Below are 213,811 nucleotides of genomic sequence, written 5' to 3'. Positions count from 1 at the left end.
TCTGATACATTTTCACTTTTTCAACACAGGACTGTTGCAGCTGACTAAATGGAGCAAATGGCCATAGCACTTTTTCTGTTCCTACATATAAAGCAATTATGAAGGCTTTTCCTTGCCCAACTACCAAAGAAAATTGCTTATTACAGGTTACAAGACTCCCAGTGTTGTAACGCCCCCCTCCCCCCTTCCCCTTTCTCTCAGAAATGTAAATTTTAATACTCGTTGTATATTTTTAGACCTGATCATTAAAACCACATGTAAAAATATTGGGGTTGCACTTTCCACTTGTGTCAAACACTTGTTCCTGAACACTAAATGTGTTTTATGTCGAGGCTTTCCTTCCGTTTTCAAGGTTAGTGTTGAACTTCTAATCGCGTTTTTATGTTAGTATAATAAGATGAATTTCTTTTTTCGTGCTTCTTGTATTCTTTTCTATCTTCACAGCGAAGAATTTAAACTAAAATGAAAATGACTGAGATTCGTGGTCGACTCGTGAATCTAAAAGGTTTTTACAACACAAAACCTTTATTGCGCAAATTCCAAATGCGCAGGATTTGACATAAAAACCACCATATATAATGACTGTGACTGACCTACACCTCCTTCCTGGAATCAAACCCGAGAAGCCGTGAAATGTGTAAAGGGGAAAAGGCGTTATCTTCCGCATTAATACCCGCTGCAGGGTATATGGGCAGTGTAATGTCAGCGTGTCACTTGTAATGTATAGGACGTGATGCAAGACCTCCTTCAAAAATACCAAGTTGACTCTGGTACATGTTGAAATTTGCATTTATAACCGAGACAAAAAAGAGGAAATGAGTCTTTCCGTACTCGCCCCTTCTGCTTTTGGGACTTTGATTCTCTAGTATCGGTGGAGGACACAAAAAGGTAGGCTGTTTGCGCCTTCTGTTGTACTCTCTATATAGATATAGGCTCAGTAATCGATACATAGGTGTATTGTATCATACAGGTCGATTTCTGTATCAAAAGATTGCTTTCGAGCTATTCTGTTTCCTCCCGATCTCACCTTATCACGGGAGAGGATGCTTTGCGCTTCTCTGATGTGGTTTTTTCCACTTTAGTGAGGATTTTTAACATTATCTACATCACAGTGCACCTCAGGAATGGATTGGTTTAGCAGGAAATAACCGCTTCCTGAAGGACAGGAACTATTAAAATAACTTCTATCTCATGATGATGAGAGTGATACAGCTGAGGAAGTAACTCACCAGTTTGCTTTTGAGGACTTTTCACTGACCTACAGCCACCTTGGATTGTACATCAAAAGCTGTTATCGTTATCTAAAAGTGAGACTTAACATTTATTCCTTAATGTTAATAATAACATATCAAAAGAAGAACTCAGTGTGATACCAGCCCCTCCTTCTCTCTGTTAACAGGAGGTTTCAGTGCAACATTGAAAGGAAATGACCAAAGAACATGACCCATCTTATTTGCTATCCAATATCCAGTTTCATTCTGTAAGGGACCGGAGGTTTTCCACACATTAAAAAAAACTGTAACTTAACTTGTGTAGCTTTGCATGATTCACATTTCAGAATAATCTCAAACATTTAAGTTAACGTGTCAAATAAGTCATTGTAAGTCCTCTCTCTTTATGGCCACCGACCTTTACTCCAATTTTCTTCTGATTAGCTGAAAACAAAGGGCTTGAATACAGATGGGTGGGGCTTCTGTGCTCAAGGCCAGAGAGCTGTGTGCCTGAGATGACTATGTTAAGGATATATGTAAAAAGTAAATGTAAAAAGTGACATCATATAGAGCTGAAAGTAGAAACAACAGTCCAAAGCCTGGTTGTTTTCTTGCATGTGCTGACCTCACTATTTGAAACTTCTGCTATGTTTAATATGAACAGTATACATGTGACAGGAAATAAGATGAAGAGGAGCAAAGCCAGCAAAATAAAGTTGTGCCATTAGAATTTTTGATATTAGTTTTTTATCTAGTTCTTCACCACAGAGTAAAGAGTGCGTTTCCCACAATTCCATTAGCGAGGTGAATAAATGTCTATGACTCTTGCAGGTAAGATGAAGGACCGACTGACTGAGCTGCAGGCCTTCACGCCTGCAGAGCAGGAGTACAAGCCCACAGAGAACGAGAGACTCGCCGGTGAGGATGAGGAGCCTCTCGAGCAACACGCCATTGTGTTTGAGGGTGAGGACATGATGGATGGCATCTACAAGGATGCCCAAGCGATGAGGAAGGAGATCCAGTTGCTCAGAATGGATGTGAAACGTCTGGGGAAGCAGAACACCAGGTTCCTCACATCAGTCAGGAGGATCAGCAGCATCAAGCGGGACTCCAACGCACTGGGACGAGACATCAAGGCCAGAGGGGAGTCCATTTATAAAAAGCTGGAAAAAATGGGGAAGCTGAGCAAGGAGCTGGAGGAAGTCCACGGAGTTACATCAGCTTTGGCTCGCATGGTGCGCTCGCAGTATGTGTCTTTGACCAGTGCCTTCCACAGTGCCATGTCTGAATACAATGAGGCTGAAATGGCGCAAAGGGAGAATTGCAAAACCCGCATCCAGAGGCAAGCAGAGATCATGGGCAAGGAGGTAACCAGGGAGCAGATAGACGAGATGACTGAGACGGGCAAGTGGAACGTCTTCTCGGATAATCTCCTGCTGGAAGGGAGGACTGCCAGATCTGCTCTCAACGAGATTGAGAATAGGCACAAGGAGCTGCTGGAGCTGGAGGGCCGCATCAGGGACATTCATGACCTTTTTTTCCAGATGGCGATGCTGGTGGAGCAGCAGGGCTGCATGCTGGACAACATAGAAGCAAATGTAGGGGCAACAGAGGACTATGTAGCCAAAGCTTCAGCGCAGATCAAGCAGGCTAAGATATACAAGAAAAGCAATCCATGCAAGAAGCTGTTTTGTTGTTGTTTCCCATGCTGTAAATGAGGCGCCACCAGTTCCCACCCCCTACCAGAACATTTGATTCAAATCCGCTTTCTCTGCAAATGTTTCTAAATGCTCACATGAAAGCTTTTTGCTGCTCTAGATGTGTCCAGATATCACATTCTGGTATCATTTTCTTTATTGAGTTGATATCAACTAGTCAGAGTGATTCAAACCACATGCACATGTGCAAATATATACAGTGCGATGATGGTAGTTACATTTCCTGATTGCTACTGAGAACAGCTTGTGCATACATGACTGCTGTAAAAACATCGAAATTATTATTTCATGTGACTTGCAGCTTTGTTTAGCTTTTAGCTTTGTACAGTCTGCAATATTTAAGCCCATAAAGTATGATTTTATTTATAAATAAATGCCTTGGAGTGGCTATATTTGGACAACTTGAATGTGCATCTACAGCTAAGCTTGGAACCGGTACTTGCTATAGACGTGTTTCTTATTGCAACCATTGCTTCACAAGTGTGTAGAAACACTGATCACAGCTCAACCAGCAATTGTGGTTAGCTGGGGAGGCAAGTTAGATTTGTGAGGATTGTGCAACTATATGTTAGCCACCCCCATGTATATCATCACCAGCTACAAGCCAAGGCTGTGCTTTTCCTCCACGTGTTGCTTCACATAAAAAAACACAAACACACAAATATCTGTGTGTCAGCTCCACTTTAGAAAGTCAATGATTTTGTTTATCACTGCCAGACAACCAACGTCACCAAAGCCAGTGAAATCTCTTTAACAGGGCAGTTTGCCTGACTTAATGCGGTGTTTGCACAGGTAATGTTACAGGAGAAACAGAACAGAATGGCAAAATAAACAGGTCAGAGGACTTTCTGTTTGCACAGGAGGCCTATCTCACTGCCCTTTGTGATGGTAGTAAAATTTAAAAACCCTTATTTCCCCGTGCCTCTGGGCCAGCCCATCCCTCACTGGGGGAATCCCAGTCATCAGCTGGTAAACTGAGGGTGTTGTGACTCAGACTGCTGTGTACCTGTGGGAGTTTTCAGACTTAACTGCCTCTGCTCTGTGTTGAAATGAGTTTCAGGGCTGCAATGATTGCACTTCCTCAGCAGTGCTGTGCGGTTTCTACTGGGGGCATTTACCGACAAGAGCGCGTTTATTTGAACTGTGGCGTCACGCCTCTGGTAGCTGTGCGTGCTGGAGTCACACGGCTTTATCTGATGTGAGCCATGCGCTGATTGTGCACGTGCACTCACCAGGATGGCCGAGTGGTTAAGGCGTTGGACTTAAGATCCAATGGACAATAGTCCTCGTGGGTTCGAACCCCACTCCTGGTAAAAACGGAAGCTTTAACCGATGTTTGGAGGAAATGCGTGCAGTCTTATGCACTTCAGGACGACTTTACTCTTCATGGTCAGCCTTTCTGCGCTTAAGCTCCCACAGTAATAATTGTCACCTTCCTTTGAGATTCCTGTTGCGAAGCCATTGTTTGCCATTGCTTTGTCTGTTTTTTTCTTACCACGCATGTACTCTGGTTCAGCTAAGAAACTAAGAGAGATTTTGGATAATTACAAGGGGCACGCCTCACTGCCTCACTATAGATTTGAGACTTAACAGGTATTTGATTACACAGTGTGGTCCAAATGTAAACAAAACGGCAGTACAGTAGCAGATATTAATATTTAAATATTCAAAAGCCCCTAAAAAGCAGTAGTTGATGCTTTCTAACAGATTTACAAATGCTGTAACAAAAGGAGACGTAATTGCAAAGTAACATGCACGTGAAGAAGCTTTCATCATTGCCATTCTTCAGTGACGCTTTTATTCAAATATTTGAAACGAAGTCAATGATGAGGACTTTTATACTTTATTTTCTCTTCATTCTTATCTTGAATCAAAACCCACCAACCGGGGACCAACAGCTAAATCACATCCTGGCTCATCATCGCAGTGGAAGATGTTATGTACCAAGAGGCCTATTTATATTTCCTGTGTGGACGGTTTCGCACCCCTGATGGTGAAGGTCTGTTTATGTGGTGCCATCTAGCGGTGAGGGAAATATTATTTCACAAATGCTGTATTATTGTTTTCCCAGTTTCACAGACACTGTATTAAATCTCTCAAGACTTTGCTGGCACTAAAAGAAGACAATGTGTCCTATTTATATTCTTCTGCCTTTGCAATGGGTCAAAACGAAGGAATAAAAACACAAAGATATTAGAGTACAGTTTGAAATGGCTTTTGAACCAATCATATGTAGACTAAGTGGGTCTGAAGAGAACATCTGTTAGTGTACACCTGATCTAAATATACAGACATACCTCTGATAGATACTGAAAAAGATTAAAAGTCGAAACATTTAAGAACTCAAGAGTCTCTTTATTAAAATGGACCAAAAGTCAAACAAATGAAGTTGGCATACTGTGGTGAAAAAAACAAAACAAAACAAACAAAACAAAAGAAAAAAAAACCCCCATCAGCAGTGATAATTTAACCCAAAATACTGATACACTCCAGGTGCAAAGACTGCAAAACAAAAAGTGATCTGGAGACCTCTTACATGCATGAACATCCACAGAATAAAAGCCTGATTTGCATGCTCAGTTCCTCATTCAACTCACTCGGACAACTTTAACGCCAAAGAGTTAGTGCATCTCATCAGGTTTTGTTGATTTCATTCTTTCTGTCTCTCTTTCTATAATATAAGAAAGGACATAAAATGTACTAATATTAATGCGTGGTGCCTGAGAAACAAACTGTATAAATTAGCCTGTAACTGGACTGATTACATGCAGAACAGGAAGGAGTAGCATTCTTGCTGCTTCAACAAAGACAACCTGTCAAATTTAGGATTTAAATTTTACAGTACATGCCGTCATGTGCAAATCAGTAATTCAAATCCAGACCTAACAGAGGCAGACTTGCATTTCTTAAAACAAAAAATAATAATAATAAATGTACCAGTACAAAAAAAACGAAGAAAAAAAAAAGAAATCACACAAACTGAAAAAGACAGTTTAGTTTTGACACAGCTTGGGCTTTCCTACATCCAAAAGAAAAAGAAACACACACCATACCCATATTTCATCACTAACTAATGACATGTCTGTCATTTTAAACCAGTTTCAAAAAGTTTTTGAAGATTTCTTTCTATATATGGGAACTACAAGTTTTGTTACATCAAATTTCTTAATTCAGACAAAAATAAATAAATAAATTGTTCAACAAGCCCAATCACGAAGATTTATAAGTTTAAAAAAACCAAACAAAACCTTACTGATAAACATGAAAACCATGTTATTTCAGCACTGCAACTCACACCACTATAATACTGAAACAGTTCCCCACGGATCCTGTAATAATAAAGCAGCTGACCAGCTGTCGTGGCATTTTCAGCAATTTTCTCAAATACACTACGGTGAGATGAAGCTTCATGATACGACCCTGAGACACCAACAATACGTGAAAATAGCGGACGTGTAGTGCCAAAAAGAAAAAAACAACTTGAAAACCATGATAAATAGTGAATATGAACATAGTTAATGGTGCTTATTAAAGGAGGGAAGTGTGTGCCCGTTATTTTTCCTAGAACCTGGCCTGCAGGATTTGTTGAGGTCTGACACTGAGGGGAAGGAAACCACGCTTCCTGCTAACCAGTCACTGATGATTCACCAGGTACAGTCATTATTTGACTTCGCTACATTTAGATTTTTGAAGAAAAGAACCTCTAAATAATTGCTGGTTACTTGTCAAAATAGCTGGTAAAAAAAAAAAAACCCACAAGCCAACCGTGGCTTAAAAAACAAACAGGAAAAAAAAAATAGTACTGACACTCAACTGGTAAATAGTGTTGCTTCATGTCTCTGTACCCTGACTAACAAAGCCGCCTCTTAGTCAGAAGTGTGAAAAAAAGTTGAGGGTGGACCACTGTTGTGACTGCTAAAACATGCCAAAAAAAAAAAAAAAAAAAAAAAAGGTGTGAGCATGCTCATGCTGGTGCAGTTCAATAATCCTGTAAAGTGGAGCACAGACGTTTGGTCAATGTGAAAATGTAGAATTAACGCTGTGAAATCTGAGTTCTAAGCAGTACACACATGGTCACTGTAGGTATCTAAAGAAGATGTCAAAGCGTTCTAGGTAGCAGTAACTGTTCTAGCGTGAAGCAGTGGAGAAATCTCACAGATGTTCTGAACGACCTCATGGCGAGAAAAATCAAGTGTATCTCAAGTTAAGGCTCTACTCTTACCAATGAAGCACGGTACTGACTTTTTGATATAAAAATTGTTTAAAAATTCTACACCAAAAACATTCGATATTTACACAGTGTCAGAGTAGGTAAAGATACAACTTCAGTACACCAGGATTAATATCAGAGAGGAAGATACAACGCTAGAACTTCAATTTGCTTTTTTATAGTCCTGATGTGTGACTGCAGCAGGTCAGCCTCAGCTGAAGTATATGCCAGCTCACTACTGGCTTTGTCTTATTTGAGGGATTGAAGACTGTTTCCACTGTGTAGCAGAGAACCACAGGTAAAGTTCAACCAGGAGTTGTCTTTCTGAGGCCGGAAGAGTCGTAATGTCTGTAAACACTGGAGGAAAAATGTGCATTTGAGTTCTATAGGACCCAGAGGAGTCTGAAGGATGACCTCACCGTTTATGCTACTGGTTTGAGAACTGAACGTAAACACCTCCCTTCCTTTGTGAGCTCTCTGGTGAAACACATGCATGGCAGAGGGATCGCCTCCTCCCTACGAGAAATTGTGTTAAATTTGCATTTCTTGAGGTGATCAGCCATGCTGGCGATGTTTGCAAATTTCCACTCGTTCACTGTACCAAAGGCTGTGCTGAATCGCCACACCTGAACAGAAATAGGAAAATTTGTTTATTTTCATGTGCTGAGCACAAGACAGACAAGTGAAATTTGCTCTCAGCTGTCTTTAAAGAGTGTGCAAGTGGACAAACCTTGTTTGTGATCTGCCATGAGGGAGACCCATCAGCACGCCGTTTCTTCTCCCACAGCAGAACAACCATGCCACGCATCTGCAGCAGGCTGGCACACACATCTCTCATGATGCGGGACACTCTGGAGAGCTGGCACAAGCTAAAGCTGTCCAGAAAACTTGCTATGTGCTGCAAAACTTCAAATGGAAGACTGCTGAACTGGTCACACTGAGAGCTAAACTGGCAGTTCTTTCTTAGGCGCGTGTCCCCAGTTTTCAACGGCAAACCAGGCTGCACCCCGAAAGAACCCAGATGCCTGTCGTGGATGATCCGGAAGCCCTGAACAGATGGACAAAATCGTCTTTGGGAGTAGGTGCAGCCGTAGTAGGCCAAGGGGCAGCGCTGCTCCATCCAGCCATTGAGTCCAGCATGAATATCTCCATGAACATTTTTGAAATGAGATGAGAATTCATCTCGTCGGAACAGCTGCCCACACACAAATGTGAACATGGAGCGCTGTTTGGTTTGGTATCGGGCCACACATTCAAGCACTAGGTCCAGTCTGAGAGTGTGGAAGGGGCTGGGGTTGGAAAGCTGTGGACTGGCGTGATCGCAGGCTGAAGCTGAAGCAATATCCCCCACCATGGTGTTGGTTGCAAGAATGGCAGAAGGGAAGGAGAATGTTTGCGTACCAAAATCAATGTGGTAGCCATCAACAAACCTGCTGTCTGAGATTCCTCTGCCTCCTGGAGAATCGCCAAGGCAAAAAAGCAAAGCTGCAGTGATAAGGTCAATGCCATGGAGGCCCATGGGGTCATCTGCTACCTCCAGGTCAGATGTGTCAACTGCCTTGTCCTCCATCTTCGCTCGAAACAAATAAGGATCTGACAGCAGGGCCCGACGTCCATTAAATGTAAACATACTTATTCCTCTAAGCACTTCTACATTCTGTAGCTTACGCTCCAGGCACCTGTACCTGAGTTCAGTGGGTAAGTGTTGCAAGAAGTTATTTCTCACATGATCAGACAGTAGGAATGGCATTGGAGGTGCAAGTGGTTCTTGTTGAGGCACAGGAGGTTCCAGTGCTACAACAGGCATGTAATTCTGAGGCATCTCTGGCCAGACAAGGTTGGAATCATTTATCGGTTCATCAATGTCGTCTTCCTTCTCATCAAAAAGCAACTCAACAAAATCATTTTCTTCAACCCAGTTGATACCATCTTCTTCTCCATCGTCTATAGCAGCGCTCTCCACTCCGCCCACCGCTCCCAGCTCGCACTCTGAATCAGAGTCACTTTCTTGCATATCTACATTCTTCCCGCCTTCAGCAACATAAATACCATGGCTATCACCATTTTCTCCATTATGGAGTGCTCCACTCTTATCAGTCTTTTCACCATTTAAGTTTCCAACAATTACATTAATGTCCTTGGAATTAGTGAGGATGTCCAAGGCAGCAGCTAAATTTCTCCTCGTCTCCACTGAAGCCCTGTACAGCTCATTAAAGGGCTCTTCCTCCATTTCCACTGTTGCATTACCTAACACTGTCTCTGGTAAACTTGATGCTGTGGCCATTTTATCACTTTCATCTAATTCTTTATCTCCATTCTTCGACACAGTGGTCGTGACCTTAAGGGACTCTAACAGCATCCTTTGATCCTGCAGAGCCAAAGCCATGTCTAACTGCTCCACCTCATCGAAGTCTTTGCTCAAGTTTTCATAGGACTTGCGATCAGCATAGCTGACAGGCCAGCGGTTCCACTCCATAGTACAACATACTATACTTGCAGGACACGTCTCAAGGTGTTGTGCCATCCTGACCCTTGCAATAGTGAAAGGGCAGCCAAACCCACTGTTGAGGCAAGGGAGGCGTTCATAGGGACACAGCAGACGATGTTCCTCTAGTTTGCACGAGTGAAAAACTGCCCCACAGACAAGAGGACAGCCAATGAGGTCACAGGAAACACCTGTCTCTGGTCTCACCATGCATCTTCTATTGATGCATTTAAGGCAGTGGGGGTGTAGAGTCTCCATTTTTTCCCCTAATGATAGCTGGAGAAGGTGTCCAACCCTGAAACAAAATGATAAATAGATTTATTTTGTTGAGAAATCTCACACGTCATGGTAACACCCCTGTTTTTAGGTTTAACTGGAACAAAACATGTCTAGGGTTACATTATACCATCTATGCAACCATTTAATAGCACACGTGCCTTCAAAAAGCCCTGTCACCGATTCCCTCCACATGCACTGTAAACCTTTACGCTATTCAGTAACATTTCACAACACCCATCTTAGGTTTCATGGTCACACCAGTTTTTCCAGGACTTTCAAGGCAAGCCTGAACCCTGACCTTTAGGCCCTGTAACTTGCCCTTAGTTTTTCAAGGAATTCTGGTAACAAGTAAAACAAGAACAGCGAACAATTCAACCTGCCAACCGGGTGCAACACAGCCACCAAAATACTTCTGAATTATAACGCCGGGCTTATTTGGTCATGCTGCTTGTGTAGGGGATTTGTGGGATAATGAACGCAAGCTAAGAGGACAACAATCATATTAAAGACCCACAACAATGCTGCAAGCCCTAACAATGCTGTGCAACAAAGAAGAGCTATTATTCAAGTCTTTAATGCCTTGGCCGGCGACCGCTGTCTAAATTACGCAAGCACAACTGGCTAAAAACACAAACAAAAACACAGCAACAACTCCTAACACATCAATCCATCAACAGATTACATGTTAACAACATCCAATTGCAGCTTGGCAAGTATGCATTTACGTGTCAATGTATAAAGTTAAAGAATGACAAGCTAAGTCACAAAACTTTAAAAATCTTAATAAGTAAACAAAAGAACATCAACAACATGACTAGCCGGTTAGCGTTAGCGGCTACACTTTGTTAGCCTAATTAGTTAGCTAGCTCACAGCTTCTACAAACAACTTACCCGAGTCGCTGGGCTCTCCGAGTGTGCTTTATTTATATTGTCTAACTTTTAACAGCTCCGTCGATGCCTGCAGTACGGAAACTGTGACTACACAAACACCCCGCGGTATTAAATGTGTTTAAATCTTCTTATGAATTGAACAGGCTGCAGCTGCTTCCTCGCTGCTCGGGGTCAGTCGGAGTTATGTTGATCCTGATACTGCGGCGCAGTACTACGTCATCACGTAAACCGGCCGGTGTCCCGGTCATATTTAGGTTTATGGAGGCAGACCTGAGAGCACTGAAATAAACAGAGTGGGAAAACCCCCGAGGGCAGTTTTACATCTATAATCACTATTAGGGTGCTTATGATGCAGTCTGGGAAATTTAATGGGAATAGACTCCTGAGATAATATTAATTAGCTACCCTTAATTAATATTTTCCTTCCAAGGAGACAGTTTCCTGTCATTTTTTAAGTGGTCTCCAGCAATAGTTCTTCTGGCTTTCTAAAGGTCTTTCAAAGTATTTCTTTGGACATTTGTTGCCTTTTCACTAATTTTCAGAGGAATGTTTTTATTTTTGTTAAGCTACTTAACACTGACCTATGAATCATACCAGCATGACAAGGCACTTAACTCAAGGAGTGAACCATTGTTCTGACACACTTCGTTACTAGAAGCCTGTGGCAAAAACACATAATTTGTTCCAATTTCTTTTTTGAATCTACAGAAAGTCAAAGACAACATGATATAATGGGCATAAAATACTACTGTTGAACCAACAAGGTGATTCCCAAAGAGCCATTAACTGAAAACGTAGCTCATATCATAGCTCATATCTATCTAGACAGCATGGTGTGCGGTGTGTCCTTAAAAAAACTTAAGGAAACTGGACAAATGGAGGACAACAGAAGAAGTGTCAGGTATAAAATCTGTCTGCAGCTGGCACAGAATTGGCACAGAATCGGAAAGTTATGGCTTTAAGAAAGAGGAAAAAGCTTATTAAAGACCTGAGAGATGCATCTAACTCTACTATGCACCAAATCATCATTAGACATGGTCCTAGTGGAAGGGTGGCTGTGAAGAAACCATTCTTATGGAGGTAAACTGGAATAAAAGGCTGCAAACTTTCACAACAACTTGACTGAAAATCAGTGGCAACAAGTCTGATAGTGTGGTGAATCAAAATCAGTATGTGTGGGAGGAGGGCAGGAGAGGTACACTGCATACAGAATACTTATATGCTGCATTTCTATGTGTGTTTGTGCATGATTCATAATTAGTTTAATCTATTTCCCATTTTCACAGCAAAAACATAAAGAAATGAGTGGTGGCTCTAGACTTTTGCATGGTACTGTATGTAGGCATACAAGTAAAAATCAGAGGATGCTTAAAAAACTCAGAAAGACTAATTACATTTTTATGCATAAAGATAAAAAGACTGGGGTAAAATTATAACTTATCCTATCATAAATAAGTCTTTCCCCTCTGTTCGAGAAGGTAAAGCAAGATTTGGAGAGATGGAATTCCCTACCTGTTTCTTGGCTAGGACGTATAGCTTTGATTAAGATGAATATTTTACCTCGATTGTTATATCCTGTCCAAATGATTCCGGTTATATTTTCAAATAGAGTGATGAAGGATCTGAATAGTTGGCCAAACTTAAGATGGCTACACTGCAGCTCCCAGGTTCAGTAGGAGGTCTAGATTTACCAATTGAGTACTCACATGAGTTATATTCATGACTGGGTCACAAATAATTCACACTCTATCTGGTTGGGGATTGAAACCTCTCTTTCAAAGTATCCATTAAGGGACCTATTGTTTTTCAAGAACTTTAAAGATATTAGATTGAGCTGTGATAATCCAGTCACACTTAATACACTTAAGGCCTGGCGGTCAGTATGTCGAATTGAGGGAAGGTTGAAGCTAACATCTATGTTTACTCCTATTGTGAATAATCTTGACTTTCAACCGGGGATGTTTGATATAGGTTTTAAGGAATGGAAGAACAAAGGAATTCAGAGACTGAGGGACTTATTCTCCGATAATGTAGTTATGCCATTTGACCAAATGGTTGAGAAATATTCTCTCCCCAAGCATGACTTTTTCCGTTACTTACAGATAAGGCATTATATTTTGCATAGTACTAACTTTAGTGAGAGTCATGAAGTCTCTCCTGTTGAAAAATTATTATTTTTAACAGACAAAGAGGTACCTGTGAAGATATTTTATAAGGCTTTATATTCTGTACTCTCAGGGATGTCACAGAGGCTTAAAGGCAAATGGGAAAAGGAATTAGGTATAGTAATTGATGATGAGGAGTGGGAAGATGTCTGGAGTTACGCCAAATCAATATCAGTTTGTAATCGTACCAAAGCAATACAGTTAAAAATTATACATAGAATGCACATATCTATGTTTCGCAGACATCAATATAATCCTACCCTTTCACCCATGTGCCTTAAATGTAAGACAGTAATTGGTACCCTAACTCACAGCTTCTGGTCATGTTTGAAATTGCAAGAATATTGGTCTAATGTGCTATTTGAAATGGAGAAGATTTTCGGTTGTGAATTGGAGATGGATCCTCTGTCTCTCATACTGGGCCTCCCCAGCCGGCGATTAATATCCAAGAATAATAGGAGATTGTACTGTGTTCTCACCTATGCGGCAAGGAAGAATATACTACTCCAATGGATTTATGAAAAAGTACCAACTATTAAAGGTTGGAAAAGAGTAGTGTTGGATTTAGTGCCACTGGAATATCTTACATGTATATTGCATTCAAAAACAGATCAATTCTTTAAGGTGTGGGAACCATACTTGAACTATGTGGAACCTGATGTTTCTAATATTATGTTACAAGGATTCTCTTGAGTGTTTAAACTGTAATGGAACTGAGCTGTTTTTTTTTTTCATTTTTTTTTAGTTATCAGTTTGTTTGTTTTATGTTTGTTTGTCTGTTTGTTTATTTTTTGGTTTTGAATTGTACACTGTATTATGTTATGTAATTATGTACTATTTGTGAAAAAAAAAAGGAAAAAAAAAAAAAAGTCTGATTACTGTTCATGTCGTATCCAGGAACCATTAACAGCAAATTCACATCCATTTTCATTAAACGTGAAACACGATTAAACATGATTAATTTAAGAACATTGTTTTATTTACATCTGCTATTTGGGTCACGTGTTAAAACTAAAACCATGTGACCCAAAACTGAGCAGCATATTTGTGTGTCATATAACATTAAAAAGTAAAACATTAAACGTTCGGGCATGTTTTTTGTTTTGTTGCTCTGGATCATATTCAATTGAAAAGGCACTACAGTTGCTTTTTGAGTAAAAGCCACACATGCAAGAAAGAATTTACTTCAGTGAAAATACAAATGGTATACAGCAGTTGAATTAAGTAGCACAAAATAAAAATAATGACATAAAGCACAAGTATCTTAATATCAGGAATGTGTTTAAGAGAAATGTTTATTACCCACAGCTTTTTACAAATCAAACAAAAAATTTTTCTAATGAGCATAATACACAAAACATATAACATTATTATAAAAACGCGTGTACGTATGTTTTCCTGTGTCCATTTACTAATTCTATAAAGTCCATACAATTCATGAGGCCACTTCTGAGCTGTGATGAATGTTGGACAGGGTAAGCTGTGCTTCCCGTGCTGGGTAGAAATGTCTGGAGCGAAGCCACAACCTCCCAAAGACTCCTGTTACCAGCAGCAAGACAAGCAGCAGTCCTCCAAGGACAAAGGTCTCCACAGCTGGGACTCCTCCTGCATCTACACACAGGTGGGTCTGCATGCTTATGAACTGCTTACAGTGTCTGGAATCTTTAAACTATGAAGTTAAACTATATTAACTGCAAAGACTGAATTAAACATACCTAGACTGGGATTTTCACTGTGGTTTAATAGTCGTCTTATGGGTCCGTAAGACACTGTATGGGACAGTGGTATTTCTCTCCGTGTTCTCAGTAATCCATCTTCACCGGAACAGTTCTGTTTGGCAAATACACGAGTGAAATGTGAAATTTAAAAACCAACATAAGCAGTCAAATATACAGTCATAAGCACTGTATATTTAAAATGATGGCAGCTCATATGGCTGAAAACCACTCCTAGGCTGACGGGTCTATATTGGTGACATATAGCAGGCTACTTGTCTGAACTGGCTCCTGACTATCAGTTTGAGGAATGGGTGCAGCATGAGGTCACTCACAGGCTGACACAGACCAGGACCACTGTGGCAGATCTGGACGTTGCAGTGAAGGAAGACGTTGGTATAAGAGCTGCCGACAAACTTAAACATTTGTATCCTGAACGTGGCCTCTGGGCCCTGACCGTTCTTCAGCACGCTCAGAGTCTGGTCGTTGGTCAACACTGGACAGCTAGAGGGAAAGAGACAAGTCTAAGAGGCCTGCTGATAGCAATGAAACACGATGCTGCACTTTAAATATAACAAAAGGAGAAACAGCTAATAAAAAAAAATGCAAACATAACTTGAGGTGATACAACACAGAAGTGTTTGAGTGCTTTCATCTCTTCATCTCTTTAGCTCTGAGAAATCTTGGTGCATTTCATAACTCTGCTGTTGCCAACAGTACCAAATACTGCCTGGTTGTCAAGGGCATGCACAGCTGTTGAAGTGAAATGCATGTGGCCTCTCAGCCAGGAGTCACATGACCAGCCTGTGAGATTTGTTGTCTGGACAGCTCTCTATGCAACAAACTCTCTTATTTCAGATTTCAACAGTGCACCCATAGGAGGAGGTGGAACTGTTTGCTAATGTGGTGAAACAACACAGCCACGGAGAACGCCATAAACAAGCTTCCACACCTTCAAAGTATGTGGTGTAAACATGGCAATCATGCATTTTCATCTGCATTCAGTTTAAACAGTCCAGAGGCAGACCTGTCTGCGATGAAGGTGTACTGAATATTGCTGTATGGATCACTGGTCGGCGTAGCCCAACATCTCTCCATACGCAGCTGCAGATGAGAAGGTATCTGTGACACAGACAGAGTTCGGCAACGGTCAATTAATTCCTTAAACAGGACAAACAGTTTTCCATAACGCACAACAAAATGATGACTCATAGTAAGTAAACAACAGGTGTACCAAGAGATTATAACAGCACGAAAGAGGACTCAAATGACTGTCTAGTCATGGGTGGAGTGTTAGATTTCCAGCACTGGTTGGAAAACTACCCACAAAACATATTGCTTAACCTTGTGTAAGAGCACACCCAAACTAACTCAAAAATAGCTGTGAATATTAACAACACTTTGAATGCTTAACAGTCAGAGCCAAGTATATATAATCCCTGTTAGATATTAACAGATATACTTATCCTGCCAATCAAATGCAAATACAACATATTGCTTTTGTGCATCATTCCAATTTGCAAATATATAATACAGCTTGTTAAGGTGAGAACTACATCTTTACTATTTGGAGGTGAAAAATATACTAAACTGACATTTCACTGCGATTTACCATGAAAACTTTTACAAAGATGTTATCCTCCAGAGTCAGCGATGGCACAGTGGTCCACCTGTCCTCAAAGGCTTCGTCTTTGTACAGCAGCATTGACACTGAGAAATTCCCATCCTCAGTGTTCAGAGTGATAGGTCTACAGAGGCAATGGGTTTATTAAAATAGGCCAAATGTTGAGAACAAATCATTCTCCAGTTGGAGAAAAGTCAGAAAAGAAGAAAACATTTACCTGATGTCCACTCTGATCATGTTTTCTCCGTTGGGCTGTTGGACCATGTAGTTGATGGGGTAGCGGCACGCAAATGTTATGTTGATGTAGTTTCTTGTGATAATATCTGAGTAGTTGTTGTGTATGGTGTTTATGAACACCATGTGTGTGTCATCTGAGGCCTATGGAGAGAACATAGCATGTGTGATGGTCAGTGAGGGGAAATGTAGCTTGTTTACTTTACCGTTACTTTTTAGATTTTTATAGAAATAGGAATCAATAATGCTGTTTTAGGTAAGAACAACTGCAGAAACCTGGAATAGAAATTAAGTGATGGGCTGATTAAATAGTGGAGATCTTAAGAGAATGTCTTTTATGAAAGTTTAGAAGTTTAGTTAAGTTTGATGCCTTTGTCTAACTAATGTCTGGATTGCGACATCATAAAAGACATATACACACGAGTCTAACATAATGCAGGTTGGGCGGCCTTTAGTCTGCATGTTAAAGTATCCTTGGGAAAGATACTGAACCCTGAGTTGCCACCATGCCACCATATTCATCAGGGTGCAAGTGTGTGTGAATGTTAGAAAGCACTTAGGCATAGATAAAAGCACTGTGTGGATGTTTGTGTAACTGAGTGAAAGAGACTTGTATTAGAAAGTGCCTTAAGTGTTCAACTGAGTAGAAAGGTGCTATATAAGTACCAGTCCAACTTAACATTTAACAATACATAAACTCTACTGTGGTACATATGAATACTGGCAAAGTGGATTTGCTAGCATCACCACATTCATTTTTTAATTCAATTCAGTTTCATTCATAAGGTGCCAAATCACATAACAGTTAGATCAAGGTGCTTTATACTGTAATGTAAACAACCTATAATAATACAGAGATTAAGTTAAAGTTAGGTTGAGTAGTCACTGGGATTAAATACTCTTATTCAGCTGTCACCATCCTTTTAAAATAAACCATAAAATGGGAACAGGTGAAAAGCTGGTGTGTGAAGTTTCTGCAGGTCCCTGTTGAGATGCAGGGTGGTGACCATGGTTACAAAGCAGGACAAACTGTCTTTACCTCTAACAGTTCAACATTTTTTACTACTTCTTGGTAAACACTCAATCGCTCCCCCGGGGCAGCCTCAATGAGAGGACCACTGACAGATCTCGCAGCAAACTACATAACCCCCCACTGCTACGTGCACTTATCACGAAGGCTCTGAGTCTTATACATCCAGAAATGTCAGCGAGGAAACTGTAAACGTGGCGTCTCTGATGGCAGGGTGTAAAAGGTGCTACGGTCAAGGTGAAAGCATGACTGACAGCTGTGACATTCTTCTCCTTTAGCAACAGCCCTTTTTCCTTCAGAGCATACTTACTTTCCTCAGCTTCTGTGCAAAAACCTTGTAAATCGCAGAAATTGAGTACTGAGAGAACTGCTGAAAGCCGTGTTAACCTTTTAGGTGGTTTACAAGAAAATTTTTTAAAGCATTCCAAGGATTTAAAGGACACTTATGTGTTAAGCAGTGGCTGACTTTCAGTGTAGAGCAGCTGGATTAAAATAACCGTGAGCCTCATTGCCCAGGTGAATGCTGATAAATAAGAAATACAAGGCCATTCAGAGTCCCATTGATGCTTTAAATGAGGCCCTGTCCTGTTATAGGCAAAAAGAACAGCTCTGTCCGTCTTTCTTGAAGAAATGCCACTCCTCCCCTTCTTTTCTCTTCCTTCCCGTCTCTCTGGGTTCAGCGTGTGTGCCTTTCTCTGTCCATCTATTATACTTGCTATGAGCTAATTTCCATACAAAATCTGAACACAGAGCCTCATAGTCCACATTCACAACACAGTAGAAAGAAGGTGATGGATCATGGATCTGAAGATATTCCTGCAGCACCTGTAGACCCTTTAATTCATTATGAAGAGAATCCTCTTAACATTAATGGAGGTAGTAAAGAGTAACTTGTCTTCTTATCAGATTTACCTGAATTTAATATCTGAGTTCACTCTTAAAAGATCACCTGAAGGAGCAATCCTCTATTTTTTTAAGGCAAATCAAAGATGGATCATACCATTATAGTGCCGCAATCTGACAGATTTGTCTTAATGCTGAAAACATAGTCCTCTCCGACTACATCACCACGGCACTCCGGATCATTTAAATGCAAATCCCAAGCCTTAAAAGAGAAGACACAAAGCAAATAGAGACAAATATGTAATAATTACTCAAAATGACACAGTGCTCTTTGGCATTATTAATGACTGGTCAGTGATGACTTACGTAAACAGGAGGAACTTTGTTGAGAAAAAAAGCGCTTGGAATAACAAGCTCCATACGGTCGTTGATGCAAATGACAGTTTCATTAAGTTCTAACAGTAAAAAAAACAAAGTTATTTTATCAGTCACATTTTACACTCGGCACCTATAAACAGGTATATTACTATTTAACCAGTCAGCACATGTAGCGGACCAACAGTGTAGCCACCAATAAGTAAATCAACCAAACCAACAATATCCAAATATTAGCTTTAGAATGATTATTTTCCTCTTTTGTTGAAAGTTATACTATGACTCAGTACTTTTGAGCATTATGTATGTATATACAGGTCATTTTCTATATATTTTTCTTAAAAATTAGCCTCAATCATTTTCAGAGAGTCAAGACCTGAATGTGGTTGAAACCCGTCACTGCATTTAATGTCAAGGCATACAGCTTTTGCCAAAGGAGGCACCAGTTATACTCCAGCTTTCACTGGACTTGGACTAAATCCTCCTCTCTTGAGTTAGAACCTTTTTACAATTATTGCAGCCAGTAAAACAAAACAAAACATGCTAATCAATAATCAGTTTGTTTTTTGTTCATCCCCAGATTTGTGAGCTGTGAAACGTGTGCTCACCCTCCGCCTCAGACTCCAGATAGACTGCCGAGGTAACCATCCTCATGGTGAGCAGTAGCCAGACAAAAACCAAACTGGCAGATGCCATCTTCCCTCTGCTTTCTGGTAGCTCAGCCACTCCACTACCTTTTGGCTCCTTCTCTGACACTCTGTGAATCTTCTGGGAGCTATTCACCACAGTCTGACACCAGAAAATGTAGTACCCTTCTCTTACTCCAGCCCCTTGAAAACTAAAGAACTGCGGCCCTCCCTCAAGCCCTAAAAAACACCAGCTTGAATGATGCCCCCAACAACAATGAGATTCCACGCATGAATAGGGGGAACCGGGGGAGTCCAAGGTAACACGCATGTCACCGCCTACTGTGGCGACGTTCTCTTAGTAAACATCTTATGACCGTTTCTTACTACACAGACTAACAAGAAGTCTGGTAACCATGTAAAAAGGAACACCAGCACGAGGCTGTCCCTCTTTGTTGTCTGGACATCTTAAAATCTTTACAAGTACGGGAATCGCAGTCAGTCAGGTGAAAAGAAAACGCATTACAAGTCAAGGGCAATTCGCTAACAATGCCAAGTACCAGTGAGTGCATGTGTGTGGCAGAAGAGACCATAAAATACAAGAGAGGAATGATTATTTTAATCAGTTTAAGACAAGTAACATTTAATTAATCCACACGATTCTTAAGCTTGACCAGACGATTTTGAGGAATAGAAAAGAATGAGACAGTTGCTGTAAAGCACAAAACATCTTCACACAATTTTTACAAGTTTGATTTACAAGATTAGTTTCCAACAATCTGCACATTGTGCTTCTTTTTGTCTTGCAAATAAGATGGGCGCCATTGTTAGACCAAACTGTGTGGCTTTGTTTCAACAGTGAAATAACTTAAGGTCGATTGCCCGGCCGAAGAAATCCCGCGACAGTCTTTCACTTCAGTTGTAAAAGAGTAAAAGTGAGTTTATGTCAGAGGTGAGCACAAATCAATGGCGTTCTTCCTGCTTCATTTTTTTAACCACACAGTAAAAGGACGGCACAAAGAAATCTGGCAATAACAGGCGGACGACCCGTCACTCACAGACTTTTATTTCCTGAATGTTGTGAGAATGCCTCAAAGTGGTTCAGTCCATCTGGAGATACAGTGAAGTTGCACATAAATGAACACACCTGACTAAATGCGATAAACAAACACAGCTGAACAAGTTGGACCAGTAAGATACAACTATGACAAGTGATGCAAATGCATCAGCTCTAAATTGAGTTAAAATTCAACAAGTAAGAAATTTGTAGTCATCATCCATCAGCGATTTCTTAAAATAGTTTTTGGAAATTTGTTTCATAACATCAGGATGCTTATATAAAAAAAGTGGAATGTGCAAAATTTGTCACCGCTGTGTAAATCGTGAACTCCCTTTTTCTCCTGTTTGCTTTACTTGGTATGTACCAAGTGAGGAGCCCAGTGCTGAGATTCACTCCAGAGGTTCAGTGTCTTCAGTGAACAGATCAGCCAAGTCAGCGACTGTCAGTACCGCAGCCTCCGAGTGCTTCATGGCTGTGCTGGTGTGACTGGAATCAAAAAGACTTTTATTGGTACTTTGACAACAGCGTATCCCCTGACCTCTTAAACTTGTATTTAAATACAAAAATAGCATCATTAAGAACTGACACGCACCTTTTTTCTGCCGTCTTCAGCATTGCTTGCATTCTCTCTTCAATTGTAGATTTGATGAGGAATCTGTGAACAAATGTTGGCCTGGTGGAGAGAGGAAACAAAAATGAGCATTTGTTTAGTTTTTTGTTCAGTAGAGGGTGGATAATTTAATATAAATATTATTTGGATAAAAGGATTAACAAATTCTCCACATTGTCATTCCTTTGTCAGACTTTAACTGCTCCTAAATGAAAAAAAAAAAAAGTACTCTTAGTTGGATTTAATTTACATGCATTTGTGCATTCTGATGCAGATCTGTAACTAGAAGCAGTGAATAATGATGTGTGTACAGCACTGACAGAGGTGTGCATGCTATATAAGTGCACTTTGGTCAAGAACTGTGTATCCCTGAGCACAGTGGTGAGTAAAAACAAAAAACTAATGAAATCAATTTCAGTGTATCCTGCTGAACTCTAAGTGCTTTATTTTCTGACATATTATAAGCTGCATAGTTGTGGATTTATAGTTTTATTAAATAACTGGAGGTTGCACTCGTATTAAACATGAATCTAAGAAAAAAAAAAAAACTGCAGCTTTGAAGTCAATTCTCACAAGATGAGAAAAATGCAGAAGCTTCGTGTAGATGCAGCAACACATCTACACAAAGCTCTAAAGGACCCACAAAGTTATGCTGAAACTTCAGAGGTTTACTGACACACTTTACTGCCTGCTCCTTACTTGGTTTGGCCAATCCGGTGCACTCTGCCTATTGCCTGGAGCTCATGAGCAGGGTTGAGGATTGGTTCAACCAGCAGCACATGTGTTGCTTCGATGATATTCAGCCCATTGGAGCCCGTGTGGAGAGGTAGAAGAAGAATGTTGATCTTCTCTTCGTACTTGAAGGAACTTAGATTCTCCTGGAAAACCACAATGAACAGTGCAATAATGAACAAATTACAGTCATATCTGTATCAAGAGATGCTTCGGTAATTGATTTATTTTAAGAAAAAAATGAGGATTCCCTGAAAATTTATACTGCAATTTAAATACTGTGTATTTTCAAATTCAAACAATTATTTAACGTGCCGATTTTATCCAGTTTCTCCTTTGTATTACACAAAAACATAGACAATGAATGTATTCATTAGTCTTTATATTGTATTTTACTACAGAAAAACCTTAATTGTTATTAAGTTTCTGCATATGAGAGGCAAGAATTCATCTCCAATTGATTAACCTCTTTGTTTGTTGGCAGTATAGCTCACACACAAAAAACAAACAAACATGCGGCCCGGGGTAAAGGAAGAAATATTGAGTTTAGGGTTGGTGTGCTCTCAAGGGAGTGATCTCAGGTAAAAACAAAAAAACAAAAACAACCTCAAATGAAGAACAAGGTGTAGCAGCAAGCCGAACAGCTGTTTTAGCTGCTGGTGGTGGAGAATACACACCAAGGAAAACCTAGTAGGTAGGTATTTAGACAGTCCTTAGACAGGGGGTTTACTGTAAATGTTTAAATCTATCATACAGTCTGTGGTATTTCAACAAAAAACAAAACAATACAAAAGTTAAAAAGCAGGGGTGTGTATTAAAAATTGTGGCGTTCATTATGTGTCAAATTCAAACCTGAAATTTGTGAATCCCGTTGATTTGAGAAAACTCCATGTTATTGTCAAACAAGGCCTTGGCGATGATATCCAGGACACTCTGCCACTGTGCACAAGAGAAAAGGCAACAAAACAGGTCAGATCCAAACTCGATATCGCCAAAGTAAGTCTTGAAGAGTGCGGATAGTTAACTGTTACCGTGGAGAAGACGAGACATTTGGCCCCGGGGTTGGTCACTTGAATCTTCTTCAGAGTTCTCACAACTGCCTCCACTTTGGTAGAGTGACTTCCCTGACAACACAGGAAGAGGAACGTTGTCATGGCTGTGTTATACATTTATTTTTTTCTTTGAAAATGGGGTCGCTGGCTGACCTTGACTGGTATGTCTTGGTCCTGACTGGATGATTGGGTGGTGAACACGTAAGAGATTTCTGTGTGGGATGTAGTCTGCCTACAAATGGCACACTTGATGGCACGCCGCCTTGAGCCCACGCTGTACTGTTCCACAATGATAGCAATACACTCGTTACAGAAGCAGTGTCCACACGTCAGCACGGCCCACTGGAAAAGAGAGAAGAGCGAGATATTATTCTAAAGTATGACTAGCAGAGTATGGATAACTATTGACATTAATTACAAACACTCGCTAACCACTTCATTAGGTACACCAGTTGAGCTGCTTATTAATACAAATATCTAATTAGGCAATCATGTGACAGCAACCTATTCCATTTAGGCAAGTAGACACGGTCAAGATGACCTGCTGAGGTTCAAACTGAGCATCAGAATGGAGAAGAAAGCAGATTGTAAGTGGTTTGTTCGAAAATGCTAGACAGGCTGGTATGAATATTTCACAAACTGATGATCTACTGAGATGTTCCCACCAACCAAGATGTATAAGAAGTAGTGACTCTCACCTCCTGTCCCAGGGGCCGAGCACAAATGGGACACGGCTCTGGGTTCAGACCTCCAGTGGACTTGTCCTGCGACTGGATCAAGAAATGTATGTTGTTCAGAGTAAGCTCACATAATACATTTAGCTGGGGTAAATTTATGAATTGTGTAATTACTATCACCTATAAAATTACCTTTTCCAGATTTGTGAGATACAAAAACTGGCCGAGCTTCTTTTGGAGCTGAGATTTTGCCACAGCTTGGTCGTTCAGAAGTTTGACTCTGTTCTGCTCCACCTGGGAGCAAAACAATCGAGAGGAGGGGTCAGCTAATGAAAAATATCAGGACACTTTAAATTGCAAATATAAAGATCTATATTATATGTAGAAACCCACTGATCCAACAATAACATGAGAAAACTCGGGGACAGTGAAGAAACCCCCCTTAAATCTCTGCAGACAGTTAGTCTATGAAGCAAAGTAACTCTGCAAAGAGCCAATCCTTTAACAGTCCTAATAACAAGTCAGTCATGTTGTCACAACTTGTATAAATTATCTTTTACCAGACTGTCATAAGCGTGCAGCTATGCTAAATGAGTGTCACTGTCTTTAACTCGCCTCGTGGGGCTCTATGATGTGCGGCAGTTTGGGCTTTGGTTCATCAGGCAGACGCACACGTAGCCTCTCGGTGGCCATACCCAGCTCATCGATGGCTGACACATGATTACGCAGCACCATCCAGTACTCGTGCAGCACCTGAGGACAAACACCAACACCAAAACAAAGACTTAAAAAAAGAATTTTTGTTAAACTGACTCCTCATAATACATATAATAATACCAAATGCCTATTGGAGCCCTACTGGAAAAATGCAGCTTTTTAAAAAATAAAAGATGCTCTTGTTGTCGTTTGTCCTTGTAATGTTGTAAGTGTGCCTACAAACCTTGTACTCCTTCTTCCAATTCTCAAACAGTTCCATAAAAGTGTTTCCTTCCTCCACCAGGTCTGGGTCCATGCGTTTAAGTTTGGCAAAAGACAAGATGGCCTTCAAAGTGCGTTCTGTCTCACTGGCTGCCCACAGACCTCGGCTAGTGGTAGGGAGACGGTCGTCGACCAGCCCCTCTTCATCCTCGATCATTTCTTCAAAGATGGCTGTCTGACCTTTGACGCTGTGGAGGAATTTTACTGATTAACCACCGCTTGGTTATGTAATCTGATTAATGATGGATCTAAAAATACTGCTCTACTTACGTGTGAGAAAACAGCTTGGACTCGTAATCTATGAAAAGTTCATCCGCTTTGCAAAAAACACAGCTAGAAAATGACAAGACAGATATTAGGTAAAATAAGTTTCAGAGTATTTACAAAGAAGTGTTATGTAACACAAGGAAAAGCTGTCATTTAACCTCCACATAACTTTATAAACTGAACATTTTAAGGTTTCTAACAGTGCTTGTACGAAGCTGCAAAATGCTGACGACATACTTGTTGAGTGGCAGTCGCATTGGCCTGAGATGACAAACTGTGGCCTCCTCTATAACTTCTTTCGAGGCCGGACCCTCAAGACTTTTCACTGCATCTTGCACGGTCTTTTGAGATTTCATCAGGTCCTGCATTTGTGTGGTGAGCAGAAACTGCAGACCATAGCCATCACGGAACCTGCAGGACACCAGACACTTGAAGCATCCTGGTCTTTTGATAAGTTCAAGGTAACGGCTTGCAACCACTATGCAACTACTCGGAACTACTTGATAAAAAAGTGCTTACTTGTCTGCCATGGAGAGCTTGTGGGCTTGTTGTTTGTAGCTGGACGTCAGCTCATTCTTGATGCGGGACACCAGGTCGTCATCAGTGGAGCAGCGAACTGCCCTCTGAATAACATCCAGCCACCAGGGAGAGTTCAGCTTGACCTTGAGAAAGATAGATAATCATAGTGATATTCAACTACTTTAACTGTTTGTGTAAGTAACGAGTAGAATGCCAATTATAGTGCCATTAGCTACATTTACTATTTTCTTTTTATTAAAATAATTTGATCAGTAAGCTCCAATTTCCTGCTATGCAGTTTTCTTTTTGCTGTGCTAATTTGTTGGAGTTCATTAACAGATCCAAATAAATGTCATTTTAAATACATTTCAAGTAAGTTCATTTTAGGAGCTGCAGAGGATGTATATAAAAAGGCAATCAATGCAGAAATTTTATGATCTTAAGATATTGGTTTTGCACTCCTAAACATCACTTATGTCTCTCTTTATATATGTAATCTTTTCATAAAATATGTAATTTCCCCGAGTGTAAAGAAGTTCTCACTTTTCGCTTCAGCTCTTTTATGTTCTGCAGCACCGGCTGCAAAGCCTGCCGAGCATCCGCAACCTCAGAGTCGTATTTGGTCATGTAGTGCTGTCGCAGCTGCTCGGCCTACAGAGACAAGGAGAATGAAAAAACTGCAGTAGTAATTCTTAAAACACAGCTTTGATTTAAAAAGAAGAAAAATAGATACATTCTGACAGTATAATATATATTTGTGAATCACCTCTTCATCTAGTTTGTCATCTCTGAGGGTAGGAGGAATCCCACGATGCTTAGCGCTTAGCAGCTCCATCAAGTTATGGGTAGCATGAAGCCTCTGTTTTACCACAATGGCAAGAGTAATAGAAAATTAATTATGTCAATACATTCTAAGAGCCAGAAACAAAGATTTTAGCTTCTGGTTTTTAAGTCATGTGTTCCCTCAGTCTTTGTAGAGATGAAATGTATGAGGCCACATACCTGTAACGAATCAGTCTTCAGTCTGCCTTTGTGCTCTTCTGATGAACGGAGCACTTCTCTATACATCTCTGCTGCCTCTGCAAACTCACCTGCAGGTGGCAAAGGAAATAGTCATCCTTAGTGCCACTTAAAATGTCCACTACATGTCAAGCAAACAAAGTTGGCTGCACAAATCACCTCAGTGCAGTAACAATAAACATATCGCTTTACTGAGACCAGCCTTAACAAAACATCCCGGTGCAAAAAGTGTCGGGAGACACAAAGATGGGATCGTGGCCTCTGTTTTGTTTAAACTAATTCCCATGGGAAACTAAGAGCAAAGGGAGCAGATGTATAGAAGTGGGGATCTATACCTCTGATGATGTGGATTCCAGCCAAACCATTGAGTGCGCACACCAATTGTCTGTGAGCTTCTTCACACTCCACTCGACATTTCTTCTGCAGGGACTTCAGGAGCTCCTCCATTGTCATGGTGCTACAGAGAGGAAGGCAAACCTGCTTAACAAATCCTCCAGTGCAGATTACACAGAATGGGTCAGCTTTAAATAAACACACCCAGCAACAAAAAGGTTGCTGGGGGGGCTTCAATCATCCTAATGTTGTGATCTAGTCCAGCTGGACTGTTAATTAACTGCTGCAGCTGCCTTTAATAAGACCTCATCTCATGCATAAGCATCTTGAGAACACAATACCTTTTCTGCAGAGGCAGGAACTCCCCCCTGACAGCCTGTGGATGGCAGCAGGCTTGGCGCAGCCTGAGCAGCGGGCACAGGATGGTATTGACGGTACGGCGGTCGAGGCTGCCGAGTTTCAGGCTCCAGTCTGAGATCTTCCTGAGGTTAACCAAAGCGTCTTGGGAGCAGACCTCGTGCTGACGGTGGTAGAAGTGACCCTCGACGGGCGAGAAGTGCAACCAGTGCACTTCCTCTGTCTGAGGCGGGATCTGAATCTGGAGAAAGATTAACAGGACCATCTAAGATGAGTACAAACATTCAAAAGAGAAAGCTTTAAGGATGTGTTTCATATGAAAAAAAATGGGTCAAACAAAATAGTTCTTCAGACAGTCTCAATGAAATCCAGGCCAACGATCAGAAAAATACTTTTAAAATCCTACCTGATCAATGACGTCTTTTTTAGCCGATCGCCATAATATCTGAGCGATCACATGGTACAGAGGTTCCGTATTTCCACGTCGATAGGGACGATAAAGAAGCTGGTGCCACCAGTGCTTCACCCAGTATGGGTCAACTCCCAGGAAAAGCACAAGGCCATACAGATCTACAGCAAAAAACAAAAGTTTTAATTATTATTTTTTTTACTGCTGAAGAGACCAAAGACTGAAATCACAACCTTGACAGATTAATTACATCTGTGCATAGACTCAAAAACACTTTGCTTTATTATATTTTGGCAGGTAAAGGCAGTAAAAACCTACACTTATTTTTATCTTTATATCTTTATATGCTACATAAAAAATTCAATTTGCATTCATACTCATAGTATTTCTTTTTTCTTCTGTGGTAACAGCTTCTTCACTTTACCTTCTAAGCCTCTCTGGACTGGAGTGCCGCTGACACACCAGCGGTTAACAGACGCAAGACGTAGAGCCATCTCCGCAGCCTGATGGGATCAACGTCAGGTGGTCGCATAAACTACGTTTAAATAACAAAACAAAGTAAGATGCAACAAGAATTGAATGATCTCACCTTCGCAGTGGGGCATTCCACCATCTGAGCCTCATCCAGACAGATTCGCCACCACTCCACAGCTACCAGAGGACTGGGTATAGCCATGTAACGCTTCTGGTTGCGGAAGCGGCGGCCGTCTTTGCTGTTACTGTGGGGAATGTCAACGTAGTTGAGCTCAGAGCGCAGCACGTCGTAGGTGGTAATGACCACGTCCTGCTCGGCGAGCATGTGAGGCTGAATGAATCCATGTTTCTTCACACCCTGATAAACCTAAAGAGGAATGTGAAAGGCAAAATAATTAGGCATGCTTAAACACAGATGAGAGAGAGAAGAGTGCGTGCTTTAACAAATTATAAAAGATGTGTAGTGCTTGCACAATGTTGTGTTGTTCCTGCTCTGCGTCATCATTGCAACTGACGACTCGCACTGTTGTGATGGTACAGTAGTGTAACATGCAATGATTTAAGTGAGTGTATCATTTTCAGAGTACCTGAAAGTTGGAAGGTAGAGGGTGTATTTTAAACCAAACCCTGGTCTTTCTTAATCTTAACAAAACAGTTTTGTTACTTACATCTAACCAATCAGTTTTGTGCCTAAACTGAGCCAAACAATAACTGTAAATAATCAAAACCACCTTTTGGTTTTACTCAGGAAGCACATTTAAGATTTATTTTATTTTTATTTTAGACTTTAAGCATATTATATATGAGATACTACCAAGAGACTGATGTATGAATCTACTCTCTCACCAGCACTCGTAAGGAGGAGGACCTGATATGCTTGTTGATCTCCTCGACCCACTGGTGGCAGATGGAGCTCGGGGAAATTATGAGGGTGGCTCCTGTGGACACGGGTTTCATGGCTACCAGGCAGTGAGGGCAGTAGAAAGGTGTAGTTTCAAGGCTCTCTTCTTTATAGTTCACACAGTCTGCGTGCTGCCACAGCTGACAGTTCATACACTGGACGCGGGCCTTGTAGTCAATGATGCCGAGTTCACCACAGATGCACTCGAATCTGTAGTCAGGGGTGTTAAACGGGACGACAGACGCTCTGGTGGGGGTTTCCGTCTCCTTGTCATCATCGAGCTGTGAAGCTTCTCCTCTTTCTTCGGGGAGATCAGCTATTCTGCATATGTCTCGTGTATCTGAGTCACTTTTATCCTGAGAAACCTGTAATGGTGCCGTGGAAGAATCCAGCATGTCATCTGGCTGATCTGCTTTCTCATTCAGACTTTCATCCCACTCTGTCTTTGTTTCTGCTTCCTCTGAGACAGGGCAGTCAGATGTAGGGGTGCTCGGATCTCTCTGATCGTCTGAGAGAGAGTTTTGTAGAGCTGCCTCTGCCTTTTCTTTTGCTCGTCTCTGAAACATTTTCCTGGGCGTGCGCTCCGTGCTTCTCGAAGTCTTAAGAAAGACAAATGCAGACCAAACTCAGGCAACACAATAAAGTCATATTTGTGGCATGAAACATTCATATTAGAAGTTCTTTATTCTTACAGACTTTGATGATCCTGCAAATGTTTTCTTTGTTTCTTTGTACTTCTTTCCCAGCTTGAACGACCCCGCCAAGCCCCGACCTTTGACCCGGTCAACCATGCCGTCATCTATGAGCTTTGTCAGCGTCTTCCTGATGTGGTTGCGGTTCTTGAGGAGGTCATAGCCATAAGTGGCTCGGATGTAGGTGAAGATGGCATTGACTGAGGCTCCCTTGCCAGATCTCATCTCCTTTATAGCAGTGAGTAGCATGACACGCACAGCTGGAGAAATATAAGTATCATTCAAAAAGGTGTGAAATTTCAGTGACTTATGCGGATTGCCTAAAAAGACTTGAGTGACATACTTGGGTAGGATATTTTAATTTTAGGCTGAGCTTCAGACTTGCAGCTGATAACTTTCTTTCTTTCTAGCGGAGGAGGAGGAACAAAGTAATTCACAGATTTTCCCTGCAAAGCCATGAGATTAAAAAAAGAAATAAATCATAAACCATTGTATGATACATAAGATTTGATTACAACGTTTAGGGAAGAAAACAAATGTGGCATTCATCACAGTAGAGGTCTACTAACCACAGGGAGTGTGAGGGCCTCTTGTTCGAGGTCCTGCCGGGTATGAAACAAGATTAGAGCCAGAACTTCCACCGTCTTTCCAAGCCCCATCTCATCAGCCAGGATCCCACCAGGCCACTCAATGCCAGCTAGTGGAAATTCTCGAATTAAGCTAAAAATAAAAAAAGAAACTAAATTCTAGTAGCTGCAGAACTATATCATACCTGAGAGTCACCTTAATGTGATAACAGCAAGTTTAAAGGTCAACTCATTCAAATTACACACGTTTTTTTCCACTGATGGTGTCCCTTCAGCCTGTTTTACTGTTGTGATTTTAAGATAACAATTCTCCCATCAAGTTTTATGCTAATGGTGCTTAACAAACAAAATAATAACACACACAACTTTTGTGGTTTCAACTTAAATAGTAGTCCCCATAAAAACTGCTGACAGTGAGGCCTGTGGATTATATTGAGTTTAAGTGTAAACTGTTTGCAGAAAGATAAGATTCCCATCATCTTTATAATATTGAAAAGGCAGAAAATGTTTCCAAATGATCAGAACCTTTAACATGAGAATAACTATGTTCTTACCAGCCGATAAAAGGGTTGTAAAAGAGCTTTTTGCCGCACAAAGCGATCAACTCCCGCCAGAGGAAATGCAATGATTGTTCTGCAAAGAAACAGTAAATACTGAATATGATGCTTTTTGAGACAAACCACTGAGATCAAAAATTCTTAAATTCAAAGGGATCTAACTTAATTCAATTCAATTAAAATTCCAGTTAAAGGTGCATGAGCTGTAGGGGAATGAACAGAGGCACCTTTACTTGAGTTGGTCCTGTATTTCTCTCTTCTCAGCATCCAGTTGACTGCTTGACTCTGATAGGGCCTGAGTACAGGAATAAGAGCCTTATGCTGAACGTCATAGGTCACCTTCTGGCTTTCTTCCTGGTGCATATGCCTGACATAATCGTAGAGCTCCTCAACATTTTGCCTCTCCAGGTCGGTATCACATTCTTCCTCCTCATTATCTACGACCTCTTTATGGAGAATAAGCAACAAAAACAAGTCAAGGTGAATTGGAAACCCTGTGCTGCTATAGTATGGTGTAAAGAACTTGGAGTCTGCTTACCGGGAATAATGAAATCGTAGAAATACTCCATTAACTTCTGCATCAGTTGGTTTGCTTTTTTGAGCCGAGCATTTCCCTCACTGAGGAATTCTGGCTTCCCGAGCCCAGTTTCCAGCAAGCAAATCCCCACCTGCCAGACAGAGCCAGGAAAAAGATTAAATATAAAATAATGTTTAACAAAACTTGAACTGTTTGATGATTTGACTAAAGGAGCACAATTTTACTCCAGCCAAAGACAGCTGATTTAAAAAATATATGGTATTAAAAGCCAGGTAACTTCATGACCATTTATTAACAAAATCAAGCCTAAACATGGATCTTTGTGTCCCAGTAAAAGTACCTACATATACCTTGACTGAGTCGTCTTTTGCCTGGTGACAGAGCTGCACCACCCTCCTCTTCTGTAGCCAGTCGAGGTCCTCCAATGGGATCCTACGGAGGCTGCATTCTGCCGTACAAGTGTCTTCATCAGGACTGCACTGCACCCCTGAGCTCTCATCACAGCTGCTGTAACTGATGCAGAGTTGCTCACCCATCCTGTGAAACGTGAAAGCTCTCTGATCGCAGTCAGATGGGAGCCAGGCTGGCCTGACACTGAACTCCCCAATGAGTGCTTTCCAGATGTGGCTGAGCTTCAAAAGTGGAAACACAGTGAGCGCCAGAGAGGTAGAAGCAGCGGTGATGTCGGACGACGTGTTGGGAAGTTCTTCTGTAAACAGGACAGGGGTGCAGGCAGCCTCTGTGGCGCCCTCTGGAGGGGAGAGGAGGGTGCTACTAGGAGCTGGGTCCGCTGAAAGAATGGAACAAGTCGGTATCTCTTCATCTTCCTGGACTTCCTCATTCTTGCGGTCCTCCAACATGTTCCAGTTCAACCTCTTCTTAGCTTCTTCATCCACCCTCACAGGAGGGGCCCTCTTTCTTCGGCTACTCATGGTGAAGCTCTGCAAAGAGGGCAAATATTATGAAACGCTCACCAAAAAAAATAAACACAACGTCATTTATTTATTCATAACTACATCAGTAGCATATGCCAGATACTTATATTTATATTTGGTAGGCAGAGAGAAAATATCCTTCCTGAGTTTCCCTGAACAAGGTTGATTATTGCCTAATAATAAACAATAACTTAATCATAAAAACTTTCCGTCATACAGACCATGGCTCCACAGTAAAGTGGTTTACTCATTCACCTAATAAGTGAAAGATCTATGGTTCGGTCTCCAGAGGAAACACAAATCCCTTTGGGGCATCCGGTTCAAAAAATCTGTCAAATTAAATATGCAGAGCTACAGAGTATGGCAACACCTGGTGAATAAGGGAGCAGCTGGAATATGCTTTTCTTTTACACAAACAAAATTAAGTAAAATCCAATTTTCCACTAACCAAACATTTTGTTTATTTATGTTGCCTTCTAGCCTATATCCCTCCTTAAATCATTACATTTTTACATGCACTTATGCAGGACTTAATATACTCTACTAGTACTCATGCATAATTCACATTTCAACTAAATCCATATTTATGTATTACTGTGCCCTGGTACAACCTTTTTAAGCTGACTTTATCAGATGACTTTTTCGGAAACTGTCCAGCTCCTGAGTGTGCACAGCATTAATCAACTGCTGGTAGATCCACAGCAAAAATAATGTTTCTACAAAGACTTTTATATTAATACTGTAGTATGTTTGTACATGCATGAATGCTTCTGTTCTCACAGCTAGAGCTTTGTGTCTAAGATGATCCTTTTAGAAGTAATATGTTGACATCATATAGAGTTCATCTAGCCATCCTCTTCCACTTATCCTTGTCAGGGTCGCGAGGGGCTGGAGCCTCTCCCAGCTACCATAGGGCAAGAGGCATCATACAGAGTCAAAAGTAGGAAAAACTGGAGTTTTAAAAAGTTTAACCTCTTGCATCCTTGGGATTACTTGTACATAAGCTTTCTTCATTTTTTAAAAAAACTTTTTTGTTTAAGACGAGCACCCATAATTGCAACAGTTAATTATAATAAGACCACTTCAACGACATATTGTGGATATCCCTTGTGAGCAGTTATTATGAGAGTGGCAGCACCTGTGATGTTCAAGGCTGATCTCTTATTCAGCCACGCTATTTTGTTTGGGGAGAACTTGGGTCCTGTGCAACTTCAGCATACCCAAAATACTCTGACATTAAGACACAGGAGAATCTGATGGATTAGAATTAAGTAACAAAGCTACCTTTAGCTGCTTCCCTATTCATGACAGTATAATGCCACTTTTGGCAGCTTTTATGCTGATTGCCCTTCCTGACAAAACCCAAATGTATGTGTGTCTCTGACTGAGCCAGGAATCAATATTGATCATACGTAAGTATTTCATTAAATTGACGTTTAGTCCTCTGATGTAGGGTGGCATGATGGTGTGGTGGTTAGTGACATCACCTCACAGCAAGAACGTTCTGGGTTCAAATCCAGTCTGGATTCTGTGTGGAGTTTGTATTTACTCTGGCTTCCCCCCATTGTCCAAAGATCTCCCTTACGTTACTTGGTGAATGTGAGTCTGTCTCTGTGTTAACCCTAAAATAATGTGGCAATCTGTTATACCCTGCTTCTCACCATATGAATAGTATAGACAATCATTCTGTACAATACAATAATTATAGTTCTACAATTGTTTATTAATACTCACAATTGTATATCTACAATCTGTATAGTTTCATATTTTTAACCATATTTATATCCTTTTCATAGCCTGTACATAGCTTGTAAACTCACTATAGTCTGTACATACTTATAGTTATAGCATATTCATAACATACCTTCATACCGTGTACATTGTAACATACCTATAATAGTTCCATATTCTGTAATATATCTATATTATTGCTAAAGCACTTTCTGGATGGATGCAAACTGCTTTTCATTGCCTTGTACTTGTGACATTTGCAATGACAATAAAGTTGAATTCTATTCTAATTCTAATTCTATTCTATTTCATGACAGCTGGGATAATCTCCAGAACTTGATAAGTTGAAGAAAGTGGATGGACAAATTGAATTCAAGGGCTGTTCCAATAATGGTGAGGCCGTTCTCCAGAGAACAATAGGTGGTGATACCATGTATGTTGATTTCTAATCCGGAAAATGACTTTAACGTGTCCACTTATTTAGGTTGGCACCATAAGCTACTATGTTGATGTTGATCCCAGGTAGAAGTGATCTGCCTTTGTAGTACAGAAAACTGAGGGTTGACCCTGAAGTTTCCTGGTTAAGATGAAACCCTGCTTCACAGTAAAGGCCTCTTATGGGATACAACAGACTTCTTATTTACCAACAGGTCAACAAGGCTCATACTGGAAGATAGCATATCAATGGAAGCAGCATGTGAGGTACTTACTGTGCTATTAAACTATCAAAGCGAATGAGACATATCCCACAAGACAACCTGTCAGAGTTTAAGTTTGCATCCACAGCTGGAGCCTGTCACTTCACCTACATTGTATCTGTGTTTACCTATGGCTCAGGCTACATGTATTGCTAGCTGGCTAACTTATACATCTTCTACACGACGGCTTACAAATAGCAGTTTTAAAATTAGCTCCTTCCCTGCGGGGAGAGTTTATCCTCTGAGAATTCAGTCAGCAGCGAAACCATCAGCACACAACAGTCTGTGGTATAAACAGTGTTACACAATGAGAGCACTTTCGCACAGCGCGCCACATTTCATCCCCTGACTGCAAACAAGCAAATTAAAAAGGTAAAAGGAAAAAAAGCATATTTACTTGTCGAGCCTGCCTCAAACTGCTCCCGTTAATACAGCACGACGAGAAATCGATTCATGTTGAAGCAGCTCCACACAATCCGGCTGAATCGCTGTACAGTTCATCTACGGACATCAATGTTGACGTCCGCCATTTTTAAATGCAGGAAATGACGTCAAAGCAGGGGAAACTGTCAGATTAAGTTTATCTAACACAAATTTGTATGACTCAAAACTTACAACAGATTAAATGATTTGCTCCAAATGATTGTTTTTTTGTCTTTCTTTTTGCATTTCTTTACATTTTTTCATGGTTATATATATATTGCCAATATCAGACAAAAACAGACAAAAACTGAGTTTGTTCGAGTCTAATGAGTTTAAAAGTCAATATTTGTATATGACCACTTTTATTCTTCAACTCAGCCTGAACTCTTTCTTCTTTTCAGTTTTCTTGTCATCTCTTCTACTACCACTACTTCATTAACGTTGATGTCCAGGGTCTTGGGAAGGCCAGTCCATGACTGATAGGCTCTATTGCATGTTTTTTTTTTCCAGCTGTGGTTATATTGCATTGGCAGTGTGTTTAAAAATAATTATCATGCTGAAAAATTAAGCAGTTGCCAATAAGATGCTTTCCAGAAGGCAGTGCGTGTTGCATTAAAATCTGGCTGTATGTGTTTTTTTAATGTGTTTATAGTTCCAGGAAATTTGAAAACTGGCTGGCTGAAATATGGTCCCAAACCAAATTTTGCAAAAGGCTGTAAACACTCACTGTTGTACCGCTCTCCTGACCTCTTCCAAACATACTGGTGCCGGTTAGAACCAAATTTCAAATCTTGATTCATCACCCAATTAGACTTGTTTCCACTGATTTTCAGGCCAGTTCTGGTGTAATTTGCCATTTCCTCCCCGTTTCCCTTCCTTAAGAATGGCTTCATGAAAATTTTATTTTTATTGTCAGTAAGACTATTTAAAGGATGCATAAAAATAATTTTGCTTAAACTACGGCTTGTACTTTACTTTTTCTTTCTGGCTGAAAATGACTTAATATGAATGATAAGAAACATGTTTGATTATAGGTCAACAAGCATTTCGGAACAGGTTAAATACCGGTAATCCTTTTTTGGCAGATGATCATTTAAAGCACTGGCATCTGATGAAAAGACAGGGAACTGGTATGAGGGCTGAAGAAAATCAGAAGCTCTGCCAGCGAGAACAGCAGGTCCACAACTCCACCTGAGAGAGAGGGAGAGAGAGAGCAGCAGGCAAGAGAAAGGAAAAGAAAGAAGTGGGAAAAAGACTACCTGGACCAGGACACAAATTATACCTTTTTCTAACAAGCTGCTGGTAACAAACTGCTTAAAGATAGAATTAAATTTGATTCTTTGCTAAGTTTTCTCTTACATGTAGACACAACAGTGTTTCATCCTTTGAGTTGGGTGTTTGTTTGTTTTTTTTTTTTGTTATGCTTTAATGATTAATATGTCATTTTTATGTGGCTTAGCGTTACAAAAAACAGAGATTCCTCTGACAATTCTCAGGTAAAAACACTGATTTGTAAATGAGCCGAAAAGCAGTCAATGGCCAAAACTACAAGAAAATTGGAAGCAAAATATAAAAAAAAGAGAAAAAAAAGAAAAAAGAGTCAGTCAGCATTTTTGCACAAAGCTTTAGGTTTATAGAGAGTTCATGCAATGCCAAATTCTTTGCTGTACTGGTTGCTTATTTTGTGGTCTAATCGTTAGGATTACAAAGGTTAAGGTTGAGTAAACCTTTATTCAGTGAGGTTGCAGCAGTGGCATCACCCCCTTCACCACAAGGTGGCAGCAGAGCCCGCTCTCTTTTGACAGCTGCAGTAGTGAATAACAAGTACATCACATCTGTCCGTGTCAGACACAACGCAGGAGGGGAAAATTAAATTGAAGTTTGACGAGTCTCTTTGAAGTTTGCATAAAGTAAGCGACTGCCTATAAACAGTCTCTTACGTTGCGCTGATTTGGTCCAGGGGGTTTTAATGGAAGCTTGTCAAATCGTTATCTATCCCCGACTTATTTATTTATTTTAAAATATGCTTCTCAGGAGCCTCACTCTCACCCCGATCTCTTCCAAAATGTTATCAATCGACGCATCACTGACCCTCGTGATGTGCATGAACTCTGGTTTTAAATCAGGGACACTGCAGTGAGTTTGACCCGATTTAAAAATGCAGTGAGCAAGAGGAGAAGAAGGGAGCATCTTATCACCAGTGCAGAGAGAGAGAGGGAGAAAGGGAGGGAGGAAGAGTCCCACTGTGTTTCGGAGGCAGAAGAGTCCAGACCGGCGGCTTCAGAGGAGACACGGACCCACTATGTCCCGGTTATGTCCTTACCTGGTTCAGGTAGGTGAAATCACGTCTTTAAGACTGTTAAACATGCATGTGCATGCAGCTGATGATGTTGCATGTTATGACCTGTGAATGACACCGTTTTATAGCTGCAGCTGAGGACCTGGAGACAGCTGCTAAACGATAATAAAGAGTATTTAGGCAGAGTCATTATGTGTGCTGTTTGAGATGGCTCATTTCTGGCTCAAGCCATAGTGATTTTTGATTTTTATTTTTATTTATTTTTTGTCAAAATAGTCCAATACTTATTTCCAAAGGCTTCTTTTACTCACTTAACTTCGCTCAACTGTAGAAAACAGCCACATGTATCAAAGATTTTTTTTAAAATAATTACCATGTCCACATTGATCTTCGCTCAATTCAGTTACCCAAAAAAATATAAAATCAGAATACTTTAAATTTTTTCATTACCGTTGCATAGCTTTATTCATGATGGATATTAATAGATATTAATTCATTTTTAATACTTGAAGTCTTTGCATGAAGTTGATTCCCTGAATTGACTGAACACCCCCCTTCACTGGCCCTCTACTCACATGACTTAAAGAAAAATAATATACCGTATTTTGTGCAAGGTGCAGACATGACTCTTTCATCAGCAGTTCCGTGTTCCATGTTTTCAGTTGGTATAGTGAAACACAACACGGTGACTTGTTTACAGAGTGAACTGATATTTTCTTGTAATTTAGATCATACAGTTGTTAAACATATTAAAACTCCTTTTGTAACTAGCTTGTTGTCTGTGGCATGAGTAATGACTGACTTAAACATAAAACTGCCCTTACTTGTTACTGTAAAAAGCAGTAATGGAGTGCACACACAATAGCATGCACATTGTGATAGTTTTAAATGTTCATTCACTTCTTTTTTTGCATCTAAACCCACTAAATGTCAGAAAATCCAACCAACTATTCAGAAGAAAATGTAGAACGAATGGGCTTTAAATGTTAATAAGTTCAAAATATAGCACTCATTATTTCATTTTTTGATAATCATGATGGATTTTAAAGCTGTTGAGAGCATTAAGCAAGCATTTTGTCCTGAAACTGACACTAACTTGACACTTTTAATATGAAGTAAGAGAGCAGTAAGTGTGAAAAGGATATTTCATCATCCAAATGATCGCACAGGGGTCTTTATCAATGACTGAAGAGGTCTCTAGCTGAATTACAGGATTGTAACTTCGTAAACAGGTCAGTCAAAGGTATAAATGTAGAATCAGTTGAGATCCTCAACTAGGACAGTAGCAGCTGTCCGTGGTGCTAGAATTTGAGCATTCTCAGTTTTCAAATAGCTCTGTATCTTTAGATATGTACTTATTCCCTCCCAAAAAGTATTTGCCTGGTTGGATCTCCTGTATATTTTTACATTTTTAGCTATGGTGTGATTGGATGAAAGATGATTGATCTGCAAGTATTTTTTCTCCTACAGATTTCTGAAATACATGTGTTGAATTATTTAGATTTGTCAATGTAATAAATGTATTATAAAGCAAGAATTAACACTCCATGTCTCATTTGCAGGGTGGAAACACTGAAGAAGAAGCAGATGAGTTTAATTTGCTCGTAGAGGATTGATGGCCCTGTATTATGGCCAAGTGGACATGATTCTACATTCAGCACCTCTGGCACGATGTCGAATATGATTTACCTGACTGTCGTAAGCATTTTATATTTACCTTTTTTACTGTTCGAGGCATTCGGTTTGTCCAGAGGAAAGTATGAGAGGTCGGTGGTGCCAAGTTCTGCCTCTCGCCTGGTGGCGAGGATGGACGGGGATATTATAATTGGAGCCCTTTTCTCTGTCCACCACCAACCATCAGCTGAGAAGGTGGCGGAGAGGAAATGTGGAGAGGTCCGCGAGCAGTACGGCATCCAAAGGGTGGAGGCCATGTTCCACACTTTGGATCGGATTAACTCGGACCCAAATCTGTTACCCAACATTACCCTTGGATGTGAGATCAGAGACTCCTGCTGGCATTCCTCGGTGGCTCTGGAGCAGAGCATCGAATTCATACGAGACTCTCTCATCTCCATCCGGGATGAGAGCGACGGCTCCAGGTGGTGCATTGAAGGGGCGCCTTCCAGTCAGCCACCACCGACCAAGAAGCCCATCGTTGGAGTCATTGGGCCGGGCTCCAGTTCTGTTGCCATTCAGGTGCAAAACCTTCTGCAGCTATTCAACATCCCGCAGATCGCTTATTCTGCAACTAGTATTGACCTCAGTGACAAGACACTGTTCAAGTACTTCCTCAGGGTTGTACCCTCAGATACTCTTCAAGCCAGAGCTCTGGTGGACATTGTCAAACGATACAACTGGACCTATGTGTCAGCCGTTCACACAGAGGGTAAGACACTTTTCTTTATCAGCTGGGGGCTCACAACACAGCACTCTAAACTCAAACAGTACAGTAGTCTAATAAGAACCTAGCTTATTAGACTCCTACATTACCTATAATGCCACTCATTAGCTTTTTAAAAAAGCCCCTTCATGGCTTCCTGTGTTTGAAAATACACACTGTTGAAACCCTACATCTCCAGTGTGTGATACAGACCTTCTAATACACTGTTTCGAGTGCAGTTTCATGAAATCTAGATTCATCTAGACCTACAGAAGTTCTAGATTAAATCATTTGACATCATTTTGGCAGGTTTTGCAAGCTTGAAAACTCTCCAAAAATGTTTTTACTGACTAGCTGAGTACGATTCAATTTGACAGGTAAACTGACCTTCATTTGCAAAAATGCGGTTCTATATTAATAGTGTCTGTTGTTTCTGTTGACCTAATGTATTTTATAAGAAACTCATTTCATTAGGCACACCTATTCAACTACTCCTTAACACAAATGTCAATTCAGAGATGATCATGATGACATGCTAGAGCTCAAAAGAACCATCAGAATGGGTAAGAAAGCTGATTTAAAGGTGAAATAACCACTCATTACAACCAAGGTATGCAGAAGAGCATCCCTAAACCTTAAAGCAGATGGGCTGCAGCGGAAGGTCACACTGGGTGCTATTTGTGTTGCCTTTGAACAGGGATGGCTGTAGTTCCCCTAGACTTTCCAAAATTGGGTTATAGAAGATTGGAAAAATGTTGCCTGTTCTGATAAGTATTGACATGTGCTACTACGTTCAGATGGTAGGCTCAGAATTTGGCTAAACACCACAAAATCATGGATCCATCCTGCCTTGTATTAACAGTCCAGGCTGGTGGTATGGTATGGTATGCTATGGTATGGAGACGTTTCCCCCCTTAGCACCCACTGTGCATCATTTAAACACCATGACATGGTCCTGCAGCAGGGCGATGCCACAAAGCTCAGTTCATCAGTGGTTTCTTGAACATCACAGTGATTTTACTGTACTCAGATGGCCTCCATAGTCACCAGATCTCAAACCAGTAGTGTGTCTTTGGGATGTGGTGGAACGGCTCACATCGCAGATGTGTGGTCCACAAATCTGCAGCTATTTCATGACACTCTCAAGAAAACTAAAAGCAGTTCTGAAAGGAAAAAGGGGGTTCAATGGAATACTACCAAGGTGTAACTAATGAAGTGGCTGTGCTCAGTTTAAGTATGGCTTATGTACTGCTGTTCCAACAGCAGGTGGCTGCAGACATGATTAAAGCCTGTTTTGTGTGACTAATCCATATTCGTTCAAGTGGTGGGCAATTTCAGAGGAGAAGTGAGGTCTCTTTATGGTAATTATACAATTTGTTTTCATGCCTTAAAGATCATTTGAGGCATAAACTATCATTTTTGTACAACACTTGCTCAAAACACAACAGTCATCCCAAACTCATTTTTTCCAGGCATGTTTTTATAATCAGATTCTAATTACGTTTCCTCCCACAGTTTTTATACCCGAGACACGGTTACGGAAGCTGTTGCAAATCAGTTTTAACTGATGGAATATGAAAACAAGTTTAAAACCATCTGCTAAATCCAAACAAAAACCTGGCAAGCCTTCCTTGTTTACAGAAATGAATACCTGTTTGTCATTCTGTAATGAATTAAATATGAGCAGTAGGTGTTAAATGTTACAGAGGAAGCTAGATTACAGCCTGTTTATTGGATTTATGAGTGATGCTGCAGCTGAATGACTGCGAACATCTGGACGGACAACCTAAAAATGACAAGACTTATGTGAGTGCTCATCCTCTGATGCTACTCTTGAGGTCACGGTTGGCCCATTTGCTCTAGTTGCACTGCTCTTGATTCCACAGCAAGAGGTCTGGGGACACAGTGAACTTAAAAGAAGAGTTTTTCGATAATTTTCCCTCTGGATTATTTCCTTTAAAGAACATCTTATAGAATAAAACATGACAGAATGAACTTATGAATGAGAACCCTTTACATTTTCTTGTGAATGAGCCAAACTGACAGCTCCTTTTATCTTTCTCAGGTAACTATGGGGAGAGTGGGATGGAAGTATTCAAAGAGCTTGCCTCGCAGGAAGGCCTTTGCATCGCCCATTCTGACAAGATTTACAGCAATGCTGGGGAGAAGCACTTCGACAGGCTGCTGAGAAAGCTGCGGGAGCGTCTGCCTAAAGCCAGAGTTGTTGTCTGCTTCTGTGAAGGCATGACAGTCCGAGGGCTTCTCATGGCTATGAGACGGCTCGGAGTAGCCGGAGAGTTCCTCCTAATTGGCAGGTTTGTTGGAGAATGTTTTCCCACAGGGCTTTTAGGTTTGTCAGTCGCGGTGCTCTTTGGAATAAAAGAACAACAATGACGAGAAGAAAATCTTTCTTGCTGATGCTTTTCAAAAGTAGCTGTATTTTTATATATCCACAAAAATCAGTCAGTATATCAGTTTAAATAAATAAGAAGCATATTTGTATGTCAGATAGAGTAATGGCCTTTGTGTTAATAATGCTGATTTCAATCCCAAAAATGTTAGGATGCTGGATGATTAGGAAATCTCTTTAACTCATATTTAATCCAGAATTGAGTGTAGAAAATATTAACTGTTTAAAATGACAAAAATGTGGCATTTAAAGAAAAAAATTATGTCACTTTGAATTTGATGGCTGCAACATATCTCAGACAAGATGCACTCAGAGAAAGCAAACCTCCCCCAAGGCAGCTCATGCTCTGGGCAATATTTACATTTAAGGGACTACTACTATATTTTGTATATATTTATTTTGTTTTCCTTGTTTGTTTGTTTTTAAATATACTTTAAGACATTTGTGCTGCAGTTTACTTATTCAGAAACATTGTACATGTATTCAAATTGTTATTTAATTGGTTATAACCTGCTACTGTAATATACAAAATAGCGTGATGTATCGACTCCCTATACATCACTGTTGATATGTTGCCAATATAAACAATGGCAGTAAGAAACAGTTATAAATAGCTCTATATAACTATTATAGTAATGCCTTGACCTTCAGATACATCTACTGACCGTAAAGGAGGTGGTCAAAGGTCAAATTTGACATATTATTTGAAATCTTTATATATGGGACACTTTTACGAATCATAGTTTCAAAGTTATAAGGCTTTTGTCAAATCATTAATTGCTCATGCACACACACAAATATATTGTGTTATTTAATTTAGTTTCGTAATCACATAATTTCCTCAAGGATTAATAAAGCATTCTGATTCTGATGCTCCCACATACCATCAGAGACACAGGCCCCAAACTGAGCACTGATTATAATCCAGATGGTCTCATTCCTCTTTAGTCCAGAAGAAGAACACAGCAATTTCTCCAGATCCTCTGAATCATTTGATGATATTATGTACTGTAAATGTGGAAATATTCAAAGTCTTCATAATTCTATGTTGAGGAACATTACTCTTAAACTGTTCTCCAATTTGTAGACCCAGTTTTGTTGCACACAGGTGGTTCTCTGCTAATCTTTGATATTAGGAAATGCCACCTCTCTGAGATGCTCTTTTTTAAATACCTTATTTTATTACTGATCTGATGCCAATTAACCCAATTAGTTGCCTTCAGCTGTTTTTTTAATTCCCTTACTTTTTCAGTGTTTTGTTGCCCCCATCCCAACATTTGACAATGCCTCAGTTTAAATGTTTAATGTTCCATGTTCGACGTGAGCAAAATATGGATTTATGAGCTCTGTAGATCATTGCATTCTGTTAATTACATTTTGCACAGCATCCCAACATTTCTAGAAATGGGTTTTTAATTTATCCTCCCAACAGGCATATTGAAACTAGCTGTGTTTTATATCTCAAAACTTGACATTTTTCAATAACCTGAGGTGCTTGTGCAAAATTATTGACCAAATATTATCAAACCAAGGTATATCTGCACACATGGACCTTTACAAAAGATGCCAGTATGTTTTAGCCATCAGTTTGTGGACTTGCTTTTGAAGCCGACGTGACCCATGACCATATTTGGAGGACAGGTCTAGGGAGCTATCAGCTACCATCAGTGCTGCCTAGTTACCTTGGTTATCAAGGAGTGCCCATAACTCACTATAAAATTTATATGAATGAAATATGGTACAACAAATGGCACCCATCTTTCACTCATAGTGGTTATGTCATAAATTATGCACAACTCCAAACCCTAATGCAATTTAAACGGGTGATTTCCATCTAAAAATAACACCTGTGCAGTGTGTACAAATGGGGAAATTTGTACTGCTGTAAATGCCATCTTGCTCCAGCTCTGCTTTTTTTTGGCACTTGGGATCAATTAGTAGCTCTTCTGCAGTATTCACACGCTGTCAGTCAAGATAAGGATTAGCAGTTTCCAAATATTTAACAACTATTCTTCCACAACACGTTTAAAGATTAAATTTAGTGTTAATGTTTTACCTTTTAGAGAAAAGATGTTAGGCATCTTACTAGAAGATCCTTTCAGGAGCCCTTCGTCTTCTACTAAATGCTAAACATAGAAAAATGACACTCTGCTGACTGAAATATGAATGCTGAATTCCATGTTGTGACACTCAGTTGTACTCAGAATGGATTATATACAAAAAGCTCATATGAAGCAAAATATTCTTCCTTTCCTAACGGTAGCAGAGTTCCCCTGAAAGCAAGAAGATGCTTTGAGTCTGGCTCGGTAATGAATAATGCATTCACGCTCCCTGTCAGATCACAGGAGGGATGGGCTAATATGGGACAGCACCTCCAGCATAAGCTGGGGAAAGTGGAGTAGTGAACATCAAAGCTTATATCAGCACATATACCAGGCATTCCCTTTTTGTGGAGCCTCAGTTCACCTTAAGTCCAGTTAGCAGTTGTTGTAGAACCAACGCTAAAAGCCAGCTACGGCTGATTTGCCAAGAGTGGTTTATTAATGTTTAGATTCAAAGGAGTCAGCCCGATTTACTTGCGACCCAAATGATGGAATAGGTGCATAAAGTTAAAAAAAATAGGACACATTAAAGCCTAAACTCGCTCTCACCCCTTCTACTTAAATTTGCACTGCTGTGAAAGTCTACACTGAAGATAAGGAGGGCGTGAGTTTGGTAGAGCAGTGTGCGTGTCTGTGCACACGTGTGTGTTTTCTGGGTCAAGGAGACTACTGAAAAAGGAAAATGTTTTTTAGAGCAATGCAGTAAGTGAACACACGCAGGCCTGTGCAGTGGGCAAATCGAAATGCCTGAGGTGCTGGTCATCAGCCATCCATCTTCTGCTGTGTGGAGGATGAAAGAGATGGCTGTTCTCACACTGCAGAACCCACACATCACAAACAACAAACAACTCGTTTGATCAACTCTCCAGTGAAGCCCCCATTGTGTTGGAATTCATAGAAAATATCAGTTTTATGACTTTGATTGCAATGTTTGACTAGTGATCAAATAAATGATTTCATTAAAAAAAACTGTTTGGCTCTACATTCATAGTTTTTCTAATAACGCCACTGTGCCCCAAATTAAATGATTCACAGACGTGTGAGCTCAGACTTGTGTTAGAAGTCTGTACAGTATGTGCGTGTGTTGACGTCAGAGCTGTAGGTTTTTGGCACCCAGAGTGTTGGACTGGGGGTAGTGTGATGCTGAGAAGCAGATGGCCAGGTACTGTTGATACTGTCACGCTGGACAACCATTGTCAATTTATTTTTGAAGCACCAGCCAAGCCAAAGATGCTGCTGGCTTTCGCTTCTTAAACAAAATGTGGGTTGTAGAAGTCTGGAAAGTGCTATTTTTGTCCTGTGGATGGGTTTGTGTAATATATACAATATTTTTAAATATTCTGTTTTGAAGGGTATTTAATTGTTTTGGACCAGATTTAAATGTTTGTTTAAATGTTAAAGCCCTCTTCTTATTGTTTCATCTTTTAAGGCCGTGTGTACAGGCACACAACACACGCAATGGTTGTGCTCACTATTTTCACTTTTATTAACAGTTGCACAACAAGAAAACAGTCTCAGTCCAGATCTCAGTCTCTCCCGCTCATCTCTTCCTTCACTATAAAAGAAACAGAGCCTGTCATCAGTCAAACGCCATTACCTGTCACCTCACCTGCCTCCCAGCACTTCCCCCTTGAACTCACTGCTCCACTCCTCCCCTGCAGCTGAGCCAGGGACCACACCTCCACATGGTGTTACTCTCCAAAGCTGATGAGCTGACGACCTGCTGAAGTTCAAATTAAACATCAGAATGGGGGAAACGGGATTTAGTGATTGGTTTGTGGTGTCAGATGAAGTCTTCAGAAGAGCATCTCTGAATGCAGAATATGTATCTCCTTGAAGGAGATGGATTACAGCAGCAGAAAACCACGCAAGCTGGGCTAAGAGCAGGAAACAGAGGCTACGATTCTCATCAACAACAGAAAAGTGTTGCAGATATTTATCTTTTTATTTTGTTTTTATAACTTGCAAGAATATTGGAAATTTGCAACTTTGAGTTAGTACCAAACATATGTAAAGGCAGGTAATACTACTACTACTCCAGTTATATTTGTTGCATTGTGAGAAAGAGCTCCTGTATCTGTCCTTGTGCAGCAGAGCTGAATCAGTCTGTTAGAGAAGGTGCTTCTCTGCCTGTCCAGTAATGAATCCAGAGGCTGGAAATGATTCTCCATGATGAGCAACTGTTTGTTAGTGACTTTCTCCCCAGCACAGCTTCAAAAGTGTCCAGTTTGCAGCCAATCCCAGACCCAGCTCCGATGCTGCTCCCCCAGCAGACCACAGCAAAGCAAACTGCCTTCGTCACAGATCTCCAGCATTTCGCTGCACATGTCTCAGCTTCCTCAGGAAATAGAGCCTGTTCATCACCTCTTTGTTCACAGCCTGTATTCGTCTTCCAATTCAGCCCGCTGTAGATGTGGACACCCGGTTACTTGTTCTTCTCCACCACATCAAAATCCTGTCACAAGTTAGACACGGGTCATCGTTTTTTGATCACCACCTCTCTGATCTTATTCACATTTAGAAGCAGATGATTCCTCCAAGACTACTTCACAAATCATCGTCTCAGTAGAAGAAGAATTGGGTTAAATGCACTTGAGAAATCTTAGAAGGTGATCTTGACCTTGCAGCTGTTTCTCTGTGTATGGGAGGAAGCTGTCTGCAGCATGTAGATGAATATATCGCCCACTCCCCGGCTTGGTCTGTATTCAACCGCAGAGCGTCAAGAGATGTATTCACCTGTGGTCTTTTAGGTGGACCATCTTCAGTGCCATCATCACATGAGGTTGCTTTCATCATCAGGATAAACATGTTTCATCATAGGATACAGGTAATCTCTTAAAATAGCTGGATTGATTTACAAGCAAGTGGACCCAAACCATGACAGCAAAATGCTCTGTGCAGCTAATGTGCCACCAGATTCCCTTTCTTTGTGGCTAAAAGGACTGAAGGGTTGAAGTTTTTCTTCAGGTTGTCACTGATCTGTAATGTTTTGTTTTCCATTCAGTGTGTCGCTGCATTTTAAGAAGCTGTTTTTCTGTCAAATCATCACTGGAATATTCAGTTTAAAGTCTCTCATATTCCCTTTTCTCAGCTTTCATTTCACCCGCTGAGACGTACAATGCCACATGAATATATCAAGGATTTGATCCTACACTGCATAATGCTGCTATAAAACACATTTGAAACTGAAATGAATGAGAAATAGGGTTTTCATTTTTATTCTAATTTAAATCTGGAGCATCCAAAAGTCTCTTTTGTCTGCATGACCTTTTGTAACAGGATCAGATGCTGAACTGACTTTCAAAGTGTTGAGTATAAAGCTATAAATACAAGTTATGACCAGCTTTGACACTTAGGGTTCTAGAGTCTGCGTGTTGGGTGGGAGTTTGTTTCTCTCCGGGGCAGATTGCAGAGCCGCAGTACTAATCTGCGAATTCTCACCAGACTTGTGATTGTGTCTGTGGACTGAGGCTTTTTTTTCCTTCTTCTTCTTTCAGCAAGTACAGCGAGCACTCCACGCCCCTCAGCGGGGAGGCTGAAAGGGAAACAAAGTCAGGAAAACAAAAGGGAGATGTTGTTTTTCTTCAGGATTTAGTGTGCGCTGACTTTTGGAGCTCGGCAGCATAAAACAGTTTGTTATTTTTGTCTTGCCAGATGCTGACTAATATTGTGTGACTTGTTATTAAATTATAAAAATGCAGTAGCTGGAGATAACCTTTAGGGTTAGGTTTGAATGCTTGAGAGGTTTTGGGTTGTGTATTGATATTTTGTTGATTGCAAAAGATATTCCTTTGATAACAGAGCTTTAGCAAATACATCAATTTAACTGTCTCTGATTAGATCCTTCTCTTTCTCTTCTCTTTCCCACAAAAGAGATATAATTTATTATTTATTTATAATATTATGGGTTTTGAAAGGTCAGTAGGAAAGATTTTGCAATGCTTTAAGCTCTGACATAATTTTTAGACATACAATGCAGCAAGTGGGTGTCTAGTTTAAGTAGAAATGATTACAATGTCCTCCTTCTCTCCGCAGTGATGGATGGGCAGACCGAGTCGAGGTGGTGGAGGGGTACGAACAGGAGGCTGTGGGAGGCATCACCGTGAAGCTGCACTCTGAAGAGGTCTCCTCATTCGACGACTACTTCCTGAGGCTCAAGCTCAGCACCAACACCCGCAACCCATGGTTTCCAGAGTTCTGGCAGTACCGGTTTCAGTGCCGCCTTCCCGGACACCCGCAAGAGAACTTGAATTATGCACGGAACTGCTCAGGTAGCTAAACAACTCGTCAAGCAATTATGATGTTTTCCTGCTGTTTTTTTGCTTTGTTTAGGTTTTTTTTTTATTCCTGGTTTCCGTTTTTACGCCAGCGTGCACATCTGCTTGTCTTTTTCAACTGTTCTGATGCGTTCAATGCCCAAAGGATGATGCCAAAAGGGCCCCACAAACTGGAACACGCTATTTAAATATGAATTAGACTGCCAGAGGGTAAAATTCTCTCTAAGTCAATCCAGTAACACATATTTTTTTTATATTGTTCATTTCTGTGACACTTGGCTTTACAGAGGATGATGATCTAGGTAAACTAAATCCTTTCACGTATAACAGAGCTAATGCATTATTTGTTAATTTCTCGAAACAATGCTCAACAAGCATGTTTCCAAGACATAACTGTTTTATACACCACTCATATGTTTTTCTTTTTAAAATAAAAGCCTCTATATATTTACGTTTTCAATCTTAAGCTTTATGTTTTATGGGGATTAAGATGTTTCTCAAGCTCCCCAAATTTAAAATCAGTTATTTAAAAATGAGCCTATTTGAACATGTTGATAAACGTAAATATAAAATGTTGCATGCAGCAAAAATCAAAAAAACGTTTTTTGACTTTAGGCTATAAAGATACTTTTGGGAATTTATTTTTGCCATTGCATCTTTTTTTTCCTTTGCACATTATTTTCAAGGATTTCTTTGATATATGACGCATATTTCTGCTTTTATTCATTTTTATGAGGCATCATTATTTAATAGCAGTTATTCACATAGGCATAGGTGGAGATATAGTGATTTGTCCTGTCCTGCAAACATTTGTTTTTTTGTTGTTGTTTGTTTTATTTTATTTTTATTTATATGTGTATCTATTTATTTATTTTGGTGTAGAACTCCAAGATGGTGAGTGAATACTTTTTAATGGAACCATAATGCTCCTCACTTTGGAAATATACATAGAGGTTGACTGATATTAAGGTTTTATCACACGCTGGGAAAATGTAAATGCATTGCTGATAATCTTTTTTCTTTCTATTACATTTCCAATTAATCTCAGTTGACCTCTAATATATGAAGCTATTGGGATGTTTTTCTTCCTGTGCACTGAAAGCTCAACAATTGGGTCTTGTTTGCTCACACTTTGTGCTTTCACACCTTTTCTAGCCTTAAGACAGTCGCATAAAACAGCCCAATAACATTTGAGTGAGATGGGAACTCGCTTAATTGCATGTAGCCACAGAAATAGCAGTTAACATGCAGGTAATGCATACGCTGGGATCCATTTTCTTCTTATCTCTGCACAGTTTAATCCATGAAATATACAGAGAAGGTTCACTTGTCATGCAGCCGACTAATCCCGACGTGCAGCAGTAGGTCCTCTGCTTGCATGCTCGCATCATGACATCATTGCATCATGACTGAAGCTCACACAGCTCAGAGGAGTGCGGCGAGCGTCAAAGCGAAGGAGCTGTTAAACTAGGTCATCACCAGCAGATCCCATCGGACGCTCACCCAGCTGCTACCCAACTAAATTTACTGTTGATGTGTTTGTTTGCAGAGGCAGTGAGTTTCCCAGCAGTCCTTTTTAGTGATCATTACGTGATTTAACACAAGTGGCAACAAACACGTCAGCAATGGATGACACTCGCGAAAGCCACCACGCTGTTATAAATGTTGCGGGATAGGACAGAATAAATTCTGTCTCACGGACTGCATAGACTGACAGTATGGCTGAGAAAACACGCAACAAATGAATGTATAAAATGCTAAAATCAGGGCAAACACCAATCATCTGCATTCCTGCTCCTTAAGAATAATAAGTTGTTTCCAAAAACTCTGACATACCTGATTTTTAGGTTAAATGTTCTGCAAGCCAGTAAGAGATGCTCACAGCCTGATGAGCCTGACTTATAACCTATAACTAGTAGAAGTACTGACATTAGCTGACTTGACCTAACCTATTCCTTCTGAATCTGTAAAAGACCCATAGGGATTGAACAATGACATACTTTCAACCAACAGTGTAACAGTAATGCTACTACTGCTACTGTTAATTAGAGATGGCACGATACCACTTTTTTATGTCCGATACCGATATCATAAATTTGGATATCTGCCGATACCGATATGAATCCGATATGGTGTTTTTTAATCAACAAAACTGTTTTTTAAATATCTTGCTGCATTTTGTATAAGTTCATACTCAAGTTTAAAACAACAACTACACTAAAGCTTTTCTGTTATACCTGTATGCAAAAAAAAATATTTCATAGTTCAGCAATACTGATCAATCTAATAAACTTAAACCTACACCATCCTCCCTATTCTGGTATTTTAAAGAGTACTTAGCATAAATATTAAGCAACCTAACTAATAGGGTTCCAACTCCCAGCAACAACAAAAATAAATAAATAAAAAATAGGGAACCACCCCTCACGCTCCACCTCATGATGCTTAATCAACGTAATCAACCTTAATTTGATGCAGTGTGAAAAAAAAATGCACAGAAATCAATTATTTTTCAAGAAATATTAAATAGATTCAACATCTTTCTTCAACAAAATTGCAGACTGCACAGATGGTACCTTCCCAAAGGAAAAAGTACTATAGCTTACTAGGGTATATATATTAGACTTAATAGTAACTATATACAGTAATTGACTTCTATTCATTTTACATCAAATTGAAACTTTGGGTGTCAGATAATTATTTATTAAAAGCTAGACATTTTAAATGAGAATAAGAAAGAAAAGTATGTCTTTGTGCCCCCTTTTCCCTGTTAATGCCCTATCGGCCCCCCTGGCTAAACTTTGCTAGATCCGCCCCTGCACAGTTACCAGCGTCAGCTACGTAGAAAAAGATCCTCGAGTAGAAAGTAATATTAAATACATTCTAACAATAGCTGATCAAGCTTAAACGTGCTGCTGTTGTTCAGCCCCTGGTTTCCTCTTTCTGGTGCAAAGTGGGCCAAAAGCAAACAAGAGACAGGGACTAGCGACAGAAAAGCCGATCAGCTGATCGTTAAGCAGTTTCATGATTGAATTAGCAGCAAGAAGAGGCAGTCGCTTGTTAAGCTTAACGCAGGAATGCTTTACAAACATTCAGAGATGGACTTACACACTTGCTGTACTTCTCTCGGGATAACTTTGTCAGAGATGAAATGCCGGGTTGCTAGCGAAGCTCCAAATGCTATCCAGACCACCGACAGGTCCCGCATGCCACAGCCTCTCTATCACGTGATGCATACTGCTCCGACGTGCTAACGTTCTGAGGTGAGTTACGGCGTGTTGCAAGTTTTGTGAGGTGCTTTCGTGATATTTAATGGATCGGATTACATTTTTTATTTTTCTCCGATATCCGATCCAGTAATTTAGGTCAGTATCGGACCGATACCGATACGTAATATCGGATCGGTCCATCTCTACTATTAATAATAGTGGACAACATGAATTGCATTGTCAATTAACATTTTTTTTAACTGTACACATAATACATATATTATAGAGTGTGTTTCCATCCGAGGAGACATGCTGTAATTTTCCACCTTAAAGTGTCATAAAAAGGTATCTGGTGGCAGATATTCAGCATGGTGTGATTATAGTGGGATCTTTTTCAATTTACAATTTTAGTATATGTTTGCATTAGTATAAATTTAAACTCAAGGAAATGGGCGAAAAACGTTCAAGTTTAGCCCAAAAGTGTCAAGTTCCTACATAGCTGCAGATTAGAGAGACTTGCTTTTAGAAGGGCATAGGTATCTGTTAATACATTATTCCTAATAGATAAAATAAATAAAGACATCTTTTTCTCTACTGTACATTTCTATTGTCTAATTATCACAATCTCAGCTTCAATTATGACATATAGATGCGAAGATTAAAGCTTTTCAAGCTTGAAATCCTAATGAAAGATTAATGGCACTTAAAAACAAAGAATTCTGCAGTGCTTAAAATAAGGTTCAATTTTAATATATCCAAAAGCAAACCTTGATTTCTTTTTAGACTTGATTTCAGACTTCTAAATTACTCATTGGTCATTCGTGCACTTTTGGAAAAATGTTATATTATAGGAGTGGCAACTTTTCTTAGGTTCTGGATGTAGTTTTAAAGTTTTGCGTGCAGCAGGTTTTGGTGGTAGTGCTTCAGCGTCTCTTGCTGTCCTTAGTGTCACCCTGCATTCCTCCGTTGCTCATTACTGTGTAACCACTGACTCATTTTAAATAGTTTAGGACAGCCAAACTACGGACCAGTTGCTAGGTTCGGCAGGGCTACAATAGAAAGCGAGGCGAATGCAGAATGAAATGGCTGGAGACAGGAATTTGAGCAGCAACAGTTATTATTTTGCACAAAAATGAAATAAACAAGACACAAATTCCACATTGACAGTAGTAGTGATAATAACCATAACAATAAGAGGAAGAAGCCGGCAAAACAAAAATAACCCCAGAAATAGTCGTTTGAGCTCAATATTCAATTGTCTTTTTGTCTTTGGTCATTTGTCAAGTCAAAAATTCTTAGTCTAGTTCTTGTTCTCTTTCGTTTGTGGTTTGTGTGTTACCACTTGGAAGTCTCCATCGAGGAAGAAGAGTAAGTTCCTCTGCAAAGTTCAGTCTGGGCTCAGGCTCGCCATCTCCATCCGGAGAGAATCCATTGGAATCCAAAATCTTAGTTCCTTCCACACGGACAAGGGAAAAAAACCTAGCCTGCACAACAATATTAACATTATTGTACACAGCCAGCTCCGTTTCTTCTCTTGTATCACAGCTATAGCTTTAGTTCTCTATCTCTTTTCACATTTCTTTCACATTACCACAGTAATACATTACATGCATGCTTTGAATATATCTCTCGTTATACATGAAATTATTTTAACCATGTAAACAACAAATTAATTTCTTGTTCTCTTTTTAACCATGAAATTATGATTAATAGGTATAACCAGCAAGATAATACATTTTTCCAATCATCCTTCGAGTATGCTAAACAAATCCTACCACAACAGCATTTCAACCGTTTTTAAACAGCAAATTACCACTCGCGAATCGGTATGAACAGAAGAAACAACTTTTAGCAACAGACTAACACATTATTAACTTTTCAAACCCATGGGCTAAACTCACCAAAATGTTAGAAAATTCCGCACGAGCTATCCGTGACCTGTCTCATCTATTTCCACGTGCGAAAAGATCTAGCTCATGTGAAATGATGGTCTGGTGTTTCGGAAGACGGGGCTAAAACCACCTTCAACCAATGAAAAAGGCATTTATCCCTTGTGATCCAGCAACAGAAAATAAAGTTTGCTAGAGGATCACACTTCCTTTTTTCAAAATAAATGTTTCTTTTCAAAATAAAATAATGAAAATACATTTATACAATCAAAACGAAAACAAGAAAAAAAAATAACAAAAGGTAGTTTTCTCTACTGGGTTACAACTGCCCTCGCTGCTGAGCCAGCCCTGGCCTGAAGAGTTAGGAGATAAGACCTGTTAACACCACAACTTCCTGTGGGTGTATATATATATATATGGCTTTGTCCTGGAAAAGATGGCGACCGAGGAATGCTTTGGGCAGCTGGACAGTATGACATTGATGGTCGGTGTAAATGCTTGAAGTTGTGGCGGACCACCAGGTGGCTCCACTCACACCCAAGTTGAACGGAAGTGTTGGGGTGGAGATTTTGGCGCTCAATATATGTGAAGTTCTGAGAGTCAGTTAATAAAGTTGGAGTGAGACACAGAGACCTCTCCTGTCGTTATTACATACCTCCACATTGGTGACCCCTGTAGCGAACATGCTAAGGCTCGACGACGAACCCAGCTCCGGCCTGGAAGCATCGGCTGCCGCTGGACTTTCACCTCCGCCGATGGCTGCGTTTGCTGTGGCGCTTAAATTGCCGGATTTTTGGCTTCACGATCCTCCTTCATGGTTCGTGCACGTAGAAGCTCAGTTTGCTCTTCGTGGAGTTTCAGCCGACGATACTAAATACCACCATGTGGTGGCCTCACTTGACCCGCTGTCAACCCGCCGCGTGATGACTCTCCTCCGGGACCCCCCAGCCCAAGGCAAGTACGCCGCCCTCAAGGCGCTGCTGCTGCGGCGTTACTCCCTCTCTGATGCTGAGCGGGCCGAGAAACTCCTTTCCCTCGCGGGCCTGGGCGACGGTACCGCTCTCGAGCTCATGGAGAGCATGCTGTCCTTGCTGGGCGCGGATGACGGAGGATTTCTCTTCACCCACCTCTTTCTCCGACAGCTGCCAGCTCCAGTGCGCGCTGGCCTTGCCAACCCCCCGCTATTGGCCACGAAGGATTACCGCTCCCTTGCGGAAGAGGCGGATCGCATCCTCCTGGCTACCAGGACTTTCGGCGTTCAGGCGATTGTTCAGGACTCACCAGCGTTTTCCCCCGCCCCCTCACCGATGCTCCAGGGGCCCTCCGACTCGTCCGCAGTGGCCGGAATCGCTGCACGGCGGCACCGCGGAAAGGGGCTTTGTTTTTATCACCAGCGTTTTGGAGCGAAGGCACGGCGCTGTCTCCCGCCTTGCAGTTCCCAGACCCAGGGAAACGGGCATGTCAGCGCTCTGTAGCAGCCGCGACCGCTGGCAACAAGGAAAGGCTGCTTTTCTTAGAGGACTCACGCTCGGGGAGGCGTTTCCTGGTAGACTCCGGCTCACAGAAGAGCCTTCTTCCCCCGGCTGGCTCAGACAGGCTAGCTGAGGGCTGCGGGCCATTGCTAACAGCGGCTAATGGCTCTCCCATCAAAACCTTCGGTGAAAGGTTGGTGACTGTTTGCTTTCACGACCGTGACTTTCAGTGGAACTTTGTTGTTGCTGCTAGCTCTGTGCCTATAATAGGCGCTGATTTTCTTTGTGCTCACGGACTGCTGGTTGATGTTGCTAACAGACGTTTAATTGATGCTGTGTCATTTTCCTCATTACCCTGTTTGACTCGGGGTGCTCAGCCCGTGGTGCATGCTAACTCAGTAGATTCGGGTGACGTTTTTCAGTGTTTGCTTTCTGAGTTTCCCTCACTCTCTGTCCCCACTTTCTCGAGCACTGTGACGAAGCATGGGGTGGAGCATTACATAACTACAGTAGGGCCCCCGGTGTTCGCGCGCGCGCGCCGCCTCGACCCTGCCAAACTGTTCGGTCGGTGGTGACCTTGTGGGGATTTCCGCCGTCTTAATAATGTCACAGAGAACGATCGTTATCCCATTCCCCACATCCAAGATTTTTCCGCCCATCTTGCGGGGACCTCGGTTTTTTCGAAGATCGATTTGGTACGGGGATATCACCAGGTTCCCGTGCGCGCGGAGGATGTCCCCAAAACCGCCGTAATTACACCTTTCGGCCTTTTCGAGTTTCTGCGCATGCCGTTTGGCCTGAAAGGTGCCGCCCAAACCTTCCAGCGGTTGATGGACTCGGTCTTGCGCGGGCTGCCCTTTGTTTTTGTATATCTTGATGATATACTGGTGGCCAGCAGCTCGAAGGAGTAGCACATGTTCCATCTGCGGCAGGTTTTTCAGCGTTTGGCGGAGCATGGACTGATTATTAATCCGTCTAAATGCCAGTTTGGGTTGCCCGTTCTCGATTTTCTTGGGCACCGTATTTCCGCCGAGGGCGCGGTTCCGTTGCCTGACAAAGTCCGAGCTGTTTCGGAATTTCCGCGTCCCACGAATGTTAAGGCACTGCAGGAATTTTTGGGGATGGTGAATTTTTACAACCGTTTTCTCCCCAGAGCGGCACATCTGCTGAAGCCCCTTTATGGGGCGTTAAAAGGTAAGAAAGCTAATGACCCCGTTGACTGATTTCCGGAAAGCATCCAAGCGTTTTCTGATGCTAAGTCAGCGTTAGCTAATGCTGCCCTTCTGGCCCACCCTTCCCCCTCAGCGCCGATTGCGTTGACCACCGATGCGTCAGACATAGCGGTGGGTGCGGTGCTGGAACAGCGAATCTCGGGTGTCTGGCAACCGCTCGCCTTTTTCAGCCGTACGCTACGTGACAGCGAACGCAATTACAGCGTTTTTGACAGGGAGCTACTGGCGCTCCACCTGGCGACTCGTCATTTCCGTTTTTTTCTCGAGGGTCGTCACTTTACCGCATACGTGGACCACAAACCCTTGACGTTTGCCATGTCCAAGGTTTCTTATCCATGGAGTGCACGCCAGCAGCGCCAGTTGGCAGCCATTTCTGAGTTTACCACGGACATTCGGCACGTGGCTGGTAAATCCAATCATGTGGCTGACTGTTTGTCCCGTGCGCTGGTTTCTCCCGTCTTTCTCGGCATAGACTACTCCGCCATGGCTGCCGATCAGAGCGGTGACCCGGACATCCTCGCGCTTAAATCCACCCAGACGGGCCTCATACTAGAGGACAGACCCGTGCAGGACGGTGGTCCCCTCCTTGTCTGTGACGTTTCCACCGGCCGCCCTCGCCCAGTGGTTCCCGCTTCCTGGCGTCGTCAAGTTTTTGACTCGGTACATGCTCTCTCTCATCCAGGGGTCCGGGCCTCTGTTAAACTGGTCAGCTCTAAATTTGTTTGGCCAGGCCTTCGCAAATCTGTTAAGGAATGGGCGTCGGCGTGCATTCCCTGCCAGCGTGCGAAGGTTCATAAACACACCAAGGCGCCCCTGGAGCCGTTCTTCATACCCGGCAAACGTTTCGATCATGTGCATGTCGATCTGGTGGGTCCTCTGCCGCAGTCACAAGGTTTTACGCACCTTTTGACCAGGTGGCCGGAGGCGGTTCCCCTGGCGTCCACTACCGCAGCAGTGGTGGCCAAGGCGTTTTTGTCAAGCTGGGTCTCGCGTTTCGGCCCACCCGCGGACATTACGTCAGACAGAGGCCCCCAGTTCATATCCGAGCTTTGGTCGGCCAAGGCTGATGGACTGGGGGCTAAAGTCCACCGCACAACCGCATACAACCCGCAAGCTAATGGGATGTGTGAACGGTTCCACCGGTCGCTTAAGGCTGCTTTTCGCGCCTCCTTAAAGGATGGTAATTGGGTTGACCGCCTCCCGTGGGTTTTGCTTGGGCTGCGCTCTGCGGTTAAGGAGGATCTCGGCGCTTCCCCAGCTGAGCTAGTGTTTGGTCAGCCCCTCCGCGTGCCTGGAGAATTCTTGCCCGAAACTCCTCCTCCCTGCTTCGATCCATCAGTGCTATCTCTCAACCCGCTTTTGCACTCGCTTCGGGTTCCTGGTCCGGTGCACCATTGCGTGCCTGACACCTTTGTTCCAAAGACTTTGGAGACTGCTGAGTTTGTTTTTGTCAGGCACGATGCCCACAGGACACCGCTGCGGCCGCTGTATGACGGCCCATTCAGGGTTATTGAACCAGGCCGGAAACATTTTGTTTTGGATTTTGGGGGTCGAAGGGAGACTGTTGTCGTGTCCAAATTCATGGGCTGCATTCTCCTGAGGCCGCATTTGTAGACCGATTACGTCACAGCGACGCGCCGAAGGCTGTCCAAATTCGTAGACCCCTCCGAATGCAGCCGACAAATGCGTGCTCCTTTTTCCGAATTTGAAGGATGGGTCGGGTGTGTCCTTCGTGGCCCACCATATCCCAGAATTCATAGCGCGGCCCAGCCAAGCTCCAGTTTCCGGCTAATGGCGGCCGCTACTAAGTTTTAAAAATTACTCTTATTAATCTTTCTGGGTCACGAAATAAACTTTTAACATATTTTCAGGCGAGAAAGTAGCTGTGTAAACATCAAATATCTGCTCGGTTTATCAAGATATCGCATCTTTGCTAAAGTGCTTCGACGTTTTCGGAGACGTCTGCTACCCACCAGCTCGATAGCTAGCCGGGAGCTCGAGGGTTACTGATGCGGCCGAGAATGGCACAACTCCCGGCACATCATTTTCAGATCACCGCGGACTTTCGCTGCTCGGGTTAAACGTTGTCAGCCGGTGATCAGCTGTGATCAGCTGATCACGGGGCCGGGGTTAAAAGAGAGACGCCACCCACCTGTTCGCCGCTCAGACATCATTATCTTCGTGTCAGGAGCTCTGAAACTCTGCCGACGTCAGTCTCTGCCTGATTCAGCAACCGTGAGTGATTATCCCTTCAATCCTTTTTCTCTTCCCGGCTCCGCTCGCTCTCTGTCGGTAACGACCGTTCCGAAGCCACGCTTCGTGCACTGATCGTTACTAGAATAACTGTGTGCCTGCTCCAAGCCCACCGCTAGCCTTCGCCGCGCTTGGGTCTAGCCAGCACGCCACTCTGCATCTATGTGAATGTGTCCTGTTATTGTTGGGCTTTTTTCAGTGTTTTGTTTGTTCCTGAGTAAATCGGTTTGGCTGAGATTAAAGTTATTAGATTAGATAAAATAAAACTTTATTAATCCCCCGGGTGGGTTCCTCCTTGGTTTTTACACAGCTGACTAAACGTCAAACAGAAAACTGATTAAACAGAAGTGTGAGATGGCCGAGAGTTTACTCCAGTGTCCTGTTATATTTTAGACAGCAAGGAGCAGACGGCTGAGTTTATTAAACTCCACCGAGACAGCGGTGACGCTAATCAGAAGGCTAGACCGTCCAATTTTACGGCCGTTTACTTCCGGCCTGCCCGATCTTCTGAGGACCCGGCCCACGTAGACCGCGAAGGCCGGGTCCTCAGGAGAATGCAGCCCATGAATTTGGACACAACCTGTGTGTGTTGTAGGGCTGCCACGATTAGTCGACTAGTCACGATTATGTCGACTATTAAAATTGTCGACGACTAATTTAATAGTCGACGCATCGTTTGAAGCTTTGTAAGATCACAAAGGACGCAGGAATGAGTAGTAGGATTTAAGGGTGTAATAACGGACTGAAACAGAAGATGGCAGCACTGCATGTACAAGGATGCCAGCTGCCGTTAAACCCCGAAGAAGAAGAAGCTGTGTCCCAGAATTCATAGCGCAGCCCAGCGCAGTTGTCAACAATGGCGGCAGCTAGTTAGTTTTAACTTTACTCTTATTATTCTTTCTGGGTCACAAAATAAACGTTTAACATATTTTCAGGCGAGAATGTAGCTGTGTAAACCTCAAATATCTGCTCAGTTTATCAAGACACCACATATTTTCAAAAGCTCTCCGACGTTTTCGGAGACGTCTGCTCGTTAGCTAGGCGGGGGCAAGGCTCACTAGAGCCGAGAACACCGGACTCCCGGCAAATCGTTTTCAAACCCACCACTGTCTTTCGCTACTCAGGTTAAACATGATATATAAGTCACTTAGATAACTTAAAATGTTATTGTTTGGCTTTCTTTAGTATTTTATTTGTTCCTGAGTAAATCGGTTTGGCTAAGATTAAAGTTATAGTTTTTGCACAGCTAAATAAACTTCAAGCAGACAGCTGATCATCAGAAGTTTGAGACGCTGGATAATATACTCCGGTGTCCTGTTATATTTTAGAAAGCAAGGAGTTTATTAAACTTCACCGAAACAATCTGCAAATTTCATTAAAAATTAATAAACTACCATCTTGTCTTTATTTTTAGTTAGCACAAACACTTCAAGCTGTAAGCTAATGATAGTTATATAAGACCAGATGCTGCTGGTGCAATAAGCTGTACGTCCAATGGATGATGATCTGATTAGTCGATTAATCGCAAAAATAATCGGTGACTAGTCGACTATCAAAATAATCGTTTGTGGCAGCCCTAGTGTGTTGACAGACTTAAACCTGCACATGTTCTTCCGGACAGTAATGTAGTGCCGGCCCAGGCCCCTCGCCGTGGCCGCCCTCCTTCGATGGGGTTGACAGACTCTGGTTTTCCCCCCAGGACTACCCCCGGACCACCGGCGTTTGAGCCTCCTCCTGCCTTTCCTGCTCGCCTTCACCAGCCTCGTTCACAGGATGGACCTTCCTCTGCCTGTTCTCTCCCTCCCAGGTTCAGTCGTTCGGGTCGTTTGCTTAGACCCAGGGTCCTGGACTGAATAGGGACCTAACTCTGTGTTCAGGGGGGGTATGTGTGGCGGACCACCAGGTGGCTCCACTCACACCCAAGTTGAACGGAAGTGTTGGGGTGGAGATTTTGGCGCTCAATATATGTGAAGTTCTGAGAGTCAGTTAATAAAGTTGGAGTGAGACACAGAGACCTCTCCTGTCGTTATTACATACCTCCACAAAGTAATCTTTAGACCTTTGCTTGGCTGTACAGATCAAAATGTTCTGGTGAACTGTTTGTACCATTGATGCTATCTGTGATTAGCACAGACTCTAAACATGTTGCTTTCTTTTGCTGTTTTCTTGTGATGATTTAGGGCATTGTTTTCCTTAGTCCTCAGTTGCAGCACTAATTTTAATTGTCTCTGCATATAAGAAATTCAGTCTGACTATTGAGCCTCAAAGAATGACATGTGAGAGACTTCTGCCTCTGCTTTTTTTATTTGTTTCTTCCTTACTGGCATTTTTCTCAGGTAGAAATTATCCAGCAATGTGTCAGCCTATTGGTATCATCCGACCCTCGTGTCAGACTTACATGGATACAAAGTTTGGACTTTGTTTTCAACGGGCACATTACCTGCATTTCCTAACAGCTGCATTTCCATGAATGCTCAGGAGCAATCACAGGATATAATATAGATGTTCTTTGTCTGTAAATGGCCTGTATTTATATAGCGCTTTACTAGTCCCTAAGGACCCCAAAGCACTTTACATATCCAGTCATCCACCCATTCACGCACACATTCACACACTGGTGATGGCAGCTACATTGTAGCCACAGCCACCCTGGGGCGCACTGACAGAGGCGAGGCTGCCGGACACTGGCGCCACCGGGCCCTCTGACCACCACCAGTAGGCAACGGGTGAAGTGTCTTGCCCAAGGACACAACAACCGAGACTGTCCAAGCCGGGGCTCGAACCGGCAACCTTCCGATTACAAGGCGAACTCCCAACTCTTGAGCCACGATCGCCCTTATCCTCATTGTGTGGTTACGCTGGTTTTGTGTACACCTATGAAGGAAATGTAGTTCAGTAAGAGAAAATGCCATCACAAAAATAACCCCCAATGAACAAACACTTGGCAACAGTGGGAAGGAAAAGCTCCCTTTTAACAGAAAGAAATATTCAACAGAACCAGTCTCAGGGAGGACCATCTTGCTTTAAAATATACAAACACACGGGAATAACAAGTGACAGGACCGTAGGTTTCACAGATGCAACAAGACAATCTGTGTTTCTTTTACCTCACCTGCCAGTGCTCTAGCTCTATGACGGGTCTGTGCCTGGCTCCCAGTTTTACCAAAACACAGTGAATGCATGGTGTAGCTTGTTATACTTTAATACAATGCAACTGATAAACTGCTACTCTGCTTCTAGCTTGCATTACACTGAACTGATAGGGTGTGTCTGAACATCACACAGTGTTTGCTTCCAAATATTTTTTGTCTCATTCATTCATCCCGTTCGTTGGAGAAAAACCCCCAATAAGAACAGAAAAGATTCAAATACGTGTTGGTTTGTTTTTCTGCTTGAGGAGACTGATTCTCAGTGGTTTCTATCGTTTTAGGCCAACTCTAATTGAATCCTGACTCATGACTGCAGAAATGAACAGTCTTGCCATGGTAACAAGGATTATTTGAAGCCATCTTCCAAGGCTTCCAGTTCTTTTAAAGCAGTATCCCACAGAGGCAAAGATACATGTGGCTTGCTGGCTGAATTTAGAGAGCAGTTATAAGAATGAATCTGTGAGCACCCTATCACTCCTTTGTAATATGTTACATCATGCTAGACAAGATATTAGGTATACCTGAAATGTAGAAATGTAAACTTTAACCACATAAGATGCTTCTGCTTGCAGCAATAAAGCACCTCGTGTAAGTCTTTCCCTGTATGTTTGTCTTGAAGCTGAATCCTTACTGTTCTCTCATGTGTGGGCAGGTTATGAAAGTCTGGAGGACAACTACGTGCAAGACAGCAAGATGGGCTTCGTCATCAATGCCATCAATGCGATGGCCCACGGGCTGCACGATATGCACTCTCACCTTTGTCCCGGCCACGTGGGGCTCTGTGATGCCATGAAGCCTGTTGATGGAAGCCACTTACTGGAATTCCTTCTGAAGACATCCTTCACAGGCGTGTCCGGGGAGGACATATGGTTCGATGAGAACGGCGATTCTCCTGGAAGGTAAACCCACTTTTCTTATTGTTTTAGGTGAAAGGAATTTTTTTAGACATTTTTAGAAAAAGTAGTTTAATTAAGACAGCATTAACTGACCTTCGGTTTCACCCAGCGGAGGGCAGTGAACCACCAGTGCTTAAAGGGAAAAAATCCAATATATTCACTATTCAGTAACAGAGAACAACTAAATTAAAATTAAAGGTGATTAAAACCGGGATAAATGTAATGTTTTAAAAACTGCTGATAAATGTAAATTGAGGCACTACGCTTCCTGGATATTTTACCCACTAGCAAGACACACCATTAACCAGGGTACTGCTTGCTAGTGGGTTGGACCAGATTTTGGTCCATGTTGACACAATATTATCAAACAGTTGCTGCAGATTTTCTGTACTTCTACAATGTGAATCTCCCATTCCAACACATCCCAAAGGTGGTATACTGGACTGTTGGACTTTTTACTCACTGGGTATTTCTCTTTTTGGACCAGTCTCTGTAAACCCTAGACATGGTTGTGTGGGAAAATCCCAGTAGATCAGCAGTTTCTGAAATACTCAGACCAGCTCATCCGGCACCACAAGCCACACTAGGTTCAAAGTCACTTAAATCACTTTATTAAAAAAAACAGCAGGTTCTCTACACGACTAAATGCACTGAGTTGCTTCCATGTGATGCGGCTGATTAGATATATGTTTTTGTGAGCAGTTGAATAGGCATCTCTAGAAAAGTGGTTGGTGATTATTGGCTGATCTAAAGCACAATCGTGATCATAACAGCACAGAACTTCCAGTAAGTAAGCCACATACAGTATTCTCATGTAAGTCCGTTCATGTCATTAAATCACAAAGTTTATGGTTAAGCCGTTGAGATAAAGTTAAATATTCTCCAAATTATATGTAATAAAAGGGTCAGTGACTTCTTTTATGCTGAGTGAGTATGATCCACCTAAGAAATACCAGTAAACATAACATCTATCAGCAATGGTGAAAGATCTTCCTCTGAGCCATTTCTTTCTTTCCACAATCAGGTATGAGATCATGAACTTTCAGCATGTGGAGACGAGTGTTTATGATTACATCAACATCGGCTCCTGGCACGAGGGCATGCTGAGTATCGATGATGACATGATCCAGATGAACCGCAGTGAGATGGTCCGCTCTGTCTGCAGTGAGCCCTGCTCCAAAGGAGAAATCAAGGTTAAGCTCGGATCTTGTACATCTTGTGATCAAACATCCCTGTTACATCTTTGTTATTCAGTCTCTACGTCACACTTGTATGAGGTATTTGTATAAAGTTTTTACAAAACACAGTAGGCCCCACATTGTTCATCTCGCACATAAATAGTTAGCTTGGCAACATTGTACCTGAATGAATTGAAGTAACATTGTAAAGAAAAGTGGGTCAAACTTCTGCCACAATGATGTGAGGGAATTATAAAGCCATGCAAAGAATGATAACTTCAAGTTATTGCTTCATAAACACGGCTCTCCACACTATTAAACCATGGGGTTTACACAGTGCTTCTGCATTTTTGCTTAGTTTTCATCAAATAAATGATGACATGGTGTGACATATCATGTGGTGTTGTTAATCTGAGGTTGTGTTTATGTTTGGTGTTTTTTCTCATGTCTTTTTCCCTATGCTGAACCTTTCTATCTTTGTTTTTACTGTGTTGAAAACAAATATTTAAATATTTATGTAGATCTGGCCTTCCTTGGACATCAAAATACATCCATGATAAATATAGTTAATTTTAGAAGAGTCTTTTTACTTTTGATTACCTTGCATGTTTTATGAACCAGGTAATAAGGAAGGGAGAGGTGAGCTGCTGCTGGATCTGCACTGCCTGCAAAGACAATGAGTACGTCCAGGATGAGTTCACGTGCAAGGCCTGTGACCTGGGCTGGTGGCCTGACAAAGAACTGGAAGGTTTGCTTGCACTCTTCACTTATCCGCTTGTGTAAATCTTTAGCTGCTTTAAATACTGTGCAGGGCCTGGCACATGACCCTACTGGATTTTTTTTAGAGATTAGTTAAATAGGAAAAAGGGAAAAGGAAATTTAATCAACCTCCCAACACCTCTAAAGGTCAGTTTTTTACATGTTATACTTGGATGTTTCAAAGGGTCCTAATATACTATGACATGTGTAACAGTCCTCACAAAAATTATACACACTATATTAGTAAATCAGTGAACAAAGGGGTGATTTTATAGCCTATTTCACAAAGGAATCTTAGTAAACACAATTTGAAGCTTAAACAAAAAAAACCCCAAACAAACAAACACCATCTTCTGGTCTCTCAATTAAAAAGTAAATAAATGCAATAAACGCATTTTAGATAATGTCGACCAGCTTCTTGAAATCACCAATGCTCCAGTCAGTATACAAAAAAGATCCTGGACAAAGTGATTCATCTGATCCACACAGCAAATTTTGCTGCTCTGCAGTTTTGTCATTTAAATTTAGATGAATTTAGGTTGCTTCAGTGGCCACAGGGTATGTTTCTGCTGCATGACTGATGCTTGCAGAGATAAGAAGAGTTTCTTCTGGCTTATCTGAGGCAGTTTTTTTTTTTAAAGTTAAGTTCCTCCAAGCTTTTACTTCTCCTCCTCTTACCTGCACCCTGTACAGCCTGTCTCGCTAAGATTTTTGCAGCGCTATTTCACAAACCTGTTCTGTCCTATTTTCATTGCTTTCCCATGACACCTGAGAGCCATTCATCATCTTCACCATTTCATCCGACAGCAGCCCTAGTTCACTTACCACTCTTCTGGCCCACTTTCAAAGGTCTTCTGTGGCTTTCAAAGACACTTCCTTAATAGGATCATCCTTCCTCCATGCTGTTTCATTTTTTATTTTTACAGCCACAGATGTTTGGATACACATGAAAACAGCATAATGCGTAGCACAAAGAAGGATATAAAAATATTATTGTGCACTTTTCTAACCCTACCTCTTGGCATTGTACAATAAATAAATAACACAACATGAATTAGACATTCAAAGTGTGTTCTCAGCATGAGGCAGAGAGGCGAGCTTATTTGGATCCATGAAAAAGCAGTTAGTTATTTTGTCCTGCTGCACCAGCACCCCTCCTCTGCTGGCTGCAGCCCAGCCTTGCCATGGCTGAGTAGAAAGAGGCTTATTTATAGTTGAACTAAAAACCTACTTTGAGACTTACTGTATTTTCTCAGGCAAAGATGGATTTTATTAATTTCTAATGTGTCCATACAGTACAACGTTAATATATTAGACTTTTCATTGAAAACAACCCTTTATTTAACTACGTTTCTCTAAATAATCATGAATATATCCCCAGAGCTGGTGCTAAAGGGATAAAAAATGTATAGAGTTGGCCAGCTTTTAGTATACTGTGGCTGTGTTTTTATAACTCATGTTTTTCCCCTTTACAGGCTGTGAGCCGATCACTCTACGCTATCTGGAGTGGAGAAATCCAGAGTCCATTATCCAGGTGGTCTTCTCCTGTCTGGGCATCCTGGTAACATCATTTGTTACCTTCATCTTTGTCTTATACCGCGACACACCAGTGGTCAAATCCTCCAGCCGGGAGCTCTGTTACATCATCCTTGCAGGGATCTTCCTGGGCTATCTGTGCCCTTTCACTCTCATCGCTCGACCCACCGTGGCCTCTTGCTACCTCCAGAGACTCCTCGTCGGACTCTCAGCTGCCATGTGCTACTCAGCCCTGGTAACCAAAACCAATCGCATCGCTCGCATCCTGGCGGGCAGCAAGAAGAAGATTTGCACGAGGAAGCCGAGGTTCATGAGCGCTTGGGCTCAGGTGGTCATCGCCTTCATCCTGATAAGTGTCCAGCTCACACTGGAAATTACCCTCATCATCATGGAGCCTCCTGAACCCGTCAAATCTTACCCCAGCATCAGAGAAGTCTTCCTGATCTGCAACACCAGTAACCTTGGTGTTGTAGCTCCACTGGGCTACAACGGCCTGCTGATCATGAGCTGTACCTATTACGCCTTTAAGACCCGCAACGTCCCTGCAAATTTCAATGAGGCCAAATATATTGCCTTCACCATGTACACCACATGTATAATCTGGCTGGCGTTTGTGCCAATCTACTTTGGCAGCAACTACAAAATCATCACTACGTCCTTTTCTGTGAGCCTCAGCGTGACTGTAGCTTTGGGGTGCATGTTCACTCCAAAGATGTACATCATTATCGCCAAACCTGAGAGGAACGTGCGCAGCGCATTCACCACCTCCGATGCGGTGCGCATGCATGTCGGCGACGGTAAAATTGCTTGCCGAAGCAACAGCCTGTTGAACATGTTCAAGAGGAAAAAGAACACTGGAAATGGCAGGTAGGTTCATTAATTGAGTCTGTGAGTCCTGCTCCTGAGGCACCTCAGGGATGCTGGTTTTACTGTAATTCCCTCTCAAAGGGAACGTGATGTCTTACTGTATTCACTTTCCTAGGGACACCTGTTGTAAACTGTGACGGATATAGGTCAGTACCCAATTCACACAGCCAGTTCAGCCCTTGATCTGTTATTAAAATTAAAACAAGCATCTCTGTGTGCTAAGGGATGGCAAATTAGATCCCTAATACAGAATGCAGGGTTTCTCCAGGGCTTCAATAGCATTTAAGGTGTTTCTTTTGAGATGTTATATTCAAAACCTGTAGATACCCTGTAATACTGACAATACTTTAAAAAAAATCAAATCAAATAAAAATAATGACATTAGTTTTTTACATGAAGCAGAAATGCTCTTTCTGTCTCCACTTTTCTGGGTTCCTATGAAGTAACAGCCGTCTTTATTTTGTTCATAGTTCTAATGGAAAGTCTGTGTCATGGTCTGAACCAGGTGCAAGACATCCTCCAAAAGGGGATCACATGTGGCACAGACTGTCAGTGCATGTGAAGAGACAGGAAGCAGGTTCCAATCAGATGGCTGTCATCAAACCCTTAACTAATACCTACCATAACACGGGCCTGGAATTCTCAGACCTCAGCACTAAGACTTTGTACAATGTGGCTGAGGAGGATGAGAGTGACCCTGTCCATTATAACTCCCCTGACACTCCCCCTATGGTGGCCCACGGGCAAATGCCTGCCAGTGGGCTGAAAAAAGATGTGCACGAGGAAGTGGAGCTCTATTCCCCCGAGCCTTTGCAGCAAAATAGCATTATCCCCCCCAAACATGTCGTGATGGACCGCCTGCAAGAGGAGGGGGTGGTGAGCAAGTTCAACAGTGACATGCCTGAGATCCGTGATATGATAAGCATGCCTGAGGCTGTCAGTGGTGGGATGCCAGTGTACCATCAGGCTCACCTCATCCAGCAGGAGCCTGTCCTGCCTATGCAGCTCGACCCATTTGATGAGGAACCTGTCTTCCCTTTAGAGGAGGAAGAAGAGGAGGAAATGAATGAGCAGTTTGGCCTTCTCCACGGCTACATGTACAACAACTCCCAGATTCATGACGAGGAGGACTTTGTTGAGGTCAAATTAGCAACAGAGGACTCTCTGGCTCTGATGCCCCCCTCGCCTTTCCGTGATTGCACCGGTGCTCTAGTAAGCCCCTTTCCCAACTCGCCAGTGTCCGAGTCGATTTTGTGCACACCTCCCAATGTCACATACGCCTCCGTCATCCTCAGAGACTACAAGCAAAGCTCCTCAACTCTGTGAGGGCACGCCCTAAATGTTGATGCTTGTACTATAAGTTTTTATGTGTTGTATATGATTTTACATAAGGAAAAAGTGATCCCGTGGTCTGTCAAGTCATTTTTCACTCCTAATAGCTTTTAAATGATAAGGGTGAGACATACTGTAAATTTCTAATATAAGCTTTTAGAGACAAAAATAACTGTATATATATATATTTATGAAATATTGTTTGATAAATGTAGATTAGGTATCAATCTGATTAGTTTTTGGACTTTAAAGGTAACTTAATGAGCATAGCTAATATAAAATTATTCACTTTAATAATAAGGAAATTTGTTTTGTGTGACACATTGCGTGTCATGACCTTTGTCGGGCAAATGTAGAGGTTTAAAGCAAGAGTTGTTTTTTTTTAAAAAACTCCCTCATTGACTTTCTTGGCGAGAAATAGAAAACTAGGTCAATGTCACTCTCGTATATGTTTCTAGCTGCTCATAGTAGCTTCGTATCTAGTATACGGACATAAAAGTGGCATCCATCTTCACAGCTAAGAAGAGTTACACCCCCAGAACTATAAAACTATCTACTTAAGCTTGAAGTGCAGGGTAAAATGTTAATAAATGCCAACTTTGTTGTGAAAAAAGATATTATATTGTGAATCTCTGATGGATACAGTACTGCCAAACAATTGCACTGTACCTTGAATGTAGCAGAGGACAAGTTCAAGTGCCACGTTTGTTTTTCTTTTGTACATTTATCTTATTTATATGGTCTTGAGAGGCGATTTGAACCAGTTTTAAACTTGTATGTTTTATAAATAGACATCCGCTTTCAGAACTCTATATTATTGTATTGTGAATGTATGAATTGTGTATCTTATTTTGGTATTCTATATGAATTGTTAGTATTAAAGAAGAGAGTAGCTGTTTATGCTTATATTGTGTGTGATTGGTTGTGTACAACAATCCATTTCCTAAATATTTAGACTTTAACTTCCTATCAAAATTGTATAGTGTAATAAAGTGATACTATTTGCATTAGTTATACATCGATATAAGCTATATGAAGTTCAGTGTAAAATATATCTACAGTTTTGAAATGGTAGTTGCTGTAGACGACAATTTTGAAGGGCACTTGTTTGATTTGAGTACATTAAATATTTTTTATGCTTTTGTCTTTCATGTTTTTCAAGTTGAAACATTAGGTGGCTCTGTGCTCTTGGCGTGGTTGCTAGTGATTTATAAATCAAAGGTCAGCTTTTTATTGCTCTGGTTTGAAGGAAGAATTTCAAAACAGGGACACCGTAGGAAGTAGTGAGTGACACAGGGAATAACGCAGAGTGTTGTAACACTGTTATTTCTACAAATTGTTATTTTACTTTAAAACTCTGTGTAAATGTGACCTAGTTTTACACAATTATTAGGAAAATATTTTATCTGTCTCGATGCCTGTCAGCTCGTGGACCGCAGCATGGGAAGGATTTCGGTGACATTATCTACAGAGAAGCTTTTTAAAGTTTTAGTCATTGGGGATCTGGGGGTTGGGAAAAGCAGCATTGTCATGCGTTATGTTAATAAACGCTTTGATGAAACATACAAAGCATCCATTGGAGTTGACTTTGCCCTAAAGACAATTGAATGGGATCCTAAGACAGTGGTGAGACTACAGCTTTGGGATATTGGAGGTGAGTTTCAAAACTACAAAGCAAATTCCTGTACAAAAATACTGGATGAACAGGCTAAATCTAATTTTATGGCATCTGTTATAAACTCTGTAGAAACTGTACTGCGACACTTCTGTGAAAACACGATTTAAAAAGTTTCTCCAAAGCTTTTATCTGTAAACGTTTTAAATGTAGTAAAGTAATATCTCGATACATTTATTTATATATAATGTATATTTGAATAGAGTATACCAGAGATACACTCCCTAGCCACTGCATTAGGTATACATGTTCTACATAATGTCTAATTGGCATTGCAGCAACTCAGTGCATTTAGGCATGTGAATGGTAAAGATGAACAGCTGAAGTTCAAACTGAGCATCAGAATTGGGAAGAAAGGTGATTTAAATGACTTTTAATGTAGTACGGGTGTTGGTGCCAGACAGGCTGGTCTGAGTATTTCAGAAACTGCTGATTTACTGGGATTTTTCCCCAAAAAACATCTATAGGGTTTAGGGAGAATGGTCCAAAAAAGAGAAAATGTCCAATGAGTGGCAGTTCTCTGGGTGAAAATGCCTTGTTGAGGACAGCAGAGAGGCCAGACTCCTCTGAGCTAAGACAACAGTAACTCAAATAACCACTTATTACAACCATGATATTCAATGAATGAGCAATACATCAAACCTTGAAGCAGGTGGGCTTTAGCAGCAGAAGACCAGAAGTGTAAAAACACTGAAGTTACAGTTTGCACTGGCGCACCAAAATTGGACATATTGGAAAAACATTTCCTGGTCTGATGACTTTTGATTTTTTTCAGCAACCTTTGGAAGGTAGGTACAGAATTTGGAAATCTGGCTCCATCCTGCCTTTTCATCAACAATTCAGACTGGTTGTGGTTACTGTGGGTTATTTTTTGGCACATTTTGGGCCTCTTCGTTCCATTTTTTAAACCCCACAGCCTACAGAGGATTGTTGTTGACCATGGCCACCCCTTTATGTCCACAGCGAACCCATCTTGTTACGACTGCTTCCAGTCACAAATGTCACAAATCCAGTAGCAAGGTGTACTTAATGAAGTGGGTGCTGAGTGTACATTTACATTTAAAATGATAGAAAGTACACTTATTTGCCTAAAATATATTTTAAATAAACAAGAACTCTGGAGGAAAGCATTTTATTTGCACATAATATTCCAAAATTGCACATTTTTTAAAATTCATCCAAATCCATTTTTTCCCCTGTGGAAATTATATTTTAGTTCTTTTTTGGTGACACAACTTTTATACACATTTTTAAATTTAAGTTTAAATTTGCTGAATGCTTTAGTGCCTGGAAACTCAAGTCAAACTGCAGTGTTGTTGTTTTTTTGATCCATTCTTTACTCAGAGCTAATTTTAATCCTAGCCAGTGTCCATGGAAACATATGATTTTATTTCAGAAAATTATCAGTAGTCTCTCAGTTCTTACATAACATTTAGGTTGCAGTCAGATTTGACATGATAATTCAGACCAAAAAGAAATAATAGCTGCCTATCCATGAGAAAAAAAAGACACATTCCTACTTGCAGCCAGGTTTTATTAGAAGTTGAGCAAAAGGATCCATTACACACATAATTTTATTATCCCTCAAGGCCAAGAGAGGTTTAAGAACATGTCCAGAGTGTACTACAAAGAGGCGATGGGAGCAGTAGTGGTCTTTGACATTACAAACAGCTGCACCCTGGAGGCTGCCTCTGAGTGGAAGCAAGACCTGGATACCAAAGTGCGTCTTGACAGTGGCCAACCGATCCCTGCTGTCCTGCTGGCCAACAAATGCGACCTGACGGGGAAGGATGGAGCCTTGGTGTCCTCTCTGGACAGCTTTTGTAAAGACAACAGCTTCCTGGGCTGGTTTGAGACTTCTGCTAAGGTTTGTGCAACCATAGAAGGGGAATATGTGCCTTCAGTAACAGTCAGTGTTGGGTGTTTAGAGGTAATAACGTTAGGATATTCAGCAGATCATTAACTGATTATCTCAGGGATTGGATTCTGTTTGACTAATTTAATAGATTTTATATCTAAAAATATTCATATTGCAAGTAAGCATACTGCATGAGATCATGCATTAGACTTGCATGAGGGTATGCTCTATTGCATGTGTGAACTTTATCACTGCAGCTACTGCATATAACCTGTTCATATAAATATGTTAAAATATTAAAACACGCAGCCAAAAACTTAACCCGGCCGATGCACGCACAATGTTCTAAATCGTGTTCTTCCCTGCTTTTTTTTTTTAGGAAGATATAAATATTGAAGAGGCAGGTGCCTTCCTTGTCAAACAAATAATGCTGTGTGACACCAGCCTGTCCGCTGAAGAGCACCACTGGGATAGGATCAAAGTGAACCTGACTCCCACGGAGAGTCAGAGTCAGTCACTGTGCTGCGGGAGATCACTGTTCTGAGACAAAGAGCCAAACTAAAGCTACTGCTGGTTAAACAGAACCTGACCTGTTTGTGGTGCTGGGACATGAATCCACAGCCGCCTCAGTGAAGCTATGACAGAAAGCCACCAAGCTTCAGTAGCTTTATATTCATATTTCTGCTTTGCTGATTTTTCTCAATAATCTATGGACTGTGTGGGCTGCCTCATAAACACCTCTGTGGAGACAATGAGCTCATTCCTCTGATAAACCACTGATCCAGTCAGGATAATAAACAGATCAGCATGATACACATCCTGCTGGGAAAAGCCTGTGACACTCACTGCACAACCAAGACGTGCTAGTGAATGACCTACTATGATGAGGAGCCACAAGCTATCTAACGTTTATTCCCATGCAGAAAAACAGCGAAAATGTATATTTCATGAAATAGTCCTCATCAAATGACACTTTATTTGATTGCAGCTTCCACTGTGCCTTCATCTGTTATGCAAGCCATGCATATAATTATCTCTTAATCACTTTTGCAGTAAGATGAGCTAAGACCCAAGCATAAGCAAGGCATCTCAGATTGATATGGCAAAAAGCAGAGAAAAGCTATCAGCATGACCTGATTTTGGTGGAGAAAAGAGATTTGTGAAAATGCCCAGAGAGTACACAGTGTCCTATTCTGGGAGCAGAGCATTTAGTATGTATCTAACAAATATCAGAAGAGTGAGTGTATGTGACTGTATGTGTCAATGAAGTAAAATATCAGCCACTAAATTCTGGCTGAGATTGAAATAAAATCATTTGGAAGTATTTAGAAAATGACAAGCTCATCCATTCATCGCACACCCTCGACAGGTTACCAGGCTTATAAGTTCATTATTAGTTTAGTTATTGCTACACTGCCTAAAGTAACTGGTTAATTCTACGTTGATCAACTTAACAAATATATTTCTTGCCTCTTTTTCATGGACAGTTTGTTCATTTAAATCATGTCACCATGACCTTTTTAAAGGCTTGTAAATTTTATGCTTTAATCAGTTACAAGGTGTTTTAACAGAATACGTTTGAAATAATAACTTTTAATTGAGTGGTTTGTTTTAATGCTATTAATGTGAAATTAAAGTGCCTTTAAAGTCGGACATTTAAACCAGTGCAATGTACGATACCTTGTCTTGCTCATTGACATGTTTTGTGTTGCTCAGGTTATTTTTGCACACCAATCTGTTCTTTGCTGTCCTGTAGTTTTACCTTTCGGTGTCCTTGCAGTGCAGCAAGGGAACTGTTCTACATCCTGCCGCTGGTTACCTTTTCAGAGTAGCATTTGTCCAAATTCAGCCACTCTCTCCAGATGTGTCATGAGAATGGATTTAACCTTGGAGTATAATCACATAATGTTTTGTTATATCAGCAGTTGTTGACGTGGCATTAATTTGCATTACCATAAATTTCCCCCAAAATAGATTAAAAAGTTAAAAATGGGCACCATAATTTCCCATATTTATCCAAACCCCATCACAAATTCATCTGATCTCTACATGCTGATCAAAGGAGTTGCAGCATAAAAGCCAGCAAGGTAGTTTACCTCATGTGGCAATTGTGCCTGAGGCAAAACGATGGAAGAAGTAACACACAACTGCTAATTTTGGATGTATGTCCCAGTTTCTGGAGACCTACATTCAGAAGTCAAAGAGGGATGCTGGCCCCAATACTTTTTCACATCGGACACAAAAGCCCCGCTCCTTAACTTGTTTATAAATATGACAGTTTGAATGGATGGGAGCCTCACTCCCAGCAACAGATCCCATCACTTGTGCATTATTGATATTGCCCTGTTTTATCAGCCCTCCGGCGTGCATTTTCTCTGGCAGCTTCGTTCATATATTCATGACTGCATGACAATTTCAATTTAGTCAAACTTGTGAATAGGTTTATAAAGCATAAAGCTTTGTGCATAGCTTTGCTGTGCCTCTCACTGTCTCCCATTGTGCCTTGTGTGACCCATTTTATGATGTCCTGTGTGGAAAAAGTCTTTGAATAGCAGACATTTGCAGACATTCTCCTGCACCTACATTATATATGTTGATGTGCCCGAGTCCATAAATGCAAGAAAAGAAATGCTAGAATATGAATGAACCTATACCCTTTAAACTGACCACGTCCTGAACCATCAAGGGGCTCCATGATGACGGTCTGGAATCCTTACGTTGCTGTCCATGGTTCTGAATTTTTGTCACAAGGCGAGTTCTCAAACACAACAAAATACAGATTTAGAGGTTAATAGTTTTGCTAGTAGATGACGCCATCTAGTGCACAAAATATACCTGTGCAAAGACACTTTGAGAAGGGACACAAAGTGTTTTTTTCTTTTGTGTTGCTGTCCACATCAACGCTGAGACAAACTGATTCTATCTGAAAATCCTGTTTCTGATTCTAAAGGGTTATTGGCAGTACTGAACCAGTCCTGTTTCCCCCATCAACCACCAACATGCTTTGCTTCATCGCATCATGTTTCTGAATCAGATTTTTAAATTTGTAGCTACATTTGCAGCATTTAAGTGTTATCTATAGCAGTTTAAAGGATAAGCTAATCAGATGTTTTGCATGTAATGATCTGCAAAATAACCAGTGCCAATGAAGCTACTACTTTTTTAAAAGCAATATTTAAAGTAGCATAAAATGCAAATACTCAACTTCTTCCACTTTGTGATCAGTGCTGTTTGTCAAATCCACACACTGCACTGAAAATGTTTTTATTTATATTATTTGGTATGCATTCTTTTTTTTTCCCCAGCAGTATGAATAATTGAAGTTCATACAGTTATGATAAAAATAAAGTACTCACTCTTTCTATTCTAAGGTTTTACATATCAGGACATTATAAATAATAATAATAATGTGGTCCTTCAAGTCGGGCAAGTACAACCTCAGATAAACAACACATGACATATTACACCATGCCCTTATTTAACAAGAATTAAGCCAAAATGCAGAAGTAGACATACATGCGAAGCACATTCTCACAGGTTTCATAGGAATTACCTCTATAAACACAGACGATTTGACAGAGACTACCTGAAAAACATGTAACATTAACATGTACTTTGGTGTAGTATGGATGGTAGTAGGAGGTGGGGGTCTTTATCAATACCAAACGCTGAAGCAGTATAAAAAAAGAAAATACTAAAACACTGAATATAATACAGCATATTAGTACAAATACCTCATGCCAACTGTCAGACACAGTGGTAGTGGGCTGATGATGGTCACTGAGTGAACTCCTCTTCATACTAAAGCATTTTGGAGTCAAATGTGAGACCATCTATCTGAAAGTCAAAGCTTTCTGAAATTAGGTAACGTAACAGGACAATGATCCAAAGCACAGCAGCACAGATTCTGAGTTAATAAATTAAGCTTAAGAAATGAGAATACAATATGTTTTGTTTTGTTTTTGCAACAGTCAACAGGTAAGAAAGTGTCTAGAAGTCTATTATGTGTAGACAAAACACTGTAATCTTGTGTTAGATGCTTTTTTTGTGCTTGAATGATTCATGAGTCTAAAATTACATCACTCTTAAAATGGCCAGGTACAAGAACTGGACTGGAAATGGACAAAAGAGCAGCAAAGCAAAGCTTTGACATTCAGAAAGTCTGAGCCATTGTAAAAATTTACAAGAAAATCTACTTGGAAGCAAAATATAGGAGCAGTTCAAGACTTTTTGCACAGTGTTGTATGTGATATATTATTGAAAGTCAATACAAAACTTTTGACAGAATTATATCCAGAAAAGAACCAAAACTAAACAATGTCTTAAATCGAATTTACAAAAAGGCTCTGACGTTTTAAACGTGTATTGCAAAGGCCATGGCTTTAATGTCTCATTAGGTTAACTCGACAATTTTCTGTCTTTTGTGTCTTCCACGTGACTTTGTCAGGTGTACCATTTAAGGGGAATCAGTTAAAATAAAACTATATGCCCACATGTGAAGTTTTTTAATGGGCTAATTAAAAGAATGACATATCACAAAGGTGAATATTTAACCAGGTTTTCCAGCTTTGTGTCCAATTCTCTGCAGAGCCAAAATAACCTCAATCTTCTTCCTTGGGGAACATAAGGAATGAGGAAATACGGCCTATTTTTCAGAAATGCACAATAGATTGGAATAGAATACCAGAGGAGTACCCTTATATCGCGTTTCAGTGGGAAAGGGCGTTAGTAAAAGATGCTTGTGGCTACATTGTCTCCCTGCGTTATTTGTTTGCACTTTTAAACCACTCTTCAAAGGATTGACAGGTGTCACTGGGGTAAGGTTTTGCTTCCCTCCCAGCCCTCGAGCATTGAGGCTGCTCGGGACTCTTCTTTAGCCAGCAGGGGGCCGCAGGGCTATCTGAATTCCTTGTGTTGCTATGTAAAAAAAATTATAACTAAAAATTGTTTGAAGAGCTCACAGCGCCAAAAACGTTAAGATTGTGGCAAAAATAAGGACTTTGTTTTTGAGGATTTTTTAAAATTCTAATTGAATTTTGAGCCACACAAAATGACCATACATAGGTGTTTAGAAATAATAACACTCCCTCTATTAAACTTACAATAATTTAAGGATATTGATGTCTTTTAAATTGGTTTAATTTGCTATGATAGCTATCAAAATGTATACTGTATATAATGTATATGTATATAAATGTAAACCTATTTATGCTCTTCTTTTTTCTCAGCAGGTGTCAACAACACAAGCAGTTTTAAAGCGTTTTGTCAGCTCACATTCCGATCGAGGTCACCTAATCTGACGGGTCACGGAATACACCGTAACACCGGTCCTGCATCCGGGTGACGGCAGAGCGCAGACTCAATCCCCGCTGCAGTTCACTGCGTTTCCGTAGCCACTTTGCTACCCGCTGAGCCCTGGTTGGGGAAGGAGCTGGCGGAAACGACTAATCCCGGTCGACTAAACGCCAAAGCTGGCAATATAAATGGCGCATTAGGGCTGCTATCGGAAGGGACTCTCTAAACCAATGTTCGTGACTCGGGCGCTTTTGGAGAATGCGTTGGCAACACCCTCCGTAACATGTGAGATGTATACAGAAAGGTATTAACTGTGCGTTATTTCGGCTAACTAGCTAGCAGCTACCCCCTTCTCTGTATCCAATTTATGGTAGCTCGCTTGATCTGTTTTCTGAACCGTCGCTTGTGTACCGGAGGAAAATGAAGAAGTTTAATATTCGGAAGGTGCTGGACGGCTTGACAGCGGCTTCTTCCTCCTCCTCCGCAACTGCTCAGCCGGGTACTCCCAGGGAAAACGATGTTGTCCAGGAGACTTTACAGTCGGAGCATTTTCAGCTTTGCAAGGTGGGTTTCCGTTAATAACAGCTAACATTAACGAACTGACAGTCAGATGACAGCAGCGTGACACAAAAAAAGAAAAGAAAAAACGCTGACTGCTTTTATTTTTGGATATTAATTTCATTATTTAGGATGGAAACCACTTGAATGTGCACACCAGATTTAAAGTCACACACTTGAACACTACAATGTGATTTATTTATATGTAATTATTTTTTTAGTCTATTTTAGCCAGCCCTGCCTTGATGTAGTCCATAGTGGGCTGTTTGCATTGCTCTGAATCTTTGAAACTGTATATTCGTCACTGTAAAATATCATAAAATTACAACACAACACTCACCCACCCCATTTGGACATTGCTCACTTCTATTCATGCTGGAGGTGCAGGTCTAACGTGGGTTTTAATGCGAGTTGTTGAGGGCAACATCTGCAGCCTGTATTTCGTTTATCATAATAATAGTGGATCCACTGCAAATTTCCCATGTTATGTTTCAAAGGTGGTGAGAAGAACACTTTTTATTGCAAAAACTCCAACTCTAGTAAATATCCAGCACCTCTCTTACCTTCAGCTAAACTTCTACTTGGATTTTTATACTAAGCCACCACCATCCACGAGTGCAGCAATCGCTTCAGAGCATAATCTTTGTGGGTACAGTGCATAAGAGCATGTGAGTGAACAGCTTTGGCAAAATAAATAAATAAAACTGATCATTTAAATCATAACCTCACAGGTCACTACACAAGAGCTCCCCAGCCTTGTTTTTTAATCATGCACGGTTTAGTAATGCAGACTGTTAGGGCTGCCTGGAAAGGTTTCGCCCACCAGCTTCAACTCCAGCTGGGAGCAGAACAGGTCAGGTCCCCGGGTTACAGGGCCATGGCATTACCTGTTATGTAATCCTGCTGCAGGCTGCAGAGAGCTTATGGATGATTGAGCAACGTTTCCAACCTGAAACAATTGGGTTATAGATGCCTGATGATGATAATAATTTGGAGGATAAGCTACTGCAAGATTCTGACAATAAAAGTCCAGCTCAAGGTTGTCATATTGAGTTTTACTGTTGTTTTCCAAAATTAATACTTCACAGATATCAAGTAGCCATGAGAAAGATATTTCAATAATGTTTATGCTTTATCTAATTTCTTTTGATAATAGAGCACATTTTCCACATTGATGGATTGCATTTCTTGGAGACTATAATTTTTTAATGTCAGCTTGACTGTGTAGGAGATGATCGAATAGCTGGCTTAAGGTCTAATGTAAATTCTGCTTCTTCTTTTTTTCCTGCAGACTGTGCGTCATGGCTTTCCATATCAACCATCCTCAATGGCTTTTGACCCCGTACAGAAAATCTTGGCCATTGGGACTCAGACTGGAGCTTTGAGGCTGTATCCTTTTTCCCATGTGAAGAGTCATGCAAGGAAAGTAAAGGTTTACTTTTTTAAAAAAACCCCAAAAAAACACTCTCACCCACACAGTCGTGGCACACATGTGTAAGGAAAGTAAATCCGTGTCCAAGTTCCTGGAATCATTTCCAGGAACATTTTTCCACTTAAGTTGCCATTCAGCATTCCACAAAGGCACGGGAGTTCAGAGTAAATGATCCTTTCTGTCTATTGTCATCCAACGCTACAAAAAAAAGAATCTCCAAAACAAGCTAAAGGAATCTGAGTTCTTAGGCTTAGGATGTGTTTCTGTGCAACCAGCAGCCTCCTTCTCCTGGAGCACCCAGGCTCATTAGTGGTATCTCTGCAGTAGCATGAACAGCTCCTCTGCCATATGCCGAGGAGCCAACCTCATCAACTGTGCTGCCCAGTCAGTGCCAGGATGCCACTTCATATGTGCTGTAAACATAACTGGACTTGCACGACATGCACACACAATCAAGCTGCCACAGTGCTGTGTGGCCCCTCAGGCAGTTGGAAGTCAGTTTCGTATTTCTTTGTTTTGAAGGATAAAAATTTGCTTTTACAGCTAACATCCGTGACTCACAGCAGCAGAACTGCCCCTGGATTCCAGGCTATTAAACACTGCATGTGATAGTCTACTCATATCCAGGTTACGCCTTCAGGGCTGACCTATTAGTGTATCAGCTCAGGGTTTCCCTTTGTGCTGGTATCCTGCTTAAGAAGCCCACCTGCCTTGTTTAGATTTTCATTAAGTGGCTTTGTCCTCATCATTATCCACTCTCTAGATTAAGAGGGCATGCTGTTTTTTCACAGGGCTACTCCCACAGAACATACACTGCTTCCATGTTGTCCTAATGTGCAAGGTGGAGCTGATGGGATTACTGTCATTCAGGCAATTGGTCCATTTATCAAAAGATGGTCTGTATCGATCCACCTCACTGCCCCTGGAGTTTGGAACTGCTGCCACAGCTCAGTAGACATAAGTTCAATGAGGTGTCTACAAGCAATAAATGTCTGCTTTTACAAGATCTGCCTCTACTACAGCGTTTTAATCAGTGTGTAACTCTAGACATTTCCGTGCTCTTTCCAGTGCAGTTTTGGCAATTATAAAACCATCACATCTCGTGTTTAAGCACATGCAGATAATCTTTGTGTGCGGTGACCGTACACATCTTGAACTTTTTTAAAAACTAGACATCATGGTTGATCCAATAGCTGAGTACTTGGGATATATTTTGTTTGGTTGCCGATGCTATAAGCATAAGAGGTCCCTGGTTTGATACCGGCTTTTTCATTTGATGTGTGTCATTAGTGTAAAAGCACACATGTATAGACAAGCCAGCTCTCCTCTGACTGGTTGCACTTGGCAAACAGAATGTTTGAACAGCAGGTGGGTGGTTCTTCTGTGCTGTGTAGACATGGATGACTTCCTTAGATGACCACATTAGGGATATACTCACTCACTAACATTATACAGGGTGATGAGCAGGAAAAACCTAACATTTGAAGCTGTGTTTTCTCCCTGCATACTTTAATTAGTGAACCCAATATAAATATATTAATTTTAACTTTTTGCAAAATCAGCATTTTATTAGGTAAAGGCTGGTCTGATCGTGGTAGAAGTCAGAATTTGTTTTTGAAGGTTTTCAGAGTAGAAATGCTGTACCTGCTTCACTACGCTGTAGTTCCTTCTTTTTTGGTATTAATATCTGCACTTGTAGAAAGACTACTAAAGACATTATCAGTCTTCTATTGGTAAACTAGCATGAAAGAGAACTTCCTGTCATGCGTATCATCTGTTGACTTTGTGAGAAAACCTGCTGATGTTGAAATGCTGCGGTGAACCACAGTGGTTTACCGAACAGGGAAGTGTTGACGTTCATAGGGTATGACTGAAGTGTGTGATGTTTTTAGGGACATGGGGGGATATCCTTAAGAAGGTTACGAGAGCAAATTATTTGGCATCTGCTGTGATATGTCAAACTTTGTGACATTAGGACTAAAGTGTGCTTTCCTTTCATACATGGGTAAAAAAAATGCATCTGCAGGGTTTTCGTCAGAAAAGTTAACCCCAGTGGCTTTGAGTGAGACACCCATAGTTTTGTTTAAATTTAATGTTTGGTGCAGTTAGCAGAAACAGTAGTCTAAAAAGACACATTAGCTACCTTAATGGGTGTAGCTTACAGTGGGGCAAAAAAGTATTTAGTCAGCCACCGATTGTGCAAGTTCCCCCACTTAAAATGATGACAGAGGTCAGTAATTTGCACCAGAGGTACACTTCAACTGTGAGAGACAGAATGTGAAAAAAAAATCCATGAATCCACATGGTAGGATTTGTAAAGAATTTATTCGTAAATTAGGGTGGAAAATAAGTATTTGGTCACCTCAAACAAGGAAAATCTCTGGCTCTCACAGACCTGTAACGTCTTCTGTAAGAAGCTTTTCTGTCCCCCACTCGTTACCTGTATGAATGGCACCTGTTTGAACTCATCATCTGTATAAAAGACACCTGTCCACAGCCTCAAACAGTCAGACCCCAAACGCCGCCATGGCCAAGACCAAAGAGCTTTCGAAGGACACCAGGAAAAGTATTGTAGACCTGCACCAGACTGGGAAGAGTGAATCTACAATAGGCAAGCAGCTTGGTGTGAAAAAATCAACTGTGGGAGCAATCATCAGAAAATGGAAGACATACAAGACCACTGATAATCTCCCTCGATCTGGGGCTCCACGCAAGATCTCATCCCGTGGGGTCAAAATGATCATGAGAACGGTGAGCAAAGATCCCAGAACCACACGGGGGGACCTGGTGAATGACCTGCAGAGAGCTGGGACCAAAGTAACAAAGGTCACCATCAGTAACACACTACAACGGCAGGGAATCAAATCCCGCAGTGCCAGACGTGTTCCGCTGCTGAAGCCAGTGCATGTCCAGGCCCGTCTGAAGTTTGCCAGAGAGCACATGGATGATACAGCAGAGGATTGGGAGAATGTCATGTGGTCAGATGGAACCAAAGTAGAACTTTTTGGTATAAACTCAACTCGTCGTGTTTGGAGGAAGAAGAATACTGAGTTGCATCCCAAGAACACCATACCTACTGTGAAGCATGGGGGTGGAAACATCATGCTATGGGGCTGTTTTTCTGCCAAGGGGACAGGACGACTGATCCGTGTTAAGGACAGAATGAATGGGGCCATGTATCGTGAGATTTCGAGCCAAAACCTCCTTCCATCAGTGAGAACTTTGAAGATGAAACGAGGCTGGGTCTTCCAACATGACAATGATCCAAACCACACCGCCCGGGCAACAAAGGAGTGGCTCCGTAAGAAGCATTTGAAAGTCCTGGAGTGGCCTAGCCAGTCTCCAGACCTCAACCCCATAGAAAATCTGTGGCGGGAGTTGAAAGTCCGTGTTGCTCGGCGACAGCCCCAAAACATCACTGCTCTCGAGAAGATCTGCATGGAGGAATGGGCCAAAATACCAGCTACTGTGTGTGCAAACCTGGTAAAGACCTATAGTAAACGTTTGACCTCTGTTATTGCCAACAAAGGTTATGTTACAAAGTATTGAGTTGTATTTTTGTTATTGACCAAATACTTATTTTCCACCCTGATTTACGAATAAATTCTTTACAAATCCTACCATGTGAATTCATGGATTTTTTTTTCACATTCTGTCTCTCACAGTTGAAGTGTACCTCTGGTGCAAATTACTGACCTCTGTCATCATTTTAGGTGGGGGAACTTGCACAATCGGTGGCTGACTAAATACTTTTTTGCCCCACTGTATGTATTCAAAACTATTTCTCTTTTGTAGGCCCAGTGAGGGGTCAGTTTAGGTCAAGAGTGGGCCTTTAACTTTCCCAAGGGGCCACAATTTGGGCCTCATTGGAACATCTACTCTTACTAGCAGCAGCTTATAAAGAGATAAAATTAATATTGAGCAGAATTGCGTTCAGCTCCACACCATTCCCAGTTTCTCATGTGGTCTCATGGGAAGATGAATTTCCCACTCGTGACTTGTGCTATCCTGTGATGTGCTTACGGCGCTGCTATTGATTTCATGATTGATTACCAGATAATGGTTTTCTAAATTCTCAAAATGTATTTGATTTAATAGTATGACTGGAAATCTTAAAGTGCAGGTCAATACAGTTGCTCAGAGAGTTGATCTATTCAGTAGGACGCACAAATAGAGACTTCCAATATTACCAATATTTTCTGTATATTTGTGTTGTTTGTGTGATTGATTTCCCCACTTTTGTGCCAAGGAAGTCGAAATCTTAATTACAAAATATAATGCTATTTAATAACGGATAAAGCATTTTATTTAATCAGACAAAGCTAATATCCAGTCAGTTCATCGCTGTGTTGTCTTGCAGTCCAAAACGTTAATTAATTCAGGACAAGAAGCAGCAGGAACTCTTCACCTCTCAAAAACTGGAACCTTGCAATCAACTAACTGATTACTAAACTTAGGAAGTTACTTAATTTAAGAGAAAAGCAAATCATATGAAAGTTACCATATGACCAACAGTGTGAGACAGGAACTAGCATTTTGAGCTTTTTTGTTTTGTGGTGTGACCCATCTTCCTGTGTCCACACTGCCAATGAAATTAAGAAATAAAGAGAAACATGTATTGTTGTATAGATGGTCTATTACTATGTAGATTATACCTGTGGCCCCTAAGCTTTTGATCATGTAGTGTGGCAGGAAGTTAGAAAAGAATGCACTCGCTCCCCGCAGTGATAACATCTTGTTGTGAGGTTCGTGTTAGTAATTTCCTGCTAGCCTAGAAAGTAGCTTTGCTCAGCAGTACTATTAACCTATATTGCAGCTGAATCAGTTTTACAATACTTACAGCGAAAAGTTGATAATCACTGGAAAACAACACATACTTCGTGTTCACTGTTGCCTGGTTGCTTAAATGACCCCCACTGGATTACAGAAATATGATGAAAACACTGTTAAATATTACCATTCTTGGTTTTTCAGCTACCTCTCTGCTCTTATGCTCTTATTTATGCATCACCAGAGGGTATGCAATGGACTTAATGACTCTTCCTCCTCCTCCTCGTTCATTGTGGACCTATGGAAACATGATAACCATTAATAATTTTGACAAATGTTGTACACAACCTGCAATGCCAGGAGCTAAAACTGGACACAAAGGTCGTGGGTGAATGTGAGGTCAGTTGCACACAGCCTTCGACTGGCGCCAGCTAAAAAAGTCTTGACTCTAATAGTCTGAGTTTACCACTGTCATATAACGACCTGATGTCCACTGTTGAGCCCATCCTGAAACGGTGTCCTGAACCCCACCTTAGTTTGTTTAAGGAACTGAGGGATTGTTTGATCACTGCTTGCTTGTTTAATCCTGTACAGAATCATACTATTTGAGCCTTAAAATGGTTTAGTCGACATAGCTGCCAGTCTTTGGAGCATTTCTTTTGCATGCTAACATTAATAGTATGAGAAACACTGCACCTTTTTTTTGTCTCTGTGGTCTGTCTGTCTGTTCATAGACTGGCTGTATGATTAGTGCTCTTGTGGTTTCCTCCTCCTTTTGTGCTTGCATGCACAACTCAGTGCACATATGTCTCTGAGAGTGATTAGAGGCTAGTTGAAAGGATTTCCCCCAATTTCTCTTGTGATTATTCAGCTGCTTGTGAAAGTATTTTGGAGGTTTTTATCTGAGGCGTTACAGCCCCAATGCTTACGTGGCAATGCGTCTGACTTTTGCACTGTTCATAATTTGTGATGCCCCGTGTCTTTTATTAGCTGAACGAGCAGCCTGATTGCTTCTGAATGGACAAATTAAGCAGGCAGAGAATCTCTAAGTTAAACTTAACAGTCCAATAGAGAGAGGTGAGTGTGAAGTTAATCATGCTGCCGTCACACTGGCTGACGCATGTGAATATATGAGGGAGACAGGGCCCACTGATTTTATTTATAACTCATCAGTTTAGTGTGTTACATGCTTTTGCCTGTGCCTTTTTAGGAATGCAAGCGGAAAATGTCAACTTCCATTTAGTTCAGAAAAAACAAACAAAGAACTTAAGAACCTTTGATTAGAAAAAATCACAGAAGGCTGGAAATAGCAATTGTCACTTTCATCTTGAAATTATATTAGAAAAGTTGCAGCATTTTTAAAATAGGTTTTCCTCGATTTCTGCATGAACCTTCCTGGCACCTTTCCAGTTTTCTTTGACTGAGCAAACTTTTTTAGCTTTGGCCGTGCAGGGGTGGAGTGCTACTGTCAGCACGAGAGCAACGCTGCTGTCATCCAGCTCCAGTTCCTGATCAACGAGGTTTGTTGTCATTACCTGTTCCTTGTGTCCTTGTTTGATTTTCTCTCTCCTCCTCCTCACCACCTCTTCGCTCCCAGCCTGTTCACTCCTCTCCTCACACACCCAGCCATGAATCTATTGATGAATGTGCTTTTATACATCGATTAAAAGTAATGCTAGTGGTGTAACCTGTATTCATTTCAGTTCAATTCAGTTGACTTTACTTGAATATTGTCTCTTTGAGCTAATTTTACTTCAGCACACTTTATACTGTAGAGTCTACGAGCTTTATATCACATGCTTGTGATACAGCCATATAAAGTGTCAATGCCAAGCCACATGATGTTTTCTCAACGCAAATAACTGCTCTGTTTATCACCGTCACCACAGGGGGCGCTGGTGAGTGCCTTAGCTGATGACAGCATCCACCTGTGGAACCTGAGGCAAAAAATCCCTGCTATCCTGCATTCACTCAAGTTTAACAGGGAGAGGTACAGTAATGTGTTTGTTTGTCTGCTGCTGCATTTGCTGCAACACTGCATCTGATGTGAACAAAATTTGCCTTCACAGCTGGCCACATGCTGTGGGGCTGCACCAGCTGTTTTTAGCCAATAAGGAAAATCTGTGACTAATGGTTCAGTATTAACAATGCATCAAATTACTACATTTTAGAAGGAATGTGGCACCCACAGATTTTTATCACCCAGCTTTGCAATTTTTCTCAGCTCATTATTTGGATTTTTGGCCTGCAGATTTTCTTTCCCTCTCTCTGTTCAGACCCTCTTTCAAATGTAGCAGAAATTTTATGTTGGCCAGAAGGACATTATAATAATGCTATAGGAACACCGGAAACATAAGATGATCCCACCCAGGGGAGCGGCTATCTGCTGCTGACCCGGTGTTCACCGCAGTATATAAGGGATCATTTGTGCCAAGAGCCAATCGGTATACTGAATAATGAGATGCTGTGATGTGTTTTTATTGTTGTTATGTTGAAGTTTTATATGCGTGTATGTATGAATGTGGGTTGATGTGAAGGGATTTGATTCATTTTGTTTATTGCTTAGTGAACCGAAGACAATTTTCCATTGATGTTGATAATAAAGTTATTGTATTCTATAATCCAGTGGGACATATTTGCACTGAAATGGCAAGACAAAAATGAGCAGTAAACTGACTTAAATGGCAGTATATTTTGACTGTGTGCTACTTTTCCTTTCATTTAACAGTTGCTACAGATATTTTGCAGCATCTTGATGGTTTAAACCATCAGGTCTGTTAAAAGAAACTCCACACTTTTTGTTAAGTCAGTATTTCCAAGTTCATTTAAAAATGACTCCAGATTTCCTCTGGGAAAAAAAAATCACAATTAAGGTACAGACTAATAGCAAAAGACTAAACATTTTTGCAGGTTCATTCTATTTCAGATAGTAAATGTTGTGTATGACTGGATTCTTCTTTCACCCAGTTGAGAATAGGCAACAGTATTTACTCTGCTGTTCCCCCCAACTGATCTATATATAGTCTGGCTTCATTAGTGTGACACAGTGCAAGGCCTTTGTAATTAAATCTTACTCACTTGCTTCTTCTTCCAGTTGGACCAGCGTGATTAGGGACAAGGGTAACCGTCTGATGCCAACTGAGTCATGAGATAATAAAAAGCCTGGTTGTGATGGATCTTGATCTCTTCCAGAATCACATACTGCCACCTGCCCTTCCAGAGCAAATGGCTGTACATCGGCACAGAAAGAGGAAACATCCACATTGTCAACGTGGAGTCCTTCACTCTCTCAGGCTACGTTATTATGTGGAACAAAGCCATCGAACTGTGAGTCTGTATTTCACAACTACACCCCTCCTCCCATTACTCACTCACTATTTGCATATCTGCTTTGTGCAGCTGACACTCGACCAGGAAACTCAAAATTGCAAAGGAATGCGGTTGCCGGCACTTGCAGAAACAGTTAGTCCTGTAAGCTGAGAATACTGTAGCTCTGATCGGTATGAGGGCGGTATGGAGGTGGTGATTGTGCCATGCCAGGACTTGCAGTTGAGACTTCTGGAGGTGTTCTGTTAAATCTGGCAGCAAACATCTCTGATAGGAAGTGCCCACTTCATAACCCCAGTGACCCATCCTGTGTCACCCACTCCCTCGTGTAAACACCCACTGTAAAGTTTGCAAGGAATTTTACATCTTCTGAGGGGTTCCCATTTAATGTCACATGCAGGTGTATGATCGAGGTGGATAAAATCACTATCAGTATCTTTTCTGGTTATGATAGCATTTTCGTGTATCGAATACAGGTTTTCCCAGCACACAGGAATTTAAAGTGATCATTTTTAAACAGCTTTGCTAAATGGTGGATTATTTACTTGATACATAATTTAACAAGTGATAATAAAAATAATTTCTGGTCAAACAGGGCAGCACTGGCAGGTCGACGCGCTCTTCATACTTGCAATATCTAGCAAAGTTATTTTGCTAGATAAAGTTTAGGAATTCAGTCGTTTGGGTCATCCCTCCAGCATTCCCATTAGTACAGACTGAGCCATTATAACTGTGCAACATTTAACAGTTCTGTAAAAGACATTAAGTCTGTGTCTTTCAATGCCACCTACACTGTGTAGATGAAAGTACCAGACCACCTGCACATTATACCTACTGGAGCTGCTCCACTACGAAAAACCATGCCACGAAGATCCCAGCACACATGTTTAGTGCTGATGATAATTCAAGATGATGTTTGGAGCTTTGTGAATATTGACTCGGCAATCCATTGGACAATTTTACACTCTATGCGCCTCAACGCAACGCAGTTCTGTAACTTTGTGTGGTTTGCCTCTGCGTGGCTGAGTTACTGTGGTTCCTAAACACTTCCAATTTGCAATACCACTTACAGTTGATTGTGGAATATCCAGGAGGGAAGTAATTTCACAAAGTTGTTGCAACAGCGGCATCTTATTATAGTACCACATTGGTATTCAGAGAGCTCTTTGGAATTGGCCATTATTTGACAAATATTTGTAAAGGCAGACTGTATGGATAGATGCTTGATTTAATACACCTGTGGCAGTAGGAATACACCTGAAATTAAAGATTAGGCAGTGAATTATTACTTTTGTTCATATAGTGTGTTATATAGGTACTTTGATCATTTCATGGACCTCATTCATGCACGCCTCAGTAAAATGTATTGGGGACAATTCATTACAAGCAAATGATGAAATTACTGCTGTTGTGCTGTCTGACATTTCATGCATGTTAGGAACACAGAAGACAGACTTCTAGAAATGGCTGAAACGAAAAAAAACGAACTGTTAACCTCAAATCTCATTAGCAAGCAGTGTCATAAAACTGTTTTGTGTCGGGACAACATAAAGAAGTCGCTTTGAGGCTGTGAGATTAGTTTGAGCAAAGTGAGACTAAATGCAGGTGCCAGAAGTTTTTGTTTTTTTTAATATAATGTTAATATACCGTTGATACTCTTAAAGTAACTGAATGTATTCCGAATTGGGTGGTTTGCAAAGTGATACCAAAATGTTACTGGTACAATCTAGTAAGATTGCCGTCATGACTCGCTGTGAAGTGATCAAAGTACACATTGATACATGAACTCAGGTCATTCAGATTAACAGAAAGAAGTACATGTCTTAAAAGGACTGGTTACATGTCTACCACAAAATTTGCCCATTCTGAGCCCTTGATTGGGGCTTAAAAGGGGTAGTGAAATTACTATTTTTTTCTAAATGAAAACTTTAGTCAGTAGAAGTTTTTCCAAGCAATTTTATTTTCCATGTGCCCACCAGCGAGCTAAAAAAGATTATTTTAGAAAGTGACTGGCAGCTAAAATTGGTTGCATAAAGGTGTGCGTGTGTATGAGGCTGCTGGTGAAATCGGATAAATTGCTCTTTTAGATCCTGGAGTTGAAAGTGTCAGAGCAAAGTATGCCGTCCTCTTAGATAAATGTGTCAGATGCAGGAAGTGGAGATGGGGAAATGATTTAGCTTGTCTTGATTTTGAAGATGAAAAGAAACGATGTGGTGTGAAATCTAAAGCGAAATATTCAGTTATGTCTTTGTAGAACCTCTGATAGAATCGTCTTTTCCACGCTCTGCTTCATAGCTTGTTGCCTTTGGAAACTCGTGGACTCTCCTACAGTGGATAGAAACGCTGTGTATGGCGCTAATGATCATATCTGGTGTTATGCTGGAAATGAAACTCAGTTTTAACTAGTTAATTTAAAGTAATGTTTACCGACGATTCCGTCAGTTAACAGTCTAGGTTAAAATAATCTTTATTACAATAAAATCCAGTTCACAAACATGAGAACTGGTTATTAAGCCTGGTGTTTGTGGTGCGGGTGTATCACAATGTGGTGATTACCGGCTGGAGTTCATATTCCGCTCCATCCCTTCCTTTTATTCACTGCGACATCACTGACTGTATCGACTCATCAGCAGCAGCAATGAGATCATTAGCCGCTGGAGCCAGACCACACTCAGAGGCAGCAACACTTTCTTTAGGCCAGACCTTCACTTCCTCCATGCCCCTTGCTCTGTTGCCACGGTGATCCTGTCTTGAAACACTATAATCTCTCATAGACCCTCATGTGACCCTACTCTCCCTCTCCCTCGCTGTTTGTCTCTCTCATATGTCATGGCTATTTTTTTTTTTTTTTTTCCTCCCCTCTGGTGCGCTGATGCACATTTTCATCTTATTATCTTGTCCTTTTTTTCTCTGTGCAAGACCAAAGATTGGGGCTTACATTTTGGATGTCTTTCCTAATTGCCTCTATCTTACCGCCCTCTAAAAGCTCCACTGTATCACTATATTTATCAGATACATTTTACTCATCAGTGGCAAATATACCTAAATTGACTTGGACTGTCTCCCATTTCTTTCTTTCTCTGACAGATCCACCAAGACACACCCAGGGCCTGTTGTGCACATCAGTGATAACCCCATGGATGAGGGCAAGGTAACTGATAGCTGAACATTACATTGCCTATAGAGAAGATAAACAATTGTACGTCATCTGATGATGTTATGTGGAGAAGCAGAGCTGGAAATGATTTTTAGTTGGATCTCAGAGACTGTTCAGTTATATAATGTAAAAGTTCATGTCTTTTAAAAGAAATATAGGCTTGCTTTTAATTCAAGAAAGTTAAAGTTCCACTTAAGTGATTAAGTGAACTGGAGATAATCAGTTAGATAAAGATGGATTGCAGGGGACATTCCTGCTTTGGATCATAGGTAATGATGTTTTACCTCAACTAGCAGTTACTGTTTTCCTAGAGCTAAAGATAGGACAGTCTGCAGTGATGGCGCAGAGTAGGCTACCACTGTGACTGTAAAAAAGGCAGCGACAACAACAACTAGGAGCATTTGGGTTGACTATTATAATTTGCTACTAGTTGCTGGTAGACAATTTGGCACAGGAATTCATGTTACTGCTATCACCAGTTGGGCATTTGCTGAAATTTAAGTTTGTTGTTAGAGTAGTGCTTTTCCGGGACACTGCAAATAAATTGCACTTTTGTTAAAAGAAATAAATACACAGAGTATTATAGCTCATACCTATGAAGCATATGAATTGGATTTTTATTTCTGGAATCTCACTGTTAAGTTCTTTTGGAGTAGCTCTGCGTTATTTAGAGGTGAAAATGATCATCTTGGTGCGCCCCCTCATTTCATTCACTGTCTTGAACAAGCCTCAATTTAAGCCAGCTGTCTTTCTATTGGCCTGCCCCCTGCAAACACAGTTTGAACAGCAGACAATATTCGTCTGAGGTGACCATATTAAGGATATCCTTTCTCACATCATATAGAGCCAAAAATGCAAAAACACCTACGCTCGTATGCAGACCCTTCTATTTGCCTCTTACAGGCCATTTCAAAGGGTTTATGCGTATCTTTTAGCCTGTTCTCACAAGGAAATTCCTAACTATTGAAAAAATAGTTATAAGCTACTCTAGTGTTTACATGATTGCATAGTAAGTGAAAACTTAGTTGCTTCTTACAGTGTGTAAATGTCAGAATATTGCATCTTATGCCATCTTAAGCAATGTCATAAAAGTCTACTAGGGAATGTAAAATAAATAACTGTCATACATTCATAAAGTGAATTCATTATGAACCAGTTTTGTGCAGAATGTAGTTTAACAGCAGTCAGCTGAGCCTTACTTGCTTTGCTTCTCTTGTTATTTCAGCTTCTAATTGGATTTGAGTCTGGGATAGTAGTGCTGTGGGATTTGAAGTGCAAAAAAGCTGACTACCGCTACAATTATGATGAGGTAAGGCATTGTTTTCCTTTGTTCCAGTTCTTGTGAGGAAACTAGTTTGTCTGGTGTTCCTCACTGTTGTCTGAGAAACATGTTTGGTCTTGTTGGGTTTCTTTGTAAATCAGTTAACACATGAAGTTTTATAATGACACATGAAATGGACGTTTAGGTTTCTTTCATTTTAAGAGAATGGAAAACAGCTCAAAATAACATTATCATGTATTTTGCTAGTTACTCATGAATTTTTGAAGGGACCCAAACTATCCGTGGACAAGTATCACCTTTGTTGAGACAAACCCTGATTTCCCCAATGATGTAGAGTTACTTTGCTATTCTGAACTGTCAAACATATGTTACTTGTACATTATGTATCACACTCTGTTAAACGGCTACCGTGGTTTCTCAGGCAATCCACTCAGTCGCCTGGCACCATGAGGGCAAACAGTTTGTTTGCAGCCACTCCGATGGCACTTTGACCACGTGGAATGTACGAACCCCAGCCAAGCCCGCACAGATCATCACACCACATGGTAGGAGCTGTTGTATACACACACTTGTATTGTTTATATTCACAGAGGCATGATTAATGGAAAAACTATATATAGGCCTTTAAATAAAGTGTAGTCCCGCCAGTCTTTGAGACCTGACATGTGTAACAGATGGATGCCGACATGTCCATATGTTCACATATGCACCATATGTACTGTATTCCTGCAATGTAAAATATAATGAGTTTTTGTTTCGGGGATTTGTTTTGTTTTGTTTTTTTGGCATCTTGAAATCCAATAGGAAAGCAGCCTAAGGATGGAAAAAAGCCAGAACCATGCAAGCCTATCCTGAAAGTGGAATACAAAACAACAAGGGCTGGGTGAGTGTGATGGTAGTTCCCACCCATCCTGTGTCTTAACGGACGCTAGTTTGAAACCATATCCTGTACTCAAAATGTCCTTTCCTGTTATTCTGAATATGTAACAGGTTAGTCTTCTTGACAGCGTCCTTATGCTGATGAAAAAGCCCTGTCTAATAAGTAATTAGACAAGGCAACAGTCTCATGATACTTGTTAAATATAATGATTTTTGACACAGCTGGCAGCATCTGAAGAGATGCTCTTATGTCAAAGCCTTTAACTAAATGGCCAACATTTCATTGAAAGTGATCTAATACATTTTTCTCAGGCATTTGAGGACGGGGATTAATATAGTTTTAATAATGATTAAAAAGTAGGCTCCTCCCAGCACAGGTTCTATCAAAATCGGGCCAAAAAGTCCCCAGAGAAAGCACCACAGTAAAATTTGGTGTCCCTCTTTACCCATTTACCGCTGAGTACACCTGGTAATTTTTCATCTGCCACAACTAATTCAATTTTATTGAAGAAGCTATTAAAATATGTGTGTTTGTTAAACCCAGGGACCCATTCATGGTGCTGTCTGGAGGTCTGTCTTACGATACAGTGGGGAGGAGAGCCTGTCTTACTGTGATGCACGGAAAGAGCACTGCTGTTCTGGAGATGGACTACCCGATTGTGGATTTCCTAACGCTGTGTGAAACTCCATATCCAAATGGTGAGCTGTGACACTAGTCAGAACAGCATATGCAGTTACCAACTGAAACGATGCCATTATCCATGTAAATTTTCTGCCGATTTGTTTTCTAGACTTTCAGGAGCCTTATGCTGTGGTGGTCCTTCTTGAGAAAGATTTAGTTGTAATAGACCTCGGACAGATTGGGTAAATATTCAACTTTCTAGCTGTGGTTGTATTAATAATTATATTGCATCAAAAAACATGGATATTTTACATTGTGCATCTAGATTCTACACCAAATGGCCACATTGCCCACTCTAAAGTACGCTATATTAATATACAGAGTAATAAACTTTATTAAAATTTCAAACTTTGGTGAATACATTACACAAAATCTAGCATCTTTTGTTAACATTTATTATCGCAGCTATAAGTTTGACATACAGATCAGAACATGTAGCATAATGCTGTATAATATTTAGTGTAAACATGTGACTGATTATCGTGACAGGTATCCCATATTTGAAAACCCTTATCCTCTGACTATCCACGAGTCACCGGTGACCTGCTGTGAGTATTTTGCTGACTGTCCTGCTGAACTTATTCCTGCACTTTACTCTGTCGGCTGTCGGCAAAAGAGGCAAGGTTACAGTAAGAAGGTAAATGACTCAGTTGTGTTGTCTGTGTGAATTTTACATGAGCATTTGACTTCACCGCAGACAGAAGCTTCATTTTTGTTTATTTGTTTTTAACAGGAATGGCCCATTAGTGGGGGAAACTGGGGCCAAGGCACACAGAGTTACCCTGAGATTATAATCACAGGGTCTGTATTGATTGAATAAAGTAATAATATAATGAGTCGTGCTTACTTATTTTAAGATGTGCACAGGTCTTGTTCAGTAATAAATGTTTAATTGTTTTGTTTTTATTCTGTCTATCCCCTGCTATAATAGACATGCTGATGGGTCAATCAAATTCTGGGATGCTTCTGCACGTGAGTATTTTGTTGTTAAGAGCAGTATATTACTTACTACAAAAAGTTCATCCTTGCATGTCTTTATCTTTAATTTTCCTTCCAAGGAGATGTATTCATGCACTAAATTAAAAACTTTAAAAATCAAGTGGTCCTATTGGTTGATGGTTCCCATTGGTTATATGGTTACTGTTACTACGACATACTGAAGTGTGCACATATTTTAAGACTTTTTATGGCCATAGTTACGACTGACCCTGTAGTTATAATGCTACTGAACCCAGACACTTCTATTTGGTGTTGAACTACATTATTTTGTCCTAGAAATTACTGTTTGCAATTCTCATTAGTTTGTGCAATATAACACACCAATGACAAGAAAACTTATCACTTTCTTTCTGTACTTCACACATTACAATAACCTGTGAATTCTGATGGATTTCGAGCCGGATGAGCTGCTACGTCACTGATGTTCTGGGTTTCTTTGTTCACAAACTAATTCCCATCTCTAATTCTAGTTGCTTGGATTTTGAACGTAGTGCTCCTTGAAAGAACAATATTAATCACCACCACCTCGATTCCTGTTGTAACCTGTGCTATCGAGAGTGCACTGATCGCAGTGAATCATCATGTCCTTATTTTCCTTCCACAGTAATGCTTCAAGTGCTGTACAAGCTGAAGACTGCCAAGGTGTTTGAGAGGGCTCGTGGAAAGGAGGAGAAGCCAAACACAGATATAGTAGATGAGGACCCATTTGCCATCCAGACCTTGTCCTGGTGTCCCGAGAGCCGGATGCTGTGCGTGGCTGGAGTATCTGCTCATGTTATTGTCTATAGGTTCAGCAAACAAGAAATTACCACTGAAGTTGTTCAGGTAAATTGCTTGGGGCATAATAAATGGACAGAGTGAATGGGTAAATTATTCCTAAGGTCAGGATGGATAGATAATAGGATAATAGTCGATAAACATTTACAAGAACAAGCCTTTTTTTTTTTTTTTTTTTTTTTGTCTTTTTATTTCTTGTTTAGCTCTTGGAGGTGCGAATGCAGTGTGAGTTTAGCGAAGTGGACTCTCCTGACCCAGGAGGAGAGCAGACCCCCACCCTGCCAACCCCGGGAGCTTCCTCCAGCCCTCAGGAGAGTGAGCTTCCCACTCAGCCATCAACAGGGAGCAACTCCTCTGATGGCCCCCGAGACAATATACCATGTCTACAGTATGGAATTTCTTTAATTTTGCCTTGGCTTCTGTTTTTGTGAAGCAGGCTGTCACAGAAGAGATGAAAAACACAAGAAAAAAAGAATCCTCTTAATAAAATGCTTTTAAAGTAATAATAATAATAATAGCAATAAAAATGATGATCCAGAGTGTAGCTTGCCCATAGATGATAATTTATTCCAGTGTAAACTGCAGCCTGCTGTCGTATCCTGCTGTGTGTTTGATGCAGGGTGCGGAGCTCCCCACTGAAGCAGTCTCCGGGCAACCAGGTGGAACTGGTGATCCAGCTGGTGTGGGTGAGTGGGGAGCCACCTCAGCAGATCACCAGCCTGGCAATCAATTCTTCCTATGGCCTGTAAGTGTCTTATGTTCAATACAGCTGATGCTTTTGACATGAGGTCACATCACTTTGGGCTCTCACTAGTCTTCATAGCTCGGTATCCTTTTTTGTGCTCAATTTGTGTGGGTAAAGAAATCGTAATTATATCCTGTCTCAAAGCACACTGTAACCAAGCATTTTCAACCAAGTGCAAAAGTAAATAAAGCCTGCCTAAATCATAATTTGGAGTTCCACTGCATTCTTTGACCTTTCTGTCTTTCAGTGTGGTGTTTGGAAACAGTAACGGTCTGGCTGTGGTGGACTACCTCCAGAAAACCCTGCTTTTCAATATGGGCACATCAGAGCTGTACAGCCCATCTGACCCCTATCAGAGGCAGCCTCGCTCCCCACGTAAAGCAAAGCCTTCCGGAGGTGAGCTGCACTCAACCAATTAAACACTCTTTCTGTTGATTTCTCTCTGTGTTCTGCTGAACTTGTCACCCTGGATAACATTTATCTCACTGAAATACAGTAAATAATTTGCTACGCTCCTTGTATTCCTTTATTTTTTGCTGAACACTTTTGGAGGCTGTTGGAGGTGGGTTAGGGAGGCAGAGCTGACACTTGGCAGCTGCCCTGACTTCGCACTGTGAGCACCGCCCCCTGCAGTAGCTCCTCTCCCTCAACAGGGGGCATCGCTGGCGGATTCTCCATCTGTTCAGTTGGAAGGAGCAAAGACAGTGGAGCATGCATGTTAGAATGGATGCTGTAGCTGAGCAGAGCCGCTCTGCTGTAATAGCACTGCCTTTTGATTCTGTTTACTGACAAAACAATACATAAACCTTGTTTACTTGTTTCAGCCTTGCTGTTTCTGTCATGTCTTCTATTGTGTTTTTCTCTCTTTGCCTAATCATCCTGTCAGTCACTGTTTGTCTTCATTCTTTTTAGTCTCAGTCGCTTGATGCTAGATGCAGGACTCTTATCTGCATTTTGTTTGGTTGCCTTTTAAAAGCAGTCTTTAATTTATGCAAATTGCAAGAACACTATTGGAAACATATACTGTTTTAACAGTGAATCAAATAGAAATTCAGCAGCAAGCAGCTGAGACTTCACATTTTCTTCTGTTTTGCAGTTAGATTTTCAGGCATTTTTCTGTCTCTCTGTTTTTACTGTTGATCTCTCTCTGTGATTTGGTAAAGACATTCCAACTGTGACGTCTTGCATGTCCAGACTTTCTTTCTTGTATTCTGAGTCTATGAAAAAACTACGCTCATCTCACTTCAGTAAGTCCTGTTGTGTCAGATTTTTTTTCTCTCCCCTACCCACAGTGTCATTGTTCTCCTCTAAGCCTTTTCTTTTATCACATAGAGATACATTCTCTGGTTTTATTATAGCACCCCAAATCTCCAAAGCTCAGTACAGACTTTTCTTTGACATTTCCAGTGAGGATGGAGTCAAATTTCAGACTTGAGAGAGAGAGTATCTTTAAAGTATACACCTATGATTTGACTACTAGACAGCCAATACTGATGCATTTAGTGAGCTCACTTGTGGTAGATTTGTAAACTGAAGCAGAGCTTACTTGCTAAATTGAATGATTACCTCGTTGTATGATTGCCTTTGTAATACTTGAGCTGTTATTGTTACTACATGTGCAATAGGAATTAACTGCAGCGTAATCCTGTCTGACTCTTAATTACAATTTCTGTGGCTCCTGCAGCGACTTGTGATTCCAACGATGGGTCCAATGCCTCAGAGGACCGCTGCAGATCACCTACTTCAGGTAAGTCTTGGCGTGAACTACCGACTGTATCATTTTCTTTTGAAATTCGTCTTTCATATCGGCTGCCATTTGTCATGTAGGCTCTACCTCACCCTGCAATTCAGATGATGACAAAAAGCAGAATTTCATAGAGAAGGGTATTGTATTTTCAAGTGTATGACCCTTTAAAAGTTAATATTTAGACGGTGACTAAAGTTCTCTGACTTGTATTTTTGAACCTTATTTCCAGTGAAGTTGAAAAGCAGGCGCTTTTCCAAGACGGTTGCCAATGACTTTGGTACTGTATCTTTCAGATGTATTCTTTGTGATTACTCACTCTTTCTCTCTGAATGACGGCGTTCTAACCACACTGTGCCTTAATCCTACGCAAGCCTGTGCATACTGTGCCAGTTAAAGGAATAATTGCATTAAAGAAATCGGTTTTCACTAATCACATAATGTAGGGGTTTTGTAGAAAATGAATCAGGGAGGTTGATCAAGTGCATGACAGGATGACTCTTCAATTTCAGGTGCAGATTTTCTATGCAGATTTTTACCAAAATACTGTAGACTGCTGTTACACAACTTAGAATATAGTATGGAAAAATGAAATTTTACTTGAGGATTATTTTTTGTGTGTGTTTTGTTTTTCTTGTTTTATTTTTTGAAACTAAAACAAAAGCATAGAAAATCTGCTTCTCGCCTCAGTCTCTACAGCACTAACATCAAAATGATTTCTCTTGGACTGTAGATACTTGCTCTGTGTGTTTGATTCCAGGGCTTCAGTTCAGTGTTAACTGTTTGGCTGTCCACTGATTCTTTTTATTTTTTTTCCCCTCCTCCTCTCTCTCCACCTACTCTCTTTGCATAACTATGTTCACTGAATTGTAATTACCTTATTTCTCAACTGCCTCTTGCTTTGTTTGACATTACAGGCTCTATCGGTTGTCTGTGATGCTTCTCTACCTCATTTGTATTCTCATGGTTTCTCTCAGGGTGGTCACTGACTGCAACAGACAACTTTTAGGAATTTGTACAGAAAAGAAACTGGCAACAACCAAAAGCACCACCTTAAAATCAGCTTTTATTATGATGAATTGTAATGTTATTTCCAAAAGAGTTTAGCGTCTTATTACAAGTAGTCATTTACAAGATATACACCAGTGAGCTATAACATTAAAACTACCTCCATAATACTCTGTAGGTCTTCCTCGTTGTTTGACCCTTTGAGACGTGGGCTCTACGACACCTCCAGAGGTGTCCTGTGGTATCAGGCAGGACGACCTTAGCAGCAGATCCTTTAAGCTCTTTACCTCGATGGGGCTTGCACGCATTTGACTTCTTTTATTTCTACCACTTCCCACAGATGTTCACTTCAAGTGAGGTCTGGGAAGTTTGGGGGCAAAATCAACAACTTTTCATATTCCTGGAAAAAATCATTTTTTTGGGGGTGGGGGTGCAATTCGGCATTGTTCTTCTTAAAAGAGCCAACTACTATTACAGTGAAGTGCTGTATGTGGACTGTAACCATGCTTAGGTTGGTTATGTGTCAAAGTAGCATCTTCATGAATGCCATAGCAACCTCAAAGCAGAACGTTACCCAGACCGTCCCACTGCTTCCACTGGCTTGCCGTCATGCATCCTGCTGTAATTTCTGACACATGTAAACAATGCAGACGCCCCGTTTCCATGATGTAAAAACATGGTTCTTTAGACACCTTTCTCTATTGGTCTGTGTTCCAGTTATGATACACATGCGCTCACTGTAGGTTTTTTTTCAGCTTCTAACAGGGATCAGCATACATCTCTGCAGCTGTCCAACCTCAAACTATGCAAACAATCCATTTATATCAAACAGGTACTGTTTGATAGTACTATTTGATACTGTACTATCAAACAGTGCTGAAGTTTTCAGAAATTTGTTACATTAGCCCTTCTAGTGCAATTGGAGCTAGACCCTTCCCCAGTTGTCCCTTCTCGGGCCACTTTTGGCAGGAAGTAACCTCTACCTTCCAGGAACATTTATCACATAATGATCCATGTGAGAGGACTTTGGTCCATGCACTGCTCTTTTTTCTTTTTTACATTTTTCTCCTTTTAGCCCATCAGGTTCGTTTGAACCTAGCGCTAAATAGTCCCACCTGTTTATAGGTGCCATTCTAACAAAATAATCAGTATTACTCAATTCACTTGCCAAAGTTCTTAATGTTGTAGCTGATTGGTGTATGCACTGTGACCTCAACAGTTGTCTTACAGTTGGTATCACCATGTTTAAAAATCGTACTCAAAATTGTGTTCTATTCAGTGATTGCACACTGATGTGCACATTGAAAACAAGGCCACAAAATGGTAAAAATCATACTTATTGAATCGTTTGTTGTAATTCACAATCAAAGAAGTTTAAAAAAAATCTCAATCCTTTTAGGCATTATTGTTTCACCGTAAAACAGAGGTATTTGTTTCTGTTACAGCTAAGATGTCACGGAAAATTAGCTCGTCTAGTGAGCAAAAGACTGACCTGGGTAAGCCAAAACTAATAACTTACATTTTTCTAAGAACCTTTGTATTTTCTTACAGGTGTTCATCTTGTTATTTGAATCTTCTGCTTTGTATTAGGTTCTAGCTTTTAAGTAGGTCTGCAAAACTACTTCTTACTGTCCAGCAACATGTTGTTCTGAATGTCATGTTCCTGATGTCTTGGGGGTGTGTTTGTTTGTTTGTTTGTTGTTGTTTTTTTACTGCAAGTTCAGACAAACACTCTCTTTTTAAACTCAAAGAAAAGGGTGGGTTCCAACGAAGGCGCATTCAGACATGTAAGAAGCAGTTGTGTTGTGTGAAAAGAACGGCAACAGCCAGGATGAACCTGAAGGAGGACCTCTGTAGAACTAAGTCAGACCCCATTTTCTGTGAGTGGACCAGCCTTGGTCTGACTTGGGCTGCAGTGGGATAACTGGTACTAACTCACTCCACTACTATGGCTCTTACTCTGCAGATTTGGCAGATAACACTAATCCTCTCACAGTGAGCGTTTCCTTCTTTTTGAGGAAGTTCCAGTGGCATGACTGCACTCGGTGTTAAAAATCTTGCTTTTCCTGTTTACAGTTTTTTCTTGTGAAGATCACACGTGATGGCCGATGTTTTAAGCCTTTCCCCCATGTTAAAAGGCCTTTTGTGTTTATGTTGGTGTCCCTCATTAGCTTTTTAAAGGGGGTTAAAACTTGTTCTTAAGTTGCCATCAGCACAAAAATAATGCATGAATAATTCTTACTTCTAAAACACCTGTTTGTTTTTTTGCTTTTTTTTGCTTTTTTTTTGTGATCCTATAATAGGACATTCATTTTTATTTCTTTAAATAAACAACATTAAGTTTTCAGAATCAATTCCGGAAATCCACATTTGGAAAAAAGTAAACTGCCTCCTTGAATGTAAACTGAAAGAGCATCACAATGTCAAAAGCTTTTTTTTTTTCTTTTTTTTTCTTTCTTTTGTTGGACTTTGGGTTTATTTATCATGTTACTGTGGGTGTTTTTTCTTTTCCGCTGCATTTCCATTTCTATAAAGTACATAAATACGATGGAAGGCATTCTCTGCTAAACCTCTGACATCAGAATATATGTTTCTAACCAGGGTTTTGTTTTTCTCTGAGAACTAAAATGCTAAAGTGGAGAGTTTAACTACTAACCCCTTTCACTTTTACATGCGTTGTTTCCTCATTTCCTTTTGTTTGTCCTCCTGCTGTCCAGATGCCAGGGATAACTCATTCACCCGCTCACGCAGTTCAAGTGTAGCCAGCATAGACCGAGAATCTCGAGAGGCCATCTCCTCCTTTCACTTCTGTGAGAGTTTTCCAAGGAAGACAGACAGCCTGGTCAGCCCCTGTCTGCTGGTGGGGACCACCCACGGCTCGGTGATGATGGTGGCCCTCAGCCTGCCACCAAGTGGAGACCAGAGGTTACAGCAGCCAGTTGGCATTGCGTCTTGCGGTAAAAAAATACAAAAAACAAACTTAAAATAAAATTTGCATGAGGATACATAGTGACCTTTGTTGACAAGCATTAGAATATCAAGCATTAGAACTAGGATCAAGCAGCCTTCATTGCTGAAAAGGAGCGAGGGGGAAGCAAATGTTGATCAAGGTGTGGAAATGTGTGTGCAAGGAGTTGACAAGAATATAGACTAAAGCTACACAGATGGTTTCCAATATCATTTGGTGCTACAATAGTCACATGCTATCCACATGATGGGTATATCTTGTGGTTTATTTACTGAAGCCAAAGGGTAAACAGACCTGACCTTAACGTTTTGGTTTTAGGATTAGTTTAGTTATGAAAACAAAGCTTAAAGCTAAAATTGCACAAGTTTCAGAAGACAATTAAGAACTTAACATGCCACTTATAGCTGACCTTGAATTATGCTGTGACCAATTATTTTTTTATTTTAAGCTGAAAATATCTAATTTCTTAGGCACCCTGGTCAAGCTCAAAGGAGGCATTTTAACTATGGCCCTGCTGGATGCAACTGGAACTCTGCTGCCCCCTTTCTTTGAGCAGTGGTATGACCCAAATGCTTCAGATGAAGAAAAAGAGAAGAGTCGGAAGCGCAGGCCAGCCTCTCCTCCCTCGTCACAGGAGAGCCAGGATACTCACTTTGCCATACTGTGTTCGGAGAAACAGGCCAAGGTGGTGGCCCTGCCCTCCCAAACCCGCATCTACAAACACAGCATCACAGAGACCTCCTTCGTGCTGAGGGCTGATGTTGTGCAGATGGCCGGGGCTAACTGCATCGCCTGTTTCTGTGCTAATGGGCATATAATGACTCTGAGGTATCATCATTACTAGCGTCTGCTGTTATTTATATTTTGAAATCTCTGATCAAGCAGAGATACCAAGTGAGGAAAACATAAATAGATGTTAGCAACTTGGTGTGGTGTTTTGCGTGATTACAGTTTACCCAGTCTACGGCCTCTTCTGGATGTCAACTACCTGCCGCTCACAGACATGCGAATAGCAAGAACATTCTGCTTCTCCAACCTGGGTCAGGCTTTGTACCTCACCTCCCCTACTGAGATCCAGAGGATCACCTACAGCCAGGAGACGTGTGACAACTTGCAGGTCAGATAAATGATCAGATCACCATCAGCTCCATGCCAGTAGCTTTGCAGAGAGAAAAATGCATAAATGCCTCAGAGCCCAAGAAAACTCCCCAGCAGTAAAACTGTTTCTTTAAATTTGGAGTTTAATTTTGTCCAACATAGCAGACATTTCTTATTTGTAAGCATTTCAGAAATAACAAGGAGTTTGGCAGCGATTTCTGCCAAACATAGCAACACAGACTTGCTGTGTTTACTTTACATAAATCTTCTCACATGGGCTCAGTCTAAACCAGGAAAAGTAACTGGTGTGATGTTGGCACACATGCTTATGTAGGCCAGCTGTTTGAATCAGGTCTGCAGTCATTTTAACGTTAGACAACAGTATAATTCCTCATAGTTATCTTTATAGAAAATTACAGGTCAGTAGAAAGGTGAAGTGCTTGTCTGCTTACAGATAATTCAGTAGATGATCTGAAGGTGCGGGTTAATTTCCTTTTTCATTTTTCTCTTTCAAGGAGATACAGGCCTTAATCGGGTTGATTTAAAAAGTCTGGCTGAGTCTGCATATCTTCAGAGACAATATATTGAAATACATGTACTGATGTTTCTGTCTTTCACAGGAGATGCTCAGTGAGTTATTTACTCCAGTGGAGACACCAGAGGCTCCAAACAGAGGTTTCTTCAAAGGCCTTTTTGGGGGAGGAGCTCAGTCTCTGGACAGGGAGGACCTCTGTGAGTACAGAGTGCCTTCTAGTATCGCATAAAGAGTTCTCAAAACCTCAGAGTGCAATTAAATATATGTTTGCATTTGAATACTTAATGCAGTCGTGTTTTAAATGTGTAGTTTTCAGTCATCGGGCTTCTGAATTACTCTAGCTGTTTCATATATTATTGTATTGTTATTACATATATATCTATATATAAGTATTTCACAGTTGAAACTTTATTTAGCTATCACGTCCTATATGTAAAACAATTTGAACCTTTTTAGGGCTTTTATTCCACTGTCTTTGGTAAAATGATTGGTGACCTTTCATTTAGGGGAAAAATGAAAAAAGACTTGTAAACAAACCATCTGCATATCTATTTTTGTCTCTGCTAGTTGGAGAAACAGCTGCAGGTAAGGCATCTCGTAGCCTGGCGCAGCACATCCCTGGCCCAGGCAACATGGAAGGCATGAAGGGGGCCGCATCGGGAGTTGTGGGAGAACTTGCCCGTGCCAGAATAGCTCTGGATGAGAGAGGGCAGAAGCTGGGCGAGCTGGAGGAGAGAACAGCAGCCATGATGGCCAGCGCAGAGTCCTTTTCCAAACATGCGCATGATGTACGTGAACGGCATCTGTTTGAACGCTTGTATAATTTTTTTTCTTTTTCAGGTTATCACATTAATCCTGATTCACATTTTTCCCCACTTTACTTCCTTCAGATGATGCTGAAATACAAAGATAAAAAGTGGTACCAGCTCTGATGGCAGCGTGTGGAGCATCGGACTCTGTAATTTCACACACCAGTATCTCTGAGGAGCTGCAGGTCCCTCTACTTCTCTTCTCTATTTCTCTCCACGGGGGAGTTATGCGCAAAAGAATTGTGCTTTTTTTCCCGTTTTCTTTTTCCCTCAGCGTAATATTATCCCTCTGCATTACCTCAGTCACCCGAGGACCTCTGCAGCACAGACACTGTCCAGTGCAATGCAATGAGGATGGAAAGAGGAAAGAAATGGAAGAAGAGAAGCTCTTAGGAGACTCTCATTCCATTTTCACCTGAGAGTGATGACGTTCATTTAACATCAGTCCACACAGTAGGAGAAGAGGGGACCTTTCATATATCCATCAGGCATATATAAAAAGATATAAAGTGCTGTTCTTTTAGCCTGACTGCATTTGGTCATTCTCTGCCCTTTATGGTGTCTGCTAAACACAGTGGACTTAAATGAGGAGGAAAGTCTGATGACCCCTTGTCCTTCAATTCTAATCAACTCGATGAACGTGCAAGTTTCTGTAGTAATGATTAAATCACTGAAGGACTTGTTTGTTTTTCTGTCTAAATTATTTTTGGAGTTTGTCTTTTTGCATCTGTAAGTATGGCTTATCCTTCCTTTTTTTTAATATATTGTTTTTGTCTAGAAAGGGCCTTTGAAGTGGTTAAAAGAGTAAATAAATGGGCAGGGAGATTCTGAATCTATTGCCTCTCACCAAATAAGGGCTGGTAGTACACTAGTTCATCACCGACCATACCTTTTTACAGCTTTTACCAAGCAAATGGGTTTTGGGTGAGAAAGACGAATGGTGAATTTATGGAATCACTCTGTTTTATTTTTAAATGTAATTATTTATGGGAAGCGAATAATAGTTGGGGATTAAATGAAGCTGGGCATTAAGTTTTATTTTGTTTCTTCTGTCTATTAAATGCGAAAAAGAAAGTGCTGAAAATGTTTACCCCAATGACGAGTTTACATTGACCTATAATAAAAATGAATTGATAAGAGTGGATACACTGGAAAATCCATGAAGAGCTTATTTTCTTCAGGCTTTCAAGGGGCTATAGCAAAATCATGTATGAGAAGGATGATGTGTTGATGGGCAAGGCTAAGATTGCCCTTAATATAATTACATATATATATATATTTTGGTTACAAATTTAAGTTTTACCTGTCTTAAAGATGTATCTATATATGATCATTCAAATTTTTATTGGCATACATTTGTAGCTGATTTTTTTTCTTTCTTTTTTTCAGTCTTGTTTCTCAATGTGTAGGAAAAAAAGCATGTGTCTCTTACAGCACAATGGAAGTGATAACGCTGTGTTTGTATCTGTAGCTGCCAGTAGAAATGACCAAGCACACATACGTGTTCCACGCAGTGCCGTTGGTCATCTCTCTCTGAACCATTAACTTAAAAAAACTGTTTCTGCCTTTGCCTCATGACGCATATATGCTAACCTCTACCTACGTGTATATCTGTGTCTTTGTAAACATACATATATTCAGGAATATGTGTATGGGCGCCAATGTCTATATAACAATATATTGACCTATGTATTACAATAGGTCTTTTGAGGTTTTTGTTTTTGCTTGACAGTGTTTTTCAATGTGATTAACCGGAATCCTATTGTAATTAGATTAGATTTCTTTTTCATGAGGTGTGAGGATATGCTGCTAGTTGTGTCAATATAGGAGCATTATCTGTCGGGCTTTTATTTTGAAAAGAGGGGACAAGACTTTGTCAGTTCAGTTTGCTGCCAAATGTTGTATATAGCGCAACAGCTGGACACAAATCTGACAGTGCGGGTTCAGGTAATGTGACATACCGTATGCTTGCGGCCATGTTTTTTTTCTGACACCAAAGAGTTTCTTAATTTCACAAAGTTGTCTTGATTCATTTTTCCCCAGGCGTTAAGAGTCAGTCAGGATAGTTTGATGACACTCTTAAGAAATCTTCTGTGTGTAAGGGGGCGGGGTTTAGGGAGGCGATTGGCTTTGCTTCGTCTTATGGGCATGAAACCTTCATTACTGCCCCAAACTGCTGGACACGTATAAAGTAAACCCGAGGAGTTTCATTCCAAAATGGGATATCCAGCAATGGAAATGGAAATTGACTGAATACTTGATCCTAGAAACTGCTAGGAGGTTTGAAACCTCCTCTTTATTTCTGTGTATTATATCACTGAAATAAAGAAAACGTACCTAGAAAACATTGGATGAGCAGTTGCAATATGGAGATATGGCATTTTCGAATAAAACCCTTCACTTTTAGATGGCTGATTTTAAATCTACTGTATACTATTGAGATAAACCCATTTGGAAGAGCAGTTGTGTGGGTTTTGCACTATTTTTTTGTACTTCAAATGATTTTGTTAGTATGATTTTTAAAGTGTTGATTCCTCTGTCCCATTTTCTTATGTTTCAAAGGACCAAAACATGACAGAACCTATGCTTATTTATGTCATTTGCCAATTATGCTGATTTCTTCACTCTCAGATTTGTTTTCCATGTCAACATTAATGTCCAAGCTATGGCTGTGCATAAATATCCATCATCCAGACATGACAATGAACGTTTTCTGGTATATATTTAACATGCTCATCTCAGATTTAAGCTTTTCTCCTGCAGAACGAACCATCCTCCTTTGAGTGGGCCGCTGAGTCCTTTTACAAAGTGTGGCCTCAACTTTAAAGTGCTTCAGTTTGCAACATATGTCCTAAATGGTCTCTTATTGCACATTGAAGGATGCATGATATTAAGTGTTTACAAACTTGAAACAACCATGTATTATCCCCTCTTAGAGATTGTCTGTTCTAGCATTTGTATTAACCACCATGCTGAACAAAACTGAAGTTCTCTTCACACATCCGGAGTGCGTCCCATTTTCATTTGATCATGCCAATTGTACACATGCGAGAGATTATATTTATTTTTTATTGGTACATCTGTTAATGTTGCTGTTTGCTTCATGAAAACTCTTGCTCTCCCTGCGCTGTAAAAATGCATTGAAGTTGGAAGCTAGGCTCACAGCACCGTGCAGGAGAGCTCGAGGTTTTCTCACTCGCCATACTTCCATCCGTCTGTCTTCTGGGATGAATATCTGTGGAGTTGCAGTATTTTCTCATAGTAGGCAATTTTTGTACAGTTTTATTAAAATAAATTTCACATGGATGTCTGACTTTATCTGCTGCCACAATTTAGACTGTAGATACAGTATATATAGATATTATTGTGCAATGGAAAATAAATGTAAAACCAACCGTAATGAGTTATGTGTTTTCCATTTTATTTTATTTTTATATATATATTTTTTTTTAATACCTGAATCTTTTGGCCTCCGCAGGTCAGAGTTCAGTGGCTGTTCTGGATCATTATGTCTTGCTCAAAGACTTTTGGGGCAGCTCTGACACTGACCTGATCGTTTTAATGGACAGCTTTAGAATACGCATGTTTAAGCGTGTGAGTTAAATCTGCCAGATTTAGACATTCAGGCAAATTTCCATCTGCACTTTCAACTTTCAGAGAAGAGTCTAATTTTTCACATTTTTGCACTTGCTCTTCCACTGTGAAAGACCTCTGGAAAGTCTTTGTTTACTTACTCTCATTTAGTATTAATCAACATTTTTTTGTTTTGGAAAGTTTATACATAGCAGGGTAGAGAATTTGTATAAATAATTTATGTAATAGATATTTATAGGTACTCGTGGTGTTTTAATCATATTGGTATACTAAATGCCTATAAAAGTATACTATTATGAGTGCCAGTGATCCACTTAGTTTGAAGACTTCCTGCTAATGCTAAACAACAAAAAAACAAAGAAAAGAATTTTTCCCTATCAAAAAGTTTTTCTTTGTTTGTTTGTTTTTGTTTTTTGAATGACACAACCAAGCATCCATACAGATACAGCAGCTGCTTTGTGTAATGTTTTGGTCAAGGGTCAGACCAACATAGCATCCGGGCACTGTCCATGATATAGATTAAGCCGATTTTGTTTTTGGTTTTTTTGGGGGGGGTTATCTAGTGGGTTTCTCCACTGATTTTTTTTTTTCTCGCACGCAGTCTGTTTCAAACACTTTTAATATGTGTAAGTTTTAGTGATTTTTTGAAAATTTGTTGTTGACTTTAGTATGTTTTTATTTTACTTATTAAAAGTTAAATTCAAAATTAAAATGATTAAATTAAAGGATGGAAATAAACACTTTTGGTAGTATTTTTTTATTGTAATGTTTTTGTGTGTGGATTTTATTTTATTTTATTTTATTTTATTTTATTTTATTTTCAGCGACCGTTCCTACATTTCCCAGCAGCCCCTGCAGGTGGCGCCGCCGCTCTAAGAACTCCCGTCGTCCAGCGGGATAGAAACTACAGCGGTGAGTAAAGATCAGGAGCAGCAGCATCCTCACTGTCTGACGAACCGGCGGATGGAGCGGAGGGACGGCAAACTTGAAAACGGTAAAAGCCGGGGACAAAGTAAGCCGCAACACGTGTTCTCTGAATAGCCATAGACGATTTCTGTGATTTATTTTGTAGCATTTGTATTTCAGGTTTTATATATTGCTGTGTTTGAAACGAGATCCTTTTAAGTCTGTGCTTCGGATGAATGTTTTTGATGGACCTCCGCGTGTTGCTCAGTTGCCGCCGCGATGAATGAAACAAAGACGATGGACGCACACTGACCAACACCAACTATTTGACGTCGATCGTTGTACTTTAATTTTAAAATCTAATAGAAACACAGCGGACTCACTTAGAGAGTTTTCCCCCCGCTAACGTTAACTTTACGCTTCCCTTGACTGCTCAGACTAGCTAAACAGCCTTGCATTTAGAAGTCTCGCTGACTGCATCCAAAGGGGAAATTGTTATGTGAAACCCTTGGCCCTTTCCCAAACTTTTAGCGACGTGACAGCAACAGAGTCTGAACCGGAAAACTTGGGAAGTGCAGGTGTCTCAGCGTGGGTGGGTGAGGTCAAAGGGCAGCTGACAGTACCCTGCTGTCTCCTGATATGCGTCTGCTTTGCTGTCTAATGCTCTATCCACAAGCAATACCTGTGTTTGCTTTGGAGAAGTGAACTGAAGACTGTGTAAAGTTTTACGGCCCACAGTGCTGGATTGCCACCGCACAGGCCCAGCGCAACAGCACCAGTGTGAATGGAGATGATGATGTGCACTTAAATTTTTTCTCTATTTCCAGTCTTAAGATGAGCCAGGGGCCAAATCTCGTCCTCCAGTGGCTGTCTAAGCTACACCTGACCCAGTATGTGGAGTCATTCTTTGACAATGGGTATGATGACTTGGAAGTTTGTAAGCAAATTGGAGAACCAGACCTGGATGCTATCGGGGTCCGCATTCAGTATCACAGACACAGGCTGCTCACAGCAGTGCAAGCGTTAAAAGAGGAGGACAAAAGGAAAGCACCTGGGTACTATTTCACCTTAGAGCCTCTGGATGCTTCTGCCTGCCACCACATCTCATACTCAGACAGACTGGGTGACTTGGAGACGCCGAGGTGTCACGCACAGACTGCAGGAGTGCACCAGGCCTCCTGTCCTGGGAACCATAACCCGAGGTTCACAGACTGTAATGACTTTGTGACTTATCCCAAACTGAAGCTCAAAGTACTCATACGGGATAAACTTGCAAAAGATGGCATTAACCTGGGACAAGCACCTTACACCCACAAGGTAGGATATTTTGACTTCATCTCTTGCAGTTAAGTTGATAAGAAATGCTGGGTCTTTAAGAGCTGTCTCATTGGATTTAATATGCTTACTTTACTGCGAATGTGATGAAGAGTGTGACAAATTTCTTTGATAGTGCTGACGTCAAGTGATTCTTCTTTGAGGATGTGTTGGAGTCTCTGGCAAAGGTTCACTGAGGTTCATTGTAGTGTTAGTTTACTCAAAACATTTCCATATTAGTGTTAAACTTAACTGGAATGAATCTAATTGAATTGACTGATTGGGTACTTGGTGAAACAGTAGTAAGACTTACAATGCCTTCTGATCCTCAGTGTACATCTTTTAAATTAAGTTAAGGTGATTTTATGTGGAAAAAATCCTAATTGTGTTCTCTTTTTCTGGATTTACTGTTCCGTAAGCAGCCTAAATGTGCCTAGATCGCTATTTCACGTATCTCGCAGAATGCCATGTCAGAAAATGTTGAGTTCAAGTGTTTAGAAGACATTATCCCACTCTGCCATAATCCTTTGCTGTAGCACCCTTCACACATCCAAACTGGGGCATTGAATCCACACTGGAATTGAATTTGAGCACATAAAATGAAAAATGTGGTATTTTATAATAAAAGATTTGCTGCAGCTCCAGCTGTTTGGCTCTGTAGCCATGGATTCCTGCTTAGAATACACCACAACACCTGCAGCTGTTTTAAATCTCCAAGAATTACTATACTGGCGAACAGTGAGTTGTTTTTAAGGTAGATGAACAAACAAAATACAAAAAAAACCAAATAATGTTACAGTGATGCTACTAGACTGTATGTAAGGCAAAAGAGGCTGTGACATCCAGAATGAAATGGTACATGATGGTATGTTTTTCCATCACGCTGACCCATTTGATCATTAGTCTTTTCTTTGATAACATTAAAACAGATTGAATAACGGCCGCATTTTCTTGAAGGGAGGCAGAAACCTTTCCAAGCATTTGAATTTTCACCCATTCCTGCAAATAATGAAATTTGGTGACTACACGATTTTTACATTTAGGACAGTGTGGTGGGGTTTCTGTTCTGTACTTATTATAGCTATATGGAGAAATGTGTATACATCATGCAAAATATTATAGTGTAATTCTTTTTTTTAAATGTTACAAATAAAATTTCTCAATGGTTAAGTCTCATCCCATCATCAATGACTATTACTATTAGCCAGTTTCAACATCTCAAAATACAATTTGGATACAAAGTGTTTTTGTTGCTGATACTTTACACAGAAAAAATCTAAGAGATGTGAGTAATTTGGGATTTCTAGCAAATTCTTATACACAAGTCTTCTGATCTATAAATATTTGTAGAAGTTATATATTGCAATTTTAAACTATAATAATATTTTAAATATTTTAAATTTCCCCTTCTCCAAGCGGTTGATGATTCTAACAATACTCACTCTTTGCCAGAAAATAACATTTGCTCAGTTTCACTTGTTAAGCAACAATCGCAAGAAAAACAATGAACAAGAGTTAAAAAGCTTCCGACCTCTGTGGACAGTGGATCAGTCTGCCGTGATGACTGACTGACAGCATTTCATTTTATTTCGAGGGATTTTTTTCCCATCCTGACAAACTGCTCTTTGTGTTGACTGCAGGGGCTGTTAGTTAATGTAATTGCAGAGGATAGCTGTTCTGCTCTGGCATTAACCAAATCCATTCAGTCCATAATACACTCAGCGAGCGGTCCAAGGCCGGCCAGATGAAAAGCTCAGCGATACGTTTGGCTTATTTTCAACAGCCTGTCTCCGAGAGGAAGGTGTGACTGATGGATTTGGGATTTGATTATAGTGAAGAAAACTGATGTTTACCGTTGATTAAATGGTAAACAGTCTGTATTGTAACAGAGTGTCAGAGTGAATCCTTGCTAGAAGCACTGATGCACACTGTCCCGGCATATTTTTACACTTTCAGTCCTAAGGCACAGTTGTTTTTCACAGCAGTGGTGCTTAGGCAAGAGAGTACTCGTGTTGATTATTTGTCTTTCCAAAGCTGATACAAGTTTAAAATGCTGCTCATCAACAATGAATGAATGTGTTCTGAGGGGGTAGTGAGCCAGATGCAGCTTTCCAGTTAGATTGAGCTCATATTTGGTCAGGATCGCAGTCCTTGTATTTGTGCTTCTTTGTATCAAGTGAGCCTTATGCAGTGTTTGGTGCTTTGTTATTTGCTTTATTATTGAAACTCTAATTAGGAAAGTTTTCTTTACCCATCTGCGTTGCAATTACCCATTAAAAGTTGTACTCTGCTTTTGGAGCCAGCACACGGCTCTCTCGCCAATGTCGCAGTGCCAGGCACTGCAGGACACCCCCTGAGGTCCTGTTTCCATGCCATGATGGGTCAGAGATTTACACATTATAGGGAAGGTGGTTTTACTGTTGTGGCCAATTCCTGAACGTTAAGCTGTGGTTCTCTTGCCATCCACTGTGTGTTTAACATTTTGAATGTTCTGTCATCCTGGTGCATTTCACTAGGAAGTCGGTCAAACTTTTTGGCTCATTAAATTTGGCCCATTGGATCCGTCTCGGTACTTGCACTGCAAAGACATGCACGATTATTTCATTCACTTATAATGTGAACGATGACTCTACTTCATTCGAAGCTCATTAGTAAAGAAAACTTGAAAGTAAAACAATCAGGTAAAATTGATTGTTATGGAAACTGATTTCGGAGCAGTTTGGCCTTTCAGCTTCATCAGATGGAGTCCATTAAATGCTTGCAGGATACAGGTATGTAGGCCAGTGCGGCCCATTTTCTCACCAGGAATAGCATACAGCAGCTTAAGGGTAAACCCATCTCCTCCACCAGTTCTCCTCAGCTTAAATTTTGGACCATTTAGAACTATAATATTGTATACGCCCATTTAGAGATCAGTTCAATGTTTGTATTGTATTTTCCAGGCTTTATTAACCACAAGACAGGGATGTTTTAAAACCTAGGTTTGGGCTGTGTAGTGTACCATATATTACTTTATGCTTACATGATATTTTAGTAAAGCCTCTTCACACCATATCATTTTTTGTTCTTCTATTTTTTTAAAAACTTGGTCTCCCATTTGCTTTGTTTGATTTTTAACAGTACAGTATGTCCTCAGGCCCTATTCTGTCTGGTATTCATGAACCACAGCAGTTTGCATCTGTAACCACATAATGCCTTCTGCCCTCAGTCTCTAGCTCAATCAATTCCCACTGAGCAATGTGCTTTTCTGCAGATTCTATACGCACGACTTGTTCACACAGACCCAAAGGGCCTGTTGCTGACTTTGAGAGGGGGAAAAATAGTAAAGCTGATTAAGCTGTAAATGATCTAAGTGCTGGTGACACAACAAGCCATTTTTTAAAAATGTAACATGGAAAAAAAGCTTGATATATTTGCTCATGAAATTGCAGCTGCTGGAAATGGGAATCTGTGCTGCATAGATATAGTCTGAAACAGAAGTTTTGTTTCAGACAAGATGATAGAGGGGCTTTTTTTTTTTTTTTTTAAAGATATGCACCAGATTATTCATCATTTGTCAGTAAGGCATACATCACATTTCATCAAGCCCAATCCCTCTTTGGAAAAGCTCCCTTTATAGCTGTCTTAACAATGGGCCTCAACTCCCCAGAAGGCCTCGCTGCAGTGCCTCACTTGAAAACTGTCCTGGAGAAGAAATCTTTATAAGATTTTTTTTTTTTTTTTTTTTCTGTGTTGCTTCTCCAGAGGATCAGAGGACAAACAAAACCAGCAGGCCCCTTTTGACAGAAGAAAAGACAGTTTGAATAGAGCCTGGCAAAATACAAGATCTACAGCAGCTGACAGCTGTCTCTGCCTTTGTCACAATAAAGTGGAGATTGAATAAAATGGCTTTTGTTGAACAAAGTTGGTTTTAAAACACCAGCACGGAGTTTAAAGCGAGCACAAGTGTAACAGTATGCTGGCCACCTGCACATGGACTGGTGACTTTAGTTTTTGTTCAGTTTCCTTCAGTGCTTCCCTTGAGTCGCCTTAAAAATAGTTCAATCTCCTCTGATGGCACGGTGATGCAGTGGTTAGCACCTATTAGCACCTTACTGGGCGAAAGTCCCAGGTTTCAGTTCTGGAGTCTGCTGGGACTTTACTGTGTTCGATGTTAAGTGTTTTCCTCTGAAGGTCCAAAGACATGTTGAATTAAATAGTATTTCTTCCAGTGTGAATTGCTGTGTTTGAGTTAGATAACGTGGGATGGGGTCTACCTATCCCAAGACTAACACAAACTACAAATCACACATAATTTCCTTAGGGATTAATAAAGTATTCTGATTCTGATTTATAGCTGTAGTGTATTAATTGTTAGACTTTAAGTCTAAATTTAAAGAAGTGACCTAAAGAGTCTTGCAGTTCATCCTGTGCTTTTATTGTCATTTTTGTGCCAGTAGATGGGCGCTACAAGGGAAAAGCAAAGAGACTTACTTCATTTTAATCAATCAAGAATATTATTGTTACTGTGAGCGGATATTTCAGCTTTGTTGAATTCAACCGATTAAGCTTTTGCTGAATATGGGGTATAGGCAAAGTTGGTCTCGCTCTTCCATCACCCAGATTTTGGAATTATGTGCCGAGTGACTTTTAATCTCTGCAGGTGTTATGGCGCAGGAAAGGAAACTTTGTTTTCCCTCCAAAGGAAAATCGCCATGGTTGTAATTTTTATTTTTTGTATTTTGAGTTTATAAAACTTCTTTTAAATAAGGTAATCTGGACCAGAAGTCCAGACCCATCATGGTTGTGTAAAAGTCCTGACTCAAAGACCTATGTTGAGCAAGGAAAAACCCTGACATGCATAAATGGTTTGGTCATGCTGCAGTGTGATGCAGTTTTATCATGTCCTCTATCCATTATCTTTCTCTTCCTGGTCGCCCTGTAGTGTACTGTAGGGAAGACCTACTATTGACTTTACTCATGTTATGTCAGTATAGATTAGCTCAAACCGCTGGGCATTTGCAGCAATGTGCCTGGAGTATTACCCTTATGGTGCCGAGGGCTAGTTGGGGGCAGGGTGATTGAATAGCATTGTACAGATCATTCAAAACCTAAACATGTCATGCTTATAGTTTGGGATTAAGTAAATTCTTGTCCGGCTGGCTGATCATCTCACTACTTCATTGTATAATGACAGCTGTCAGTACACCAGCACATATTCAATATTATGTGACTACTGAGAAATATAACTGATCCATGCTGCTAGCACAGATACTGTTCTATGTACAATGTAAAGCAGATGCACTGACCTGTATAAGTTTAATGTTGTCCAGGGTCACATGTTCTGTATATATACATCCATCTATCCCATTAAATCTTCTCTTTAATGGCCCTCTGCCTTCATGTTGCATTCAAGTAGGAATTATTCAGTAGAGCATCTGGAGGAGCTTTGCCCAGTGGAAGCAACAAAAATGCATAACACACTTAGTTTATGCAACACCGTGCTTATTTTGGATTTGACTCAAGAAGAGGCTGCTGTATTTTGTTTTCTATGAGTGAGTATTTTTTTGAGCAGTTGTTCTGTGTACAAATTTCTCTTAAGCAACCTCACTTATTTAAATGCTCCACAAAGCTCCTCCTTTTTTATTCTTTAGTGCTTTGGCTTGTGTTTCACAAGGCTAAATAGGTCTTTTAAACTATGAGGTGCTCTCAGAATTTAAATTGCTGTGTTAGCAAGAACCTCTCTTTTCTTTGTGCCAGGCACATGTAAGAGGAAGCTGAAGTAAAGGAGGAAGTTTTATTTAAGTTTGTATCAAAGCAAGCACCGAGTCCAACACTGAACTGCTTTGATCAGGAGTTGCTTCATTTGTTTTGGATGTTTTGAATTGTTTGAATTCAAAAACTGAGTTCTAATTACTTTTTTTGTGCATGGCTTCTCTTAACAGAATAAGCACTGGCATAGTGTGAAACCTATAACCTACACCACATAAAGTATGCAGTTAGAGTAGTAGAGCAGTTGCACTCTTTATTTCTATATTAAAAATTTAGCTTTCATTTTGCTGAGTGTTTGCAGACTTTTGAGAATAAAGATTAGCCACCATATCCCATTAAGACCCATCAAACATACAGGCATCAATTGACTTGACAAATTAACAGCTTTACTTCGGATCCAGTATAGATTTAATGGTGTTCTATCAACGTAGTACAAGCCAATCAGTCTACTGGGCAGAAATTCGAGTCAATCTTTTTAGACAAAAAGTAGAACTGTTAAGTTAGCGAAGGCTCCAGCCACACAGGCCAGTTGGCAAGTGGTTGCGGGAGGTTCCTTGCTGTTGCTAGGTTAAATTGGTCCTAGGAGGTATACGATGCTGCGCTAAAAGCCTCCTTGCTGGTAGTCGAAGCCACAGCCGCATGTAGTTTATATGGGACACCAACTCGTCAGCAAACACTTGAAAACCGCTCACCAAGTGATAGTGAAAGTGACACAAACTGGAAGCATCCACCCTTAAAGTAGAAGTTGAACCATTTGAAGCTAAATCATTGTGTCCAAAGAAAAGCCACAGCTTTCTAAAGTTGTTCATCATAGTGATGATGTTGAGTTATAATATCATTTCCTCTGAGACACTCATTGCTGATTACTAAACAGCCCCACCCCCACCTGAACTGCAGTGCACTACTGGTGGAAACATGATTAGTGCTATATTTCTTCTAAAATTTAGGTCATATATGGAAGCAGCTTATTATTTGTTTACGTGCTGAAACTCTGTATATTAGTGCTAATTCCACACGGCACATATTAATAATGTGAGTTACTTCACTGCATTAAGGGCAAGCATTATAAAGAGCATTGGTACATTTTGCATGGCTTTTCATAGGAAGGTAGTGAATGAATGGCACCATTTCTTCACTTAAGCCTCTGAACTTGTATTAAAGGTTTTCATCTTTGGTGCAGAGCTGCCTTTTAATGTAGTGCACATCTGTTGGGGACTTGAATTTTCATTATCTCTTCCACTATCCTGTCCCACATTATCCTCACAGAAAGCATGGCAATGGAAGGTGAACACATTTAAGAGGGATCTGATCAGTAGTTTGAAATCTGAGAAGTCTCAGTTTTATCTTGTGTTTCAAACAGAAGTTCCCCACAGCTCATTTAAAATCAAAAGCATAAAAATGAAAAAAGATTAAACACAATAACACCGACAAATCTTCCCATGTTTGGCAGCTAATTTTAGAATTGAATTCATGCTTCTTTTGCAGATCAGGGATTCAGTTCCATTCAGTTTTGCAAAAAAATGTGCTTTGTTGTGTATCTGACGGACAAACACCAAACCAGTTCCACATCATGGAAGTTGCACCATTTTTACAAACCAATTCTGGTTCCTCAACAATCGGCCATGTGCGTATGAAAACAAAGGCACTGCGCATGCGCGTTTTACTCCCATTCTATCGCGATATTTCATTTTCCTATCGTTGCCTAACATTATACCGGTATTACCGTGAACGGTATAATATGGCCCAGCCCTAGTTGGACCTTGAAGTTCAGTGCCAGCAGTGGCCCACAGCTCATTTAAGTTTGAGACCCCTGCCCTATAGTAATATGGATAAACACCTCACCAATCAAACGACCCCATTTGAGAAAACACTTGGCTACAGTGGGAAGGAAAAACCCCCTTTTAACAGGAAGAAACCTCCTCCAAAACCTAGAAAATAACTGTTGCGCTCCTTGATTTGTCAAAACAAAAAAGATGTGTTACATACTTGAATGTGGTGGAGAAAACGAGGGAAAATGTATATTTTAAAACAAGTAATAGTTGCATTAACTTTCCACTTGTTGACTTTAATATTTTAAACATGAAGGTCCCTTTTTATTAGTGGTGTCAGTGGGACTGCAGTGGCAAATTAAACACTGCAAGCAACAAAACTGAATTAAACATTTGTAATCTTTAGTGAGACTGAGTTTCTTTCTAATCATGCTGCTGTATCTGTACTGTAGATATGCCAAATATGGTTAGAAGGGGATCTGTGTGCTATTTAGGCTTCTGTGGCCCACAGTAAATCTCAAGCTTCCAATTCATCCAGTGCTTTGACCTATTAGTAACTTAACCTCAAGGTATGAGGTATGTTCTCCCAGTGAGAAAAGCAGAAAAGCTGCACAAAAGATGTTCCTGCAAAACTGTTAAACCAAAAGTGCATTTTGGTCTTTTTATAGCGTAAATCTTGTAGGGATGACAGTGGGAATACATCAAGATGCCACATCAGTTCCTGTTTGCTTGTTTACCCAGTGACTGGCAGTGTACTGTGGCAGCTTCCCCACGGAGTCTACTGCTGCTTCCATGCACTGGTAGTCTGCAGAACAAGAGTACAATCCAGCTGTGTAGTGTTGGTTGTCAGCATAAGGTCTGCTCATACAAGTGAGTTTTACACCACTAAAAATAACACCGTACGTGACGTTTCATGAAGGCTGTGGTCACCGATCAACCACAACATTAACCCACTGACTAAAATTGTTTCCTGGCATTAATGTGGTTAATTAAAAAGCACATTATTGCCAGGAAGTGCCATCGTGGCAATGGCACTCCCTGAGGGCAGTGGCCTCTCCCAGCAGAGTTGTATCTACAGTGGAACCACACTAAGCTCCTAATCAACCACTGTCCCTGCAAACACACATCCAGAGGTCTCTGTTCCAGTGAATTAGAGATGTCGCGAGCTTAAGGTAGACCTTCACAGTATTTGGCTGGTGGATTTAGTTGTTTCTGTTCATCGTATATAGAAGAAAAGCCAAGGGTTGCGCTCTTGTAATGCAGTGAACACTGTATGTTCAGAGTATGACCCACTTTCTGCTCCTCTTCCTCCCCATAGCAGCTAAGACCCCTCCTCCCTTATTAATTTCATATGATAAGTCTGCTGACACTATGGCATAGATCCAACAGCAACATACTATATAAGCTGAGCTACTTTCCTGGTGAGCCATTTGGGCCGAGGACTTCTTGAAATAGCTGTCATGTGAAATTAAGAGGATGAAATTCTTAAATGAATTCCTATTATCCTGCCTTTGGTTTCCTGAGAATATTTGATGTGTGGAATGCCACATTGGCAGCATAAATAATATATTCACTCCAAGAAATCCAAGTAAAATGGAGCAGCTGTAGTGCGTTTGTGTTTGCTTTGCCTCAGGTCCCCCTGCATTAACTTAGGTTAGGTCATCTTTTCTCTTATGTGGAAGAGAAATTGTGTAACCACCAGATATTTTTCTATTTTTCTGAAAAGCTATTTTAAATTTATTTTATTGTTTTATCAAACTGAAGTTTAAAAAAAGGTCCTAGTTGCTTTAAGTTGCAAAAATCTTTCAGCATTATTCTTCAGATACATATAAATACATTGTGCTACATGTTATTGGTTTATGACTTCTGTTTTATTGATTGTATTTGTTGTAATTGGACTGATTTACATCAGTGTTTCACATCATAACGCATACAGTGGGGCAAAAAAGTATTTAGTCAGCCACCGATTGTGCAAGTTCCCCCACTTAAAATGATGACAGAGGTCAGTAATTTGCACCAGAGGTACACTTCAACTGTGAGAGACAGAATGTGAAAAAAAAATCCATGAATTCACATGGTAGGATTTGTAAAGAATTTATTCGTAAATTAGGGTGGAAAATAAGTATTTGGTCACCTCAAACAAGGAAAATCTCTGGCTCTCACAGACCTGTAACGTCTTCTGTAAGAAGCTTTTCTGTCCCCCACTCGTTACCTGTATGAATGGCACCTGTTTGAACTCATCATCTGTATAAAAGACACCTGTCCACAGCCTCAAACAGTCAGACTCCAAACTCCGCCATGGCCAAGACCAAAGAGCTTTCGAAGGACACCAGGAAAAGTATTGTAGACCTGCACCAGACTGGGAAGAGTGAATCTACAATAGGTAAGCAGCTTGGTGTGAAAAAATCAACTGTGGGAGCAATCATCAGAAAATGGAAGACATACAAGACCACTGATAATCTCCCTCGATCTGGGGCTCCACGCAAGATCTCATCCCGTGGGGTCAAACTGATCATGAGAACGGTGAGCAAAGATCCCAGAACCACACGGGGGGACCTGGTGAATGACCTGCAGAGAGCTGGGACCAAAGTAACAAAGGTCACCATCAGTAACACACTACAACGGCAGGGAATCAAATCCCGCAGTGCCAGACGTGTTCCGCTGCTGAAGCCAGTGCATGTCCAGGCCCGTCTGAAGTTTGCCAGAGAGCACATGGATGATACAGCAGAGGATTGGGAGAATGTCATGTGGTCAGATGAAACCAAAGTAGAACTTTTTGGTATAAACTCAACTCGTCGTGTTTGGAGGAAGAAGAATACTGAGTTGCATCCCAAGAACACCATACCTACTGTGAAGCATGGGGGTGGAAACATCATGCTATGGGGCTGTTTTTCTGCCAAGGGGACAGGACGACTGATCCGTGTTAAGGACAGAATGAATGGGGCCATGTATCGTGAGATTTTGAGCCAAAACCTCCTTCCATCAGTGAGAACTTTGAAGATGAAACGAGGCTGGGTCTTCCAACATGACAATGATCCAAAACACACCGCCCGGGCAACAAAGGAGTGGCTCCGTAAGAAGCATTTGAAAGTCCTGGAGTGGCCTAGCAAGTCTCCAGACCTCAACCCCATAGAAGATCTGCGGCGGGAGTTGAAAGTCCGTGTTGCTCGGCGACAGCCCCAAAACATCACTGCTCTCGAGAAGATCTGCATGGAGGAATGGGCCAAAATACCAGCTACTGTGTGTGCAAACCTGGTAAAGACCTATAGTAAACGTTTGACCTCTGTTATTGCCAACAAAGGTTATGTTACAAAGTATTGAGTTGTATTTTTGTTATTGACCAAATACTTATTTTCCACCCTGATTTACGAATAAATTCTTTACAAATCCTACCATGTGGATTCATGGATTTTTTTTATTTTTTTTTTCACATTCTGTCTCTCACAGTTGAAGTGTACCTCTGGTGCAAATTACTGACCTCTGTCATCATTTTAAGTGGTGGAACCTGCACAATCGGTGGCTGACTAAATACTTTTTTGCCCCACTGTACATCATTTCAACACTTTTTCACAGAGAAGGAGAAGAAACACAAATCAAAGTGAAAGGTTAAAAAATGATGGACTGAAACAGAAAAGAGAGCTCTGAAAGCACAGTCCCTACTAAGGCCAATGCCTAAGATTCCAATTTTAAAACATGTTTTCCTGGCTCTGCATCCAAATTGATTGCATTCTTCCTCTTCCCATACTTTAACTCTCGAGTGAGTTTAATAAAACTAACTTTTCCAACGCTTGAGGAATAAAAGGCACTAAAAACAGATCAGTCATACTGCTTTTCTGTACAGTTTCAGTATGCAGTTATTCTGATCATCGCTCAGTTTCAGTTGAATACAGGAAAATTAACCTGGAACCTTCAAACCCAATGTGCTCTTTCATCTTTGGATGATATCACCAACCTCTGTGGGCAAGTGGTCTATCAGAGGCTGCGAATATTGTATATCTTTAAGGCTATTGTCTTTATTTTTATTTTTTATTTTTTATTTTAATTTAAACTTGCCACTGAACCTCACAGTACCGGTACTAATTTTTTTTTTCTTTTGTTTGTTTGTTTTGGTTTGTTTATTTTTGTATATTTCGAATGATTTTCTTATCAGAAAAGAAGTTCATATTACTGATTCTGTTTTTAAGTGTCAGCCTTAATAGTAGAAACTGCCCCAGATCTTTACAGTTCTCTGTTGTAATATTTTATGGCTCTCTTCATTTATACATAAGCACAACTCAGATATTCTTGGACAATTTCAAAAGCAGCCTATGTAGGAGCTGAATTTCTATTCATTTATTACTGACAAGCAGCGGGTGGCCCGAATCCATCTCTTCCAAGTATCTTCTTCCAAAAGTCTCAGAATCATTTCACTGTTATGCCTTTTATTTTAAGTTATACGCATGCCAGCTGGGCAGATAGATTTGTGCTAATGACAAAAAGTCACAAAAAAAACTTAAAAATGTGCACAAAAAGTTTTGTTGTAGATGTGGGTTTTTGAATTTGTGTAAAAGACATAAAAACGTTCCTTTCTCTTTACCATTCTGTTGGGGACAGAAATGAATATTATTGTGCCAGGTGTTAAAGGTGTAAACCTTTCTACTTTGTAAATTCATTCATATCTGGACAGTTTTAAAGGTTTTGGTTGTCCCATCTTTCAATGGGATGTCATTTTGTCATATGTTCTCCCTAGGGCTGTTCGATATAACGATATATCGGATGACGATATAAAAATGTCTTTGTTTCATTTTACGCTATCGTTTGTGTCGTGGTGTCGCAAAATAAACAGTTTATGGCAATATTTTTTCATAGTTTTGATGGTCACTGTAGTGGCTATATTCATTTCTTAAAGTTCTCTCTTTCTCTTATATTTAATATAACCACACTACGGACTGACAAACGCCTGTTTTTTATGCGTTGTGGTTAGCACCAACGACGGTAACAGCATTGCGTCTCCGCTTGTTTATGTTCCATATAAACCTTTCACAATAAAGCTCAAGATCCTGTTGAGACTTTTCAAAATAAACTGAATCACGTGAAAGAGCAGATTATTTACGGATGAGAATTAAAAAAGAGCCGCCAGGTGCTAAAAATAAACCTTAGACTCAAATGTTATTGAGATTTTGGTCATATCGCACAGCCCTAGTTCTCCCAGTAATCCAACAGCAGCATATCCTCATGATAGTAATTTATACGTGTATCTATTATCCATCTCTCTTCATGTAGATGAAAGAAGGAGATGCAAGTGGTAACTGTCAGACTGACTGCATTATTGTTGATGTGAGTGTCAGAGACATCTGCAGAAGGCAAGTGTCAGGCCATTGAGATGGTTTCAGATCACTTCCCTTCAGGAGTCATTCAACACAGCCTGCTTCAGTATTTTACACTTTTTAATGCCTTTTATATGAAACCGGAACACTTTTAAATGGCTCACTTTGCATCGATTGTGTAAGTCTAAAAGCTATGTTGCTGTTATGAATTTGAGTTTACTGCTTAGATCACTTTGGAATAGTTTCACTTCTGCTGTGTGTTTTACAAACATTAAGGAGTGAAAGGGTCAAGTGAAATTGAATAATTTCATGCAATTTGGAGGAAAAAAACAACAACCCACAAACAAATTATACAAACGCCACACTCTCTGGATGACATTGATCAAACTGGATGGCCTTGATATTTTGTGTCAGCTTATGATTGCTGTCTTAAGCTGACAGCTTTACAAATGCATCAGCAGTTTTCCCCGTGATAGTGGTTGCTTGTACTGAACTAGTGCCCAAGGTGTCAACTCTGAAATCAGAGAGAGACAAGATTGGAAACAGGGAAAACCTTCAGGTTCCTTGGTTCCATCATGTCAGATGAAGGCTCAAGGATAGCACAGGCAACAAATGGAATAACTTAAGCTCATCTGGGGAGACAAGAACATCTGTCTTTGCTCCAAAATCCATCTGATGCTCAAACGTCCTGTATGGCAGAACTCCAAAGAAGAATTCTGGCAGCAGAGAAGAGATGGTACAGGAACATTTTAGGCATTTCATACACCAAACATGAAGAGGTTCATAGAAAGATCCAGTAGGTAATTGGACCTCATGAGATAGCATAGCCTTGCTTCTCGTTCATCAGGCCTTGTGAAAATCATCTTGCAAGTAACCATTCCAAGAATCCTTAGACATGAAAGACACAGATGGAAGGACAGCATCTAGGCTGGCATGAACCAGAGCGCTGTTGACGACAGAGAAGAAGAGTCTTTACTGTTACTGTCTTTATTGTTCTCCCATTTGCTTCAACAGAAGACGAGGAATAAGTGAAGTAAGTGAAAAAATGTTGAACCGTAATTTACTCCAGCTTAAAATAAATATTCTAACCTTTTGAAAAACTGTATTTCTTATATTCATGAACTACCTGAAATATTTTACTTTAAAATGTATATAATAGTTTACCTATTTTGAATCAATTTTTTTTTAAAAAGAGGACATTTTTAACAATATTCGCACTATTATATTATAGAAATTCATGAAAGCATAGTCTGTTTTCATTATTTGGAGTCCATTCAACTTACTCTGCACTTGCAGCATCCTATCTGATAAAAACTGCACCATGCACTTGTATAAGATTTTTGCAGGAAACTATATGTGAAGGTTAGGACATGCAAATGTTGCCAGATTACAGGACCAATTTGGAGACACAGTATGTATGAGATGAACATAAAAAGCCTTGGTAGTATCCCCTTTTAGGTCATGTTCCATTTTATGCTCAATTAGATTTAAGTGCTATTAGTATTATCAATAAACTGGAGCACCGCATTGCAGCCCCACAAAGACTCATAAAAAACCACCAGATTGTTATTTTATGGTTAATGAATCTAGCTGGGAAGTACTGGGGCTTAAGGCATTAGACACTTGTTTTGTAACTTCTAAGCACTGTCAGCTGGCCTTTGGGCTTGTGTGCCTGATGTTTTATGAGTTTTGTCTGGAAGTCTGATGCTGTAATCTTATAAACACCAGCTTTGTCATCAGAAAGCTGAATATTCTTGAATACATTCAAGAATATTCAACTTTCTGATGACAAAGTTAGGCAATGTTTAGGCAGCTTTTTGGGAAAAGGCTGTCTAAACTTTGTCTCTGATCCTTGTGCTGGCTCGGCAGTGATCCTTTACCTCTCATCTGTCTTCCCGTTCATCAGTTTCACCAAAATGATTCCAAGCTGCAAATCTTTTATATCTAACATGTAAACACGTCACAGATCTCGGGATAATATTTAGCAATGTTTTTCCTGCCTCACCGACAGTGTTTCTTTAAAAAAACAGGAGCAGGCTGTTCCTCCTGGGAAAGTTGATGGCAGTGAGCAAATGCCTTGAATAAACTACTTTGCGCGTACTGTAAGATTTTGAAGTTTCCGCTAGGTTTTCCCTGGGCAACTGAAAGAAAGTGATAGTGCTGGACGAGTATGATTTGGAAACCATTAGGGTGAGTGTTGTGTTATCAACTGAAAGAATCAGGGCAAACCAAATTGCTGCACTCTGTGCAGCTATGCGTATCCGCAAAAAAAAAGTAGTGCCTGTTGTGAAATATTGATTGTCACTTTTCTGTTCAACACACAGCTGCAGTTTGGATCTGCAGCCTTTGGTCAGTTTCCTCTAGACATTTTGTGAGAACTAGAAAAGTGGAGGATGGTTTCATTTCTCCTGTGTAACAGTGTAGTCACGGCGTGGGTGGAGGACTTTATAGGTCTCTTGTGTGCTTACATTCTAATGTCTCACTGTTTATTGTAGAGTCTTTGTTGGGAGGGCTTAGTGAAAGGGTTAGGGTTGATGTTCATATGCTTAGTCTTTAATCTTAGTGTGTGTGTGTGTGTGTGTGTGTGTGTGTGTGTGTGTGTGTGTGTGTGTGTGTGTGTGTGTGTGTGTGTGTGTGTGTGTGTGTGTGTGTGTGTGTGTGTGTGTGTGTGTGTGTGTGTGTGTGTGTGTTTTCTAACTGTCAGTCTATATAACAGATCCAAATGTTAAGGGCTGAGAAGAAAATCTGCCTTACATGTGATGATATACAGAAAGGATTCTTTGGCCCTGCAGATATAAGAGGACATGAGCTGCGAATAGCATATCAGGTGACACGTTTAATCATTCGGGACTTTTGGAAAAAAGTTCTTACCAATAATTATTCAGTTAAATTCCTGGAATTAACATGAAGGGACTGGAGCTTAAAATCTTGGAAAATGTTCCATGCTGAGGGTATGAGTAACCGGTGTATCATTTTCCAGTATGACAGGCTGATATGCTGCAGTCATTACAATTAAGAACAATATTTATTTAAAGCCCACTTAAACATTTGAATATAAGCATTATATTCACCCCCTTCAGTAGAGAGTTGTTTCATATCTGTCACGTAGCACCTTAACCACACTACTTTTTTTTGGTGTGTGACTAGTCAGTTGTATTCTATACTGTATTTTCTTCTAGTTGTATTTATGGTTTTGTAGGCTTGTTTTACATTTTGTAAGATCTAATCATAATCTTCTGCGTGTCTTTGTTGAATGTGTGAAGGTAAATATAAATGCACTATTCTGTAAATGCTTCAGGCGTAGTTAGTGTTCTTGTACATGCATAACAAAGAAGTTTTGAAGTCTTATATATTCAAGACTAAATCAGCTGACTGCCAGTCTAGAATATGCTCTCAGAGTAGGTGTAAGGTTGGGCTAAGACAAAACATTGTATTCAAACAAAAATTATATACGTGCTAAAATCTGGACTTTGGTAAATGTCGGTGAGTCCAACTCAAAATGCACACAAACTGGAGACAAGAAAACGGAAAAATGGTTAAATATGAACAGAAATCCTCCAAACCTGAGATTGTGTTGGACTCCCGACCGAATAAAATGCATTAAGCGATGCAACAACCTTTTGAAGAACACTTTTTTTTTCCCCGCCTCAGTGTGGCTAAGTTGTGTAAATTGTTTAGATCTGAAGAGGCTCCCAAGTGCACGGAAGTGTGCATTCTCTGTCGGCACGCTGTCAGCCTGACAGCCAAAAACAGAAAGTGACCACATCATCATTAAAAACACACAATAAATAAAACTAGATTCAAAGGGACAGTTGACTCTATTATAAAATGAAGTTTTTTGTTTGTTTGTTTGCTTTTACTCCAGGCTGTGGAGTCATTTATCCGTCTAGCTGCCTTTTTTTGTGAGCTGCCCACTTTTGGAAATATCAGCTGTGAAAATGTTCGCCTTTGGTTGAATATAATAGAACTAGACGGCACTTGCCTTCTGGTTCTTAAAGCACAAAACTTAGCAGTAATGTCTCCTTCCAGAAAGCACTATAGGCCAGAGGAAAGACATGGAAATTTTGGCTATAAGATTTTTATTCTGTTTAACTCCAGGTTTCAGATTTTTACCTTAGACGCATTATAGCCATAATAATGTGTTATGACTATTGTGATAAATGGCTGAACCATGAACTGTAGTGGAACCCTAGTTATCCTCTTCGTCTCAGCTTTGTGGTTGTGTTTTCTTCAGCGTATTGCATCCACAGAGGTCGTATGCTAGAGTTGTGTTTTATTGAAGATCAAAGCTGCCAGGCTGCCCAGCAACTCACCCAAAAATAACAGGTTGAATTATAGTTGAATCAGCGCATACTGCTTAGCGGTGAAGTAGGCTAAATAATGTAGGTTTGTTAAATCCCTGTTCCTCGCTACCAACATGGTGATATGATACAGCTCATGTCTGCAGAGCTTGTGGTTTACCTTACCCCAGAACAGATCAACAACTGCTGGAAATCTATTACTAGTTGATTTGATTTCTCCTGAAATCAAATCGTTTTGTTATTTGATACAAGAGTTTCCCCCTCGACACAGTTCTCAGTCATTTTCAGTTTGTTTATGATTTTAGCTAAAACAACTGTATATGTTTTACTGAAATCAGGAAATGGAGAACAGAAATGGAGACAAAATGTTCAGTATTGTGTTAGTGAGGTGCGCAGTACAACTCGTCCTCTTCCTTCTGAAGTCAGTCACCATCTCTCTGGTCTTCTCTCAGAAGCAGGTGATTCCTCCCAGACCACTCAGCAAAATCACTCACTAGTGCTCTGCATTCCTCTTCCCTCCCATCACGAGTGCATCCCATCACTGGAGAATTGTCAAAGAAGCTGTAGGTGGCATGACCCAGAGTTGCACTAAAGTCTGAGGTGACATGAAATGGAGACAGATACATTTTACATCTAACCATTACAGGCCATTTAAGTAAAGGACAACATGACCTTTATGTTATGTTAGTATGTTGTATGTATGTTGTAGTATGTATGTATGTAGGCATGTCCCACCAGGAGGAGGCCCCGGGGCAGACCCAGGACACGCTGGAGAGATTATATCTCTCGGCTGGCCTGGGAACGCCTTGGTGTTCCCCCGGATAGGCTAGAGGAGTTGGCTGGGGAGAGGGAGGTCTGGGCTTCTGGGCTTAGGCTGCTGCCCCCGCGACCCGGCCCCGGATAAAGCGAAAGAAGATGGATGGATGGATGTTAGTATGTTTTGGTGTATAAGCCCCACTGATAGTGCTTCTTGAGACCACCAACATTTCTTGTATATAGTTGTTGCAGAAGTTTCTAAAGTGTTTCATGTTTGTTCTTAGTCTATATATAATATAATAATTTACACATTTTCAAAATAAAACTCTAGATCTTATAAATAATTAGTAACTAAAGCTTTTAAAGTCCGTGCAGTTAAATAAAGTGCAAAATTTTACACAGAAATTAAATGTGAACTGTTTCATAAGAGTCTTTGGGCCATAAGCCGTGTGTCTCTGAGCCGTGTATGTTTTTATGAATAGATAGAAGTCTCTGTTATGGCAATCAGTTGCTATGGTGCTTTTATAATAAATCAGTAAATCTAGGGTGCTTGAAAATAGTAGGACACTACTGGATTGATAAAATATAATGAATATGTATTCATAATGCTGCAGTGATACACATTTACAGCAAAGGACTCTTTCATGTTTTAATGCTTTTGCTTTTGTCATCTTCTGTCCTCTTTAGTCCATAGTGAAAAATGTTTTTACCAGCCTCACAGGAAATCCGCCAGCGACAAAAAGATAAGAACTGAGACTAACAATAGCAACATAAATCTGAATGTGTTTTAAACGTAACTTGTCAAACAGCTGTTGAATAAGAACATAAACCAGTTTTCCAGTCTCCCTCACCCCCTCACTGCATCAACATTTAATTGATTAAGTATTTAACAAATGTACGACCTAATTTCTGGTTAAACAAACGATCAGAAATAACAAAGTTGATGTAATCTTAATTCATTTAGTTTATTCGTTAATCTTAATTCAAGGTATAGAACAGCTTCATTGCCTTTACTGTAAGTGAGCAAATCATGATTAATGTTGTGCATACTCATTACCTTAAAAGCTTATCGCGAACCAGGAAAAGAAACTGATTTATTTCTGTGGCATTTTCTATCCTCGCAGTGGAGCTGTCCTAAAACAGAGCCTGCAACAAAAGTGTCCCCGTGGTGGAGGGCTGGTATATCTCCTGGTTTCAGTGTAAACTAACACCAGTAGGGAAAGGCACAATGACAGATAAACTCTGATCATATGTTGAAAAGCAAACAACCTCAGGACTTAACCTTTGGAAGCAATGTGAGATTATTATCCTGATAGTAAATATATATCTTGGAATAATACTCCAAACTGGACGCTGGAACATTAAATACTCACTCCAATTAAGATGTAATTTTATTCACATTGAATTTTGTGTCCGTCTTGTTTAGAAAAGCTTTAATCAGAAAACTGTGGCTGATTTTCCCAAGTTCAGTTGCTCATATTGTAGCAACCATATGTTGCCAGGGATGTTTGGTGCACTACTCCACTACAATACGACTGACCTTGATGTGTGATCTAAAAATGTCAAAGAACCAGGGGATGAGCAGTGTTCCTTTCTTTATGGTCTGATGGGTAGGGCATAAGGTGCCTCAGCAGCGCAGCATCATGAAGTACTGAAGAACATTGAAGTGACATTTGCTCCTTACCTAGTATTGTCTAGACATGCGGACTGGTGAGGCTAAACGCAGTACAACATAGGTGAACAATGTCACAGTTATACAGAATTATCCACAGGCCTCACTGAACAGTTTAGATTGTGAAAACGCCTTCCTCTGAGATTAGGGGGAAAAAATGGAAACCTTTCAAACATGATAGCAAAACCTGCACTCAAAGCTGGTTAAATCCATCCTAACCTCTGCCTAACCCCTTTATGGAAGGTAGGGACGGAAGGGATTTGAATAAGCCTTGTGAAAAGTGATCGAGATCATACACCTATTTGGGTCAATAACAAATATGCTCTAAATGAATATGCAAAAAGAAGACCTGAGAAGGATAAGCGGGGATGGATGGTTGGGTTCAACATAACTAATGGCCTGATGGCCCAGGGTCAGTAACAAGTCTGTTGGGCAAGTTGACTGGCCAGCCACTGGTTCATTTCGACCAGTAATGGCATTTCCATTAATTGATTCCCTGGCAAAGCAAACTGCCTGAAACGGATCCTCACGAATGAGTCACTTTTTCAGTATTTTCACTTGAATTTAAATGTGAAGAAAAGTGATCTTTTTATCCGCTTCCATCCACATTAGATTTATTTCACAAAGCGATAACTAAAATAAAACCTGTCTGTATCGTGACAAACTGTTTAGCTTTACATTTGCCAGATTGTTAAAGTTTGCCGCAGCCATCCTCTCTCTTTCGACTAGAGATAACTGCTGCTGAGTTGGAGCACAGGGTGTCCTCCATTACATTTATTCTAAGTCTTTAGTTACTAATGATTTTTCTCAAATAGGTTTGCAGTATAAAATATGAGAAATGCGATATTTGATATGTCTGTCCTTTGATTCACTGAACTTTTGCTCGGGCAGAGTTACGGGGCTGCAGTCTGAGCAGAGAACCTAGACCTCTCTCCCCGAGGTCTGGGTCCCATGGGCCCATTGGACTAATGCACCTCCACCAAGCATTCTCCCTTGAGCCCCGTCCCCATGCCTGACTATAGGGTGGCTCCCCAGTAGCCCAGTCTCAGTCAGGTTGAGCTGGCCCCTCATTAACTTTTTTCTTTCATAAGGATTTCCTGAATTTGGCTCTGATTGACGCCTCACCCAACCTTAATTTGCCTTGGGAGAGGCATAGCTCCTGGGATACACAAACCCCTCCAGTGCGATAAGATGGCCATTCTCGTGGGTGGTTATTTATCCCATATTTGTGAAATTCCTATCACAACAGTGAAAATCTTATTATATGATCATAGCACAAAAATATATGTCTGAACTTACCCCATCTCCTCCTTAATGGGTGAGCCAGTCTGACCAAAACTGTGAAGGTTCACATATTGTGAATGCAATGTTGCGGTCTCCTGTTAGGTTTTGAAAAGGGTCACAGGCCTGGAAAAATTGCCCATAGGGTGGATTTATGATTATGTCTATATATGTGATACAGGTATTTTTATATTGTAATATTATAATGTACATGCTGGGTGCCATTGTAAACCAGAGCTTCCTTCTCAGTTGATTTATCACTGATCAAACAAAGGTGCCTGTCTTTGTAAAATACACTGTATTGTCTGATTGCTATTACTACTACTACTGCTACTATCCCACCACTGTTTGAGATTTGTATTCTGGACAGTAATTTTCTCAATTACACCCTCGGGGTGGAGTGGGTGAGTGTTGGTTTGGTACCTTCTAAGTCTGATCTGGCAGACTGACAGGAAGCCTATTAACTATTGCATTCATGACTAACTCTGGCCTGTCTTCCCACGCTGCTGCAGACTCCCGCAGTTATCCTCCCAAACATGACAGCTGTAGCAGATAGTGAAGCCTGGGTTTCACCTTTGCAACAGCAGGTTTCAGAAGTTGGCTCGACTTTCACTGGAATTGGTGCAGACAAGCTAAAATAATATTCCATATGCCACAATGAGGCCAGTGTGCTACACCAGGCCCTCTAGCCCCATGTCTGGCAGAACCTGGTCAGGGTGATTCATTACTGAGAGTGGTAGTCCCCCCAGCCATGCATCCAATGAATATTAAAATCATGTATTTGTAGATGGAGAAACCTGACTCATTAATGCCTGTTTTTTTTTTTGTTTTTTTTTTTTTTTCTCATTTTTTTTGTCTGCTCCATACTTCTTTTTGACTATTATCCAACAAGACAGTTTACATCTAGCAGAAAGTTCTTAAATGCCACATAGTTATTATGTCACTGTTATGAACCATGCCAAGCTTTTGTTGGCATTTAAATGTTAAGTTCAGTGAAAAGGTTGTGGTGTGGATGGTGGCATGGTTTGGAGGTCCTGTACATGACAGTGAAATGTCACTTTGATTTGTGTTGAATGGTGTTACTGTATGTTCTAAAGGCAAATGATACATATAAATCATATAAGATTTGCTTCATATGGATATATAAATTGGGTAGCATAGTTCTCATTAAAAGCAAATAATAGAAAAGCAAGATAATTACATCAAAAATGAACACACCCGAAACTCTGGCTGATTGGGACCCACACCCAGTTTCACACCTTGGCTCAGGCGATTAGAGGATCATCAGGGGGTCCTTTTGTCCCTCTGTGGGGGGTTACTCCCACTAGGTTTATATCTGGGACTCCCCACCATTTGACCTTAGAACTGAAGAAGCTTCTCGGATGAGAGGTGAAACGTCTTCAAGCAACTTAAAGAAGTCCAGACGCTTTTCTTTGCAAGCTCCTTTGACTACGATGACCTGGATGACTGAGAACCTTCACAGACATACATCAAAAATGGTACATACAGATGGTAGTACAGTAGTGTGACCTTTTATGTTGCATCTGCTGACTGAATTAAAATATGTGGATGCATTCTGCTGTTTGTGTTAACCTCCTAAGACCCGAACTCTTCCACGGCATGCATTTTTAATTTCTCTTTGATATTTTGGCTAATTGTGGCCTGATGAATGTAAAAACAAAGAATTACCAGATTTTCTTTTACCTTATTTTTGTTTTTAAGAAAAATGAGAGCCACATATGAGGATATTAGTTTAAAATTTTGATAGAACAGTAGCAGTATAATGTCCTCGTATGTAGATATGGAGCAAATTTGAGTATTTTGGTCTAAATAAACCAAAATGTGATGTCCACATATGTGGACGCCAGGTCCTAGGAGGTTAAAGTTTGAAAAATCAACCACTGTATCGCTCAAATCATATTCTGTAAAGGCCCATCTCTACTAAAAGCACAGATAGACAGGATTAAACAAAATCAGTTTAAAAAGAGCTCTTAAATACAACTGAATGGAAAAGAAGTAGTTAAAAGTGTGCAGTAAATGTTTCGTGTGTGTGTGTGTGTGTCAGTCACACTATGCTTAACTCAGGACATGACATCGGTTTGAGATAAATTGAACTTTGAGACATGGTCAGAAGACTGAGGTCATCAAAAGATGGATGTGTTCAGCAACAAGGCTCATTTGGTACTAAAGGGCCAAAAGTATGCTATACTGCCTTGTACCAATGTCTGAATCATGGATACAAGGCAGAATTGATTGATGCTTTCATGTTGCTTACATTAAATTCTGACTCTACCATCTGAATGTTACTGGAATTGTTTTTCCAAATGTCTGCTGTCCAATTTTTGGTGTGCCCCATGCAAATTGTAGCCTCAGTTTCCTGTTCTTGGTTTACAGAGTTGCACCTGGTGTGGTCTTGTGCTGCTGTAGCTCATCTGCTTCAAGGGTCAGTGTGTTGTGTGTTCAGAGATGTTTAGAGATTTACTGTTACTGTTAGATTACCTTCCTATGAGCTCAAAACAGTTTGGTCATTCTACTATGAAAGTTGGCATCCCTCTTTTGGATCCTTCATTGTAAACCCTAGAGATGGTTGTGTGGGAAAATCCCAAGAGAATTTTCACATTTTAATATTCTTGTTCAAATGTGGTTTTAATGAAAAATTGTACACTGATAACAGTAAAAATGGGTCATTGTGCTAAAGAGTCAGATATGATATAATTATGATGATTAGGGCTCCAAAAGTCTCTACAAACCCATACAAATTTTGTTTGGTTAGTACATATATCATTAACATCTAATGAAACAAATTAATTTTTTTCATCAGTTTCTTTGGCCAGTGGATCAAAATTGTATACACTGTATTGTATTAACCATAAAAAACAAAACATCAAACTTGTTTGTTAAAGGAATATTTAGACCATTGCAATATCACTGTGATAACAGCATCATACACTGCATATAAACTGAACATCCAATGTGTTTTTAGATACAATAACTGCATCACACCAGTTTACTTTTTACACAGGCACAGACACTATACTCCCATCTCATTATAAATGGAGAACAGGTGAAATCTGTATCCACCTTCACATTTCTGGGCACCAATATCTCCGCCAAACTCATCTGGACCCACAACACCGACGCCCTTGAAAAGAAGGCCCAGCAGCAGCTGCTAATCCTCCATGTCCTGAGGTAGCATAGCCTGGACCAGCAGCTGCTGCTGGACTTTTACATCTTCTCAGTGGACAGCGTGCTCTCCTACTGCCTGGGTGTTTGGTTTGCAGGGGCCACTATTGAGAACAGAAGGCTGTGCAGAGGGTTAAGTAACACTGCCCCAGAAAATCATTGGCTGCCCTCTGCCACCCCTGGAGGCCATCGCCGGATCTTCCGGTCTCAGGAAAACCGGGGCACTCACAGGTGACCCCTGCATCCCGCCCACCACCTGTTAGACCCTCTGCCTTCCACACGGCACCTCATGGTGACTCACTGTTTGTGAGTCAGCCCTCCATGCACAGTTGGTGTGGAGCACCCACAACTTGTTGTACATGTACACTGACAAAACAAAAGGCTATTCTTTTCTATTCTGCATTACTGGATTTTGCATGAACATCTAATCTCATGCCTCAGTTTTTCTAGTTATATTGTTTGATTCAAATGCACTGCGCGGCACGGCTTTGCAGTGGTTTCTCGAGGAAGTCTTGTTTGTGCCAGTGTTTCTGCGCCTGCAGACAGGCTTCATCTCTTTGTGGGTCAGATCCACTGAGTGAATATTTATCATGCCTTGATGTTTCTCTTTAACGTGCGTCTGAACGTATCACTCAGCTGATGTTTATCAGTCGTCTCTCACTTGACGTTTTGAACTTTCAAATATGAGACTTCAAAGTGTTTGTTAATGAAACGTGCCCAAGATAGACCCGGCGAATTAGCATGTAGAAAGCATTTGAAGTGGAGTAAACTCGATAGAGCTCAGAGCCGCTGACATTTAGCTTTCGGCTTTTTAAAGTTCCTCTCTGGAGTCAGCCTGGCAGAAAAATTGATTCAAAGTGCAAGACAATTTACATGGTTGACATGAGACACAGACAGACCCGAGCAGGTTCAATCATGGATGTAAATCCATGAAGTAAAGGATAGCTTCTTGGCTTTTGGCTTAGTTTTTATTATTACAGCTTCCCACACTGGATTTTAGACATAAAGACTGACTTACTCTGCGTCTCGACATGTTGATATTTCTTTATTGTGCATGTGTGACCGTGGTTGAGAACAAATGGCTATTTAAGGCCTCAGAAGTCCAAGTGTGGTATATAATTTTCCTTTACCCAGAGGTTGATTCCTGTTGGTGGAGTTAAGATTAAATTGTGTCTTCAGGGTATGGAGATGGATTAGTGTCTTAAGTACATACTGTGTACAAAATGTGCCACATATAGAATCTCTTTCCTTCTTTGTCCCTAATATCTTTGTCAAGGTTGCAGCCATATCTGATGCACTGCGCCCTTTATTTAAGCACTTAATCACGTAATGGCTTCCGTAGGGGCCAATAACGTCGACATGAGAAACGTGACTGTGTTCATCTATTATCTTATTAACTTTGCGAAATGACATTTATGGTTTAAACTCACTGTATGTTGGAGTGTTTTTTTTCAACTGCTAACTTTAATGATCTGCATTCCTTTCTTATTTAATAAGATTAACTGCTCATCACGTATGAATGACAGTACAGCACACAGTCTCTCTTGCAGCTCAGTGCCCATAAAGCTTCCTTGCACCTACAGTGTGAGATGCATTAGCTGGCATAAACCTGGTTAATGTTAGTGGTTTTAGGTCTAAGACATCACATCTATGCAGAGCAGAAACCATTATGTCATAACAATCAAATCAAACACATTCAGTTTGGTTTATTTTCTCTTTTTTTGACATTTTGTTTCCATCTAATTGCACTTGAAATACTTCATATATGTTCTGTTTGTCTAAACATTAAAATCTTTGACTGAGGTTGACGAGATCTGTGGCGGGCGCAAAGAAACAAAACTACAAAGAAGCTCAAGTCATGCTGAAAGGAAGAAAGGTATCTCTATAACCACAGGAGCACCACAAACGTACACTGTAAACTTGCTGAAAGTTCGATTTATCATAGGACTGCTAGTTTTTGAGTCATTTGGTACAAATGTTATCAATTTTTATCTCTCAGCATTAAACACAACATGAAACTGAGGCTGGAGGAAATGAATGAAAGAATCAAATCGCAAACAAAATAGTAGATATTTAAAGTTTAAAGTGGATGATGGTGGTAGTTGTAAAGTAGCTTAAACCCCCATGTATTCATCAAAATTTCTAGACAATTCGTCCCGGAGCTGTCAAGCTGTTTTATCCTCTAGTGAAGCTCAGACCGACTGTGCAAACATATGTCATACCTGAAAGACATATTTGAATTCAGTTCAAACAAATAAAAGGTTGGGGTTTTTTTAAGATTAAATAGAGCTGAGTGTTTGTACACTGCATACTTTGATAGAAATGAAGGCTTTTACCCACATTTTGACTTGAAGGCAGACCGTTTGTTCCATAGTTTTATGTGGATTCCTACTTTGGTTACATGTGCATTGCTTCTACTATACAGCCATTGCCCCATTTACCCTGAATGGTCCCACCACAGTGTTTGGACCTTTGCCATGAATGAAATTTGATCCAGTGGATGTCCTCTTACTTCCATGCAGTGCTGCGATTGTAATTACATTTGACTTTTATTAGTACTCCCATCCATACACAATCACGTTCAAACTGTCAGTCTAACAACAGCAGTTTGGTCTCCATCCTATGCCATCTTATGTTTAGTATTGTATCAAGATTAGCTGTCTCATTAGATGTCCATTTAAATGATGTATTCATATAACCTTCATGTAATCTTGATGTTAACATTTGAACAACATCTGTGGTCCTCAGTCACTACTCTGTATGAGCTAATGATGCCCAGTGGACAAAGTCCACTGCGAAATGGAGTTATTTTCCGCTTCGCTGGTTAATCTGGCGGCTGTGTCAGTGTCGCACACGCTGGCCAGATTTTAAAGAGTGATGGAAAGCTGTTCAGAGGAGGAGCCACAGAAACTGACCATTTGCCAAATTCTTTGATGTCATCTTTTAATAAAAATGAGAGCTGTATTTGGAAGCATAGTTTCTTTGTCTGCCTGAGAGTTTATTCCAAAAAATGTGACCATGTTTACTTTAGTTGAATGTATTCATTTTCACAATGAGTAAAGTAATAAACAAAGCAAATATTGACCAAGATCTGTCATTCTGACAATTGTATTTGCAAACCAGAGCCTGCCTAGAGTGATGCTGTTCAGTTTCTACATTAATTAGAGCTTGTTATGCTGCAACACTGACAGTGTGCCATATAAACAGCTGCTCCCTTGTACCTGTACAAGCTCCAGTCAGTCGCTGCAGAGATGTTTTGGCTCATTTTTTTGGCCACTCTCTCTGTTTGGTTTGAGCTAAACCAATAGTAAGCCAACCTTTCCTCACAGCTAGATAACCATGGCGTTATTATTTTAACGTGTTCCCAGCTGTCTGCATGGAAACTGTGTGGTCTAAACAACCTCTGCATGTTTCTAACTTATACCTATTTTTAAAAAGCAAACATAGAGAAAGGATGTGGGTGTTCCAGTGATAGTGGTGATAGCAAATCTACAAAGAAACGCAAACTGTGCATATCTGTGAGAAATGACAGGAAACTGTACGACAGGTATTGTATCTGCTGGGCCTGCAGGATGGACAGAGCAAATAAAAGAATTACCCTTCTAACCTTTGGTGAAGCAGAAGTTGACAGGTGACCTTCCTGTTTGATTTAATCTGTTAAATGTTTGCATAAAAGGAAAAATATGCACATGATAATAACAGACTGTAGTTGTTTTTCTTTGCAATAGTCCAAGTCATATTGGTTTGAAACATTTGATGTTATTCATGCAACAGTCTCCTTTTCGATCAACCTGAAAACTACAGGGGAAAATAAAATGCGAGCTGGTTGTGTTTCTGCGGGGTGTTTGCTAATCTATGCTTGTATTAGCAGGATCCAAAGGCTTGCAGCCAGTGCATGGCCAATTGCAGCAGTAAACAAGCTAACTCAAAAACCAGGGTCATTTAGATCTCTCCACACATAATTACACTGCCAAATGTGGCAGAGAGGATCAGAGGTCTGCAGCTGAGTCTGCATTTTAAAAATGCTTTTGTCTGCAAGCTGATTTGTGGTTCAAAATATGTCACTCGAAAATGGTCTCAATATTTATTAAAGAATTAATCAGCAGCTATTATTTATTTTAAAATGGTTAAACAGTAGGGGAAATACTAATGGCTGACAATCCTTACACCTAATACACTAAACTGGAGGGGTTTTTTTGCCCATTTTTCTCATTGTGTAATTTATGCATTTATATTCACAAACTTTCCATGTTGTTCCGTCTTTCCTTTCATTCTCCTAAAAACAAACCCATCTGAAAGCATTTCTGTGCGGACTTGTTGAACGTTATTCGCATGTGAGAATAGAGTTTCGCATAAATTGATTCATGCCCTGGCTTGGGAAATTGACAAATAGGTGAGGTCATGTTTTCTTGGCTCTGCCAGAATGTGCCATGCCTCTCTTCATGGAGATTTCTGCCTTGGCCTGTTTGTGTTGGATCAATTACACCCAGTTATCTAATATGGATCAGGTTTTGCATGATAAACGAACAACTTTTTGCACTAAAATGTGTTTACATTTCTTGTCACGTATTGCAGTGCTACATCTTTTGCCGTTCTTGTTGTTGTAGTTCAATTAAATTGAGGTCAGGAACATTCAGCATCTGACAATGACGCCTTAAAATCTTCAGATTCTTTGTGCATACACTCACCTTCTTCATGGCACAAATTCAACAAGATTGCTGTAATACACTCAGAGATTTTGGTCGATATTAATGTGGTAGTATGACACAGTTGCTGCAGATTTGTCAGCCTCACATCTGTAAAGCAAATCTCCTTTTCTATCACATCTCAAAGGTGCTTTATTGGAGTACACTGAACTCATTCTCATGTTCAAGAAACCAGTTTGAGATTAATTGAACTTTGTAACATTCTCAGTTGGTACTCAGTGTTGATACAAGGCAGAATTAATGCCTGTGTGTTGTTTGTGCCAATTTCTGACCCTCCCATGTCAGAATTCGGCATAAGTCAAGACTCCTTGCAATAACCCACATTTTCCAATCATCTGTTGTCAAATTTTGGTGAGGCTGTTAGAACGGTAATCTCAGTTTCCTGTTCCTGATGACCATCCTGTCTGTCACCAGCACCCATGCTACATCCAAAGTCACTTAAATTACCTTTCTTACCCATTTAGACTTCAGCAGATGTTCTTGACCATGTCCAAATGCCATTTGGTTGCTGCAATATGATTGGCTGATTAGATATTTGAGTTAGCAAGCAGCTGAACCTTTAAAGTGGTTGGCGAGTGCATGTCTGATGGTACTAGGCTTATAAATATGCAGGTATTGTCCTGAATTAGTAGTCAGGACTTTGGTTTTCACTGCACTATATTATTTCTTTATATTTAAATGATTCTACTACCAAGTTCCCATCTGTGTATGGCTGTAGGACTTTTCTGCATTCTAAAGAAATTTCTTCCCGTCTTACTCACCTTTATTTCACCTCTAGGATTAAAGGTAAGTCCAAATGTACCTCTAGAGTCCACGCATGTAATAATCTTCTGTAATAACACTGTTTAAAACCACGGTCTTACATTGGAACCTCTGAGAATAGATGACATAATAGGCTAATTCCTCTTTTAATGTATCCTCTGACTGTAGTCTGAAGTGGCAGGCAGGCTGGGTGACATTTCTAAAGAAATAATGGAGAAAATTATTCCTTTTAGAAATGTTGAGCCCGAAGGAAGAAAGATAAAGACGAACAGTGGTGAGAAAAATGGGCCAAAAGCGATGAGAATAAGCAAAGCAGGAAGGAGAAAGTCATTTAAGAAAGGGGTTGCATGTAATGACGAAAGTGCTAGAGTGAGGGGTAGAGATAGTCGTTCTGTATGTATGATTAGTAGTTATCAATTGATGTAAAATGCATTTAGGAGCCACTTAAAGTATTATGTGGATTGTAGAGTCAGCTGTGCAGGTAGAGAGCTTACAGTGCATTCATTTGATTATTGAATTTCTTTTCCTGAGTGCTTTTGCTTGTTTTTGATACGGTTTAAGCATTTTGCATTGTTAAAGTTAATATAACACTTATACAACATGGCTCCTCAGATGCTCTCATGCAGGAGCTTATTTTTATGTGACATTTTAGTTAGTTGAGAGGGGACTGATAATATTTAAAGAAAAACAGAAAGAAGTAGAAATAGTTGTAGAATGATTAACATAGTGGCAGTTGTGTTTTTATCTAATGAAAGTTGTTGTAAAACCATTTAAGTTCGAAAATACAATTTGTAAAAGGTCATTTTATCTGAATCGTATACATTAGTTATAAAAGGTAAAGTTACAACATGCCTAGAGCTGCCTCTGAGAGTCTACAGTTAACATGTTAAATGCAAAAATTCATGACGGCACAATTAGAAAAAGACTGAAGTATGGCTTGTTTGAAAGGTCGTCTCGTGCATTTTCATGTAACATTTTAGAGAAGCAGACGGGGAGAAAGCTTGTTCTCTCTTAAAGGACATGACAGCATGCATTTAGGGGGGGGGGAACAATCACAGCACATCGGAACAAACACTTCATACCAGCTGTCAAACACGGAGATGAAGGGGTGATAATTTGGGTTTGTTTTGCAGCTGCAGGACCTGGACACTAAACAGTCATTGAGATGGCCATGAACTCCTCTGTAGACCAAAGTATTCTAGAGTCAAATGTGAAGCCATCTGTCTGACAGCTAAAGCTTGGCTGAAACTGGATCATCTTACAGGATCTTGATCTGAAGATCATCAAACAGGGGCTGAGAAGGAAAAGATTGGATTGACTGGTTGCAATGGCTCAGTCAGTCCAAGCCCAGACCGCAATTGAGATGCCTTTGCAGGACTTTGAGCTGTGCATAAACAAATGCCTGCAAACCTCAATGAATAGGAGCGACATTATAAAGACGAGTAGGCCAGAATTCCTGCACAATGATGCGAGGGACTGATAAGGTAATACAGAAAAGGATTTCTTAGTTATTTCTAGTGAAAGTAGTTCTGCAAGCTGTTGATTCATGGGGTCTACTTAGTTTTTCAAAACACTGCAGAGAATTCAGTGAAATTCTCTTTTTCACGACTGTTTAATGAAGCCATTTAAAGTTTTATCCTCACAGTATAGCTAATTTCATATTTACCAAGGAGGTAATTATAAGTACAAGCTTATATTAGTGTTTATGTGCATGTCATTCGGTTTACAAACAAGATCACTTGAAGAGTTTTAAATGAAATTTGATAAGATTTGTAAGGGTATAGAGTGAGGAGATGTTAAGTTTATTAAGATTTGGCTTCCATCGAAGGTCAACTCGATGATTTATTAGCCAAAAATGGACAAAAACCAATATAACTTAACAATCATGGTTCTTACAAGTGTGGTGTGGTGTATATTTTCAACATATGAAGTTAAAGCATAGAGTTAAAATACCATGTGAGATTTGACATCTGATGTCTATTTCAAGGTCAAGCTTTTAAAAACTGTTTCTTGTTTGTTTTGACAACATAGGAATAATGGGAATACAATGACTTTTAAATGTCTTCATAAATGTATGTTATGTCTGAGTAAATGTAACAAACTGTTAAAACTGGCTTTAAAAGATTCCTTTGGCTCGAACTAAACCCTCATTGGGAAACAGCAGGAGGAAAAAAACATCATTTTCACACTGTGCAACAGCCACTGTGGCATTTTACTATTAAATAAATATTTTTAAATTACATGAAACTTTAATAGGGTATATTGATTGAAGAGTGAGGCTGAGAAAATCTCAACACTTTACCTGATGTCATCTTGGGGAAAAGGGCAGATAATGAGCAAGCAATCAATTCTGGTGAGTGACTATGTATATTTACTCACTAAGCCAGAAATGTGAAGCATTTTGTCATGCATTTTTTTCCTTTACCATAACCCCCTTTGTTTTAGACATAAAAATAAGTGTAAGGAAAGTGCACTACGTTAGAGTTAAGTATGCTTTCACTGTAATATTTTTACAGTGTTGATGTGAATGTTTGAACGTAAGAAATCAAGTTTTAAAAGCTGCATTACAAGAAGAGCATCACAAGAACAACCACTGATGGAAATACCTTTCTTGAGTGTTTGTCTTGGAGTTTTTCATGACATCAGAGCATGTTTGACTAGCTGCGGTTTGCATCCATTAATGGCTGAAAGGTGGATGTCCTTGGAATGACAGTGGAGGAGACCAATCAACCACACTGAGAGTTTGGAGGAGGCAAATCGAGTTGGACAGGAATGGTTGTCAGCAGCTCTGTATGCTTCTGTCATAAGAGGCATGTGCAATCAGTGAGAACAGTTTTCTGAACATGGGAATCTCATCATTGAGGTTTGAAGATGCAGGTCCCTGACAAAAAGATCTCCCAGAGGAGAAAGCCATCTGGCGTGTGTAGAGGAAACACTGGATCTGGCTAGACAAAGAATGTCAGGAATATCTTACTCAGGAATTTCCACAGTGAGCTTTAGTTGCTTCCCAAGAAAATGTAGTTCAAATGCACGTCACTCTCCGTGAAGCATGGCTCATTGCAAGGTAAATAGTCTTCTGTTTGTGTCTAGAGTCAGGTCAGCCAAGTATGTCAACTGCCATCTGATATTATTAGCCTATTACAGAGTGTGGAATTACATGCATCTTGTTGCGTACTGCGTTTGACCTCCTTCCTTCAGAACTGCCTTCATTCCACAAGGTATTAGAAACATTCCTCAGATTTTGGTCCATATTGACATGATGGCATCACCCAGCTGCTGCAGATTTCTCAGCTGCACATTCATAAGAAACTCACTTTCCACCACATCCCAAAGGTGCTCTGCGGGATAGAGATCTGCTGACAGTGGAGGCCATTTGAGTACAGTGAGCTCATTCTCATTTTCCACTCATTTTAAGTGATGCTCATTTGGTACTAAGGACCCCAAAGTGTGTCACAAATGTATTCCCCACATCATTACACTACCATCGTCATCAGCCGGAGCTGTTGATACAAGGCAGGGTGGCTCCATGCTTTCATGTTGTTTGCACTAAATTCTGAGCTTATCTTAATTAATATTGCAGCAGAAATCACGACTCGCCATACCAACAGCATCTTTGCACTCTTTTCCAAGCTTTTGATGAGCCAATTGAGTGATCAACATATTAAATATTTGCATTAACAAACAGTTGAACACGTGTACCTAATAAAGTGGTTGGTGATTATATGTATATTTTTAGCGGATCCTTGGGCTAATGTGGAAATCGTACCATCATAGGTGTTATAGCACAGTGGTCCCCAATCCCCGGGCTACGGACCAGTCATTTGGTACCAGGTCACGAGAGTTGAGGCTCGGGTGTGAAATTTATGGGTTTCTTGGTCTTTTCCTGTGTTGTAGTCGTGTGTCTTATTTTGAAAGAAATATTTACGCTTTACCTTAGCAACCAGAGAGCAGAAAGGGTGCAGAAAGGAGGATGTTACTCTCAATGTTGTTGGCGCGTTTCAGGAAGCTGCTGCTAATAAAGTTAAACAATTACACAGTGAATTCATTTTTAATTTTATATTTAGAAAATACCACAGTTTTTGTCTTGGTTGTATCATTTTATTTTGTTGAATTTATCCACGATACCGTGAAAAAATTGTCTGACATTAAACCGGTCCGTGGCGCAAAAAAGGTTTGGGATTGCTGTTATAGCATACTGCTTCAGCTCTATGGTTTACCGATCGTCTGTTGCAGCTGAGCATGGAGGTGGTATTATTATGTTGCTAACTAGTTTTTTAAATTCACTGCTAACAAATTATTTTTGTTTTTCTGTATAACCCAAGAATATCAACCTGTATCAATACTGGAGTTGTGTATTGCACTGGTGGCCTTTCTGGGATGTTCCCCATCTCTTAAGCTGTGTGAGCTTGGGCAGGCTGATGGCCACTCCCAACCTCTATGGTCCCTTATCTTGGGAAGCGGATTCTTGTTTGGACATGTACAGAGTGATTGGTGTAGACAGGCAGCAACCAGTTTGCATATTCAGAAAAAGGATCTATTTGGAAACATCACTATGAACAAAAACGGTTACTGTTATAGAAGTGTATTTATGTCGACATACTGCTTCGTCTGGATTGTTTGTGCATCAGTTGTCTTCCATCAGCTTCTGCTTGTTAGTAGAGTTCGACTCAAAACTTGGAAACATACTGTGCCGGTTTTATCAATATGTAACCGTTAACTCCCAGAAACTTTTAGCTTTAATTGGATTTTTGAATGTTATGGAAGAACCTTTCCGCCACAAAAAAAAGGATCCATTACTCGAAATTTCGAGTTATTTTCTCGTAATTTTGACTTATTAACTCGAAATTTCGAGTGCTGCTAATCAGTAATCTACATGAATGACGTCATTTCCTTGTTACCCGGAAGCTGAAGCCCTCAGCTACAAATGCTACAGCTAAGCTACCAGTATTACATCCAGTCATGAATCCACAGATTGCTGAGTATTTTCAGCGTGGCTTCAAAAATGATAAAATCATTGTGTTATTAGCTGAATCACATTGCGTTACTATCCGCAAACGTACTCGCGAAAGCGCCAATTTGTTGCGATCTGGTTTTGAGTGAGCATTAGTCTGCGCATATGCTTCCGGGTAACAAGAAAGTGACCTCATTCACGTAGATTACTGATTGGCAGAGCTAACTCTAAATTTCGAGTTATGTTTCTCCAAATTTTGAGTTAATAAGTCGAAGTTTTGAGTTAATAAACCGAAATTTTGAGTTATAACATGGATACATGGTTTTGTTTTTGTTTTTTTTGGGGGGGGGGGGTTGTGGCAGAAACGGCCTTCCATAGAATGTTTTAAATTGGTGATTTTTAAAAAAATTAAGTACATTTTTAAAAAGTTGTTAGGTTTCTCTCTTGTTCCAAAGCATATATTGATTTCAAAACTGAGCCTTCTCATATTCTTGGTATTTCTTATGCTCTTTTATTTGACTGGCAGATTAAATGTTAAAATAACAGAATTTTACCAGTCTGTGCTTACTCACTCATCCTAGGTTGCTCTAATCTGTTCTCTGGCCATAGGTCTAGTCTGCTGCTACTCTTCATATCACTTACTGCTGTGCACTGTGCTGTAATCCTCCTTTCCGTGTTTTTTCCCATGAAATGTTTAAAAGAGAAAAGCCCGCCAGAGGGTTTTTTCTCTCTCCTGCTTTTAGGCCACTTTTCTTGCTTTCACACCATGAAGAATGACCTCATTCTGAGGCTTCGCGATCTTACGTTTCGTGATTGACAGCTACCCTTGACTCCTGCGTTGCGTCTCAGGAGGATCAGCGGATGTCGGGCTCTCGTGAGGGGTGAGCGGAGCCCCTTACCCGATGCAGCCATAGACGTTGCGAGCTGACTCTCACATCTCGAGGGAGCGCAGCGCAGCCGCACAAGGGTAATTACCCGAGCACTGGGGTGAGGGGCAGATGAAGTGATTTCAGCACTTTTGAATTAAATATGGTCCAAGGAACATGAGTAATCCACAGCTACTTCATGACAAACCCAGAACCATTCACAGAGCCTTTTACGACATATGAATACACATGGCGTTTCTTGGTATGAACTTTGTTGAATTTTAAAGGAGCGGTATGCACAGTTTTTGTTTTGTTTTTTCTTCTTTCTTTCTTGTTCTCAGCAGCCTTGAATTAAACATGCTCGAAGGAATGGGAACAATCTACATGCCACTCAGACCACAAACGCACTGCCATCCAGCAGGGATTAAATACACAGAGGATTTCCATCCATGTAATTTAACTGAAATTTAAAGGAGATAATTCGCCATTTAAACTTTGAATTAAACATGCTCCAAGGAGCAGCGACAATCCACAAGATACTTCAAAACAAGATCCAGAACAATCTACAAGATGCTTTTATAATTATACATGATACATATTTCCAGATGTGCATTGTGTTGCAGTTCATAGCCGGGTGGTTGTTGGAGTCTGTAGTTTCCTGCACTTAAATCTATCCTGTGTGATTTCAGCTAATGTTTAAAATCCCATTGGGATTTGCAAGAGTTAGTCTTGTAGACAAAAGGTTGGTTCTGTGCCTCCTGTCTGCCCTTTTAATCTTCTTAGGCGTTTCACATGCACCCTTTTTTTTTTTTTTTTTTTTTTTTAAATCAGGGTCCCTGGCTGCTTTCCCTTTGTGGCATGATCTTTATATTTGTCTCCATTGCCTGAAGACAACAGGGGTGGTTTTAATCGGCTTTTTTTTTCTTTTCTTTTTTTTCTCTTCGAAAAATCTGTCCATGCACCTTCTTGCAATGTGAGAAAACCTGCTTGCAGTCAATTCTGTTTTATTGCAGAAGGACCAAAAAGTCCTATGCAGTGAAGCTAGCCTTTTGTATCTGTAAGCAGTTGCTCAGTGACTGACAGCACGAGAAGTGGGAACAGAGCTGTGTGCCTGAGACCTCGCTAATGCAGTTCAAACAAGGCCAGGTATCCTCCTTTCCTTCTGTCTGTGTGTGACTGACAGCGTGTATGTCATAGTGTGACCCTTCTCATCAAACTCCCCTTTGGGACTTGTCAAAATCCACTTAACCACTCAGACCTGAATAGTTAAGCTCTTCCACTGATCCTCTTTTTTTTTTTTTTTCTCTTCCCCCCCGCCCTCTCTCTTTAGGGGACCCTTGGGCTGTCGATCTAGACGAGGCCTTTAGGTATTCTGGAATAATTGTCACACTCCACACACTAGTGTTTTAGGTTATAATAAATATTGCTGCTGTCATCTTGAAGCTTTAAAAATGTCTTTTATTTAAGTATAGATAATGTAAATTTAGGCATCTTTTAGCTTGTCAACAACACAAAATGTACAGACTGTATAGATAAAAGCAGCCGTAGCAGTTGAACCATTGGAGCAGAATAAAGTAACATCCTCAGGATATATTTTATGTATGTAGCATTATGTGAATACAATACAGACTGATAGGAAAAGATATATGCGCTGTAAATATAATGTTAAACGTGTTTACTAACACAATAACTGTACAGAAGTGTACATTTAAATGCAATCAGTGATTCACCTACAATTCAAGGAGGAGAGCATTTGAAATCCTTATGATTCCAGTTTTAATATTTAATCTCCTGTGTGGTCTGATTAAGACCTTTCCTGTACAAACAGAACTGGATAAACTCATCATTTCTACTGCTATGGTCACATTTTAGGTGCACCGTCTCAGCTAACTAATATTATATTCTGTATTTAATTTTTATATGCAGCTGATGAACAATGATAGGTGCGATGACATGATTTGCCTTTGAAAGATACGCAGATGAATGTGTCTCTCGCACGGAGCGATCTCCTCGGGGATCAAAGCTCAGAGGAGCGCTCGGGCACACAGAGCTGGCGCGCACACAGTCAGGAGACTTGACGGTGATAGAAAAGGAGATGGCGTCAATCTCTGGCTTCTCCTGTGCTCCGAGGTGACAAGCAGCCCGCCGCTGTGTAGCCAGGCGGAAAACTGCCCTTTCTGGCATCAGTTGCCTCGGCCCTTTGGCACCGCACGCTCAACGTAGCCCTCGAACATCTCCACCATCCATCTGCAGCTCGGCATAATCTGCAGCCTCCTGCCACTGATCTGACTCTGGTATTGGTACCTCCTGCTGCTGCTGGTACTTGCTGCTCTGGAGTCACTGGTCAGTCACGCAGGATGAATAATACACATCCTGCGTGTAGGGTCACGATTAGACAAAGAGAGTCTGGGTTAATCTGACTGACTAATACTGCAAGCAAATGAGGTCACCGCCTTGATACCTATATTTAATGCTCAATGCACATTAATGCACATGTCTTTTTTTTATGGAGATAAACTACAGCAGTGAGCACAGAGGAAACATTACTGCTTCTATTTTTTTTATTTTTATCTTTTATGGCACTTCAAACTAGTATGTCCAGTTTACTTGGCTCTTCGTCCCACTGTCATTACCTTCACCGCCCTTTTATGTGGCGGCCCAGTAACTAATAGTTGGGGAGACAGAGCTGCTATTTGCTGCCACCTGCTGGTAAATTAGGGCAAAAACTGTATGCTGGCTGACATCTGAGGACCATCCGGATTATTGATCTGTCATATGGATTGTTTCTTTGTACCTTTTCATTATGGTTCATGTTATTCCCTTTTCTGTAAGGTGATCATTAAAGAGGAAAAAGACTGCTGGGCTCTTCTTCAACACTTGTAATTTTTCAAAATAACTTTTCATCCAGTCCAGCTGTGAATGTTTGGATTAATTTTTCTATTCAATCGTAGCAAATACATTCAGCTAAATGAATGTCAGTAATAGCTGTTTTTGTACTGCTGTTAAATCTATTAGTAGTATAGATAAACTTGTGCTGTCCTTTTAACCAGCTATACCAATTACTACTAATCTCTTTTGACACTTACCGATTTATTTTAATCATTTATAGATGCACTCATTTAGTTGGTTTACTAATCTTTCCATTCATCCCATGCCTACAGCAGAAGTACCCCCTGGGGTGCACATCTGCTAAGGTGTGATCTGAAGAGCCTCCATATCAGCAGAGGGAGACATTCATGACCAGCAACCACACTTGAAAAAAATCCCCTGATGTATCACTCTCCCAACTCCACTGCAGACATAAACATGCAGCCACACTTTCATACACTGAGAGGTGGTGGTTTATTTGAACATGTGAGTCAGCCAGTCCCTGTGGGCTGCAGCTGGAGAGAGTACAGTGCCCCACCCAGCAGCAGCAGCAGCAGCGTCAAATGTGGTTGTAACTCCCCCCAACCTGCCCTCCCCCTCTCCCCCTCTAATTTATGCACGCTGGACTGCCCTCCCCTTTACTTCAGGATGTATTGTCCTCCACTCTTTAAACTGAGTTAAGTATTCAAAGGGAGCCATTCACTTACAGAACTGTGGTGGAACTAAAGAGCAACTACTGGATGGCTGCTGTTGGCACACAGATGTCTGTTTGCGGTGAGTGTATTTTTATGTATGTCCCGGAATGCGGCGCTATGGTCGGAGGTGGTAGTTTTCTGTAGATTAACAAGAGGATCTCTGAATTCGTGTTGCCTTTTTTCTGCTCTTGGTTTTTGCTTTTGAATCTTTCTGTGCTTTCAAATGCTTTTGTTAGTAAGTTATTAACCAAGTCGGTGCTTGTCCTCACATGATCCTTTGAAACATCACTCAGTGTAATGTGTTGAAGGCATGTAGTGATCTTTATTAGGTCCCCTGCTGAACTGTAACCATACAGTGTCATTTGGTTTGAATTAAGCTGTTCAAATCAAACACAAGGCTTTAGTAAATAAAAGGTTGTTAAAATAGATGCAGACATGGACTTTTTCACATTGTAGATCTGGTGATCAGAGCACAGAACTTAACTCAGATTTCACTAATTCACCTAAAAGAAGATCTTATGATCTTTAGAACTATGTCGACCTTCTCATACTCGACATATTGACCTCTGACATAACGTGACCTACATTTCTGTCTCAGAGCAGGATTTAAAAAAAAAAAACATTTGCTGATACTTTGTGACCCAGGTGTGGTTAAGGCAAGCCAGAGGAACTGTAAAAACACTCATTAGACACTCTTGGTCCTGGGGGCATGTGGATCTTTTGTCTGCCCATGAGATGCTTATTGCTCGAGAAACGTGACACCACGCTCTCCTTTTCCAGCCTCTGTGGTCGATGTCTCATGCTACAGTTTTGGCGCAGACTCTGCTAATTTGGAAACAGTTGAATTTCAAGCACGCTGCAGTATTTTTGTCAGTCATCTCCGAGGAAGAATGTGCGAGATTGTTTATTCGATTTAACGTTCAGCTCACTTTTCTGACTGTATACTTAAGTTGTGTTTAGATTTGTCTATAACAGGGAAGTATACACTAGACATCCACCATGTGTAATAAGCACTTAGGGCGCCGCAGTGTCATGTGGCTGCTTTACAATGGGCTGTTTATGTGAACCAGTGGCAGTCGGAGGCAGAAGAGCGACTGCAGCCAGGCACAGTGCAGAGCTTCTCAGTCGGCCTAAGCCTTGTTCCTCCTCTATATGAAAAGCAGCCAGATTTTCAAGCCTTCTTGGACTCGGGGGCATGTCATTTACCAAATGAATGGGCCTCTCTTCTGGACAGTTGAGGCAGTTAGAGTCCATCATGACACAAGACAAGTGGGCCCACAGTATTACTTTTCACTGCAGAGGGCTGTTTTCTGCAGGCCCATTTGCATGCCTTCAGGATATGGCATGAGTGAAGCAAGATAATAAACATGCGTGAAACAGCTTATGAACATTCTGGACGGCTATTACGAACACAGTTTGACTTAAATCATGACTAGACGTCATGACCAGCTGTCTTCCTACATCTTCTGTTTTTGCAGGTTTACCATCGCTGTTGATTTCTGACATTTTCATGCACAGTTGTTAATTACATGGGGAGAAATTAGTAGACTCACTTACTTTACTCACTAAATTTAATTAGATTTTGTCCACCTCGCTTTCCTTGTATTTGTTCACACGTATATTTTTTTTCTCCATCCCTTAGTTACTTAGTCACCCCACCCCCCATATAGACCACAAACTGTGTCTCGGAATGAGCCTTTCAGGATTGCAGCTGGTTGCAATGTCAAAACCTGATAAGCACAAACGACCACAACCCCAACCCCCTGCTGGTAAACAGTTCCCTGGGTATCACAGACCCACCCTCTTTAATTCCAAATGTGGAGCCAAAGTCTCCCATTGTTATTTATTTGCCAGTGTTTTCTTCTAACTATAAAATGTCCACGTCATGAGAAAAGAAATGCAAATCATGTTATTGGCTCAAAGAGCAGACACAACAGACTTGCTTTATTACTAGTATTTCAGGAACTGAAGCTGCAATAGATTATTTTTATTTTTGTCAGCGAGCAGTAAATGCATCAACATTTACAGCTCATTGACTGAAAGTAAAACCTGTTGTCCCTTACAACTCTTTTTCCTTAGGCACTTGAAAAAAGGTGATCCGATTTCTTTAAGTTTTCTCGCTCCTCTTCTTCTTACCTACACAAACACACTGCTTTAACCCTGGTTTCTATAACCATGCCATTGTTTTAGAGAATCACCATTTAAATAACATAAAAACTATTTTAGCTATAATTACAAATAAATATTCAGTGAGAGAGAAATTTCGGAGCCATTTTCATGCATGAGCTCAATAAGAATCTGGAGAATCATGCTGCAACATCTGCAGTTTCTTTCTCAAAAAAAAACAACTCCTGCAATAATTTCACATGGGTCAAATCAGACCTTTCACATGCTTTGTACTAAATGTTACTGGCAAGTTCAGACATTTAATGTCAAAACTGGCTGATGGGGTGATGCCTAGACAAGTTCAGGGTTGCAATGCATGTGTAATGTGTCTGTAATATATATTGTGTCGTCCAGGTCGTCTGATAGATTCCCCTAATTGAATGTGCTCCCTCACCAACCTGTGAAGTATCCTGAGTTGAAAATACACCGTCTGGGGACCTGTGAGACATGAATTAACTTGTTAGAAAGAACTGTAGGCACGGTTACAGGCAAGTCCACAAAGAAATATCACCTCACTCTGCAGTTTTCCCGTGAGACTACAGAGAATCTTATTGTTTACTTTCACCACTCTCACACCATCACTTCCTAGACATCACAGGCAGGCAGCTGTCTTCATTGAGAAACTTCTATAAAGTTACTGGACGCTTCCTGCTTAGCACCTCGCAGACAGAGTTGGCAACAAGCTGGGAACATGGTGGAGACTAGTAACGAGTCTCCACCCAAATAAAAGACAGAAACTGAGCTTAAAGCAGAATGCATGAGGATTTACACTCCCCAGGTGGGAAGAAACACCATTTCAAATGAATGCTAATGTTGCCCCGTGTCTGCTAGACCTATGTGACTCCAACAAGCTTAAAGGGTGATATGATAATGTTGTAGTGTTTTTAGCGTGTCTCCAAATGTTAAAGGCAAACAAAAACCATCACAATTTAGTTTTTTTGTTTTGTTTTGTTGTTTTTTTTTTTGGTTTAGTGATCCTCTATCACAGGTGTTATATGAATTTTTTTTGTAAAAGAGGGAAGGTTGTTTTGTGAGCAGAAAGCTTATATGGGTTGGTCATGATAACAAACATTAACAGTATTTTTTGAGAGTTACTTTAAATTCTTCTGATTTAAAACTTCCTGTTTAGATCTAGAATCATTTCCATGAAAAGAAAATTCCCACAATGTGTTAATTCCTGATCCCAAGGGTCACTGAAGCACAAAGCTCAGCACAGATTCTGTGATTTATTATCTTCCCACACAACAAGAGGCACACAGCATCCAGCTTTTACAATTGAAGGAAACCAAAAAGGGGGTTACATGCAGGAGAACGAGCTGTGTGTCAGGGCAAAGACTCACGATCCCACTGAGTGATTCTGCTTCTCCTGATTTACGGAAGACTGAACCGTGGCCTCTTAAGTCAAGTCCCGATGACTGTGAGAGCAGAGTGAGTGTTGCAGTTGCGTCACACGCTGCCTCTTCTGGCCTTGAGGTCAGGTCTAAGGAGGGCTGAGGAGGTGGGATGGGGTCACCGGGCAGGAAGATGATAAGCTGGTGCAAACAGAGTTGGTATTGCAGCCGAGTGTCTTTGATGCGTTATCTTATGCCCTGGGGCTTTATCTCAGTGGTTCCTGGCTGTCTATGTTACTGGTGTCAGTGCTAAACTTTCAAACAATGGCTTCATGTTTACAGTGGTTGCCTGCTGTTCAGTATCTTGGTCAACCCTCACCGGGTGTCGCTTTCCTCTCCTGATCTGTGCTCGTATCTGAGTGCCAGTGTGAATCCCTCTCTTGCAGGATGGCACGGTGGGGAACCTAGATGACCTGGCTCAGGAGTACTCTCAGTATTACGGCACCTCCCTCAGTGACGTATGCGAAAGGATGGAGGAGCTACGGAAACGCAAAGTAGTGCAAGATGCAGAGATGGTAAATTGTCTTTTTCTTGTCCATTAAGATCAGGGTTTAAGGTTTAGTGTGGAACTATTGAGAAATGTATATTAGTGCATTCGTATCCATTAGTCAGCTGTTTATTCACTCTGAACTTAGCCCAGCTGTTTTCAGGCCTCATGCAAGCAGAAGGGGACAAAATCCGCCTACCTGCACTTTTTAAAAGTCACGTTACCACATTGTATTTTTGCTTATGTAAGTTAGCGGCTCTACAATAAATAGATCCCTTACTGATTTTCTCATCTTGCATGAAAGTGAGTAAGCATATTTTCTCACATGCAGAGCTGTCCCTGAGGTTGGGTCTTCACTGCAACTTGTTTTTAGTTTCTGATTCTGACTTTTGGTTTTTTACCTTAGGTTAACCTTTTGACTGAGTCACCTTTTGGGTGATTCAGTCAAATGAAAATTTTGTCTGTTCTTATGTTATGATGACACTATGATTTACTCCTCCACTTCCCGTGTATGTGTGTTTCAGGGAACGATTGACTCAGTGGCCACATCAGTGCAGCTGCGCTCACAGATCCAGGTGAGTGTCCAGCTCTGAGCGTGTCAGACCCCGGGAGAAGGCAACTTCCTTTTCCGTGTGTCAGCAGACAGGCTGATAAGAGGCAGAGGAATTGGCTAGTCATGATTTATCCCGAGTCAGTGTACTAGGCCACAAAGTAACATCCGAGTGACTGCCGGGAAAAGAACTGGCCTTGACACTGTTCTTGGAAGTAGATCCTAAAACATGATGACGTATGACAAGTTATATATGGAAGTTTTTAGGTTTGGTGAATGTCTGGACTTTGATCCAGCTGAGTAGAAAAAGATTTGCCATTCCCTGTATATATGTATATTTAACATGTGTTTTTCATCTCCTTAGGAATCTCTAGGACTCAGCAGCACCATGTCGACTCCGGAGACCGAAAGAAGGTATAAAGAATATATACATATAAAAATAACCCTATACATGAGTATAGCACAGCTTCCCTGACTTTGGGAAGTATTGTGAGGAAGTATCGAGGAAAAGATGATTTAAATTTAAAGTCCATGACTTCTGGAAGCTGCACTGCTATGACTCTTCCTGTGTGATCTCCACCGCCCCGTGGACACGTGCATTTCCTCTGTTTCCTGGTGTCACATTTATGAAGTATTTCTGTGTAACCTCTAAACGTCCTTCCTTCCTTTCATTGTTTCTTTGGAAACATTTTGAAGATTAGTCACGTTTTGTCATTGGAAAGCTGAATAAGATCGAATAATTTATATGACGAGTAATGAGAAAGCGACATATTGATTTTATTAGATTTGTTTGTGCAGATGTAAAAGTTTCCTGAAAGTTGAGTAATAGCTGTTCTCGTTTTTCAGGATTTAATTATCATTGCAAAGAGGCCTGTTTTATTCAGAACCTGGACGGGGATGGAACTGTGTAATTCCTGTTAGAACGGGATTAGCAGGAATCCTACTCTGCCCCCTAGTGGGATCACTCCATAGGAATTTCATGAATGCGACTATCAGCAAAATTAGGGCTCCTTTTTGGAAACAAGCATGTTTCTTTTACACTTTTTAAAAATGATTTCAATGATATCTTTTTAAAGTTCACAATCAAGGCACGGTCCTCTCATAATGCTTTCTTTCTCACAGTGCATGAGGAGTCTTTATGCTATTTCCTGTGGTAAATGGGAGCATTTAATAACATCTGCACAAAATAGTTGGAGCTTATCTTCAATATGTAATGTGCAAAAGTATTGAGCCACCAATTATTTCTTTATGTTTTGCTTTCAACAAGACAGACTTTCCTGTAATTTTTGAAGGTGTTTTTACAGAACTTACTGAAGTCTCATTAGAAATGGTCTCAGTAGGGTGGCTGTCAAGAAGCCATTATTAAGGAATGGAATATGAGCTTTGAGCGGTGCCAAATTACACAAGGACTGAACACATAATCAGTGGCAAGTGGTGTTATGAAGTGAGACACAGTAGAGAGACTGTCACCTTTTTAATCTGCATTTCAGCCAGTGATGTTGAAGACCTTTGTTCATGATTCCTTCAACTTTGAGAAGAAGTTTCTTTTTTTTTTTTTTTTTAGACTAATAATGATCACAAGCGCACTGCCAATATTGTAAAAGCATACCTGGATAGAAAAACACACAATGGAACACATATCAGGACCTCAACTACTCAACAAGCAGTGTGGGATCATCTTGAAAGGCCAGCCAACATCCAGAGAAGAGCTGTCAATGTCCTTTAAGAACCACTGAGAACTATTTCTGAAGACTAGTTAAAGAGATTACAAGAAAGCTCACCTGAGAGAGTTCAGGCTTTTGAAGAATAAAGGTGGTCATACCAAATATCAGCTTTAAAGCTGAGTGGAATTGTACATACATCCATTCGCTTCTGCTAATCCAGTTCAGGGTTGCAGAGGGCTGGAGACGACCCCAGCTACTATAGGGCGAGAAGCGGGGTTCATACTGCACAGGTTGCCAGCCTGACACAGGCCTAAATAAACTCTGTTTGCACATCGTTCAGTTGCTGCACCCATTTTCCAATTTTCCTAGCAAAATATAAAGAAAGTTGAGAAGCATAAGACTTTTGCACAGTACCTGCGTACTCTGGATACAGTAACCTTAAACCAGGCTGACACACAACTAATACAAATCAATAACAAAACAAACAAAGCAGCATTTAAAATATTACTAAGCAACTCTATAATCAGGAATAAACCCATGACTTCCGATTTAAAAGCATAAACTTGATCTGGCTTCAAAGTGAATGACCACAAACAAGCGTGAACAGAGAGAGGCTGTGAGAAAGACGGACACAAACAAACAGTCCAGAGAGATGAAGAGAGAGGCAGAAAGAGAGAGTGAACGTGTGCAGGGAATGCAGAGGCCACGTTGGTGCCGCCGCTGCTGCAAAACCCCAAACGGACAAGAACAGTGCTCCATTGTTCCAGAGATGGACGCAGAGCACTGATCGGTGTTCATCGGCCAAGAGCGAGCCAGTCTGTTTGATTTGCCTCTAATGTGATGCTAGTGTCTTGAGGCACAGTGTGTTTTTTTTGTTTGTTTGTTTTTATTTTAGTTTATTTTAATTTAATTTTTTTTTTAAATCTGAAGTTGAGTTGTTAGGGGAAATGGTGGGATAGCAGTAAAAAAGATGAAGAAAATAACTTTGGACAGCAGGTAGTGTCGTGTTCTTTAGTTTGATGTTTGTTTGTTTTTTATTCGAGCTTTTCTGATTAACTGAATATTTTTTGTTAATTTTTAGGTTTCCTGTTCACAAATCCAGCTCGGACGATGGATCAGGAGGTAAGTCCAAACTTGACTGGTGTATTTTGTTTTCATTTTTTATTCTATATTAAATAAATATGAGTTTTCACATGTTCATTTACACACTTAATCTTTCCTAATCACCACTAAGATTTGTTCATTTATTTCTTCTGGAGAAATGGAAGGAATTCTTTCCCTTACCATACTACTTTATTGTTTACCTGTTTATCAATTTGGGGTGATTATACTTTGAATCTGTTTTGTTGTTGTGTTTTTAATTTCTCCTGTGCTAAAATTGGTTTATATGTAATAGGAAAATGGGATGGAAAACGAAAGAGCAAGTCTTTTTGGCAAAGTTTCAAGAAGTCCCAGAAGGGTGTCGTTCGTCAGATCTCAAAAGGTACCTCAAATAAACATGAAAAAAATGCTTTTGGTTTTTTTGACATTAAGAATTTTTCTTAAATTTCGTCGTGTTCCTTAATGTAAGGTGTCATTGCTAATTTTTGCAGGTGATGATGTTGGGTTTGTGGCCAGTGAAGTTACGATGAGTGATGAGGAGCGAATTCAGCTGATGATGATGGTGAAGGAAAACATGATCTCCATAGAGGAAGCCCTGGCACGGGTAGGATGTTCTGCATCCCAGAGAAACTCAACCTTAGATTATCCAGCTGCTGTGTTACTTTGACCTTGTGGGGGAAAAACACACATTTTTATGGATAAACTACAAGAAAGTCTTATCATATTGTCGGAAACTTTGTATCCATGCATCACAAAAAAAAGTCCTGGCACGATTTAATCTTATGCAGATATATGGTCAAACTAGGGTTTAATCTGCACAGTGAATATCATGTAATTTTTATAATTCATCATAAAATACTACATACTACATTTTCCAGGATTACTTCCTCTTTGACTGATTGGCTCCTCATAATAGACTCTAAATCTACATCATTAACTAACAGGCTCATTCTTTTTTTGCAGCTGAAGGAGTTTGAAATACAAAACAGACAGACATACAAGGCTGATCTCACAGAGTCCACTGATCCCTCCAGTACCCCAAATGAGTCGTTCAGCTGTAACGTAAGTCTCTAAGGGCATCTTATTTGCTTTTTAATGCTGAATCGCTACTTCAGACAGTGTGTTGTGCATGAGGACCTCCGATTTACCCGTGCCAACGCTGCTGAGGCGTTGACAGTGCCGTTTTCTTTTTCGCTCTGTCCCGATGATGAACCAGGGCCCCTCTAAAGCCCTGCAGCTCAGGGTCCTTTCCCAACTGCAGGGCATTGGACGAGCTTCTATTCATTGCTGTCAAAGCCCTAACCCCCTATTGTGCTGTGGTGAGCGGGTGGATTCAGCACAGGGCTCTGTTATGCAGGCTGCAGCTCTATTATGCGTGGGTGGGGTGATTAGGGGGCTCAGGTTCAGGGCACATTTTTCACATTAGTCTGTATGGCCTGACTGTTTCTCTTTACTATATGTATCAATCTCACTCTTCTCTTTTTTTTGTATTTATGTGACCTTTGTAAAATAAAAATCCTTCCTTCTAACTCTGAACTTCTATTGTATATTTCAAGCTGCTAATCAGCTTTCATTTGGTCTCACGATGTCTGTTCTGAGAGATGCATGCCGCTGATGTTTTGGTCAGCAGATAGTGCTCAGCATGCATGACCCAAGACTGCAAATGCACCACTGACATTTTCAGATAATGGTTAAGGTGATTTCCAAGCAGATAGCTATTTAATTTTCTGTACATAGAAGGCTTTTTTTAGTCTGCTGTGACCCACTGTGTATGTGTTAGCTCTCTGCACGGGGCCCCAGTGTCATCACTGTGGTTTCCTACCACATATATTTATATTAAGCTACAAGCTTCTACAACAGATAGTTGCAAAGCATCCACAGCAAGTACGCTGATGAGTTACTAGAAATGAGAGTAATTAAGATAGCTCACAGTTTTAGGCTTGCACACTGTAGTATACAAAAAGCAAAAGTGTTGCATAATATCTCCTGACCTACTGAGAATATTAGGCCTCAGAGCCAAAGTGTTGTTACAGATGTTGTCTATTAATACAGTTCTTAATATTCTTTTCCATCAGCCCTGCGACCTGTCAGACAACGAACAAGAGGAATCTGTCACATTCAGGAGGCTCCACAAGCTGGTCAACTCAACCCGGAAAACGAAGAAGAAGCTGATCAGGATTGATGAGTCTAAGAGGCCTGGAGCAGAGGGTACTAAAACTACTCTCAGATAGTATCTAATGTGGTAGAGGAAGCAGTGTGGCACACCGCGGTGCTGAATGTGGCATTTATGTGGCATATTTATAGCATGTTTTTACTTTTCCCCTGCTTTAAATAATGCTCAAAAACCACAATCTGGCAAGTTTCCAAAGATAAAAGTATCAAATACAGTTTTATTGGCAGATTGGAAAAGCTCTCTGAAGCAGTAGATGCTGTAACAATCTTATTTCTTTAGTATTGACCATGAATGGCTCACAAATTGCAGCTATTATCAAATAATTAATAAATGCAGTTGCTGATTTCATTAGATTTGTTAATAAACTCTCTTCTGTTCTCTTTTTACCCACCAGAGAGCCTGAATGCAGATGGCCTTCCCTGTGGAGATGCCAGCATCTCTCTATATTCAGGTTTGCAGAGGAAACCTTTAGTCTGTCCAGTGGACTCCCTGGCTTCAACCCTGCAGGAGCAACTCTCCTATAACCGAGACCCGGACAGCCTGACCACCTCGCCGTCATCCAGCAGTGTGGACACCTGCAGTAGCCAAAAGACCTTCCAGACCTTGAGCAAGTCTAGTGGTAGCCCTATTCACCAGGAGACCAACATAGCAGGGGAGGTGCGGGAGCCAGGCGAAGGCTCTTCTTTTTCTGAAACAGAGGGCTGCAGTGAGGAACCCAAAATTGCACGCTCGGTGACCGATGGCGCGCTGCGTCACCCGGTCCTCAACCCACTCAGTCACCACGGGGTGAGTACACAGGCGCATTTAAATAAAGACTGCAGTCTAGATTGTTTAGTAACGAATCCTTTCACCTCCATTGTTAGTGAGTTTGCACCATTGGTACCATTATTTAAGCGTCTCAATGAGGCAACAACAAACTGCCCATTTAAACTGGCCTTTTAGTTTGAAAGAGAGTCTGGCACACTCACATAAAGTTCTAAATTCCTAAACATGTCACAGTTTGTACATAATAGCCTCATTTATTCTTATCTTCTTGTTGTCTTGTATTTGTACAGAAACTCGGGATTAATGCTTAACTAAACAAGACTGGTGCCTATCAGTGGTACCATACACCATCACTGATCCTGGTTAAACGTAAACATAGTTGAAGTCTATTTAAGAATGAATAATAAGCAACCTCAGGAACTAACAAACCACTAGACGTGTACATTTTCCATAACACTGTCTTTTTATTTATTCATTTCTCTATGTCAGCCTTATGTTGTTATTCTTGTGGCTTAAAAGCATAAATGGTGGGAACAATTGCACCTGCAGCAGAAGACAGACCGTGCTCTAAAATCTCATTTCTTGCTTTCTCTTGTGTTTTCACAGAGAGCTTCTAGCTTTGGAGGATTCGACCTGACCAACCGCTCAGTGACTGCAGTCAGCCCTGAGAACGATAACACTGTATGTGGCACTAAATGTGACCTGAATCAAAGTCAACTTTATTGTCTGTAATATGTAGAGAATATATGCAGTATTGTGTAGCCCTCTGTGTGCAACAAGAATGGATCAAAAACGATGAAATTAAATAGAGAGCCATAAAAATTTGTGACACAGATATGAAAGTAAATGTGAAGTACACAAGATTTATTAAAATATATAAGCTGTGCAAGGAATCCTAAAGCTATCTAAATAAATATGAATTATAAGTTTAATCTGATTTACTTATTTCCATCCTTTTTACTTCTCTGTGTTTGTAAATTAGATCAAAACTGGAGACGGGGATTTGAGAGATGGCGTTAAATTCCCACCAACACCTCGTATCTCTCTGGGTAAAAAAGTCAAGTCTGTGAGAGAGACGATGCGCAAACACATTTCCAAGCGATACCATAGTTCTCTCTCTGAGCAGGTATGTTTTTAGAAGCATTTATGTGTGTTATCATTGTAAAGTATGGGTGTGAGGATTTTTAAGCAAGTGTAATAAATGTTTTTTTTTGTCCTTATATCTTCCAGTCAAGTCCAGATCGCTCTTCCAGCTGCTCTCACTCGCCTCAGATAGACTCTGACTCTTTGGAGAAGCCCAAACTGAAGCCAGGAGGGTCCGTGGAAAGCCTGAGGAGTTCTCTCAGCGGACAGAGTTCCATGAGTATGTCTGTGTGTCGTGTATATTTTAATAACTCTCAGTATTTGTTTAAACTTGATGTTTGATGTTTATCGCTTTTGAAGTAGTCTAAACATTCTGATCTCGCTGTATTCATCTGTGGTTAAAAAAAAACTAACTCCTGAAGTAAAGAAGAACATTTATAATATTTTTCAGATACTAACAGACCCATGATAACTTGTGGTCTTGATGTGACATCTTCTTTTCTGATTCGTGCAGGTGGTCAGACGGTGGGCACCACCGACTCCTCCAACAGCAACAGAGAGAGTGTGAAGTCTGAGGACGGAGAGGAAGACGAGCTGCCTTACCGTGGACCCTTCTGTGGACGTGCTCTGGTTCACACAGATTTCACTCCAAGTCCCTATGACACCGACTCCCTAAAGCTGAAGGTAGGCTATGTTATATTGCTCACTACTTAGATATGAGCTCGTACTGAAAAACAAAAAAACTCAAGCTCAGCTTATCTCGATTCGCAGAGCGGAGACATCATCGAAATCATTAGTAAGCCTCCGATGGGTACGTGGATGGGGATGCTCAACGGTAAAGTCGGAACCTTCAAGTTCATTTATGTGGATGTTCTGAACGAAGAGGAGGTGAAGCCCAAGAAAACACGCAGGAGGAGAAAGGCCCGGCAACCCAAACCCACCTCTGTGGAGGAACTGCTTGATCGCATCAACCTCAAAGTAAAGAAAGGCGTACATTTGTGATTAAAAGCAGTGACTAAAATACTTGCATGTGATTGGCTTTAGCTCTATTTAAAGGAACAGTTTGACATTCAGGGGAAGTACACTTACTTGCTTTCTTTTTGAGAGTTGATAACAGCAACCACCTTCAAATCTGTACAGACTAATATTATTCCCCCACCTCCTCACTAGTAAGGTGTTACATACTGTTTGTTAAATCAATGGGGAAATAAAGTGCAAAAGCAACTAGTTATATGTAAGTATATAAGTGATAGTTATATATTAAGAGTTTTAACATGTTAGTGAGATTTGCCTTTATTTTGTATGATGCTTCCCTCTCCTCTCAGTCTTAAGCTTCACCTTACTCACAGCAGGCCAATAGGAGTATTTTCTAAAATGTCAAACTTACAACTTTTACCTGTAGCTTAAATAGATTATTTTTCATTTTCATCTGTGTTGGGAAATTTTAAAATTAAGCTAACTTCATATTTGTTTTGCAAGATGTGCATGCTCAAATGGCATCCCTCTTACATATTTTAATGGATCTGTTTGTGCACCTTTTATTATCGCCTTTCTACAGGAGCACCTGCCCACCTTTCTTTTTAACGGTTACGAGGATCTAGACACATTTAAGTTGCTAGAGGAGGAGGACCTGGACGAACTCAACATCACAGACTCGCAACACAGAGCCGTGTTGCTCACCGCTGTGGAGCTGCTGCAAGAATATGATGGTGGGTCAGACAAACAATAGAAAGTCTCGCTCTATCATAGAAACGTTCTCAATCCAAGGGCCACATTTCAAATTAGAATATTTGAGGGTTTAGATGTACAGATCGGTATCTAAATACTGTCTGCAGTAGACACACAGTCCGAGTTTGGTTTCAGCTTCTGTAGACATTTTTTCTGTTGTTGCTGCATCTCATGGTTTAATAGTTAAATTTTGAAGAATAAATGAACAAATCCTGCATAATCCTCTTTAACTCAAATAGCCACAGTAATTTGCAAAATTTTACCATTTAATTCATGTATGGCTTGAAACTAGCAACTGGGATCATAACATCGGGAAATTGTTTGAGGTCACAAAGTAAAGAGACTGAGGGGCATTTTTTCTTCTAACAAAGTCTGAGTAGTTGCCCCCTGCTGGCCATCGGAAAGAATGCATGTTTAGACTTGGAAGTCACAGTTTTGCACGACTTTCTTTTGACTGTCATGCCCCTGGTGGCGGCGTTGTGCATTGCAGGAAGCAGCGACCCAGAGCGAAGCGGTCAGTCTGAAAGCTCACAGGAGAAGCTGCTGCCGGACAGGCGTGGCCTCTTGGGAGACTCCCCGCGAGACTCTGGCTGCTACGAGAGTAGTGAGAACCTGGAGAACGGTAATGACAGCCTGACCCGCCTGTGAACACTGTACGCTTCTTCAGCCCTCCTCTGCCTCATCCCTGTCTAGAAAGACTCTCCAGCTCAAGCATTCCAATCCACCAGATTCCGTTTCCATGCTCTTCTGGAAAGACTCAGCTGTCGTCGCATTTACTTCTAGCGCTTCATGTTTGTTTGTTTTTTTCTTCCCTCAAGCATCGTCATGCTTTTTTCTGTTTCTGCATCACTGAATCAAACTGTTTTGCGGTCACGTGTCTGTTCAGTGCTTCTGAAAGTTGGCATCACTTGCCTTCTCAACATAATACAGAGGACAGGTAACAAGGGACTAGCAAATTTACTTGATGTTGAGCTGAGCAGTGACATTTTTCAGGCCTTGGAAGAAGCTGCGTGCAGAGCAGCTTGCAGATCTACAAATAGATCCGCAGTGTTGACTTGTGTGGTGGTTTTTGCATTTGCTGAAAGTGGTGGCTGTTGTGTGATGAGTGTTTAAACAAGCTTTAGGTCTACTTACATTAAAAACAGTACATTTTTGCAGTAAGTGCTCGCTTTATTCACAGCTGTATCATGCTTACAGTGGTTTTCTCTTTAGACTTAAGTCTACAAACTGTCGAAATGCAAAGAGCTGTGCTTTCTGAATGTTACGTGATTGGACTAAGATGTCAGATCAGCCTCACCTTAAAGTGTATTTCCTTTAAGATTCTGATGTTTGTGTGTGTATTTTTTATTTTTTTTTTTAGTCCAGTAAAACCTAATGTTGCACAATATTTTATCACGTGCCTGAAGACTGCATATTGCAGCAGAATTAAAATATTTACTTAACAGTGTAAGTGTTTAAAATAAGGCATTTTGTATCATTGTAAATGCACAAAAATGCAGAGGGCTTAGGGCTACTTTAAAATGTTTAACCAACTTCTCATTGAAGTGTGGCATGTTTGGGCCCTGAAGTCTCAGCATTTTCTGAAGTGTGCTTCTGTCGTGGTTGAGTGTGAGGAATAAATCGCTCCATGCTTTACCACAACTGACTGCTTGCTGCTTTTCTTTTACCCATCGTTCATTTTAGTGCACATTTAGCTGCTTGTTTTGACTTTTTTCTCTTTGGTGTCATTTCAAAGTAGACACTTTCCAAGACTCCCTGCTCTGCTGCTGTTGTGTTTAACCCAGATACATGTCACAACTGCCTGGCAGCTGTATGATCTGCGCACACTCCACTTGTTTATTTCAGGAAGGGGCAAAAAGACACGCTCGACCATCAGCAGATCTTCATCTGGCTTTGAGTCCAGCCACCTCCCATCCCCAGAGTACCCTGTCCTCCCCCTGCCCCTCGCCTCCATCCAGTCCAGCAAGTCTTCATCCCACAGTAAACCCAGATGCTTCCCCCATGTCCATCCTAACCTCCCAAAGCGCGGTTTGAGCTCAATAAAAGGTCTTATTCAGAGCAGATCGTTTGCTAGGAGCCACAGCTGCATGGAGCTAAGAAGAAACGCAGCACAGACTCCGCTACGCCGCTGCTTCTCCCTGACGATTCTCCACAAAGATCAGAAGAGAAGACTCCTCCTCCGCCCTAAAGACTTAAATCTGTACATAAAGAGCACAAAAAACCCACTGACAGTCGTGCGTCCATCCTCCCACGCTTTATGTAGGACATCATACACTGCTGCATGTACCAGCACAGCAACACAGCAGGCACACCCAGAGCCGCCACCCACAGCTCCACCCAAAAGGTCCAGCGACCATGTAGCTGCACCTTCCTTATTAAACCCAGAGCGAGAGCCCTTACCGACAGTAATGCCCGACAGAGAGCACATCTTTCTAGGAGAAAGGAAGGGTGCTTCAGTTTCAGCCACTTCTGAAGCTTGTCGGCTGAAACGAAAAGAACTTAGAAGTAAATCTGGCGGTGGAGCCGGTTTCTAACAAGGTCTGTACAGTAAGTGCAGTACAGAAAGGTGTCTTTACAGCTGTTGATTTCTGGTTTTCAGCTAAATGGAAATTCTGAAAATCTAACCACAGGTTTTCAAAGAAAATATAACAGTGTAAACTTGACATCTAAAGTGGAAACGTGAAGGTCTGTGCTTACGCTGTTAAACCACATTCATGTAGCTACTGACCCCCTCGGTCACAGTTTCAGTGATCTCCATTCAGCTGAATCTGGTTCGTCTCTGCAGTGGAGCTGTGCAGAGTCCAACAGTTACACGAGCAGTAGCGCTCGCTCAGAGTTGTCATTTTTCAACACAAAGCATTCATGAATAATTTACTCCTTCTGGGTTCACTGTAATGGAACGTTTTCAAACTGTTAATATGAACTGAGTGTTTTGTTCTTGTTGTGTGTATGTGTATATATATAAATATAGAATATAATAATCACAGCTGGCCTATACAGACAATTTGGCCCCAGATGGCAAAGTACGGGCGCAAACTAGAAAAGCAATAAGCAGTTTCTTTTTCAGGGTTTATTGACACAATGTTTATATTATATTAGGAACACCCCAATCAAAACATCTGCTGTGAAAGGAACCTAAAATTATTAACAGGCAATCAGCTTTTATGATAACAAAATGAATGTTTCCAGACAATGCAAAAACATTATCTCCACTGAAATAGTGATACAGAAAATGTTCTTATGTATTATAAGCATAAAAATAACAGCAGTAAATGCTTTTTTTTCTTAAATCTGATGTTTTTACAGTACTGTTACAGAAAGATGTAATGATGATAATGATGTAATATCCTGAAAACTTATTAACGATTAGTTAAATTAAAACTCCACCAGTGTTAAATTAAATTATTAAATAATTATATTTCCATAAATCATGTTTCTTATAGTCTTTTTTTTTTAATGTAAAATCTACTCTAAATCTACTAAGTGTTCTGTCTGTGCTTAGCTTTGTCATTTTATAAAAAGGTTGTGTTAGTAGCCCTGAGTAGAAGTGGGATGTAGAATGTGTTCACAGTTTAGGCTGTGGGGCCATTTCATGAAGGGACTGTTTGACCAGCCCCAGTGTGTCCAGAGCAGTACCCCAGGCGAGGGTAACTCCCCAACCCCCGTGGCCATAGTTGTGGACCACAGGCACCAGCCGGCCCTGCAGCTCCACCACTTCCCTCTCCACCCTTGGGTTCTTCCTGCTGGGCCTCAGGCCGACCCACTCGTTAAGAATTTTGGCTTTGTTGAGTGACGGCTCCAACCTACTGCAGCGCTCCAGGATGCCCTTAGTGTCTCTGTCGTCCACCTGCAGCCGCCAGTCTCCTTCTTGCCTCGTCCCACCTATAGTGACACTGCGTATGCCGGGGTAGATGTACGTCGTCCCATCTCCATCTCTAATGAAGTGCTGCACCCAGGGGGCCTCCACTTTGAGGACCTGGCCTCTGACAGGGTACACTTGTGTGTCTCCCACCAATACTTTGGAGCCGAGACCGGAGCAGTTGACAATGATATCAAAGTTGTTACTCAATTCTTGAAGATTGTTGACTTTCCTCTGTTCCACTTGACCTCCAGCTTTTCTGAACCTTTAGAGAAGAATTTATGATGTTAACATGACAAACTTTAAATTAAGTAGAGTTCATTTGTAATTAAAAGCTTGTGGATATAATAGTATGACGTGATAAAAGAAGTTTAATGTAGGGGATGAACCTCTTCTCGAGCCATGGCAGGTAGGTGGAGCATTCGCATTTTAAGGTGGTGAAAGCCTGACCAAACTTGTGATCTGGGAAGCGTTTCCGTTCAACATCAGTCATGAGTCGAAAGCCGATCACAAACTCTGACCAGAATGGTTTTTTAACTGCTGGAACCTCTTTAAAAATTTGCCAGCTGCAAGAAATTAGTAGAGAAATCAGTTGTTCGACAATGGATCGGGCTAAGTACTCAACTTTTACAGCATTGTATACAAGTAATTGCTACCCAGAGCTCAGCATTACTCCAGCTTCTGGTGCACATTGAGACTGAGCAATGGCCAACAGGTGATCAAAGCTGTCCTTGAACCAGTGTTTTTGTCTTTGCAAGGGAATATCTGATGGAGAAAGGCATCATGTAAAGCAAATGTGCACTGCGTTTTTATTTTTATATACATTGCATAATGTGGTGCAGCTGTAGTGTAAATCTCTGAGACAGATCCTGTTTTCTTACCTGGAAATTGTGCAGCAAACAAAATCCCAGCAGCTCCGTCACTTGTTGTGTCTGGGCTGAATTTGTCAGCCATCAAAGTAACAGAGCAGAAAGGTAGAGCTTCAACAATGCACACAGCGGTGGAGAATCCAATCACGCCAGCTCCAACAACCACAACCCTGACGCTTTTCATCATGGCAGCTCTGCACCTCAAACGACAAGAGAATTTTACTAAATGCCAAATAACCTTTGTTATGACTCCCTTTTAAAAGTTACTCAACGACAAATTGTCCATTACGAAACAGTCATTGTAAGAGCAGTGTACATGCAGTTATCCATAAAACAAAGGCTACTGGTGTACCAAATGTCCAAGTCTTGCATTTGCTGTAGCTGTTTAAAATATAACAGTTCTGATTGTCCTTTTAGGGTTATATACAAGAACAAAGCACCCTGTATGTGCAGCAATGTCCTCTGCTGAACCTGAGACTTTCACTTCTAGCGAGCCTGAACAACTTCACAAGAAGTTGCAAAATCATTTTCTTAATTTCATTATTTAGTGTTTGTTTCAAAGACTTTGTTGTTAATGTTGCCTTAGGAGACCTCAAAAACTCACGGTGCCTCAATCCTGCCTTTTACAAATAAATAAAAAGCAGCTCTTACAAAACAGAGCTCTCTTTCTCACAGGCTCTCAAACACCCTGACATTTCTTAGAGTGTATTAAGGATTAGTGATTAGTATTACTGATACTAATTATGATACATTTCTATGACTAAAGCTCTTGAAGATGAACAACCAAATAGTGAACAATATATATAATTACACAATGTTTTAATTACTGCATTGTCACATAAGAGATACATGTGTATGTGTGTGCTTTTCTGGGGTCTGAAAAGTTCCAAATTCACCATTTAAAGAACTACTTGCAGACTTGCCCTCTGCACAGACCCAGCAGGTCAGGGTGGAACAGGAAGCTGAGGATAAAGCCACAGAAATGGCTAAAGAGGGGGTTGTTCTCCCCAGAAAGGTTTGGAGGGAATTGATGAATTGATGGTGGAATGAAAAGGGGGTCCACCAGCCAAACTTCAGTTAACAGGCTCTCCTCATTAATTCCTTTTTCACAATGCATAAATGTGTATTCTAGTTATTGCTGCAGCTGAAACTGTCTTACAGATTGTGGAAGTATATTTATTAAATGAATCATCACACAATAATTCAGTTATATATCTAGCTGTAAGTTGTAGCCGGTTGTAACAGCAACCATACAAAAATCCACTCCCAACTGTTGTTGGAAAGGTACGAATACCTTAGCCATTAGTGAAATATAGCTGATATGATGTTGGAAAATATATTCTATTTTCGTTATGCATTTCAAAATAAAAACTTTCTTTTGAAATTTATTTTTTATTAGAAGAAAGTTCGCTTAATATGGAAGTATAATCTAAACTAAATACATGTTGTATGGCTCACTTTAAAAACAAAGTCCCATTGACATTAAAAAAAAAATCCCTAGACCTACCCGAGAAGAGCAGAAATCGCAACAAATATAGCAGCACAGTTCTGTCAAAGTGTGTGGATATTAAATATGAATGCGCAACTTTGAATGGCTCTCCAGAGTGCAAACTAACAACTAATGAAATAAAGCACGTGGCAGTGCGTTGTAAGGAATCGAAAATGTCTATACAGATAAATAAGCCTTATACACACCGAAAGCTCGACAATCCAAATGTATCCACCCACCTAAAATAAAACTGTCTCCTTCTTCCCCCGCACAGAAAATGTCCCCAGAGACCGACAACAGGTGCTGTGTGTTTCTGTTTTTCTCTCGGGAACGTGCACTTCCTGAATCAAATTTCATTAGCTATGCTAATTTTAGTTATTTTAAAAGTCCCACTGAGTTATTAAAATAAAATAATTTCCCATAATGCCACCTATTTAACAATTTAAACAAACCTTTATTAACCTAGAAGAAAGGGTTGATCGACGGGGAAAAGTGCGACCCTCAGGGGTCGGCGGCTCGGCGTGGATCTCGTTAGAACCTCACATCTCGCGATAGGTGGCTCATATCACGCTCTGGTCCGTCCAGCGAGCGAAGGTAAGGTCCTAAAAGCTGACTACTTCAAATTAAACCGCAGTTTATACGTCCAAGTCCTGTCACCAGACCGAAAATTATTAGTTAACTTCTTTTGAAAGCTTTATTTCGGTCGCATTCTTCGCCATTTCTGCTTCTCGTGCCCCCCCTTTCAAGACAGCGGCGGTGCATTGTTTGCTTTGAGACAATTAGCTTGCTTGCTAACATCCATTCGTCTGTAAACATTATTTAAGCTGAATGTCAGTGAACTCTGCATGAACGTGATGAACAGTGCAAAATATCTGTAAGTTAATATATGAGGTGAATGTAAATACCAGTATGGGTTCAATTTTGATTTTGAAAACATGAGGATAAACTAAACAACGACCAACATTATAGACAGTTTATTATACTTCTATTATTTATTTTATTGTAATATGAAGAATATTTTTGTTAGTTTAGACTGGTCACTACAGATTAATCAGCTCTGTAATACAAATTCATTCTAGATCTATAATACCAAATGTATGCTTACACGACAGACTCGTATTTGGACAGTCCAACCATGTCTGGTGTCCTAAATGTGACAAATTCCTGAAAAACTGTTGTTAGTAATATTTGTCCTACATTTTTACAGACTGAACATTTACTAATGGATAAACGGATCATGTAGATTCCTCTGGTCATGTATGAGTAAGTAGTAATAGCAGTGGTAATACGAAAAAGATCATATATTTATGTAGCCTGGGAAATGGTTAGCCACACAGGACACAATTACTGGGGTTCTTAATGTGCAGTTTTATTGTCAATGACGACTGAATAAACCAAAGGTCCTTTGACCTTTACTTTTGTCAAACAGCGGCCATATGGACTTGTACTGAACATCTACAGCACGAGAGGTAACGTGGCAAAGTAACAGAATAACCGATTAAACAAAGATGCGCCAATACAATACGAGGAATAAAAGAAATGAAATACAAAACACAAAAATACGGCAGTGGCCTCTGTCTGTGCAGAACAAAATACAAAGAACTAAATCACACAAGGCTCCTTTAAAAAAATGTGGAAGTGTTACATACATGTTTACAAACACTTACATTCCACAGAAATCTCAGCTCACTTGCAATACTGGAGCACACAGACGATCTCGCAACTTATCCCTTGCATGGAGAAAATGGCCGCTCCACGCTGCACATACAGGTCCTTTGCATCATACATTTAAGAAATACATCATCTTGTTAAAATACTGACGTTTTGCCACTGCACTACAATTATAACAATATGTTTCAATGAGTTATGTGCATATTTAACAATTCCTTACCAATAATTTAACTCCTTCACAACATTCCCGTTCCACATCCACAACAAAAAGAAAAGTAAACAGGAAGTCCCAAGATGCATTTCTTGTTAAGTTTTTTTTTGGAAAACTGCAGTTAACCCTTAAGCCTATAGCACAAGGAATACCATTAAATTACCCAATAACATTCTTGTCTTACCATACATGGAAACAAAGAAACAACATTTTAAGACCCCTTTTTGAACCTTAAATGGATATTTGGTTAACTGAAATGGAAAATATTATTATTAATTTACCACTCGGCTACATTTAAAAAACGCACTGAACCTCTGATATAAGCCAAACATATATACTGCTGAGGTCAGAAGTTTACATATATTCGTATCATAATGGGCATAAATGTCTTCTTTAAAAGCCCAAAATCACATGACCTTCATGCCCATGATGAATTCATATAAACTTTTAAACTAACTGTACACTCATTTTGTTTTCATATGTTTTCATTTAAGGGACAGATGTGGTTGTTTTTGCGGCAAAGATGTCTCAAAAATCAACCAGTCCACCTTCATCGCTTATGGCTCACCTTCATTCAGAGTCACATAAACAGAGCATCCTGAACAAATTCAACAAGCTCAGGAAAAGTGACCTGCTGTGTGACATTACTCTTGTCGTGGAGGATGTGCAGTTCAAGGCCCACAAAGCCCTGCTGGCAGCAAGCAGTGAGTACTTCTCCGTCATGTTCACAGCAGAAGATCAGATCCATCGGTCCACCCACCGGCTGGACGGTATGGCACCAAACATGTTTGCAGCAGTGCTGGAGTTCATCTACAGCGCCCAGGTGTCTGTGGAGGAGAGCGCCACAGAGCAGCTCCTGGCCACAGCTCATCGAATGGAAGTCGGTGACCTTGTCAAAGTGCTCACTGACCTAACTCGCTCTGCAGCAGGGGTCAAATGCAATGATGCTCAAGCAAACAAAGCTGAAGATGCAGAGCTGGTGAAGCGCAAAAGAGGGCGGCCGAGGAAAGATGTAGGTGCACCTGTGACAGAGCTGGTGGGGAGAAGAGAACCATGTGAGAGTTCAGAGGACCGACAGGCAGAAGATAATCCAAAAACTGAGTCTCAGCCTAGAAATGAGGACCCCGAAGAACACCAAAGCCGGCAGAGCAAACGCAAAATCAACCCACCGGTAAAATATAAGGGCTACAAAGTGGGCAATAACACAGCAGGACACAAGGAGCCTGGGAAGAGGGGCAGGAAAAGGAAATACCCTGACACTGAGGCACGATGTGAGGACTGTGGAAAAGTCTTCAAAAGCCACCTGTTTTTAAAGATTCACCAGCGCACTCATACAGGTAATTACACTCTGATTTAAAGAGAGGTCAGAATGGAGGTTTAATACAAATTTGGCCTTTTTTTCTAGAGTTTTTGGACATAGTTTAAAAAAAGGACTTCATTCCCTCAACTGTAATAAAAATAAATGTTTTAACTTTTCAAATGTTGTGCTGAAAAAAAAAGAAAAAAAAAGAAAAATAGAAACGCATAGAAAGTACAGATGACTACGACTGACGAGAGTTTAGCAGTCACTAATCACATCCGCACCTGTAAAAGTACAACTACTTTCTTTAACTCCAGGTGAGAAGCCTTTCCACTGCATGGTGTGCGGGAAGAGTTTTACCCAGAAGCACACTCTGCTGGCTCACCAGCGCATGCACACTGGAGAAAAGCCATTTGTTTGTACCGTCTGCTCCAAAGCGCTTTCCACCAAACACTCCCTGCAAGAGCACATGAACCTCCATGAAGGTAGGACCCAATGAACTGACTTCTCAGTTTCTCATGTTTGATAAGTAGTAACTTTGTTTACAAGTAATTTCCAGGAATCCTCATAATTTCCTGAAAGTGATCTTTCCAACAAAGTTGATCTACAGTCTGATTTGAGAAATGTAGAAAGTGTTAGTTGTTGCAGTGATTACATCAGACCTACTATTCTTAGTTTCAGCTGTATTTTTTTTTTTTTTTTAAATTCGAACAGAGTAGCTTTCAGGATGGCATACGACCCTCCTCACCAGCTTTTTCTTCTGATTGGCTACTTCATTTAAACTTTATCTATATAACGCCTCAAGGCGCTTTATATTGTAAGGTAAAAAGAAATGAACACATTCAGCCGGTACTGAAAGGCTATGTTTCACCAATAGAATGCAAAGCCAAAGCAAATCAGGCACTCCTTAAAGCACCGTCTGACGAGCTGTTCACTGCATTGTGCAGATTGAAGTCCTGGATGTAGCCCAAAAGATTAACACTACACGAACAAGCAGATATAGAACAGATAACAGACCATCAAACCACATTCCAGTGTCTGGACTTGATTCCTAGAAATGGATAGTTATCCATTTCCAGTTATCCACTTTCGATTCAGTGCAAGGAATGTAAACCAGGAACAAATCTTATGCAAACGGTGCTGTACAGTTGTCTTCATTGCAAAGCAACACAGCTAACATATTTAGCCCCTAAAAATGCACAGTGGCAATAACTGTGCTGTATGCAAAAGTCTCATGTGTTATTATAATATAATGAAATACTACATTTTACTTCTATTAGATACACTTGGGCCCAGTAAATACATGCCTTCTTTAACATAAATGAAGCAATGTAGGGGAAAAGCTTTTTACAACTAAGGGGTAAAAAGATGCTCTAAGAAGAATTAAGGTGTTTTGTTTCTCTGGCTAGGAAAACCGGAAGGATTTTCAGTTTACTACCTATTACAACTCTTTTAAATGTGCCCAAAAATCAAATGCCCACATTTTGTGTCTTGCCTGTGCTTTTGATTCACCTAGCTTAATTTGGTGTGAGTTGCCTAGTTTTGGATGGATATTGGCTGTAGAGATGACTTCCTTCTCTTAATGGCACTAAAGCCGAAGTGCTCTAGCATATTGCGATGTTGATCTCTCATGAGCTCTGTTTTATTTGCTTCTTTAGAAGAGAAATCCTTTGACTGTGATAAATGTGGAAAGACCTTCACTCAGAAAAGGCAACTTAAAAGCCATTACAGAGTTCACACAGGTAAGTCATGGGGAAACTGCCAGAGATCTGGTCAGTGTATTCAATCAATCTGAAGGTAAAATTATTGAATCTTTATTTTTAAATAAAGGGAAATCATTGCCAGAATGTGCTCAGTGTCATCACAAGTTTATGGATGCAGCTCAACTGAAAAAGCACGTGAGAACTCATACAGGTAAGATCAGCTCTCCAAGTCATTCTTTTGCTATTGATATCTGCTTTATGGAAGCGTGTGCTGCAGCAGCTGATGGTGTTAACATTTACACAGGTGAGAAGCCTTTCACTTGTGAAATCTGTGGAAAATGTTTCACAGCCAAGAGCACACTGCAGACTCACATCAGAATCCACAGGTCAGCTGTTATATTTGATTTTCACTCCACTTTTAACAGTTTTTGCTCCCTGCTGTATAATATACGACCCAGGAGGAGACGTGGTCATAACTGCCTCAATATCTGGTTTTGCAGAGGTGAGAAGCCTTATAACTGCAGCATCTGCAAGAAGTCCTTTTCAGACCCCAGTGCAAGACGACGACATGTTGCCTCCCACTCGGGGAAGAAACCCTTCACCTGCTCTTTCTGCAGCCTTTCTTTTACACGCCTGGACAATCTGAAAACACACACCAAATCCCACAACAAGGAGAGAGCTGCGGGTGGAGAGGCCTCATCGGATACTGCAGCAAAAGATGGCTCTGGAGCCCCGCAGGAAGAGGTGCAAAATATCCTTCACCTGCAGCAGTACCAGCTGCCTGCCACCTCTGAACAAGAGCTCCAGGTGGTGGTGACAGAGGATGTGGACCACATTAACTTTATCCCGGGTCAGGACCACGAGATCAGCCTCATCAGCACAGAGGGAGAGATGGCTCAGTCAGCCCCCTCTAAACTCACCCTCCTCGCCCGGCCATCAGGGCACGTGCACAATGTGGCGTTGGTCACTCAGGGTGATGTGGTGGATCAGACCTCTCAGATCCACACTATAAGTATGCTGCAGGGTCAGATGATGCACCAGGCTGAGCAGATGCATGTTATCACTTTGAGTAAAGAGGCTATGGAGCAGCTGCAGGCCCATCACGGTCCTGCGCAGCCCTTTCAAATAACACAGCGTCCCATTCAACAGCTGCAGGTGATGCGTCAGCCAATCCAGCAGCTGCCTGTTGTTCAGGAGCCCTTGGAGGGGCAGGTGAGCAGGGAACAACAACAAGGCCGGGCTATTCACGTCAGCAGCCAGAGCAGCCAACCGATCTCCATCAGTCAGACTAGCGAGCAGATCTCCAACCATCACATCCAAGGACAGACATTTCAGATCCAATCAGGAACTGTGTCCTACCTGTACACCACCGGACTGCCACAGGAGAGCTGAGAGTGATCTGGACCACCGGGAACTTAAATCTGATGGTGCTACTGTGGAGATCAACTATATACAGACAAAACTGACCATAGTCAAAGGTAGCAATATTAAAAGATGAAGTTTGTATTTTCTTTAATGAATTTTTTATATAAAAAAATATATAAGCATACCTTTTTATACTGCTGTGTTTCCTGCCATTGACGTCTATAGCCGTCAATTGCAGTGCATGAGTCAATGGGTTTAACTCATTCACTGCCAATGGCTGGCAGTGAATGAGTTAAGTATAGTTTTCCTTTAATTGGGCTCACCTGGTTAACTAATTACGACAGGTGTCTGAGATTGATATGAGTGATCCAAAGAGCCCCCAGACACAAAGGTGTTGAACCAAAAACCTTCTGGTTATTGCTTTGGTTGCAAGCAGATTGCCATGGTTACCTGGAGTTTTTCATGTCTGATGGCAAATACTTGCCAGCTACTGGCCAACTGATAGTACATCATGATAAAGTCGGACACAAACCAGAAAAGGAGAAGGTTCGACTTCAAAGTAGAAGTTTGCTTCAGTGCTGCAGCAATCATGTGTCAAAGGGCGCCACTTTTACTGGCATGTGTCTGTAGACAAATCTGTCACTTCCATTCGAATGCAGCACTATCTTACTCGCCAAAAGCAGTCACAAAGAGCCTTTTATCATCCAGCTGGGGAATACAGCGACAGTTGATCCTACATCATCAGCATGACTGTCAAACACCCAAAATGATGCTGAAGTTAATGACATGTTGTTAGTGGCCATGTGTGAAAACCCTTGAGGCCTTTGAGGACATCAGCTGGATGCAGCACTTAGATCTCAGTCCATGACACGAAAGGCAGGAATATCAGGAGCCATAATGGAGGAACTCCCAAACAAACAAATGTGATATTTTTCGGTTTCCAGGTTTGAAAAGTGTCTTAAACCTGAATTTGTATTTATTGGTATTTAATCATTTTATTAATTACTGTAAAATTGGTGATAATAAAGCGGGTAGCTTTTGCAGGTATGGCTGGTTCCAAGATCCTCACTTCCAAAACGCTCAATTCGAGTCTTTAAAAGGTTTGTTCACAATCAAATGGTTGATATAAACATGGCTATCTCCACCTTTTATGTACAGTCTGAACAGAAGACAGTTACTATGCAACAGATGCTAAACAGTTATTATTTTAATGATTTTTTTAGAGCTTATGACAAAACAGGTTTTGTTTTTGCCCACTTAAAAACGTCATCATTTGGTTTTATTTCATAAGATGTGACCAAACTCATTCTACAACTGAAAAATGAACTTTGACATGATTCCTTTGATAAATTTGCAATAAGCTCAAATTGGTATATATCTAATATGAGTATTAGAAACCTTAAGTAGACACGATGTAATGCTATTAATTGACAAAAGTTAAGTACGGATAAAAATAAAGGCAAGTTATAGAAATATCCAGAAAGTAAAATATCAGTGATAAGGGTTTTGTTAAGAGCTTTGAAAGTATTTATTTTGAATATTTAAAAAGTTACTGAAATATGGAGAGGGGCAACATCAAGATGCTGTGCTGTAGGTTAAAGGGAAGACATGCATGTCACAGCTTTGGGAATGGAATAGATAACATTCAGTTCACACAGAGCTATAAAACACTACAGGCAAGCCTACAGCAAGCTAATCTGCTAATCAAGTTTGTGTGTGTGACTGATTGCTGCACCTCACAGATCTGGGAACAAAGCCTCGGCTATCGGGAGGCGCAGGCGACACAGATCCTGAAAGAGAAACAAAGGCGGATTCAAGCTGAACATCTAAGAGATAAAACTGGGCACCCTGCTATACCCGTCTGACGAAACAGATCCAGATTGTCTTTAATGTGAAGAGGCAGTCCCTGCTGCTCAGAATTTCACACTTAAAGACACCTGCTAAAGTATTTATACCTACACTCTATATCCATACTGGTACTCAGGTTGTTGCACTCAACTTATCGTCTTATTTTATTACTTGTTATTCTCTTTGTTAAAAAACAAAACAAAAGACCAACAACTATTATTTATTACTTTAAAAAAAATCTGTTTCTTCATTATTATTATTATTTTTTTCACTCCAGGACCGTGTGTGCATAATTTCTTTCCACCTCATGTTAACTTGTGATGCGAATGACAATAAAGCTCCTTGAATCTTTGAAGATGGGTGACCACAAAAGCATTCACACATTCTTGACCTTGAAACCAGCAATGTACTGTCTCGCTTTACGTTCACCATTTAGTAGTTGTCCTATTATTATGTAGACGTAATCTTCATTAGTTGGGACACCAGTGAATTCAATATGCTTTAAAACTCCAAAATGTACCGTGCTGTAAAAAAGTATCTCCCCACCCACCTTCTTGTTTTTTACATTAGAGATGAAACAAGTTTTTAAATGATTATTTCACTCACTGCTTTCGATCTGTCTGTGCTCATGTTTGAAAGACCTCTGGCTGTTTCTGCTCTCTGCTGTCTTGGCTCTGTTGCAAAGTCCTGAGGTGTGGTGTAGTTTGTGAGGCTGCCAGGCTGCAGGGCTGAATGCAGCCTGTTCCGGTGCAGACCTGTGCACACAGAAATAGAACAGAGTGAGAGCTATGCTGCAGTGTGAAAATAACATCTATAAAGTAATTTAAAATGTCATCACAAAAAGATATGAGTGTCTGGATAATCTGATGGCTTTCGATTTCACTCATGAACCGCATGAGCAGCTTTACATTATTGCTTCACTGCTCTGAGATGAAGGTGGTGGGCTCAGTACCTGTCGAGGGACTTCTAGTACTCAGTCTGCTGACTGACAGCGTGGAATAAGTCCTGCTTTGACCTGTGATATAACGATACCGAGAAAGTAGGAGTGAAATGTCAAGTCAAGAATGTCTGAAGCAGACAAAATCTTACAGGCAAAGCGAGCTGTTGGTCTGTCATCCTGTTGAGTATCAGCAGAGCCTGGAAGGCTTTTACCTGCTGTCAAAGCTCCTCTGGAGAGAGCTGCCTCCACATCGTTCATCTGGTTCTGCAGTTTATCCAGCTGCTGAAAGGCCTCTTGTTTAAGGCTGCACTGCTGCTGTAGCTGCCCCCTCACCTGGACCCCAACAATGTGGTTAAAAGTTGTTGTTTTTTTTATTCCTGCTTAAATTTAAAATGAAAACACCATGTGCATTGATATTGACTTGACAGATCTATCACCAGAATGAGGCCAAGACTAACTCTGTATCTGTAAGTATCTCTACAGGATTTTTGCACCAAGGCACTGCAAAAATCCTTTAACCTCTCATCCAAGAGGCTTCTTCAGTTCTGCAAACTGATGAAGAGACTCAGGTATTCAACCCCTCGTGGATTTGTCCCATTGGAGGTGGTCCTGAGAGTCGTGTCATCACGCAATCCATTAAGGTCACGTGGTCAAAGTGTGACTGTTGAATCACATGGGATCTCAAGACTGCATTATACAGTTCTGTTAAAAATTGTCCCTTTCCTGTTTTTTTCCCCCCCATTTTTTTGTCACACATGTTTCAATATTAGACACAGATAACCCGTGTAAATACAAAATGCAGTTTTAAATGATTATTTAATTAACCGGGGGGGGGGGGGGGGGGGGGGGGGTGTTACCTGGCCCTGTGTGAAAAATATAATTACCCCCTTTTTAAATCATGAAATGACTGTGAGCAACCTTTTTTTTTTTTTTTTTATCTTGCCCAATGATACTTGGCATGCAGACTGGAGGAGCCAGGGATCAAACTGCCAACCTGCCGATCAGTAGGTGACCTGCTCTACCTCCTGAGCTACAGCCACCCCTTTAATTTGCATTATATTAATATTAGACAAAGGTAACCCCAAGTATATACAAAAATATCACTTTTTAAATGATGAATTCATCTCAATTGGATTTAGGTCTGGACTTTTATCCTACATCACTCTGTCAGATTTTTGCCAGATTTTTGGCAGTGGCTAGTGAAAAACTTTAAAAGCAAATAGCTAACCCCAAGTTGCTCTCCGATGCAGCTATCGGAGTGTGAATGTTGTTAGAAAAGCACTCAGTTTAGAGTCAGTGCTTGTGAGAATGGGTGTGATTGGGTGAATGTGGCATGTTGTATACAGCGCTTTGAGTACGCCGGGAGAGTAGAAAAGCGCTATATAAGAATTGCTCCACTTACCATTTACAGATCAGGAGGGAGGTATTAATTGAGGTTTCTGATAGCTGGTTTTGGAGGGCATTGTGCCTTTTCAATGAGAGTCGTTCAGAGTGGACATTGATGGCTTCTCAGGCCAAAGTATGAACATTATCATCCTGAAAACAGTCTGTCCTGATGAGTTCTTCTCTGCTGAGCCATCAGTCTGTGGAGTGGTTGTCTGGTTTTCCCGTGTAACGTTATGAGCACTCCTTGCTGCACTGAGCAGCACACACTACGTTGCTTAGATTGTGTTTGTGCCTTTGGGATGAACCAGTGCTTTTCTAAAGGTGTTGCTGGATTTGACATACACTTGCATGTTATACTGAGTTGTTCCATCATAATTTCTTAGAAATGTAATTTCTGACAAGCCTGCCCAGCGATCAAGAACCACACCTTGATTCACAGTTTGGATCATATGACCATTAATAACTCAAGTGGTTGCGGGGTGGATCAGTGACTTTCTGCATAACCTCCATGGTTAAATATCTGGGACTCTACACTGGAACTGAAGAAGCTTCTTGGATGAAGCGAAAAGTCTTCATGAATTGAAAAGAAGTCCAACTAGTGCTGAAGACTACCATGACCTGAAAGACTGAGAACCTACAGATATAGTCTGTTAATTGGTTTTATTTGACTCTCAGTTAAGATGTTCAGAGGTTGATTTACTTAAAATACCACGATCTTTTTAAAAATTGTATTTCTTTGGATGATCTATTTAAAATCCACTGACCACAGGTTTTTTTTTTAGCTCATGAAAAGTGGATTTTTTTTAGGGTTTGCACAGAAGACAGCCTGCAATCAGTGGTGCATAACACATTAATTAACGTACAGACCTGCCGGATCTCTTTGGCACTGCGCTCTCTTTGTAGCCTGTTTATCCTGCTGCCTCTGTCCAGCTGCTCACCGAGGGCCCTGAGCTGTCTGTCTCTATCCTCCATGTCGGCTCTCATTTGTTCCAAGGTCTGCACTAGATGAGCGTCCAGCTCCTGTCTGCTGCGGGCTTCCCGTGCAGACCGATGCCTGAACACCTGGAGCTCCTCTGTCTGTGAGCGAGAACCAGCAAACATTCAGTGAATATATCCAGGCTTCTTCTCCTGACAGCTCTTGCCACTGTCAAAACTGAAAATGCACAGCTTTACATGAATTAGGAAGTCTATGTGAGCGAAATGTGATTTAAACACTTCAAGATGTGCAGTGAGCCTCCAAAAACCCAGATCCTGTCCTCAGAGATCCAAAAAAGCCAACAAGAGAAACCTAGAGAAGCTGCAATATAATGTAAGTGTCTGTAGGATCAGCAACGAGGCAAAAAATGTAGTTAACTTTTAAAATCCTGGCATTTTAAAATAAACCTGCACTGCTTCTGAAAGCATTCAACAGCACCTTCACCAAGCTTAAGAAATACAAACCAAACATTTCATAGTTTTAATGAATTTCAGAGTATTTGCAGTTTCAGCTGATGTTAACTGATGTAGAATGTGTGGATAGGAGTGCATGTACCTTCCTGCTGAGCTGCTTCTTGATGCTGCTGCATTCGGCCTGAGAGCAGGTCAGCGCCTGCTGTGCAAAGTCCAGCTCCCCCTGCAGGAGAGCCACCTTATCCTCTGATAACATTTTCACTCTGAGAGCCTCGGTGCGAGTGGTAACCTCCCTCTGCAAAATGACCAGTGTGGTATGAGTTCATAAATGTATAAATATGGGCTTAGAAAAATAATGCAAAGCTGACAAAATTAGTGAGGATTAACCAGGTCAAGCAAAAGAAAACATTAAACTTTTAAATTGCAGTACATGAGTACATGTAACATTGTTACATTATTTGTTTAAATCCTACAACTAAGCATATTCATGCTTTTCCCTTTTACTTGATGGCCTCATGTTCCCTCCCTGCAAGAGGTAAAGCTAATTTCTGATTGCTGAATATTTCTTCATCCTGCTGCTAACCTGCTTGGTTTGGAGCAGTTGCCTGTGAAGTTTCTCCTGGTCGACCACCTTCCTCCAGCATCTCAGAGCCTTCAGTTTACAGAGCAGAGCAGTCAGCCGGCTGTTCTCCAGCTTCAACTCGTGGACTTCTTCCTTCTTAAGATAACAGGTATGAAAGTGGTACAATTCACAGATCATCTTCAATACTTCTGCTCTTTTTAACTGCCTACACATAAAAACTTTCCGTACCTTTAACTGTGTGAGGGCGAGTCCATCATTGTCTTTGGTGCAGCCGTACCTCTTCTTGAGCTTGATGATCTTGTCCACTCCTTCCCCCCGTGCTCTGTTCACTATCACACTTATGTCCCGCCTCATTTGTCGGGGATATTCATCAAGTCTGGCCTGAAAGCCAAACAAAATTACCAAACAAGTCTTTAACAAATCAAAATGTGAGATATGACAAAATAACACTTGTTTATGTATTTCAGGAATAAAGAACTAAAGAATAAACAACGTTTTACCACATAGTTTAAAGTTATTGTCCAATCAATTATATTTCTATAGCATCAACAACAGTCACAACAAGGTGCATTATATTGCATGGTAAAGATCTTACAATATTATAAAGAGAACACCAACAATCAGATGTTAGCAAATTATTATGGTACAGAGAAACTTCTGAGAAAGTGTCATTCAACCACTTTCTGCTCAAATATGATATATGAAAAGGGCAAGTATATATTCTAGTTATAAAGAAACAGTACACTTACCAGCCACTTTGTCGTTTTCACCACTTCAGCTACTTGCTAACACAAAACTGGTGGAAACTACAGAGTCACACCGTGTCACTTCTGCCAGCTAAGAACTCAAAACGGAGGCTAAAATTTGCATAATCTCACAGAAGAGTGAAAAAAACTCGTCTGATGGGTCTTAATTTCTACTACAACATTTGGATGTCGAGGGTGAAAGTTTTGTTGTAGCCCTTTAACAGGGGGCCTTGTTCTTTCACCTTTAACTGGATGCAGGTAGAGAAAAGGTGTCGGACCAGAGGGTGGTAGCGTTTTTTGAATGTGAGGCCGAGCTGTTCCTCTAAATTAATTTTCTCTTCTTCCAGGTGAGCAACTTGGGCCCACAGGGCTGAGACCTCCAACATCATCCCACGGCATAAATCTGCCACCTGTGGATTAATAGAGCTCAAAAGTAGTTTTGTTTGAAAGGCTCTCGATCTCAAACATGACTTACATTCCTAAAGCAGCTCAAATCTGCTTTTCTGCTACTAACTCACAAAATCATAGAGGCTACAGATGGGAATCACTGTGTGTACCTCTTTGTGAGAATTACTTGTCTGAGCGTCCTTCAGACTTTTCAAATCCTGCAGTTAAAATGGTGAAAGATAATAGATTTCATTTTTTTAAAATATAAACTGCCAATAATATATTTACTCTGATAAAAAGATATTCCACACATGTACCTGTTCTCTCTGGTACAGAAGCTGAGTGTGCTGCTGCAGGATTTGTTCATAAAACTGAGTAAAGCAGAAAGCATTGGCGCTCTCGCTCCATCACTGAGGAGCCGAGGTGAGTGAGACACTGCTGCAGATGATCCCGAGAGACCTTCAGCTAAAAAAAGAAAACCAAGAGTATTATTAATGAATATCTAAAGTTTAGCAATTTGCATTAATACTCTATTCCCCCCATTCTTTGGGATATAAGTTTTAATAGTCAACAAGCTGCACTGTTATATTCTCTATGTGTTGGCATTTCTTCACACAATACATGTGAAAGAGATACAAGAGTAGTCAGAAGGAAATTAATGTCATCGTAATTTTAGGCTTTTAATGATGTCTTTCAACTGCTCTTTTTCCAGGGTAGAATTATTGTAGAGCATAAAAACAAGAAGGGGTTTCTTTATCCATACAGAGTCAAATATATACAGAGACCCCCACTGATATTTGGTTAAATGTCATTTAGCAAAGTTACACTTCAACCAGACACTTTTAGAAGCCATCGATGAGTTTCTGGTGTAATTGTTGTATTTGTGTGTTTGACCACCTCTCTTGGTAGAGTTCATTTAAATTTGTTGGTTTCCTGGCATGGACCTGGCTTTTAAGCGCAGCCCATGAGTAAAAGCGCTACACAAATACAAGCCATTTACCATTTTACCATAAGTTTTCAATAGTTGAAGAATTTGGAGTTAGCCCTCTTCCTTCATTATTGCATCCACTTTGTGTGATGTAGCAGTACCACTGGAAGCAAAACAGCCCCCAGACCATGATGCTACCACCACCGTGCTGGACAGCTGGCACTGTGTTCTTAGGTTAGAAAGCATCACAATCACTCCTACAAACACATCTCTTGTCATTTAGGCCAAATATATGGTGGCCCTGAGAGGCCAAATGGACTGCAACTTAAGAAAACACCAGCAATAAGAAAAATGCTGCAAAAGCACGCAAAACACAACGGAAATAGGAAAAACAAAAACAGAAATAGGAAAAAGTGTTGCGCTGGGAGACACCTAAAAGAAGTGGGGGATCTATCACTTTTGTGAGGAAAGAAAAGATGACAGGTAAGTGTGTTAGCCTAACTATTAGCCTAAAAATCCATCATCAGTATTATATGAATCATGATAAAACACACCTAGCATGTTTTGGGTTCCTGCAACTGGTTCGTTGGGTTATTGTCTCCCCAGAAACTTCCACACTTCCTCTGTGCTTTTAGAAATCTGTTTTCTTTTTTCCTATTTCAGTTTTTCCCTATTTCTGTTGTGTTTTGTGCGCTTTTGCAGCGTTTTTCTTATTGCTGGTGTTTTCTTAAGTTGCAGTCCATTTGGCCTCTCAGGGCCACCGTACAAATAGCTCAATCATTGTCACGTCTGTCATCACTGATGAGAAGTTTACATGTTGTGAAGTTAAAAGCTATTGAAGAGCCTTCAACACCACTTATAACTGCTGTAGGAACAGTTCAAAGAAATCAATAAAAGGCCTGAATAACCATAGCATTCATTACCTCAAGTGTGAAGACATTACTGGTCACAACAGCAGCTTGTAAACATTTAGTTGCATGTAAAAATGTTGCTTTTAGAGAAAACTTCCCCTTAATTTTTAACTTTTTAAAAAGAGTTTGTACATTACTCCACATACCCTCTGTGGGAAACGTGATTGCCACCTTTATTTTGCAGACTCGAGGAAGAAGAAACCTGGTGGAAATGGACTGATTACCTTCTCTTTCTAAAATAAGACAATTTCTCAAACACCTGTCAAATAAAACGTCTACCTAAAGCTGATACCAAGCAACACCTCATGTTCCCTGTCCCACATGTTTGCATAATTAACTGAGCATGTTCCCACTCCTTTCTCCTCTTCTTATGGACAGGAAAGCAGTTAACTAAACAACTTCACTTTCTTCCTGTGCACTGGAAATGATAGGAATAAGCAGCACATTTTGCATGTTTTTCCAAATACTTTGTGTACTTGGGGCTGTTAGAAATGATAATGATAGCGCTGGAGTGCAACCAGCTTGTATAATCAGCTCAGGAGAAATGGCAGCCTTTGTAGAGCAAGCATTTAAGGTATTTAGTGTGTTTTTGAAGGCATGCCTTAGCAGAGCAGGGTTTTAAGAGCATTATAAAGCCCACATTTGAAATAACAATGAATGCAAGTAGATAAAATACACAGGTTTGAGTTTCTTTTTCAGCAGAGATCCTACACAGTAATCAGAAGCCTGTCAACAGTAGCAGCACATTATTAAAAGACTTTAGGGGAGAACAAAGCATCAGTGGGTATTTTCCCTACCTCTCCCTCTGACTGCTCAGCTCCCTGCATCAGCTGTTGGATGAATGTTTCCACCATCTGTGGCTTCTCACGGGACAAACTGTACTTCATTTGACTTCTTTTCCACAGCTCTGCTTACATGTGGAAACATTATGTAACTGCAATCATATAGTTAATAGTAAAAATATTTTGAATGGGTATTTAAAGGTAGATTCAGTGGTGTTTATGCGCACCTGTGGGGAGCCGATTATCTTGTTGAGTTTTCTCTGAAAGCACTAGTGTGAGCTCTCTGCTCATCTTTCTCTGCACTGCTCTAATCATGTCGCACTCTGTGCTCTCCATCAGCAGGTGGAGCTGGAAAAAGTAGATTTTGCAGCACTATAAGTTCTTGTTATTATGACATGATGATTTAATTGTGCAGTTTTCATTGTGCTTGTACCTGCCAGGCTTTCACATCAACCTCTGAAGCTCCAGGAGGGGGCAGAAGAGACTGGGTGCCAGAGATTAAAACCTCATAGTGATGCTCTTTATCCATTTGTTTAGCCAGAGCTCTCATACTGGGGTAAAAGATTTCATCTCTAAAAACAAAGTGAATAATTGCTGTAAAACAATGATTGAATTAGAAAGACCTAAGCATACCATACATTATCCTAAAACAACATTAACTTTGTTGTCACAAAAACAATTATTTTCTGATATGAGTAAATAACATTATTTGAGTGTCTGATTTTTGATATTCCTTAATTACCGGTAAAGTTTTACAAACTGTTGATACAAAGCAGGTGTACTGAAGACATCGGTGCCTAAACGTCTTAGAGCCCATCTCTCCTTGAAGACCTCCAGCTGCTTTGTCAGCAGGAGAAAACCTTTCAGCACAGACTGGACTCTGATTGGATCTTGAAGGTTTGAGGAATTGATCTTTATCTCCTCTTCTTCATCATCTTCACTGCAGCTTTTATTTCCCTGCAATAAAAAAGGAATAGTTACCAAATCAGCAATCTTAGTAATTTACTTACAATTTTATTCACTAATGTGTGAACCCTAATGTGGAAGCGTCACTGGTATGACCTTGTTAGAAACTGTCGCTACTTCATTAGGTGTGCCACTATGCTGAAGGTCATCTTTGTTGCCATGGAGACGAACAGGCTCTGCCTCTCTTCCACCGTTCAGGACGTCCTCCATGAGCAGGGACACCCCAAGGATTGCAGCATTGGCCTGCAGTCTGCTGCGACTGCTCAGGCTGCTCAAACAGAGCTGCAAATAACCATGAAATCTTTTTAACTATCACTGGGAGAGTTTAACGATGCATTAAAAAAACCAAAACAAACAAAGCTGTGTAGTTGGTTAAGGACAATACAAGAAAGAAGTCCGCACCCATATTTGTATAAATAAAGATAGGAAATACAACGACTTTCTTTTTAGCAGATGATCATGAATTTACTTGAGCATTTTTCTCTTAATGATAACAATACTGAGGTCCCATCTGTTTAGTGTCACACCACAACAGCAGTCACCTCAGTGTGCTTCATATTTTAATGTAAAGTCTCCACAATAATCCAGAGAAGATCCAAACAATCACAAAACCCATATGAGCAAGCACTTGGTGAAAGTGGGAAGGAAAAACTCCTTTTAACAGGAAGAAACTTCCAGAATTATGACATATTGATGGCAAAATATATTTTTGGTTGGAAACATGATTCATACACAAGACCAAATCTACCAAGTCTCATCAGCACCATTAACAGGTGAAAAAAAAAAAAAGCATATGAGGTGGTGAACCTGCATGCAGTGTTCAGTAGGTAGGACATCCCAAACATGAAGAGGGAGCAGTCCATGACAGGCTATGAAACTCCTCCATGGATACATCCTCTGTGCCTGCAGCAGACAAAGGCACAGAAAGATGACGTGACAGAGCACATTTCCTCTCATCCTCTCAAGTGTTTTCATGTTTTTTGAAAACATATGTTAGGATGGTTTTCTAAAATGATTATATGAGGTCACCACCTGACAGCCTTGATTCTCCAAAGGTTGAGGAACGGGCAGCGTGAGACTGAAGACGTCAGTCTGGATGCAGCCAATCATTGGAGGGAGAGCGTTCGCCATGTTGTCATTTACACTCTGGCAGGAAGTAACATCACCAGAGGAGAGGAAAGCCTCCCTAGACATGATAAACATACTTTCATTATTAAGGTTTATTAAGCTGTGATAGAAGAGTGATGGAGGGAAACTTCAGGCGAGTAACTGGAAAAAACAAAAACTGATACCGCAAAAGCTTTGAGTTGTTGAAATATTTGAATTGGCCAAACACCTCACATCACCCAGCAGTGGAAAACGCATCAACATGAACTAATCACTAAATTTAAGCCATACTTTTCTTTATGTTTTTAAAATATTATACACTATTTTTTTAAAGCATGTTTCTTTTGCAAAATTTGAAAATGTTTTCTATTAAATGCTGGTATTTTTTTTTAAATCAATGAAAACTGCATCATAACAAAGGAAACCATAAAACCAAACACAGAAAAGAAAAAAGTAAAACAGCCTTTAAATATCTTTGTCATGGAGAAAGTGTCAGTATGGTAGCAGACAGCTGAGGGAAGTGACGATTTCACCGCTGACCTGACAAAGATTCTGACAGCAGTATCAAACTGCAGCAGGAGGACCTGCCTGCGCAGCTGCAGCAGGCGGCCGACAGACTCCAGGTTGCTGGGATCAGAGAGATGATCAACCTGCTGCTGGAGCTCCTGCAACTCTGTTCCTGTACAGCACCCAGAGAGGAAAAAACAAATGTGTGAATGGCTGTCCAAATCCAGGTTTTTCTTTCCTACTATATCACCTGGTCCCTGGTTATACCTGAAATGCAAAGATGGTTAAATGAATATGAAAGTTGTATGGCCAGTTCAGTCTGAACCGATAGGAAGGCAAAAGTAACTCTCTCTCCTCTTATCTAAGAATGGAAAAATAATATTTCATGCATCCGCAGTCACCAGATCTCAGTTCTATGGAGCACTTTTGGGATGTGGTGCATTGGGAGATTCACATCATGGACGTGCAGCCAATAAATCTGCAGCAACTGTGTGATGCTGTCATGTCAGAACAAACCAAATTTTTACATTAAAAAAAGATGTATTTATTCTGTCATGTGTCAATTTTGAGTCATTCCATCCTATTCACTCTCAGCATTGCATGAGAGATCCCTAAACATTACCATTACTACAATTCTTTTGGAACGCTTCATTTATAAAATAAACCTACCGATGCTTTCAGCGCCTCCCCAGTCAGCCGCCAGAAGTGACCCTGCTGCATCATGTCCTCTCCCCCATTTTAAAGAGTCTTGTCTGTTTCCTAGTTTGGAGAAGCTGATCAGGTAATGAATGATGCCATGAAGAGCTGACACGATCTGCAGAGTGTGACAGAGAGCCTCATCACATGCCTAATGAAATTAGACCAGAAGAGAGTTAAAGGCCAGAGAAAGAAAGTGTTAACATGCGTCTCTCCTCCACCAACACGGTGAAGAACAAAAACAGATCTGCTCTAAAATTAGTTCATGGCATGAGAAACTGAAAGCTAAAGTTATCACCCTGTGACCTGCTGTAATATTAGTCTCAGTGACAAGTTTAAGTGTCTCACCGAAACATTAAGTGTTTTGAACATGCGAAGCACTTCAGTGAAGTGGGGGATGTACCAGAGGTTGAGGAGAGTTCTTCCATCTGCACACAACAACTGCTGAAAAATCCTGTTTGGGAGACAGCTTGGTTTGAAAATCTTCCCCGGACACAACTGAAGAAACATCTGTACCAAAATGCACAAACTTGGCATTTTGGCTCAAATTCTTTAAACAAGTTTCACCGTACTATAACCAGGACACAAATAAAACGTGGATAATCACTCTTTAATGCTTAGAGGTTGTACCTGGGGTCAGAACAACGATCAGCAACCGGCTGTCCAATCATGAAGTAGGACTGACGAATGTAGGGAATGTCTTCCAAGAGAAAGGTCAGATTGTGGTAATATCCAACAATCTGAGCTCTCACACAGTGCATAGACATTTGTGTGCTGAATCTGAGAAAAAACATTTTGAAGAACCTTACTATCATAGAAAAAACTCAGTAAAGCTCAGGTTGTCTGTTTTAACAAAAAAAGGATGCCAGAGAACATACTTCCTGAGAAAGTCGATTATGAGCTCCCTTTTGATCTTTGCAGCCTCCTCCTGCACAGTGAGACAAATTAATTTTACTTCATGAACAGCCAATCACATTTATCATCCTGCTCAGCCACCTGCGTGCATCTCACCGGGGTTTTTAGGAACCCCCCAACGGCCTGTTTCTTCTTCACAAATGAATTCAGCATCTCGTCACACAGACCCACTTTTTCCAGCTGGATGGACACAAATGCGCCCATCACCCTGAAGGAACAAATGAGATTTTATATCATAAAGAGCAAAAAAAAAAAAAAAGTGTTAATCACTACTGGTGTAGTTTGTCCTGTAAGTCAATACCGCTTTTTTGTGGAAGTTCCTGTGGAGGGTTTGGAGTGAAAAGATTTATATTGTTCCTGCAGGCCGCCTGTGTGGCTGCCAGAGCCAGAGTTGCATGTTACATCTTTGTCTTCCCTCTGAGATTAATAAAGAAGATAAGAAAAATATTTCAACAGCTGTGTGTTTATATAAAAGCATTAAAAAAATAACACCACAGTATTCAGACTCTTTTGTTCAGTACAAAGAGTCATAAATACATGCTATTACTAATAAATCAGCATGTAAACACTATTATTCTCAGATGTTGGACCTAACTAACCCTTAGGCAGTATTCATATTATTGTTACTCAGCCTGTGTTTTCCAGCCCAATGGATCCACCGTATTGTGCCGTTTTCAAATCAACAACCATAAAAATGTATGCCAAAACAAAACAGATGTTTATTTTATCCCAATTCCATCCACATACAGAGCACACATACAGTTAATATTTCACACACACATTGAGGCTTTTCTTTTTATTGCCTCTGGATCTAGAACATAATTTCGACCAGGGAACGTCTGATCAGGATGATTTCATTTGATGTCCTGCACAACAATGCCCATTCAGTCCCATCATGTATTTGAAGTCCAGTGTGAAGTCATTAAGACTGTTATTTTGACAGGTTCTTCACAGGAAAGGCAAATACTCCAAGTTGAAATTACTTTTCATCAGAGAGCAACACAAACCTCGGCTGAAGATGAGTCACTTTCTGCCCAAAGACAAAGTCGAGCCAGTTTGACCGCACTCGTCAAGGCGTTCTTCTGTGTAACCTGACAGGCCAACGCCACCTGGAGGTTCTTGATACTCTGTCTGTTCATAAGCTAGGAAAAGCAACACATGAAAGTATTTGTGTGTATTAATTTATTTTCTGATAAGCCTTAATGTTTACTTTAATCTCACATGGATAACTGCTTCCTCTGAGCTGAAGCTAAATCTGATCTGGTTCTCGTCCAGTTCCTGGATGCTCAGAGGCAGATGGGATGGGATGAGCCTGCAGCAGAAAGTCCTCTTTAATTTTCTTTCAAACACAGTTTACTGCTTTTGTAAAGAAGCTGAAATAATAGACATTGCTAGATTGCTTAAGAGAAGTCCTAACATCTTTTGGACAGCTTCTCTCAAACATGTCTGGTTTTTAATATACAGCAGACTTTTTAGTTAAAGAGAATAAAATTCCAGCTTTCAGCTATTATGAAAATGAAGATTTATTTGGAAAATCAGATGTAGTTATGTTTTACCTGTCCACACAGCTGTCGTCCTCCAGGATTTCTGTGATACAAAAAGGCCTCTGCTGGACTCTGACTTTCTGATCAGTACACTCAAACTGCAGCGGCCTCAGATACAGGTGGAACTCCTCAAAGCCGAACTCTAAGGCCACATTTCTGTACAGCCTGAGAAAAAATGTTACGTTACATTACTCATTTAATTCAAACTGGTTAATCCTGGCTGCACAGAAATGTTAACATATCAGCAAAGAGCCAGTATAACCTAACAACAGCTGTAGTTTAATAGAAACTGGATTCTTCTTATCCTGGGAGGGTTTAAAGTTTTAAACAACTTTAAAATTGTTCCAGAAACTTTTTTTTGCTAAAAGAAAAAGGTGCAGTGGGTGAAGACAAATGTCAGTGACAGGATAGCATCAAGAGTGAAAGGGAAAATTTACAAAATTAACAAGTGATGTATAGTTTGAGGATGTTGGCACTGACAAAAAAGACAGCAGGCAGAGCTGAAAATGTCAAGATTTCCATTGGGAGAGACCAGCATGGACAAGAATAAACATGACTACATCAGAGGGACAGCACCGGTTTGGAGAAAGAGTTAAAAAACAAAAGGACGAGATGGTTTGGAAATGTGCAGAATTGGTATAGTGGATATATTGGATAAAAGGTGTTGAACTTGGAGCTGCCAGACGGAAAGAGGAAGAGGAAGAAAAGCCGTGGATGTAGTGAAGGAGGTGCGACAGAGAAGTATGAAATGTAAAAATGTAGGAAATTAAAAGTGGAAAGTTGTTTGTGTTATCATGCTATATAAAACTTAAATGTGTTAGGTTGCAGCTGGATATGTTTGGGTGTAAATATAATAACTCTTTGAAGTAACCTTTGAAGCTCATTTCTGAACTGAGCAGTTTGTTATATGTCAGGTATGTTTATAGAACAAAACAACTGGGTTTTCATCAGAACTTGATGATTGGCTGAAAAACCTGCAAACTGTTTAATATTTAGCAAACCACCTCTTTATTGATGCATAGTGAGGTGTCAAAACTTGTTACTAAGGGTACAAAGGACTTTGTCAAATGTGATCTTCATGGGGGGAAAAGGAGTTAAATAAAAGGTCCAGAACCTATTGTAAATAGAGATGGCACGATACCACTTTTTTATGTCCGATACCGATACCGATATCATAAATTTGGATATCTGCCGATACCGATATGAATCCGATATGGTGTTTTTTTAATCAAAACTGTTTTTTAAATATCTTGCTGCATTTTGTATAAGTTCATACTCAAGTTTAAAACAACAACTACACTAAAGCTATTCTGTTATACCTGTATGCAAAAAAAAATATTTCATAGTACAGCAATACTGATCAATCTAATAAACTTAAACCTAGACCATCCTCCCTATTCTGGTATTTTAAAGAGTACTTAGCATAAATATTAAGCAACCTAACTAATAGGGTTCCAACTCCCAGCAACAACAAAAATAAATAAATAAAAAATAGGGAACCACCCCTCACGCTCCACCTCATGATGCTTAATCGACGTAATCAACCTTAATTTGATGCAGTGTGGAAAAAAAATGCACAGAAATCAATTATTTTTCAAGAAATATTAAATAGATTCAACATCTTTCTTCAACAAAATTGCAGACTGCACAGATGGTACCTTCCCAAAGGAAAAAGTAGTATAGCTTACTAGGGTATATTAGACTTAATAGTCACTATATACAGTAATGGACTTCTATTCATTTTGCATCAAATTAAAACTTTGGCTGTCAGATAATTATTTATTAAAAGCTAGACATTTTAAATGAGAATAAGAAAGAAAAGTATGTCTTTGTGCCCCCTTTTCCCTGTTAATGCCCTATCGGCCCCCCTGGCTAAACTTTGCTAGATCCGCCCCTGCACAGTTACCAGCGTCAGCTATGTAGAAAAAGATCCTGGTGTAGAAATTAATATTAAATACATTCTAACAATAGCTGATCAAGCTTAAACGTGCTGCTGTTGTTCAGCCGCTGGTTTCCTCTTTCTGGTGCAAAGTGGGCCAAAAGCAAACAAGAGACACAGACTCGTGACAGAAAAGCCGATCAGCTGATCGTTAAGCAGTTTCATGATTGAAGTAGCAGCAAGAAGAGGCAGTCGTTTGTTAAGCTTAACGCAGGAATGCTTTACAAACATTCAGAGATGGACTTACACACTTGCTTTACTTCTCTCGGGATAACTTTGTCGGAGATGAAATGCCGGGTTGCTAGCGAAGCTCCAAATGCTATCCAGACCATCGACAGGTCCCGCATGCCACAGCCGCTCTATCACGTGATGCATACTGCTCCAACGTGCTAACGTTCTGAGGTGAGTTACAGCGTGTTGCAAGTTTTGTGAGGTGCTTTCGTGATATTTAATGGATCGGATTACATTTTTTATTTTTCTCCGATATCCGATCCAGTAATTTAGGTCAGTATCGGACCGATACCGATACGTAATATCGGATCGGTCCATCTCTAATTGTAAATACCCCTGCCCCTCTGCTGTGAGTGTTTTCTTAACTGTGCCAGATGTGCCGTCTCTGAGGCAGATTCCAGCAGGCGATGGCGGATGCTCATAAGCTCCAGCAGCATGGACAATGTTTCTACAGCACAGTCTGTCAGCTTGTCTGGTCCTTGCTTCATGTCCCTCTCCTCTGCAGCTTTTACTAGTGACAGGCCCAACTTCTGGACCAAAATTGGATCCTCAATAAACACGTCTGAGAACAACTGAGAGCAACAGAAACTGGGATTTAGTGAAATGGCTTATTTTTTTGTACACAGTAATCTGAACATACGCTGAACAAGAATGTACATCTCTTTGTATTTGTGAGCTGTAGGAGGCTCCTGGTGAAGTCTGGTTGTTCCAGATTTTCAGTGCCTGCTCTAAAAGGTTGTGTTCGAGGTGGAGTTTGTCAGTGATGCTCGTGGCTCGGTGCAACTGACATAGTTCAGTGTGAGCCTGAACCAATCCGTGATAGACTGCAGAGGCCAGACAGAGTGATGGGTGAACTTCTAGCAGGAATACGTTCATCAGAGCAGGCCTGCAAAAAAAAACCAAAAAAAAACCAAAAGGACGCAAGGAGGGAAAGACATGAGCATTAAAAGAAGAAAATAATTATGTTTTATAGTATAAAGTCTTCCACAGCTGTTTTAACTTGCCTCGTGCCTCCAAGTGAGACCAAATATTGGGGAACATAGTTGGGTGGACGACCATAGCTGGTTATAAAGCCTTTGTGATCATTTCTCCAGATGCGCTGAAGGTACAGTCGCTGTCTCTCTATCTGTTCAGAGGAACAACATAACCACAACATATAACTGTGGTGTGTCTCATGTACAGACCACAGTCATTGCACAGCTTCACATGTAAATACAATCCAGTGCATCATTTAGTGTTTACCTGATTGTCCAGAATGTCTCGGATCAGCCGCTGGTGGCTCTGCATGCAGCTGATCTCAGTCCTGTAGGCCTGAAAATAGTTATCCTGGTTCAGGTCCAGCTGTGGCTTCCTGTGCATGATGTCAGTGATAACTTGGGCCAATGCAAACCTCTCCTCTGTGCCCACTGCATGCTGGTAGGCTTCATAGTAACAGTTTAAAAGCTGCAGAAACACAGAAGTGCACAGTTAGTCAGTTGTAACAGTATGTCAGTCGTAGTTCTATAAAGTTCAATGCTAACAGGAAATGACTGAGCCAAAAGAAATCAAATCCTCTTTTCCATCAATCTACCTGGACTTTGCTCTCCATGAACTCAGTCTCACATGCCCACAAATTGAGAAGCAAAGCAACGCGGTCAACATCTGTCCCAGCCCAGGAGTTGAAATCTACTGTCGAGGCTGACACTCCCTCAGTTTTTCCAATTTGTTTGATTGTGTTTCTGTGGATGAAGTGCGAGCCGATGAGGAGAAGCTCATTCATCAGCTCTACAAGGTCCTGCAGAGCAGCATCGTACATGATGTAAAACCCTCTGGGGTCCTGAGTGTGGATGTAACGACCCTCAGAGGTGTAAAAATCATGAAGATTCTCCACCTCTGCAAACTCCATGAACTCTGAGCAGTGGACCTAGACAGTTGTAAGAAGCAATGTCTGGATTCTCAGTTAAACCAATTTTTTTAAATTCACTTGAAGCAAGAGGATATATGTTTTTACCTTGTAATCGACAGGAGTGCTGTGAATATACTGGACAGAGCCGAGACCTTCTGCCTCTCCTCTTCCTCCTCTGGCTACATTCATCCAACCCGTCTCCTCTGCTGTGCTGCGCAGCACCTGTCCTTCTAGCTGCAAACCTGCCAGGTCAAAGGTCAAAGTCCTTTCCACAGAGCGCAGGTAGTTCAGCATCCCAAGTGACACACGCTGCAGATGGTAAAAATTAAAACGACATTCGAGAGCTCGCATACTATAGCAACAGACAGATATACTTAATATATTTTCTTTTTTTAATCAACAAGAAAACGATCATCAGCAAAAAACAGTTTAGAGACGAGAGAAAGAACAATTCAGTATCCGCAACTGCACCAAAGAATAAAACAGTGAAGTGTGGATTATTAAACTTCAGGTCTCTCTCTCCCATTTTATTAAAAATTGATCAACAAATTGATTTACTCTGCCTTATAGAAACCTGTTTACAGCAGGATGATTATATTAGTTTAAATAAATGGCAGCAATCTTCCACTCCAGTCGTTAATTAACCAAAGACCCTGTTTTTAATCTGATTTAGTGCTCAGATAAAATAATTATCGTGGGTGATTTTAACATCAGTGTAGATACTGACAGCCTCAACAAGGCATGTAATCGATCATTAGACTCGATTGACTTCTTTCAAAATGTAAAAGAACCCACCCACCACTCACACTCTAGATCTTGTTCTCACATATGGCACAGAAACGGAACATTTCCACATAACTTTACATTTACAATGGTGGATTACACAGCAGTGGGGAATAGATTTCATCTCAGTAGATGTCTTTCTAAAAGTGCTGTAACTAAGTTTAAGGATGCAATTCATCTACTGTTCTCTTCTTCTATGCCTGGTGCCAAACAGAGCAGAGCAGCTACCTGAACGCTACTCCCATAGAGGTTGATTATCTTGTTAATAATTTCACTTCTTCACTGCGAACACCTCTGGATACTGTAGCTCTTCTGAAAAAGAAAGGCTCAAACCAGAAGTACTTGACTCCCTGGTATAACTCGCAGACCTAAAGCAGACAACCCAGTAAGGACCAGGGGAAATGGTAAATGAACTGGTTCTTATATAGCACTTTTCTACTCTGAAAACTCTAAACTCTACTCTAAAACCACTTTAAAAAAAAAAAAAAAAACAACCTCATTCACCCTCATTCGGTCAAGCACTTTTTTCTACTTCTTAAGTGCTTTCTATTTAACATTCATGCGCATTCATACTCCGATGGATGCATTGGAAAGCAACTTGAGGTCAGTATCTTGCACAAGGATATTTGGCATGCAGACTGGAGCAGATAGGGATTGAAGCACCAGTCTTCTGATTAGTAGGTGATCTGCTCTACCACCTGTAGCATTCCTTTAAGCAAAAGTTAACTAGTAAGAACTTCATGAATTTCTTCACAAATAAAATTTTAAACATTAGAGAAAAAGTCACTCGTAACCATCTCACAGACGTAACATTATGTCCAGCTGACTTCAGTTATTACTTCCTCCAAAGCATCAACATGTCTTTTAGACCCCATTCAAGACTGCTGAGAGAAGTCCCACCAATAATTAATGTTTCAGTCTTAAATATGGTCAACCTCTCTCTAATAATCGGCTATGTACCACTGGCCTTCAAGCTGGCAGGAGGTAATTTTAAAAAAACGCTTTAGTGAAGGTTACAAATGATCTTCTAATTGCCTTAGAAGTGGACTCATCTCTTAGCTTTTCCTGCTAGACCTCAGTGCAGCGTTTGATCCTGTCGACCCTAAAACTTTATTACAGCGATTAGAGCATGCAGTAGCAATTAAAGGTACCGTGCTGCAGTGGTTTGAATCGTACCTAATAGACTCCAGTTTGTTCATGTAAATGGAGAGTCCTCTTCACACACTAAGGTTAATTATGGAGTTTCACAGGGTTCAGTGCTAGGACCAATTCTGTTTAGATAAAACTGAGGTTATTGCACTTGGCCCTGAAAATCTTGGACTCATTCTTGACCAGGATATGCCATTCAATGTGCATGTAACTGTTGGCATGATGACATTGTATATAATTTGGATTATTTCTTTATCTCGTCAAGATCCATGTCATGATTGTAAATTATTTAAGCTGTACAGTACTTTGTTTGTTTTTGGTAGTCAACGTTTTGGTGCTTTTATTTTGAAAGTCAAGTTCGCTTACAAGTTGCGCTAGTTTCCTCTTTGGGTAGAACGAAGAAAAACACCTGTAAGCGCGCAGAAAGGATGGTTTTTATTGAAAGACATGTTAAGTGGACTTTGACTACACACGGTTAAAGGAAACCTCAGAAGAACGGCGGCTAATTCCCTTTTTGCAGCATGCAGCCAACGAGGTATTTATTTATTTATTTATCTATCGTGTTTGTTGTACAGTGTTTTTACTGCTGTGTCTTATGCTGAGTTTTATTTTGTTAATGCTGTATAGTTTTCACGGTGGCTTTGGAGAGAAGTCTTCAAATAAACCAGTGACAGAAAACCACTTGCGTGTGCCTGTGCTTCGAGGGAATTATAGTGCATATTAAAGAAATATGTAGGACTGAGTTCTTCCAATTGTGCAATATCTCTAAAATTAGAAACACCCTGTGTTAGAGCGATGCCAAAGAACTAGGTCATAGGCATTACTTAGTATTACTTCTAGGCTGGACTACTCTAATTCATTATTATCAACCTTCAGTTGATCCGAAGTACTGACAGGGACTAGAAAGAAAGCGTATTTCTCCCACATTGGCTTCCCTTCATTGGCTCCCTGTTACATCCAGAATCGAATTTAAAATCCTGCTCTTCACATATAAAGTATTGAATAATCAGGCCCCATCTTATTTCAATGACTTTATAGTACCATATCACCCCATTAGAGCTTTTCACCCTCAGAATGCAGGCTTACTTGTTGTTCCTAGAGTATTTAAAAGTAGAAAGGGAGGCAGAGCTTTCAGCTTTCAGGCCCCTCTTCTGTGAAAGAAGCTTCCAGTTTGAATTTGGGAGAAAGACACCCTCTCTACTTTTAAGATTAGGCTTAAAACTTTCCTTTTTGCTAAAGCATATAGTTAGGACTGGATCAGGTGACCCTGAATCCTCCCTTAGTTACACTGCAATAGTTGTAGGCTGCTGGGGGATTCCCATGATGCATTTGGTGTGTCTTCTTCAGTCACCTTTTTCACTCACTATGTGTTAAAAGACCTCCCTGCATTTAACTGCATTTCTCTTGCTCCTCTCACCCCAATGCCAATGAAATGTATCTATTATACTGCATACATCAACATGCACTTACATACCTGCCACATAAATACTAGTAGAAAATACTACTACTGTACCTGGAGCTCTCTGAGTTTCAAGTGGCGCAGAAAGATGAGGGACAGGTAAGCTCCTCTGGTTACTACTGGACCCGAGAAGCCTTCAGGTAAACTGTCATCCAGGCCCAGGACCTGCAGGTTGTCCTCCAAAGACTGACTGTGCCACGATAATATGAGTGAGTGGGAAAAGAGCTGATGTTTTCCTTAGTCTTAAAAGGCTTTCAGCCTCACAAGTGACCAAAGTAATGTGATGAATAAATTCTGCAAAGCAATTTTTCTTTGAATAAACACACCTTTCATGGTAAAAGCTTGAAGTCTGACTCTTTGAAATCTCTTTGTTGCTGCCTCTGCTCCCTCTGGATGCGGATGAGTGACTGTGGGTTTCCTATTAACATAAATGTCAGTGTTATTGCACTGACTGAATTTTTACATCTCCCAAGTCGAAAACTAGACGACACACACCTGAATGAGATTGGCAGCGTTGTAAACATTTTTCCAAATCTCAGAGATCATTTGTTTTTTTGTCTTGCGGCTGCTTGAGATGAACGATGTGGATTGTGAGTCGCCAACTTGTGCAGCATGTTCTTTGAGAGCTGCAGCCACGTGGAGCAAATTGCGGACCTGCTCAGATACACAGTGAGGACAGCATAACAAAACGTGACAAAAATCATTAAAATAAATAGGCATTATATACAGTCAGGACACTTCATTAGGTACACGTTGCTAGTACTGGCTTTTCTTCAGAACTGTGTTCATTCTTTGTGGCACAGATTCAAGAAAGTTCCGAAATCATTCCGGTACCAGCACCAGTCTGAGCTGCTGGTTCAAGGCAGGATGGATCCATGCTTATATGCTTGTCTCGACTATGTCCACATGCCTAAATACTCCGAGGTCATTGGCTCATATGACATTGCAGCTGAAAAGGTGTACCTAATAAAGTGGCATTAGTGTAATGCACTGTTAGCAAATTCTCACTTATGTTCTTTTCACCAGTTATCAGTTAGTCAGTTGTAACTATATATTTATTAATCATTTGCAATAATTTCACCCATTTTGAAGGATGCGTGACACTGATTCAGAGCAGACTCGCATTTTACCTGAAGAAACTTGCACTGCATCTGGAGCAGCTCATCAACTGAATTCTTTTCCTTGAGCTTTGTGAAGAGCTTCTGCTGCCACAGATCTCGCCTGGGTTTCACCTACAGAGCGGAAACCAAACAATCAGTTTCTAGCATCCTGCAAACGTCTGAAAGACTACAGAATCCATAAAAACACAAGTGCTTACAGAAAAAAAAAAAAAAAAATGCAAATGTTTTGCCAGATACTGATGAACTCTAAAGCACCGAGCATCACAGGAAACAGTATTTGAAAAGATTATTTTACTATTTTATTTGTTTCCCCTCAAACCTGGATGAAAGGAATCCAGTTAGCCTCCTTGCATACAGCCATGTTTGCACTCTTCCTCCCCCACTGACTCTCTCTGACGTCCATACCGTCGTAAGGAGGAAACGTTTTCATCTGCTCTTGTTGTCGGAAGATTGTTTTAAACTCCCTCCACACCTGGACAGACAGCAGCTGCGATTCAGACCAATAATTTAAATGCATTTTAAATTTCACCACCTTTTGAGGACAAATATACCATGCTGAATAGCTCCATCTCATCTGCAGTGGTTTTCAGATTTCCTGTGTCATACGGCAGGCAGAAGTAGGCGAGCAGGGACTCCAGCTCGGGCATGAACTGCTCCAGGTGAACTGTGTGGAGTGGTAGTACTGAAATACAGTTAAATGTAAACTTTTTTACTATTTTTTTTTTATTTCCAAAAGATTACAAAAAACATGTATGAAGGGAAAAGCTCACCATCAGCCTGTTGCCTTTCATGCAAAATTTCCCCACAATCCTTTCCTGGTGCTTCATCTTTTCTTTCACACATAGGTACATAGTGGAGCACCTGTTAAAGCAAATTTTAATGTGAAATAAAGCACCACAGGCATCAGACAGGATGAACAGTGATAAAATCTGTCTGTGGCTTTTTACCCTGAGAAAGTGGTGGATGGGCTGAACAGAGTGCAGGTGGCAGACAAGCCACTGCAGATAAATGACGACATCGTCCTGAGTGAGCAGGCTGACGGGGTTTCCTCGGCCGGTCAGCATCTTCTCTCTGCTTGCTGACAGTCTGCGAGCTCTCTGAACGGCATCCTGATACTCACGGGTCATGTAGGACACCTGATCCTGAGACAAAACAAGTCTTATACGATGATGCATTTTTCAGTGCGACATCTGTACGATTCTTCTCGTTCTTTAGAAATAAAAGATTCAGCATTCTCAAGCTGTTTACACGAGGAGAACATTTTCCAGTGACGTTCAAAATAGTGTACAAGGAACCGTATGCTTCCTGAACTGACTGCATTCTGAATAATTATTAAATCACAGATGCTGTATAAAATCTAAATAACTGGATCCCAAGTATTTGTTATCATTTAAAGCTCATATATAAGAGAAAGTAACACAAAGATGGAAAACATGACTGCAGACACGATAATTTAGCCCTCTGTCTCTTTTACTATGCTGCTGTGAAACTTTGCAGCGTGATTTGTGATCTAAGATTATGTAAACAACAGCTGCCCTGAAAAAGAAATCCAAAAACCTGTAGTTACTCACACCTGTTCAACTGCTCATTAATGCAACCAGCCATTGTCAAGAAGACCTGCTGAAGTTCAAACCGCACTTCAGAATGAAGAAGAAAGGTCATTTGGAATTTGAATTTGGCATGAATGTTGCCATTTCAGAAACTTCTGATCTACTGGGGTTTCCCCACACATGACCACCTCTAGGATTTACAGAGAATGGTCCAAAAAAAGAAACAAAATATCCACAGATATCCAAGTCGTACCGACAGGAAGGCAACAGTAACAGAACTTGTACTAGCAAGCTAATGCTAATAAAGTGTCCAGTGAGTATATACACCTTTCAGAATTAATGCTACCTTAATTGTGTACTAGTTAAACATGTTTTTAAGTCACATTCACACTCGTGTAGAGCATCCTGTGTTTTTTGGGAAATGTATTCTGTGATATTTGCCATATTTTTAAACTCAGATTAAAGGTAGATACAGAATAAAATGCAGAAAATAACCACAAACCAGTACAAAAGTACAGTGAAAAGATGTACTTTTTTTAGAGTATTGTTAAAACACTGCTAGGTCATGCTGTTCGTTTACACATGGCAACCTTATAATGGGGATAAAGCTTCTCAATAATGCTGGCATGGTGGCAAAATCTCCTCCATCTCAGCATGAGCAGATATCTGATCTGAGCCAAATGATAAGATCTGTCTGTGAAGAACTGTGGTAAAAATACAAAAAGGAAACTGGTTTAAGTTTAAAAACTTTTCAAAAAAAAAAAAATCCTAAAATAATCTGTTTCTGCTTCTTGTTTCAGGCATAAATTTTCTGTCTCTGTCCTGACCTGGTGCAGCAGAAGAGGCAGACTGTCAGGAGTGTACTCCGAACTCAAGCAGCTCTCCAGCTCTCGCTGCATGATATCAGCCTGAGACCGAGTCGGCAAAATGTCAGCCACCTGAAACCAGCAGAAAACAAACTACACCTAAAAAAAAAAACAACCTAAAAATAATGCCTTCACTTAATATTGGATATAAATCAAAGATTTTAAAGTCTAACAATGCAAGACTAATAATGAACTTTCTGTAGAAAGCATCACCTGAAGCCCTCTCCTCAGTGCATGCTCCCTCTCCACACGAAAGAAGGAAATATCTTTAGGAGGTAGTACAGAACTGGAACAAAAACTTTTACAAACATCATGGGTTTAAAATGTAAATGCCCACAAATCAGTCACAGCTTAGATCTGTCACATTTTACCTAAAGTGACTACTATGCTGCTACACTACTTAGGCTTTTTTAAAAAAAAAAAAAAAAAAAAAAAAAAAAAAAAAAAAAAAAAGGATAAATATACAGGGAACATAACACTAACAAAAAAGTTCAGCTGCCTGTTAATGTGAATTTATCATCACTACTGGTAATACTTGTGTTGCATACTTTACAAGCCTTATGCATCTTAAACTTGGATTTAAGGTGGAAAACCGAAAGGCGTCCTGCTTCAGAACAGAAATCTGAAATGTGCAGGGTTATTTGAGCACATAAGTACATCGGTCTGCATTGTGAAGGGCAAACATTCAAGTTAAATAACAACCGGCCATATTTTGAGTTGAGGATAGCTTTCAGGTCTACCCTTTTGGCAATCTGAGCTTAAATAATACATCACAGACAAACCTGTAGGCATTAGAAGATCCTGCTCCTCTATTCTCTTCAATCTCTGCCTTGAGTGCAGAGAGGTGACTCCACAGCTCTGCCTCCATCTGCTTCACCTTCACAGAGGAGGAAACTTTGTACACTGCACACATGTCTGACATCTTCAATGATCAACACATTCAAATGACAAAAAAATATATAAAAAAAAAAATATATCTCTCTCTATATATCTCTCTCTCTCTCTCTCTCTCTCCTTTAGCCCTGCTAAATCTCTGCCTCAACGCTGACTTGTTGTGGTGTGTCCATGGAGACAAATATCCATGGGCATCTGGACTCAGTGACTCCATTCAGGCTCTAGAGGGCTCCATCGTTTCAGTGCAGTCAACCAGTCTTTGGGCTGTCATGTCAGTGATGTCAGTCTCTTCAGTCAAATTTTTTGTTTTGTCCTCTAGTTTGTAATAAAAATCTCAAATACAAGTCATTGCATCACTGTACTATTACATCTTTGAGGAGCACCTGAATTCACCAATTATAGCTCCTTGCCTTCAAAAACCCTGATTTAGGCCCAAATAGTCTATTCCTCTTGGATACAGTGTGTGATTGGTTCTTCAATGATATGATTATCCAATAGCAAGTCACCTCCACAGCTGTGGAATTCCTCTAGGGACAGATTTAAAAACAAAAGACAACATCAAACTCCAGCTTTTCAGTAGTTTATGCTTTATTTACATGCACCAGCTCTGATAAAACCAAGTGTTTGCTTTACAAGTGGAAATGTCAACTTCATGTTTTGTTTTTGTAGGAGCAATAGGAATATATGAAATGTGGAGACTGGCAGTGAAATTTAAACCTTAACACAGACTGTAAAAATCAGTCAAGAAAAAAAATAATAATAATAATAATTTAAAAAAAAAAAAAAAGTGGAAGCACAGCTGTGCAGAAATGTATTAAAAGGTTAAGCCAATGAGAATTATTTAATCTGGTTAACACACTGTTAAACATTTCTCAAAAGGACCCTTTCATTTGTTGTGCAAGTGATCACCCAGTGAACAGAGCAATGAAAACATGATTTTACACAGCCCTAACCAAATGTGCATCGAGGAACAATGGCAACAAGTATCGCAATAAATAAACCAAATTTGTTTTTTACAATGATGCAACATGAGACAAGTTTACTAAAACACTCCTGATAATTAAAAAAAAAAAAAAAAAAAAAATTAAAAATGTAAACAATTTTAAAAAGCATCCTGCTGTTCCTACAAAATTGTGCTGATGTAGATTTTTTTGCCCTTATATCACACACACACACACACACTTCTGATTAGCTATGCACTGTGTAGCCTCTTTCCACTTATTTAAATGCAGATAAACTTTGGCAATATTTAAGATACTGTGGTCATTTCTTTCATTACAAAGAAAAAAGAAAAAACGCCAAGATACTACACACCCTCCCAGTGTTGAAAACATGTCACCCAGCACCTGCTATAGTGCTGATAACAAAGAAGAGGCTACTGACGGTGCTTCATCTGCAGCCACTCCCTGCTATCTTTAGATTTAGAGCACCAAGAACTCCATCAAATCAACGCCAAAACTGGTGTAGTTGTCGAGCGCTGTGAGTCACTGAATGTGGTTATTTCAACCCAAGTAGTCCCAAGTGTTTGACAACTAAAAAGTGGTAACTAGAACTAAATCGTGTCCTTAACTCAGTCCTAAGGTCTGTATACAGAGCAGTACTTCCAACAGTGCAGTGAGTGGAAGAGGAGGGACCTAAAAAGGGATCTGCAGCAGAAACATCATCAATACTTCAGTAATGGACCTCTTCAGAGGGAACAGAATTCACAGTAATGTCACTTAAAAATCACAGGGTAAAATTTGCTACAAAAAATAAAAATTGAAAAAACACTGCATACAAAAAACACATCATGTAGAGCAGTTCACATCTTGATAACATTACATACTGATATTTGGTGTGAATTGGTGCATCAACGGGGAGGGAAAGCTTTTAAAAAACTGTTTGTCCATTTAGGCTACGTCTCAAAGAAATCTTTAAAAAAAAACAAAGGAAAAAAAAAAGAAAAAAAGAAAAAGAAAAAAAAGCAGCTTGTCAAGTATCCTCCACTGGAACGTAGTAATGTAACATTCTCTGCAGTTTTTGTAAACAGGCCATCAGTCAGGCTGACAGCTGGTTTGGCAAAAAATGTTTTGGGTATGAAAGGGTGTGAAAGAGGAGAGAAAGCAGGATGAAAACACTTCATTTTCAGTTTTATGTATTACTTTGTGATATGAGTGAATCCCTGAGACTGATACAAGTTGATCCATGTAGTTTTAACTGAAGGTACTGTAGTTTCATTCCACTCAGTACAGTTTGTTCATACTGGCCAGGCATTGATCTTTTGAAACGATTATTTTTCCTTCACTGTGAAGACACTGTTGTTTTGTCTCAGACACCTACAATACAGTACTGAAGTTAATGCCGCAAATGAAAAATAGGAAGAAAGTCTACTGAAACTCTTACATACCTTCCTTCCCTCTAGTTGCACAACGCAGGACAATTAACCCAAATTTACACCTTCTTTACTTCTGACAGCTCCTCAGCTCGGCACCCAGCTCTGAGGGCTCTGTTTCGAGCTGGAGAAGCTTCCTGAATTCTTGTTGCTGTTCTGTGTGGAGGTGAGGCGAGAGTCAAAGCTGAGGTCCAGGCAATCTGCGTCCATCAGTTCATTGCGGATGATTGAGTCCATGTCGCAGTCCAGATTGCTGCTGAACACCTCAAGGTCCAGATCAGCGGAGAAACGGTCCTGACTGGTTAAACTGGAACTGAGCTGCATAGAGGCGTTCTTACTAGGAGACTTCAGGTGTAGCTGCTTTGTTTCAGGGAAGCCGTCGTCACTGTCAGAGGTTGACAAGCCCGCTTGCCAACCAGGCACTGAAGAGCTTTGGGCCTGGCCTGCACTGGTGTGGTTAACCAGAATGTGGTCTTTGCGGAGCAGCATGGCATTTCGGCGGGAGTTCTGCAAAGCGATGGCGGTGCTGGCCTGCGACATCAGAGGGTCTGACTGGGTCATCATGACATTGCTGGGGCTGTGGGAGTCCATCCCAAGCAGATCTAGGGCCTGGTGCTCACTGTAGTGAGACATGCAGGAGAAAGTGGTCTGCTTGTTCTCTTGGATGGTCTGCATGGGTGACTGTCGCAGGCTCGTGATGGACGGAGGGCTGAAGAGTGGGTTCGTCCCATAGCTGCTAGAGGGACTACCTAAACTGCTTCCTGAGCAGCTGAAGGTAAATACTGAACTCCCCTGACTGTTGGCCCCATCTTCCTCTCCAGGAGGAGGCTGCTGGGATGCTGTGAGGCTGATATTGTCTAAAAGATCATCCATCAGGTTGTCAGAGAGCCCGTCATTGAGGTTCATAGTGCCTGCCAGATCAGACAGTCCTGTTGGTCCAGTGGACGGAGACATGCTGCTGGGGCTGGAGTACAGCATTGGCGACAGGGGTGAGTCGTCATCAGGTACCTCATCCAGCTCCAGGTTAGCCAGGATTGGGGACAGACGACCGCTGAGCGTGCTGGCGTTGGAATTTGTCCGAGAGCGGAAGTCTGTCCAGGCATCGAGCTCGTCGCTGCTGCGGGAGGTGGGACTTCCTGTCCATTTGGAGAGGCTCGAGGAGCTCTCAGAGCTCCCATCTTGAGCAACCTGCAATGAGGCTTTTTTCTTTGTGGCACGTCCTCTGGCTCCTTTGATGTACTTGCTGTTATCCATCGACACAGCCCTACGTCTGGGAGCTTTACCTCCTTTCCCACCTTCTGGGTTGACCATCCACCAGGAGCTTTTCCCAGTTCCTTCATTCTGGACTTTCACAAAACGGCTATGGAGGGAAAGATTGTGTCGGATGGAATTCTGCAAAGACAAATGATTAAGAAAACTTAAGCATTAATACAACTTTCCCAGTATGAGCAATAATTCATAAAAAAAAAAATCTTGTGTACATGATACGATTAAGTATTAAATACTTTTAGGAGCTTCAAAAGCTTTAACGAGATGTGACCTACAAAGTGGACCAAGTCAGAATGTGTGTTCCTGCTGCATCTGTTAGTGTTGTTCTCAAACTTCAGTCAAGCTTAACTACAAAAGATTACAACATGTATTACAGTAATTGCAGAGCTCTATAACGGCCCAACAAAGGAACAATGAGCCAGATAATATAAATCACTACAACAGAATACAAAACTCAGTGCTGTAAGCAGACAGTGCTGTATTCTGTGTCCCCTACAAAACTTCTTAAGGTTTTGTTGTTCATCTACAGTACTATGTTTTCAGCATGGTGTGCAGTGTTCCTAAAATTTGAGGAAACTGGACAAATTGATGACAAAATAAAACACAGGACTGAAATTATCTGAATTTTGTGTTCTAAATAGAGACACTGCTGACTTTTCAGATGATTACAAAAGACTAAAAGTCAGTGGCAAAAGTTATTATGTAGCTTGAAAGTTATGGTTCAAGTTGCTGTCAATATGTACAGTCGAGTGGTACAAGAGTGACTGTCTATAGCCATCTAGAAAACATGGTTGAGGCTCTGTCATGTTCTGGGCTGTGTTTTAGCTAGAGGTGTTGAAATCTTGCCAAATTGATGGAATCATGAATGCAATCAAGTACAGTTTGACATCACCGTGCAATACAATCTGGAAGGTGCGATTAGCAGTAGTGTTTTTGGGACAATCCCAAATAGACTTCCAATGCCCCCCCCACACACACACACACACACACACACCCCCAAAGGGGAACACCATCGGTCATAGATTGGCCTCCCCAGTGCCCAGACCTCAACATTACTGAGGCGGTGTGGGATCATCTTGACAGATAACTGAGCAAAAAGGCAGCAAACAGCCAAAGAACTTCAGTCTCCTTCAAGAAGCCTGGAGACACATTCCCAAAGACTACTGAAATTCAAATTAAAGAAATGAGTGACTCAAGGATATTGCACAGGGTTAACTGTAATTTAACCCTTTAAGGCCAAGTGTATCAAAGATGATACATCTATATCAGTGTAAATATTCTGCAAAAAAAATATAGAAAGGAAAACAAAAGCCTGATGTAGCTAATATGATACAAATTTAAACTTATGCAAATTAATATTTATCGTTATTGCAAGACTCACTAAACAATCCATTAATAATAATAATTTAAAAAAAGTTTTTGGGCTTTTATTTCATGGTTCAGGCTTTAAAGGGTTAATACAAAAGGACTAATTACCAATGCTGCAGTGTCTTCATAGACATTTCTTTGCACTGTGACCCATTTCTGGCTGCTCACAAAGGTCTACAGGATTTCCCTGGAGATGTTCCTTACCACGTACAAAATTAAACAGCTGGAGCGTGCACGCCCAGCCTGTCACACTTCAGTAACAGAGGGAGAAACTCCGCAGTGATCTCCATAACCCAGAGGCCAGCTTCACAGGGAGAGGCTTCAACTCAATTCTCTAAAGCTTAAATTAACCTGATTTAACTCAAGGTCCCATTTAAACCCATCTCTAAGACGATTAAAGTTATCCGCTAAGCAAGCTCAACACAAAACAAACTACAGCAAGAGGAGACCAGAAATTGGTCTCATTAAGGCACTTGATCTGCGCTTTAATGACTGAGGGTTCTCAAACAAGCAGGTTTTTCCTCTTAATGCTTTGAGACAGAGTAAAGACCCACCAACAAGAAGCCATTCCTAAGAGAAGCAGTAAGAAAAGGCTGAGGTATGCTAAATTACATGAGAACTGGAATGATGACAGTGGCAACAGGTTTTATGGAGTGATGAACACAATTTTTTTTTGTACAAAAGAGGCTCTGTCATACCATTTGATATGGAAGATTTGATTCAACATCTGGAAAACATCCTTTTGGCAACAGCTTCATTTTTCAGCATATCAGCGATTCCAAACATACTGCAGTAAACACATACCTGATAAGTGTTTCACTGTTTTCTGCTGAAATCTTATGCAAGTGCATCTGGTCTTTGTGTTTACACAACAGATGAGCAGCCATTAGACCTTTTATTTCTGGTTAGAAATGCACTAATCCACTCATTTCCTGTCTATATCTATCTAGACAAAGTTAGAGTCTCTGCTACTACTGAATCAGTTTACATAAAAGCTATCTCACTGACAAGAACTCATTGGGTGAACAGACCACAGCGGTACCAAAAAAAGAGAAAAAGTTTGTCCATTAAAGCTAAATTTGATCAATTTAGAATTGCTTTCTGATATCGATCTATCCAGTGGGATTTATGTATCCCTTTTCAGCTACATATTCTAACTAATCAAAATGTTTACATGTAAATTTATCACTACCATGATATCCAATACCACACTTGTCGATGGGGCAAGTCAAATATTCCAACATGTTGCTTATCCCATGAGCTACAGGCAGAGAACACAATAACACCACCTGTCCCGTTCAATCTAATGCAATCCAATACAGTGGAGTTGCAACAAATAAGCCTGGGATACAGTGCGGTGTTGACACAGGAGGTTTTTCCATTCAAGTCTGTGATCATTTATTAGGCTTTAAGATGTACCGTTGTTGTATTCAATTATTGGAGCAGGCAGATTTACAACCTCAAAATGCCCAAGGCACTGATACAACAAAATCTGATGACTCAAAGGTGGTTTACTGCAGAAGTACTGAATTTTAAACATGCTTCTTTTATTGATTTCACTTCCTGTACACAACCAGTAAAAGACTGAAGCACCTTGTTAAAGATTTAAGGTAACCACATCCATATGAATAAAACCAATAGCAAACATACAGCAGCGTAACCTACCCGTCTGCCTCCTTAAGATGAAATTTTATTGGATATATGAAGGTATCCAATAAGCTTCACAGGCACGTACAGTACAAGCTGTACTGCATTTACAAGAGAAATCACAAAGAGTGAACTCCTGCCTTCCCCTCCCCCACACGCAGTCACAGTAGTGCTGCAGCACCCTTTGAGCAAAGCCTCGTTCTGAGCAGGGACTGGAGCAATGCCAGTTTAGCCAGAGCCAGATCCAAAGACAAACACTGAGCTTCTCTCATACTGCTACACATTGACCTACATAATTTATAGTCAGCTGATTGATTCTTGTGCCCAGGCATCATGAAAAGACAACAGCGGGGCTGAACCGCAGAGGGTTTGATGGGCGTCCATACAGGGGCTGAATATTTAGTTTGACTTACAGCACTGGAGACAAAGCTCAAAACTGAAGGTGGTGTACTTTCAGTGTGCTGAATGAGATGTGTGACGGGTCTGAATTTAAAACCCATCTGTTCAACCCTGAACCTGCTGGGGACACTTTTGCCAGGCTCAACCTGAATGTCACACAGCTCCAAAGCATCTCCTAGGAAATGCTGATGTCAGCACATGTGAAACCCTGTTATTAACCCTTTCCTTTTCCAGTCAACATCTGCCAAGCTCAAATATGCATCAGGCAGCTTAAACATGAATGAAAACTGACATCTAGCAGTTTTGAGCATAAAGTAACTGATTCTGTGCAGATTAATCAGTTTCACATGTTCAGGGTGATGTTTTTATTTCCCCTTCTGTAAATGCAGCAGTTTTAACCAGCACAATTTAACCAGTGTGATTCATTCAAAGAAGCTGCTCACTGGAATCAGCTTGCATTGCATATCCAGTTGTGCAGGATTACACACACACACACACACACACACAAAATCCTGCAAAGCTCAAAGCTTTCATCAGACTACATTCCATGACAGATGAATTGGTTTGGTCCAGGCCAAACTAATCCTGAAAATCAAACACAAGCAAGGCCCGGCTGAAGCTTTGGTGAAGTCTGTGCTGCAGTCTGAGCAGTATGTCTGAAAGTGAAATCAACTTTGCATTGCACATCTTTTGGGTTTCAACTTTCAAGCAAGCCGCTTTGTTCTCAGAGGTTCGTCTGCATCCTTAATTTTAGAGGCATAATGAAGCGTGTAATGTGATACGCATTACTACAACTACACTGGTTTACATATAGTTACACCATGTGCCGTTAGACTGCCACACATCTTCAGATCCCCTGCTGATAGGAGGAGATGTTTGATAAATAAATGTGTATAGCCAGTAACTGATGAGACTACAGGTTTGTGATTGCACCTACTGCCTCCATCTCAGAATTAAAATGAGCTTTGTGCATTGCATGTCTTACAGGACAAGTTAAAAAAAATAAAAAATAACACTGGTCTTTGTTATGATGACAGCCCCAACACATCACCGCTCACCTTCCAGCCAGCAGAGCTGTTGCTATCGCCTTTGTCCTTGAAATATGGCACGGATCTCACCATCCACTCATAGATTTGGGACAAGGTCAACCTTTTCTCAGGGGAGCTCTCGATGGCTTGGGTAATGAGGTCTGCATAGGAGTAGTTGCCCCAGGCATTCCTGCGGGCGGAGGACTTCCTCAGCTGCTGGGTGGCAGAACCGCTCGGAGCTGCTGCGGGGGTTTGCGCCGAGGACGGCGAGCCGTCGGCGGTCTCCTCTTTGGAGGGGCCCCGCTGGACCTCCACCGGCTGGGAGATGGAGCTGCTGCTGCTCTGCTCTCGGGTTTTAATAGCGCCGCCGCTGGCTTTCTGAGCAGCGCCGCTCCCCGTGCTCCCACCCTCATCATCCTCCTCTTCGGGGATTACGTCAGTGTCATTTGCCCCGGGCTTGCCCGCACCAGATTCCGGACGGGGCAGGGGCCAAGTGCAGGACCGTGGCCGCTTCTGGGGCTCGAAATCCGGATCTATCTCAACGTTTAGAGGCGGCTCGTTGCCGTTGCGCGACGCCTCAGCCATGTTGGTCGTAATTTGTCGGGGGTTGCACAAAGGGTTATAAAATCACTCGGGTCGCATTCCATCAATGTCGCGTGCAGGCTTCGTGGACAGTTTATTTACTATGCAAGTGTCCCTTCCTGCAGCTCGGTCCCAGCACGTGTCAGTCTATCAGTCCTCCTGCACGGCGTCCGTCCGCAACACACGGAGCAGCTGGAGCTCACCACAATCACCAGAACATCGCCTTTTGTCGTGCTAAGCCCACACCCTGGCCAACATGCATTGCAATTTCGCGAACTGTGGAGTGAAAAGACGTGAAGCGTACGCGGAGCCTCGGAGGAATCCAAAACTGCGTTCCTTCACAAGCGTCCGCGTCCCGCACGGCGATCCTGCATGACAAAGGGAAAAATCTTAAATGTACACGCACGCTGCATCTAATGCCACCACATCAGTTTCATCACTCCACACAGCTGCCATCTTGACCATTTCACTTCCCCAAGTTCTTAATCAGCCGTGCTGTGGAGCTGCCAGTTGAGCGCTGCAGTCCAGATACCATCAAGGCGATTAGGGGACGGTTTCTTAAGGGCCTGCACCTTCTTAAAAATGTGGCTGCTGGGAAAATGCACAGAGCCTAAAAATCCGCCCAGTTAAGAGCTGAAAAATAATGATGCTGGCTGTAGTCTAGCATCCCGGACGAAGTAGCACGGTGTCCTCCGTGTGCCCAGCTGCCTGCAAACACTTCATTCAATTTGCTGCTGCGGTTGGCGCAAACGCTCAGAGCCCAGGAGAAGAGGGTTAAAAAAGGAAAAAAGCGATCCTGCCCCCTGGACTGCACTGAAATTAAAGCGACAGTGTAGAGATGTCCGCTCGCCAATGACATCACCTCTAATGTGACCATCGGAGAGTATCCAGTGCGCAAAAATTAACGGTAAAACTGGATTTTATTCACTTGAATATTAAACGAAAAAAAAAAAAAAAAAAAGGGAGCAACAATGTTTACATAAAAATCAGGAATGCAGGGGAAATAACTGGATGTCAGAATATATAGGTCATCTTTAAAAAATACAACCAACCCAAACTAACCTGAAAAACTGACTGTACCGTTTAAGTTGATAAATATGTGCATTTTACCCAAATATGCCTTTAAGTTCCTCCCACACTGCCAGGAATACAGTCCTAATATACTCGACTGGCATTAAAAACATTTAAGCCAAAGCAAAAACCTATACATTTCCACCAAAAAGGTAAAAGTATAGAATAAACAAACATGCTCCTCACAATAGGCTGTTGTTTTTGTCCCCTACTCAGATATGCAGTTTCTAAACATGTCATTTTCCTATCTGAAACCAGAGCTAGATATAGTCAGGTCCTGACAGCAACCGTTTACGGAAATTTGGTGGTTATACTGACCTGAAGAATGTCAGCTGCACACCTACCCACACAGCCTCTGATGTTTTTCCAGGTCAAAGATTGTTATTTGATACCCAATCTTTGATAGCCAATACAGATTTAAATCTGAGTTAACACAAAAAAAAACAAAAACACCCCACAACCAACCCCACACAGATTTTGAATGGACCCACTATTTAAAACAAAAACACCCCAGCAGTGTACAGAAAATGGAACTGAAGAGGTAAAAATATTTATAAATTCCTTTTCACTGGAGTACATTTCTAGATATCGACCTTGGTATTTGTTGCAGACACTTCACAATAGCAAAACCACCAAAATTATTTTTAAAACCTGCCTAAAGGGAGAGTTTCCCCAACATCAGAAACTATTCAACTCTTAAGCCATATTGCCAAAATGAATCTAAAAGCCAATAAAGTAATCAAACACTTGTGTTTGCATAAATATCTAGTCAGCTAATCACATGGCAGCAACTCAGTACATTTACACGTGTAGATATGATTAAGAAAACCTTAGGTAGTTCAAACCAAATATCTGGATGGAGTAGAAAGGTCATTTAGGTGACTTTGAACATGATATAGTTGATGGTACCAGATGTGGTGGTACCATTTCAGAAACTGCTGATCTAGATTTTCCCACACCACCATCTCAGGAGATTACAGAATGATGGTCCAAAAAGAGAATATCTGTAGTCCACAGCAGCTCTCTGGGTGATGGGATCTTGCTGGTGCTTAGAGTTGATAAAAGGCAACAGTAACTTAAATAACCACTCAAAGGTATACAAAAGAGCATCTATTCTGCACGTTGTCCTTCAAACTTTGAAGAAGACGGGGTATAGCAGCAGAAGAGCATACTGCTTGACACTCCTGTCAGAACAGAGAACTGAGGCTACACTTCCCATGGGCTCAGTAAAAGTGGACGACAGAAGATTGGAAAAAAGTGGGCGAGTACTTGAAACACTTTCAGATTCTCCGCTTATCTCTTACATTATACTGTGACAGAGCAGTATAATACAAATATAGATGATTATGATATTTATTTTTAAAACATGTTTATTTGTTGATTTGCAATTGCTAAAGCAACAGTAGTTCACTTGCTATCTAAGCTATGTGTTAGCATTCTGTGACAGTTTAAGTAATTAATGCAGTTAAAGCAAATTCACAATGATAAATTGCTAAATTATTTTATTATGTTGCAGGTTCAGGGTTTTGCTTTTCCTTACTTACCACAGTTTTCCTCTCCTTGCCCTCCATACCGGTCAAGTGTGTTAAAATTCGCCCCGTATGTCCTGACTTTTATAGTGCAGGTGATGTCATTTTGAACCTTGCTGGGCAAAACCAAGTGGAGGGCTTTTCTTGTGTGGGAATGTTTTCTGTTGTTTGTTTAATGGATTATGGAACAAATTGTTGAAAGAATTTGTCCATATAGGAAAGAGTTTATCAATGTTAATGCACTAATGCTGGGCTAGTGAGCGGTGTGTGATCTTCATATGTTCATGTTGGTTGCCATGTTTACCCGCCTGAGGTATTGGTACTGGCCAGACCAATTAGACGCGAAAACAGCCCTATATATAATCAGTCAACATTAGCTTTAGAAGAAGATAGGTGCTATTTCCTGCTTAGATTATGTAGCTTTTGTTAGAGTTAATTTGGGGCACCAAAAATTAAATTTAGGCCCAAGTTTCACATGTGACAGAGAGCTGTAAATTACTTGCTTCAGGGAACTCAAAATGTTTGCTGGTGGTGTAATGGTTCCATTTTGGCACACTTTGGTCCCTTGTAACAAATGAGCACAATGTACCCATCTTATGATGCTCAGATTATCTCAAACTGGTTTCTTGATCATGACAGTGATGTTCACTGCACTCCCCAGTCACCAGATCTCAATCCAATAGAGCACTTTGGGATGTGATGGAATTGCATATTCATATTATGAATGTGCACCCAAGAAATCAGCAACTGTGTGATTGTATCATGTCAAAATCTCTGAGGGACGTTTCCAGCACCTTGTTTAATTAATGTCACAGGGGGTCCAACCCAGTACTAGCAAGATGCACCGAATAAAGTTGTTTCCAGTATATTTAAACAGAATAACATGACACAATGAAACTGTGTTTGAATGACTCACTGTACAATACTTTTTCATATGAGCATTAAATCTTATCAGGAGTATTGCTATTGCTAACCTCACTGTCAC

At 40.6% G+C, this 213,811-nt stretch overlaps 12 protein-coding genes, 1 long non-coding RNA gene and 1 other non-coding gene across 29 annotated transcripts; 7 read left to right on the top strand and 7 right to left on the bottom strand.

Moving 5' to 3' along the window:
* Positions 1–684: 684 nt before the first annotated feature.
* stx11a (syntaxin 11a) lies at positions 685–5,051 on the top strand. Its single transcript, XM_026152643.1, has 2 exons — positions 685–888; positions 2,043–5,051. Exon 2 carries the CDS (start codon positions 2,048–2,050, stop codon positions 2,927–2,929), a length of 882 nt encoding a protein of 293 aa, XP_026008428.1. The 5' UTR covers positions 685–888; positions 2,043–2,047; the 3' UTR covers positions 2,930–5,051.
* trnal-uaa (transfer RNA leucine (anticodon UAA)) lies at positions 4,160–4,242 on the top strand. Its single transcript has one exon. It is a non-coding gene; the product is annotated as a tRNA-Leu (tRNA).
* A 1,835-nt stretch (positions 5,052–6,886) lies between the features above and the next one.
* Positions 6,887–11,003, bottom strand: fbxo30a (F-box protein 30a). The gene is made up of 3 exons (XM_026152642.1): positions 10,795–11,003; positions 7,870–9,919; positions 6,887–7,765 (listed from the first exon to the last, which is right to left on the bottom strand). Exons 2-3 carry the CDS (start codon positions 9,880–9,882, stop codon positions 7,562–7,564), a joined length of 2,217 nt encoding a protein of 738 aa, XP_026008427.1. The 5' UTR covers positions 9,883–9,919; positions 10,795–11,003; the 3' UTR covers positions 6,887–7,561.
* Positions 11,004–14,330: 3,327 nt separating this feature from the next.
* LOC113011730 (uromodulin) lies at positions 14,331–19,737 on the bottom strand. The gene is made up of 9 exons (XM_026151423.1): positions 19,389–19,737; positions 18,772–18,860; positions 18,563–18,667; positions 16,516–16,676; positions 16,287–16,422; positions 15,702–15,796; positions 15,010–15,178; positions 14,675–14,789; positions 14,331–14,570 (listed from the first exon to the last, which is right to left on the bottom strand). Exons 1-9 carry the CDS (start codon positions 19,735–19,737, stop codon positions 14,395–14,397), a joined length of 1,395 nt encoding a protein of 464 aa, XP_026007208.1. The 3' UTR covers positions 14,331–14,394.
* Positions 19,738–20,010: 273 nt separating this feature from the next.
* shprh (SNF2 histone linker PHD RING helicase) lies at positions 20,011–35,070 on the bottom strand. The gene is made up of 30 exons (XM_026151418.1): positions 34,931–35,070; positions 31,520–32,110; positions 31,170–31,299; positions 30,859–31,077; positions 30,629–30,707; positions 30,057–30,207; positions 29,831–29,933; positions 29,488–29,747; positions 28,741–29,394; positions 28,010–28,261; positions 27,845–27,923; positions 27,418–27,581; positions 26,996–27,252; positions 26,657–26,778; positions 26,304–26,392; positions 26,068–26,160; positions 25,845–25,952; positions 25,302–25,444; positions 25,020–25,193; positions 24,786–24,848; positions 24,478–24,703; positions 24,153–24,290; positions 23,730–23,831; positions 23,559–23,630; positions 23,014–23,202; positions 22,840–22,932; positions 22,661–22,747; positions 21,776–21,954; positions 21,059–21,139; positions 20,011–20,952 (listed from the first exon to the last, which is right to left on the bottom strand). The coding sequence occupies exons 2-30, from the start codon at positions 32,099–32,101 to the stop codon at positions 20,856–20,858; spliced, it is 4,986 nt and encodes a 1,661-aa protein (XP_026007203.1). The 5' UTR covers positions 32,102–32,110; positions 34,931–35,070; the 3' UTR covers positions 20,011–20,855.
* A 1,722-nt stretch (positions 35,071–36,792) lies between these two features.
* On the top strand, positions 36,793–69,338 carry grm1b (glutamate receptor, metabotropic 1b). 4 transcript variants are annotated; one of them, XM_026151419.1, is made up of 11 exons: positions 36,793–37,288; positions 38,818–39,641; positions 41,701–41,950; positions 48,183–48,418; positions 48,712–48,726; positions 49,307–49,318; positions 62,281–62,527; positions 63,549–63,717; positions 64,324–64,450; positions 65,937–66,864; positions 67,335–69,338. In XM_026151419.1, exons 2-11 carry the CDS (start codon positions 38,927–38,929, stop codon positions 68,188–68,190), a joined length of 3,555 nt encoding a protein of 1,184 aa, XP_026007204.1. In that variant the 5' UTR covers positions 36,793–37,288; positions 38,818–38,926; the 3' UTR covers positions 68,191–69,338. The 4 variants fall into 4 exon arrangements, with proteins under 4 accessions (XP_026007204.1, XP_026007206.1, XP_026007207.1 ...); XM_026151421.1 differs by having other exon boundaries at positions 67,370–67,549; XM_026151422.1 differs by lacking the exon at positions 67,335–69,338 and adding an exon at positions 66,980–67,328.
* Positions 52,733–53,742, bottom strand: LOC113011732 (uncharacterized). The gene is made up of 2 exons (XR_003270606.1): positions 53,535–53,742; positions 52,733–53,117 (listed from the first exon to the last, which is right to left on the bottom strand). It is a non-coding gene; the product is annotated as an uncharacterized LOC113011732 (long non-coding RNA).
* Positions 69,339–69,392: 54 nt separating the features above from the next.
* Positions 69,393–72,273, top strand: rab32b (RAB32b, member RAS oncogene family). Its single transcript, XM_026151424.1, has 3 exons — positions 69,393–69,850; positions 71,461–71,738; positions 72,109–72,273. Exons 1-3 carry the CDS (start codon positions 69,637–69,639, stop codon positions 72,271–72,273), a joined length of 657 nt encoding a protein of 218 aa, XP_026007209.1. The 5' UTR covers positions 69,393–69,636.
* A 5,105-nt stretch (positions 72,274–77,378) lies between these two features.
* On the top strand, positions 77,379–107,189 carry stxbp5b (syntaxin binding protein 5b (tomosyn)). Of its 6 annotated transcripts, XM_026151707.1 has the most exons (30): positions 77,379–77,588; positions 78,874–78,971; positions 85,223–85,304; positions 85,674–85,774; positions 86,977–87,111; positions 90,199–90,262; positions 91,494–91,577; positions 91,972–92,095; positions 92,355–92,433; positions 92,974–93,128; positions 93,221–93,293; positions 93,601–93,748; positions 93,845–93,912; positions 94,043–94,083; positions 94,715–94,935; positions 95,091–95,275; positions 95,507–95,632; positions 95,880–96,028; positions 96,796–96,879; positions 97,317–97,379; positions 97,460–97,516; positions 97,609–97,656; positions 99,830–99,880; positions 100,136–100,264; positions 101,102–101,341; positions 101,823–102,180; positions 102,304–102,469; positions 103,071–103,182; positions 103,553–103,773; positions 103,876–107,189. In XM_026151707.1, the coding sequence occupies exons 1-30, from the start codon at positions 77,445–77,447 to the stop codon at positions 103,915–103,917; spliced, it is 3,648 nt and encodes a 1,215-aa protein (XP_026007492.1). In that variant the 5' UTR covers positions 77,379–77,444; the 3' UTR covers positions 103,918–107,189. The 6 variants fall into 6 exon arrangements, with proteins under 6 accessions (XP_026007492.1, XP_026007494.1, XP_026007493.1 ...); XM_026151709.1 differs by lacking the exon at positions 100,136–100,264; XM_026151708.1 differs by lacking the exons at positions 97,460–97,516; positions 97,609–97,656.
* A 1,078-nt stretch (positions 107,190–108,267) lies between these two features.
* Positions 108,268–164,561, top strand: sash1b (SAM and SH3 domain containing 1b). Its single transcript, XM_026152353.1, has 19 exons — positions 108,268–108,382; positions 109,122–109,611; positions 152,419–152,547; positions 153,044–153,094; positions 153,434–153,483; positions 155,815–155,855; positions 156,130–156,216; positions 156,326–156,438; positions 156,798–156,896; positions 157,910–158,042; positions 158,402–158,793; positions 159,379–159,453; positions 159,755–159,898; positions 160,003–160,135; positions 160,370–160,539; positions 160,627–160,833; positions 161,414–161,564; positions 162,074–162,205; positions 163,429–164,561. The coding sequence occupies exons 2-19, from the start codon at positions 109,129–109,131 to the stop codon at positions 164,115–164,117; spliced, it is 3,279 nt and encodes a 1,092-aa protein (XP_026008138.1). The 5' UTR covers positions 108,268–108,382; positions 109,122–109,128; the 3' UTR covers positions 164,118–164,561.
* Positions 164,562–164,638: 77 nt separating this feature from the next.
* On the bottom strand, positions 164,639–170,188 carry ddo (D-aspartate oxidase). 6 transcript variants are annotated; one of them, XM_026152352.1, is made up of 5 exons: positions 169,692–170,188; positions 166,324–166,505; positions 166,099–166,207; positions 165,832–166,008; positions 164,639–165,707 (listed from the first exon to the last, which is right to left on the bottom strand). In XM_026152352.1, the coding sequence occupies exons 2-5, from the start codon at positions 166,496–166,498 to the stop codon at positions 165,149–165,151; spliced, it is 1,020 nt and encodes a 339-aa protein (XP_026008137.1). In that variant the 5' UTR covers positions 166,499–166,505; positions 169,692–170,188; the 3' UTR covers positions 164,639–165,148. The 6 variants fall into 6 exon arrangements, with proteins under 6 accessions (XP_026008137.1, XP_026008136.1, XP_026008134.1 ...); XM_026152351.1 differs by lacking the exon at positions 169,692–170,188 and adding an exon at positions 169,468–169,685; XM_026152349.1 differs by lacking the exon at positions 169,692–170,188 and adding an exon at positions 168,253–168,331 and having other exon boundaries at positions 166,324–166,511.
* Positions 168,352–174,306, top strand: zbtb24 (zinc finger and BTB domain containing 24). Of its 2 annotated transcripts, none has more exons than XM_026152338.1 (7): positions 168,352–168,394; positions 170,177–171,019; positions 171,300–171,467; positions 172,641–172,724; positions 172,813–172,896; positions 172,990–173,071; positions 173,186–174,306. In XM_026152338.1, the coding sequence occupies exons 2-7, from the start codon at positions 170,206–170,208 to the stop codon at positions 174,075–174,077; spliced, it is 2,124 nt and encodes a 707-aa protein (XP_026008123.1). In that variant the 5' UTR covers positions 168,352–168,394; positions 170,177–170,205; the 3' UTR covers positions 174,078–174,306. The 2 variants fall into 2 exon arrangements, with proteins under 2 accessions (XP_026008123.1, XP_026008122.1); XM_026152337.1 differs by lacking the exon at positions 168,352–168,394 and adding an exon at positions 169,046–169,063.
* On the bottom strand, positions 174,298–199,441 carry LOC113012250 (uncharacterized). The gene is given in 43 exon segments (XM_075410360.1): positions 174,298–175,840; positions 176,505–176,653; positions 176,851–176,913; positions 177,051–177,171; positions 179,092–179,301; positions 179,756–179,908; positions 180,197–180,331; positions 180,425–180,577; positions 181,185–181,352; positions 181,500–181,547; positions 181,647–181,704; positions 181,706–181,794; positions 183,966–184,075; positions 184,178–184,298; positions 184,384–184,522; positions 184,693–184,907; positions 185,013–185,198; positions 185,724–185,819; positions 185,949–186,102; positions 186,564–186,702; positions 187,200–187,377; positions 187,575–187,680; positions 187,857–188,006; positions 188,105–188,154; positions 188,238–188,349; positions 188,443–188,558; positions 189,149–189,283; positions 189,363–189,453; positions 189,698–189,850; positions 192,222–192,427; positions 192,513–192,741; positions 192,860–192,981; positions 193,098–193,298; positions 193,426–193,758; positions 193,846–194,049; positions 197,186–197,321; positions 197,458–197,549; positions 197,627–197,785; positions 198,262–198,363; positions 198,572–198,724; positions 198,804–198,916; positions 199,023–199,113; positions 199,200–199,441. Coding segments are annotated over 43 exon segments (6,021 nt in total). The 5' UTR covers positions 199,428–199,441; the 3' UTR covers positions 174,298–175,786.
* Positions 199,442–202,132: 2,691 nt separating this feature from the next.
* Positions 202,133–212,898, bottom strand: foxo3a (forkhead box O3A). Of its 2 annotated transcripts, XR_003270673.1 has the most exons (4): positions 212,842–212,898; positions 209,675–210,594; positions 203,949–205,325; positions 202,133–203,877 (listed from the first exon to the last, which is right to left on the bottom strand). XR_003270673.1 is itself a non-coding variant. In XM_026152339.1 (3 exons), the coding sequence occupies exons 2-3, from the start codon at positions 210,227–210,229 to the stop codon at positions 204,021–204,023; spliced, it is 1,860 nt and encodes a 619-aa protein (XP_026008124.1). In that variant the 5' UTR covers positions 210,230–210,594; positions 212,842–212,898; the 3' UTR covers positions 202,133–204,020. The 2 variants fall into 2 exon arrangements, 1 of the variants encoding a protein (XP_026008124.1); XM_026152339.1 differs by having other exon boundaries at positions 202,133–205,325.
* Positions 212,899–213,811: the final 913 nt, after the last annotated feature.

Source organism: Astatotilapia calliptera, chromosome 19, assembly GCF_900246225.1.
Source record: "Astatotilapia calliptera chromosome 19, fAstCal1.2, whole genome shotgun sequence".
In the NCBI taxonomy this organism is placed as follows: Eukaryota; Metazoa; Chordata; class Actinopteri; order Cichliformes; family Cichlidae; genus Astatotilapia; species Astatotilapia calliptera.
The sequence above is the reverse complement of the archived record's forward strand: the minus strand, read 5'-3'. Positions and strand labels throughout refer to the sequence as shown.

Coding starts and splice junctions, on each gene's coding strand:
- ddo (XM_026152352.1), bottom strand. CDS start 166,498: ATGATGAAAAGCGTCAGGGTTGTGGTTGTTGGAGCTGGCGTGATTGGA. Junction 166,208..166,323: donor GTTTGCTGCACAATTTCCAG/GTAAGAAAACAG, acceptor TTTCTCCATCAG/ATATTCCCTTGCAAAGACAA. Junction 166,009..166,098: donor GGAGTAATGCTGAGCTCTGG/GTAGCAATTACT, acceptor AATTTCTTGCAG/CTGGCAAATTTTTAAAGAGG.
- zbtb24 (XM_026152337.1), top strand. Junction 171,468..172,640: donor GCACATGAACCTCCATGAAG/GTAGGACCCAAT, acceptor TTGCTTCTTTAG/AAGAGAAATCCTTTGACTGT. Junction 172,725..172,812: donor CCATTACAGAGTTCACACAG/GTAAGTCATGGG, acceptor TTTTAAATAAAG/GGAAATCATTGCCAGAATGT.
- shprh (XM_026151418.1), bottom strand. CDS start 32,101: ATGAGTAGCCGAAGAAAGAGGGCCCCTCCTGTGAGGGTGGATGAAGAA. Junction 25,953..26,067: donor ATGACAAACTAGATGAAGAG/GTGATTCACAAA, acceptor TTGTCTCTGTAG/GCCGAGCAGCTGCGACAGCA. Junction 24,849..25,019: donor ATGCGACTGCCACTCAACAA/GTATGTCGTCAG, acceptor GTCATTTTCTAG/CTGTGTTTTTTGCAAAGCGG.
- sash1b (XM_026152353.1), top strand. CDS start 109,129: ATGAGCCAGGGGCCAAATCTCGTCCTCCAGTGGCTGTCTAAGCTACAC. Junction 160,834..161,413: donor TTGATCGCATCAACCTCAAA/GTAAAGAAAGGC, acceptor GCCTTTCTACAG/GAGCACCTGCCCACCTTTCT. Junction 162,206..163,428: donor TAGTGAGAACCTGGAGAACG/GTAATGACAGCC, acceptor TGTTTATTTCAG/GAAGGGGCAAAAAGACACGC.
- stxbp5b (XM_026151707.1), top strand. CDS start 77,445: ATGAAGAAGTTTAATATTCGGAAGGTGCTGGACGGCTTGACAGCGGCT. Junction 97,657..99,829: donor GACGGTTGCCAATGACTTTG/GTACTGTATCTT, acceptor TTTCTGTTACAG/CTAAGATGTCACGGAAAATT. Junction 103,183..103,552: donor TCTGGACAGGGAGGACCTCT/GTGAGTACAGAG, acceptor TGTCTCTGCTAG/TTGGAGAAACAGCTGCAGGT.
- rab32b (XM_026151424.1), top strand. CDS start 69,637: ATGGGAAGGATTTCGGTGACATTATCTACAGAGAAGCTTTTTAAAGTT. Junction 69,851..71,460: donor ACAGCTTTGGGATATTGGAG/GTGAGTTTCAAA, acceptor TTATCCCTCAAG/GCCAAGAGAGGTTTAAGAAC. Junction 71,739..72,108: donor GGTTTGAGACTTCTGCTAAG/GTTTGTGCAACC, acceptor TTTTTTTTTTAG/GAAGATATAAATATTGAAGA.
- grm1b (XM_026151419.1), top strand. CDS start 38,927: ATGTCGAATATGATTTACCTGACTGTCGTAAGCATTTTATATTTACCT. Junction 41,951..48,182: donor GAGTTCCTCCTAATTGGCAG/GTTTGTTGGAGA, acceptor TTCTCTCCGCAG/TGATGGATGGGCAGACCGAG. Junction 63,718..64,323: donor GCTCCAAAGGAGAAATCAAG/GTTAAGCTCGGA, acceptor TTTATGAACCAG/GTAATAAGGAAGGGAGAGGT.
- foxo3a (XM_026152339.1), bottom strand. CDS start 210,229: ATGGCTGAGGCGTCGCGCAACGGCAACGAGCCGCCTCTAAACGTTGAG. Junction 205,326..209,674: donor ACAGCTCTGCTGGCTGGAAG/GTGAGCGGTGAT, acceptor TTGTCTTTGCAG/AATTCCATCCGACACAATCT.
- stx11a (XM_026152643.1), top strand. CDS start 2,048: ATGAAGGACCGACTGACTGAGCTGCAGGCCTTCACGCCTGCAGAGCAG.
- fbxo30a (XM_026152642.1), bottom strand. CDS start 9,882: ATGGAGACTCTACACCCCCACTGCCTTAAATGCATCAATAGAAGATGC. Junction 7,766..7,869: donor CATGGCAGATCACAAACAAG/GTTTGTCCACTT, acceptor ATTTCTGTTCAG/GTGTGGCGATTCAGCACAGC.
- LOC113011730 (XM_026151423.1), bottom strand. CDS start 19,737: ATGCGTGTTACCTTGGACTCCCCCGGTTCCCCCTATTCATGCGTGGAA. Junction 18,861..19,388: donor TCTGGAGTCTGAGGCGGAGG/GTGAGCACACGT, acceptor TTTTACTGTTAG/AACTTAATGAAACTGTCATT. Junction 15,179..15,701: donor TACACCTTCATCGCAGACAG/GTCTGCCTCTGG, acceptor CTTTCCCTCTAG/CTGTCCAGTGTTGACCAACG.